Source organism: Electrophorus electricus, chromosome 26 (assembly GCF_041902795.1).
Source record: "Electrophorus electricus isolate QZ-2024a chromosome 26, ASM4190279v1, whole genome shotgun sequence".
NCBI lineage: Eukaryota > Metazoa > Chordata > Actinopteri > Gymnotiformes > Gymnotidae > Electrophorus > Electrophorus electricus.
Genome location: NC_137522.1, coordinates 10,290,001 through 10,575,000, shown reverse-complemented (window position 1 = coordinate 10,575,000; position 285,000 = coordinate 10,290,001). Strand labels below are relative to the sequence as shown.

At 41.9% G+C, this 285,000-nt stretch overlaps 9 protein-coding genes, 1 long non-coding RNA gene and 3 other non-coding genes across 30 annotated transcripts in view; 6 read left to right on the top strand and 7 right to left on the bottom strand.

Moving 5' to 3' along the window:
- Nucleotides 1-11,740: 11,740 nt before the first annotated feature.
- On the bottom strand, nt 11,741-60,139 carry nek7 (NIMA-related kinase 7). The gene is made up of 10 exons (XM_027028862.3): nt 59,904-60,139; nt 47,895-47,976; nt 41,329-41,469; nt 36,479-36,541; nt 33,624-33,734; nt 30,969-31,077; nt 29,794-29,901; nt 24,822-24,916; nt 13,826-13,939; nt 11,741-12,280 (listed from the first exon to the last, which is right to left on the bottom strand). Exons 2-10 carry the CDS (start codon nt 47,946-47,948, stop codon nt 12,170-12,172), a joined length of 906 nt encoding a protein of 301 aa, XP_026884663.1. The 5' UTR covers nt 47,949-47,976; nt 59,904-60,139; the 3' UTR covers nt 11,741-12,169.
- A 5,421-nt stretch (nt 60,140-65,560) lies between these two features.
- On the bottom strand, nt 65,561-76,954 carry lhx9 (LIM homeobox 9). 5 transcript variants are annotated; one of them, XM_027028856.3, is made up of 6 exons: nt 76,864-76,954; nt 73,988-74,204; nt 73,106-73,308; nt 72,316-72,671; nt 69,349-69,551; nt 66,885-68,681 (listed from the first exon to the last, which is right to left on the bottom strand). In XM_027028856.3, exons 2-6 carry the CDS (start codon nt 74,159-74,161, stop codon nt 68,427-68,429), a joined length of 1,191 nt encoding a protein of 396 aa, XP_026884657.1. In that variant the 5' UTR covers nt 74,162-74,204; nt 76,864-76,954; the 3' UTR covers nt 66,885-68,426. The 5 variants fall into 5 exon arrangements, with proteins under 5 accessions (XP_026884660.1, XP_026884657.1, XP_026884656.1 ...); XM_027028855.3 differs by having other exon boundaries at nt 73,988-74,201; nt 76,864-76,908; XM_027028859.3 differs by lacking the exons at nt 66,885-68,681; nt 76,864-76,954 and adding an exon at nt 65,561-66,420 and having other exon boundaries at nt 73,988-74,270.
- Nucleotides 76,955-86,655: 9,701 nt separating this feature from the next.
- On the top strand, nt 86,656-159,327 carry dennd1b (DENN/MADD domain containing 1B). Of its 4 annotated transcripts, XM_081708157.1 has the most exons (24): nt 86,657-87,148; nt 87,765-87,829; nt 89,423-89,538; nt 104,543-104,586; nt 114,449-114,498; nt 115,520-115,639; nt 119,937-120,006; nt 121,889-121,969; nt 123,608-123,655; nt 124,878-124,931; nt 125,028-125,138; nt 129,939-130,039; nt 131,537-131,582; nt 132,901-133,002; nt 140,389-140,514; nt 142,521-142,622; nt 144,770-144,860; nt 145,144-145,184; nt 146,162-146,209; nt 146,467-146,523; nt 147,265-147,351; nt 153,679-153,761; nt 154,091-154,307; nt 154,468-159,327. In XM_081708157.1, exons 6-24 carry the CDS (start codon nt 115,620-115,622, stop codon nt 155,113-155,115), a joined length of 2,133 nt encoding a protein of 710 aa, XP_081564283.1. In that variant the 5' UTR covers nt 86,657-87,148; nt 87,765-87,829; nt 89,423-89,538; nt 104,543-104,586; nt 114,449-114,498; nt 115,520-115,619; the 3' UTR covers nt 155,116-159,327. The 4 variants fall into 4 exon arrangements, with proteins under 4 accessions (XP_035379192.1, XP_081564283.1, XP_035379193.1 ...); XM_035523299.2 differs by lacking the exon at nt 89,423-89,538 and having other exon boundaries at nt 86,656-87,148; XM_035523300.2 differs by lacking the exons at nt 89,423-89,538; nt 123,608-123,655 and having other exon boundaries at nt 86,658-87,148.
- A 125-nt stretch (nt 159,328-159,452) lies between these two features.
- crb1 (crumbs cell polarity complex component 1) lies at nt 159,453-178,379 on the bottom strand. 2 transcript variants are annotated; one of them, XM_027028860.3, is made up of 12 exons: nt 178,205-178,379; nt 174,660-175,256; nt 173,771-173,966; nt 173,479-173,618; nt 172,608-172,790; nt 170,190-171,110; nt 169,175-169,728; nt 168,687-168,852; nt 165,713-166,574; nt 164,268-164,390; nt 163,880-164,006; nt 159,453-160,066 (listed from the first exon to the last, which is right to left on the bottom strand). In XM_027028860.3, exons 1-12 carry the CDS (start codon nt 178,278-178,280, stop codon nt 159,857-159,859), a joined length of 4,155 nt encoding a protein of 1,384 aa, XP_026884661.3. In that variant the 5' UTR covers nt 178,281-178,379; the 3' UTR covers nt 159,453-159,856. The 2 variants fall into 2 exon arrangements, 1 of the variants encoding a protein (XP_026884661.3); XR_014120031.1 differs by lacking the exon at nt 159,453-160,066 and adding an exon at nt 162,269-162,387 and having other exon boundaries at nt 163,737-164,006.
- On the top strand, nt 162,276-165,712 carry LOC145653826 (uncharacterized). Its single transcript, XR_014120032.1, has 3 exons — nt 162,276-162,412; nt 164,834-165,055; nt 165,510-165,712. It is a non-coding gene; the product is annotated as an uncharacterized LOC145653826 (long non-coding RNA).
- Nucleotides 178,380-179,939: 1,560 nt separating the features above from the next.
- trnai-uau (transfer RNA isoleucine (anticodon UAU)) lies at nt 179,940-180,032 on the top strand. Its single transcript is given in 2 exon segments — nt 179,940-179,977; nt 179,997-180,032. It is a non-coding gene; the product is annotated as a tRNA-Ile (tRNA).
- Nucleotides 180,033-180,854: 822 nt separating this feature from the next.
- On the top strand, nt 180,855-180,947 carry trnai-uau (transfer RNA isoleucine (anticodon UAU)). Its single transcript is given in 2 exon segments — nt 180,855-180,892; nt 180,912-180,947. It is a non-coding gene; the product is annotated as a tRNA-Ile (tRNA).
- A 2,804-nt stretch (nt 180,948-183,751) lies between these two features.
- Nucleotides 183,752-183,844, top strand: trnai-uau (transfer RNA isoleucine (anticodon UAU)). The gene is given in 2 exon segments: nt 183,752-183,789; nt 183,809-183,844. It is a non-coding gene; the product is annotated as a tRNA-Ile (tRNA).
- A 970-nt stretch (nt 183,845-184,814) lies between these two features.
- aspm (assembly factor for spindle microtubules) lies at nt 184,815-202,733 on the top strand. 2 transcript variants are annotated; one of them, XM_026996139.3, is made up of 30 exons: nt 184,815-185,219; nt 185,795-185,938; nt 186,166-187,615; nt 187,874-187,942; nt 188,055-188,147; nt 188,461-188,607; nt 188,763-188,996; nt 189,724-189,791; nt 189,899-190,040; nt 190,127-190,257; nt 190,719-190,894; nt 191,095-191,240; nt 191,340-191,425; nt 192,005-192,214; nt 192,374-192,569; nt 192,689-192,837; nt 193,010-193,138; nt 193,223-193,417; nt 193,688-197,383; nt 197,494-197,643; nt 197,822-197,988; nt 198,118-198,277; nt 198,898-199,107; nt 199,780-199,929; nt 200,413-200,604; nt 200,966-201,158; nt 201,246-201,400; nt 201,571-201,747; nt 201,838-202,010; nt 202,291-202,733. In XM_026996139.3, the coding sequence occupies exons 1-30, from the start codon at nt 184,929-184,931 to the stop codon at nt 202,391-202,393; spliced, it is 9,582 nt and encodes a 3,193-aa protein (XP_026851940.3). In that variant the 5' UTR covers nt 184,815-184,928; the 3' UTR covers nt 202,394-202,733. The 2 variants fall into 2 exon arrangements, with proteins under 2 accessions (XP_026851940.3, XP_081564645.1); XM_081708519.1 differs by lacking the exon at nt 187,874-187,942.
- Nucleotides 202,734-203,483: 750 nt separating this feature from the next.
- On the bottom strand, nt 203,484-210,136 carry LOC118240817 (complement factor H). Its single transcript, XM_081708456.1, has 9 exons — nt 209,955-210,136; nt 209,600-209,818; nt 209,140-209,245; nt 208,989-209,065; nt 207,938-208,129; nt 205,291-205,482; nt 204,942-205,133; nt 204,654-204,836; nt 203,484-203,959 (listed from the first exon to the last, which is right to left on the bottom strand). The coding sequence occupies exons 1-9, from the start codon at nt 210,019-210,021 to the stop codon at nt 203,763-203,765; spliced, it is 1,425 nt and encodes a 474-aa protein (XP_081564582.1). The 5' UTR covers nt 210,022-210,136; the 3' UTR covers nt 203,484-203,762.
- Nucleotides 210,137-222,527: 12,391 nt separating this feature from the next.
- On the bottom strand, nt 222,528-241,653 carry LOC145653863 (complement factor H-like). 5 transcript variants are annotated; one of them, XR_014120109.1, is made up of 14 exons: nt 241,499-241,653; nt 237,891-238,073; nt 237,614-237,784; nt 235,784-235,957; nt 235,455-235,637; nt 234,972-235,109; nt 231,691-231,885; nt 231,426-231,599; nt 231,163-231,336; nt 227,475-227,657; nt 227,198-227,368; nt 225,664-225,837; nt 225,386-225,535; nt 222,554-225,304 (listed from the first exon to the last, which is right to left on the bottom strand). XR_014120109.1 is itself a non-coding variant. In XM_081708452.1 (13 exons), exons 1-13 carry the CDS (start codon nt 241,638-241,640, stop codon nt 225,480-225,482), a joined length of 2,118 nt encoding a protein of 705 aa, XP_081564578.1. In that variant the 5' UTR covers nt 241,641-241,653; the 3' UTR covers nt 222,554-225,479. The 5 variants fall into 5 exon arrangements, 3 of the variants coding, with proteins under 3 accessions (XP_081564580.1, XP_081564578.1, XP_081564579.1); XR_014120110.1 differs by having other exon boundaries at nt 222,565-224,324; XM_081708452.1 differs by having other exon boundaries at nt 222,554-225,535.
- A 2,641-nt stretch (nt 241,654-244,294) lies between these two features.
- On the bottom strand, nt 244,295-268,172 carry LOC113569224 (complement factor H-like). Of its 3 annotated transcripts, XM_081708450.1 has the most exons (22): nt 267,931-268,172; nt 265,252-266,307; nt 264,587-264,754; nt 264,170-264,364; nt 263,911-264,078; nt 263,648-263,821; nt 259,593-259,775; nt 259,316-259,486; nt 258,258-258,431; nt 257,929-258,111; nt 257,446-257,583; nt 254,153-254,347; nt 253,888-254,061; nt 253,625-253,798; nt 249,576-249,758; nt 249,299-249,469; nt 246,319-246,492; nt 245,990-246,172; nt 245,411-245,578; nt 244,996-245,190; nt 244,731-244,904; nt 244,295-244,647 (listed from the first exon to the last, which is right to left on the bottom strand). In XM_081708450.1, exons 2-21 carry the CDS (start codon nt 265,349-265,351, stop codon nt 244,813-244,815), a joined length of 3,363 nt encoding a protein of 1,120 aa, XP_081564576.1. In that variant the 5' UTR covers nt 265,352-266,307; nt 267,931-268,172; the 3' UTR covers nt 244,295-244,647; nt 244,731-244,812. The 3 variants fall into 3 exon arrangements, with proteins under 3 accessions (XP_081564576.1, XP_081564575.1, XP_081564577.1); XM_081708449.1 differs by lacking the exon at nt 265,252-266,307 and having other exon boundaries at nt 244,296-244,647; nt 267,931-268,171; XM_081708451.1 differs by lacking the exons at nt 244,295-244,647; nt 244,731-244,904; nt 244,996-245,190; nt 265,252-266,307 and having other exon boundaries at nt 245,441-245,578; nt 245,990-246,146; nt 267,931-268,169.
- Nucleotides 268,173-270,074: 1,902 nt separating this feature from the next.
- The window catches only part of LOC145653864 (coagulation factor XIII B chain-like), a 14,959-nt gene continuing 33 nt past the window's right edge, over nt 270,075-285,000 (bottom strand). Inside the window, exons 1-13 of one of the 3 annotated variants that reach the window (XM_081708458.1) lie at nt 284,823-285,000; nt 281,279-281,446; nt 280,864-281,058; nt 280,599-280,772; nt 280,336-280,509; nt 278,868-279,041; nt 275,599-278,784; nt 273,654-273,775; nt 272,055-272,222; nt 271,640-271,834; nt 271,375-271,548; nt 271,190-271,285; nt 270,075-271,106 (exon numbers count right to left, since the gene is read on the bottom strand). The exon at nt 284,823-285,000 is cut by the window's right edge and continues 32 nt beyond it. In XM_081708458.1, coding sequence (XP_081564584.1) covers nt 278,950-279,041; nt 280,336-280,509; nt 280,599-280,772; nt 280,864-281,058; nt 281,279-281,446; nt 284,823-284,964 — 945 coding nt within the window. In that variant the 5' untranslated portion in view covers nt 284,965-285,000 and the 3' untranslated portion in view covers nt 270,075-271,106; nt 271,190-271,285; nt 271,375-271,548; ... (3 more) ...; nt 275,599-278,784; nt 278,868-278,949. Of the gene's footprint in view, nt 271,107-271,189; nt 271,286-271,374; nt 271,549-271,639; nt 271,835-272,054; nt 272,223-273,653; nt 273,776-275,598; nt 278,785-278,867; nt 279,042-279,132; nt 280,510-280,598; nt 280,773-280,863; nt 281,059-281,278; nt 281,447-284,822 lie in introns of all 3 variants that reach the window. The other 2 variants (XM_081708459.1, XM_081708457.1) reach the window with 2 other exon arrangements.

The following is a 285,000-nucleotide window of genomic DNA, read 5'->3' as shown; positions in this document are numbered from 1 at the left end:
ATACACTTTTCCTCACCTGCCTGCCCAGGTAATAGGGCTGGCCAGGTACTGGAGCAGACTCTCTAGACAAATAAACCGACTGTCTTCCACAGGCACAGACGGGTCGCTACTCTCGCTCTGACACCTAGCCTTTATTGTCGCCTCCTCTTTGGCTAACAGCGAACATTTTACATGGCTATCAGCTTCAGAGGACACCAACCCAGAACAGTATATTAGCAGCAGTCGTTATTGTTTCTTTTTCAAAATGAGTGACGAAAGGGTGAAGCTCAGCTTTTAAAAAAATCACAATACAAAGGTGTGACCTATTATTTATGAGAAATGTCACTTCCATCCACCAGTGACGTAGTATCCCAAATATCCCAGGATGCTTCTTACTGTTATTCCCATCGTTACACCCTTTAGCTCATGAGATTTAGACTATCGTCAGGTTTATTCGCAGATTCCTTTGAGCTCTGCTACTTCATCAGCAATTCTTACAGCACAGCGATACAAATCAGCATCTAATGGCTTTGTTATAGCGCTGGTGGCTATGTCTGAAGCTAAAGCGTTGGCCTGTGGTAGCCGGACCACGGCAGACAAATGGAATGATTCAAACGGGATGTGCTGGAGCGTGGTGCACTCCCCAGATCGCCCCAGGGGATTTGAAGAGAACCTTCCGGTGAGTGTCCAATGAGAGATGGAGCGGAGCCCAGAGACGCGCCTGTCTAATGAGGATCTATGGTCGCACCCACATCCAAGTCACAGGCAAGCTGAAGAGGTATGGGCACCTTTGATAGCGACTATAATGCCAAGTGCCAGCATGCCATATAAACGTAACCATCAAATGATGGATGACCATTGCACAAATGTGAATGTTTTCGTGTCCATTTACATTTTATTATCTACATGAATTAAATGTATTAGTCACTGAATGAGTCATGACAGAGAAGCTTTCGTAAAGGTCTGAGGTTTGACACTGATTATGTTCTATCGAAGCCATCATGGCATTCATCTCATTCCAAGAACGGCATGAATAAGTGTCAGTTAGTGATCACCATGAGGAACAGTTCGCTGCTCGCTGGCCAATCAGAATACATCATTTTGCATTACTGTTAAAATTATGCATATTGTGTGATTTCCGTTATCAGTAAATTCTTACAATCGCGTTGTGGATAATACACTGAGGAGCATGGTTCCGCTTGCTTTCGTGCATGAAGCACACTAAGAATTAAACGGGGAACATTTAGATATTTACATGATAAGAAAAGGGTTAAACTGGTCACTCTGAGATTGTGTTTGTATTTCTCCAAAGCATTCCCCAGAGGCGCCTTCTTTTGGCAGCAGATACTTTGGAAGCACCCCAGAGAGCCCGGTTCTCAAAGCTAGCCACACGCGGGGCGCCGCCTCTGTTCTGCGCGAGCGCTTGACTTCGCCACAGCTCCGGAGCAGAGGAGTTACATGCGCACTCCGCTCGCGCGAGTAGAGACGCACGACTACCACCGCGCCTGCCGGGAGTCGGAAATAGAATAAAATAGTTGGGAGCTTCGATAGCATCGCACAGCCAATCACCATTCACCCATGTAGCCGGAGCGCCGAGAAAACAATCGAGTTTAATTTTTAGTTTGTTTTGTTACGTGACGAACCTGCGATGATTTGTAAGAAACAGCAAAAAAATTTGCTTGGGAGAAACATAAATGTGGCTTACTGTATTAGCTGTTATGACTGTAACTGTAAATAACCAATATAAGAAAAATGAACAAAACAGTATGAACTCTGTATTTTTTTTAACCTTTTAAACAATCACTACAAGCGCTCATTTATATACCATAAAAGACTCGGACTGAAAACAACCTTTAAACAGTGTTTGCCTGCTGGTGGTCTGTGTGAGCGCTCCTTTCTGACTCTCGGGCGGAGGATGAATGAATGCCATCACATTCCCTGCAGCGGAGAATCCTTCTCCGCCCCCACCTGTCCAAGACACCCTGTCCACCCGCCCCTTTCTGCCTCCCCTGCAGGTCGACCCTGCGTGTCCGAGCTAATGAGGAGTTTCCGTGCCACGCTGGGCGCCCAGGTTTGGAGCTGGAGATAGCTAACCCCCCCCCCCCCCCAACCCCCACCTCTGCCCCCTCCACCTCCACCCTCCAGTGCAGGGCCCGAGGACTGAGCCCAGCTAAGTCACCGTGTCAGCCACCGTTCCGTCGCACATACATCATGCCGGTCATTAGCGGAGGACCGGGCCAGACCTTTGGCCACCGTGCCACCGGCGGCGGGGAGAGAAGGGCACGGGAAAAAGGAAAGGAAGGAAAAAAGATGGAAAAGCGTGAAAAAAAAGAAAACAGGATGTGTCACTCATTGTCACTTAAAGTGCGAATTTATCAGGCGCCTCTGCCTGCACGCCCATGAATAATGAATGGCTTTGCAGCTTTAGCAGGGCGTCCGGGTACTAATGGGGCAGAAAAGCAGAGGCCTACTTTATGCCGAGAGGAGGCGGAGCCACGAGGGGCCAAGGTGGGTTGAGCCCAGACTCACATCAAGAGGGGGCGGGGCCTCACTGGGGGTGAACCCAGGCCCTCGCCCGGGGGGGGGGGGGGGGGGGGGGGGGGGGGGGGGGGGGGTTTGAGGTCATGCCGCGGCGAGCCGAGGCTCATGTGGAGAGGGAGTGGGGCTTCGCTGGGTTGAGCCCAGGCTTACACCACGAGTGGGTGGGGCCGCTGTGATGCAAGCACCAGCTCCACTCACGCAATCGCACCGAGAGCCGTCGTCAACTTCTCCCAACTGGTTCACACGATCGCTCGCCTCTGACACTTTCAGATTCACATGGGGCTGCTGCGTGTGAGAACCAATCAAACCTCACCGGCATTGCTTCAAAAACTGCAGAGTAGAGAAAAAAGGAAAGATTTGCCCTCAAAATGAAACAAAAGAGGCTTCTGCTCACGTACTACGTGTGCCACACAGGAGACATATGACCACCCATCCGGATCAGGACCAAGAATCCTGGTGCTGAAGAAGAGGAAGAACATGCAGAAATAAAGGCCTATTGTAAACATCTTAATTGCAACACTGGTTACTGTTGTCTGTCCAGCATTCACTGTATGTAAACCCGACTTAGAGAAGACAGAATGAGTCCAGATTTGTCTGACAGCCCTGATAATTCATATAACCATGGGAACAGATGGTGTGAAACATGGAATTTCATAATCTATAAATTAATCATATATTTATGCACCGCTTTCTCTGCATGGCTTGGATGTAAAACATAGGATCTATACAGAATAAGATTTGGAGCAAAGGACTGCAGGAACTCGGAAGCTCAGTGGATTCTTGGAAGCAAACAATATCTTCAGATGTCTGGAGGATGTCTGAAGGGATTGTCTGGACAGTATAGGACAACTCTTTCCTATGTCCATTCTGCGTGTTGCAGCTATATGCATGTGGCAGGCCTTCCTAAAAAATTGAAGAGCTAAAACTCAGGCTCATATGCGGGACTCCATGAAACACTTTGATCTGCACAGAAAAGGAAGATTCATGGAGGGTTTTTTTTTTAAAAAGGAAAGCAAACAAACAAGGAAGACATTTCTGAGCCACAGCGCGCACTTTCTTTATGTCAGGACTTGGAGAAGTTTCAGCTAATTACGCGCAAAGCCCCCCCACCACCGAGAGCCCGCATCCGTCACTATGCGAGGATGACAAAAGGCAAAGGGAGAGCAAGAAACAAACAAGTGTGGGAAGCGTGAGGGAGTGGGAAAAAAGAGTTTTCCAGCCGGGGGCTCGGGTGACGGCGAAGCCTAATCAGTTGGTTTTTCAGGGGGCGCCTTCAGCGGTTCGTCGGAAGCATGCCTTCTCTGATCAGCGAGCAGAGCAGCCTTCCCTACCCCCTGCTGAGTGCTCTGCCCTCCCTTCCCTGGATCGCCGGCCCAGTCCTGAGCGGTCTGGAGGAGGCTATTTTGCGGCTTCGTTAAGGTGGACGGGCGCTTTCAGCCCGCCGGGGGTCGCAGAGGAGCGCGGCTCTGCCAGGGGGCAGGAGGCCGCGGGGCGGAGGCAGGGCCAGAGACAGTGGGTGCGCCATGCGACCTGGCGCCTCAGAGTCACAGAGGAGGCGAGGCAGCGTTTCCTCCTAGCAAGTGCAAATAAGCGGCCGGATCCCGGCGTCTTCGCCACACGCTTTATTATGCTGATTTGGTTGTGAAAGCGTAAACTAATCAGGGAAACTTCCATCTCCCCTTGCCACCTGGGAGAGCGCAGGAAAGGTTACACGCCGCCAGTCTCGTCACAGGGCCTCGGCTCCGAACTTTGCCGTTCCCTGGACCGCTCTGGTTCAAACAAACAGTTTGAAACATCTGAAGCCCTTTCTCTACAAAAACGGCCTTGCACAGAATAGTTAATTGGTTAGGCGAGTTTTGATAGACTCGTATTGCAGAAAAATTACACTTGGGTAAGCTCACTGGGACCCAAGTTGTAAATAGTTAATTATGACTCTGTATGCAAATGTTGGCCTTTAAATGTATTCAAGGAATAATTCCCATTCATACATTTGCATAAATGCATATTACATGCATTTCATACTCAACTCCTCAAAATGTCATTAAGAATGATACATTTTTTAGAGTTTAATTCTACTTTGTCTGTTAGGTTTGGTTTTTTTTTTTTAGTAAACAAACAACAATCAAAATTTCCTGGAGAGTTTCCTTAATACACATCAAGCACTGTTTTTTAGAGCCAGCAAACTAGTCCTCAGCATATATCTCTGTACAAAACGCACACTTCTACACCTGTTTACCACCTAAATGCTTCAATTACCAGAGCATTAATAATAGCTGATTAATCAAATAAGCACCTTTTATATATATATTTTGTCAAGCTGTAGATACAGGATTAAATATAATAGCAATGCTAAAAAGAGAACATGAAATACAGACACTTGCTCAGCTGTATTTAAGGTGTTATTTAGCGATGCAGTGCTATTGTAATCACTTGTGTTGTGTGTTCTTTCTTTTCATAAACGATATTCTTAGGCAGTAAGCGGAGTGAGGGAGAGCAGCAGTCGTGCTCTGTCCTGCGAGCTCCCTTGAAGCAGACTGGGAGCGCAGGTAAATGTAGAGATGAGGGGCGGGAAGCTGCAGAACAGAGCCAGGCTCACGGTGTTAATTGGACTTTACAGTAACAGCATGACAGGTGTTTGGAGGGAAAAACTCTGCAAACACTTAGCACCAGGTGACAGAAAAAGGCTGCTCTTTCTCTCTCTCTGTCTCCCTGGCCTTCGTCTCGCTCACTCGCTTGCTCTCTCTCTCTCTCTCTCTCTCTCTCTCTCTCTCTCTCACCTTCTCCACACAGCCCTAAAATAAAATGAACATTGTCTCCTTGTCTACCCACTGACATACAATATGGGGTATGTGAACAGCAGCAGCTTCAGACCGGCCCCCTCACACGCGTTTGGCCCTGCCCCGGTTGGCTTGTGCAGGTTTTAATCCCCAACACAGCCTCCAATACGAACGCCCGTTACTAGAGTTACGAACAGTCCCGAACAGCCATGCCCCCTGCGCCTACCCACACGCTCCGCCAACACCCCTCCGCCGAGAGCGCTGGCAGGTTTTGCTGCAGTGACGTTTAAAATGAAACAAAACAAAACCGAGAGGGGGGGAAAAACGAAACAAAACAAGGTGTTTTCTCAGATTCAGCAGGTCATGCCTCTTTGTTACTGCACCCCTGTCAGAGCAAACCACTTTTAAAACGCAGAATGTCTTCTCTCGCAATAAAAGCTGTCAGCTATCCTATTTGGCAACTCCTTGCTCTCTGCATTCTACCCAGGCAAAGGAATTTGTCCAAGACAGGCTTTTCACCTCTAAATATAGTGCTCCATGCACTGGGGGTTGTACACGAATAAGTGGAATGCAATTTTTGTTTGCTGTAACTACCGATGTACATGGTGCAGGCTGCGCCCATGCCAGGCCTCTCCCCTATTCTGTCATCTCCAAATTGCGTGCCATACGCTGTGCTTTCGTTTGAGAAAGTGCAGCTTTGAATGCAGCATTACGGGGTGGTCTCTGCTGCTCCGTCAGAAACGTGCGGCTCGAGCTGCACCCGCCGTCGATCGCCCGAGCCGCGCGTTTCCCTTCCCTGGGCTCTTCTTCCTGCCACTGCTGTTTGCCGCTCAGCTCCTAGTGGCAGGGGGCGTGGAGGAGCCAACTCTGCGGCCTCTCGGAGGGGAGCGTGGGAAGGGGCAAACGCAGGCAGGGGGGGGCTCCCACGTGGCAAGAGTAGCGCTAGTGTGAACCGAGGGCCCTAGACACGGGGCCGAGCCTAAAGCAGGGGCCCGGTTGCATGGTACCCAGCCTGCCAGCATCTGCTAGTGGTTTTGATTTTACTGGGACTCGTCCAGTGTTGCAGCTGAGAAGCCTCACACACACACACACACCACACACCCCCGTGCATGCAGGCAGGTCTCTAAGAAAGTTTCCTTGCGCCAAAAGACATATGAGTAGCAGTAACTTTGCTGAGATGATGTGCTTTTCACACCATACCTTGTGTTAAATTAACTGATGTAAGAGCTGCATCTGTAATTAATTCTGAAACCACTTTATTTCTACCTGTACTCAAAATAGCCAAACAATACAAACAAAAACAAAAGCAACCAAAAGCATAATTTCTATATCTGGCCAGTCATTTAAAAAATATAAAGACAGAGACAACCAAAAAAATGAAAAAACACAGTCAACTACATAAAAGTATTTTGACATTGGAAGCCTTTCAGCCACAGATTCATTAGTCGTGCCACTGTTAGGTGTGTGTGTGTACAAGCAAACTACCCATAACTTAGGCCTCAAGAATTTAAAGCCTCACACTAAACGTCTGTGGGCTCTTGCAGGGGTTGGGGGAGGGTGCCTTAAAAGCGACTCTTTAGGTCCTGGCTAAGTAAAGGGGACGGATGTGGTTATTTGGGGACAGGTCACTGGCACGTTTACGACCAGAGTGCTTATTTTACTAGTCCGAGGCATTAGCTGAAGTGACACAGTGGGAAATTCTCTTGGACATGGACCATATATCTGCAACACAGGAAGACTTAGGACACATAAAACAACAGGATTATACCAGCGAGTGCTAAAGTTAAGCTTATATGACACATGTAATACTGCTCACAAAAAGGGTAAATACATTTGCATTGATGAGGAAAATACATATCAAATACATGTATATTTTCTTTATTCAAACACTTTTTTAGATACCCCCACCCACCCCCCAAAATGGAAATGTGTTTTCTAATTGATGATTTGCCAACTTTAGTTCGGAGCAGACAGAAACTGCTCCTGCCCACCTCTTTGCACGCTTCTCCCTGTCTCTTCCTTACCATCTTCCTCAGTTAGCCGCCCGGTGCGGGAAGGCGACGGGACAGAATGTGACATTTGGTATTTGACAGCGGCAGAACTCAGAGCAGCTGTGGGCGACAGGCACCGGTGAAGCCTCTCTCAGGACAAGGGCTCTTTTCAAATGTTGTCCAAGCAGTTGTGTCCTACAGCGGCAGTAAGTGAAGAGCCGGTGTTTGGCGACGCGCCCCCGGTCAGCCGATGTCGGCTAAGTGTACCGCGCAACGGCAAACTTGAGCTCCGAGGGGAAGCGCTTTTTACCGGCAGGAAGTGGGTAAGTGCTAAGCCCACGTTCTCATGAACAAAACCTATGAATATTTATTAATTGGACGGCCGGTCAATTATAGTATGCGTAAAATATTTACACTCTTCTTGCTGAGCAAACAATGTCAGTACAATTCCAGCATTTAGAATAAACGAAAAAGCTAAGCTTACGTTCCCAACAAGCTGGGTTTTTTTTTTTCTTTTCTGAATTGTTGTTCAGAAATATCTGCGCAGCTTTTTCAAATGATAAAAACGAGTGTAAATTAAGTATGTTTGGAGACTATCCCTTGATAATTCTTTTTTTTTTTTTACCCATACACAAATATGTTTGAAGTTTAAGTTGCCAAGTGTGCGCTACAAGCTATTTCGAATCTGCACACTATTGATATTTCACACTTCAGAACACAAACCCTTTCAGTACTGAAGGGGGAACAAAACAAGCCTTGTGAGGAGTTAGCTATTTTCCTCCCGGTCCGTCCACTGGGGGCAAGGGAAAAGAAGAAGCACTACGGTTTTTTTTACCAGCTATTGTTTATGCCCCCCAACGCACTTCTCCTCCTGCCTGCCCCCATACTCCAAACCCGCGTCCACTTTTTGGCTTACACGATGGCACAGCTCTGCTGACAACAGCTGAAGTCAATAAAGTGACAACTTTTCCTGCCATTTCAAATACTTGACATCATAGCAAAACTTGTTCCAAGAGCCGGACACAAAGCTGCAGCACGCCGCTCTTGCCCAAGGACTGAAACATCTATAAGAAATGCTTCCAGCAGCTGATTCCACTGCTGATGCAAAAAGGGACCCATTACATGTGCTGGTCCCTCTGGCAAAAGCAAGATATGGAAAGCCAAGTCAAGCACCTGGCCACAGGTTAAAAAAAGAACAGGTTCTGGGCTTAGTCCTACAGATAAATACAGCAGATCGGTTCAGCCTGTACGGAAACAGTGCCAGACAACCCACTGCCAACTATGTGTGAAATGTGCCACCCCATACTGGTCATGTTCAATAATCTTGTTTATATCATCATTTAAAATAAAATAACCCACATTTTGTTGAAATGCTTTACAAAGTCATTACAGATTTTACTGTTTACTTTTCTTCACACAATGTAGTTAATATATTTACAAGCCAAAAAAATAAAGAAATTGCAGCAGTCATATTCTATGATGTATATAATTAAACACAATGAAACTTTGTCATTGTAAGTTCATAGGTGCAATAGACTAGCTCACATTGAGTGCAGTTGAATATTCTTACCACTAGATGGATGTGTGTAACTCGTCAAAGTTTGTCCTTCATGAAAATAGGAAATATTAATAAAATACAAGTATAAAATTCAGAGGAACTTTTCCCAACTAAAACTTTTTGTACATTTCCAATATTCGCCCTCGGTCTGTTACAAAGGCGCAGTAACTTTTCCGAGGTGTGAAAGCCCAACATGCCCATTATCAATTGCAGTGCTTACATTTGTTTGTTTTCAGTGTGTTTGCAGTTTCAAGGGAGCAATTGCCTGTGATGCCACTGAACTGTGCTCCTCCTGGAGTTCATTAGAATGAGAGTGCAGGGGTCCCAAGCCTCTCCCGGTTCAGAGGGGAGTAATCCAAACGAAGCCCCAGGGGCAAGCCACTCCATGGCAGCCCAGGATAACGCTCTGGGCTAGCGGGAGGGGTTTGTTAAAAGAATACAAATAAACACAATCAAATGAGGGTGGGCGGGGCTCCAGGAGCTGACTGACAAGCGCAAGTGAGATGATTCTATTAGTCACACCGTTATGTTTCATTTCCGTGAGTGAGAAAAGGAGCAAATCTGATACTGAGTCTGCACAGACTGTTCTGCAAAGCGAAGCTGCCAAACTGCTCGTGTTAATGTCACAAAATAAGTCAACGGTTATCATGCAGTAAAAGAAACTCAAATTTTATTTTCAGTTACAAATAGAAAGTATTAATGGGCATCTTGAAAGTTAGACATATAAATGTTTAATTGAGCGATTGAAAACAAAGTAAAAGAAATTAACAAAAAACAAACAATCAAAAAAAAAAAAACCCTAAGTGACAAATAAATAACAGGTGCCTCCCCCCCACCCCTCCCTGACCCCAGCCCCAACCCCTAAGCTTTGGCTGTCCACAAACTGAAGAAAGTCTGAGCCAAGTCCAGCAGGCCAGCACACCACCACACCTCACCACCTCCAACTGACCGAGGCAGGGTGGGAGTTCCCGCTGAGCCAGGAGCGCGCCCAGCTGCTCCACCACCGCTGCGTTCGGCGCTGTCTGTGTGCTGGCGGGCTTGGCCTGGCATGCTGGGGCTGACCTACAGTGGGTCTGGCTGCTGAAGCCTCTTCTGTCAAGTTTAGCAGAGGCTACGTGTGTAAACCGATGACTGCTATCTCCCTGGGAAGTGAAATGGACTAACACCTAGGGACTGTCCAGCCAAGCCTCTGCATCTGCCGACATACACCCTCAATGACATCTCCAACCTCACTCTCTATCTCAGTTTAAAAACAAGATAAATATGATTCTACGAGGTAACAGGAGTCAACTCTGTTACTGTGATATCAATTCAAGAAAAAAAGTTACAAACTGATTATTACTAAATATAACAACAAAAGGTAAACACTTAATATGCTCTCAACTACACAACTGTAATAACAGATACCATTTTACATGGATGCTATCACGTCAAATCAATAAATTTGCTATTTGTGAAAGGTGGTACCCAACAGCTGTTAGAATTGTAAAGTACAACCTCAGATACCTGTGTCTTACATCAAAAGCAGGGCTCACGAGGCACTTCATGAATAGCACTTTTAATAAGAAATATGAGACCAGAGAATTGACTCTGTAACAAGTCAAAATGTTACTGAAATGGAATATAGCCGATTTCTACAGAAACTCTCAAGACGCATACCACAAGCCTGACAAAAGATGTGCAATTCATCTCAAACTGATTTATACATTTACCTCCTACAGAGCAATACGTCTTTAATCACTAATATTGCTTGTAAGTAAGCCCAACCACAACCACACACAAAAAAAACAGTGAGCGAATTAAGATGAAAACATTTTTTTGCATTATTGTGTTGTGGGCAACCAGATTGAACATTGCTTATGGATTTGGTTTAGGCAAGAAAGGGCACTTAAGATCATGCTTAATTCCACACAGGCAAAACAGTTATTCGGTCTGAAAGAATAAAAAATAAAATAAAAAAAAAACCTTGCCAAAAATCATTAAACCTGAACTCTGCACATGTGAGAACGTTTTACATCATTTACAGAATAGCACACATACACACAGCAGAAGTGATGCGGAGTGTGTTGGTGATTTGCACTGTGATTCTTCACTTGAAGGCTGTGGAGCTGTCGTTCATCATCTAGATTTGAGTTGTGTTCCTTCATCAGTCTTGGTCCATAATTGCACCACTAGTATTGTACTTCTCTACATCTAGTTGTTCACTGAGAGGACCTGCAGCTGCAGCTGTTTGGTAAGTAGGAATAAAATGCTTGTGTAAAGGAGAAAACCTTCGCCACCATATCATGCTCTGAATACTCTGTGTGCGCAACATGAGAGAAACACACAATAAAACAAAATGGGTAAGGAAATGTGTATGAAAGTACAATTGTCATTTAGAATGCATCAAAAATGAGTACGTGCAGGAGCTCCCAACACAGACCAAGATACAGGATTAGTTACAAAGCCCAAGCAACCTGCAGCAAATACCACAATGACTTCATTCTCTTATAACAGAACTAGAAGCCTTTGCTAATTCAAATAGGATGCTTTTTAAGGGAACTTTGGCTGACTTTTATAGAGACCAATTGAGTTTTTCAGTCTTGTTTTTCTTTTTATACAAAACTTGGTGTTAGAAGGAGTGTCACAGGGCCATTCAAATCATTATCCAACTTACATTTTCTTTTCAAATAAAAACTACGCTATACCTCATGTGTAACAGAGGCACATTTACATTCAATGATCAGGGTATTGCATCATCTGTACCAATATCCAAAAGTGCATAACAGCAAGACACTTTAAGGGTGTGGTTTTCTTCTGTGTTTAGGCACAATCTGTTAAAAAGACTTCTTTAATTATTTCTGGTAGGCTTTTACATGTTGTGCATGTCTTTGTGGTCTGCTGGTAAATTGTACCTGTGTGTGTGTGTGTGTGTGTGTGTGTGTGTGTGTGTGTGTGTGTGTGTGTGTGTGTGTGTGTGTGTGTGTATTACTTGCATATACTATGACTCATCTTCAGCATAAATTTATAACTGTGTCAAAATATAACTGTCCATAAAATTGTGACAGCATATCACCCTGTATTAGTTCAGCACTTTGGATTCAGGGCTCCTCAAGGCCGAATAGCTTTCTAAAACAACCTTGCTTTCATCTGATCATAACATTGCGGAACAAAGGGTCAGTTGAATGGCTTTCGCATGGAAAGAAAAACGAAATAACCAAACAAACAAACAAACAAACAAAAACAAACAAAAATCCCCGAACAAACAAAAGAACAAGGCTGGCAAGGCGCCAGCTGAAAGTGGCCTCTGCAGCAGAGGAGCCAGCGCCGGCTGGGCCCCGGCCTCAGTGTGCCAGAGTCAGCGTGTGCATGTGCTTGGCGATCTCATACACGTAGGCGATGTCGGGCCGCTTCTCCGGGTCCGGGTTGATGCACATATCCACCAACTTTCTCAGCTGGGGGGAGGAGAGAGAGCACAGAGACACAGAGGGTGACGGAGAGAATTCCAAGCTCACTGAGTTTTTGGTTTGTTGGTAGTGATCGGCCAATGGGTCAAGACCATGAGCGCTGGGTGAAGGGAACGTGTCCACTAGGACCTGAGGGCCCGGCTGTTCCCAGCCAGAAGCCTTCTGCATGCTTGTTTAATCGCCACATACACGAAGTCCCCAGAATTCACACTCATGTGCCGCAGAGAAAAAGCTGCGACCTTAACCCCAGCGACCGCCATCATTAAAAGCAAAGTGGGGAGGGAGGGGGGGGGGGGGGACAAAGAGAAAGGAAAGAAGAAGGCCCCCCCCGATCACCATGGCAACGGGCTCGTTCTAGCCGAAGCCTGGCTGCTGCTGTGAGGCGTGCCGTCTCCTAATCAGCGCAGCATGTGAAATGCAAATCCAGCCAGTCGCTGAATTAGTGGCGAAGAAATGGCTGCTGGGGGGCAGGTGGGGAGGGGGTTGGAAATCAGGATGCAGATATGTAAAATATTCATATGTGCAGTGAAAAAAGATAGGGGTGGGGGGCGGAGGGGGGCGTGGAATTTTTGATGGGGAAAGGGGTTGTCTGTCAGGTGAGGAGCAAGGAGACGGTAAATGACACACCAAAGATGAGCGGCTGACAGTTTTTTGCCATTCGCCTTCAGGAGCATTGTTTACACACAGACAGGGGAGGATGCGGGTCCTCCGTCTGCGCTGGAGGGATGGAGGGGGGTTGAGGGGGGTTGGGGGGGCCCTGAGGCTTAGCAGTGCTGAGGCGAGCGAGAGCGCCTTCCATGAATGGGTAATAATGACTCAAGCTGGAGATGAGGCCTTGCTACGCTGGGGACTCCTCGAATTAGGAGCTGGTGATGGCGGGTAAGGATACAGGCTCTAAAGAAAAAGTTTGCCACGTTTAAACCCGCTGCTTATTAAAAACACTCCTTCCCATCGTCTGGAAGTCACTCAAGGCCCAGGCGCAGCAGGGCCGGGAACGCTTCCTCAGCAGCACCTCGCTGGCCTTAACCGGTCCAGTGGGCCAGACGTTTATGCCTTCAGCACCCTGGGAAAGCTTTCCAAAAGCAGGGAACTTGCAGTGTAGTCACACATGTCTGTCGAAGTTATAGTTGGGGGGGGGGGGGGGGGGGGGCAGGCGCAGGGGGTGTTGGTTGCAAGCCATGCTTTCTGTGTTTACCCACTGTAGCGAACACATCCAAAAGTTTACAAATGGTTGGGATGTAATGCAGCAATAGTGAGCAGGTGAAAAAAATGACGTTACAGTTATCTGAAACATGTTCTGAATAAGCATAAACCCGGCGGCAGTGCTATCCTGCACGCTCCCCGTTAAGATGTTTGTCTTTTCACACAGCAAGAGAAATCGAGCACCTGGAGGTAAGAGGTCACCTGGAAAAATTCCATGCAGACCTTTGTGCATACGTTGCCCTCCTAGCCGGTGTTTTTTTTTTTGTTTGTTTGGTTTTTTTTAAGGTCTCTCTAAGCCCCTCTGACCAGGGCCTGCCCCGAGCTCCTTACCTCTTCTGAATAGTGATCAGACGGGAGGGGAGGGTAGTCACACTGCTCGATCTTTTTACACAGGGAGTAAAGGTTCATCTTGTCCCCGTAGAACGGACTCTGCAGAGCGGCCATCTAGGAGCAAGGCAAAGAAATGCACAGGGTGTCAGGTGTCTGAATGGGCCACCTCCTGGCGCGAGAACAAGTGCGCTGCACTCGTCCTCTACGCCATTACCGTTGGCCTCCTGCCGTCCCAGCTTTTCATGTCCTTCCTTTGTCCTTGCAGGAGTCATTTGGGTTCTTGTTTTAAGTTTTGGGACGTTACGTGTATTCCAGTTTGACTACACTGACTGCGCTAGTTCACGTTTCCTAAGTTTTTCAAAGTAAATGTCTTAGTGGCCCAAAGCTGTGGTTTATCTTACGGAATCACCTCCCAGTAACTCTGCCGATAAAATAAGCAGCAACAATGTTTCAGTTTGGGTGCAATTTCCAGTAAGACAAGTGATCCCATCCCAAAGTCCTTCAAACATGTCTGAGCAAGCACCTTCCCTGTATTTCAGGTGAAGTGCTATACTTTGTCATTTATGGTGTTTCCTACCCATTCTAACAATTCAAACTCCCACCAAGTGTTGGGACAGTTGCTGTCATTCTGGTTTTGCTCAAGAATGCTGCTGGCTGATGCACAAGCTTTTTAAAAATAACCCTGATTTGCCCTTTTAGGTTTGATCTTGCTTCATGTGTGTTCTGTTCATTTTAAGTTCAAACTGCTTGAATATATGGGAGGAAAAGCCCTGTGGTGCCCGGTGGATGGCTGAAGTTATGCTACTTAAATGATGTCAATACTGCCAGATAGCAGTACAAGGAAGGAAAGGGAACTGAATTGCGGTGGAAATGCGTGAATCTGTTGAACACAAACAGAAAAAGTCTTATTTTGTGCCCTAGGCCACCATGCAGACACTTCTTGCACATGTCTTAGCACGAAAGAAAAATAAATGCCAAATGCACTGTATGCCCTTATACCACAGGGACCCGAAGAAGTCTGTCCTTGGCCAAACTTTAACTTGACGCAACAAGCTTGCTTTTGCTTGGTGTGAACATTCAAAGGGCATAAATATATTTTCTAAAACCTAAAGCATTATTGTAATTTGCTGCAGCTCAAAGTCGTTATGTAGCAGAACTTTAAACAGAATGAGCAGGCGCAGCTTCACGGCTATACAATATTGAAGGGGAGCGGCACTACCAAACACAGCCCAGGCAGCCTGACTCTAGCACACATGCAAAAGGCACCAGCCTATGTCTGAGCTTCTATGTCGTTAAGCTCTTGCCTTTTTTTATTTATTTATTGCTTTTTTTGGGGGGGGGGGGGGGGGGGGGGCTTTTGTTGTTTAATGTAGATTTTCTGTCAGTTGACATAAGTTGCTAAAACAGAAGTTTAGAAGTCCACCCTAATGCAAAGAATGCAAACAAGACATGGGGGAGATAATCTTGAGGCAACCTTTTTCTTTAACAAACCAGCATTTAGTAATGAAGGTATAAAATTATGGTTTAACAAATGCACTGCAGATAAGACAACTGAGAGAATGCTGCAGAGATGCAAAGTGTTTCAAATAGCGTTAATGGTTAGTCACTTCCTTTCCAGATGTTTCTCTCTCCCGCACCATCTTTGTCATTTATCAGATTTTAATCAGACAGCTGCCGTTCCCTAGCAACCCAATAGGTCTGAGATTGTGTGTGTGGAAAACAGGCGCTTGCAAACTGGTAACAATATGCACAGAGGAACCTTAGAGAGAAAGAGCTTGCTTAAAAACCTCAACTTACTTCGAAACATCTGCAACTACAGGGAGACTGAAAATATGAATAACACCGCATTTGGTTACTCTAGACTCAATTATACTATATTCTCTAAAGGTCATTACACTGCCATATGGTCATTACTGAGTTTTAATGTCTCAACAGACAATCTTGTCAGTCACATTATAAAGTTAAATTCACAATAACCACTTTCTTTGATACTAAAGATTTTATGTACTTTTGTGAATGTTATACAATACTGTGTGAGTTGGAGGAACTGGAACCTCTGATCTATTACCACCACATGGGCTCAGCTACAGAGTTTACAGTGAGCCTCAAGGACCTGGCCAGCTTTGTGACTTGACTCCAGTCTTATCCTTATTCATACGGCTTTCTCTCACACACACACACACACACACACACACACACACACACACACACACACACACACACACACACACACACACACACACACACACACACACACACACACACACACACACACACACACACACAGTGTGTCCCCCTTTCCCTCCCTCTCTCTCAGGCATACACAGACACACGCACCAAGCCGAGTCAGTCAATCTTCAAGTAGCTGACAGGCTGGCTGTGTTGTGGGACAGTAAATAAAACACAGTCACTGAATGACTGCCTTCAGTTTGGTTAAGATATCAGGTCACAGAGACAGCCTACTAAACTTCTGACGTTAGGGTTTTATGATGCTAGGAACTTAAACATATATGCCTTGACAGCCCAAGAACTCTCTCAGAATCACAAACGCTTCAGAAAGTAATTATATATTGGGTAAGGCTATGCTTACGCTTTCACTTACCAGAAGCTATGACCCATACTACCCACTCTGGGCTGTAATCCTCACTTCACTCCGGCTGGCCTCATTTAAGCTTTCAATCCTTCATCTGCTATAACACCACCTGAACTACACTTGGATGGGAGCTCGCTAAGGCAGGCATCTTGAAACAAGCCCTGTGTACAGTTGTGCAGTCAATGCAGTTCCACTGCAGTGCAGTACATGTGCTTTTAGGCACGTAAACACACACGCATGCACACAAAAGCAACATCATGTCAAAGACTTGCTTAGCCAGCCATGCGATTTGCCCTAAAGAATGGAAACCAAATGTTAATTGGTCTGGATTAAGGTTGCTAAGGTTGTCCAGCTCTACCGCCACTGTCATATACTCCAGAGCGAAAAGGTATCGCAGTGACCTTGCACTAATCTTGAAACAGTACAAGGTTTCAAAGCAATCGCAACATGACGGCGATCGATTTGCAACATGCACTCCCCTTTGACTGCCCACCTCAAAACACCTGTTGATAATAAAACCATCAACCCAGACCCTGTTTTGTTTGTCCAAAAAGATTCTATGTTTTTTTCCCTTCATCAAGTCAAAATGGCCTTTTCCTTATAGCTTTCGCTTTTCCTTGTTTGTAAACGTCACAACAGGAACTGCACAGAAGAAGTGAGTTTGTAAAGAGCTGTGTATCACAGGGACGTCCTGAGTTTACTAAATCCGTATGCCTATTGTGTGTAACAAGGCAAAAATAATAATAATTAAAAAAAGCACATAAAACTAGGATGACAAACTACAGTTATTCAAAGAAAGACAACAAAAGGTGGCCCAGTTTGAGTGTGTCATATATTCAATTTACAGCCTACATTTCTGGTAACTTCTCTTTTTCATTAAGCAGTGTGGAAGCGCAACTATCCAAAGGTTTAGAGCCTATGGATAGTTCAGCATAGAGTTAAGAGGTGGTAAAATGAACATCACATAACATGTACCAGCAACCAGGAACTGAAGATGTGCCAGGGAATTTCCGCAAACCTCAAGGCATTTAGAATATTCATAGTCTCTGGTGGCGCAAACGAACAGCTGGGTGTCGGTCCCACCTTTTGTTTCTGAAAGGTCACTCGCGGGGCAGCTCTGTGACAGAGAGAAGCAGCGACACTCCCCCTCTTCACTGAGCAACTGTCCGCACAGCTTCCCCTCAAAGACATCCGGATCACAGGACACGTCATGGTCTACGCGAGGACGACCTCCCCCCCAAAAAAACCATATCACGTGCTTTTTAACAGCCAATCACGAGCCACGATCTGAATTGTAATTTTTCATTCCAATTTTCAAATGCACGGTCAGGATTATCCAGGTTCGAAACAGTCTATGGACCTTTCTATTTGCACCATTTAAAACACAATACTGCATTTATTCAAAATGCTAATTAAAACCTCAGTTAAACTTTATTTTAAATATTAAAAAAAAGCTGTAATCAGCTGTCAATAAATAACCACTAAATAAAAGTTTCCAAGTATTGTAGTAGTAAAATGTACACTAAAAAAGGTACAGAGAACTTTCCCTGTGATTTATTTGTGCAGTCCTCTATCCGAACGTCAAAATCTCTAAGATTTGCTTGAAAAGTAGACTGTACGCATCTTCAATATTGTTCACGATATAAAACCGTCAGATTGTCCACCCCTATTACGATCCCTTTCTTACCTTGTAAGCCACCTATACACACTGCTCACTTCAGACTGTTTGGCTCCTGAGGTGCCAGGATAAACCCCTACGTGAGAAGGACTAGGCACAAGCACTCGCCCTGCAACAGCAGTCTGTAGGAGCACAGAGAAGGACCCTGCTTTTTCATGGAGACCATCGGGATATCCACATCTGGCCCAGGGCGCGCAGCTATAGTGCACTGATTTTAAAGGAGAGCCAGTGGACAGAGGGACATTGCAGACATCTAAACTGCGAGAGAGTCACCGCGCAAAGATAAAAAGTGGTGACACACTGGAAAGAACAATACTGCCCAGCAGAGAAAGACTGTGGAAGCTCCCCATTAAGGTAGAACGCTGTGGAAGAGAAAAAGCCAAAACAAGTGTGAAACAGCAAAGTCAGTACAAGGACGCTGTGGGGGGTGGGGGGAACGACGACGACGACGACGACGACGACAACAACAACAACAACAAAAAAAAAACTTTCCAGATGCATCCAATGCGCACACAAAAACCACACACACACACACACACACACACACACACACCGAAGGCACAGGCGCAGTAGCCGAGAACTCAATTAAAATGACAGAGAGAAAGAGCGAGAGGGAGAGAGGGAGAGGCGGCGGCGGCGAGGCGAGGCGAGCGCGTGAAGCGAGGGGGAAGTGCGCCCGGGTGTCAGAGCGAGGCAGCAAGGCAACGCGGCTTGGCATTGACAGAGGGGAGCGGCGAGGAGGGTGAGGCCCGGCCCAGCCGACAGCGGCGGCTCACCGAGCGCGCGGCTAATGTGCGCCAGGTCCGCGTGGCAGCGGCGGCTGAGCTGTTCACTCACCGGCCCTGCACCACCACAGCCGGGTTGCCCACATGGCCGGCCCACGCCGGCTGCCGGACAAGAGGGATTAGTTGTTTCTCTGGCAACTATTATAGCGAACACCATAATAAATATATCCTCAACAGGTTATTATCTAATTTATAAAACTGTTTCCTTTATTTTAATGTGTAAATTTTTTTTTAATTTACTAAGCCTGAAGAGGCAGACTCTTCTGCTGGATTACGTGTATTTAAAAAAAAGCCCAGAGGAGAGTAAAGACGGAAGCTAAAAAACTAAAAATATACTGTTGGATCTTCCTGAGGACTTCTCCTGAAGACACACTGACTGAGACAGAGTGTGTGTGCGCGCGCGCGCAAGACTGTAATAATGTTTGCGTGTACAACAGCCAGTGTGCTATCTGTGTATGGAAAAGTGTAATCCACACCCACACCCACATGTGTGCATGCACGCACAGCACGTCTGGAGAAACACAACAGTGTAGAAAAAGCCTCACTTGTGCAGATGGGAAGGACATGGATTCTTCAAGTGTACCTGTGGGTCCACACAGGAATACCGTGCAGTTTTTCTCCAACATCTGGCTGTGTTCAACTTGCCGCTGCAAAGAGCTCCCCAAGATAATTACTGTGTGTGCAATGTTCAGTAATCTAAACGTAGCCAGTGCTTGTGTGTGTGTCTGTAAGGCAAAGGGGTTGTGGGCTGGAGGATGGAGGGGGGGGGTGTAATACAAACATGTGATCTCAGCCTCTGTGCCTGTGTGTGTGTGTATGTATGTTGGTACTTTACAGTGGGAGATGCAGCAGCAGTAGCCACAGATGCAGCCAGCAAAGGGTTAAACAAGGACCACAGTATTTTCATGCATCTTCTGCTTCTGACAGATGAAAAATGTCAACTGTCCTGTTTTTATTTTGGAGTTTTTGCACTATTCATCTGGTTCATTAGTGCCTGGGCGCTCCTGGCCCTGACAGCTGCTCGCCCCGTGCTCCTGGCCCCTGAATTTTTCAGGCTAATTTGATTCGGGGCGCCCAGGCGATGGGCGAGATGATTGACTTGCTCCCTGACCCCCGTAGCCCAGCAGCCCTGCTCATTGGTATTCCAGAGCTGTCCAGCCCGCACCACGCTGGCCTGCTGTCTGTCTGCAGGGCTGCTACTGGTGGAGCGCGCACACACACGCGCGCACACACACACACGTGCGCACGCGCACACACACACACACACACACACAAAACACAAACAGAAACACAACTGGGCACATGTAAAACCACAAACAGTCATATAGTGGGGCACTGCAGGGACAGGAAACCAGCAGCACGGCCCCTGCCGCTGCCTGCTGCTTCCGGGGTGAAGTCAGCATCCCTCTGCCCATGTAAAGGTCTCAGGCAGGATTAAAGAGAGTGGACCCTTAATTAATATTGATCCTGCTCTTTTCTGTGCCTCATGCGCCGCGTGTCAATTAAAAAGTGAACGAGGGCTCCGCGCGCCGTCACTCTCGGCAGCGGTGTCTGACGCTACGCGGCAATAATTCAAACGGGAAAAGCAGCCATCGTTATTTCAGCTGAACGAGCTCCTTCTTCCTCGTCGTCTTCTGTCTTTTCCCTGCAGTCGCACTTTAATGATATATTAATAAAAAGGGAGCGCACACAGAGGCGCTGGGAACCGAATCAAAAACGCATCCCCTAAAGAAGCCCCTATCTGATGACAGAAAGGAAGCGCGAGCTGGCTGGGACGACAGGCGGGCGCGCGCGCTCGCCCGCCCGCGCACTCCGGCCCCGCATTCTCCCGCGAAACCAAAAGGGGAAACGCCTTCTCCTGCTTTGTAGCGCTAACAAGACAAATTACGGGAAGAAAGGTTCGCCGACGCTTTTGTGTTTGTGTGTTTGTCGGGGAGGAGAAGCCAAAAAAAGAAGGGGAAACAAGTGAAAAGGATGGCACGTTTCGAGGTTTTATGCTTCATTAGGGAAACAATAGCTAGACAGCTTATCAGAATTCAGAATGTTAAGAGCTTCGCCAAGCTGGGAGCATTCTGATCCACTTCACTCTCCGAGCGCCTTTAAACAATTCAGTACACACGTCGAGTCAAATCAATTCGCTAAACTACCAAATTAAAACGGGGGAGCACGCCACTGATTGGAAGCGCATTCACGAAGAATGCCCCCCCCCCCCTTATATTACCGTTTGGGTAAGCTTGAGCCATAAGCAATTCACAGGGCGAAAATACAGTCTCAAAAGTGCTGCGTTTCAAAGGGGCCCACGGTGCATGCACCAAGCGCGTCATTGTAATGAATGACAGCGGTATTAATAGCAGCAGACTAGTTGGGCTTCCTCTAACTTGTCATCTCTTCAAATAATGTCAAGTAGCCAGCTCAGCTGTCAGATTCGGCTCGAATAAAGTATTCACTCGCTTTCACGCAAAACTTTTTTTTTTCTTCCACATGCCATGTTCAAGAAGGAAGAAGTTTTTTTTCCCCCTGTACATCTCCATACCAAATCCTACACTTTAAAGCGGCAAAAAGTTTAATTAGAAACACTAAGGTTCAAAGGTTTCCAGCTCGCTCGTGCGGTTCCTGTCCTCGCAGGAACCTTGATGGCTGTCAATGTGATTTTGTTGACATCTCAATAGCCTCTCTGATGTCTGCTTTCTTGGTGAGTTTCCCCCCACTCCAGGGGGAACAAGCTGTCCCAACAGACTGGGGGGAGGATCATATCCGCATTTGTTTGGGCAGTTTTCCAACCTGAAAGGCAAGTGTAGTCACCAACTCCTCCATTCTTATGCAGGTGTCACAGTGGGTTTATGATATGGTCTTTTGTATTTGTACTAAAGGGCTGTTAGCTTTACGACCGAATTTATCCAGATATCAGTACCTATAACACAGGTGAAGACAAACTAATCTCCTATGCATCTCTGAACAGAAATGTTGTTTACACTTGTTAATTTAATTCCTTGATGATTTAGAAAAGTAAATATCTAATTAAGTGAATATATGATTACACCATTTTTAGGGATTTCATTACTGAAAATTCCATTACTTCGCAAACTTGGAACATAAATGAAAATAGGAAAAACAAAGTTTATTTGATTACTAAATGCTGAGGTAACAAAACGTGTATTATTTGACAGGAATGAACGCGTACCCTAGCCAGGTCATAAAGAAGCAGCAGTCGTCCCCAGTTATGTCTGACTTTCAATGATCAAGGTCTGACCAGCGAGACTTGGCTGGAGGCTGGAGATGTGACAGTGCAGATCTTGATTTATGTTAATATGGATTCCAAACAAGCTCAACGTTACAGGTTTACTGGTTTAATAGTGCTTCAGAAGGCCAGGCCGGACCACGGGAGCACGGATACTGCAATACGAACGCTGTCTGTGCTTAACAGAGTCTGGAGGCAGGAAGTAGAAGGCACGGATGGGACCATCTGGTTAGCCTGAGATGACCCTTTTATTTCAGGCGTCATAAAACCCAACACCAAAAAGTCAAGTGTGGACTCCCGTGGTGATGAGGGAGGGAGGGAGGGAGGATGATGTTAGGTGCTACATCATTGGCTAGGTTTAGGGTGAAATAGGAATACAAGATGTGTTGTGTGTGGGAACATGCTGAAACGTCCTTCCTCTACAATGAACGACAGTCCAGAACTAAAGACGGGTTAAAAAGATACGTTCAATACCAGCTGCGCTGTCGTCAAGGACTTGCTCACTAGCTTTTGTTGCAAATACCGGCATTCACCCCCCCATTCCCCCAACCACTATTATGATGAAAAGAAATGGAGTCTACAATCAGCTAGCCACAAGATTAGTTATTGGCCATTTAGGAATTATGCTGAATGCTCAGCATTAACTAAGAACTAAATGGAAATCTGGAGGTGAGAAAGAGGCCTGTAAATTCAGCTGCTGAAAAGCGTGTAAGAGTAAACATATCTGTCCACAGACATCAGCCGCTTTGATTCCTTCAGCACCTCTGACTACCAGCCGCCTGCGCTCCCAAGAACCAGGCGCTTCCTCCACACTGAGGCCAGGTGTCAATAATGGAAATGGCGTGCGGTGCGGGACTGAGACTCCGGCGTTATTGACCGAGGAGGAGCGGAGAGCGCGCACGCCCCACCTGCCATGAGGGGCAGCTGGGAGTCGGCCCCTGCCCCTACCCACCCCCATGCTCGCATCCCAAGGGCTGTGCAGTCGGGTGAGTAAAGGAGCTCCGGAGGAGGGGCTACATCAAACAGGATGAAAGATGCAGATGCAGGGACAATGCCCAGGTATTGATGAGTTTAAGCCAAGGCCTCGTGACCTCACCCACTGCAGACCGGCTGAAATATTTGCGCATTCAGAAGGCCCGATTATGTGCATATATGTAGACCCTTCACACAAAAGAGATCAGTGGTAGCTGGCGTAAGTCTGCAGAATCAGAGGTGCATGCTGCTTGCATATGCCGAGCCTAATGAAGCGCCTGGTTATTAACACCTAATAAGCAATAGCATGCATGTATAAAAACAGGCATGAGAACACAGAAACACGGACATCCCCAGCTGTGTGCGTCTGCGCCACCTCACAAGCGCCGAGTGCAAATACTCTGCCTGCCTCCGGAGCCATTCCTCAGCGCCGTGCTCACCAACGACAGGGGGCGCCAACCGCCAGACCTGTCACTCAAGTGCATGTCAACTCATTGCCTCCCAGCATCTCCCTCCACCCCCCACCTAGGTCATGTGACCTACCAGGGGCTGGGCGCCGGTGTTTCTGTGGGACGACGGGCACGGCATGTCCAGGGCCAGGTGCCGGGCCCTGGTGCTGACAGAAGCTTAAGAGATCACAGCCGCTGCACACCCCCTCCCACCCCCACACCCAGCCCGCACTCTGGTGACCTGCGGCCGCTGCCAAGCGGGGCACACCGCCGGGCCTGGTGCATTGTGGGAGACTAATTAGTGGCACGAAGCATGGTCTCCAAGCAGCGGTGAACTCAGATGGCTGTTTTTCAGCCCCAGGCACTTTGGGAGGTGCAGCTACTGGTGAGCGCCCCAGCAAGAAAAAGAAGATTTCGGGGGGGGGGGGAACACTCAGGGGGATTGAGGGAAAGAATGGGTGCCGGACTAATAATGTGTCTATTTCTACTCTGCAAGTGTGTGTGTGGATCACAAATATTTGATAGCATACATGTACATGGAGATTTGCATGAAGGTGAGGATTGTGCCATTTCTAAATGTGTTACTTCCCATACCAGTTTGCCTCAATCATCTGGTCCAGGCCAGAAATCCAGGCCAAAACTCACTCACACACACACACACACACACACACACACACACACACACACACACACACACACACACACACACACACACACACACACACACACACACACACACACACACACCTTCCCAAGGACAGTGCAAGCAAGGACAGTGCCAGGTTTCACCAGCCTTAACAGTGTATAACAACACAGAACCCCGATGCAGTTGGTTGCAGTGGTCCAACACTAGTAAGGGTAGGAGGAGGCAGCTTGTCAAGCAGCTCCTCTCGGGACGCAGCCTCCGCAGGAGTGTGGGCCGAGGGTACAGCAGGCGCTCCATCCCTGGAGCTGCGTGTGCCTTTCGGCCGGACGCCTGAGCGCGCTGCGCCACAGAGGCTTAATCAAAGCAGGCCGTATCGCTTTCAGAAGTAAGTTGTGCGAGTTATGGAAAACACCTGTGAATGTCATTCAAAATTCCTTGCTGATGCCAAAACGCACTGCAGGCTTCCTTTGCGGGGAGCATATACCTCGTCAAGTACAAAACTACGCTGCAATCTGCACGGCGGCGGGGTGGATGAGGCTGCGAGGAGGGCTGCGTCGAGCACCAGCGGGGTGCTCAGGAGGGGTTTGGTGTTTGGGATTCGGGCAGCCAGGGAGGAGCGGCTTTCCATACGTTACCTCGTAGAGCAGACAGCCTAGCGACCAGATGTCAGATTTGAAGTTATATCCGTTTTCGTGTATCCTCTCGGGAGACATGTAATAAGGGGTGCCCACTGTATCAGAAAAAAAGAGGGGGGGGGGGGAGGAGAAAAAAAACAAGTTAGAGGCATGTCTGGTTTGCTCTGCGAGGCGTTGTGGAGGCCGGAGGTTCACCCATGGATGCTTCATTGACGGGGGGCTTCAGATTGAGGCGAAGGGGCCTCGGATGGCTCGAAAGCAGGCAGAGGCTGCGCGAGCTAAAGGGATCCACACGCAGCGATGCATGCGTGCAGTCAGGAGGGGCAGAAACTCACTTAGGGCAGCATATGTGGAGGAAAGTGGGGGGGGGGTTGGGGGTGAGGACAGGGTGTGCTCATTAAAGCTCACCGAGGGAAAAATGATTTAGAGCATCTGAACTTCCAAGCTCCAAGTGACTAACGGAAAAGTTACACTGTAGAACGTTAACCAGTTCTAAAAGGGAGAAATTGTTCTTCCGTTCCTGTTCACGCGTCCAAACGGGTTCTTTAGCTGACGTCCTGGAAGGGAAACCTTCTCATGGGGCAATCTGCTTTCCACACAGGCTTGCAATTTGAAATATGTTTATTCTTTCCTTATGTACAGTAAGGGCACTGAGAGGTCTTTGCTCTTTTCCAGGGAGTCGTGTTGCAGACGCACATACAGCGCCCTGCTCAAGGACGTATGAACCTTGAACCCTTCTGGAGCAGGCCACCATGCGGGAACCAGGGGACCGGGGCAGGAACCTGGTTTGAGGCCCTGACCCACTGAGCTCTGCTGTAATGCGTCATGACAGGCAGTCGGGGTGTGTATGTGGATAGAAAAAAGAAGGCAGGCAAATAGACTCCTCAATGCAGTGTATTAGCACTACAGCATTGATTTATGTTACTGCTAATACATCATTAATATTCTGTGTTAGTCACTCAAAACACTGAAATGCCATATATTTTGTGTGTGTGTGTGTGTGTGTGTATATGCAAGCATAAAAACCAACTTCAGTGAAGCTATTAACATAAAACGTGCTTTAGAGTTTTTTTTATTTGTTGACTTGTAAGATGAAAATAGTGAATCACGTGCGTCACATATAAGTAGGTGGTTGAGTGAACGTGTGTGTGCGTGTGTGCACGCGTGCGTGCGCGAGTGCACGTCTATACGCTACACAGCATGGGGAGTCAGCATATGCTTGGAGATATGTAAAATCTGGTCATTCGTCTCGCATTATGAAAACACTGGTATGAGTCAAAGCAGAAGTCAGAAAAGGGAAAGAAAACCTAAACTTTATTTAGTTCTTTTTTTCAAGCCAATTTCAAATTGGCTTTGATACATGACAAAAAAAAAAAAAAAAAAAAAAAAAAAAAAAAACACCTAAAAGTGCAGCGGCAGCCATGCCAACCTCCCCGGCTTGGCCTTGCCCGCTTTGCTATCTCGCTTACACATTTCCATAGGAAGGTGCAGGTCACGCTGTGGGCCGCTGTGCACGGCCCGGCCGAGCCGCCGGTGCTGCTTCACCCTTTGCACATGGCGGCTCACCCTGCACGCTGCCTACATTTGCACTCATTTGACTCTTATCTTTTCATTTTCTGGCTTTGGCTTTTCGGTCCAGCTTGGACCACAGCTCAGCATCGTAACTGATCTCCCACGCTGGAGCCAAACAGCCAATCAAGCCGTGCTGACGGCGGATGGATGGGAGGGCAGTTTTGGCGAGATGTTACGAGGCCGCGCTGTAGTAGCCCGGGTGCCGAGGGGCAATGGATCTCTCGGACCACGACCCGGCGAGGGACAGCCACTAATTGACTGTGACTAATACCCGTCAGGTGGCAGAGCCGGGCTGTCGGAGTCCCCCACGGCGCTCTCCAAAACCCAGCCCCAGCTCCCTGCCGCACTGCCACGGCGGCGAACGACTGAGGGACGGTGAGTCGCGGAAGACCGGAAGAAAAAAAAAAAGAGAGACAGAAAACCATCAGAGGAAGGAAAACGCTGTGACAAATGCTCGCAGTTTACGAAAGTTTAGCCCCGTCACAGGCACCTCAGATCTGACAGAACACGAGGGGGTCTCAAGAAGAGCCGCGCAAAGGGTCCGACAGCAGATGACGTCGAGACAGTGAAGTGACGAGACAGCAGCGGGAAAAGTACCCGGTTCCTCTCGGTGCGGTGTCCTACCGGTCAGCTCGCAGTCCAGACAGCCACCAAAGAAAAGGGGCACTCGCACAATTAAAATCTGAAAGGCGTTTATGTAATTTCACCTGACAGTGCGCCTAACATTACTCAGTTTAAGATAAGTCAGAGCACAGATCTATACTAGGTCTTTAAGCTTACCGCATAATAACTGGTGTACACTATGATTCCAAATATAGCAATTATGATCCATCATCTCTCTATTATGACCGAGATCTTTTAACTGGCACCGACATCTTTTAACACTCACTTCAGCTAATGCATGGGTCTCCTGGCACTGTTTGAACTACATCCCCCAGCATCCATTGGAACCATCCATTAAAAATTATGTTAATTTCAAGAAAGCTGGGCAACACAGTGAGAGCATTCCAGCAGCACACCAAATTAAGAGCATGTCATTTAATCATGCAAATAAATCGAAATACACGTTAGAATTGACTTTCATTATTGTGTATTGTTATACAATTAGTATACTTTCTTTGTGTAGCGAGCAAAGTATTTTTTTCTGAGGGGGCGGATGATGTAAAGGCAAATTCTCTACAGTACAGATCTAAGAAAAGCTGTGAGCTTGATTTATGAATTTAAAAAAAAACCAAGGAGGAACAAAATAAACCTCTCCTAATGTAATGCCAGCACCTCTGCACATGATGCATTTAAACCTGTTGTTTATGTTTTCTGACTCGATAAACCCAGAAAGGCACTCTCAGGTGCCGTGCCTGTGAGTGAGGAGTTAAAATGTCATTAACGTGGCTCTCATTTCCACTGTTAATTACAAAAAGCATGCGCTTCCCTTTCGCTCCATCTTTTTATTTCTTCTTCCTTTTTCACCTCATTCATTGTTATTCATCAACCCCCCCCCCCCCCCCAAAAAAAAAAACACTGTAAAGGGGAAGAAGCCTGTGGCAGAAAATGCACAGAAAGAGAGCGCTTTTTTTCTCCCCCGCTATCTTTCGCTCCCCCTCTATGGCTTTGTTTGTATCTGTGGGCTGCAGAGTTAAAAGGCTATGGCTTGGCTTCTGAGGGGAAGAATTGACAGGCGCGGAGCGGCGCTTCCTGGACCTCCATCCAGTGCGCGTCCCAGTGTTCTACCACGGTGGTTTGTCTCATTACAGCCCAAACTGTCAAGCCACAATCCCTCCTCCAGCACTACACTCCCCTCCCACCCCCCAACTAGCACCACCCGCAACCACCCCCATGCAGTGAGTGAGAGAGAGAGAGAGAGAGAGAGAGAGAGAGAGAGAGAGAGAGAGAGAGAGCGAGCGAGCGAGCTGGAGCACGAGTGGGGGACTTTAGTGTACCCACCCAGAGGGGGAGACAGACCTGGGTCTCCATGCCCCTGGGTGAGTTTAACCTGCCATGAGACGCTCATGAATTTCATGCTCTGCTGTAGCTCAGCCTGTGCACAGAGAGCCTGGTGTGACTCTCAAAGGCAGGAGAGTCCTGTGGAGAGATCACACGTACACAAAACACACTGTTAACTAAAAACGGCAGCAATCAAGCCATTCGAAAACGCCCCTCAATCCCAAGTTAGATCGGGACTAACTTGCTTACAGATGCTTACGATGCACCCCAAGGGAGACGCAATGCACTATTTGTAACATCTGCAGGTCAAAAAGAAACCTGTTTGGGAACATGTCCGTAGGAAAATGATCCGCACAGGAAGTGTCTCCCAGGTCTCTTGCCCCACCCCCCTCCACCGGCGGGGCCTCGGGTGTCATTAGGACACTATTACAGGCAATCCTCATCAAGCCCTGCATGGGGAGCACTAACATCCGGAGCCAAAACCAAATTAGGCTGACTGACTAGGAATGTCCCTGGTCTGATCTGTAGAGGGCGCTGTGGACTCAGCTTTTTCGTCACAAATGTCACACGAGTTCCCCGGGTCTGGTTTCCGTTGTGCGCCGTGCTGGATATCCATGAACCAAACACATGCTCAGTGGAGCCATACGAGAGAAATGGGAATATTCCAATCAACAGCTTGATGTGATCAAGTCCTTCAGATATTACCAGAACGCATGCCCCAAATTCGTCTCAATACGAAAGCTGATAAAACACAGTGAGCAGCTCTCAGTTGTGTAGTTTTGTTTTCCGCAAAGCATAGAAAGTTTCTCAGGTATAATACGTGATCAAAAATGCGGCAAAAAATGGAAAAATCCAAATCAAACAATAAAAAGTATAACCTGCCCTTGCTGTATAGCTTCCTCACCCATATGCTCCCCCTTTGAAGAAAGGGAGCTGACTGTAAACTGCTGGTAATTGCGTTTGAACCAACAGGTAGCGTGTGAATCAGCCGCTGCTAAAGGTGAACCGCTGGCAGGGCTGTAACTGTGGTGCAGGCCTGGAGTCTCCTCCCAAGGTTGGCCCATTTTAATGGGACATGGAGGCTGTGATGACGGTGTCGGCCCATGGCCGTGGAGTGCCCCGGAGTCGGCCCGGTCTCCCTTTGTCCTTTCTTTCCTCGCCGTGTCGGAATTGTTGCCGGTGGAGAGGGGTCGCAGGGTCAAGGCAACAGGAAAGCTCTAACTGCTCAGTGAAATGGATCCAGAGGGCAGTGGGTCTTGCTCCTGACTGGCCCCTGGGGCCCAGCGGGGAGGCTCTGCTTTATAACAGACACATGGCTCCCCTGGCAGCGTGGCCTAATGAAACACATCCCGTTCCTCTGGGGTGATTAAAGAGTCTTTCCGCCCCAGTCTGGTCCCTCAGTTTTGGGGGCGGGAAAGTGGGGAAGGCCGGGAGGGAGCGGGTGAGGAAGGGCGCTTACCCAGAGAGTGTGCGGCCGTGGTTTTGGAGCTGAAGAAGCGACCCAGGCCCAGGTCACCCAGTTTCACCACGCCGGCAGCCGTGATGAAGACGTTGGCCGGCTTGATGTCTTTAAAGAGAGCATAAACACGGAGTAGAAACTTGTCAGACTGGCACGAACATGAGTGAGAGGGAGGGAAGAGAAAAAAGAAGACAGACAACAGGCGAAAAGCGAAATGTTCCGAAGAGACTTGGAAAAAAAAAAATGCACGAGCTCAACAAAAGGAGAGAAAACATCCGAAAATGAAGGCAAAGCGGCAGGAAGTACATATAAATCACCTTTAGGAGACTAGGAGACCAATGTTAGACATCTCATTTTAAGGGCAGGGTGTGTGTGTCTCACTTTATCAGAACCATGTGCTTCTAGACACACTGTACCCGCTCCAAGTTTAACACCTCAAGACATGAGGCTTTGCTGGCAATAACAAACACACAGACATATGTTTACAAGCCAAGGTGTGATCTGGGGAATCACATGTGAATTGAACGGCTCAGGTGTGAAATGGTTCTATGTATGAGTGGCGAGCGACAGAGCTGCGGGGCAGGGGCAGTACAGAGCTGTGGGGCAGGGGCAGTACAGAGCTGCGGGGCAGGGGCAGTACAGAGCTGCGGGGCAGGGGCAGTACAGAGCTGCGGGGCAGGGGCAGTACAGAGCTGCGGGGCAGGGGCAGTACAGAGCTGCGGGGCAGGGGCAGTACAGAGCTGGGTGGGGGCTGGTGGTACCGGTTAACTTTAGCCTTGGTGGAATGCTGGAGACAGAGCTTCCAAGCACACAAGAAACCGTTTTAACGGCATTTAAATTAACCTCTCCAACCCTAGCCTTATTATTTACGTAATCATCTTAAAGCCTATCATTCCGTAACCACTATGAATAATTCAGTTACGCTGAGCTATGTTCAGCTGTACAAGCTAATATGAAAGAAGTGTTTTAACAAGCACGAGTGAGGAGATCAATGGCAGACCAGACCCAGTGGTGGAGCTTGCGTAAGGGGTGAGGGATGCAAGCAGAAAAAAAAGAACATACAGTAGCAAGACTGAGCTGTGTGCATGCCCCAGCACATACTGAGTTCATATGCTAGAGGTCACCAAAGGTGTGTGTGTGGGTGTGTGTGTGTGTGTGTGTGTGTGTGTGTCTACCTCTATGCATGACACGCCGAGAGTGCATGTGCTCCAGTGCGCTGCACAGCTGGACGAAGTACTTCCACACGGTCTTCTCAGGGATCAGCCTCCTCTGCTTCTTAAAATGCTGGGGAGAGGGGAAGAGAGAGAGAGAGAGAGCGAGAGCACAGGCCTTTAGTCTCACCACACCCCCAGTGCTGGCCTTTAGCACACAGGACCTTCATCCATGGGAACAATTACCCAAACCTCCTCCTCAGAGAACATCCCCAACTTGAACATCCGCGGCCTCCCGACTAGCAGCAGGACCCAAATCATTCGGCAAATATATGCTGTGAATGGTGGCACATTACCATGAGCAGGAGTGAAAAGGTTAAGCAATGTAACCACCCCCCCGAAATGGGGAACTTCCTTAAGTACCCCTCTCTGTCAATGGGCAGGTTCTCGCAGCACACCCTTTGGATTTTGCACATGGTTTACCTAACCAGTTTACCACTACAGCTTTGTGACCCAACTTGACCTCTCAGCGCGCACTGGTTATCAACTTAATTAAGCTGTAATATCCTTCCTCATGGGTCTGATTCCACTACAAAGGGAGGAAAAAAAACCACCTTTATTTTAACTTGTGAGCAGCAAACCGAACCGACAGATCTTTCAGAACTCCACTTTCGAATGTTAAAAATCTCCCAAACGTTAACATGGATTGTGGTGGGCCCCGGATTGCGGCGGGCCCCGGATTGCGGCGGGTGCGCTGCACAGCATCATTAGCACAGACGTTAAGAGAGCCGGCGAGCTTTTAGCACCACTGCGCTCTTCAGCTGCTATAGAGGTAGGTGCAGGTTTGGCCATGAACCCAGCTTCAAAGCCACAATTAATTCAATGTAACGCAATTAAGGCGAAATGACGCTAATTTAACCAAAACAACTCGGTAATTACCTGACCTTCTGTCTGCCAACTGAAGAACCGAGCCACCAGCAGTGAGGTGAGCCTGCTCGTCAGTGCGGGTGAATGAGCTGGAAATAAAAACCTACATATAGACATGCGTGCATGTATGGAGCGGCGTGCGGGTTATTTAAGGGCGGTCTGTTATTCCACTGCGCAAACGCTTGTTTTCGTCTGAATGATCGGCGCGGCCGCGAGCGTGCCGTCTCGAGCCCAGGAAACCTTGGCCCGCGTCCAAACAAAGCCGGTGGATCTATTCTTCCATAGCCCTTCTATTTGCATATCAGAGGGCCGTTTGATGTCAATGGGGGAGCGCGGCAGCCCCCCCACCCCATGCCTTTAAAAAGCAAACACGGCACATGCAATATTCTGTAAGTGCATGCAAATGAAGGGGCCATTTGATTTCATTTGAATTGGAAGATGGACAGAGAAAGAGGGGAAAGAGGAAATAGGGGGAGAAAAAAAATATCAAAAAGAATAAAAAATGGTAAATTCATGCATTTGGAGCTTCTGTTTTACATATGGCACACTGTTCAGTCATATTTATTTCACAGTGCTGAGGGGATTAGCCATGATGTGCACGTTGGGAGTGACATTATTTAATAAATAAAAAAATAACACTAATTAAAAGGAGTGCGGAGCGAGACCGGGATACGAATAGGTGGAGAGAGACAGGCCCGAAAATGAGTGAGTGAGCGAGAGACCGAGAAAGAGGGAGTTAGAGTGATAGAGAGGAAGAGAGAGAGAGACAGGGGAAGAGAGAAGGAAAGAGAAGGAGAGAGAGAGAGAGAGAGAGAGAGAGAGAGAGAGAGAGAGAAGGGCAGACTAAGCAAACGGAGAGAGTGAGAAAGAAAAAGACAGACAGAGAGAGAGTTTGAGAGTTCGGTGAGCATCACATGCGGTGGGAATATGTGTCTGAAAGCAGAAGTCTATGTTATGATGCCTCTTAGAGTATGCCATGCTGAGACCCTCGTAATAGCAATCCTCCCTGTCCTCATTTAGCGGCTGCCGACTCTCCCCTGCAGCTCAGGGAAGCCTTGCCCGGGGAGCTCGTTTGCACCGTGCAGTGTTGTGAGCAGGATCGGACGGGTTGGGAAGGGCGCCTTTTGCATGCAGGCCAGTAATTTGGAAGCACGGGGCTGAGAGTGTCGAGTTGTGGGCTTGTCACGAGTGCAGGAGAGGAGTGCAGAGGGAGGAGAGGGGACGTGTAAAGCTGCACTTACAAAAGAGCTCAGTGCCTGCACAGAGTCGCAGAAGCAGCGGCTGCCGCAAGATCAGAAGTGCTGCCTGTTTACGGGACCATCAAAACTTTAGTTACTTTTATGGTCAATCAAAAAAAAAAGTCCTAGTCATGTGTACAGTACTAGTATGATAAGTGGATGATCAGCAATGGGACAGTAAGAAAATTACATAACCCAGAAAGCCCAAGTTGTGAAATCAATCATGAAGTCTTTTCAATAATACAATTAGATTGGACATGCATGGACAGCTAACACAGGAGAAGACATGAGCCATGACCAGGCCTGAGGAGCACACCTAACACTGCCCGCCAAACACTCGGCTCTACCTGCCCACCTAACACTCGGCTCCTTTAGCACACCTACCCAGGTGGGATGTTTTGCTGAGCGTTTCCGGAACGTGCTTATTCAGTGTGCCACCGCCCCCCGAGCAGCCGCTGCGCACAGCATGAGAGAGCGCGGGTAAGAATGCTGACATGGTGCCAGACTCCCATACCTTTATCATACGTGAGAGGTCCCCGGCGTCCGCCAGCTCCAGGACTATGTTTAGCTCATTCTCTTCGATGAATGACGCATGGTATTTAATTACATTGGGGTGGTTCAATTGCTGTGGAGACAGGGGAGGGGTGGGGGGAGAAGCAAGGGATCAGTAACTGTTAAATATTCAATAGACTCTGTGGGTCAAGCCGAGCTTTCTAAAGTCAAGACAGCAGAAACAAAAGGCAGATGCTAGTACGGATGTAAACATGGCGCTGTCACCCAGCCGGGCGACCGGCGGCGCCTTCAAAGCCAGAGCGGCTCAAATGGAATTCATCTGCGTCGAGGCCCGCAGCAGGGCCCCGCACCCGGAACGAGAGGCAAAAACGAAAAACGACAAACAGTTGCTCATGTAATATGCAGGAGTGCCTCGCTCCATCTAACTAAAGCCAACCAAGGAGGGATGGGTGGCGGGGGGTTCAGAGTCGGCACGCTTCGCCTCGCCTCGGCCTGCGACAGCGTACCGAGCCGTGCGGCATTTCAATTAATTAATTAAATAAATAAATACCCAAATATTCCCTGTCTGAAGCAAACATGACGGGCCGGGCAGCAGCAGTGCGTGCCATAATCCCCCTCCCCTGCCACCTTGGTCAATAAGCGGAAGGATCTGACATGGTAAACAACAACAAAGACGACAGCGACAGGCAGGAGTCAAAAAAGGAAAAAGAAAGAGAAAAAGAGAGAAAGAACAAAAGTATATGACTGGAAGCCAGGAAAGAGAGACCCCCCCCCCCCCACCACCACCCCAACCAATCCAGGGCCATGAGCGGGGGCGGGGGCGGGCAACCAGGTCCCGGCGATGTGCTGTGTGACAAGGTAGAGGGGCTTATTAAAGAAGCGTTCATGCTCCGAGCTGATATTGGTGAGCACACGTTTCCGTCGCCGCCCCCTTAGATGCATTTCTGGATCATACAGCCGGTGCAGTTGGTGCAGTCGGCACTGGCGGCCTTCTCCACTCCGCTTCCTGCTTCCCGACCCCAATCTGCAGCTGGTGGGGGCGTGTCCAACTTGACCACGCCGCCACACTAACGGCGCCATCATCTCGTGTGATCAGCCAGATTAAGGTGATACGATTCAACCGTACTAGACTAGATCTCCAAAAGATCCTTTGCAGGGACTCCACATTAAGGTGACAGGATTATATCATGCTATAATGGATCTCCTAAAATCCCTTGCAGGGACTAGATTAATTCAATAAGTTTATCATGCTAGTGTGGATCTCCGAAGATCTCTCGCTGGGACTTTTCCAATCCCACACCTCTTATAAACCTAAGCCTGCAGGTATGCGTGGATACTGTAAACGTAACACGCCATACCGATCGAGGGCAAAAAAAATTCACATCCACGCAAAAATGAAGTAGGTTCAAAAGAGATGTCTTTGTGAGAAACACAAAAATAACTAACACTACCCGCATGTCGCAAAACTTTTCTCCGAGGTTCAATATTTTTAAGCAACAGTATGAACCCTTCCTCCGCAACAGCACAGTGTCGGTTACAGTACTGGAGGATTGAGGAAACTGACACACAAACAGGCAGGCAGACGGTGGACGCGTCCTCGGCCGGCACACAGACTGCCAGTCTCGCTCATTAGTGGGATTTGCGACTCTCTCCTTTCATGCCCACCCTGCCCAAGTTCCATCGCTCTGTCCACTGAGGTAGGGGGTCTGGTATCACCACTTCTCACAAATGGCCTATTAGTTGTTTGAGGCGGGCTGCTTGTAATGGGGTGACGGGGGAGGTGTCAGAGGGGTTACCCGTGCCCAGGTTACCTTCTGACCCCAGCGAAGGGAAGCGCACGCGAGGTGAGGCGTCTCCGGGAAGCGGAAGCGAGCGCTCCACGACCTCTTGGCTTGGCCACCGGCCACCGGCCACAGTATCTCCTCCTCCTGCTCTGCATTGCTCCCCGTCTCGCCCACCAGCGGGGACACGGGGGGGATGGAACAGCACAGCCACCAATTAGCCAGGCTGAGGGGACCCACCGTCAGGGGGAGACGGAAACTATGCGGGCACAGGACAGTAGGGAGACGCCACGGTGACAGCATGTCGGTCTGGCTTGGAGCAATTAACACAACAGTGCGTGTGTGTATGTGTGTGTGAGGGAGAGGGAGAGAGAGAGAGAGAGAGAGTGCGTGCGAGTGCATATTTTGGTGCACTGGGGGAGGGGCTGATCTGATGGGAGCTAGTGAGACAAAACGGAGCAGAGTACAGTGAGACACCTCTGATCACCCAGACGCCCGCTCTTATTGGACCTGTCGTTAATTTGTTAGTTAGTGCCGAGGCAAGTGCAGGCCGCCGCCTGTTTAAGGCGGTGTGATGAACGCAAATGATACGTTTAAAAACTAGGCAGCTGATGTGAGGGAGAGGACGCGCAACATCAAAAGATGCACGGGGGTGTCGGCTGACTTAGCGCACTGCTCCTCCGGCGCCCCGCCTCCCTCCCCACGGAACCCCGCCCACCCTCCCCACAGAACCCCGCCCCCACTAAATATTACAGAACAAGATAAAAAAAATAAAACCTGTAGTTTTGGCATTAAAAAAAAAGGGCGAGAAAGAGAGAGAGTCAATCTCAGCCTGGAGGAATGACGTGGAGAAACTCGCGATCTGTACTCGCCGCACACAGGGAGAGCAAGGGAGAGAGAGAGCAAGAAACAGAAAGAGAGAAGGAGAGCACAAGCAGTTCGTCTGGTACAGATCAATTGTTTTCTCTGTCTCTATCTCAGTCTGTTTCTCTAGTATTGGGTCTCAGCAGAGGCACCTTTGGAAAGCGTAATAGCGGCACATGGCATCCGCTCTCGCCCTCCTCTCGCTGCTTACCTTCAGGAGATCTATCTCTTTGATGCAATCTTGCCGGGCTTTGGCATCCATCAAATCGAATATCTATCAAGAGATCAAAAGGCAAGAGAAGAGAGAGGGAGTTATGGCATACAGAAGAAAAAAAAAAAAAAAAGAGTTTAAAAATAACAAAAACTAAAGAGACAAGCCAAACGTGGTCGTGTGAGAGTGGGTTATGTGGCAGGCAGTGAACGTGGTACTGAGCCACAGTGGCTCAAGGAGTCAGGGGGGCGGGCCGGTCAGGCCACCCAAACACCTGTTTCAGCCAATCATAACATCTGCTTCATCGCACTCGGGTTGGCTCAGTTACAGCAGTGACTGGCACTGAGGAAACTGGTGTTTGCCACCCTGACAAAAAATAAATTCCACTGATTTGGTAATATAGAGCAAATAGTTAATCACACTGGAGTCATTCCGTTACTTTACAGTTTAACAGAAATGACAGGATGTACCATTTGATTTGTTATTAAATCCAATTAAATGAATTAGTAAAATTATGCTTAAGAAGAGTAAAGGATAATAGCAAAACTAGGCATCTGCTAGGTAAGTTTCTGGGTGAAATCGAGGGTGTAGAGTTTTACTCCAGTAAGTGAGACGCATGCTGCAGGATGCAGTGGTAGCCGATAGCGGCACTGAACAGAATTTACATAAATCCATCATTATGCACCATTATGTATTTTCTGCGTGCATATTTTAAACCAGTTTAGTTTAGCATGCAGCCCGGCCCTGTACACTGTAGTCCATAAATATCTGAACAGTGACAGTGTGTCACTGTCCTGACTGCAGAACCCTACACCTTGGATCGGAAATGGAAATAACTATTACGCATCTGAGGTGCGTCAGCTTTAGGAATGTCAGCTTTAATCTGAAGACACTGCGTCTATGTTGGGCCGAGCATACAGGACATAAGGACCCTTTTATATCTTTTCCCAGGGGACGATGCAAACTGGACACATGGCTGTTGGGTTGTTTCTTGCTCCGTGTTCCATCCACGACATGTCAGAGTCGGATATGTGGTTAAGAAACCCAAATACAGCAGTGAGACGAAGGACAACAAACAGCACTGTGGGCCTTGGATGACCAGACTAAGGGATGACCAAAGCATCATTTACAGAAATCAGAAACAGAAAGCCTGTGTTACAGTTCGCTAAAAAGTCTTGATCAAAATAATGCGGAGTTCCTCATGTCTGAGACAAATTTTGACCTGTGATGGAATAAATAAGGGGTACAGAAAACCAGGGATTATTTATGACCCAAAGCCTACCGGCTCATCTGTAAAGCAGCCATCCCAAGCATACTGCGAAAGCAGCGTGCTGGGCCTGGTCAGTCTCCCAAACATACCTTTCACTTACTGAAACCAAGAGCGGCGGCAAATCCTAAACAAGCACGTTTGGAAAGCAGCTGCACTATAAACTTGGAGGAACATCACTGGAGAAAATGAAACGGGGAGACAGCGTGTAAATAGGGTGGTGATCATTTAGTATAAAACAATACAATACTTAGAAATTAAAGCTGACATTCGACACTTTGAACACATTACCGATTCATTTGAAGTCCAGTGTGCTAGTGAGCCAAAGCAAAGGAACTGTCACAGTCTAATTACTTGTGGACTGCACTGTGGAACTTGCTGGGTGAACGTGCTGCACATCAGTAGAAGTTGGAAGGGGGCTGAGTGCTGTGAGGAGCAGACTGTTAGCCATCAGTCTTTATAGTAAAGAGTAACAGTATAGTTATCAGTAACAGACCCTCCTCCAGACATCATTAGAGGTAATGAAGCTAGCAGCAGTGACAGTGTGAGAGTGTGTGTGTGTGTGTGTGTGTGTGTGTGTGTGTGTGTGTGTGTGTGTGTGTGTGTGTGTGTGTGTGTGTGTGTGTGTGTGTGTGAGTGAGAGAGAGAGAGAGAGAGAGAGAGAGAGAGAGAGAGAGAGAGAGAGAGAGAGAGAGAGAGAGAGAGAGAGTGTGTGTGTGTGTGTGTGCGTCCGCACACACGCGCATGCATCTCTATAGCCATGCAGCTGGGAAGGTAAGCAGCTCTAGTTACCAGGCACCAGGCTTTTAATCTAACTCGCACCAATTATTTCCTCCAGCATGTCTGCTTTGCACATCCGCAGGAAGCTGGAAATAAAACTGTGTGCTCCACGGAGACATAAAGCCTTTAACTACTGTGAGCCTCTGTGTGTGTGTGAGTGAGAGAGAGAGAGAGAGAGAGAGAGAGAGTGTGTGTGTGTGTGTGAGTGTGAGAGAGAGAGAGAGAGAGAGAGAGAGAGAGAGAGAGCGAGAGAGAGAGAGTGTGTGTGTGTGTGTGTGTGTGTGTGTGTGTGTGTGTGTGTGTGTGTGTGTGTGTGTGAGTGAGAAAGTGTGAGAGTGTGTGTGTGTGTCCACAGGTCAGGAAATGGAAAAATAAATATATACCCAACAATGAATATTTAGCAGCAGGAGTGATTGGTGTATGCGCTGAAACAATTAGGTGCCTGCTCCTGACTATGTAATCAGTAATAAAAAGACTTGTACATATGAATAGAAATCTTAGATGAGAAAACAATAATAATTCAGACAGACAGGACACTAATTCCTAAATATTACATTAACCAGGCCATCTTGGTCTTGCCTGACACACACAACCAGGTTAACAGTTCAGTTAACATTTAATTTAGCACTATAAATTTTGTATAGTATGGACCAGTATGAAGTTTAATTATTTTTCATCTATCTCAAATCCATGAAGAGAGCATGCTGAGTAGAAGTGTATCTGCGTTTGGCCCTGCTGTCACCTCCAAGTCTGTTTTTTAGCACTGACAGTTGTGAACCCGTTGGAATGATCTAGATTTCTACACAAAAGCCTCCTGAAATGTAATCTTCAGACTAAATAAATAAAATCAAAGTTTATTTAACAAGAACACTTCACGCTACCATAACTCTATCGAATAAATTGTTTCAACAATTGAGGTCACTTACAGAAAATATTTGGAACCCCTGAGTAATGATCTCTTGAGAAAGGGGAAGTGATCAGATGTTCTAATGAATTAGGTGTTCAGGTGCAAGTTTGACATGCTCTGCCAATAAAATGAGAAACAATTCTGCTAACTACCCTTCACAACCTAATTCCATGGCAATATGTGCAAAATGGTTCAATACAGCTCAATAAAGCAGAGCACCTCTGAAGAAAAGCTGCAGAAGGGCTTCTGCAGACGTGCATCTCAACCAGACCACAAGCAGGCAGTTGGTGTAAAAAAAGACAAAAGTAAGCACAGTTGCTACTCTTCTCAGATGTTGACATCCTTTAAAGAAAGGGCACCCAGTAGAATCCTCAAAGTGGGAACACTATGGTCCCTGGTAAGAACACTAAGTAAGAACACTAGGGTACCCAGTAAGAACACCAAGCTAGAACACCAGGGTACCCAGTAAGAACACCAAGCTAGAACACCAGGGTACCCAGTAAGAACACCAAGCTAGAACACTAGGGTACCCAGTAAGAACACCAGGGTACCCAGTAAGAACACCAAGCTAGAACACTAGGGTATCCGGTTAGAACACCAAGGTACCCAGTAAGAACACCGAGTAAGAACACTAGGGTATCCGGTTAGAACACTGGGGTAGCCAGTAAGAACACCGAGTTAGAACACTAGGGTACCCAGTAAGAACACTAGGGTACCCAGTAAGAACACTAGGGTACCCATTAAAAACACTAGGGTATATAGTAAGAACATCAAGGTCTCCAGTAAGGAAACATCTCCTGCACATGACAATATCATCAGCAAATGACAATAAAAACATAAAAAACAAGATTGGTGTTAATGGGATATTTACTATGAAAGAAACTACTGCAACCCCACCCACCCACCCCCAAAGAAAAACAGTGCATTTTAAAAAAACAGCAGGATTCAACAGTACTAGTGGAACAGCGTTTCAGAGATGAGACAAAAGTTGAGCTTTTTGCTTATTGTATACAACATTAGTCTCGGAGAAAACAAAACCATGCACATCAACATGAAAACGCCTGCCTGGCTGCCTCAGGGCCCGAACGGCTTGCAGTCAGTGATGGCAACGTGATGACACGCAAGATGTAGCAGGATATTCTACAGCAGCATGTCACACCATTTGTCTGTGATCTCAATCGCAAGGAGGTTGGTCATGCAGAATGACAATGATCCAAAACAAAGGAGTAAATCCACAACAGAGTGGCTTTGAACAGAGGAACTGGCCAAACTGCATCCAGTCTACAGTGCAGGAAGCAGAAGCAGCCAAAGAAGGCGCTGGGCTGAGGTTTGGGCCAAACGGACATCCGACTAGGTTTTAACATACAGGGTCAATGACTTTTTCCAGCAATGACCTTAATTGTTTAAACCAGTTAATTGATAGACATATGGAACTGTATCTGAGTGTGTGGCCATATATATGGGTGTGTGAGGCATTTGTGTAAAAATACAACCACTTCCAAGGTTCATAAACACAACATCCAACTTTCCACAAAATCCAAAACTATTATTACTGTTGCGGGTAAGAATGAAAGTTCATTACTCAAAGTTATATACATGCATGAAAGTATCTAGGTATGGAAACTGTTGGTTGGCTCTGCCTTACAGTAATACTGACCTGAAATAACACACTGGCTATAGGGGTTTAAAAAAACTAGAAAAGACAAATTCATTCAGCACTAAGTGATGTTTAATATAGCTGTATATGCTTTGCATTTAGTAACACCACAAATCTGAAATTAAATTAATTGGAAGTCAGCTCCAACTCATTTTAATGCTCCCTGTATTTGCTATTTATTGAAGCTTTTTGTAATGTTTTCGTCTACATGTTTATTGACATGGTTGATGGAAGCTTACCTGTACTTTTTTCAAAGCTGCTGGAGTGTTATCTATCAAGTACTTGGCTCGATAGACCTCACTAAATTGTCCTCTTCCAATCTTCTTCTCAATCTGAAAATTGCATAAGCTGTTATAGCCCATTTCCGGCTGTAGTGGCTTCTGTTTTAAGACAAAAGGGGAAAATGGTCATTGTAGGAACAACACAATTCATATCCAAGTTTGTCATCTTTTCGCCCTTAAATCCAAATCAACAAATCCCCATAAACTTGACAAGCTCTTGCAGCTCTTGTTTTTATTCATAAGAACGGTAAGGAAAAACACACTCTGGGGTGACACCTGGGGTTGGAATTAGCATAAACCATGTCTGAAACTCAATCAATACTGCTTTCCTTTCCTTTCCCTTCTCTGTGTGGCTGGATGCGTACTGCCAGCATGACGTTCGAGCTTTGGATGGGACTTACGCTGGACCAGTTGGTGACAAAGTGCCCGGAGAGCTTTTCATGGAGCACCATGCGGCGCCTTGACACTTGTGCTCTAAAATTAAAAAGCTAAGCAATAGCTGGAATTAGCCCCATGGATATGATGTGATAGGAAAAAAATGAGCTTGACCTTTAGATGGATGGGTTGGTTTTTTTTGGGGGGGGGGGGGGGGTAAACTTTCATCCCAGAAACACTCGGGCAACAAGAGGTGACACATAAAAGGACGTGCCATTGTCACGGCTGACTACCCCAAGATGGCCACAGGACAGCCTTGAAGGCCATAATACAGCCTTGAAGGCACATAACTCCGTGCAGACAGCACCGAGCAGAGGAGGTGAGAATCACAACCTCGCAAAACAAAGTCGCAGCATTAGATCTATTCAGTCCCATTATATTTCACAGTTAAACACTCAGCGTGAAAAACAGACCCGAGGCAGAGAGTGGAGGCTCTTACCGGAATCACACCCACTCCCGTTTCCTTCATCTAAAAATTCCCTTCTTCTTCTACAGATGCATTTTAAAGTGTGTTCATCAAGGGTTATCTTTAGATTGCAAGACTTCCCGAGTTTACGGCAAGAGCCCATGGTGATGGATACAGCTAAAGCACAAAACGCTTTAATATGTTCCGCTGACAGACATATAGGCTGTCTGCTAAAGCCGTCAAACACTATGGCGTGAGGCTGCGTGCACCACAAGGGCTCAGAGGAAATCCGTGTAGAGGCACCGTGCACTACTGGGTGGGTGCTGGAGGGATGGATGCAGATCAAGGGGCAGCCAATTTAGGCATTTCATTGTTTTCCAACTTGACAGCTTTAAGGGGAGGGGAAAAAAGGTGAGAGCTAAAGAATTGCCCCATCCAATTAACACAGTGGAGCAGCTTGTTTTTCCTGGCGACACCACACGCACGGCTCTCATTCCAGGGACACATCTGGTGCTAGAGACACTCTTCTTTTTGCAAGAGTAAAACCATTTTTTTCATCAGTGATATCAAGGTGAGGGCCGATTTGAATTTATTCTCGCCTATGTAAGGAATAACTGGCATCATTTAATTATTTTTTTTTTTAAATATTTATTTATTTATTCATTGCTGTCGGCTCTAAAAATGACAATGAACTACACATAGTAGTAAATTAAAGGCATTTTACTCAGGTTTAGGCTCTTATGGCACCTTATTAACTCAACCTCTTACTGTCTAATGATTATTATTAATACATGTTAAGAGCGGGGTGGAGAAAGGGCAGGGGGTGTGGGGTGTTTAGATAGGTGGGCCGGTCGGTGCTGGACGGTCCGCACAGCCAACCAGTGCCGGGGCGAGGCATTGCTCTCACTCCCTACACGCCTGCTTGACAAATGTTAGCATGAGCCTCTAAAGCGGCGTGACAAGCGCATGCTGAGAGCAAAGTCGCGCTAATGTGTTCTGGCATGCGGCTCGCTAATCACACATTTACATATGCAATGACCTACATTTGCATGTCAGCTTCCACACTGTCCGGCCTGATTAGCAGCGGGCACCTCCCAGCGCTGGGGCGGCCGGTGGGGCGGCGGGATGGGGCCAGAGGGTGGCGGCTTTTTTGGCAGCCGAAGGGACACGCTGCCAGCCGGGATTAGGCCCGGCGCAGCCTGAGCCCCAGACACTTCATTAGAGGTAATCTGTTTAGCGGTGGGCAGCGTGTGTAAAATTCACGGGCCATTTGTGGCACCGTTTTCGGCCACCGGCCTTGCCGTCGCGGGATACCGGGGCGCGCTGACTCGCAGGCCCTCTCGGTCGCTGTCCTGCGCTGCTGCTGCACGACTTGGATTGCCACAGCGAGACGGGACAGGGCGCGGTAGCTGGAGGCGGGGACTGGGGCCAGGGGGCAGAGCCGGGAGGCAGGGCTGCAGCAGCAGCCAGGGTGGCGAGCTACAGGCGTGAGGAAACGCGTGCAAAGCCCCGCTTGCAGAAGGAGAGGATGCGCAGAGAGATCAGCTAGGCTCCGAGGGAGGGGAGGAAACCGAAATAGCCAGCAGGAGCAGAGACAGGTGGAGCTGCAGGGGAGGAGCGACAGCCACACCGCCGAGAGTCCGGGCACCAACTTTAAGCACTTTTGCTTCCAATTAACAACCATACAAAAAAAGTTGATGCTTATATATTTTTTTTAGTTTACACAAACTGTTTTAAGAAGAAAGGGAACAAGTAAGAAGTCTAGTTTCGATTCTACTTTTACAGAGCTGAGCAGAATCTGACATTGAAGCAATCTCACGCAGGTATTGAGTTATAGGAAACTGTCAAAGGAAAACCACTGGGTGACAGCATCTAAGCACTATAATGCCTTGCCTCTGATTTTGGGTAATGTGTGTGCACTTGGCCTCCCATCCCCCAAACCATACCTGTTAGGAGGCATAATGAGTCCAGGAGTTACAAGTGCCGAGATATTTAGTCTGGGCCTTGACAGATGCTGTCTGTAGCTGAATTACACGCAGCATGGCAGGGAGGGACTGGTCAGAGGGGGCCACAGATGCAACGAGGCATGCTGGGTGATGACTCGAAGGAAAAACACATCATAAGAGGAATGGCAGGGTACGGAGGGTTGACCACTGGTGACATGGGTGTGAAAAGAGAAACACAGGCATGCGGCCCAGTGACAGGAACACAGGAGACAGGAGGTGGGGGGTGGGGGGTGGTAGCAGCATGGAAGACTAGGTGTGAGATGACAGCACAACACTGCCAGAAGCTGCCAGGGAAAGGACAACACAAGCAGTGAAGAGGTGTGGGAGCAGCGAGCCGGGGTTGGTGGTGTTGGTAGGAGGAAGAGGGTGGGGGGGAACATGCAGGAGATCCAGTTCCCCTCCTTTTCATCAGGCCGCCTCTCCAGGCCTGGCCCATGAAATATTTATGCCTTCTTCACCCCGACAGTGTTCCTGCTCCTCTTCAGTCCGTTTCAGTATTTAAAGCCCTGCTTGCTTCGCACAGAGATTTTGCTCTGTCAAAAATCCGAAGTGACGATCAAAATCGAATCTGAAAATCTCACCCTCCCACTCACTCAGCGAGCAAATGCACCATCAAATATGCAAGTCTGATCAACATCTAGGATCTCTAATGCATATGCATTATACCTCCGGGACTCGTATGATCTCACCAGCAACACCGGATGTCCATGACTGCATATACAGATATTCTGATTCTCAGCTTCTTTTAAGGGAGCTGAGGAGATACTTGTTGAGTGTAATACAACAGACTTAGAAAAGTCATCTTCCCAAGCTGCCGCTGTGCATTACAAAACTAAGCCTACCATGGATGTTCTCCTTTCATTTCCAATTTCAGAAATATATGCTACGTACATGCATGTGAGCAGCAATGCTATTCCGCCTGACATATTTCTGAAATCTTTACACTACCATACCAGGGACAATCTGGCAAAAAGACAATTCAAATCCTACAAGGTAAATAAGCCAAACAATCAACAGTCAAATTCAGAGCTTCACTAAAGCTGGGACAAGGGGGATTATTACTTTACTGCATTTACTGCACATGACAGTAAATTCAGATTAAAAATGTCTGGGCCAAAACCAACTGGTAATCAGAGGAAGCAAAAGATGATCATTTCCAATGATGATTTCACTTCCAGTGAACTGACTGGCTGGCCACCTTTAACCAATGGAACAGGATACTAGCACCTTCAGTGTTTGGCCCCTGACAGCCCCCAACTTGCAGTAAAGTGCACAAAACTTAAACCTTGGCAGCAGTGCAGTGTGACAAGACCGATTTTGGTCTTTTTATTCCACATATAGCCTGGTGTGAAAATCCTCTGAACACCAAAGGCAGACGATCTCCTTACTGCTGAAATCATGGCTGGCGAAGCTAATTATGTATTCCAAAGAAAACCATTTGCTAATGTTTCTTAAGTCTTTTTCATGGCGATGCTACTCATTACATTATTAGTAATAGGCCTTTATATTAAATTAGGACCTTCTACATATTCAACCCCATTAATGAAATAGGAGTCTTAAAATTAATGTAACCAGTGCCAAGTAGAAATGATTCTTAATTCAGGAAGATTGCAGGGAGAGCAGATCCATGCAGGAGGAGAAGAAGCAAGAGAATGCAGGATAGTCGGTGAGAAAGCGGGACAAAGAGAGCGAGAAAGAGAAGAGAGAGGAGCTCCAACACCTACCTACCTACCTACCTACCTACCTCTCTCTCTCTCTCTCTCTCTCTCTCTCTCTCTCTCTCTCTCTCTCTCTCTCTCTCTCTCTCTCTCTCTCTCTCTCTCTCTCTCTCTCTCTCTCTCTCTCTCTCTCTCTCTCTCTCAATGCAGTGGAGAAAACACATGATAGCTTTTGTGCACAGGAAGCGCTGCTTGTGCAGAGAGTGGAATCTCATTATCACTTCTCATCCAGCACACAGGAGGAGCCAGAGAGGAGCGACAGTGTGAGCAGACCACCGCCTGTCTCTCTGCGGGGGGATTGACAGTCAGGGAGATTCAGCCGGGGCAGATGTGCTCGTGTTGCATGCTGGCAAGCAAGCGTGTCGCGCCTCAGCTTGGTAAAATACAAATGAAAAGGTGACGAACTGAAAGCTTTAATGAACAGTCAACAGTTTTAAAGGGAACAAAAGAAGGGAAATAGCCATATTTCTGTTTACTTTTATTAAGTAATTTTGCTTAACATTTTGGACAATTTTGTATTTTAAACAAACAATAAAACCCACACAAATTATACAGTACTTGTGTGTCAAAGGTTCACATAAACTGACAAAAAGGTCAATAACTAGGCCTCAAGAACTAGTTAGCACAGTCAACTGAAAACTAATTCAAGCTGGACAAATTGTTTTAAATTAAGATTTTATATGTTGGGCTGAATATTGAAAATCTCCCAATTATAATTTGATTCGCACAGTCCTGATGTGATGGCGATTATTTTTTATTTAATGCAGCAAATATAATAATAATAACCTTTTCAGTAATCCACTACGGTATACTTTAAACACTTGAGGACTAGGCCCAAGTTATTACATTTAATTACTTTCCATACAAAATCACAACTGATAAAATAACACATTGTATACACTTTGACAAATAATCATGGGATCAATCTTTTCAATGGGTTTCAAGAATTGATATTGGATTGGCCAAACAAAAGCTCTAGGAAAAATCTATTATTCTTAAATCAGAAATATTCTATTTTTACGTTTCCTTTGGATGGCCACAGCATCAAAATATAGCACCACAGAACAGAATGTGAAATGTGAAATTATTAGACATTTGCAGTTCTCATCATGGTTCTTAAGGGGAGTAGAATTCATTCACAGAAACAGTGCATGACATGAATTATTGCCAGTGCAACTGCAATGATTCCACATTAGTTTTGAGTAAAATCTAAATTACTGAACATAAATTGGAAATGAATCATTATTTCTAGAACAAATATGCCAGTCTATATCTGATGCTGCAAACCTGACAAATCACACAAATGCTATTTTCCGATGTCAGACGTCAGACATGATGGGGAAACTTCCAGTATCATTCAGTATCATTCAGTCCCACAAAAACACAGTTCAGCAACTCAGGGTACAACAGCCTCCATACAAATCAGAATATTAATTTGAGAATGCTGGAGGCCCTGTGGCAGGGGTGACCAACTATGGTCCTGGAGATTTACTGCCTGCACTTTAGTTCCAATGTGCCTGGCTCCAAAATTCCCATGCTGCTAAAGGCCTTGGTTAACTGGCTCAGGTGTTCGGTTAGGGCCAGAACGACACGCCGCACGCTGGCAGACTGGCACCACTGATCCAGTGGCACGTGTAAATATAATGTTTGGTCCTCATTCTTCTTCCACTCTCAAGAACATTAAGCAGTGTCACTGAATTTTAGGTACCTGAAATTCTGCATACCAAAATCTAAAAGAATTTCTCAGCCGAGGTTTAAAACTACTTCAATTCTCTCAGTAATCACTGAACAACTGTTCAATTTAAACACCTCTGGGGGGGGGGGGGGGGGGGGGGGGAAATCATGTCCATATGAATTTTTTGGGGTTCAGCTCCTCCCCAGCAACAGAAGTTGGCAGGAACCTAAACTTAACTTTGAACTCAAAGTTACTTTCAAGTTTGTGAGAGTGCACGCACCCACCTGTGGTTGATGCACTGCCGTAGACAGCTGCTGGCCTTGCTGTTGGGGGTTCATACTGACAGGAGCTCGGTCCCTTAGAGCCCTGTCAGGGAGAGAAACACACCAATAAATCACACGAGCGAACACGCACTTCTCATCATTCGAGTCCTCGCGCCCTGATCGAGGTAAGCCGGGGGATCTGGTAATAGAATTACCAGCGAGCAGCGCCCTGGCAGTCGCCTGCTGCCAAGGAAACGGCTGGCTGGCGTCACCTTGTCGTGGAACTCCATCCAGCGAGAAGGCGACACCTATTGTGATAATGAGACCTGCCGAAGACAGTTGCCAAGCCAAGGAGCAGAAAGCATTCGGTTTTAAGATTAAAACTCCAGTGCCAACATCTTGATCTCCACAGCTGAACAAATACTCCCAGACAAGCTAAGCCCAAAACTGAAATTAGGTTGCGTGTTTTGAATGACCACAGAATGATGTTCACAGTCACATAAATACAAATAAACTCCCAAAAAGCAACACTGCCCTGAGCATCACATTATAATTTTAAGTATTGTAACTTTTTGATGAACATGTAGTATTAGTCTGAATCTTATAAAAAAGCCAAGGGAAAAACCCTGTTGATTGCTGTTTAGATATGAAAAAGAGTTTAGATATGAGAAATAAGTTAAATACATACACCTATGAAAACAAACCTTTGATTCCAATCAGAACCCTTATCATCTTTCATGACACCACAACAATCAAACTGACCAGTCGCAGTCCTTAAAAAATAAATACTGCTTTCACAACAATATATAAATTAATTGAAGCAAATAGATACAAACATATTAAGTTGGAGAGGGTTAGACATCATTGCAAAAATGAATAAATTGGCTACGGTTGGTGACAGATAGCAAATACAAAAGACAGCGGCGCGTCCGCGAGCTGCTGGGGATGGGCCTATATACATGGCAGCCATCAAAAAATTTTAATGATTCGTCGCTTGTCACAGGGCCGCGGCGCTCGGCACGGGGGAGCTCGGCGTCCCGCCGCAGCGAGGGGAGAAGGAGAGGAAGGAGTCCGCCTTTTCATAAAAAGGCCATTTACATGTCGCTCACCTCAAAGAGCACACGCCTCCGCCCTGGCGTCAAGAGCGTGGCGATCGTGGAGCCGGAGCCAATTAAAATACTTCATGCAGAAGAACAGAGGGGGGGTGGGGGTGGGACAGGGGGCTGAGTTGTCACCATGGCAAAGTGAAACCAGGCTGATTCTGGTGAAGGTTAATGACGCTAATTAAGTAGCGAGCTCAGGCCTCGGCTTTGAGTGGCAGCTTTGGGAAGTCAGGTTTTCTTCACCAGTGTTTACTGTTTGCATTTCTCCCGCTTCCTTTGTGCTACTTTGGGGCTTAAGGATTCAACAAATTGGAGAGTACGACTTGTGCCGAGGATGGCTAATGGTGGCACAAATTTGCTTGTCTGTACATAATCTGCATTTGAGAAGTAAGGGTTTGTATCAATATAATAATGGAGGCCACGACAACCAAGAATAACAGATGTGTGTTTCGGAAGTTCAGGACAAATACTAGTTTTCAATTGAGTGCACTAGTCTAACAAATATAGACTACCACAGTTTTTCTGCACAGCTTCAACAGAAACAATTCAGATATTTAAAAGGGAGACATTTAAAGAATGAAAGACCAGCCAATACTGTACCTGTGAAAAAATCTCAGTCTAATGTCTTCTATATTGTTCTACACAATAAACAGACCTCTAATTTCTCTCTTATTTATACAGCTTCTGTACTTACAATGCACGCATCATTAATGAACAGCTTTAAGATTTATCGATTCACTTGTTTTATCAGTGAGCCTCCACACGTACTCGGTGAGCTGCCAGAATCGCTGCCTTCAGTGGCAGTTAGCTCAGCGTTCCTGTGGTTCAGACTGAACCTGGCACTAGTGGTTCTTTTCCTGATGTAGCACGTGTCACAACACACACACGCACACACACACGCACGCACAACACTGAATCGAAGTAGCCAGATTACATCACCAAGCTGGTGCAGAAACAGACATTAGAAGAGCTCACTGCCTCACAAATGTAAGCAGTTAAATGCAGGGGAAAAAAAAGAGGCTTTGTTCAGGAGAGGAATGAGCCAACTCCAGCAGGAGCGCACGCTTTATCGAACCAAAGTCCGCTACCTACTGCTAGCATTGCTTAGCATAATGAGACTGGTTTAACTGGAAAATGGTGTAAGGGCTACGGCTCTCCTTTCATCCTCATTGCTTTTTGCTGCATTATTCATTTATCAGAGCAGGAGGATTAAAAACACGACTCAAGGAACAGGAGAAAGCCACGTAAACAAGGTGGCCAGACTTAGCAGTCCCAGTGAGAGCCTTGCATGCTGGAGTGCATATAAGGGGGAAGAAAGTCAGTTTGAGCACAGCGCTGACACTTTTTAGGCCTGCTTCTTTTCTTGCACTGTGTGTCACTGCACAAACACAGGGAAACATTTCCACACACTTCCTCTAAAAGTCAAAGAAAGAATCCTGAACCGAGTGATGGCTCGCTCTGATAAAACATCTCTAACGGCTGAGGAGAAAGGAGCAATCCAACAAAAGCAGGGCTTGGGAAGATCTGTGCTAATCAAAGGCAGCTCAGGGGCTTCGGAATTCAGTGGAAGTGGTGTCCCTGATTACACGGAAAAGAGAAACCTTTTCCCTCTTCTCCATGAAAGCACAGCCGGACCCATCTGACAGCTCTGCAGTCTTTGACTGGAGAGGGGCTAATGATGGGAGGGTCAGAGACGAAGAACAGAAACACATCTGGTCATTATTTTACTTTAGGTACAGCAGATTGTCTGTATATATCTATATATCAGCTCTACATATCAGCACCTGAATCAGATGTTTGTCACCTCCAGGTGGGCTAGTGGAAGGTAGCCTTACTCTACTCTAGTTTAAAAATAAAAAAGTTTGAAATTGTGCTCCTGAAAAAAAAAAAAAGACCAGGATTTGTATATTTCTACATCTCAGTTCTATATATTAGCACCTCAGTCAGATGTTTATCAACCCCAAGGCGACTAGCACAAGAAAATTCTTGGTTCAGCCTTGGCCTTTACCAGTCACATGCAAACCCCTTTTCTCTGCAGCAGTTCCTTCAGTCCCTTCCTGCTGTCACCTGCTTTACTCAGGCTGCAGGGTGGCTACATTACAGCTAGACTCACTGAGCTGACCTCCAAACTCCACTTCCTGTACACATGCAAAGCTGCAGAATGACGATGACTCCAACTGTTCCAAACGAAAAAAGGGGGATTTTTTTTCCTACACATCTTAAGTGGTCTTCCATTATTAACAGGGTATTATCAAGCACAGTTGCGAAAGTTAGCAGATGTCAAGGGTACCGCTTAAAAAAAAACAAAAAACACAAGTCAAGCAAAGGACTGTAATGGTCTGGGGACCAATGCAATACTGGAATTAGGCTGAAGCATATGGTGATCTGAATGAGATGTTTAAATAACTGTTATATATCTGCTAGTGGTACATTAAACATGCAGAGCAAAACACAGTACTTAAATAATTTTTTCACCATACAATTCAACATTGCGCAAACTGTCTTTTGACGCTGCCTGAGGAAGCACGTTCCTCGGCTCCACGTCTATGTGCTTCCATGAGCAAAGGGGGCCTTGGGACAGCCCAGGCCAGCTATCTATATTCCTGTTCATTAGCTATTTATAGACCTCCTTTGCATTTTTCACTTTCAGATTTTATAGGGTAATGATTATTTTCAAGCGGAGGTAAACAGCACGGGACGGGCCGCGGCCGATTTATCCCTGCACACAAAGTAGCTCACGGGCTCGTGCCTTCACGCCCCTTTCACCGTCGCCTTTCGCGGCTCATCCCCAAAGGGCCGGTACCCTCCTCCGTTTCCCAAGCTCCCACCTCCGCCCGTGCTTTAAGAATAATGGACACGCGCCCCGCTCCCGCGGCCCCTGCCTGTGTGTGCCCGATTCAGATCCACCTCTCGAGACCGGATCGCGCATCTTTCACGGCGCAGGGAGCTGAAGTGTGTGCAGCTGTGGAGCTCCTCCTCTGGCTCAAAAGGGCCGGGGCCGGGCGAGCTGGCAGCGGCGAAAAGCCGTGGCCGTCCCACTGTCTCCCCCATTGTCGTGCTCGTCTCAAGGGTCAGAGTAATGAAGCCCGATTGATCCGAGGCTTTTGTTGGCCTGCTGTCAAGCCTGCAGGTGCTTTACAGTAAAGGGACTGAGTGGGACTAGTTAATTACGCTGGAGGGGAGAACATCTCTTGTTACCGTTTGATGTGCAGGACGTGAATGCGGTGGGGAGAACGTTCGATGCAAATACTCCATTAGAGACTGTCTAACTAGTCGGTTTGTTATAATGACCAATTTAAATAACAGACATCTTACATAAACACTGAAATGTATTTAAGCCTTAAAAGAAAAATCGATGCGGCAGTGCCTGTAGATTTGCAATAGGACAGGCTTGAAAAATCCTGACATGATGAGCTCAATGTGCAGAAGGGTAAATACACCAAGTCCAAGCATATAATATCACGGAGCACAGGGATGTGTCAAATATTTCACAAGATGACACATAAAAGTTATTTGTTAGTGCCAAAGTTAACCAGCTGGTCGAGCGAGGGAAAGGCTTAGCAACAATGAAACATTACATTTGGCTCAAGACAAGGTCACGCAATAAAGAAGACAAGGTGGTAATATGTGTTTTGCTCCAAAACAGGAAAAGCAATAAATTATTCTATTCTGTAATGTGTTGTACTCCTACTGCAGTTAAGAAAATCAAATACGCATTGACACTGATTCCCAGCTACACATTTGATTTCAGATCTTAAATCATGGATACCATCATGTGACATCCGTACATGTACAAGAAATAGAAGTTATAATTACACCAGAATATTGCATAGTGATCTCTTCCCTTCTTTGTAAATGTTCCAACCTTGTATAAAGGATAGTGTACACTGCTGGCTACGCGTATGACCCACTTTGTTTTTGTACATATCTAATGTGACCTAATGAGGACCTTTCTTTTGGTTACCAATGTCATAAGACTACTAAATTATCCTGTTAACCTTTGACCACAATAGATTGTGACAATTCCCAGCACAGGGCTAAAACCATGTTATTCGTGGCCAGAGGGTCAGCCCAATAGCTGCAATCATGCTAATCTGAGCCTACAGTCTTATAGATCATCCTGGCTCTAGACAGTTTCTCTGCTTTTTTGGTTGGGGGCGGGGTATCTGGAGAGAAGAAAAAGCTTGACAAATACCACACCAATCTGCCAATCACTGACACGCACAATCCCTCATTACTTACTGTGTAACTTTGTACCTATCAAGACAAAACACCAGCTGTTGCTTATAGCCTGTTTCTCACAATTATTCATGATGCAACAATCTCAAACATATCACTCAACAACGGAGCTTTCAGAACAGAGTTTAGATAAAAAGAAACTTGGGTAAACAGGCATTCTCTATGGATGCCTCTCTGTGGACTTACCATTTCAGATGCTTTAAAAAAAATATTCTAACCTAGCTTCTTTTTTCTTTACAGCTGAAAATGATAAGTAACCTCTTATTATTTGCAGCTCAAACATGCTCAACCAGTTTTCCAGCCACAGATTAAGCTTACAAAATTACGCTGTCACTTGAGACAGTCCACGGACAATCCTGCATACTTCAAGGTCTCAACAAAAAAGAGGATCATTAAAAGGAATGCCATCCTATTCTGAAATCCCCTTTGCAAAAATCACTCAGGGTCCTATTGTCACAGCCTACAGCTCTGGCTTACAGATCAGCCGCAAAGGAGGATAGCATTTAGTGCTGTTCGCTCCGAGGGCCTGTTTATTTTTCGCGTAGCCTGTTCCCCTGCCGTCCCTTGATCGGGCTGGCCCTGGGGGCCTGTCTCTCCTCAGCTCCCTTGCCCCTTCAGGGACACCCCCCCTTTAACTCCGGACAGCGTGCCATGTTCCTAACCCTTGCTTGGCTGCCGCACAGACTCACCGAGCCCCTTCTCTCACCACCCAGACATGCCCACAGCCGCGACCATCTCCTCCCGCACACCTCCGGCGGTCGCCTGCCTCTTTAGCCCACATGCACAGCATGACTTAAGGGTCTCTCTTTTCCTTGAAGGCTTTACGAGACACCAATATACTACCCTTCCCATGGAAAGAAATGTGTACAGGGTTGTATAGTTTTAACAAAAATGTGAACTTTTTTTATGCGATGCTTTACCCATGATTAATAATTGGACTTGAAATCATGTACTGCAGAATTATCTATGTCAGATTGCCTGAGCATCCAACAGGACATGATACTCCACTGACTTTCAGAGCTGACAAGTCCACATTTATTAGCTGCTTAAAGTTTTGAATTTTAAGACAGGCTTCTTAGCTGTTTAAAGAAATAAGGACTTTGAAATCAGGAGAAAAAAGAAGACAACATTAATATTGTTGAAGTATTCATATACTCAACACATGATCATAGCATAGTAAATGTGTGCTTAAAACAGGTTTACTCCAAATTTTCTTGGCAGGGCAGTCAGTGCATTTTTTTGTTTTTTCTGTTGTTGCATTCACAAAAAGGCACACTAAAACCTTTGAAAATATTGAATTTTAACAAGTAGCATTGATATAATAATTCAGTAAATATTAAATATTTAATATTGGTGAAACAAATGCAATAATCACATAGCTCTAGCTAATTTCGGGCTGCAACTGCTGAAATCCCAGAGTTAGGCAGCTTGTTTTATCCCTCCACATTACGTACAGTGTTGTACAGATTCCTTGTCATCCAGCCATGCCATGCCCTCGGCTCTCCTGGTCTCTCCTGGTCTCTCCTTCCACACCAGCTGTGTCATTCCCATAACTCACTCCTGTCACCTAATGATCTTGAGAAAACTAGGTGGATCTAACGCTATATGATAGAACTCAAAAGCAAAAATTTGTCGCCACCCAAGAGCCACATGGGACAGTGATGGTCACATTTCACAGAGCATCATTTTCAGCTATTACCAAACTTTAGGTCTATGACAAACCTAGGGTCCCCTACATAACATGAAAGCACAAAAACTGTGCACCACTGACAATACTTCACAGAAGCATTGCAATTAGCCTAGTCATCACACACTTTTAAATTCTATAAAATATAACAAAAGGCCAGTACATTTCTTTCACAGAAATATTGTTATAGGTATCAACGTATCGGACAAAAAAGGTAACTTTAATACACTTCCATAAAATACTTTGAGCCCACTACTATTGTAAATTGCGTGGGTGGATTTGGATTTTATCTAAGAGATGTCACTGAAACATATATTTAATATGGAAAAATGCAAATGTATAGGAATGTGGCAAACAAACATGTATGGGTCCAACACAACATGCTAAATTACAACAATCCAGTCAAAAAACTCTCTCTATGTTCAATTTTAATAAAGGAGAACATAGGTTACAATCAGTGTACTCAGATGCAGCTCTTCAGATTACAATCATTTAGGTGGGCTTGACCAAGCACATTTGCATTGGTAAAGACCAATATGACTATGCAACTTTCCTTGCATAGTCAGCAATGGTTTTCCAGATATTGCACTACAAGAACAAGATACTGATCACTGATCATTGTAGCAGCAATAATCAGTAGTGAAGAACAATCAAAAACTCAAAATCAAAAGCCAGAGGTAATAACCAGCACCTTAAAAAATCCTCTGAAATACTGAGTCAACAAAACGAAAGGTACTTGGTTTTTCACCAGTAGCTGTAGACTGCAACATTAAAATATCAATGTTAATGAGATGCCCTGGGATTTTTTTTCTGGCCAATTCAAACACGAAAAATCATGACTTCCAGCGGCTCTGCACACAGTTTGACCCACAGACCCACAGACACTAACATGACAGACTCACTGTTCAAAGAAACTGGCCTCCTTTCATCTCCGGCTTTTTTTAATAGCCACACTGGCCCATGCCATCTGCTTTATTCTAATACGAGGGCTTAGAGATGCACATTTTTTTGAGGCTTCACAAGCACGATAAACAGTCTTTACAACGCTAACCACCCCCACCCCAGTTTACAGCACGCAATACGTTATGCTGTAAAATGTTCACTGTTAAACTGTCAGCGGCGCTGGCCACCCGCCTGGTCGTCACAGTATGGTGGCACCGGGCCTACGCTTCTGCCCCCTCCACCTCCTGCCTCTGCCTACTCTCTGTCAGCCCAGAGCAGCCCCACTCCGCCAGACCTTCCAGAGAACCTCTGCTACCAGGCCGCCTTCCATGCCCGGCTTCAGACGTCTGTAAAATATTTTTATTTGCTGCCCCACAACCACGCTGGCAAAGGTCTCGGAGTCACAGCTTGGCATGACTTCTGAAAAAAGAAAAAGTATAATTAAAAAAAGAAGACTTTTAAAACAGGAGGCATTCTGACTGCTTCCTGCATCTTTCTAACAGGATGTTTTTCTCCCCCAGTGATACAGTGCAGAGGGCAGCACCCCATGCTGGGAGAGTCCAGGATCAGGGGTACCACTGAACCTCGTTCCAGGCTGGCAGCAGAGAGCCCTGGTGCCGGACAACCGGCAGAAATCTTGATGAGTGCTACTATGCCAAGCTGGCATACCCGGCTATCTGTAATCCATGTGGTAGGCCATATTTAGACAGACAGCTTTTCCAAACACGCAGCCACCTCCCTCTGCTCGACTCCATCCCATGTGAAATATTACGACTGTGTTGCAGTGAGGACATATCAAATGCCAATCGCATTCCATATGGAGAAGCACAGATTCTTTTCAAATAGCATAGATTCATTCTGATTAAGTCTCATTTTATGACAAATGCCTGCTGCCATTGCCTGGGTTCCTGGGTTTACAGAGCCATACACATTGTGTAATTACTCCATGAAAGAGATTTGATGTCCTGGGGGATCTGTATGGAAATCAAAGGCAATGCAAGAAAAACAGGACTGCTGACAAATCTCACCACACATTTTTTTGCCTTTGAATTTGCTTTAACCCATTCCTCCCTTCAGAATATAACTACATACCCTTTATGTTATTCAGTGTATTTACTGAATAATTCACAGTATTTTAAAAATACTATATAGCAATGCCAAAGTATTCAGTTTTAAAAAGTGATTAGTATGGGATGGTGTGGAATTATGAAATTTCTCTCTAAACATAATTTTTTCAGCTGAGGTGTTCTTCTACAGGAAAGTCACATAGTTTCAAGTATTTAAATTTCTCCAAAAATTTGATGACCCAGTTTAGCAACATTACACTTACTGAAACAGGAAAGAAACATTAGATCATTCCTGTCACAAAATAGGCCTAGCTGTATTTCAGCCAAGATCCCACCTTTACCGTATTCATATAGTCTGCGTAAATGAAGTCCAGTCAGTAATACTAGCTCTTCTGAAATTGCCAGCAACACCTTGGAATGGTGGTACTTGGTACTATATGCTGATGGGGTGACTAGTTACTATGGCACTTGTGATTAGCTCTAGCTCAAGCCTATGACACCTCATACTTTAAAACTGTCATTCTCATTCCCTGTATCTTTTGCTAATATTTAGAACTTGTCATTTATTGTCTCTTTTGAACACCAGGACTACAATAAATATTTTGGAGTAATGCTGTGGAGTGAGATTTTTCCCACTGAATACAAAATGCCAAGGCCCATTTAAATAAGGTGTCTGACCGGATTTTTTAACCATAAAGGTTTGAATCACTAAATATTACCAGACAAATTTGAAGGTAAAATCATGATTTTAAAACACTTCATTAACAGAACATTTATTAAAGTCTATTTTTTTTTAAATAATTGTGATGTTTTAACCCATATTTTCACAAAATGACTGTTTTTCTTTTTGTAGTCATGTATCGCATAATCTTGCCGATATCTTTTAAGCACTAGGACTTACCTCTCCCCTGCAGCCTCTCAGTGGACTTAAACACAGTCTAATGGTCAATCGTTTAAGCTTTGAAACCCCCCAATAAGTTCCTTTATCAAAAACAGGAAATTCACAGCGCAGTCATACATATAGTTGTGGCACCAAAATGTTTTACGTTGCAACATGCATTCCATCTTATCATTCTATTCAATATACACATAACTATACTGAGTTTTTGCTATTTTCAAAAAGGAGACTGAGGTTCCGATTATGGGCCCAATTGTACTATGTTTAAACCCAGTGAGAAGCTTCAAAGAAGCAATATGTTTCTTGGTACTAAAACTATCCGCACTATATCCGTACTATAAGCAATTAAAAGTTGTGGAAGCAACAATTTTAACAAATGAGCTGGTTGAAATATTGCAGACATATATTTTAAATCTTACAAGTCCTCAATTCCAGCATGTCACTGCAAGATTCTAAGTATTATTTTGGCTGCCTCTGATTTTCATAATGGTATAACAGTTAAGTCTCACCTCTCCAAAGCAGCTTAACCAGCTATGGCATCAGTTCTGCAAGTGCAGAGTTGGATTTTAATTGCTGGCACCTGATCTATGCCCAGAAGTCTACAAGAGTACAACTATCCCTTCTGTCGCTGGGTGAGAGGGCTGGCATGGTTTTGTAATTCATAAGGATGTAGCGATTTGTAACCGCAGCACAGTTTAACAGCACGTGTTCATTCAGTTCCAGGTAGCTGTAATGGGATATGGGATAGGCTGACTATAGTTACTGAGAGTTTAAGGGTACATGTTGACACGTACGTTCAGTTTAGCCACAAACACGCTTTATTTCACCGGTCTGATATTAAATTTACCGGTTGGTCAGATAATTATGCACAACTCGCTCAAACATTTTTTAGTTAGTGAGCTAGCACGAAAGCCACTAATCAACATGATGTTCGGATGATCCAAGCTATCTTACATTACAGCAAGTCATGAAAACGAGCAAGGTGATTAGACTGCGTGTACAGTCTAGCGTTATTTATCACACTGCTGCAACACTGATAAAAATGAACTTGCAGCGTTAAGCAAACATACTTGAGCCCAATGTTGAGATACTTTTATACTGAGTGCCAGAACAAAGCATTTGATTGGAAATGCTTTATTTTTGATGCAGGGTTAAAGCCAGAATAGTTTAGCTAACCATGGTGGGCTCGTTGCTCTGCGGTTACCAAGCTAACCCTAGATAGTGAACTATATAATGGGGCTTCGCTACCCAGCTAATTTAAATCGGAGTTATATTGCTTGGTGTTAAGTTTATCTAACGTATTTATTACTGCATAATAATAAGGCAGCATGTCATTCGTCTACAGATTAAAATTACGTCGCAAAATAATCTTAAAGATGCATTCCTGTCAGAAAAGTTGACAACCTGTAACGTTACTCCGCAGTCTACTACTAGATACCTGCAATATTAACAAGTTATAACGTGTTAGCACGCTAGCAGGATTGTCAACTGCGCCTCTGCCATGGAGTTGCATTAAAGGCTCAGCAAACTATTAGAAGACGTGTGTGACACTGCTGTGATTACGATGTTTCGCGCTGACAGATCAAGACAGCGAATAGTTATTTTACGAGTCACGACTTTGTTAAGATGACAAAAAAAGATTTGAAATAGTGCACTCAGCATTGCTTTTAACTGATTTAAAATAATGTTTTTACACTGAGATTTACCTACGTTAACAGGTTGTGTCTAATACGTTAACTTCTAAACCTACATCAACCAACATAGCTAGCAAAAGCTAACAACGCTTCAGTGCTAGCTAGCATGCGAAAAGTTTAGCTAGCCAGTTAGCTAACCAAGCTAGCTAAGAATTTCAGATGAACTTTACATGAGTAACTTTAGTTAACTACCCTCATATCTAACTAGGTAAGTCACTTTTGGCTCAACAATTATAGCCAGTCACCTCACTAACATTGAATAAAACCGTCCTCTTAATTAGTATAAACCCGAATTAATTTTTGGAATGAACTTGTGAATATCGAGCTAACTGTTGACATGTCACTAGTTAGCGTTAGCGTTAGCGTTAGCTAGCTAACGTTCCCTGTGCTAAATCCTTACCAGGAAGTGCCAGCCTAGCTTCCACACACTCAACTGGAGCTCGGGGTGATGGCGTCTGCTTTGTCGGTCCAACTGTCGAGCTTCAGTTTAGCTGACGAGCTGCTGTGTGACTGTGTAACACTCGGATTATGACGGGTAGTCCGAGCCTGCAAGCTGCTACAACATGTGTGTCCGCAGCCCGATGTTCTAGCTCGCCATTCCTGCCCTGTAAAACACACATCCCAGCATGCCCAATGGAAAGGGGCGGGGCACACACGCAGAAGGCGACAAAATGAAAACTCAGGCAAAGCGGGCTAACGATACAAAGGTAGGATACAGACAGCAAGCTGGAGGGGTGAGAAAGAGGAGTTGTAGTCTAGTAACTAACCTCTAGACTGTGTTCAGATTAAATGAATACCAAGTTATTCATAGTCCTCTGTTGCTAGGCCAAACTTCTATTTTTCTTTTAAAAATGTGTTAATATTTTTCATACTTTTTCTTTATATATTTCATTTCCTTTAGACGACTTGTTTGGTTGCTTTAAAAGCAATGCTATATTATTATTATTATTATTATTATTATTATTATTATTATTATTATTATTATTATTATTTATAACAATAATTATTATTGATAATAATAAGAACAATAATAATAATTTAAAGTATTATTATTATTATTATTATTATTATTATTATTATTATTAATAAAGCTAATTTACATGGCGTTTGGATTGATTATTCCAAACCCTGCAAAAATAAATTAATTTTGTCATGTATTCTTTTTTCTGTCTCTCTTTTTTTGCCTACTACTTTAAATGTATGTGCCACCAAACACTTAGAAGAGGAACCTCTGGAAAGATATTGGACTACGTTTCAGAATATAGACTATAGTGTAGAATCTGAACTGGAATGTGAATTGTATTGGTGATTTCTTCACTAAAAAGGCAATGACTTGGTTTAAACTTTGTCCATGTTTATGTATGCTGCATTTAAATATGGCATCAGAAGTTTAGGGTATTGTTGAAATCCCTTCATAGGTATTAATTCCAAATACCAGTAAGGTTTAATAACTTTTTGTCATTAGCCTTTGACAAAAAGTAGTTTTAAAAAGGTTTGTTTGTTTGCCTTGGGGGTTGTTTGCTTACTGGGGCATGATGCATTCATTACTTGAATAGGTTAGCTGTTACAGGTGCTATAAATCAGAATTTTTCACAACATATATAACAATATGTACAAATGTACATCCTAAATTCCAGTTCAGTTCACAAGAAATGAAAGTTTGAAATTTGGTGATTGGGAAACTGAAATTAATTCAATTGATGTGCTGCAATATTACTTTCTCTCTTTCTCTACTTTATCTGCCTCTCTCTCTTTCTGTCTGTCTGGCTCTCTGTCTCTCTCTCTCTCCCTTCACTATTCACGATGTTCAGGGCCAGCTTTCCCAAAAGTGTCATAACACACTTTTGGTAGAGTGAGTATCACACTAACTACTCTCTTTCTCCTCAGATGATCTTAACACTATAATGTTTTTGGGAAACAGGGCCCTGACAATTTCATGTAACATTTTATTATGTCTAGAAAAATACATTTTCCAAAATATCTTAGTTCAGACCTTCTAAAAGGGAAAATCAATAGAGTATGTAATGAAGATTTCATGGTGGAAGAGTTCATCTTCTTCAAATAAGCATTACTGGAAAATCATAGATGACCAGCATATGGTATATGGAGAGCATGAATTGTGCAGTGCTTACATTGTGCACTATGCTTGGACAGTCATGATCTTTACCTTAACATGTTTCCTTGAATTTCTGTAAAAAGGCTACATTTCTAGAAATTCTTCAAATTTTGTCCCATTGTGAGCTGACCCTTACCCCAAAATGATTTTGCGTTTCCATTTCATTCACAATTTCTGAATTCATATAGATTGCTCTTCAAGATAATACAATGCAAATAATCAAAAATAACTAGGCTTACATCTTTTATTTTTTGTCAGAAATAAAATTAATTTACAATATAGCCTACTAAACCTGGATAGAGCAGGGCCAGGATATGCCTACTGACACTGCGTTTAATTTTTTTCTCTTCTGTATGACAAAGGAAACAATATTATTCACCTCTATTTTGACAGTTGATAATCAACAAGTGATGTGTGCGGAAGGTGGTTTTTCCCCCGCCTGACACTTCAATAACACCACTGCTAACGTTCGCACAAATACCATATACAAGAGGTAAAGCATGCAGTGTGTGCTTTTTTCCTCTTCTTCAACAACTGCTGAAGATTAAAAGAAACATCTCCGGAAAATCTGTCAATTCAGTAGGTGAATAATGCTGGGATGGAATTTAATGGCGTGAGTTATATCAGGCTCCCTCTACACCCCCAGTTTCTCTCAATGAGATCAATGCCTCTCCGTGACAGATAGGGATTGTCTTTAGAATCTCAAATTTTGGGTTTCAGAGGGAATAATTAGATGGATGGATGAGAGGCAGCACAAAAAGGAGCTCTATCAAGAAGCTCTAGTTCAACATGCGAGTCTGTTTTGTTGAAATCTGTTTAATAATCATGTTGAATCGCTGTTGTTCTAAAAGTAGCACATGCTGCCAGTTCAGTATTATAATTTTTTGTAAACTTTTCTCTCCTTTGCGGTTCTTATTTGTTTTGGGTTCAAGGACTTTTGTTTGATTTTAGATTTTTCTGGAATGCAGATTAGATTCTACACTTCAAATTTTGTTCCTTTTTTTCCTGTCACAAACTTTAAGGTCTGGGTTGCTTTTTCTATAATACAGCACAATTTTATGGCTACAAGAGAAAGGATCATGTTACAGTGGGGGAAAAAACATGACTCTGTATTGCTACAACTGTCAATACAAATCAGTGACCTGGGAGCTACTTTAATAATGTTGTTGTTGTTGTTGTTGTTGTTGTTGTTGTTGTTGTTGTTGTTGTTGTTGTTTTGGTTTTGTACTAGTGCACTTGCTGGCTTGCCTCATAACTGCTTTTCTTTCTAATCTTTTTCAAAACATTAATTAAACCAAAAATAACAGTAAATGCCCCAAGTGACATCTAGCACTGTTATTTTCTTGTCTTTCAATCTTGCAGTGTAAATTAAGCATGCAAATATTAAAATTAGTTTCTACTGTAACCACACTCTTTTCATGTCAAATACAAATCTTAAATTATGTATTAAGAGGCTCAGAGAAAATGAGCTTGAATATATCCCTAAATCATAGGTTATAGGTAGTTTAATATGCTATCAAATTAATTAAGACCTTACAGTGAATATGCCCTTTCTCTACAATAATTGAAGCAATTCTTTTAGCTGCATGAAGAAAGCACGTGCTTACTTCCTATGACCTCCTCATACATACAGAAGGCCTCTCGATCTCAACCTTTCATTAGGCCGCTCTGAATTCTACCTTCTAGTTATGGAAGGGACTCCTGCTTTGCTCACAGTGTGACCCAAAGAGCCTGGAACCTTGGCTGGGCAGTAAGCTCATCATATGTCCTGGTTTTGAGACAGACCCAGACAAAGAAGGGCAAATTCGTCCTCCAGGTTTGGTGCAGCACATAGCCAATTCACCCTGAAAAATGATTAGTTACTATAGCTTCCACGTGGAAAGTATTCCTCGTTTGTTTTTACTATGCCATACTTAAGACATTAAACCAAGCTAGAGTCCCTGAGAAAATATTTTTTACTACAGCTGGTTAATGATGCTTGTCCATAAACTCATATTTGGAGTGCCTTTGTGTGATATGATTCCTGTTCTATGTGGTCAGAGGAGCAGAGGGCCACAGGTGCTGGTCCAAGGCTGAAGCTGAGATAGCAACAGAAACTAGGCTTATCTTTAAATTTAAAAAAAGTCCAAAAACATAAAAATATATTATCTCCTGCATGTGTGTGTATTTGTGTGTGTATGTGCGTGTGTGTGTGAGTGAGTGAGTGTGTGTGTGTGTGTGTGTGTGTGTGTGTGTGTGTGTGTGTGTGTGTGTGTGTGCGCGCGCGCACGTGCATGTCTGTATATGTGTGTAAAATTAACTCTTTTTAGTCTGTGTTCAAATTCACATTCATATAAGAACTGACCTCATATTTTCTAACAATAATGTAACAGGTTTGTCCATATGTTGCTCAACCCTTTGATATGTTACACCAAGACCACTGATGGAATTTGAGCAGGAAATTGTTGAATTCCTATCACATTTTATATGGCATATACACACTTAAATACTTATATGCTTATGTTTGAATTAATTTCCTGTTGCTAGCTGCCACCTTTCACTTGTCTCCATCTTTTCACCAACCCATGCGGCTTAGTCAAGTGTGAGAGTATGTGTTTGGTGAGGGCTGTTATTCATACCTGTGTATGTGTCTGAAAGACAATATGTGGTACTCACAAGTATTAATTCTGAGGGGAGGAGGGTGCTGGTGCAGAAACTGTGCATATGTGTGAATGTGTGTGCATATCACCATACACAGACACACACAGACAGACACACACACACACACACACTACCCCACGCTCAGATCCCACATCACAAGGGTGCAGGGCTGGATGTTCACACCACCTCCCTGCACTCCCACCTTTGCCGAGTGTGTGTGGTGTACCTGTCGCTGAGAGCCCCTCTGATCTGCTGGGCCTCTCTCAGGCTCAGTCTGCCATATCGGTCTCACCAGGATGTCTGGCCAAACCACAGTCATCCCAGTGATAAATAACCACCTAAGGGCTTGGCCCATCCTAAATTACTGCATTACCATATTTCATATGAATAGGCCAGATGTTGCCACACTTAAATGGGTATACATTTTGATTCCAGTGCTTAAAAAATGAAACCGGCATTGATTTAATCAATTACTATGTTATCCAGTAATAATAAACCACCTGAAACCATCTGAAATGTTAAGTGCTGAGAACCTAAACACACATTATGTGATGTCATGTTTTGCCTTGTTTTATTTTGTATTGGAATGCAAATTAAAACAAGCATCGGTGCATGGAGCACAGTATTGTAGGTGTACTTACTCAGAGCGTGTGTGTGTGTGTGTGTGTGTGTGTGTGTGTGTGTGTGTGTGTGTGTTAATTGGACATGCATGTAGAGGGTCAGCGGGTCCAGCTCTCTGTTTTCTCCCCGATATGGCCGACATCCCCATTTTTCCGCTCTCTGTAAATGTTCTGTGGCATGACTCATCATTGTCTTGTGTCTATCTCCTCCAAGGAGTCCCATTTTATAGAGAATTCCCAAGTTTTATGAGCCTCTGAAGTATGGTATGTCTTTACAACAAAGAATAACCACTTTATCAAGTTTTCAGATTGGAACCATTCTTCATTTGTGTTTTAAACCAAGAGCTTACAGTTGGGAAAGGTAAGGTGCCATGTGTTAAAGTGTAGCTGCATCTGTTTGAAAAGCTCCAAGCTAAATTAACACCATTACTCAGAATGCTAAAACTCTTTTACAATTAAGTAAAATAAATAAATAATCAAGAAAGAACATGTGTGTGTCATGATTCTGTTCAAAACTAATTTGGCCTAAATTAGAAATAATCTTTCAGGTGTAGGTACATTTTACAGCCATGGAGCATTATTGGAAAAGCTTACACAGTAATACAACAGTGCAATAAATTGTGAAAAAAACAAACCAATCCAAAAACCAAACTATTCATACTTCTGAAAGAAGTATTTTATTATTCAAATAAGGCATGCATTTGTGAATTTATTGTTCTTGTTTTTTGTAGGAAGATATTGGTTTCACAAGGGAAATGTATTGGATGAGGTATTTTACAGTTGACAACAAATGAAACATCAAGCAAAATAATACTCATCTTTTAAAAAAGTAAACAGGTGATAAGGTGCATGCAACATACGTATCTTTTTAACTTCCTTTTCTGTGAGAGTCATATGGCTAAGTATTGAGTCCAGAGTTCTCTTCACCAGATCTCTTCTGTTTCACTCTGCAGCTTAGTTTTAAGGAGGCAATGTGCACATGACAATGATATTTGTAACAAATTAATGTTTAGTAATGTTATAGTAAGGAGAAATGCAAGCTTAGATATGTGTATGTGTGTGTGTGTGTGTGTGTGTGTGTGTGCGTGTGTGTGCATGCGTGTGTGTGTGATAGAGAGAGGAAGAGTCTGTGTTTGTGTTTGTGTTTTCTTTGTCTCTTGTCTCATTATCTGATCATTCTCAGTTTATTCTGCTATATACAACCAGAATACTGTACAATAGTATTTTTTCTTTTATCGGTGTCATTCTGATACAAAGAGCAAAAGCAGCTCTGCTATAAGAAGGCTATGAGAAAAAGCTCACATATTGAGTGGGTTCTCCTCCAAGCGTGGATGCAAACAATCAGAAGGAAGATTTTAAAAAGCGTTTCGCAATACACTCTTTGTTGGTTGGTTTAGGTTTTAGCACTATCATCTTATCCTAATATTGTCTTTGTCTTCAATGGTGAGGAATTCCGATCAAAGTTTTCCCCTTCTTTTAATACTTTAGGGAATTTTCAAACGCCGTGAAGTATGGCTGTAATGCCCCAAGATTTGTTCTCCCTGAAAGAAATCATAAAGTAACATATTAAACTACGTAAAGTAATATATTAAACTACATAAAGTAATATATTAAACTACGAGACAACCTAGCTTTAAGAGGTTTGCATTTAGGTTTACTTCAGAGCTTTTAAAATAGCAATGCGTTTTTTCTAGCATTCCTTTGAGTTCACTTCCTTTATAAGGTAGCCATATTCATGCATTAAAAAGCAATCCTCATATTTTTCTGTACTGATCACAGGGCTTTGGTGCAAATCCATGGGGCATTACTTTGGAACAATAAAGCGAATGAAATTGGAAATCAATATCAAAAATGAGAGCAAGAAATGTGTGGGGGAATCTGGACTGGGTATCAATTATCAATATCATGTTTCAGCTGATGTGACCAAAACTGGACATCTGAGAGGCAACATAAAGAATGGTCGTGTAATGAAAAATAAAACTCTGTTAAAGCGAAGTATTTTTATTCACACAAATTTAATAAGATATAACAACCGTTTGGTCCATAAATATTTAAGGGGAAATAGTTTCTATACACCATCTTTTTCAAGAAACAAGGAAACATGGACAATCTTGATAGACCACATACTGTACTATTAACACGAAGATCAATATATAAGATTCTTGGATTTACCAACTATATTTGAAAGAGTGCACAACTGCTTTCTATGACATCGCTGTCCCCTTTTAACAGAACACACCATTAAAAAGATCCTCAGAAATCAGATGAAAAAACAGAAACAGTACAAAACTAGTGAGGCGTTCAAAGGATGTGAGTCAGTTAAACAAACAAACATGTATCTCCTGAATTTCACAAACTCTCTTCCAAGTTATAGCGTAAGGCACATAGCAGAACTGAGTTAGGCATCTACTTTAGGTAGTAGATCTAGATTACCCCTTTGTTCTACAACAGAACAAGGTTTTCCATCAAACAATGAAATATTTCACCCTAGCAACGAGCCGGATCGTTACTGTCCCTCGCTTAAGCTTCCGGCCAGAATAAGCATGATGGTTTGTTTTGTTTTCTTTTGGATTTTTTTTGGTCTGTTCAGTGGCAAGTGTCCAGGAAAAAAAGTGTGAATATGCTTGAGGAAAAAAATACAAAAATACTTGACTTTCTGTTTTTTTCACAACTAACTTTCCCTGGTGGGCTTTCTATCTTTCTTTCTTTCTTTTATCAATTCTATAAACTCATCCTTTACCACAAAAAAAAAACTCCTCTTGTTTAGCACTCCTAACTCTGTCATTTCTCACTGTCACCCTGAGCAACACCATCATAATGCACTTTTCACTGGCAATTGTATTGTCACTGAGCAACTGTATAACTAACAATTTATGGGCAATTGGAACGCAGACATCGTGTTAGAATTGTTAAAAGTGCTTATCTGTACAAACAATTAATTTAAATAGAGCCCATTCATCAGAGTACAAAGAATGCGGACTGATTTCCTTTCTGCACTAGGCCAATAAAGGGAGATCTTAACATTTTGAACAGTTACCACTGCACAGATTCTACTCTTTCACCCTAATTAAAGCTGTGGGGGACTCAGTGCTATCTCCAGGTTGAAGTGTCCATCTGGCATGTGAGTTGTAAAGTAAATGGCTATGGAAATGTATGTGTCTGTCATAAGCTACAATCACTGGAAACAAAATGCATTTGGAAATAAAATGCAGATCATTAATAACTGATGCTAATGTCGAATTTATTTTGCAGTTAAACAGAACAAGAAATTTGTGATTTAAGCATATTAAAAAATATTTTCCTCTGCCACATCTTACTTGTTAAAATATACCAACAGTAGGCCTATAAGCTGTGCATAAAAAAAATAAAGTACGTATAAGCTCAGCTGCCAAGTGGTTGCGAGTGCTACACATTAAGGTTTCCTCTTTCATTTTTTAGCACTTCATCTTCAAAGGGTTTGTCTCTGGTTGCTTAAGGGTGTTTTGTGAACATAAAAAAAAAAAAATCAAATTTCGAAGGGGAAAAAAAGGACAAAAACAAATTTGTGTTAGAAAAGGTTTGTCAAGGTAGTTTGCGGGGGACTCCCGGATTCGTGGCTGTCCAAACTAGAGGTCACTGATGTTACTACGGTGATAGAGGGATTGGTCAGGTCTGTTAGTGTGGTGGCGGTGCTGGGCGGCGTCAGAGCACCGCTGTCGGAGGAGGGTGGAGGGAGTGACGTGCCGTCAGCCTTATCAACACCCCCATTCTCCTGCCGCAAAACGTTCCTTCTGAATTTGGCCCGTGCGTTTTGGAACCAAACCTGCAAACCAACCCCAATGTCTTTACTTTTTTATGTCTGCTGCGAATTACTCGTAATAAATCTGCCTCTAGAATATTAACATCACAATTCTTTTTTTTTTATCACTAGTAAACAATGCCATAATGAACAAAGCTGACGAAGAGACACTATTAGGGAATGCTAGAGGAAAGGGGGCCTCAAGTTTTGCTGCAACAGTCAGTTGATTAGAAAGCAAACAGGGCATCCCCCAAGTCTACACATTCCTATTCTGAGTGCTTGTACTTATGCACAATATGTGATCAGCACTGTTTATGCTTTTTCTTGTTTTCTGTGGAGAGCACAGTGATTTGTACACTATGTATTTCAAAATTACTTCTGGGTCCTTATAAGAACCCCTCACCCTGAATATTACGTGTACCTCTCAGACATTTTCAAACCAAGTTTCCATTTAGATGGTAAAAGTAGAATGGATCATATTTGTTTAAAATACAGTTTTCATTTTATGGCTCTATTTATTTTTATGCTATTATCTTGAAATGTGTCTTGTTACTCAACGCTAACGTGTGACAAATGACAATGGATGCATGGGAAATGGATGAAAACAAAGTGAGAACATAAAAGGTTGGATGAGTGATGTAAAAAAAACAATCGCCTGAGAAGTTCTCGCGTGAAATGAAGTCTAGCTTACCTGCAGAACTCTTTTGGTGAGGCCCGTCTTCTGAGCAAGCTGTTTTAAGTCCTTGGCGTCGGGGTTGTGGTTGATGGCAAAGTAAGACTTCATGGTGCGGAGCTGGTGGTGTTTGAAGGACGTACGCATGCGCTTGGTCTTCTGCGAGGGCGGGTAGGGCTGCTGGTCCCGATCCAAGTGGTCCGCTTCGTTCTCGTTACAACCTGCGCCACGAGACAGCGAAGAACAAGGCTGAGCGGAAGCCGCCAAACGAGCGCGCACAACACGGGGGAGAAAAAAAATTCAAATGCGTATCCGTTTTAATTATCATGAGCTTCATGATAACTGTCAGCACTGTAAGTATATTTTCACATTTGTACATATTTTCACTATATGCATTACTACCGACAGTGTAAAATCCATATATACTATGTTTACGACTTGAAATAGCGAATAGTACACTGTAATGGAATAAGATTAAGTTAAACGTAATAGTTGACTACACTGCGTAAAATACACTTACGGGGTGATAAAGCTAGTGAAGTTCACAAGCAAAATAATAATAATAATAATAATAATAATAATAATAATAATAACAACAACAATTATTATTATTATTATTATTATTATTATTATTATTATTATTATATGTACATATATCCCCAAAAATATATATTGACCAAAACGTCGTACTGTTGAAATTCTATTGAGGCCTCCCTTTAGGCTACTAAAGTGACACTTATTTGGGATCTCACTTGGAAAACTCTCCAAAAATATGGGGAAAAATAAATATTGGTAAATTTGTTTATTTTGGTACATTCTTGTCATTTAGTTATCTAATATTTTGGTTTCTGTACGTAAACATAATATTTTAATTGGGTAAAATGTAATATAAAGTCTATAAAAGTATATAAAATATAATATAATGTATATTGTGTAAATTAAACAAAAGAAAATTATTTGTTTCGTGACTAGGCTATATGAACATGGACAGAAGACCACATTAGACATCTACAAAATATACAAACCTTTTTATTTTTGTAGTTTTACCAGCTTTAAAAATTATTAAGTGCATTAGACACGTTCTTTCAATAAATACAACGAGCTAGTTGTAGCGGGTTATTATCCAAATTTCATGACTTGACAGCACCGGAAACATTTACATTTGTTTTACCATGCATACTTGATTTACTTGATATTTTCATTTTCTTTTTTTCTAAAATATTATATAGTGTAACATACACACACACACACACACACACACACACACACACACAATACAGAGACACACACACAAATTATATATATATATATATATATATATATATATATATATATATATATATATATATATATATATATTCAAACTATCAAAAATATAATTTCATTAATTTCATAGCCTAAAACCTTTCATCTATTATAAGAAACATTGTTGCTCGCTCCACTTGATTCATTGGTTGGACGACTGAGCTCTTACATGTCCAGTTGATGTTTGATATCTTATTAACAGTATTCATGATAATTGGGATAAACGCCAGAGCAATTTTACATAAACGAACTATTATGAGCCCAAAAAATAATTTGAATTGTGAACAAAATGTTCTGACGCACTCTTCGCAACAAGTCTATCTGACCTGACTCCATGAGTTACACAATTTACCACTAGGGGTCTCTGTGTACAAATACTGTACATCGCTGAAACGTACCAGACAAAAAAACCTTTTGAATTTTGTTGCTGATTCACATTGACCTGGGCCGAACTAATAAACATTAAATTTAGACAAATGTTGGATTTTATAAGCAGATATAAAGTTTGACAGCCAACCAAACAACGTCGCTGCCACGTAGATTGTCCAAGTGTGCCCTGCACTAGTTCTAGAAGTACTGCTTTGTTTTGCATATGCTATAGGCTACGTCCATGTTCTGGCCAAGTCTGAACCGTAACCTATTTGAAAACAACGCATAACCTTCCTGGAACATCAGCACTGTTTAATGAAAATATCGGTTGAATTTAAAAAAACGTTTTAGTTCTAAAAATAGTATTAAAAACATTTGGGCTATTATAAGCCATCTCGCAAATGATAGGCTTTGTGGACCTACTAACTGTAAAGAATGCCTAGTGTCTAGTGTAAAGAATGCAGCCTGCTATGCATGCTTAAATTTGTCGACTTTTTTACTGGGGCCAAAAACGTATGTTATAACTGTTTCAGCCTAAAAGCAGAAGTGCCTCCACTGAAGCAGATTCACTGGTTGGAACCCAGAGATTCCGACGTCACCTTCAATTAACAAAGAACAATTAACACGGAGATTACCTTATTTCTCTCTATTCAGAAAGAACTGCAGAAACTTGGCACACAAGGCCAAACTTTTCCAAACAGACATCGATTGGAGCAGCAATAACAAAATGGGCACAGTGGGGTTGTGTTATGACATTCCATGTGTGAATGCAATGGTATTTTCGAGGTTTAACTTGGAATTATTCAAGATTTTATAGCATGTTAAGATAAATATTATAACAAATATTGTAAGGGCCATTTCGTGCGATGTAAAAAAGGCAGTGATTCCCTGCATGTGATTAGGTCACAAGTTATTTCCTCCGAAAATTCTAAATTAGATTTCTAAATTTGATTACGCACTAATAAACTAACAATTTAATAAACAGGACCCTTAATTATTAAAATCATAATAATTCAGATTTTCCCATTTATGTACCATACTGAACTGTCAGATAACAGTATAAGTTGCAGTACCCACTTAAATTAATTTCTTCACAGGTAAACGTATTTCCTCTCTGGAATAATTCGTCTCAAGTCGCAACTGAAAATTGGAGATCTCACGACTGATTCGATGCTGTAAAATGACTTTGCGCAATATCTCATGTAGGCTATGCTCTGGTTATTTGCATTCACGTTCCAGTAAGGCATTTTTATTTAATGTATTGTTCATGCTTTTCCTTAGCTTAAAATGTGATTGATAATAACGCCTTACCTGAGTTGTAACTGGTGATCTCTATCCCCATGGCCGGGCTCTTCCGTTTCCGAGGTCTCCCTTTCTGCACCGTGCCGGTGCCATTGAAGTAGGGCAACGCTAGACCTCCGCCTTTGGCTGCTAATTCAGCGTAGTTTAACTGGGGGTGGTATTCTCCCTGGATGAGGGTTTCGAAGTGAACCCGGCAGTACACCAAGTTATCTTTCATGCCAAAATGGTCACCCGTGGTCAAGGTTTTGTTGCATGAGGTGCACGTGAAGCAGCTCAAATGGTACACGGAGTCCCTGGCGCGCATCACCATTTCCGAGGCCGAGATCCCAAGGTGGCAGCGGGCACATCTCTGCACGGAGAACCTTCTGGAACAGTAAATGTTATTTACAATCAAATCGAGGCACAAAGAGTAGACATGAAACGTTTTGTTAATTTTGGCCGCTTTGTTTTTCCATTTTTACCCCAAATGTCAAGCATTTAAGATCACAAAAACAGCCCTGCTATCTGATCTGTGCCCTGGGATGTAGGCCTAGAATTGACCTAATTGGTGTAAATGAGGTTTTTAATGTAGATAAAAATGCTATTTATTTCGAGTATGCTATTCTGAATGAACGGCAAATTAGTCTGATCTGACCAAACAAGTTTAGCTAGTCAAAAGGTAGCTAATATGTAGGGTATAACAGTTTACTGCGTTTGGTTTTCAGGCACACTTTGTGCGTGTGTTTGTGTGTACCGAAGAGAGAGAGCGAGAACCAAATAGGCCTGTTTCGTTGAGCAGATTTTCCATATTTGATCTTACCTGTAGTAATCCTCTTTGCAGTAAATGCTGCCATCCTTTGCGAAACACGTCAGCTCCGACTCCAGGGCCAGTTTACATTCACAACACTTGAGACACCTTAGGTGCCACTGTTTGTCAACTGCTAGTAAGTAGTATCTGTCGGAGATTTTGCCGCCACAGCCGGCGCACAAGGCAGGTTTCTCTGGACTCATGGAGGGCATACTCTGAGAACACATGAGAACAACGAGTGGGTGTTTCAGACAAAACGACGCTTTTCTTGGAGCTCGATGTGTTAACAAATACGATGTGAATTTACAGAGGTCTTTCCTTAGGCCATCACTATTTGAAGAAGTCTAAGACAAACTAGACCAAAGTCCAGAAAACTTGGGAAAAAATCTGACTATCAATGATCGTAAATGCAGGTTTGATCGTGAGTATCGCCTTCATTAGTTATTTCTCAGGAATTATTATTATTACTTTTATTATTAATATTGTTGCTGCTGTTGTTGTTGTTGTTATTATTAATATTATTATTATTATTGTTGTTGTTGTTGTTGTATGCTGTTGTTGTTTTGAACTTTTTAAAATTTATTTCCATAGCCCAATTGTTAAAGCGTTTTACTGCTTGTCAAATACTTCAATATATCGAATTTGTTCACGTCATGCTATGAGCTTTATGGTTCCATAAAAACATTTTTTTATGGTGCCACATTTTTGTACACAGGCTAAACCGTAACTCGATAAGGGCGTCCTGTTAAAATTGCTCTTTTTGTTCGTTTCACCAGATCAAAACTAAAGAGAACAGCACAAATTTACCCGCAAATAACATATTCCGCGCTCACACAAAAGTCCATAAGTTAAGCTGTTTTTTCTTTATTAAACATTAGATATAAAAAGACTCACCGTCTCTCTCCCGTTCATTTGGACCGTTTTAGCCAAACGAGACTCCGTTTTAGATCTCCTTTCCATCTCCTCCATGATCCCTTGTATATGATCCCCGGAGATGCCGTGGAAAAGCATGGCTGCGGGACGCAATGTGCAACTGCTTTCTTGTGCCTTGCACCCCACAACTTCCATATACAGCGCTCCGGAGCCTTATAACATCCGAAAGGATCTGCTGCTGCAAAAAAATCACACAAATGGAGCTAGTCTTCAAGAGGATGGTCTTCTAGGCAGGGACAGTGGAAAACAGTCCATTTCGTCAATGTCCTGTTGGAAAAAAGAAGTATAGTCCTGGTAGTAAGGCAGTCAGTAAAAGCCCGTCGAACGTTTGCGGTGTAAGAAGTTTTAATTGTGTGATTTTGTCCCAGTTTGCTATAAGGGTTCCGAATGCTTGAAAGATCGGGTTTGGGACTGTCTGAGTTTCAGAGCCGTGTCCTATTTGTGAAGAGAGCAAACGCCTGCCCAGCTTGGGTAATTTGGTAGGAGGAGTTCTCCCTCTCTCAATTGCTACTGATTTCTATTCACCAACAAAGACCTGTCACTCTCTCCTCAAACCCGTGATGATGGGCAGCACGAGCGTGGAAAGCCCTTGGTATTTTACTTTTTTTAAACTTACATCTAGATTGTTTAAGCAGTTTAAATTAATTTTGATGGTTTGTCTTTGTGACCACTGGAAGGTTGTTTTCAAAGTATCCTAGTCAAGGTTGAATGTGAACTAATACTGCATTGATTCTTCAGTCACTGTCGTTATCAGAATACCTGCCGAATGTTATTCTCATTCTAAAAAAATTAACTAAATTTGGGTAATTGTCCAATCTATAATGCTGTCTTACCTTAGGCCATTAGGAAAGCATCGTCTGAAAGATGGCAGAGTATAGGCTTACTTCTTACACATGGCTATAAACGTGTGTCCGTGTGTGTGTGTGTGTGTGTGTGTGTGTCCGTGTGTGTGTGTGTGTGTCCGTGTGTATATGTGTGTGTGTGTGTGTGTTTGTGTACGTGTGTATTTGTGTACGTGTGTTTGCGTTTGCTGAGAATAAGACTGAGAATTTAGATTTAAATTATTGCGTTTGTTTCGTATTGTGTTGATAATAGATTAAAATGAGTTCACTGATAAATGGTTTAGCCTAAGGTACAGATATGAGTATAGGGATACCTATTAAGGTGTGTGTGTGTGTGCGTGTGTGTGTGTGTGTGTGTGTGTGTGTGTGTGTGTGTGTGTGTGTGTGAGAGAGAGAGAGAGAGAGAGAGAGAGAGAGAGAGAGAGAGCGAGAGAGAGAGAGAGAGAGTAATAACGGGGTAGAGGTTTCAAAAGAAATAATCTAATTAATAAAAGGTTTAGCCTTGATGCTTTTCGCCGTTTTTTTCTACTGTTAAATTGTTGAATAATTTGATAAGCTTTTATTATTTGTCATTTTGCGGCCAAAATCAATTTCTAAACAGTCGAAATTTGGGCTTTAAAGAAAACAGCATGCAGTTAGTAATTTTATCTATTTTTAGTGATAGGGTGGTATTGAAATGTACGCGATGTTCGTTTATAACATTTTAATGGCTCAAACTTCACGCTTTTCAATAGGCTGCTGTAACGATATACATTGGCTAGTCTATTTATATATGTTGGATTAACTAGGATATTTTTAAAAAATGCGTTAATGATTTAGATTATTGGAAGTTGTATACAGTAGTTGTTGACAAATGAGCATAATCTAACTGAGCCTAAAAATAACCAGCCTGTCGTAAGATATAGTTATCCTTTTGTTCTTTTTCGTTCTGTCAGTTTGAGAAACTCGTCTGCGGAATGATGGAAAAAGACATGGAAAATTAGGCTCATGTGCAAATATTAATTGACAAGTTTTATTGCTATCAGAAATTATTAGGCTGCCGCTTAATCGGAAGCGTTTAATGGTCGCATGGTAAATGGTAGGACTGACATTACTCAAAAAGACATTTTTCCGCAAATAATATAATGCATTATTTTAAAAAAGGTTTGTATCCTTCCCGCGTGACAAGCCGCCTAAACGCATGTTCTTGTACCCACAGAAAAATTACCATTTTAAGACATATAATAGATTTCAAAGGATATTGTTTTCCAGTCTACTTAAAAAGCAATAAAACAAAAACTTTGTATTGCATCATGTATCTCAAATCGTACAAAAAGGTTAAGCCTAGTAGCCAATACCTGCACACCTGGACTGATAAGATGATTCAAAGAAAATTAATAATTTGTTATGGTATGGCTTCAAATGCCACAAGCTATAATTCGGAGATCAAGTTCGAAACAGATTTTCTTAGAAAATGCACTTTCTTTAGTTTGCAGTATAACGCCATTTTGCCGTTTTTACATTAACGGTACTTTACTATAACAAAACAAGGTTACGACAAACATCTTGATTCGTATACGAAATCGTGTTGTTTTTTGCATCTAAATAGCCGGTACAAATTCTGTCATTACATTTTCTTGAGTGCATCAACAGTCTGAGGGCCGACTCATTTTAAAGAAAAACCGAACGTATTTATTCTGTTAATGCCGAAATAATGTTTTATTTCGAATCAATTGAATTAGCCCGATAACACAAAACAACAGTCTTTCTTTTTCGGAAATTTGAATATTTGATCTGATTTTTCGAACTGCGTTGTCTCCCTGCTCTTACCTGTCTGTTATAAATGTAACTAGCCCTTGGACCCAAGCTCTCCGTTCCAGTTCTATCATATTTCGCCCCTGAACTCGTCATATAATTAAAACCCCTATATCCGGAAATAACGAGCATAGCGCGCATTCTGCCTTAAATAGAAACATAATGTGATCCTAGGAGTGCATGCAGAAAATCGTGGTTTACCGTGAGCGTAGATGCCGTCCCGTATCCAACCGTGGCAGAGAGAAGGATGGGTAATCTGCAGCCTATGGCATGGAGAGACATGGGAAAGATATCCTACCACCAGATGGGGGTTGTTCCTTGTTTCTTGTCCATGTGGGTGTCAATTACCACAAACCCACGCTAGGAAAGAATTTATATGCATGTGATTCATTTTATAATTTAACTGCAATGGAAGGCCTTGTTCGGAAGTTTAAGACAAAAGTGGAAATGGCTCTCATTTTTTGCTTTTCTGTCCTCAGCGCGGGCGAGAAGAATGGGCCCAATCGTTTTCGTTTTCATGTATGACATATCAAGTCGGTTCCAGTTAGTGTCTGCATGAACGTCGATTGTTGAACCTGTTTCTGCGTTGGTCAGAGTGAGGTTGTATGCAAAATAGGATATAGATAAATCATCTGCCTGGCATTCCTCATCACTTCATTTATATTAAAAAAAGTCATCAAATGTAATACGTGCACTGAAAAATGATTGACTTGCACTGAAAAATGATAGACTGCAAAACGTTCCAACGTCTCTGCAACGAGATAGCTGCAGTAACTTAGCACAAGTCACACTAATATTAACATAGACTATAATCAGTCTAATTTGATGTTCCCTGATCTACTGATTAAGGAACTGGCACATACTCTGGGCCTGTGCGTGTATCAGTAACGTACATTCGTAGCTAAATCTGAGCAATTTGGCTTATTTCGGAAAGCATTTTCGAGTTCATAGAAAGTGTGACGCCGTGGATCGAAAATTAAACTCCCCCTCTCTCTCTTATACATATGTGTTCAAATATAATATATATGTTCATTTGACTGTCCTTTGGAAGGCACGATTTAATTGAAAATGCTGTTTATTAGATTACGCGTTAATTATTCTTCTCTCTGGCGTAGGAGCCAATGGATTAGGTACGTTCGCTAATGAGGGTTTTAATCAACTCTTGAAACAAAGTTTAATTTGTCAGTTTAAAGTTATCCTACAGAACACACCTAGCGTGATCAAAATCCATGATGCTGAAGCAATATAACTTAGTTCCTTACTTCTGGAGAAAGTCTTCCTCAGTTTCCTGTGTAAAACGCTTCATGGGATTTTTCCAATAAGGATCAAACGTTAAAGAATTAAAAAGAGTTTAGCAACCATATCGAAATAAAGAACTGACAGATATCTCACCCGGAACAGGTCTATGTATATGGCAACCCCATCTGGCTATGCCTATTAATTCTGCAGTGTTTGCTAACATATACATATTCTGGCATTACATGTTTCATTTTTCAGAGATTATCATTAACACGTTAACTTTAGGTGTTTAAACCGAAAATGAAAAAAAAATCGAAGCCATATTCTTAATGTAGGCCCTTTCTCCAAATATAGGCTTGTAAAAATATACCAGATTTTTAGGAAATAGCATATAATATTTTAGTCCCTACTGAAAAATAATGTTAGAGTATTATTCTGTGTCAGGTAGCCTATGGTTCATTCTTGGAACTTTAACGGTCGACTCGTCCGTTTAAGTGCAGCCGCAGAGTCTGTAACGTGGCACTAACGGAGCGCCTGTGCCGCGGATGCTGAAGCGTGCGACGGTGTTTACTAACGTAAATAATAAGCACACACGATCTCTTCCGTACAGTAATGGCACATTTTTGGAAGCCTCAAAATTACGTAGGTGATTGCTGTGCACAGGTATGGAGAGCTTTGAGTCTAATAGGGGACGTTAATTCTGAAGAGCCTAATGAGAATTCACACTCACACCCTAACCCCATGTCCCCCCTCCACACGTGATCTCTCTCTCTCTCTCTCTCTCTCTCTCTCTCTCTCTCTCTCTCTCTCTCTCTCTATCTCTCTCTCTCTCTCTCTCACACACACACATACACAAAGTATTTTCCTCCATCTCTCCCTCTTCACTCCTCAGTTCTCTTGATGCTGAGCCCTGCGTTGCTACAATCACAATTCCCCGCGTGTTGACAGATGGAGCATGGCTCTGTAGCATGACTAGCTAGTCCCTACAGTCCAACTGCTGCCTACCCTACGGTTCCTCCCCTTGTAATTCAGAGCTGAGTGATCCTCGCATCTGAACTGGTATTTAAAACTGGAAATCCTAAATCTAATACTTCTCGAAACCTAAGACATATATCCCGCAATGATTTAAACGTCGGCATACTTGCCACTTCGAGCCTTTTAGTCCAGTTTCCCCAAAAGCGTCTGTGCACTGAATGAAATAGCAGCCATCAGAGGAGCTGGCTAGAATACGTTGTTTCCATTTAAACAATACAATTTTCAAGACATTTGAGTGCAACCTATATCTGTAATTGATACCCACAATAACAAAACATTGATAAATATGTGAGTCACCTTTAGTATGAGGTTTCTGAAAAGAGATGCGGTGTGGATCAGCGCCAGGCGAGCGCGCATTTCTGAATAGAGGCGCTCCTGTTCACTCATTGGTTCGCCAGCATCTCCACGTCCAAGCAGAAACTAACGCACTGATCTAGAATCAGTTTCCTGACATGGTGATTTGGTGCGTTTTGTGGGTTCTAGGTGGAGCGTCATGTCTACTTTATATTTCTTGAATGATGAAGGCTTTTTTTGCAAACCAAAGATCCATGTCAACATACAACATACACATTAATTTTATACCACTAGAATCCCTGGCCTGTATTAGGCTCCCTGAGTGAGATATATTGGCTGGTTATGATGTAAAAGTTACATTTTGGAGAAATTTAGACCTTGATGGGTCCTCATATAGGTTCCCTGAAACACTAAAACGAGTTCACTTACAAGAATGAATCAGACTTCAAGGTAATATATTGTGGGGGGATACGTGTTTTCATGATTTAATTTTTCATGTGGGTTAGCGCTGAAAACAAAATATTTACTGGCACTAATTAAATGCACGTCTGCCCATGGAGTGAACTGAATACTGTATGCGGCCAGAATAATAGCACATCTGGCATGATATGGCAAGACATTCTGGCTGCATCACTTGAAGGGGTCTTGGGGAGATGCCCTACTGTTTTGTGCGGCTATTTGCAGCCCTGCCCAAAGGAATCTGGCCGTGTGACTGTCAGTCAGATGTAGTGGGCTTTTCCAGTAGTGCTGGCACAACCACAGGGAAACTGGTTGTCCATCTGACCACTTTGGAGAGCATGCAGCCCCAGGGCTGAGTGACATTGTCTCTGTTGCACGACCAGACGGTGATACCGGGGCTGCTCAGCTGCTGCTTGATCCAGCCCACACACACACACACACACACACACACACACACACACACACACACACACACACACACACACACACACACACACACACAGTTAGAACAAGAACAATGTTGCCGTCCCGGCTCCCGCACACACAAACGTGCTCCATTACTCAGAGGGACAGCCCAGATGCTGAGACTGATTTTTCAGCCATCACCCAGTTGACGTGCACTTCTCTCGGCCAACTGCGTGTTGTCTGCAGCCTGGCTGAAGCACATGGCAGGTGGGAAGGGCTGGCCGTCTGCGGCTGTGGGATGCCGCTGGCCAGAGCGGCTGCCTCTCCACAGACCGCAGTCCAAACTGGTTGGTTTTGCCTGGGCCACGCTGACCAGTGGCAGCACGCGATGCTCTGGTGGAGCATATGCTCCGGCTGAAGGTCAGCTCAAACTGCAAAGCTCTGCTGATTCAGATGCCTTCTCCCCCGCGGCAGCTCGGGTGCATTTCAGTACGCAACAAGAACAAGAGGAAGATTACAGCTAGAACGCAGGTGACGCGCTGACCATCAGGGAAAATGTGCAGAGTAATTAATGACCTGTTAGCAAAGCAATCTTAGATATGACAAGAAGCTTGTTATAGACATTAGATAATGAAAGAGATCATCAGCATACCTGGGATGAGCAAAGCTTATGTATATATATATATATATATATATATATATATATATATATATATATATATATATATATATATATATATATATATATATATATATACACACACACACACATATATATACACACAATTATATGTACATATATATATATATATATATATATATACACACATATATACACACAATTATATGTACATATATATATATATATACACACAATTATATGTACATATATATATATACACACAATTATATGTACATATATATATACACACAATTTTATATATATATATATATATATATATATATATATATATATATATATATATATATATATATATATATATATATATATATACATACATACATACACACACACACACACACACACACACACACACACACACACACATATATACATGTGTGTATGTGTGTGTGTGTATGTGTTATTTTATACCAGAATTCCTGATAACCAGTCAGATGATAATGGAACTTGGGTTTACTTATGAAACTGTTTCTCCTGGATAGCTGCTATTTCCAATATATTGCCATTAGATTTCAAATTCATCTGTCTCACTGCCAAGTGCCCAAATTCATGTTTGCTTGTTCAGTGGTTATGAATTCAACACTGGGTCCCTGCACATGACAAGACTAGTGAGTGCTTGACTGGTGAGTCCTTTTGCTCCAGCAAGGCCTCCTGAAATCTGTCTGCAGAGGGACTGGGAGCCAAGAGGCATTTGCGCCTCATTCGCCAACTGCTAGGAAACGGTGTGAGAAGAGAGAGAGAGACAAGACGAGGCGATCTCTGAAGTCGGAGAATGCCGGGGAGTGAGGCAGACATGAAAGTTGGCCTATTTTATGGTCAGGCAGTGGGACTGGGGAGGGTCCTGAATGGCAATGCGTCTACTTTAATGTGACAGACAAGTCTCTAGGCAAAATGAGCATGCCCATGGCAGGCAGGCCCAGGTACGTGATGAGCGTGACACCTTCGCCATTGCGCTGGAAACGGCGTCGCCACATGCTCCGCTGCCTCGCCTCGGCATTCGCCCAAATAAATTTGCTCCCTGTGCGGACTGACGGAGGCGCAGCGCCCTCGCCAGCCTGTCCGCCCCAGCGCTGCTGCGATCATGAATCGCCTTGTCGGCGCTCGCGGGGGCTTTGCTCCCCGAATGTGAAGCACTTGCCTCGGGACCCGTCTGCCGTTAGAGATGGGCGGCCCGTGCCGGCAGGGAGAGGCTGGCGCGGGGCTCTGCCGCAGGTCTACTCCCACGGCACCACGCTGTTCACACGGGCAGCCCCCTGCCCTGCTGCACTCTGTGCACTGGTGGAGGATGATGGGTTGGGGGATGGGGGGAGCACCCCAGGGCAAAGTGCTTCCTGAATTTCCATTGCTGGGCATGACTGACATGTTGAGACAGGTCAAACGCAAAACGCTTAATGCTATAATGTGCTGCCACTGCAAAGCAAAATCAACCAGGGTCAATTAACATCTGAAATATTCAGTCATGTTAAGTGTAACTAAATAAAGTACACTGGGGACTGCTGTTAAGCATTTTATTAAGCAGTATTAGGCATTGTGTTTCCCCCCCTTACATTATATGTAAATACATTCCTGGATATGTTGAAATGGCATCTTTTTTGAAATAGGAATGACAGTGACTATACTTGGTAGGAGCCCTCGGGGAGATATGGAGAAGTAGATGAATGCCAGGAGTCAACGCAGTGTACACAGATGGAAATTAATATGTTGATGTAGGTGGCATGTTTGTTAACAGTATGAATCCATCAGCTCACATAAGAGTAGGCCCATAGCCTGGGTGGGCACTGAGTAATGTCATGGAGTTACAGCCACATTGATAACATTGCATCAGTTTAATACTAAAGATCTGCCATAATTCAAAATTCCTTTAGAATTTGATATAGTTTCAAGCACTGCGATCAATGACTGAAGTTTCATTAGCATTTACATTTTCTTTGCATTTATTTATGAAAACATTTACTTTGTGCAAAGGTATAGTGACCTGTTGAAACTGAATATTGAAAATGAACAACAGTAAATGTACAATGACAAATGAAAAGTGAATCTAGTGGATGGCAAAGTCAACAGTAGATGTTTATAAATAAACATAAATAGAAAAAAGGGTATTTCTTCCCAAGTAGACATTCAGCATATATGTACATTTTGACTGTTCACAATGTAACAGCAGATCAGTGATATATTTTATGAGGTTTGTCTCACATGTATTGTAGATGAATATTCTATGACCTCATTCGCATTTGAATTATTTCATGTCATGATTGCATTGTGACTGAGAGATGTCAAATCTGCATCACGTGTGACAACATGAATATTTAGTGTCGCAACCAAATCTATTTAATCCATGGGACTGATGATGAGGCCAACCCCTGGTGGCTCAAATCACAGTGGAGAGGTATGATTCATCATACTACTTCAAGAAGTGTGGGTTGCACATCTGGTGTGCAGTATTTCATCATTTCAAATGGAGAGTAAGGAGAATGCACATACAATCCAAAATCAGTGTGAGCACACACAAAAAGATGTATCCCTGCACATAAAAGGCAGAGCTGAAGATTTTCCCTCTTAGAAGGATCTTCCACATTAATTTGGCCATATGGACACTGTAAAAGATAATTACAAAACAAGCAAAAGCATGTGCGGTTACAGTTTAATGTTGATATAACACGTTTGATATCAGGCTTATAGGTTGTTTTATTTTATGCTCAATGCCTCATCCATCACCTTTTCCAAGTCTATAGTTTCACTGAATGCAGTAGCCTACATTGTCGATGTTGCGTAAGATTCTAACATATTCTGATCTAGGCACATAAACCTAGTCTGAATGTAACTGCCACAAATCAAAGTAGAACAAATCAGCTTCTAATGTCCCCAAATAATGGATATGTTGCAGGCTAACGAGACTTACATGCCTGCACACACATCCACAGCACCTCACTCTTTTCTTATGAGCGGGCGCAGTGAAAACCTTGCAGCCAGAGAATGGGTCAATATAGGTTCTTTCCCAGCCTGAAAATAAACAAAAAGTATATGATGTCCTCTTCAGAAATATGACTTTGGAAGTCAAGATTGCCCTCGTCTACTTCACTGGCTAATTTTTGGGTCAAAGGGCACAATATTTTACTGCAGACCACAAAATACTTGCCAGTTCATTGCCGTTATGTAGATGACAATTATGTTCATATCTTTAAGAACTGACAAACATGAACTAAATTTAACTCTATTAAAATAATAGAAGGGCCACTCAGAAGTTTGCAGACGCCATCTCCGAGTCCGTTTAAAAAGCAAGCCCACTAGTTTCGGCTATGGCAGGCTCCGACACCATGAGGGCCTGCGGCACTTTTGTGACATGCCGTTTCACTCGCCGTCACTGAGGTTCCATAGTGAAGCTGACACTGTCTGTGCACGCGCTGCTTTGTGCACTCGCCAAAGTTACAGGTCTCCTCTAACTCCCTTTCTGCCATCAAGTTTGAGTGCGCCATCAGGAATGACTGCTGCTGACAGCCACAAGGACGCCGTGCCTTCAGAAGTAACTGCTTGTATTCAAGTACACAAGTTCGACACTCAAAACGTTTGCTAGGTAAAACAAAAAGCAGTTTTATTCATGATTGCATTGTTTGCTATATGTCTTTTTCCTTGAAACGAAAGACAGTACGCAGGCTTGTTTGGGTAGTGAAAATACCTCAAAAACGACCACTTTCTGGTATGTACATGTTTTTGTTTCAGTGTAGCGCCATCACTGCACTCCTTGCTCTTACCTTGCATGCCTCCTGGTGAATCCTCTGAATTAACTTCTCCCAATCAGAAAGTGTGTTTGTCCTCACAACTGGAAGTACACCAGTCTTTTCTGCACTGGGTTATTTGGAATTTGTTTTATTCTTGGGTATGAGGTCAAAATCACCTCCCTGAGTGTGGTACATTCGCTGGAAATCGGAACTGACATTACATTCGGTGATTTACCCGTTTTTAGACAAGCACATTGAGTCCTGCTTCTTCTGCAAAGTCCGTTCAGGAGCAACATTTCACTCAATCAACTCCAACTGTACTTCTCCACTTGTCAGATGGCGGAAGCGAATCTTAACCAATTGGGAAGGGAGATGAGGCACTCCAAGTCACCAGAAGTGTCTACGTTTTTACAATATGGTTTAAGTTCATTTTAGCTACAGTTCCAAGATCTGCCATTCAGCTCATAGTATTATTGGAAAGTTATGGCCTATTCTACTATTACACCAGCTATATAGAACTAATTCATGTTTCCATACTCTTAATACAATTTGGTTTATTTTTCTCTTCTTAGTTTGGTGGAAGGAAGCCAACACTGCTTCATGGACAAAACAAGTTAGTGTGTACTGGGCTCATCATTCAGGACAAATAGATTTCAAATTCGCAAGAACACAGACAGTACATTGTGAAAGTAGTACTTCATAATAGTTTAGCCCATTTTTGTAGCATCTGGTTTCATGGTTGGGTGTATTTATATGAAAGAATGGGTTCAATTCACTGGCTACTTGTGTTTTCACTTTCTAAGACTTGCCCTCACTACTTTGACTTGTATCCCTGGTGGCATTTAAAGGGTTATATCAATAAAGTTATCTGAAGTGAAGTTTGCTAGGTAAGCCCCTTGAGATCTCAAATCTACAGCTTAAAGAACTGGAATGTCTAGAATTCTTTGCAACTTCTTGTAATTTCCATTTCAGAACAACACAAAAATGGAAGAGAAGCTGTTCACATAAGGCTGCAACTTTAATAAGCTCAAATGGTAGTTACACATGTTGTTGTTTGATTGTTGCCAATGGAAAATGTTCCTGTTGAAAATGGCAAAATGTTAATGAAAATTGTTACCTGTTTGTAACACTTATACATATCTGTATTCACACACATCTCAATAGACATCTCAGGGACATCAAAAGACATGATTAAAAACAGTAAAAGTGTAATTCCAAGTCTCAAAGTCACAAAGCCACGGTAACTCCAGCACAATAAATGCCTGGGTACCAGCGTTACGGTTACAGCGGTAACAGTTGTGCTGGAACACCTCCTTTCCTTCTTACTCAATCATTGTTCCAGAAAATGACTGCAGCAAATGTTGAGCAACAACAAATGCAACACAGAGATAGACTGCTTTCAGCAAACTGCTTTACTTCCTGATAGGTGCTATGATAAAAAAAAAAACAAAAAAAAAACACAAAATAAAAAATAAATATGATGTCTGCCCAAAACAACTGTTAAACCCAAAACAACTGTTAAACACTGAGCACTGCATGACATGCATGCCTTTTGAGGGAGGGGCTTTGGTCAAAGATGGGATGGTGGCTTTTAGTGACTACATCTGACAGGCTAGCAAGATTTAGCAAGTTATTGTACAGTGGATACCTTTTCCTTCTAAGAAAGCATTCTAACATATGTCATAGTATTGGATTTTGTACTTAAATGCCAATTTCTGTGGCATTCAATTCCTTTCCAAGTGAAAAGTTTCAGTGTTAATGTATAGCACTGCAAATAATTGAAAAAAAGCTACATAATGGATGCATATCCATGTTATTTTATTTGAAATGGAAGGTTACTAGATAATCTTAGAGAGCAGTGTTTTCATTTTTTATAATAAATGCTATCTTTGTCTAGAATTTGTTTATTTGAAATTGGATTAAGGATTTTCATGTATGCATTTCCCTCGTCAACAGCCATTTCCTCAAATGATTAATATCAAAACCAGTGTGCGGTGTGTGAATAAGCCCATTTCCTTCGCAAGACCACGAGCCTACAACCTTCCGTTATTATTAGTCACATTATTCTAGACGACTTCATGTAGACTCTAGCATGACAGTAGTATGCTCTGGCACATCAGTAGCCTCTGTGACACACCAGTCACTTGGTGTGTCTGCAAATGCTGATGCAACAGAGGAGAAACTTTAAAATGAAGAAAATGGAAAGAAATATCATGTTTTTTTTCTAAAACAGGTGGATTTTCTTTCTTTTGGAATAGACAAAATTATTAGTTTATTTCAAAATGGGCATAATTAGTGATCTGTGGGTACAGAAACTGCTTGGCCAGGATCTTGGCGTTTGAAACCCTTTTACCGCCCAGGTGTTGATCAAACGGCATGACGTCACAGTGCGTCAGCACTTCCTGGTGCTCGCAGAAGACAGGAGATGTGAAACGGCCAGTGGCGAGCTCAAGTTATCGGGAAGAAAGTTGTTACATGCATAATAGATATGACGGATCCTAAAATATGCTTTAGGTAGCCAGAAAAGCAAAGGGTTTCCAAACGGTAGCATCTTACAGGCGTGAGGTTCGCGACTGCCGCCAAGACGAGCCGGCGAGAGGTGTCGCGATGTTCTAGCCATGGACAGCAGGATAAAGTAAGTCCGAGCTGGTTGTTTTCTCAGCAACCTTTATTTGCGGTGTTGTGACTACCGAAGCAAAGTGCGAAGAAGCCCCGTTTCTTACAAGCTGACTAGTGTCATCGCATTGAAATTAATTTGCTCACCAACTTCTTGACTAGCTCTTAGGCTGAGATAGCATTCAGGCTAGGAGACGTCTTCTCCGCCGGTCGAGCTGACCAGTCCTTTAGAAAACGCCTCAGCTACTGGTTTTAGTCGGGGGCACAGGGGTTACGGTCCAAGCTTCCGCAGATATTTTAGCACCTTAAATTTTGGTCCGTTTTGAGACATTTTGAATTTCATACAAAATGCGACAGACTGCGTCCAGTTGAACTCCAAACGTTAGCTTGTTAGTTAGCTAGCTAGCTAGGTTAGGTAACCTAGTTGTATGCTTAAACTAGCTAACTACTGGTGCGGGTGATCCGTCCTCACGGAAGAGGAAAAGCCAAGTTCAGAAACAGCTGATAACTGTAAAGCGCATCAGTGTGCAACATAAAATTAGATGGGGGTTTTCTTTGGCGATAGTGAAAATGTATTGTGTATTTTTAAAATTTAAAAAAAAGGGGAAAAAAAACGTGATTGTTATCTGTTGCAGCGAGAATCCTGAGAGAACATTTGATTTGGTGCTACAAGTGGCATGTCCGTCGTCCGAAAATGAAGGTGAGTGATTAGGGTTAGCTAATTGAAATTAAGGTGAATTATCTGATTGTCTCTAATTTAAAAGAGGCAAAGTCTTGCAACTTTAGTCACCTTGTAAAACCTCAGCTCTTGTCTGTCCGTTGTCACTTGTTGCACACCCAAGCCCTCGGCCTGCGCGCATAGCGCCTCTCCTTTCAATTATGTTCTGATGTTTTAGCAACCACTGTATAGTGCAGACTTTAAAATAACACAAGATAGCGAACATCGGCGTAAGATGCTGCCTGTTTAATGAAATCGGCGGTGTTCTGTTATATGGTTTTAGTATTTTTGCAGCATTACATAGGTACCCTAAACACTAACATTTTGCCAAGACTATAATTCAATAAATTACTCCTGTCATCATGGCTGTCAGTTAGATGAATGGCTGTATGCTTGTATAATGGTACTATTAGTAGCTTAATCTAGCCTGTCTATCGTCTTTCATTTGGACAATGAAAAAAGTCTTAAGGTAATGCTTGTGCTCTGTAAATTTCTAATGTGTGTGGTTGAGATCTTTATATCTTTGTAAATTTACAGCAGTTGCACACAATGAAGGTTATAAAGGTACAGGTAAGAGTAGGCCTACATAATTTTAGTCCACCAGTCATGGTAGTACTATTTTAGTACTGTAAAGTAAGTAATTAATTTTTTTATGGACAACTGTGAATGGAGAAATGTAAAACATAGGCTGTTTGAAATTGTCAGTAGAGTTTTGGCAGAAGAAAGTGATGAGAATGGTGTGAAGAAAGTCATGAGAACCTCTGGACCTGTGGTTCCACAGTATATGGCAATGAGGTGCATTGGACAGGTGCTTTTTATCTGCTAAATTGCTGGACAAAATGAAATAAACTTTGCAATATGTACCATTTTACTTTACTAGCTAATGCCCAGCCAAATAGCATTAAGTATACACCAACTGCTGCTTTTTATGTAAAGTGCGTAGAAATGGATTCAAAGGGGGCATTGGTGGTTTTTCTCAGTACTAGCACTTTAAATCCTTTTTTAACTTATAGTTCAACATTGGCTAGCTATATATATATATATATATATATATATATATATATATATATATATATATATATATATATATAAAAATGTGGAACTAGGTTGGTTCCATTGCACCTTCCTGTTTTCCCAGTTTGCCCTGTCCCCATGCCTCTCAAGCATGGTCGCTCTTTCACATTATGGTGCTGTTTAGAGCAGAGTTTTTTAAATCTATTGTTGATTTTTTAAATATTAGGCTATTTATTAGGTTCAGTAGGTGTGGTTATGGTCCTAGAACTGTTAACTGAACCCTTCAGATGGGAAGAAGGTAACCACTCCTATTTAATGTAATATAGTACAATGCATTCTGTTTATTGGCATATAAAATGGCACCTTGTGTGCTCGCCATATTACAGAGGGCAATGCCTGCATGGCAAGCATACAATATTTTGCGCAGCCCTTATTTAGAGCTGGGGGTGGTTTAGGTCAACATTAGTATTTCCACTATATCTCAGCACTCAGGCTATTGGTCAGGCTTCATATTTAGCTGCTATGTAAATATGTTTGTACAGTAACTTCTTTCTCATCAAGCCTGAAGAAAAACAGACCAGGAAATGATCACTCAGCAGTCGGCTAAGACCCCATTTTCTTTGTGGAGGAAAACAAACCCAAATTTGCAAGCTGTGATATCAGATGTTACACAAAAGGTATGAGCTTTGCTTTATGGATCATATGCAGTTTCCCACACCCATAATCTTTCATTATTGATTTTGACCTTAAGGAGGTGAAGTACAAGTGGGCTACTATGGCAACAGTCACCATGACCAAAAAGGAAAGCACAGCTCGTCCAGTCACTAAGGTGAAATGTAAAATGTCTGCAGATTTAGTTATAACCCGCTTCCCTCATGTTCTGCTGAGGTTAGTCTCATTTCCTGACCCAGATTCTCAGGAGTGCAGCAATGTTTTAAACGACTTATGACCATGGAGAAGTTCAGTGTGTTCTCTTAAACCTTTTAACTGCTTTAGGGACCGAGAATCTTTCTGACATGTCATACTTCACATATGATTAAGCCCCTTCTGTATCTTGTTACAAATCAAATGTTTTTGTAAACCCCCCCCCCCCCCCAAAAAAAAGACGTTTCAGAAGAATTAATGCTAAGACAGGTAGGGTAGTGACAGTAGTTATTATTTTACATTTTATGCCTCATTATTAATATACAAGTGCATTTATAGCAGAATGTGAGTCATGAAAATGCCTAGTTCTAATAATGCAATCCGTCTGATTCATCTCAGATCTATAATTGTATGAGTGTACATGGTGTGTTGGGCTTCATATTCATTGGAAGTGTTTGGTAGTCTTCCTTCTCCTAGATTGGGCTTACTGTTCTAAATTAACTAAATTGGCAGAAATGACTAAACCACATTTGGGAGAAAATACACGGAAGGCCTGTTTTCCCAGGCATGAATTGAGCCTCTTCTTGAATTAAATTGCAATGATGAATCACCATTGGACAATCCTTTTAGTCTAGGGTTAGGCCAGCTCTGCCTCTCGGAAACTGGCCCTAAGAATAATTATCAAAGTTTTTTTTTTTTGTTTGTTTGTTAAAAAAATGAGGCAGCAGGTTTCAGAGGTGGGTGCAGTTGAACACATGATGTCAACATTCATAAGCCCAAAATTGCAGCACTTCACATTACTAAATTGCTGTGCACTTGAGTATTCTTCTACATATTATTGTTTTGGCAACTGTATGGACCAATGCTTGATATTTTTCTGTATAATATGCCAATATAGGACTGGCTGATTAAGATAACAATGCTTTTAATAGCCAAGTGTATGAGAATATCTGAGAAAGGTCAGTCAGGCAATGTTAGGACAAGATGTCTAGGTGGACTGGGTGTACTGTTAGTTGCAAGGCATTATACTGTGGTCATTTGAGGAGCTAATACTAATCATCATACTAGGCTATATCCTGAGGGGAACTGCTAAATTCATAATTGTGTTAATTGTGTGTGTTAACTTAAAGCAATATTTAGAACTAGTATAGCAATATTAAAGCCTGTTATGAATGAGCATTTTTACTGTAGGGTGTGCTGAGACTTCATATATGAAATTAGGCATGGGCTGTGTAAAGGACTACAAGACTATAGGTATGCGGGAATGTGCTGTCTGTCTTTCAAACCTCAGCAAAACCTGGTTTATTGGAATTGAGCTGCAACTGGAATGTTTTCCAAAAATAAGAATTTTAGCAGATGGTGCGCAGACCTGCCTTTACCACATCCTGAAACAGGAATCACTTGTTCTGTGTTCATGGCAGAGTAGCACATTCTGTTGTTGTTGCTTTTGTTTTTTTTTCTTTTCTTCTTTTCAGTTAACATTCATGAAGCTCTGATTCTCTTTAGTAATTATCCTCCTACTGCACCACAAATTTAAAAACGTGTGTAGGTCGGTGCTTCTGCCTCCCCCACCTACTGGACATGTATAAAAAGTCATCCATTTAAATTTTCTGTTTCACTTCCTGCTAAGACTCTTCTCAAAGCAGGAGGTGCCTGTGAAGAGGATCTCCAAAGTAGCCCAAGTTTCCATATGACGGAGGCTAATGCTCGTCATGAGGTCATCTCTGATGAGCCCATGACTTGGTTTGTCGGATGTCTCCGACGATCCCTGGCTGAGTTGCATGCAGCTGTCCCCGCATCCTCCTAGGACAGGTTTTATTATGAAATTCTTCAGAAACATAATGCTTTTGTGCTTTCGCTTTGTTAACTTAAAGTGGAGCTGGGTTTGACAGGACCTTAGACAGGGCACTAACCAGCTTATTTTAGCCCAGCTGTAATGTTAGAAGTTGAATATTTGGCCAGCTCTCATTGAGCATGACTGGCGTGCTTGTGCTCAGCTATATTGAGCCATATTGATGTTTTTCCAAGCTTGCGCCAGAGCTAGCAGATGATGCTAACTGTGCCAAAGCAGTAGGTGGAGACAGATGCTACCTGTCGTCCCCGTTCTTTTCATCCAGATTGCGCCCAGTAATAAAGTAATAAAGATAATGGATCTGAAAAGCAATTTTACAACTACGCTGCTGCAGCAATTAGTGAAAAACTTTCTGTTAACGACCAGCATTTTTATTTCTCTTTGATCTGATTTTGATTGTAGTGTGGCTTCTTGTAGGATTTTTGCTAAATCTCTTACAGATCACTAATTTAGCAAAAATAGTGAACGTTTGCCATGTTGTGGATGGTATTTATGTAGGCATGATGAAATTCTTCACAGTAATTGGGTAAGGTTATTGTATGTATTATTTTATCAGAGAATTTATTTATATTAGGCTGTCTGAATGCAAATAGCCACAGCCTTTAAATGGTTGTACATTATAACTTGGTGGAGAAAGAGTTTTAATTCAAAGAGAAATTGCTCTGTGATTGCCTATGTCAGAAGAGCTCATTGGCCCTCAGTTGTGTCTCTGGGTCAGCGCAGGCTTGGATGATTCACTGCCAGACTAACAGATACCACTGTGAATAAGATGGTGTTGATTGGTCATTAGTGATAACGGGCAATAGTGATTTCCTTGTGGGTTTTTGTGTGTGTGTGTGTGTGTGGGGGGGGGGGGGTGGTCTTTGTCAATGGCGACAGCATTATTTGATCTGGTCTCATTATACATGTGAAACTTCCTGCAGGAGTGTGTCCCCCCCCCCACCCTACCACCACATAGATCCTCACCTAAGATGTCTTAAAATGCCATGATGAAAAACTTCTACTTTGAGACAGATCTTGCCATCATGCTCACCTCCGTTCAAATAGCAATATTCAGTTTGACCTCCAGGTATGCAAGTTGTGAGCAAATACTGATTTGCACTTCACGGACATTTATAGTTACTGCTTTGCTTAAGAGTTTTGTATCTCCTCCAATTCAGTTCTGAATAGTCTGAAACAGTTGCAGAGAGTCAGTGAATATGTTAATTTTTGCTGAAAGTCATTTGTTCTGGAGTGTGCATTTCTAGATTTAGATTATAGGCACATGACAAGTTAATTTACATTATAGGAACATGACTCGTATCTAGGTTGGCTGTAAGCGTTATGATTTTCATATTCAGGTGAATCCTAGTCATGTTCTCTTGGTAGGTTAACTTTCTTCACTAGTGCTGAGTGATGTTTTGTCACCAAGTGAAATTCATATCGTCAGACACTAGCCATCAATGTTGCATTACATTTTATTTGCTAGCTATGTGTGAGCATTTCCTCCCTGAATCTTTTTCTTGCACTTGCATCATCATAGCAGCAGTGCTCTATTGGCAGAAGGCCCTGAATTCACATTTGATGTATCATATTTGGAGGTGGTTATAAGTTAGTCATTTGAAATGGTTCCAGTTGTCTTTGCTGTCTGCACATCTAAACGTAGTCTCTGGTCAGTTGCATAAATGTGGCCACTAATGTAATGAATTTCTTATAGTCAGACAAAAATGCATGTTCGTGGCAATGTTCTATTAAACAGAAATTTCTTTAATCAATAATTGCAAAGTCAGTTTTATGCGAGTCATTTCCTTTTGGATTATTGCAGACAGTATGTGAAACATTAATGTGCTTTCTCCCCTGTAGTTCTTAGTGACTGACACTGACTTTTAGCTAGCTAAAAGGTTCACTGTCAGGGATATAAGGTGGCCAGCTGATACTTTAAATGCATTGTTGTGAGTCAGGTTGAAACTGAAATGTTTTAATTAGAAAATTACATTATAGCCTAAACATGGAAGCTAATTTGCTATTCATTTGCTTCCATGACCAGAGTAAACAGTTGGCTTGTGGATATGGAGGCATTTTTTTGTCTTTCAAGTAGCAGGCATAATGAATAATTCAAACAGTTTCTTCAATCATGAAGACTTTTAACATTTAAAACTATTCTTGAAGTCTTTATACATTTGGCCGTCTAAGCAATAATTGGGAAATGATTCACATGATCATGTCAAACATCTTACTCAATACACTCTTAAAACAGTATATCTAGAAATATCTTCATAAACTCTCAAATTATTAGTTTTTCATTATTTGTGAAGATTAGTTTTATTCTAGATGTTCATAGTATTTAACATTTTTAGGTCACGTTTCACTGAGTGCCATGTGTCAGTGGCGAAGAGACTCGGCCAGGTCCTCCTGTCCGGAGCTGTCTGGCAGCCGCTGCCGCTCTCGGCTGGCAGTCGAGCTAGCAGCGAGCAACGTGCTGGCACGAGCACTGAGGATCAGCGGCTGTGACAGGAACAGTCAACCCCTGCCGGCGTGGTCGGGTTGGGTGGGGGCTGGCTCCTCTTGGGTGGTTTGACCTTCCCGGCTCGGTGCAGGAGCTGAAGGGTCTGGTTTCACCCAGGTGCCGTGGCTGAGGAGGGTGACTGTGGCAGTAGGGAAGGGCTGATCGCCATGGCAGTTAGCGGCAGCGTACTGGCATCCTTAGCCAGTACGGGTCACTTTAGCCCACACTAGATCACGCTAAGATTCACTTCCAGGGCTCATTTCAGCACATTGTTGGAGTTGGTCAGTGGGAAAATGGGAAGATGGCCAGAGCTTTCTGCATGGTCTTCGAGTTTCTTTGTATTGCTGGCAGTCTAATCAATAATTAAGCCTGCACATTTAGATTCCTTATGTCTATGCAGTTGTACCAACACTGTTTGTGCTTCACCTACACTTTCACAGTTCCCTGACACAGGCTCTCTCCAGTCTTTCTGCTGCTGGGAGGGGCTTTATTTTCCATCTTGCACTGAGAGAGAGGAGTGGTGTGAGCTGTGTCTCAGAGGTTGCGGAGACCCCCGATTCATTGCTGTAGTAGTTTAGCAGTCCTCATTTGTAGTATTGACGATTTATTATCTTTTTATCCTGTTTTTCTAGAAAAAAAAAGAAAAAAGCAACAACATTTTGTTTAAATATTTTCCTTCCTGTTCAGTGAAAACATTTCTGATGGCAAACTCAAAAAAAAAATAAAAAAAATTCACAATTGGGGAGTAGCTAACCTGTTCTCTTATGGCTTCCTCCTAGTGTCCTACGACAGAACACTGCTGGTTTCAGTGGAACTAATGACTTCCTCAGCAACACCACCACCACGCCAACTACAATACCAAAATCCTCAAGCCCCCTGCCAGCCAAACACAAACCTGTACAAACTCCCCCCTCAAATGATCAAATCTCTCAACCATAAGCTAAGCTTTTGGCACAAGGCTATTTTTCCCCTCATTACAAACTTGCTTGAAATGTTCACATGGAGACTGACAGTTTTCTGGGTTTCACGTTGGAATACTGGCCGTTTTAGGCTGTGGTCCATTTTTCATCACTGAATATAGGTCAGTCCCAGTGCATTTCTTTGTGAGGGCGTAGTGGTGCTATTTGTCATTGAGCGTCATGTGACTCATCCATGAGGTCTTTGTTGTCACACATGGCACAGTGTTCCCTCACCTGATTGGCCTGCGCTACCCCCTGTGATTCTGTGAGTGCCAGACAGAATTAACATATACAGTATTTTCATTTGAGTATGCAAGCTTGTCCCTCCTCTCTCCTTTCCGTTGCTGCTCTGAACGTCTTTTCGCTGTGATTTGTTCCCAATGCAGTTCATCTGCATGCTATAACAGTTCAAATGGGCATCGTATTTAGTAAAAGGAGGTGCAGGTCATATGCGCTATTCATATGTGTACAGATTGGTTATATAGTGGGACACGGTTGTTTACCCATCAGTCACCTGGTGGAACTTTGAAGCTTGATACTTCGACCATGCTGCGTACTGTAATAGGGAATTGTGTGGTGTGTGATGTCCTGCCCTAACTTAGAATGATGGTGATTGAGTGATGCAGAACCTAATGGGCTGGTGATGCATGTGTAGGCCTGTAACATAGCTTCAGTAGGAGAGGCTGTGATGGTTGACTCTGAGCTGGATATTTGTGGCCAGTTGCTTATTGTCATCTCCTTGAATGGATAATTCAGGTTTTTTTTCTTTTCTTTTGTCTTCTTTTTAGGTAGCCTGCTTTTAAGGTTTGTGTGTGCGTGTGTGTTGTGTGAGGCAGATGGTGTGAGCATATGGTTTGCAACTTGTGATTACCTGCTGCAGCTCTTCCCCAGCTTTTCTGTTCACAAACCCAAACGGGAGTTACGTCTGCCCCCCTTTAAGAGGTAAAGACATTTTAATGTCCGTGAGATGTAGCCTACCTTGTGATAAGGCAGTCTCATGACTGATATGATTAGCGTACTTAGCGATAACTTCACAACAGAAGACCCCAACCCCCTGCTCACCACCCACAAACTTGTGCCAGGCATATAAAATTGCGGAGTCGTGATGAGAGTGAGGAAGATTTTGTTTGTGTCTTGCTTCTCCTCTTCCTCGAGCTGCGGCTCGCCCTGTGTTGCATTGCAGAGCTAGCTGCTAAGACAAAGATGGGGGTGGGGTGGGGAGGATTGGGGGGAGGAATCCTCTCACATGCAGACAGTTGATAAACATTCCTGGCTTTGGACATGTATTGTGACAGACTGCGCTAATATACAGTGATATGCTGGGACTGTCACATAGCCGACATCCATATGCTCCTCCACTCAATCATGAAGCTGTGAAATTGGGTTGCACCCCTACCCAGCTTCATGAATCTAGATGCTTTTTTTTTTTTCCTTGTGCTAATATTCATTTTTTCCCTCACTGTTTACTAAGAGGTTCCAGAATATGTATATGCAGACATTTGTTATATATTGCAATGAAAATATGGTGAAATCTGAATTTCTTTAGCATGAGGAAAATGGTTGTGGGGTTGTTTAAATGTTATTTATTTTTTTTTTACTTTTACAGTAGGATGTGCTGAGAAGTTTACTTCAGATGAGCAGTAAAGGCTGGCTGATGCAAAAAGTTTGTACGTTTCCGATAAATGAGCAGAGAAAAATGTCAGTTGTCTCTTTACTACCATATCAATTCTTAAAAACAGTGAAAAATCGACCCTTTCATTAATAAGCCAAAATGGTTTAAAAAAAACCCCAACCAACCAACCAAAGTGTGTTTGTGTTTGCAGGATCCTAATCCAAGTCATTTAATATTGAGCACTGATAGGACTTCACTGTTTGTGTTTTCCTAGTTTCAGCTGCAGCTGTCCATACTGTAGGCATTTAAGCCTCTTAACATCAGCAGGCAGACCTATGAAGTCCCTTGCATGTGCACACCCAGTGCAGAGTCTTGTAATCTGTATGTGCATCCATATACCACATAGTAAACTCCCCATATAGCTCCGTGTACAGTGAGAACTCTTTTCTGGTCAATGTTGTTGGAAACAACTAATTTCACAACTTGGTGTAAAGATTAGATTTCATTCTACCGAATTTGTGACAGAATCATTTTCTTGTTCATACAGTAAAGATGAGTAAACCAGGAAGTTCCAGATGTTAATTACTTCTCTTACTGATACTGATTCCTGTTTAGTTCCATGTAGAATCGAACCATGGAGAAATCTAAAATCTAGATGCTGCAAATTCAGTTTTGACCTATTGAACTACAATGGAGAATTATCACTGACAGGGTATTTCCACTTTTTTTTTTTTTGTGCTGTGGCAGTGCATCAACCCCCATAGCTAGCTACCAGTTTTGAAAGTGATGAACTCATGGTTTTAAGGAAACTTTTGTCACTTTTAGTAGCTGCTGCTACCCTGTAGAGCCAACATTTCCTCTTGATACCATTTTAAAATGCTCTTCACTGCTGTACATTGTGATGGATATCTGTCTTAAATATAGCATAGTGGGCTAAAATGGCATTTAAAAAAGAGACTGGAATTGCTGGTTTAAGTGCTGATAGTGGCTATAAATATGTTCAGGTAATGAAAGACCCATCTTTCAGATTCACTCGGGTCATAATATTTAGTGATGTTAGTGAGTTGTAACTTGATGTAAAGGCTGACGGTTCTTTACATAAAACCGTGTTCTTTTCTCTTTCAACAAATTCCTCTCTGCAGAACACATTAACCTATTTACATGTAGTGATAAAAGTAGTAAATGTTGCGAAGAACAATTGGTGCGGATAATGATGCGAATACAGATCATTTCTTAGTAACCAGACAGTCCTGCATGTCTAAAAACAAAATGGCTTTTATTGTAAAAAGTCCGGACTGTCACTTGGAGAGGACATGTGGGTTTCTTCTTCCATGAAAACAACGTTCCTAGGCAGCGAGTGATCAGTATGATGACTTTAAGAAGCATGTCATTGCAGTGTCCTGCATCCTTTCTTGAAGGTCTTGCTTGTTAAAGTAGCATGAAATGTAATACCATTTGAAGCATGCAAGTAGGAGAGTAAAAAAAAAAAAAAAAAAGGAGGTAGAGGAAAAACCATTTTGGAACAACTGCGAGTGTTTTCTTTCTGCTGGAGCTTCAAAGATGCTAGATAATCTGCTTACTCCCTTTAATTGTGAGCTCTGGGGGCGGAGCTGCTCATAGCTTGAAGAAAGCTACTGATCCAGAAGTAAAGTGATGACCGCAGTTATTTCTTGCTCCTGGCCCTCAAACGCCATCCTCCCCTCCTCTCCCTGCACACCCCTTAATTCTAGGATGGGGGAGGGGGGGGGGGCTTCTTGTTCTGACAATACTTTTTTTTTTCTCTTCTTTTTTTGGCCATATGTTCAGTTGACATCTTCATCAGGTTCACAGCAGGTAACCTTAGTTAACTCTCACTCGACTGCTTGATGGGATTTTCTCCCGCTTCCCTCCACTAGCTCGCTCAAGGTCTAGACGAGCCCCAGGAGAAAGCCCAGACCCTTCTAGTGTGCCACTTACAATGCCATTATTGTGGGCGCTAAGTAGCGGCAGCTTCCTCTAACTGGCCGCTTCTTTGCACAGGACACAGACAATGGCTTTGTTCTGTGCCTTGGAGTGGGCTAATCCGGACTACTACATACTGCGAAATAAATCTTTTATAGATAAGTGAGTCGGGGGTGAGTGGGGTGCGCATCAGGCTTTGCCATGGAGGTTGAGAGTTCAGCAGTTTAACCTCTGGCCGAGAATAAGGAGAGGAGCGGAGGGCCATGGTGAAGAAGGTAGGAGTTATGTGTCCTAGAGTGTCACCAAGGAATACTGACCTGCCTGCTTTGTTGAATGATTTTCCACTGTCGAAGGAGCCTTGCACGTTGTCATAATTTGCGGTGGTGTTCTTTTCTGTCAAGGCACTTTGAGTCTTATTTATCCTGCTAAACAACCTGTATTTTGGTAAAACTGTCAGTCAACTTCCCCAGTGCACTGGAAGAGAGAAGTGACTGTCACTGAAATCCAATATGAACTACAAAAGTCCTAACTGCAGGACTCGCCCTTTGTGGTAAATGGCATGATAATTGTTAGGTTTGGGTATTGAGGTTCCACATGTCCTGAATCCATTAGGTTTATAAAACCGGCTGCGTTTCAGTTCCACATATCAGTTACTCGTACAGATTAATATGAAATGTCACCAGGACAAAACCGCGGACCCTGTTAGGTTCATAGAGGGTGGGGTATTGGCAATGAAAATGTATTCAGTAAGCATTATCTGTGACGTGTCAGCATTCAGACACTTGTCACCAGGCAAGTGATGTGCACAGACATCGCTGACATTAGTTATGCAGTAACAGCTACTTTTAACTTTCACACAAACATTTGCTGTTTGTTCACTCTTCTTGTGAATGTCCTTTTTCATTGGTGGGAATATAATTTGAGCAATGTTAAAATATGCAGTTATCAGCTTACCTAATATAATTGGAACTGCTAACATCAGATATCTCCCATCAGGTTTCTTTTAGTTCATAGAAACAGGATGTAACAGTGACTGAATACACAGGAAGTCAAGGTTTATGCTACTGCCTTGTTAAGGTCATGTACTTTAGTAAATAATAGCTGTTAAGGCTTGGGTTTGGTGGAATGTATGTGTGTAAATTGGTATAGTGTAAGAGTGCTGTCTCTCTGTAGGGGACTGGGGTTCAAGCTCCATCTGGGCAAGTGCTCTGTTATACAAATAAGTATTGGGCAAGACTTCTAACACTACATTCATCTGCCTCTGTAAAATGCTTGAAATTGGAAGTTGCTCTGGATAATAGCATTTGCCAAACATGTAAATGTTTGAATGCTTGCAAATTTGAATGGACATTTGAATGGACTGGTTTCCAATACCAGGAACGTTTAGGAATCCGAGCCTGTGAATGCAGACATATGTGAGGAGGTGTAAACTTTGCCTTTGTCCTACTGCTGGTGTCGGTGCCAACAGCTGTTTGAGTACGTCATGGAGTGGGTTTCACAGCTGGGACTTTTATATTGAAGTTTACCCTTGCTTTCACTAGCCTAACCTAGACCACATTGACTTATCTCTCACATTTGGTGAATGAGCTCCAGTTAAATGTAGTAGTCATGTCCAAAGACATGAAACCTGAGAGATACTGTTTGTTGCCACCTTCTGCCTTCCTGAATACTTGATGTGTTTCTATGTCAATAGTTTCTGTATGGCAGTGATAGCTCAGTGGTTAAGGTACTTGACTTGTAATTGGAGGGTTGCTGGTTCAAGTCCCACTGCTGCCACTGTTGGTCCCCTCAGAAAGGCCCTTGATCCTCAATTGCTCAAGTAGTACTCAGTCATAATTGTACCTCGCTTTGGATAAAAACGTCAGCTCAATGCCATAATTGTAAATGTAAGGCTGATTATCGACTGTTATTTTATGAGCAGAAAAATACATACTGTAGATGGGTTCACGCAGGATTTGTAATTGATGAACTGACTACTGGTTCCTCCTCCGTTTTGGTTTCTCACTGCCCGAGAGCCATCTAGTTCTAATATCTCCCAGTATGTATACACTGCTGCTGCTGTTACAGACCTCTTATTCAACTAGACTTAACAGAACTGCTGAGGGCTTTCAGCCTGGGTCAACATACTCCGCCAGTTGTGCAACTGGGCCAGGACCTGCCCTGACCCCCGTGGTTCATCCCGTCTGTATGTCCTGCACCATTCGTCTCGCCGACAGACAGGTGTGGGTGAGGAGCGGTGTCAGTGGTGAGGGTGTGTGGGCCCCTCTCCACCACTTGCCGGTTAACCTGCTCACCCCCACCCCTCCCCCAGCCTTGGCCTGATCAAAGCGCTGCCTATTGACTTTTAACGGCAGCCGTCCCTGGCACGTCAAAACATCGATTCACGACTGAGCTGCTCGGGGGTGCCGGCGTGCCGCCATGCGGCGGCGGGTCCTGCCAGAGGTTAGCCGGGCAAGATGCCTGAGGGTGGGGTTGAGGTTGGGAGTTGGGGGGTGGGGGTGGGGATTGGGTGTGTTTGGGGTCCCTTGAGGTGGGGATCAATGCCAGGTTCTTGCAGGGCTTGCCGTCAGCTCTGGCCCACTATGCTTCGGGGGAGAAGCAATCGAAAATAGCTTACTCCTCTGAGGTGATTTCAATTCAATTCTCACCCATTAGTTGGTGTTGGCGGCCCAGTCAAATGACGTCCCCCCGGGCGGTCAAAAGATTGTGCTGGATTGTTTTCCTGCCGTCACCAATAGGCAGCGTGTTTTAAGGCGGTCGCTTTTATTCAGCGTGTTTTATTCAGTCTGTCGCTTCAGTTGTAAGACACTTGTGCCAGGAGCACAGAGTGGCTGGGCTTTGGAGTCCTGCAAGGTCTAGTGCCAATGCCAGTAGCAGGTCTATCACTGTGGCATTAGCCATCATATTTATTCACGGTTTCTTTGCATTTTCACAGTCCATTAAGCTGCAGCTTGTTGGACAGTGGGAACCACTGAACAATATCAGAGCAATAATGACGTTCCCGATGCTTAGACCACTTTTTTTCACATATTTTGGCATAGCAAATGTACATGGTTTGGTGTTAAAGCTTGTGGTTGTTCCCAGGTTTCTGTAGCCTGTGTGTGCACATTGGTGTGTGAATGCCTGTGTCTGTGCGTGCGCACGTCCGTCTAAGCACGTGTGCGCCAGCTTGGGGCGGTTCACAGACCTGCTGGGAACCGTATCGTTCTAAGAGCGCCAGGACCGGGGGACGCTTGGGCAGAGGCAGGGCCTTTACATGGGGGGGTGCAGAGGGTGCAGGGAGGGCTGGGGGTTGTGGTGGCGGTGGGGATTAAGCAGCCTCAGGTCTGTCATGGTGACATTTCTCTCTGGCTCAGCAGTAGGGGTTAGGTTTACCCTCCTAACCTTCAACTTTCAGCCTTAACCCACTAATCCCCTTTGTGTCTGTCCGCCCCGCAAGCCTCGCCCCTGCGCACAACGCTCACAATATGGCAGCGGGAGCCCACCGAGGCAAGGAACCGGGGTCTCTTTGACAGCTTTTCACCCTCAGACAGGGGCCTTCATCTCACTACACTCCCTAGTGTAACCCCCCCCTCCTCTAAAATAAGGAGACAGTTGGTGACTAAATCAGAGTGAACAATGATTCTGGCCTACTATTTTCCACTGATTAACAGATCAGTCGTTCCGTCTCTGGTGGATTCGAAGATTTCAGAGCAGGCACGGATAGGAAATTTCAGGCTTCAAATAAAAGCAACATTTGTCTAGGAGTTGGGGTGTGTGTGTGTGTGTGTGTGTGTGTGTGTGTGTGTGTTTTAAGTGTAGAACATGGCACAGTCTTCTTTCCTGCATTAGAGTGTGTGAACATAACTGATCTACATCTCTATGGATGTTCCAGCTACCTACTGGCCGCTTCTCTAAAATTACATATATATATATATTTTTGTCGCCTGATGTTATGACGATTATGCGCAATGCATGGGACATTTAATCCAGAGCAAGAGACCAGTTGTGGTTGAGGTGGGACATTGAGGTGTGGGGCTCTAGGAAGAGAGCTCATCTGAATTTTGAGCTTTTCATCCGAGTCCCCTGCGGTGTGGGTGTGTGTTGGGCTGGGCTCGGCTCGGGGGGGGGTCCTGTCCCGGCCCGTCCCCACAGGGACAGAGATTTGCAAGTCCTGCCGTTCTTCCTATGAATAAGCATGTGACTTGAGGTATGTTTGAATACCTCACCATACGGGACCCTCCAGGATATGCCTCACAGAAGGTGCATTGTTAGGGGGCAATACAGCCCTGTTTGCCCCTCCCTCACCTCGCTGGTGGTGTTTTCATTCTCCTCACTGCGTCTTCCCTCTACCCTAACTGTCCTGCTTTATTTCCTCCCCTCCTTCTCCATCACACTCTCCGTCTTCTCTTTCTACACTCTTTCTCTGCCCTTCTTCTCTCTCTTTCCCTCTGTTCTCTCTCTCTCCCTGCCAGCGGTTCCCATCCTCTCACCCATAAAATCAACATAAAATTGACCTAACTGTGCCAGATCAGATGGAGGACTTGGACTCGCTGTCCTCAGGGAGAGGGAGCTTCGGTTTTTGCTGAAAAACCTTATAAGACGAGGACCATGAAATCTTGCAATGGGATTATGCAATACACCTTTGTCTGCCCCATTGCCCCCCCCCCCCCCCCCCCAAACAACACACACACACATTTGCACTATCCCAAGCATGTTGTGACATTGTGGGGAATAAAAGTCATATCGAGGCTGGACTGGCTGAATAAGATAGGAGAATAGAAGGAGCTGGAGAGAGAGAGGGGCACAAGGGTTGCTTGTTGTGAGTAGTGTTTTACCTGAGGGGGGTCGAGTGGAGAATCCTGGGGGACTGCTCTGTGAGGCCACTCCTAGCAGAAGTGAGATTGGCGGCTGTTTTTGTTGCACTTGGTGGGCCAAGCCTGTTGCTGTGGCTTTATCTAGATTAGAGCCCCTGTCAGGATTTAACAGGATCTGAAAGAGGTTGACTGCTGAATGTGAAGTGTCGTTATTCCAAAGCAATAAATCCCAGAAGGACCAAAAATGCAGAGATGTTGGTATATTTCACATCTTTCACCATCCATCAAGTCACTTGATTAAATAACAGTAACACGTGTCCTGATTCTACTTTTCCATTAATTTCCTGTACTGTCAACCAGCTATGGTGCTATGCTGAGTGGTTTTATGAACCTAGCTTTCCTGTATGTGGTTTTTAACCAATCAGTGACTGCTTACACAGAAAAAAGGTTTCCTCTAAGTTTGTTGTATTTGAAACTGTAAAAAAGTGGTGCATCTCTATCTTTAGTCTAACTTGGCTAGCAGTTTCACTTTTCACACAGCATCGGTGTCATAGGACAGGTGACCATTGGTAGCTCCGAACAACACATCTAAAGATGTCATCCATAGCTGATCTCAGACAGCCTCCCTAATAATAAATGTGGGTGGTGGTGTCTACATTTGTACATACTAAACTCAATTCTGACCTTTGTTCAGAGTTCATCTTGGTCACAGTTTTTAATGCAGGTGTGCCTAATTCTCAAGAAGAGCTCGCTAATCAAGGAAAAGTATGGTTACTTTGAATAGATTAAAAGCCGTACATTTTTTACCCAGTGCTGAAAAAAACATTTCTTGAATTGGCCATCCATGTTAAAGAAGCTCTGACCTCAGAGCATATTATTGTTAATGATAATAATGAAAGTTATGATCATATCACCAATAATGCTATGCACATTTCTTAAGGTTTTGTGCAATATGAAATTTTCATACCATGTGCAATTTGTATGTCTGTGGGTCTCTGTGCAGCTCATATTAGCATATGCAGAAATCCTCATGCTTCTGCTCTCTGCTGCGGTGTGCTGGCACATAGGAGAAGCCACCCTTGCCCCCACCCCCTTCATTAATATGTATGTCTTCTGAATGGTGTGTGGTGTCGTGCAGCCACTGATTAATGCTGTCTGTCAATTGCTTACAGATCCGACAGTGCTGTGGAAGTTCCCCCAGGACTTCAGAGACCAGGTTGGAAACAGAGAAACACCCCCCCACCCCCCCCACACACTGATTTATGCTTAAATGAGCCTCCGCACCTCATCCACGAACCCTCCTTTTCCTTATGTCCGCCCCCCCTCTTCCCCACTTCGCAGTGAGCTATGGCTGATAATGGAAAGCGTTGAACAGGCCTTAAGCTGACGTATGGGTAATTATCATGTGGCGGTGACAGGGATGAGTGTGGTGGGGCCATGCTTGGCCCAAGCTAGCCGCGTTCACACACCGCCTCCAGAGCCGCCTCGCCGCCCCTGCCCGAGCCATCAGGCGCCTAGCGCTTGTTGCTATGCACACACTGTACCACTGCTGGAAGGAACGGGGGGATCAACACATTTCTGATGTGTTCTTTGCATTCTAATAAAACTACATTTGTCATTCAGTACAAGCAAACCAACCAGAATGATCTGCATCAAATTGAAGGAGGTCAAATGCTGCTTCATATTGAAATGGCTGTATTACCTACATTAACTAGGATTACAGCACTACAAGATTGACATTATGTAATAGATTCTTATTAATACCTTAGATGCACCCAAATAGGTTCCCATAAAGTGCAGTTTCTCAATGGAACTGTGTACAGCGCACATGCACATGAACACATGGCTCTGTGATGAGGCTAAATCCCATCCTGACTAACCTTTTGAAAGGATCAAGATGTTGAGAAGGCAGCCATGGGACCTGTGGATCTTGCTGGCTGGAGCATGTCATTTTTATATTTTTAAATTATGCCTATAGCATCCCAGCTCTTCACAGCACACCATGCTAATTGGCTAATATTCCCCATTCAGAAGATTGTGCTTGTTTTGGCGGGAACAGATGAGGTCTCTGTCCTGTAAGGCAGCCCGATGGGGGATCCAGTCAGCGCTCCCTCTTGCCGGCCACTCCCGCAGCGCATTTGACTTCCTGATGGGGCTAAGGGTGAGTGGGAAGAGACCCCGCGACAAGCTGTGCTGAACCACAGGAGCATCGTGGAACAAATTAAGCGAGAATAATGAGTGTTGGTACAGAGTATGAGGCAACAACCACCCACTCATACATGCATACATACTGTGTGTGTGTGTGTGTGTGTGTGTGTGTGTGTGTGTGTGTGTGTGTCTCTTTTATCTATCTAGCTAGCTAGCTATCTAGCTAGCTATCTAGCTAGCTATCTAGCCTGCTCACATTCATAGCCTGGACAGGCACTATGCTGACAAAAGCCGGGGATCTTTTCATGTTGGGTAACCATGTTTTCCTACTCAGTATTGATTTGCTCAAATGTGGCATGAGAGGCCTTTCCCTTATACTGGTGCATAGTTTGGAAGTATTTTTACTTCTTTCTTTCTCTTTTAAGGATTTCTAGTTTTTGATTCTTCATCTTCATTTAATAGCATCTCAGTTTAGTAATACTCATATGGAAGTCCCACAGGAAAAGGAAGGTCAACTTTTTCTTCTGTCTTTGTGTGTAGAACCTACCACTGCGTCTCTTTAAGCCACCGGCTGTCCACCATTCTTTAGTGGCTCGCTGCCCTTGGATCAGTGGCTCCTGACGAAGCAGACAGCCAGTAGGCTGCTATGTTACTTAGGGACCAGAGGAAAGGATCCTCCTTTGAAGGTTCCAGAATGGCTTCTCTGGGCCCAGTCTTCCTGGACGCCACATGGCACAGCTGGGATTCGAATGTGAATCACAGGACTAAGGCATGCCTCTGCACTGCTAAGCATTGCTTCTACCATTTGATCCTTTTGAGAGTATTTTCAAGGAAACACCTTCCAGGAATGCTTGTCTCATTCCCTGTTCCCTCCTACACTCCTAAAACACTATTCACTCCTACCTCAAATAATCTCTTTATAAATTATAGACCCCTCATGTTTTTACAAAAGCCACAGAGGACAGTTCCTAAATGACGACTAATTTCACTGTTTTGGGGATCACGTTAGAATGTGTAGGGCTTGGCTTTGGAGTGTGCTTGTCTTGTTGGTGACCTCTCGAACTGCATACCATAGGTACTGCCGCTGGAAGCTAAAGTGCTTCTGGATCTTGTTGCAACTTTTCGTGGTTTGACTCAAACGCCATTCACCTGCGGTCAAGAGGGGCCCTGTTAGCGGTTCTTCAAGCACTAATCAGAAAAGACTGCTGATCAAAAAAGAGACGGAGGGAGGGACACAAAAGAGCTTGTGAGCTGTAGTGCGGTCCAAATAGCTTTGCACTCCGAAGTTGAAAGTCTTTGCAGTGATGTGGGCCAGGCAGTGCCAGCCTCAACGCTAAGTGTGAGGAAGGGGAAAAATGCACAGAAAAAAACCCCTCACACATTGAAGGGTGGCCCATGTTTTCTGAAAGCATCAGCAGTTGGACATCTACTTCTTTACTCAGTTTTGTACCTTTCTTTTGCTGCATCTCTCTCTCTCTCTCTCTCTCTCTCTCTCTCTCTCTCTCTTTCTCTTTCTCTCTCTGGCTCCCAGTCCCTGTATCTCCTTATGTCTTTTTAAGCAGGGATCGGACTTGCGTTGAGGCAGCTATTTTGCCCAATGTGTACAGATGGATCGGCCTCTACCACATCCACATAAAGCCCCTCATTGAGTTGCCTCATTACCAGGATTAGGCCCTTTTCCTCTTTGTGGAGCTGCTCCCTCTGTAGCCGGAGAAATCCCTTTCTTCCCCAAGTTAGCCAGCATATGGCGGCAGCAGACCCAATCTCTCCAGGCCCCCTTTTGTTTATCCTGTTATTGTTGCGGCACGTAATGACAGTTGTAGGCCGTGGATAGGGGTGCAGGGGTTGGTCTACCCCAGGGGAGCGAGAGAGGGCGAGCAAGAGGGAGAGGCCATAGACATAGACAGACAAAAGTGTGGATTATGGAAATATGGATTGATTTTCTTTCTTTCTCTCTCTCTCTCTCTCTCTCTCTGTTCTGTTGCCTGTGCTGCTAAAGTAGGGACTCTTGGTAAGCGGGCGTAGTCTGGGACAACAAAATATGAGGCGCGAGAGCCACCTTGGCCCCTGAAGGCTAGCCAGGGCCGTGGTCACCTACAGCTGCCATGTGGAGGGGCCAGAGGGGTGGCCGCTTGATTTGCAGCAAAGCCGCTTCTTGCAAATGAAGAGGACAGATGGAAATCTGAGCTCTTTTCCTCTCGAACTCTGATCTCCACCCAAACTAAAAAATGTTTTAAAAAGGCAGGTTTATGTGCTGGATGAGGTCTTTGGGTATGTGTTTGTAGCTCTCTTGTGGGAGGCTAACTGCTGTTCTTTGAAACACGTTAGACAAATGATAGTAATAAAAATGAAACCTATAACGATCTCTTTGGGTTTCCCTGTCTTAGGAGTTGGGGGACTTTAATTCCTTTTTTTCTGCCATCTCACTTCTCTCTAATTTAATGCCAAACACTATGATCAATGCCTTTTTTTCTCATTATTTCAAGCACTAAAAATAGGAAGCCATATGTATGCAGGAACTGTAGTGACCAATTCACAGGAAGTTTTCTTTTAGAAATATGTACACCGAGGAAGGCACAATTAGCCTAACACTTCCTGTTTTACCTTTGTCAGCTTTGCCAGCATGTGAACTAAAATAACTAAGAAGTGGTTATACGTTTTAGATTTGCAAACATCTCTATATTTTTCCTTGATTACAATGATGGACAAAACCAAGTTTAAACGTAGATCTGGCCCTCATGGGTGACTGAATTTGTCAGGGAGAATCTAGTGGTCACGTCACAGGTCAGCCGTGACGTGTACGATTTATCTGCGCGGAGCAGTAAGGTAAAGCCAAGCGGCGGCAGGCTTCAAGCTGCTTGCACTCACGCTGACGAGAGGCTCGATCCCCACGGCCCTAGAGAGCAAATATTTGTCTGTCTTTGACATGGTCCTCAATCACATGCCCCGAGTCTGACACCTCATGATTGGTGGCCTCTTTCTCGGCACGTGCCCTTAAGAGGATGTCAATGGGGACCCAAGGGGACTGGGAGCCAGTGAAGCATCCTGCTGCAAAGCCAGGAGCCGCCGCCGCACCGCTGGCTGGCTCTTCGGTACCTCAGCACGGAGGGTACCCGTGATGGGGAGGGGGGGGGGGGGTCCAGGCTTGGTCGGAGGTGAGCAGCTGACAGGGGTTCCACGCAGGGCTCTGTAATGCGTGTCGTGGGGCCGAACCCCTTTCCCAAGCCCCTGGCCCACTTTTCCATGCTGGGAGCCTCTGGGAGGCGCCCAGGCTGTGGGTCAAGGTCAGGCCAGCCCTGGTGGAGCTCCTCGTCTGGGGCGCTGTGGTCGGCTGTGCTGATTAGCCTGACCTCAGGGCTGGAGTCATGTTGAAAAGTGGGGCTTTTTGCTTGGCCCAGTGTGTTTAAGCTGGGGCAGTTGCCCAGGTGATCGTTACTAGGACAACAGAGCTGAGCGGGGTGGTTTTTGTCTCACCATGTTAATCTGACACAGTGTCATATGAGAATTTTAATTAAAAGAGCGCTAGTGTTAAAAATGAGTGACGCAGCCTGTTGATGGGTGCAAAATAAATAAAAATGGAAACTGTTCATTTATTTATTTATTTATCAATACATTTGTAACCGCTGAGCAGAACTCTGGTCACTGCCCATTGACCACTATTACACTGTAGCCTCTATTGAGGTCAAAGAAGAAAACAAAAGAAGTGACAAAGCTAACAGGTGACTCTGCTTCCCAGGTAGTCTACACACTTGTAGAGAGAGAGAGGGAGGGTGGGGAGGGGAGAAAGAGGCACAGAGAGAGTGAGGGTGAGATTGAGTGAGAGTGAGTGTGAGGGAGCGCTCCGATGGGAGATGACAGCTTAAATGTAGAAAATCCCCCAGGCCACTTGGCACTGCATTAATGATGTTTCTGGCTCCACACATTTGGGGCATATGGGACTGGATCTCCACTTGGCCCAGAAGAATATCAGTTGTATCGGAAGAACAAAACCGTTCGCCCGTCGCTTGCTAATTTATTCAGTGTGGACAGTTTTGGAGAATCAGATCTCCTCCTGAGTTTGCCTTTGAAGTCAGGCTTAGCCTTCCATTAATTTAGTATACGGATTTCATTCTCGTATTAGCTGCCTCAACCTTAAAATTGTGTTGTATACAATTTGTCGTCTCTTTCTCCACGGCACTACATGGCCACATTGTCTTGGCCGCTTTTAAGTGCCTGTGGTGTACAAATGCAGTCTGTGTTCGTTTCTGGCCGTGACTAAAACTAATCTGCATGCGCTGTTGCAATCGGCCATTAGCTTTTTTGTATGCATGTTCTAGAGTTGGTCCTCCACTCTGTTCTGTGACCCTCCAACACTGTCGTCAGGGTCTTAAAGCGATGGGCGATCGATATGTTTAGAGGTAGAGAGGTAGAGGGAGAGAGGTAGAGGGAGAGAGGTAGAGGGAGAGAGGTAGAGGGAGAGAGGTAGAGGGAGAGAGGTAGAGGGAGAGAGGTAGAGGGAGAGAGGTAGAGGGAGAGAGAGACAGAGAGAGAGAGAGAGACAGAGAGACAGACACCCCCCCCCCAGCCCCGGGTCAGCCGGGGAGGCGCAGCCCGGGAAAATGGAACCAGCAGCGTCACTTTGAAACTGCGGCTTGGCGGGTCGCTTTGGTCCAGGGGCGAAGTCAGTGCTTATTAAATGTGCCTAGCGCGCCCTCAGAACGCAGTGAACCAACAGCGTGCCATTAAAGTGTAATGAAAGGGATCTCAGTAGGAGGACTCGAAGACCTAGTGCAGGCAAAGATTGCTTCTCTCAAACCCACACCCCCCCCCCTCCAATTGATCAGCCATTGCATCAGACCCTCGTGCAGAAACAGAATGGAGGTGTGATGCTCCTTGTGTGCAGTCATGTGGGGATGTCAGGGGGCCTTGGGGAAAGGCGTGTGTGCTGTTTTAGGATCAGATTGCCTCATTCCTATTCTCGCCATAACCATTGGACAAGAACGGAAAACTTATCAGGTGCAAAAGTACCTACCAACACGACACCGTTGGCTTGTTGTAATTTGTAATATCAATGACGCGAAACACTGTTGAGGAGGAAGGTAGTGGCTGTTTCAGGTGCATGTCAGCTTTCCACCCATTCAAAGCTCTTCACTGTCAACCAGAGGCGTTGTTCAGGCGTTATTAGCTGCATTGTATGGTCCTAACCACCAAGACCTGACAACTGTAGCACACTCCTTTACATGGAATGTGGAGTAATTGGGGTGGCTTCCTTTTCTGTACTTTATTTATTTATTTATTTTTTTTAAAAGTGATTTATGCTTCAGGCGTTTGGCTCTTTTGAACCCTTACTTGAATGTTGGTATATTGCGTCAGGACCTTACCGTGCTGTGTGTTTGACAGTGGCCACCCGTTCTTGCCAGCTGTTTGTTTCCATGTTGAAAGGATAAATTGGCTACCCCTCAAAGGGCTTTGGATGCAGCCCTGCACTTGAACCACCAGCACTAGCCCTACAAGAACAATAAAGAATGACTTTAGAACATCCAAAATAATTCTCTGAGTTATTCTACATCATGCCTGGATGATGAAGAAGAAATATTTGTGAAGCATTTGATACATTGTAATATGATGAAAAACCCACATTGCCAGCACTCCATACTGTATTTATTCCCATGTTATAGCTGATTATCAATATTATATGTATTAACAGTTAATAATGGGTCCACTCTGTGGTCTGATATTTGCTGTGATGTCAGTGGGCCTTTCTGCTGAACGGCCACTTCCTGTTCTTGCACACAGTGTTCTTGCCCAGCAGAGCAGGCTTAACATGTCAACCTAACCATTAGTTTTTTTTTGTTTTTAAAATGGCTGCGCTGGTTCTCGTTCTTTCGACAGAAGACGATACTGCGCGTTAAGCAGCTCGGGGAGCGGACGCTCCTCTGTGCCACGATAACCAGGGCCACAGTAGCTGCATGCCCGGCTCTCAGTGGCCTGCTGAGAGGGAGGAAGAGGACCTAATTGGGGAAGGGGGAGAAAGAGGCTGGGGGCTCTAGCATTGATCTGTGGGGAGATTGAGGGCTGAACCTGTCACCATGACTTCTGTGCCATCAGCATGGTGGCTGTGCCAGTCACACACACACACACACACACACACACACACACACACACACACACACACACACACATCCCCTGCTGGAGACAGTTCCACAGTGGCGTGTAGACCTGCTGGCTGGCAGAATTTTTAAAGAGCATGGAGGTTTAAAGACTGAAACCCCTAGGGAGGAATCCCACCAGCTTGAGGAGGAAAAGAAGGGCAATCTCTCACACACATGCGCCCCCCCCGCAGTCTGTCGGTCGGTCGGTCTGTCTGTCTGTCTGTCTGTCTGTCTGTCTGTCTTACACACACTGTCTCTCTTCCTGGTCTGTGTCTCATTTAATTCTCTCCTCCTTTTCTTTGTCTTTTCTCTCTCTCTCTCTCTCTCTCTCTCTCTCTCTCTCTCTCTCCCTCCCCTTCCTACAATCTCACCATCTTCTCTTTTCTCCCCACCGTCCTGTATCGACATGGTGGGCTTGTTTTGGGTGTGGGTGTCTACGTGTGATACTACTGCCTTTCTATCTTTTACCTAATAGCAGGCGAGTCCTCCCCCCACCAGACACCCCTCACCCGCCGTCCTGCACCGTCCTTCCCATTTGCATACCCCGAGCCCAAAAGCCCCTGACCCTTGGCTTCACTGTGAGACGGCCGCCCCGCTGCTGCGGAGCGGGCGGCCAGCCCCTGGGTAGTGGTTGCCGCCAATTCCTCAGCTGCTTATGCACCCCCCCCCCCCCCAACCCCCCCGTCTGGCCCTGGAGAAGCTGTGGGATGGGGGGTGGTGCGGTTCTTGTCGATGTGTGGGGAGGTAATAAATGAAGGCAGTGGAGGGAGAGGGAGAGAGGGAGAGGAGAGGCCGCGATTGCAGGCCTCCGCAGTGGGACCTGGGCCGAATGGAGACTGCTGTCTCACTGAGTGATATCCCTGTCTCAACAGTAAATAAATAATGCAGGCTGCTCAGCTCACCCTGCTGCCTCTAGTGAGTTGTAAATGTATTAGCTGCTTTATATTCTTTTGTCTTGGGAAAACGGTTGGGAGGAAGTGAGGAAAAGGAAAGAAAGATTTTGGGGATGGGGGGGTGGGGGGTTACAACCGAACAACAACAATAGCAACACCCACCCCACCGCCCCAAAGTGTGTTGCCTCTCCCCTGACGCGCTTTGCTGTAGTGTCCTCATCACCTGCATGAATGGCAATAAAGGAAGGTGTGCGGTGCACATGTGCACCGCCCCCCGGAGCGAGAACCAGCGCCTGGCCAAGAGGCCGGTGCCTGGGAGCACACAGGTGGCCAAGCTGCCCCCACTTGGGGACTTGTACACAGACACCCATGAAGACTTCTGCATGAAACACCACATGCTGACTTCATTTACTTTTGTCTGCCTGCTTTTATTTAGATATGTTTACTGTTAATTACTGAGGCTTTAAATGATTCTCCAGTTACCTTCCTCTAGGTTTCCCGTATGTAATCTGTGGATTAAGTTTCTCCAACACTTCTCTAATTAAATTTGAGAGAACATGAATTCATACCCAAAAGTCATTATTGATGCATTTCATTTTTTCCAGGTCTCTCAGTTTTAAGGGACTCGCACATGGTGTTCTGCTCGTGCGGGACCCTTGCGTCCGGGACTTTGGCATATCGCATGCGGGCCCGTTAGCTTCATGGGGCCGGCGTGATTCTGGCAACGCTAGTGCCCTTCCACCGATGCTCGTGGCTATGGGCAAGGTGTCAGATTCTAGCAAGGCATCCGCCCAGGGTGCCACGGTATGGCACTGTCCGGGGCGGGTGGGCGGGCAGGCGGGCGTCTCCGGTACGCAGTGCGGCGCCGGGCTTCTCCGCGCCTGGGCAGCGCCATATGCACGGCTGGCGAAGTGAGGCGCAACAGAACATATTGGCGCGCACCCATGGCAGTTAATAATAGCAGCGGGCACATACGGCAGCGCCGCGCTCGCTTGTGTGTGACTTTTTCGAGAAAGGAGAAGGGGGGGGGAGGAGAAAAGAAGCAAAACCCAAACTCCAGTCGTGGAGTCGCAGGCCGCGGCGAGGCGCAGCGCTCCCTCTGCCAGCTCTCCTCTCCTGCCAGAGCCTTCAATCTCCTCTCCGCCATCCGTTTCACTGCTCCTCCACTCTGCCTCCCCTCCACCCCCTGCCGAGCGGTACAGCAACCAGCCATCAGCTCCACGCTCTTGCACACAAATAAACAGGCGCCGTAGACCAGGCCTTCCCTCCGAGTGGAGTCGGCTTTTCAGAGGGGGTGAACGAGGGGCGCTGGTGCAGGTTTTTTCGCAGTTAGGCTGCGGTGTGCGGGTCCGCACAGACGTGGCTAACCCATATGGTGCCGGGCTGGCTGGGGACATCCATATGCCGCTGGTGCGCAGGACGTCCCTCTGGGCCGGCATGGGGAGGCGAAGCCCTCAAAGATGCTTCCCCTATGCTTTCTGCCCAATCCCTGCAGTGGCCTGCCACCGTGTCTGCCACCCTGCCCCTGCTCCATGACCTCTACCCCATTCACCTTGCGAGGGCATGACTTTAATGGTAGCTAATCGCTTACGTCGCTGGTAGCCACCTCTGCTAGCCTGGTGGCCACTGCGTTGTATGCTTGTTTTGTTAAGTCATCTGACGTGTGCTTGCACACAGACGAGTGTATTATAACACTTCATTGGGGTTTTTTGTTCATTGTTTGCATAGTTTGGGCTCTGTGACACTCAAAAATGTCCTTACGTAAACACAGTGTCAAAAGGTTGCTCTGCTGTAATTATATCTAGCCACTGATGGCCTGGGTATGTCACCTCCTGTCGTGAGGTCGCCCTCTGTGTGCTCCTTGCTGTAATAATATGCTGACCCTCTCTCTTTCTCTGTTTTGCAGCAGGTCCTGCAGACTGTGCCCAAGTTCTGCTTCCCCTTTGATGTGGAAAGGTAGGAACCCCTTCCTTTGCTCTGCTCTTTGTCCAAGTGCTACTAATTAGGTGAAAACGATAATTTTCTATGCCAAGCCCCGGACTGTATATACGCGCACGCACTCACGCGGTAAATGAGTAACAGGATGTGCCAGGTACCTTTTTTTTTTTGGCCATCTTTAATCACCTGAAGCTACTCTTAAAACCACGTACTGAAACTCGACCAAACACCTGCAGTGAGGCCCTCACCCTGACTGTGTGTTTGCGTGCATGTTTGCTGTGATGCAGGTCGCCAGGCGACATATTGTGGGCCTGATTCTCCCAGCAGTGGAGTGCAGTGTAGACTTGCTGGTGGAAATAAAAACGTGAAAAGTGCCTTTGTATAGTTTATAGGCTCCGGGAGGCGGGGGTGGGGGGAGAGGTCTCCTCCTTCCTGCCGAAGCTTAACTGCTGCCATCTAGTGGAGGAGAGTGCGACGGCTCCTCTGCCGTCCCATGTCCATGAAACGCTGAGATGTGCGATTTAATGTGGCCAGGCTACTTTGGGACTGCAGTAACCACTCTTTTTATGGAGAAGCGATATTCCATCCTTCTCCCTGGCTGAATTTCATATGCATTATTCAACCTTGTGCAGAGGTATGGGAAAAGAGACATTAAAAACAGTGACCTATAAAAGTAAGGATGAGTTCTCAGATAATGGCGAATTCAGCTCAATCTCAAATTGAATAAAAGTTGCAGTGACAGCTTTGCGGCTATGTAAAGCTATTTTGCCTGTAAGAACTACTGTTCAATTGACCTGCATGTATAGTTTTAAGAAGTTGCCACTGTGTCTAGATTTTTAAATTGAATCCTGAGATGGCAAGTAATTGAGTAGAAGTTAATGAATGCCAAAACTGACTGCTGTGCCCCCCACCTGGTAATTAGTCTAAAATCTATTTCAGCATGGTCTAAACCTACAGGAATTATGTCTTGTTAGCTCGTGGACTGTGCGGGCCCTGTTTGAAGTGTGCATGTGCACTCTCCTCTGTGTCATGCTTGCAGGGTGTCCAAGAATCAGGTGGGCCAGAACTTCACCTTTGTGCTCACCGACATTGAGAGCAAGCAAAGGTTCGGCTTCTGCCGCCTGACCTCCGGCTGCAAGATGTGCATCTGCCTGCTGAGGTGAGTCCCAGCATTTCCTCACCATCTCTACAACCGCAACTCCCATAATGCTGAACTCCTAAGGTTTTTTTTTTCTTTTTTATTATTACTATTTTTGTGTGATGTGTAGAGCAAACAGGTTGTTTTTTCAATATGAAAGGTGTAACCTGGTAGATTAAGCATGTATAATACATTTTCAGGACATAGAGCTTTTTGGAAAATAAAAAAGGTGGGAAAGTTTTGAATGTTAACTGCTGAGTAAATGCTTCTGTTTTTTAATTAGTTTGAATGTAGATTTCAGATATTTCAGAAATATTCACTAAGGCTTGTTCCTTTTTTTGGATTATCCAATATGTCAGTTTTCCTCTTTCCCCCTTTATCATTTTAAACTAAGAATAATTTTGTCATCTTTTATTTTTAAGGAGTCAGTCATGAGTACAGTGGATTTGTCCTTTTATTCCATGTTTTATTCAAAGACAATAGGACACTTGAGGTGAAACAAAAACCAAATGCTATGATTCAAACACCCTACAAAATCTGAACTATTTCACAAAACACAGCCAATTAACACCCAGCTAATGGAAAGGTGCTTTCTTGTGGTATTTCAGAATCCTTATTCAGAAATTCAGAGCAAGGCTCTTTCTCTCTTCATCCTGCTAAAATGACTACTTGATATTGATGGACAATTGCAGGTTTATCATTTACTTGATGAGCTGCTCTGCTCCCCCTCCCTGGTCTGGGTGCCCTTTGTTGTTGGGCTACTGGCACACAAGCGTGCCAGAGACGCTTCGCCGATAATTATGCATGAAGCCTCACTGCCAATTAGCAGAAGTCTCCCCTGTCCTTCTCACTGAGTTTTACATGCTAATTCATTTGACATATGATGTATAAAATTCATTATGCATTCTGAGTAGTTTGCATGGCTTACTTCATTCATAATAAGAAATGCATTCAAAGTTTCAGGCTTTTTTATTTATTTATTTTTTTTTAAAGGTCTCCGAGTTCTTTGTTTGCACAGTGTCAGTGGGGGGAAAAACAAATGCAGATAAACATGGTTGATGGTTTGTGATTTATCGTTTGTTAGAATTAAATGTTTTTGTCTCGGTGAACGTGAAGAAATATACAAAATTGATTTTTTTTTTTTTGTACATTTGTAATTTTTTATGTTTGTAGTGACATGATGTTTGTATACAGAAAATGTATAAAAAATGAAAAGCTTATATTAAAACTAAACATCTAAAAAAATCTGTAAAAGAAGAATATGCTGTATAGTATAGAATTCTGAAGTCAATGACAATATGATGATGAAAATTCTCCTTCAAGGCAGTCACTCCCTCAGATACACACTACCTCTCCACCTGAATATAAAGCAAAGAAATTATAACAGATTGCATCCCTCTGATTGTGGTGGGACCATAAAATTGTCAGCCATGCTTACAGGAGGGAGCAGTCTAATAGCAAGGTCAGGTTTATGTGGACAGACCTTAAAAGCTGCCAGGCTTTCAAAGCAGAATTGTTCCATTTATATTTCTTCTTTTCTTTTCAAGAGCACCCAGTACACTCACTGCTTAGTCACCCTAGCGCGACGCGGCCAGTAGCCTTCACACGTCGGAGAAACCCAAGCTGAAGAAGTTTCTCTCCGCCTCGCTTTATTTGATGGCAGAGACCTTTGCTGTGCTCTTTACAGTTTAGACGGAGCATAATGCCTTGCCTGTGCATAACCGTTAACCTGGCAAAAGACAAGCTCCAGTCAGATCTGATTCTGAGCTCGTTACAAGGTGCCAGCTGTCTTAAGTAATCCATCTGAGCAAATGTAATAATTTAAGATATATTATGCACGTTATATGATGATACGACTCCCACGGATGCAAGACAGGCAGAAAGTTTGTATATCATTTATATGCATGTAAAATATATGAGAGCTGTGTTTAAAATATTGCGTACACACTGTTACGGTAAGGCCAATTGTCATGGTGATCAAGATTGGGGTCCATGTTTGTCAGCCAGTTTAGGAAATAAAACCAAATGCAAATCTAGGAAGAAAATGATTTATGCTACCATTTTTAATCATGGTGTTGCTAGTGTGTGTGCACCATTAGACGCGCGAGGTCTTACTTATCGGTTGTATAAGTGGGTCATTCAGCCACAGGCTAAGGTGTGTACGAAGTCATGCATGTGTTTCAGATGAGCTGCTTAACTTTTAAGAAACATGGCCCTTCTGAGTTGAGAGTGCTAAAGGGTCAGAGATGCTCCCACAGCCTGGCATAGTTCATAATGATAAATGCCTTTTTATCAGAGGACTTGTCATACACAAACCCAATTTTAGTTACTGAATTGTCATGAAGATCGTAGGGGGTGGGAGCATAAAGAATAAAAATAATTTGAGTACAAGTTTAAAAAAAGAGTAGAAGAACTTGGTATTATTTTAGTTTATTACAATGGAATATATTATTGTCAGAGCTATTCCTCTCTACATATCTTGATGAACTAAGCTTCACTTCTCGAACAGCAATAGTTTATTTGACTTTGAAACAAAAAGTTTACTGGCTCCCTCATTTAGGAGTATAATGAGTGTTTATGTTCTTTGGGACCTGTTGAGTCTCTTTGACAGGACAGACTACTATTTAAATCCCTTTCACTAGTGAAAAATGAAGCATTAGCACCAGGAGCCTTGCATGTTAAACAAAGAGGGTGAGGAAGATAACGGTTAGCTTTGTTGTGCTTATCAGCGTTTAAGGTGTCAGTTGATCATTTTATCCTCCGCGTTGTGTCACGCTGACCAAACTACAGTGGCAGTTTGTTTGTACATACTTGCTGAAAGTTGCCCAGCATATGGGATATCGGGGTTTGCGTAGACATTTTTCATTTCGATAGTGTGACCTGGCTGGAGAGAATCTTCCAGTGGATGTCAAAACAGTAGTGTTTAAGGAGCTGATTGCTTCAGGTTAATGGTCATTCAGACTTCTAGCTCTTGCGCTCGAGTGCATGACCCTGGGAACGGCCCGCCACAGGCCCTCTCTGTGGATTTAAGCTGTATGAAAAATTTGCATTACGTTCACTTTATTGTTTTTCTTGTTGTCTGTTCATTCCGGTCTGCCAGAGTGCTCACTGACCCATGCAAAATGTGGTGTGGGGGGGGGGGGGGGAAGACTTCCCATCATATCCTGTCTGGATATGGAACCTGTTTTGTGAAGATTTCCAAACAAGCAAAAAAAATGGTACAAAAGGGCTGCATTTATGTTGTTTAACTTTTTTTAATCATCCATTAAATAAAGGTCTTCATTCAGTTTTAGCCATAGCCAGGCAAATGATGAAGAATGTATTGCAATTAGAAGAATTTATCAAATTTAGATGACCTCGGAGTAAAATGTGAGGTCCAAATAATGTGATCAGTTTTAATTAACTGTGAGATTCAAGATCATCAAAATGCATGAAATCAAGCCTGTGTTTAAGGACAGAAACATGCACACAAGCAGGACACATTTTTATCCCCCATTAGATTGCATAACAAAATAAATGGTGTGTTCTAAGCCAACCTCTATGCCAAAACAAAATCTTGGCCCTGTTCCACCTACAGAATCCTGTCAACTTTGCCAAGATTCTGTCAAGCTAAACAAAATGCACAATGTTGCAGATACACGATACTGTATCTCTTGGCGAGGTATTGTGTGATTTGTTATAACATGGATACAGTGTAAATTATTCTGGATTTTTTTTTTCTTCTTTTAATTCAGTCGGCTCAGACTGGAATCATCTTTTTAAATGGTGAGGGGAAGAAAACCCTCCCGTAGTGGCTAATGTAAGACGCATGGTCTGCCCTGGCACACCTGGACACGGCATGCTTGTAAACCATCGCATGCTGCTTTGTACCTCTCCATGCTTTGGTTTATTACAGGCTACAGTGGCCCAGTCAGGGATTAAAAAAAAAAAATAAAAAAAAAATAATTATTTTTTTTTTTTTGGTTGAAGAAACCAAATCCTTTTATTTACCTGCCTCTTCACCGCTTCTCAAACTACAGCCTTGCCTGGAACGTTTCTAGCACGGATACCGGCGTGTACAAAGAATACGATAATGGGGATGGTTCACTACAGCTAAACGTGCCCAGGGAAGCCCAAAGCCGCTGGGTTAAATGTCAAGGTGAGACAGGAGGGAAGACTGCCTGTTGGTGGCTACTCTTGTGGGACTCTTGCGATTGACTTCAGCAGAGGCAGCAGTCCCGTCACCTGGAGTCGTTTTCTGTGCATCACGGCCACGTGCCGTAATTACCCTCATCTCCATTGTTCGTGATATGGTGTGTCTCTCTGTTTTGTCTTACAGCTATCTCCCATGGTTTGAGATCTTCTACAAACTGCTAAATACCCTGGCAGACTACTTAATGAAACGCCAGGTGAGTTTAACAGGGGTCTTCTGATCAGATGATGGGTTTTCAGGGGGAAAAAACAAAAGTTTGTACAATTCAGTGCTGCTTTGGCAGCTGCAGTGTGTATCAGACTCTGGACACATTCTCACACTGGCACTCTGAAAAGCTAATATGGGCTCATAAAATGTTCTTCTATGACGTCACGGCTTCGTGTGGCTGCATGGAGTGTGGGGCCCTCTGCTGAGCAAACCGCCAACATCCCGAGAATGGAAGCGGCAGGCCTGAGCCCGCGACGGGTTCCCTCCTCAGGCCCATCCTGAGTTTGGAAGGAGCCACGGCTGCAGAGCCGAACTCGGTTGTTAGGCGGTGGAGTGTGAAGAAAGCGGAGAAGGGGAAAGCGCCGGCATGCGGCTAATCCAGCCCAGTTCGTCAGGCAGCGCCGTGCCGCGCACTCGTGTTCCACTTTGCTTTGTTGTTGACATTTACCAGAGCAAACATCGAACAGGAAGTCAATCCTTAGTGATTTACTGGAAAACAAATCGCAGGGAAATGCACTGTGCCAAACCTTTTGTTCTCGTTGTTGTGCTCCCCACCCTCACCCCGCAAAGAGTAAAGCGTACCGTAACTTGCCGGGGAGAGCTGGGACAGAGGGAGAAATGTGAGGGTGAAATATACAGCTTGCAGAAAAAAGAGAAAAAAAAAACACAAGAAAAAACCAAAAGCGTGGTCTTGAAAGCACCAGCGTTCAGGGCAGAGGGGATGTGGAGGGACTTGAAGTTGCCGTATCAGTGGGCTGTCAGGCAGCTATGCTTAGCAGAGCTACTGAGCAAGAAGAGAAGGGGCGAAAGCTCCTTAACACAAACAGATCACAGGCCAATTACGCTGGGAGTCAGAGGGGCCACGAAACATTGCGCTGCTCCATATCGGCAACCCACCCACCGCGCAAGCTCTAGTTTCAGCTGTCCGTTATTTCGTTCTATTTCAGAGAAAAGTTAACTGTTTCATATCTTACTACAGTTTTTATTTATTTATGGTCTTTATTGCTGGATTTTTTTTTAATGCAGGATGCGGTAAAGTGAACGTATTGCTGTTTTTCGGCCACTTTTTATTCCTTCCCCGCCCCCCCCCCGCCCGCGCCAAGCAAAAACCCCACTGCAACTGTCTAACAAAGTGTGTGCTAAATGGATTAGTTATTTGGTGAGTGTGTGGATGTGCACGACTGCGTTTGTGTGTGGCGTTGCGCGTGAAGCGGATGTTGACTGACGAGGGAGGACGGGAGCGATGACGGTTTAAGGCAGCAAGGGTAGATGAAGTGTTTCCTCAGGCTGCGTTACTGACCATGCGTGTGAGCATCCAGGCTCTTGTGACAGCAGCCCGCGCTGTGCTGAAACACACACACACACACACAAGAACTAATAAAAGAAAAAGCCAGATGCAATTAGCTGTAAAATAAAACTGTTTCGTCTGTCCATGTCTTTTGCTGCTGCAGGACAGTGGTTCTATATTACGTAGACCGAAATGTAAATCGTATCCTTGTTGTAAGCGCTCGTAAAAGGGCAGCGTTATAATCCAGGGGCCTGTTTCGCGGCGGCACGTTTTCTCCAATGGCTTCCAAAACGCCGCCTTCTCTGAGTGAAGACGTATGGTTAATTACAAACAGACGATGGTGGCCATAAATCATCAGCAGAATAATAAGTGTCTGCCGTGGCCCAGCTTACCGTCTTTTAACCTCAGGATCGCTTGTTAAATGCGTGTCAGTCGGATGTTTTTTCCTCCCCCTTTGGGCTTGCTTCAGGGATACCGTGTGCGTGCGTGCGTACGCACAATTAGTCGCCGGTTGCCGCGTTACTGTGCTTCCTTTCCCCCTTTTAACACTGAGGTTTTTACCTCCCTTTTGTCTCTTTCCCAGGAAAGCGACTTGAATGACATGTTGGAGACGCTGTACGAGCTGGCCGTGCCGAAGCCGAACACGCCCGTGAGTCTGAGTGTGGTAGGTACACGAGACGAGAGCTGACGGCTCATTTGGAAAGTGGCTCCTGCCGCCGATCGTGCTGATGAGCCTCCGCTGGACATCATTAACCCTAATGGCGAATCGTCAGGTGTAGCCTCAGCGCAGGTTAGCGCGCTCGCAAAGAGCTGGCTGTCAGTGCTAGAAGAGCGTGTGTGTGAAGTTTGACATACCAGAAGGTAATACTAGCCGTGGGATGTTTTAACTTTTTTTTTTTTTTAAGATGTGTGTGGAGCCGTTAGAATGTGGTGGAATTCAAGTGATGTAGCTGACCTTTCTTGACAGCAGGGCTTAGGCATTCTTTGGTTAGTTACAGTGATTATATTTATGATAGCGCAATGGTTGTAATGAAAGTAAACAGAAACGTATTAACAATATCAAGCACTATTCAGAACATCTTGAAAAGATTCATATTTGTGTGTATATATGTGTGTGTGTGTGTGAGTGAATAATTTGTTTGTTTTTTATATATAAATAACCTGTTTATTTATCATTTCATATACTGTGAATATTGGTAATTTCAGCATGCATTAATGGTATAGTTAAACCATACACACACACATAAACACCTTAGATTTGATTACAACCCCATGCTTGCTTCTTGCTTTTACCCTGAGAAATACAACAAATTTTAACATGGTTACCTGCTCAGACCTGGAACAAAGTTTGATGTGGAATTGACTAAGCAATATGTTCAAAATGGTAAAAATCTTAAAAAAAAAAAGAAAAAAAAAAGGCAATCTCCTTCTGAGTATGAACCCTGCAAGAACAAGGGTTTGCATATTGCCCTGGGGCAGGTTGCAAAAGATCCAGGAAGCCACATGCTGGTAAGTGCAGAGGCAGGAGTGTGGTAATGGCGTACAGAGAGCCTAAACTTTAGAGAATCTGAAACTGCACTACTAATTGCATGGGAGAGGAGGCTTTCCACTGGAGCTCAGGAAGCCAGCGCCGTCCCTTTAAAATATGGCGAAAACAAACCGTCCTGGATCTTGGTATCTGTTTCTTCTGTTCTGGAAAACAATCAAACTTCCTGAATGATTAATGTTCTTCCCCACTACTGTATTCTCTTTTTGAATATCAAAAAGATTCTTTAGTTTAGCACTAAAAGCAAAAGGCAGCACTCAAGAAATCTCCTTGATGCTTTTCTCATGAACCCATATTCAGTGTTTTTATATAAACATTGCTCAGAAAATGTAAGCATGCCCCAGCCCTGAGAGTGCTTAAATATCTGCTCAAGAGGCAGCAGTGACAGATTAGATCGATGGCTGGTGTCCTCCTCCCCGACATGTAACTGAATAACTTCTTTTTATTGCCACCACTGCTAGACATTTCATAAAGAAAATTCGTTTTTGGCATTAACCGTGGAATAGTAACACAGGCTAACCATGACAGTCAATCATTTTAATACAGCTCCACCGGGTCCCTGCTCAGGAGTGGGTGACGGATCCGTCCCGGGGCTGTGGCCCGTCCACCCGCCTGCCGGAGTCGAGAGTTTAGTTAGCCAGCCTCCGTGGAGAGCATCTCTGCATAAGCCATTGGGAGAGTCTGCTTGGGTCATCACAGGGGATTTCTCGGAGTGGCCTCCGTTTTTAAGTGTGCTTGTGGGCTGTCTCTCACCAGGTGGCGAGCTCACCCCTGCAAATCATTCTCTGGACCTTCAGTGCCAAGGTGGGAATGGGTGCGATCGTGTCGAGCCTGGGACTATGCACTAAGGGCTGTGGTGCTGCTAGCGCTTCCCTCTGCTACTGGGTGTGCTGGTGTGTGTGTGCGCACGCGCGCGTGTCTGTGCGGGCACGTTTGTGCGCTTGCGTGCGTGCGTGCGTGCGTGTGAGGAGGGAGGCGGGTATCTAGGATTCTGCTTGCACCAGAGAGACCAGCAGACGAGTTGGCCGAGCACAGTGATAGCAGGCGCTCTGATAATGTGTGATTTTTATAAACATGGGTGCGGAACTGCGGCCGCGGCCAGCTGGATCTGCAGCCTGCGACACCGAGGCCAGCCCGGTGCTCTGTGTGGGAAAGTAAACACACATGCTTGGGGATGGCTATGGGCAACAGTGCACAGACTTCTTCCTCTCACTTTTGGGCTGTGGACTCTCTCTCTCATATTTATAATTTTATTTTTATATATATATATATATATATATATATATATATATATATATATATATATATATATATATATATATATATATATATATATATATAATAAAATGTGTGTGTATGTAAAAGGAGCACTCCAAACAGGGTCTTACTCCCCCGCTGTCTTGACACAGGAGTGAAACAGGAGTTAGACTGCTTTATGGTGTTCCCTCCGTTTCGTAACAACTCGATCTCAGTACTGTTAGTAAATAATTCAAATTAAGCTCCTTTTTTTTGTATTACATGACATAAACTTGCCTTTGTTTGTTGAGCATATGCAAAAGCAAGAAAGTTGAACCCAGGCACTCAGCAACAGATGGGCCCTCTTCACACACAATGAGGCATGGCCTAGCCTGGGGAGAGAGGGAGTGAGTGAGCGCGATGGAAGGGGGAAGACGAACACGCCACAGACAAACAAAAGCTCTAAAGTTGGCGCAAGTGTGAGATCTCTGCACCGGAGCCCCTTTGATCCAGACATTAAACCTGCTCGCCTGCGCTGGGCAGACTCCTCTGATCCTGCCACAACATGGCTGTTGCCTTTCGTGCCTTCCTAATAAAGACTTTCCTCTCCGTGCACCAGGAGCACTCTCCTCCTCCGGTAGCGCCAGCGGGGGCGGGGGTCCACAGCTCATGTGCCATGCGCCATTAGAAAAGTTCTGCCACCTGTTCTGTAGAGTGGTGGTCGTGGAAGAGGGATGCTTCTCCTGTTTCAGAATGTCCTGACACTGTTTTCTCTGTCTGTTTCCCGCAGCATTCCTACTTCATAGTGCCGGATATTAACGGACTCCCAACCATACCTGAAAGTGTGAGTGTAATCATCACAAATGACGTCTGTGTAAGAAACCTGTAGGTAAAGCTGTTTTATTCATTTGTTAATACACCCTGCTGCTTTGGCCATCAGCGGAACTTGACGGAGTACTTTGTGGCAGTGGATGTGACCAACATGCTGCAGCTGTACGCCAGCCTGCTGCATGAGCGCCGCGTCATCATCACGTCCAGCAAGCTCAGCACGGTGAGCCCCTCGCATTCCCCCAGCACCCCCCAGGCGCATGGGGCCTCAGAAGTGTACACGAGCGAGCCAACTTCCCATTGTGCTTCTTTCCCTGCTCAGACTTCATGGCTGGTTCGCACCAGCGTCAGCCGGGCGTTATGTTATCAGTTAGTACAGTTCCAGCTCGTTCGCATAGTTTCTGTCCGGCTCCTCTTCCCTCAGAAAGGGAGTGGATGCTTATCATGTGTGGGGAGGTGTGGGGGGGGGGGGGGTCAAACCTTCCTGACAGCTCAGGGAGAAGCAGTGAGTGAGGTCATGCGTGCGCTATCTCTGCTTGCGGACTTATCTGCGGCAGGAGAGAGAGAGAGAGAGAGAGAGAGAGAGAGAGAGAGTCCCGCCGACAGAGCCGGAACCAGGTGGAGCCGGACCCGGGGGGAGCCTGCCAGGATGACCCAAGCTGCTGAGTATTCTACTCCTCCGGCCCGCCGTGCTCATTCCACATGCTCACTGACGCGAGGGCTTAGCACATCTAAATTGTTAGCCTCTTAGGTAGAGGCTCTCCCTATCTACCTCAGTCTCTCACTCTTTATCTCTCTCCTCCTCCCCCTCCCCTCAAACTCTCGCTCTCGCTGATTTACCTGATTTACTGTTTTTCAGGAGGAGAGGTTGGCCCATCTGTAAAACCACTATGCCAGTGTGGTTTGTGTGAAGCTCGTCAATATTAGGGCCTCTCCTTCACTTAAGCCTTTCATCTTTCCAGATCCCAATCCCGTCTGTCTTCCTTTGTTAGCGAACCCTTCAGTGAGTGAGGCGGTGGGGGGGGGAGGGGGTGTCGAGTCCATGTGTAAAATTGCACCATAATATATATTTTTTTAATCTCCATCATGGTCCAGAGGGAAGGCCGGAAGGACATGGTCTAGCTCGGGCCAAGATCCCGCCATTCTTGGAGAGAGGGAGAGGGAGAGAGGGAGAGGGAGAGAGGGAGAGGGAGAGGGAGAGGGAGAGGAGAGGGAGAGAGGGAGAGGGAGAGAGGGAGAGGGAGAGAGGGAGAGGGAGAGAGGGAGAGAGAGGGAGAGAGGGAGAGAGAGAGAGAGAGAGAGAGAGAAGGGCATACATTATGTATGCTTCAGGCTGGCCCGAAATGTGGGGGGAGGGGGGGTGTACCTGCTGTGTCAGTCGAGCAGGACATGCACGCAAGCCTCGGCCGCCTCGGAAAGCAAAGGAATAAATCATGATCTTACAACGATGCATCAGTTGACTTATCGCTGTTTTGTGAGCAGAGGTGAGACGCGGCGCTGTTCTGGGGCGGCCTCGGCGAGGCAGCGGCGCGTGCAGCCTTGTCATGTGCCAGTATAATTGTGCTGCATCAGGCGGCCTCTAACTAGCCAGCTGGGAGGCCGTGGCGCGTTTCATCGGCCAGGCCCCCTCGGCCGGCCCCGAGCCGTGACAGCAGCCTTCTCATCATCCTGTCAGTGGTATGCTAACAAGAGCTGATCCCAGGCTTGGCCCGTGCCTCTCACCACTGAGGTCCCTTTTGGCCTTCGACTTCTCCTGCGCTCGCTCGCGCTCTCTCTCTCTCTCTCTCTCAGCCCCCCCCCTCCCCCAATCGCTCTGCGGCCTCGTTTTCGGCTCTCCCTCCGAGCGTCTCTCACGCCCCCGCCTTTGATCCTTGCCTCTCATCCCGTGCCGCGTCCTCTCGTCTTCCCATGCGGCACAGCGACGGATTAGCACACTGTTCTGTTTTCCCCTCTCTGGCCTCTCTGCACCTTTTTCTTATCTTTTCTCCCCCACATACCCTCCTCCCCCCACCTCTTGGAGCCACCTACTTGTTATCGAGGTGCCTTCGGCTTGGAGTGGTGCGCATTCGCCGACAGCAGCAGAGGGGGAGCCGCGGTAATTGGGAAGCAGGGCGGAGGACCAGCAGAGCAGCAGCCCGCTGGGTGGGGGTGGGGGAGGATGACACACACACTCTGGGGTTTGTCACCAGCGTCAGGGAGAATCACACCTTCAGTCTGCCCCGCAAACAGCGCGATGCTGTCTGCAGCGCCGTGCTTATCAGAAGATCAGGAAATTTCGGTCCTGGCCTGTTTCTTTCCAGATGTTGCCACAGACACGCTCTCTGTTGCCACGGTGCTGTTTAGTAACATCTTCACGTGGTCGTAAATGACTGTGCGTTGGGTACCGCTTTCCAAGCTTGTGTTCACAGAATGCGCCTGGTGAAAAGCCCACAGTAAACCCACCTTAAACATGGAACATAGTCACTGATCCAGTGTAGTTACTCTGTGAGTTTAAGCACCATTGCCAAATTTTTTATTTTTCCTCCACAAACTCAGTCCAGTGCTTCAGTTATGCCACTTGCCCTTGGAAAGGGTTTCCATAATGGGGTAAAATCTTTAAAAATGCTGCCTTTGCCCTTGATGGACATTTGCGACTCCTTCGCCCACGGTGTAAATTCTCTAGCCCTTACTAGGCTCCTTCAGCTCTTTCTCTGTCATCTAGGTTTCCACCAGTTCAGCCTTGACACCCAAACGCTTTTCAGGTCTCTCTTGACAACAAGGACTTGAAGGAAAGCTTATGTCTCGTGTACGTACCCAGCTCACTTAAAAGCAGTTCCGACACTAATTTTAAATTTTAAATATTTCCTGTTCCCTTAAACCTCTCAGTGGCAGAGGTTCTCCGAGACCCGGGTTTGACCCGTCTCGCCTCCCCCCAACAGTGTACCCGGTCCGTCTCTGATGCGAGAGCGTGCGGGTCGTGTAGGAGGCTCCCTGCTGGGGCTGGTCCCTAATGGCTGCACGGGCTGTGTTGTTCCTTTGAGCCTGGTCACCTCTGTATAATCTGCCATGTGTCTGGGCTGCTCTGTGCCGAGAAGACCCTCCACTTTACATGCTCCACGCTTGCTCATTAGCCATCCAGCCCAGTGGGCCCCAGTGCTGCTTCCAAACAAGCCATAATCCAGCATTTGTTCTTGGGGATGTGATCTGTGCTTTTCCATCCAATGGAATATCTATCTCACTCACACACACACACACCTACATGTTTTGTTTTGTTGTGTGTGTGTTTTTTTTTTTTTTTTTTTTTTTAAGCCATTTGGCTTTTGTCATTAAATATTTATAAGCTTGGCAAATATTTGATCAGCAGCTGTGCTCCAGCAATTGAATATTGTTGAGGGTTAGATGTAGTTTTAGACACACTCTTACATTTTCTCATTAGTACTAAACATTTTATTTCTTTAATGCCAAAAAATCCTTTATGGAAGAGCAAAAAAAAATCAAGCATCTAATTTTTCAAGTTGCACAAATATTTCTTTTACTTTCATTACTTCCTGTTTTTCTGACCACTCCTTTCAAGTTCAGCATTATTCGCCCCCGTGGGACTTGTCGTTAAGGTTTGTTGGAAGAATCGGACTGTTATCAAGTTGACTTTTCATGTCTCTGTGGTACAGAGAGGTTTTTGTACAGCAATTTAGACAGGAACTTCTTTGTGTGGTTAAAGAAAAGGGTGAGCAATTATTTGACCCTTCAAAAATCATTTATTGTTGTCGGGTCATTTGAATAAAGAAAAGATAAAATCGGAAATGTCTGGATGGTTTGAATGTCACCTGATACCCGGCTTAATAAGTAATATTAATTTATTAGTCCTAAATTACCCAAGCACAATTAGATATGTCACAGTTTAAGGTATTCCATTTACAAAGAAATGGCAAATCAAATTTGCATATGTAAATATGCAGAACAAGGTCTCACTTTGTGTTAATTAAAGTCAGAGTGGATGCATTCGTAGTATGCAGCATGGTGTGGATTTTTTGTTTGTTTGTTGTTGTTGTTGTTTGTTTAGAATAGAATACAAAAGTACTTATGTAATTTACCCAATGATCCACTCACTAAAGCAAACCACAGTGATGACAAAGCCATAGAGTCCTTTCCCCTGCCTGCGTGGCCTTGCGCAATGGAAGGATGGATATCCTTTAAGCTGGGCCTGGTGCCGCTGCTAAACTTGGCTGGTTTCGCTGGGGGTGATGGGGTGGGGGGTGGTTTGTCTCATGATGGCCTGGTGCAGGGGTTCACACATTATTGGAAGCGCCGATTGTCATGCACCCCCCCCCCCCAAAAAAAAGATCCTCCCCAGCCTGACTCCCTGCGGTATACCAGTGGCTCACGGTCTCTCTCGGCTAACTCATGTTTCATTCTTTGGCAATTTGCCCTAATGAAGTCCCTGAGGAGCCTTCAGACCTCTGTTCTTTTTCCATATTTAATCATGTTATTTTAATCTGGGAGGTGTGTGTGTGTGTGTGTGTGTGTGTGTGTGTGTGTGTGTGTGTGTGTGTGTGTGTGTGTGTCATTACAATCGCTAGGTAGCCATGAGCACGGATGAGAGTGTGAGGAGGGTTCATGTGGGTTTTCTCCCACCAGACATCCACACCATCCGTGCAATTAACGATTGGTTTTTTGTTTACTAGTTGTATTTACTTCTTATTAAAACTCTTTACAGCTCTTTAATTCTATGTTAAAACTGTAATAGTATATCTGTCAAATTTAAAAAAAATGTATATATTTTTTGAAACACTTGGCTTGAACATCTTCATTTAGTATCCTAAATCTGTTAACATAAAAAAGAATGGAAATGTGTTTAAAATACATGTGATGGTTTTGTTAGAATTGAAAATATATCTTTTTAATTAATGAATTATCTCTGCATTTGCCCATATTAAGCAGAATCCCCCCCAAACCGTTCACTGAACAGCATGTTCCACGCTCTGCTGAATGACTGCTCATAACTGTGTCTGTGTGTCTGTCTGTCATTGTTTTGTGTACTTTCCAGTTAACCGCATGTGTGCACGGAGCTGCCACCATGCTCTTCCCCATGCACTGGCAACACATCTACATCCCTGTCCTTCCCCCCCACCTGCTGGACTACTGCTGGTAAGAACACACACACGAGCACATCGAGTGGCGTCTGGACAGCCTTCACTCAGGGTTGCCCATGGTTCTGATTGCAGAGTGCCAGTGTATGTGTTTCGCTTTGCTGTTCGTTATTCACATCCCCATACCTGCTCTTAGAAGGCTCGTCCAGGATTCATGCAGATATCCACGCAGCCTGTTTCCTGGTGGCTCATTGTATTCGGAGCTCTGGACCAGGGCTAAGCGTGCTGTGATTAAATCTCATTCTGTACCACTCTGGCCTGCCAGAACCCTACCAACGGGGATGTGTATGTAACAAACGTTCACAATAACCTTCCTAAATATTTTATTCTTTCTGCTGCTTTAGTGCCTCTTCCAGTATGTCTGAGAGCTTGAAGGATTTGAGCGGTACAAATCGGGCCGAAACCTGGTAAATCTGAGCGGGCTTCTCCAGGCTAAGTCCGGCTTGCTTGGCGCTCCACACTCTTTTCGCTTGGGGAACGTCTCCTACCAGAACTGCTCACCACATGCCAGTTCTGGCCTTTGACTGTGACCTTGGGCTAACGCCCCACTAGCCGGCCGGGCTGTTAGGCTGCGCCTCTTCTGCTCTTTTGGCCACGCCTCTACGGCCAGCTGCTATACCCGGCCTGTGTTGGGCCTTTCCCAAGCCCTGCACTTCATCAGAACTCCAAAGTGACTCTTGCATCTTAAGAGAAAGTTCCTTTCCTGGAAAGGCTTCCTGTTGACTTGACAAAATAGAATTTAAATCCCCCTGCAAGACTTTGTTTTAGAATTAAAAATAAAATCAAATCAAAATTAACTCAGCTGCTCATGTGTTGCAATATACAATGCAAAGAATATCTTGCTTGGATAGTGGCTGTGCAGTGGTAGGTGATAGAAATGGCAGTGATTAGCACTAGACGTTTAGAATGAAATTGCAGATATGGCTAGCAATAACACTGGATGCAGGGTCTCTCGTTCCCTCTCTCTGAGGCCATAGCAGATGCAGCGGTGAGGCTAACCCATTAGCGAAGCGTAACTTGATTGAGCAGCCGTAGCAGCAGCTACCCAAAGCTATCTAATTACAGGGCCCTGCCTCTCTCTGTGCTCCGGCGAGTCTGCCGAGTGGCGCGCCCCAATTACACTAATCACCCTCCGCGCTTCCAGCGGCCCTTCCTGGAAACCGCCAAAGAAGCTAATAAAGTTTCCTTCCCTAAGCGCATTTTGCCAGAGATATTCGTCAATTTTCTGTCCGCTCTTCTTCATGCCGAGAGCGGGGTTATGCTTCTGAGAGCTGCGCTCCTGTGCTGCTCTACTTGACGATTCCTTCTAGATCATCTGAAGCGAGTCTGTTTGGTTCATTTTGGCAAAAAAAACAACAACTGCTGTTTAAAAAAAAAAAAAAAAATACAAATTTTCAGCCCATGGTCACCCCCTTCCCCCACACACCTGGTAAGCCATTGTTCACGTTACTCTTAGGTCTGTTACTAATTCCTGTGGATTGCCTCTGTCCCACAGTGCGCCCATGCCGTATTTGATTGGAGTTCATCTGAGCCTGTTGGAGGTAAGCACCATCAGTCTACTGTCAGTAGCTCAACATCTGTTTGTCTTCACCTAAGTGTTTCTTTATCTTCCCCACTGAGTGGCAAGCCATTATTTGATAGATATCCATTACTCGACACCATCTTGCAGCCTCTTGTTTCCAGCATTTCCTTACCGTCTTCGTGCAGTAGGCACACGGTCACTTCATATCACCCATTCTAAAGCAGATGGAGAATAACGGTACCTAAAAATCCGCCAGAGTCCTTTGAAATTCAGTCCTAACGATGCAGTGTTTACTCTCACGGCCCAGAGCAGAAACACGCGGACACCTCTGGAACGTGACGGCTCGCTCCGTGTTTGATCCACCGGGTTCCTGTTTTAGTGGGGGTTGGGGGTGTGGGGGACGCCAGAGGCAGACCTATAGCGGCACACGGGCAGCGATCTGACGAGGCCGACAGTCGCCAGCACCAGCGGCGTTCCTCACACTCGCTTTAGTGATGCTCCCCCTAACTGCCTGCACATAATTAGACCAAATCAGCACACGGGCCTCCTTAGCAGCGGCTGTCGAGAGTGACAAACCTAGGTTTGGGGTTTTGTTTCTTTTTTTTTTTCTCCTTTTTTTTTTTTTTTTTCTCTCCACATGCTTGGTTGTTTCTTCCACCTGCACTGGCAGTATAATTGTGCGATTTTGTTACCACAATGACGTGCCACTACCTCCGTTCGGATGCACGCAGGAGGCATCTCGACAAAATGCTCCCCTTCCCGAAGTAGCTGAAAGCAGCCTTTTCCATATTTGATGAGCTTGGAGAAGTGTGTTTACGTTTGCGTTTCTCCTCTGTAATATACTGCTATTTCACTGAAAGCTGGATGTTGCACCAACCCGTTAGTGTTGAAGTTTTGAATAACATTTTTGAAGTTTTATTTAAAACTTTATATTGAACATGCAGTAAATATTTAATGATGAAGGAATGATTGTATTGCATTTGTGGCTTTATAAATATAATTTGATTTTGACTTAATTTGAACTACTTTACTGCGACCATTGAGTAGCATCTATTTGTTTTTACATTAAGGTTTTGTTCACTGAATTTGTATGGTGTTATAAAAATATGCCAGTGTAGTCACTTGAATACAGTTGTGCTTACTGCCAGTGTTTCACTGTGTTATCAGGGCATATTTATTGTCCTAGTTCAAGAAGTCTTATAATGTTCAAAGTTGTGAGTTGCCTCAGTTCTTAATTAGTGATCATCTTTATAAGCAAAGTGCATACACTGACTTTGTAGTGTAACTGCAATTCTTGTACTTTTGCTGGAAACTTCTAAATGACCATGTTCACACAGAGGGTGAAGAGCAGATCCCTTGAAGACGTGGTCATACTTAATGTGGACACCAACACCATAGAGAGCTCCATAGACGATCTGCACAACCTGCCCAGTGATGTGGTGAGTGATTTCAGTTCTCACCTAGAATAAGCTTCATTTACTTACACACATGCTCAGAAATAAACTCATACATACTCATATGGACACAAATAAACACACAAGACTCTTGGTCGTCATGTTCCCCATTATGATTCTTCCAAGAACACACACACTTGCCCCCCTGCTTCCACAGGCTTTCATTTTCCCTATCTCTTCAGCTTGAACATTAACTAACACACACACACACACACACACACACACACACTCCGGCCAGAGAAAAGTGCTTCTCTCTCTTAACACCCGTTCCCCCCCGGCATAGCTGGAGCGGTCTATCAGTAAACTTGCCTTGCAATGTTGGAAGGAAGAGGCTAGTTGCCGTGTGGCCAACATACAGCTTCTGCCTTCATCTTTGTCTTTATTTTTTTTCCCCCATCCACGCCCCCCTCCCTTTCATTTTAATCATTATTTCTTATGGAGCGTGCCTTTCTGGCTGGCCAGTGGCGTGCCTTGCTGTGCGCGAGCATGCTGGATTTTCAGCAGGTACAGAGAAGAAGGGGGCCAATTATCAGCCACCTGCCAGCGCCTTCTCCCTTTAATTAATGTTGTGGTGACACCGGTCAGTGCAGCAGGAAACGCAGCTACCGTCAGGGTCAGAAATATGTCTGTCATCTGTCCTTTTGAACATTAAGGAATTTGTTTGTTTCTCCCTCTCCCCACCGCTCCTGGTCTCCCGCCTGCTGGGGGGTGTATATTGGCGGTCCTATACGACTAACTGGAACCCTACCGCTGTCTGTCTAAGCAGGAGGGGAGGGGGGAAGCCCTTACTGTTCCGTGTCTCAGCGCCGACATTCCATTTGTAAATTAAATTGCAAACTGAGTGTGTCATAAAAAGGACTCTGGTCTTTTGAAACTGACAGGAAGGCAAAAAAAAATCCTTTGTCTTCATGGTATGATAAATTAAGTGGCAGCACGATGTTTGCTTTGATCCTTTCACACAATTTTTCATTGAGTAATGATAGGACATGCTCTGCATATCATGTTAAATTACCCCACCTGAAATGTAAATGTCACCTGCAATAATATATTTATTGCCACAAAATAAATTTTTTTTCTTTCCTTATCACCTTTGGGGATATTAAAATTCATAACCAAAAGAATGGGCTATAATTGAGCAGAGCATATGAGGATATGCTAGTTAAACTGCCCGTCACACAGCATTTTATACTAGATAGCAGCCTTCGAATCAATATTTCAAATACGATTTGCATGAGCGCATAGATACAACTGAAAACTTACGATTGAGAATTACTGTCAGTTAACCTATAGTTTTGAGCTTCGTCATTGTGTATTTTAGCAACATTCTGTTAGAAATTGAGCATCAATTTTTCCTTGTGGCCTCTTACTTTTTAAAATACAGATTTTTAGTATTCCTGTATTAAAAGAAAATCAATACCTTTTAGTACTTAAAAGAAAATAGAATAAAACCATCCCTGAAGCATTTCTTTCTGTGCTTTAAAGTAGTCGGTAATTTAGGCTGAACCTTTAGAGATTCATATAATTCTGGGTTTGAAGGATTTTGGTTTCCCATGTGGTGTCTATTATTTGGTGAGTCTGACCGCTCGTCCCGCTTCCCGCCAGGTCAGAGGTGACAGTTGTCCTGAATTACCTGGCCTTCTTTTCAGACAGGACCCTGTGCTGTGCATTTTGCTGTCTGTCCCTTAATGGGCTTTTCCCCCCAATTTCACACATAATATTTTAGATTTATTGACTATTAGAAATGCTACCATGCCAGTAGTGCTTCCGTTCCATGTGAAAACTACGGATTTACAAATAGAGAGGATAATTGGTGTGGCTCACAGCGGACGTGGCCGTCTGTTTGGAATGGATCCTTTACATGTGTTGTGTGGTTTTGTGTATTTTAATTTTGTTTTTTATTGAAGACATTGAATGTGACAGATGAAAGTCCAGTGTTAATTACTTTTTTGATTCACAGTCTGTGTCACAGTATGTTTTGACTTATATTGGGTTAACAGTAGTATTGACATTGTTCTTACACATCTTATTTAGAAACTGACATGCAAATTTTTCATACGGTTTTCACGAGTCTTCAAATTTGGATAGGGGCATCTTACAATTTCCCAAGTTCACTGTAACTTTCTTTTTTCATTAACAAAGATATAATGTGCTTCATATGTATTACAATAATAATATATAAGATGAATTTAAGTATGGCAGTAAACAGTGGAGTAACCTAAATTCTGTTCCATATTGAACCTTCATTTATTTAATTTATTTTACTCTGCTTTGTGTTGTATGCATGTTTCACAAATACTGCTTTATATTATGTTAGGATATATAAAAATAGTGAACTATAATTGATTAGTAAGAGGTTGTTGAACTTGCTGGGAAAAAAAACCTTTTTTTTTTTTTTGGCTTTCATTCCTTTTTTTCCACCAACAGATGAAGGTGTTTTTCTCTCCTCGCAAAAACAAAAATGGTGCGACTGCTCTGTTTCCTTGTTCGGTTATAATTGGAATTCGGGAAAGAGTGTTTACTTTTGTAGTCATTAAAACTTTCTAAAAATAGGAAATTATGAATCCATTATGGTACCAAACAGCAAAGAATTCCGTGTGATTTTTATTTGATCTGTTGTTTGCAGGCCACACATCAGTCTTAAGATAGACACCTTTATAAAATTCTTTTGGTTTTTATTACAAGAGACAGAAGCACAAAGTTCTGTTTGTTCTTTTTTGCTTTCTTATTCTTTTTTTGCCTGTTTTTCTGATGACATTCCTTTTTGGTTTGGTTTGGTTTTTTTTGTTTTTTTTTGGTCTTGTAGATGCAGGTTATATTTGCATCCTTCCATGTTTGATCATTCATGTTTTTAAAAAAAAATCTGTAAAAAATTGAGTTTGCACACCCACCATGTGCATATTAAGCTGCCAAATGAAAGTTAACAAATGAACAGTAGAAAGTACAATATCGAGGTGTGTCCTCTGAGATCACCTGGCACAGTGAATCAAACACAAGGTGTTTAATTGGGACTTGTGAAAAGCTTCCAGTGTTTTGCAGAGAGAAAACAACAACAACAAAAACAACAACAACTATATTAGTCAACATGCCAAACAATTAGAGTCAAGAGTGGGAAAGTTTGGCTTTGTAACATCTGCTGTCTCTCCTGTTCCCATTGTTTCCTTTTGCATCACAAACAAGTCAAGGCTGTGCTTGGGGCGCTCACCAGAGCGAGGGTCACCACCTCTCACACCATCTCAGTGCTTCAGGTGTCCCACTGTATCCACAGTATGTCCGCGTCAGGCTTTGGGCATCCCACTGTGTCCACAGTATGTCCATGCCGGGCTATGGGCTCGCAGCGGGCTGGGTTCAAAAGATTCTTGGTAATGACTGAGCAACCTATTCACATGATCAATGGTTCAGAATGTTTGGTGGGGTGTGAAGCTACAGCATACCTACGATTGCTATGCACAGCCTTGTGAAGACATAAGCATACTGCTCCATTAGTTTACCACCTTGTTATGCGCTCAGAGTAACTTAGTGCAGTTTTTCCTTTGGCTTCTTTTGCCCCATAGAGCTTAGATGCTACACTCAATACAGCCATGTTAAACAGTTTCTGAAATTCTTGTCTTTTAGTCAATCACCATTAAAAAGAATTGGAAAGCTCGCGCTCGCCGGAGCAGAAGTATGTGCCCTTTATTTCTCAGCCGCTCCTTTCTCGTGGCGGCTGAAACGTCGGCAATGTTTTGTGTTCTGTTTGAGGGTGTGCGTTGGTACGGTACGCGTGTCTGTACACACACTTCCCTGCAGCACATCAAAGGAGTGCAGCAGATTTTCATAACTGTTCCTTTTTTCTTTTGTAGTTCTTTTAATTGCATCCCCACGGCTTTCCATCCCTGGACAGAATCTGTAACAAAGCGCCACTCACCACCACAGACTTAGGAACCAAAAAAAACCCCCCTAAAGTTTCAGTTGCTCTTTATGAGAGTGATGCCAATATTTAGTGATTTGGTGTTTACATGGATTCATTTTAGAGTTAACGTGTTCACATGTGTTTGGAATTATTTGATTAAGTGGTTGTTTTTCATTCATACTGGAATAATACAATAGGGGTAAATGGTTCTATTTAACATTCAATTTGTTAATATATGCATTATACATTAAACAATAACATATCTATTGCAGTGCTGAAACAGTTGTTTTAGTGTTCAGTTTATTACTTGCTTTTACAGCCATAGGCCTACACGCTTATAGTATTGAATATGATATTCTGCAAATCTGTGATCAGGACTTGTCCAGTATAATTATATAGACTACTTTTGAGTATACACAGCTCTGTGAAGAAGTGAGTGAGTGAGTGTGTGTGTGTGTGTGTGTGTGTGTGTGTGTGTGTGTGTGTGTGTGCATCCATCCATCCATCGCGTGGCCGATCTGTGTGTATAGCACCAGCCCACCAGTGAAATGAAGCCCACGGCATCATCCTTTTCCAAAAGGAGACAGTGATGCACCTGCTAATTATCATCTCCAGCTGGTGAGTTAAATGGAGATCTGTTTTCTGGGCCACCTCTGACCCCATGCTCTTTACTTGACGCACTTCAAACCCTGTTGGGGAGTCCATGCAGTAGAGTTTAATGAGGCCCCCTGTTTGCCCTCTGTGGGCCCAGCGAGTCGGACGCAGCACTTTCATCCCAAACCGTCTTCCCTTGATGTAAATTGAAAAGATCACAGCCATGGGGAAAAGACCTATACTGGAAAGGCCTCTCTGCATAGATTATGAATATCATAACTCAACATCACCCCTCCTTCTCCTTTCTCTCGTTACCCCCACCACCCCACAATACCATGGTTTATAATTGGACCCAATGGGGGACTCTTCCTTTGATCAGATCATAGGCTGAGTGACTTTACACTAAAAAATGTCACTGCCAAATAGGTTTATCACCTGTAGAGCTAAGCTTCCCTCTGATGCCCCCTGCTCATGTCTCGTTAGTGATACTCAAAGTATAATAGTTAATTAGTCTGACAGATCAATTACTGTTATTGCATGCCTGATGAGATGCGTGTGCCTCAATCACAAGCCCTATTCTTAATTTGAGCTTTATTTCCTTTACTCTTCATGCAATCCAATAGAGTTGTGTGTGTGTGTGTGTGGGGGGGGGGGGGGGGTTGGAGGGTTGTGGATGAGGGCTTTTCTTAGATAAATTCAAAGGAAAGATACATTTGATACATTCATTATTTGATAGAAAGATGCATTCATTTCAGCAATTGGCTGAAATTAAGACTTTAAAGACTTTTAAATTTATAGATTTATGTTTGAAATTTTAGCCACACATCATTGCAGACATTTAGATGCTAATTACTTTTTGAGCAGAATAACTTCGTTATACCTCCTCCCAACATGCCTGCTGGGTAAACTCTCCCGTGTGTGAATGACAGTTTGTTGTCTGATTTTTCAAAGAAAAGAAGACAATTTAATGAAAACTTTTGGGGAGGAAATAGTAAATGCATCAACATGAAATATTAATCTGGTGCCAGCTTTACATAAACATAAAAGCGCTTGGTCCAGTGTGACTATCGAGATGACACTTGTTAATTTAGCACCGCTAAACTTTGTTTGTTGCTTGTGAGCATTAGCAATGGCAGCTCAGGGACGCCATGAGCAAAAAGTGTGCTCTGATGGCGATGATCAAAAAAAGGATGTAAAAAGTGTAGCAAGGCATTGTGTGAGCATTCTTTTGAATTTCCAAGAATGGGATTCACTTCAAAAATTCCACCTATAATATTGCACAGTTTCAGCAATGTCAGTAGTGATGTAATACACAGTACTGATATCGAGTTGTCTAGATGACCTCTCCTCCTCCATGTTTGTTGGAAGGCCTCTTTGCACCTAGTTAGGGAACAATGTGCACCACGACTGAAGCGCTCCCCTCTAGCTTGCGCAACACACTTCGCATTTTTTTACACTATGTGGTTAATTGGAGAAACTGTCAGTTTTGGCCTCGAGTGGCATTAAAAAGTGTCATATGGCATCCAAAGAAAGACTGAGTTGGTCTGAAATAATCTACTCGTTCATTCATTCACTGCTCACTGCATAGGGGGTGAATTTGGACCCAGTTCTAGTTTAAAAAAAGCAGCATGTAAACATCAGCTTGAGGTTTTCAATCTGTCCTCGGCATTCAATGATAAAAGAAGGCGAACCGATTGACGTTAGACGCTAACCTTGGAATGCTGGAATGTAAACGAGGCTTTAGTGGATGGTGAGTGCTTTCGTAATCAAAATGTCCAAAATTGTCTTATCTCGCATGTCCAAGCACTGCTGCTATGGCTCTGGATTTGAGTATTAGTCTTACTGGAGATGGCAGCACTCAAGGATGTCAATGACAGCAAATTTCTGTAACAATTTTAATGGGCCATGCATTGCCTGGTTTCTTTCTTTCTTCTATTTTTGATTTATTTCTTGTGTTTTTTCTTCTTCTTTTGATTAATATATGTATATGTACTTTCAGGGCAGTGGATGTGCAGAACAAAAAGCAGGTACCCTTTATAACACCCCCCCCCCATGGAATGTGCATAGACCATGATGTTTTACTAATAATGTTGGTAAATCCTAAAATTTCATTGGCCAGATTTTCTAACATTATAGAACCTTTCATCATATCAACAGAAGGGGCACTTGGGTACTTGCACAGTAGCATGTCCATGCAGCCATACTAATGAGCAGTTTTGATTAGTAAGCCTGTTGGCAGAAATGCGTCCTACAGTAACTGTTATGAAGAATATGTAAAGTAGCCTGTGTGTGTTTGTTTTAACTTTTATTTATGAAGCATGTTTATTTTTGCATCTACTTTCGTTATCCCTTCCCTATCCTAACTGTAGTGTACTGTAAATGAAAATGACAGTGAAGAACACAGTCACGAAGGACCTCTGTTCGAAACATGCTGTTTCTGTGGAAACCTTGTATATGTCATTACAGGTTTATACTGCGTACCCCCCTCCCCCCCAACCCTACAATACAGTAACCTTAGAAAGATGGCCAAATAATTAAAGCTTATGTATGTCAAGAAACTTTTTAGGATGGAGGGAGGGGTTGTAAAGAGAAAGATGCCCTGTTGAGGTCTCTTTGCTTTCAGCTACTAACCCCCCCCTCCCCAATGCAGTTCCACCCCCACATGCCCTACCATTGCCTCAATTAACAGAGCAGCAGGTGCTCTCGGCAGCACCGCGGAGAAGCTATGAGGAGAGTGAAGAGGCTCCTTTTCGTTTCTTTCTCTTCCTCTTTTTCGGGGGTGACCTGCAAATGTGACACTTTCACACCCTGAATGGTTTTGCCTCTCCCGCCACCAATTTCAGAGGTGCTAATTTAACACACTCTCTTTTTTGCTCCCCCCCCCCCAGGTCTCTAGTCTGAAGAGTAAGCTGAAGAAGCAGTCGACGGCCACAGGCAGTGGAGTGGCTCGCGCCTTCCTGCGCTCCCAGGCTGCGCTGTTCGGCTCCTACCGAGACGCTCTCAGATACAAACCCGTGAGCCCCCCCCCCCCCCACCTTCTCTCCTCCCTCACAGCTAAGCGGCCACCGAGGGCTCGACCGCCCCCCCTTGTCCATTTGGTTTTGCCACAGCGTCGATTTACCATGGCCTGTTTGCATGTGAATTGCTTCTGCTGATTTCAGGACCAGCCTCCTCCTGTTAAAACATTTTCTGGCCTCTTTACTAACCACAGCCTGCGTGTAATATTTTCCCTGTGCAGTCAGTGCTTTAAAAAAGAAAAGAAAAGAAAAAAAAATCCTGCACAGAGGCTAATGTTCCCTGGGTTGGGTCGGCCTCCAGCACTCAAATGGCCATTGAAAGAAAGCCAAGCGGCACACCGTCTTCAAGTAAGGAGAAGGGGGTGCGGGTGTGAGTTAAGGTGGGCCTGTCTGTATCAGTGAAATGTCAGAAGCTGAAAAGGCAGGACAGTCTCTTTGAAGCCTCCTTTCAGCTTCAGCGTGGTATTCTTCACAGGCCCTGTGAGCTCCTGAAACATGCCTTTCAGTGGCGCCCAGCACCGGCTAAAAACAAAGTACGCTCGCTGTTTGTCAAATATGACTGCCTTTGTTGGAAAGGGTGAGAATAATTGGTTTGCGTGGACGCACAGTGTGAGGATACATAATTGATGTTGCAGCAGTGGTGTGTACACAAACCGACTTTTCTTAGATGGAAAAACACTTTTCATAAATGTGTTCATAAAATTTTATTTATATTTTTTTTAAGAGGGTATTCACAACTTAAATTTCAAAGCTCTGTCTCAGTTGAGTGCAACTGCATCAAACCATTTATAGAATTCATTTATTTTATTATTATTTATACATTTAGTTTTTTTCTGTTTTCATATAAAAGTTGCTTCTTCTTTTTTCCCCCCCCCAAACAGATTATTCCTAATCCAACCACATTTCACATTATCTTAATGTGCATCCAGGTCATAGGCAGCATTTGTGAAGTAGACTTTAAGCATGAAACATTACATAGGGCTTAACATGAGAAACTACCTCATGGTAGTGGTGCTGTGTAAAGGGTCTCTCTTGCAGTAAAGCAAACCGAACCTGTGGGTTTCTGTCACCACTAATTGGAGTTTAGTGGATTGTGGCTCAAACAGTTGATTTAAGATTGTGGATAAAGAACAAATTAAGAAATATAGAATTAAATAATCTCACACATTTTATATTGCATTTAAGATTTACGAAGCATGGTATTATTGAGGCAAGTATCATAATGTTAATGTTAATTCAAAATGTATCAGTTTAATGGAATAATCTGGAGTTTACATTCTGATGTAATCATTTGTGGTGATGAGGCAGAAGTACTGGTCCACACAGGTGTGTTGTCCTCCTGTTCTGATGTAAAGACTCGGTTTCTCCTGACGCCCTGCCACGAGCCCGCACGTATGAGGTGGCGCTCCTCTCGGCGAAGCCCACGTGCCTTCTTGGCGACAGCTTCGCGCGCCAGTCACGATAAGCTCGCGTATGGTGGTGGCGGCACGCTGAGGTCTGCGGCGGGTCTGACCCCGCACCTCCCGTCCAGCCTCGCCGCCGCCTCCTCCGGCGCTCGTGACCCTAGCAACCTGCAGCCTGCTTCTATGGCTGACCGATCCAAGGCGCTGCCCCCTGTTGCATACGTTAATCATAATAATAGTCATAATATAGAGATGGAAATGGCTTGCATTTGTTTAAAGGAAGTACCTGGGTGAGGTCGTAGTATCTGAGACTGAAAAAAATCATTCAAATGAGTAAAGGTGAGAAGTGTGCAAATATACATTTTACAGACATATACAAACAAACAGATACAAAATCATCTTTGGCATTTGCTCATTCTGGCAACTTGAGGACAGATTAAAATGTGTAAATAATTGCATGATTTCTATGCAATAATTGCATAGTTTTTGTAGATATTTTGAAACCTCCATGTGCAAACATCATGTGAAACATCATTCCCCTATTTTTTAGCCAATTACAGCCTGAGTGTATGTCATCAAAGCCAGCTTCCCTCTCCCCAGGGGGAGCCAATCACATTCTGCGAGGACAGCTTTGTGGCGCATCGCTCCAGCACCATGCGGAGTTTCCTTGAGATGGCTGTGAACCTGCAGCTCTTCAAGCAGGTAAAGACCCGTCACCTCTGTCCATGACCTTTGTGACCCCAGCTAGCCTACGCTTCACCTGACCTTTGACTGAGTGGGTGATTGAATGGCACTGCTAATCAATCACTGATGGCGAAGTGCTTACAACTTCTCTGTTCTCAGTACAGCTTAAAACCAAACCCAGACTGAAAGCACCTCTTAAATCACGGATGCTCTGAAACTGATGATAAAGGGTTTGATTAAGAGCCCAGTTCCTGCTCTTTCAAAGTTTGGAGTGCATCTCTGCTTCCTTTTCTATTTTTAACCCTGATAGTAGCTCTGTGTACTCCCAGCCCTTGACACCACTGCCCGTCCCCCCCTCGGATAACTTTTAATTTATCTGCTGGAAGGAGTCGACGCGAGCTTAATCGTGCCTTTGCCTCTGCCGCTCCGTCCACATAACATTCTCGGAGCTGCAGATAGTGCCCAGCGGTTCAAAGACGCACGGCTCAGGTCTCCTGCCCGCGCGGTAGCTCCGGGATGGGGCCTTATCAGCGGGCCAGGCTGGGCCGGGGGAGGCCAGCGCTGCCGTGCCCTGTTCTGGCCGTGAACCGCGTCCGCCGCGCTGGGGGGGGCCCAGCCGTGCCGAGAAATGCGCGGAGGCCAGCTGCCAAGAGAACGTGGGGGAAGCCTGTCAGCGGCGACCTGCTTTCTGTCTCTGACCCTCCTCCTGACACACACACACACACACACACACACACACACACACACAGAGAGCTCAGCTTTGCTCCTGCTCTGATGCTAGTTCACATTCGCATTGCCTGCGAGAAAGTTTGATGCACTCATGCACCCCAGCGCGCACACACACACACACACACACACACACACACACACACACACACACACCCCAGTGTGCCCTAGTTTAGTTAACTGGCACCGTTTCACAGCTCTCATCTCGTTAACCATTTAGTGTTCTCGTGTAGGATGACATGAGTTTTTTGTTGTTGTTTTTTTTTTTTCCCCTGTTCTTTTCCCCTGTGTGTCTCTCAGTGCATCTTTGTTGCATATAAGCTGGATTTTGGTGTTTTCTCTCCATTATGCTGCTGGGTATTGTTTTATGGTGGAGGAAGAAGTTGTAATAGCATCTGTCTCTTATTACTGTGCACAGTAAAAGGGCTTCGTAGGTCATGTGTGGAGTATGTGTATCTTGTATTATTTACAGTTTAGGTACGTGCTTTCTGATTGTAACCACCCCGTAACCTTTCATTTCAGCACAGCGTAATGGCCATGTGGGTGCATTATCAGGGTTAGCTTATTTGAATATCGCTCCAAACTGCAATTAATGCACCTTACTCACTGGTTATAAAAAAAAAAAAAAAAATGTATAAAATAAAGAGACAAAGGAGGAGGGGCAAAACAAAAAACAAAAAAAACCCCAGCCATCGAGATCTGTGTCCACGCGGCGGAGGCGAGGGCACGGTTAGTGGAGCGAGGGCGGTGTGCGTAACGTGATTCTGTAGGGTCGGAGTGGGGATTTGGCTGTGTGCTAATCTGCCCTAATTAGGCAGCAGGGCAAGCAAGGCTGGGCCCTGTGGGCTCCTTGCTCGTTAACGTCACTGCGCCGATGGCAGCCTCTGTCAGCGGTCAGCGTGGAGCCCAGGACTCTGGAGAGCCTTCAGTGCCAGTGGTTGCCAGTGGCCATGCCCTGCTCCGGGCTGGCCACGCCCTGCTTCTGCCTGCCCCGCCCTATTTCCTGCCAGCCTGCCCGGCCCTTCCGAAACACCGCGCACAGCGGCATGACGGGCTCACTAGGGAATTGCCCCGCACTCACATACCTGTGCGCTTCAGTCTGTAGTGGTTATTATTGTAAAGATGACTTCACTAATGGGATACTGCGCGGAATATTTTCCGTTTTGTCATGTTTATTATCGAAGGCCAATCGCTGGCCTGGAACTAATGGATAGATTTATTGGAAGCTGTTTTATAACCTTTACGTGACAAGGGAGGAAATTACATTTCCCAAAAAGCATTGCACATACAAGATGCCAGTCTGCCATGTTAATCCCCCACCTGATGTGAATTACAGAAACACACTTACTTCAGTGGATGGAATTTCAGTGGTGTTCTGCAGTGTGTGTCTCTCTCTCTCTCTCTCCAATAATTTGTAATGCACTGATTTATGCTTGCAGTTTATTGATGACAGACTGGCCAAATTAAACGCGGGAAGAGGTTTCACGGACATCTTTGAGGAGGAGATCACAGAGGGGGGCTTCTGTGGAAGTGAGTGGCATTTCTCTGTTTGGAGGTGGAAAATGAAAGGAGAAAAAACGCATGCAACACCTCTACCTCAGGAAGTAGCCCTGGGAAATACATGAAAGGTTAATGAAGTACATTACTACAAATAATTGGCCAAAGTCTTGAGGTAAGCTAAGAACCTGTAGGGGCAGCAGGTACTTTTAAGCACAAAATGTCCATATCCGTTCTGAGGTTATAGTCTTGTTATAGCTTAATCTGCTCAGTTTGTGTGGTAACAGGAGTCCTTTACTACCACATTATCCATCAGGTAATTCATGGTCTTATCAACAGTGGATGCACTCGGTGAAGGTAAGCGGCATTTGCTAATTAATTCATTATTCATTAAATAATTCATTCCACCTGTGAGTGGGCTAATTGCTGAGTTGCAGATATTGTCTCTTGCTGACAGTTAAGAGATTTAAACATCCACTTGCTCTTGAAGTGTGCGAAAGTTGGGGGGGAAACGTGCCGTGGAAGTCGGCGGGAGAGGTGCGCGCGGGGGACGCTGGAGATGTCGAGACGGCATTGATATGATGTGACAGCCAGTCATCCGAGATGACACATGGATTCTGGCAGGAAACACAGCCATTACTCAATAGATTGAAAGAAAGAAAAACCCCTCAACACTGCTGTCCTCCTCTCTCCCGCTACACCCCCCCCCCCCCCCCCCCCCCCATCAGCCCGTGCTGAATTAGTCCTCCAGAGTGCCATTTTTAAAAAGGTTCCGTTCAAAGTTCAAATGCTCTGAGTGACACAAATCCATAAGAGAGACCACCACCCCCACCCAGACACCTCTGTAGACATTTAGCGGGCTAGCCTAGCGCCGCTCCACCTGTGCGCCTCCTAGAGGGGAGCCGGAGAGATCTAGAGGGTTCCGTTGCCATGGAGCGAGGCAGGAGCAGCGCGTGGCACTCCAGTGACTCACTGCTGCCTCTGTTGCTCTGCTCCCAGTGTAACCACCTCAGCACGGTAACCCTCGTGGGGGCCCACCTCATTAATGGCTGGATTTAATGGCGCCAAACGCGTTATTTTGGAGGAATTTTGCCTACATTGGGGGCACCATCGTTAAAGTTTTGGCTCAAGAGACAAGCTGTTTATTCACCTGATAATGATTTAAAGCACTATGCTGGAAGCCCGGTTTATGATTATATGTGACACGTCCATTAAATTATATTTTTCAGTAATGATATTTCATGTGATGTTCAGGGAGCAAAGCTAATGAAAAATGTTGGCGAGGAAATTTTTTTTTTTCTATTCAAATGATTTTCTATTTTAATGCTACACAGAAAGGAGTGAATAAGGCAAGCCCAGCTGTGAAATCTGCATACAAGATTGTAAGTTATTTTCCTGTTTAAAACTTCCCCATTTAAAACGTTTGTCTATTTTCAGCAAAGCTAATGTATTCCCTAATGTGGCATGTTATTTCTTGCACTATAAATTAATGTTTTGACGGTGTTCTCGCCTTCTTTGCTCTTCCAGGATCTTGTTAGCCAGATTCATGTTGAATTACTGTGGTTTCTCATGGTGGACAAAAAAACGGACATTTTGTAAAATAAGGCATCAGGCTTAACTTTTTTTTCTATGTCTTAAGGCCAAAGTTCGTGCGAGAAAAGGCTTATGGGGTGTGAAGGACAGGATAAGACACAAGGTGAGTAGTACAGGTTTATTCTTCACACTCTCTCACACACTCACACACACACATACACACAGTATGCCCAAAAGTCAGGTTTGAGCTCAGGGTATCAAATGGACTTACGAAAGCGGCTTCATGCTTTGTTCGAGTATACATTTTTTAACGAGTCTGCCTCGGGCAATGGGCTGTCATGACGCACATGCGCTTTCAGGTGCCCCTTCATAGTTTTTGCATATTTCATCAACGAGTGAGTGATTTCTTCAAAGGCAGCCTAACGAGCTGTATGTTTCCATTGCGCCCCTGGCTTTGATGAAGCCACAGTGGTACAGGCCTGTCGGGTGGTGGGCAGCCGGCCTGTGCCCGGCGCACGACCCCCCCGCTCGCTTGATGCAGGCCGGACGCGGCCCTCGGTTTAGCCCAGATGCCACAGACCGGCGCGTGCTAGAGTGCGTGCTGCCATGCGAGTGCACTGTTCCCAGTGAGTGTGATGGGAAAGAGTGCTTATGTGAATGTATACAGCCAAAGCCAGAGAAGGGTGTTCAGGTGCTTGACGTGAATGTGCATGCGTCAAGGTTGTCAGCCTTTCTGTTCCTCCATCTCTGTCTGTCTGTTTCTCTTTAATGTCTGTCATTTTTTCACCCTGTTCCTGTGTCTCTCTCACTGTCGTTCTCACTCACTCACTCTGTCTGTGTTGGTCTCTCTCACTCCCTGTGTCTCACTCTCTCACTCCCTCTCTTTCTTTCCCTCTCTCTGCAGGAGGCTGAGGAAGAAGATGGCCTGTGCCGTGCCGATTCTCCCACCAGCACTAAAAGCCTCTCACCCAGGAGGCTTCAGAAGAGAAGGGTATGTGCATACACGCACACGCGCTCTCACACACACACACACACACAGGCGCACATGCACTGCCAACGAGTTCCCGGACAGTCCAGCTCTTGAAAGAATCGCCCATTTGCACACCAGTAGGCCAGAGGCAGCCTGATTGACAGCTGGGTCTGAGGCGGCCGTGTGGTGTAGCTGGCCGCTGTGTGTGTGTGTGTGTGTGTGTGTGTGTGTGCGTGGTTCAGTGATGTGTTGCCAAGCTCAGGCAGGGAGATGCCGAGCCCCTGATAGGCACAGGAGGTGGCCTCAATTCCTAGCCCTCTCCATCCTGTCTCCATTACACTCTCAAATAGGCCACAGATAACCCACCATTTCCCTCACCACCAGTAATGTACTCTCTAATTGATATATACCATACTGTGTGTGTATGTGAGTGTTGGTGTTGGGTATTTTGAGTGTATTTGTGTCTGTGAAACAGACAGTGTTGCAATTAGGTACTGTGTATGTGAGTGTTGGTATTGGGTATTTGTGTGGGAGAGGGAGACTGTTGGTGTTGGCTATTTTGTGTGTGTGAGAGACAGTGTTGGTGCTGGGTTTTGGGTGTGTGAGAGCCAGTGTTGGGTTTTGGGTGTGTGAGCGAGGTGGTGTTGGGTTTTGGGTATGTTGATATTAGGTGTAATAATTCAGAATGTATGTGTATTCTGTGTAATACCAACATTTTGGGTGTGTTGCTATTAGCTGTTGGGTTTTCTGTGTGTGTGTGTGAGTGAGAGACAGTGTTGTTAGGTTTTGGGCATGTGTGTGAGACAGTGTTGGTTTTTGTGTGTGAGAAACATTGTGTAAAACATTGTTTGTGTTGGGTTGTGTGTGTGAGCCGTTGTTGGTTTTTGTATGTGAAACATTGTGTTGGGCTGTGTGCATGAGACGGTGTTGGTTTTTGTGTGTGTGAAATGTGTGTGTGTGTGTGTGTGTGTGTGTGTGTGTGTGTGTGTGTGTGAGACAGCGTTGGTGTTGGTTTTTCTGTGTGTGAAACATTGTTGGGTTGTGTGTGAGACGGTGTTGTTGGTGTTGGTTTTGGCCTGTACAGCTCTGCTCTTCCAGTTTCTTGGGGATCTGTCAGCCACCATTTCCACTCCTGTTTCCTCTCTCGCGTGCGCGCGCACACACACACACACACACACACACACACACTCTCTGCGAGACTCACCCATGGATGGTGGTATGGAGCCTTTGGGACTACAGTGCTGTGCTGACTACATCGATCCAATCCTTCATCCCCCATCCTCACCTTCCCCCATGTCACTGCTGAGCCTGACACTGCTTCAGCAGTGGCTACACAAGCGCCCTAAACAAACACCCACATACACACGCATTCTGAATCAGAACATTTCTTCTGGGAAACGATAACTATATATAATTTAATTTAGATAGTTTAGTTAACATTTGAAATTCACCAGTGGAACTGTGACCCATGAACTCATCCAGTCCACTTTAAGTCTCAGCTTGTTTTAATTCACAGCTTCGTTTCCAGATTTGCTCTTTGTTTTTCATTAGTGTGCCTACGCAGAGTCCGTCTGCATACGAGCGTTTTCTGACTCGGCGCTTCCTGCGCCTCCCTTTTCCCACTGTCACAGACAAATATCCTCATGCCCCATTTGAGCCAGCAGACATCAACAGACAGGAGCCCGTGAACATCACAGCGCAACTGGCTTCACAAATCTCTTTTACCAAGAAGGCAGCTTGAAGATTTTTCTTCAAGTTAGCCAAAATTCTGAAAAGAGGGCAGGACAACTGAAGTTTTTGGTACCATTAAAAAACGTCCTGCAGGCACGGCATTGTGGGATGTCCTGCTCCTCCGCTCCTCTGCAGTCTTTGTGTTTCGGGTGGTGGGCGGACCCTGGCCTGACCCCGCCCCGGACTGCCCTCGGCCGCCATCCCTACCTCATTTTCCAGTCTGTTAATTAGCAGAGATATTTGCTGCATTGTTGTTTGTCTGGATGTGTGTGTGTGTGTGTGTGTGTGCTGGTGGTGGTGGTGGGGGTTAGTATTAAATAAGCAATACAGAAAGGTGTAGAGACAGAGGTCTTCCAATTAAAGCCTTTCAGAAGCAAGTCTACACCCCCCACCGCCGCAACCCTCTTTGCTCAGCTCCACGGTAACGGGGCCCTAGGGACAGTGCGTGCACACACACACACACACACACACACACACACACACACACACACACACACACACAGTATAGTGTGTCCATCACTGTGAATGCGGTTTTGTGTATGTCTCACCAGCGTGGGTATGGCTGACACGAAGGCCCTCTGTACGATCAATGACTAAATCAATCAGCAGTGCAGTTCAGTCATCATTATCTTCAAAGGAATACCAGAATGAGACAGGCCACGTGTGTCCACTAACACACCAGCCGACACGGCCGCCTCGCTCTTCACCGCGACGTTCGCCTGCGGCCTCTCCCCCACCACTGTAGGCGCGAAGCTCTGCTGTCTTCCCCACGTTTCACTGTGTTATGGCGTTCACCTTTAGTGGAGTCACCTCTGTACATGGTGTTGGAAGTCATAGGTGGGGACAAATGAAGTGAGTGTTTAGTGAGTGGATATGGGGCTGGCTGTGCTGCTGAAACCCTACCCGGGTGTGCATGGCACTGCCCTGAGCAAAGTGCTACCAATTCCCACACATCTGCATAGCTCTGCCACCCATTTCTCCTGAATGAAGGGGTGGGTGTGTTTGTTTGTGTGTGTGTGTGTGTGTGTGTGTGTGTGTGTGTGTGTGTGTGTGTGTGGCCAACTCCTCAGAGTGTCTCACAGCCTCTGAGGACGGACACACGCATGGTTGCTGGATGCACTAGGCAGATGGATCCCCTTCAGCCAGGGCCAGTTGATACACTCTGCATATTAAAGAAAGCCCAGAAAGGCCTGTTGAAGTGGTGTATAATTCATAGCCATCTCCGCCGCAGCACCCAGTCCTCTGCCTTCTTTCCAACCGGCTGCGTGCAGCAGCCGTATTAGAGGCTCTCCTCTGCCCGTTAATGTCGCATGCGCTAAAGTCCTCATCTTCCATCTCCTCCAACAGTTGACTGCTTGATCCGAGACCCGTGAACTCTCAATAACAAAACTCGGATGGAAATCTAATTAAGGTCTTCTGTCTCATCTTTTGTCTCTTTTCAGACTTTCACTGTAACTGAATATTTGACATTTCAAATCTATCATAAGTTTCTGAGAGGAACTAATAATGTTCTTTGTGACATGAATGTTTGAGATATTTAGTACTCAAGGTTTAGATTTAGGAGTAGTTTGTCTACATCAGCCATTTATGTCAAATTTATTTTCATTTCCATGCTGGCTGATCTTTATTTGTATGGTTGTGTGCGAGTGTGTGAGAGCCCACTGTGATGCTTCATGAGTTTGGAGGACTGCCAGTGTTGGGATGGATTTGTTGGGTGTCAAAAAACATTGACATACAAATAGAGGAAGCACTCTTGGCTGCTTTGCACGCATCAGGGAGAGAGCGACACATCTGCATGGCTCCAGCGAGATGGGCACAGCGCTTTGTGGGCTTGGGGGTGCTTGGCGGGCGGGCGGCAGCCTCCAGACCGGCTGCGGCCCAGCTTCCTCCCGCCAGGTGGAGGTGTGGGCCACGGAGTGCCATGCCTGTAACCAAAGTGCCATCTACTGGATGCTTGGGGTCGGTGCGCATGGGCCGGCTTTGCGCGCCGTGAGACTTTGGCTTGGCGAGGTGCTCGGAAGCGCCTCCCTCTGATAGCCCTGAAAGCGTCTTTCAGCTGGAGCCAGTTGGAGTGGGCCTGACCGGAGACGAGGTCCTGGGCTTTGTTTCGGGGGGGAGCGGGGAGGGCTGGCCCGAGCGTCTAAGCAGACGCTGGCTGCGGTTTGGGCTCCAAGGCACTGGAGCTTTGTTTTGCGTTTTTCAGGCATGTCTCTGCCTCCAAACCGCTGCCAGGCGGGTGAGATCAGTGGCTGGTCTGAAACAGCATGTGAAATGTATAACAGGAGGTGGCTATTTAAGCAGCACTGGGGAGCCGTTGCACTGGGCAGCTGTGTGATTGCTTCGTACTACTTGGACTCCACGAAAATGTCCCTCTTGATGTAAGGCAAAATGAATATGTTTTTAGGTCATGCCAAAAAAAAAAAAAAAAAAAAGTAAGAATTAAGATATGATGATAAACTCTGGTTTTATTTTATAGTCTCCTGTCCTCTAAATGCAGATACAACAAATAATGGTCCTTAGAATGCATCAGCAAACGTCTAATTCATCGACACCATGAGGCTGAACAGTTCTACAGGAGAGTTTGTTCTGGAGAGTCGGTCCGAGCGGCTGTCGTGGCATTACTTCACCTCGAGGCGGCTTTTTCCCCACCAGACACTGACCCTGCGCTGCTCGGGGTGGCCTTGCTGATTTAGTGTGCGTGTAGAGGAATTGAACAGGCACCAGTGCGGGCTCTTGTTGCCTCTCTCCCAGACCAGCAGCTTTGGGACAGGCACAATCCAATGGTTAAAACCAGTTTTCGTTCTTTTATTTCATGTGCAGTGTCTTTTCCTGGCATCTCTCAGTGCACTAAATATAACCACGGAAAGTATGAAAGGCGAAGTGGCAGTGTAATCTCTTTGTAAGCCCCTCCCCCCAGTCAGTGGATTCTTGAGGCAGGATGTTAAAGGGCCAATTCTTATTATTTTTCCTTCACTTCTTAAACTGCTTTTCTATCTCTCACACACACACACACACACACACACACACACACACACACACACACACACACACACACAGCACACACTCGCACACCACCCTCTCATCTTTTATATTTCCCTTTAAGTAGATGTGGCCATTACAGGTGCTATGCAACAGTGGAATGGCCTTCATGTAGCGTATGCAAACAAAGATGTACAAAGTCTAGATTCATTTGAACTTAACACAGAGCATTTTGTGAGGCTGAGTCAGGATAGGAACTCATTGTCAATGAAGTCTGTGTACTGATCATTGCCATGTGTAGAGAGGTGTGGTGTTGGGTGTCTGAGCTGTGTTCAGACTCTGGTCATGGCTAAACTGTACTCATATTGTTTTAATAAACACTTCCTCTCGCAAAGCGAGCTATAGGGACACTGCGCACCATGCCCTGCTGCCTAACAGAATGACAAAACAGGGTTATAGGGCAAATACCAACACACACCCCCTCTCACCCCACCAATTATGGCAACCACCAACGTTCACAGTTATAAGTCTAGACCTCTTGAAACTAAAAGTTTGATCTAAGGTTTAGCCTGGCAGGCTTCCACTCTAAGGCAGACAGAGGTGAGGACTTTACCCATCACCACGCTGATGAGCCATATTGCTGCGTGAACATCTCAAAGCGCCATGGCCTTGTCCAAGAACCAAGCCCAGATGACACGTTTATAGTCTGTACAGGCGGCCCGATCCCAATCCCCAGGTGCCTGAGACGGTGGTGCGCAGGTGCATGCATTTACTCACACAGGAATGGCTCGCGCCACAGATTTACGACCCTGACACAGGAATCCATTAAAGCTTTTTGGGGAATTTAAGGCCTAAACTCCCCTGTAATCACTTTCATTATAGCTCCCAGCTACCAGCGAGTAGGGCAATCAGTGCCCAACATGTGTTCCTGTTTATTACAACAGCAAGAAACATAAGTGGCCAGGACACGCTTTTCTTGGCATTTTTTTTTCTTCAGGAGAGGCTGACGGCAAGCCCTTTCAGAAGGCGCAAGTTACCAAAGTGATGGGGTACACATGACCCCTGCTGGTCTGGACCGAGGTCACCACTGTACCCTGTAAAGGATGTGACTGGGAGTTGGCCTTCACCTGGTCAAGGCTGGGATGGTGGAAGCGACAAGTAGCCTTCCTCCAGCCCAGACCTCTGTGAGGAGCATGCCTCCTCTCCCCTCCAGCCTCGGACACTGGAGATGGCTTCTGCTTTATTGGCCAGCTTCGGTAATGTGGCAAATGACCGTTTATGGGTTCCCTTGGCGACTGGCCGGTGTAGGCATGCGGACACGGGTGTCGCGGCAAGGCCGTTTAACGACAGGCCCGGAGGCCCGGAGCCGCAGCGTGGGACTGCGCCCTTTTAACGCTTCACTGCTTTCATTCACCAGTTAAACGCGCAGCACAGGTGTGCTGGAAAGCCCAGGGATCAGCAGACCCAACAGCCTGTGCAGGGCCCGGGGAACCCGCATCGTCGCGTTGCCCTGAGTTGCGTAAAATAAGTGTGTGCGTGGTGCTGAGGCATTTACGAAACGCTGAGCAAATTTTAGCTTTCTAAGCCTGCTCCATTCTGGCTGCATGCGGCTTTTAAGATGTCCTTGTTGTCTTTCAGCATGAGCGTCAAAAGTCCCCCATGAGCATGGGCTTTCCGGAGTATGTCATCGACGGGGAAGACGAGCTGGACACAGCCAGCAAGTAAGGCCATGAAATAAAACGATCAGTGCTTCATTACAAATACAGTGAGATTACGATTGAGCAACTGGTCATAAACAGTATGTTGAGTCTCAAGTGTACCTTAAGTCATAGCAATACTGCCATCTGGTGTTCACTGTTACTCTTCTTAAACAGTGTGTTCTATTTGGCATTCTGTTTGATATAAGGAGGAGGAGGAGTTTCATGAAATATGTTTTCTCAGCTAACCATGCGATTTGAGCATCTCCTGTTAGAGATGCGTGACCTTTGATTGAACAGTGAAATCTTGCTTTGTTGCTAGATTCAGTCTGTGTGTGTGTGTGTGACTGTAGAATCTCCTCTGAGGACAGTGGCGAGATGCCGTCCTACACAGAGGACAGTGATGACTCATATGAGCTGGAGCCTGAGACAAAAGAGGCAGGGCAGATGAATTTGCTGGAGGAGATCCTCGACTCCCTGAACACCACCAGCATAGAGCAGGGCAAGCTCTCTGCTGCCAAGAGCCTCGACTTCTTCAGGTCCATGGACGACTTGGACTGCAGCCTCTCGGTGACTGCACGCTTCATTTATATTTACTTTTCTGTTTGTTTTCGCCTAGCTGCTTCTGGTTAAACTTTCAGCCGGTTTCCAAATCTTGGTCACCTTGGAGTAAATGCATGAATAAAAAAGTGGAAGGGCGTCTCTTACCACGTGCACGTGTGTGTTTCAGAACAACGCCAAGTCTCCGTCTGCGAGCGGTCCAGGTCAGGGCAGCTCGGTGGTTGGAGTGGGGGGTGGAGAGCCAAGTGGCCGGAACATGGTGCAGGACGACAGCATCGTCCATGGCAAGCATCTCCCACCATCCCCTCGCCGTCAGTGCAGCACCCGTTCTTGGTCAGCTCCTATCACCAAACCCAGCAAGGAGCTCGCAGGCACAGAGCTCCCCCAACTCTCACAGAGGAGCTCCCATCCCGACCCACTCTTACAGCCACCGGTGTCCGAGGTGGCTAAGGCCACCGAGCCACCCACTCAGCCGGACAGTCCCTTGGACCCACAGCCGAACCCAGACGGGCAGAGGCCAGCTACCTGTGGCGTCCTCCGGAGGAAGGTCCTCTCCAGAGAGACCCTGAGGCACTTCCAAGAGCGATCCCAGCAAGGAGGAGCCTGCCCGAGCAACAGGCATCCCTCGGTGCTCGTGCCCTGGGAGAAGGAGCAGGAGGGCCATGGGGAAGGGACGCAGGAGCACCAAGAGAAACTGGGGGTGCAGGAAAAAGGCTTGCTGGAGGAGATCGAGGCCGTGTGTCGGCTCAGCATGGCTATGAACTCCAGTCTGCAGCTCGCGCAAGTCCACAACAATGCTGGGCTGGACAAGAGCTGAGCTCAAGCCTCTCTGAGCACACGCATCCTCTTGCGCCCATTACTCCTGTTGCAGTCCTTCCCCTTTCTGCATCAGAGCTACTGGAGGCTGGGTGTTAATTGTGTGTTCTTTCAACTAGTGTATCAGCTATTGTGAAAATGATTAATGTTCAATATGAAAAGCATGTAAAACGGGCATATTGAAAGGAAACAAGTGAGTTTTACTTAAAACATAGAAAAGCTACAATTTTTTTTCTCTCTCTCTGTGTGTGTGTGTGTGTGTGTGTGTGTGTGTGTGTGTGTGTGTGCGTGCGCGCGCACAGTAGTTGCACAATTATTTGGTTACTGTACCTTACTGTGTTTTAACAACAAAGTTCTGTCCAGATTAACGTATTTTTCCACATGTTAAAAAGAGAATTCTAGCCTAACAAGATGCCTTAAACTGAGTCCTGATTTGCTTCTGGCACTGCACAGTGATATCAGATAGTCATTCTGCAATCATGAGAATATATATATATATGAATGCTACCTTGGGTCCTCTGGAGCTGTAGGTCAGTTTTAGTCCTCCATGACATGTTTTCTGGAGGTGTATGTATGTCGCTCCGAGAGTTGCTATGGGCTATGTAGTTGCTTTGTAGGTAATTGATGAAATGTTTATTTTTAGAGATGTTTTCCAAGACTATTCTCAGGTGTTTTTTTGTTTTTGTTTTTTTGTTTTTTTCCGTCTAATTAGTATTTATATGTTGACTCTGGGCTTGCCTTGTCATAGATTAAGCCAGGACACATATTGAAATAATTGAGTTATAGGTCAACATACAGTTAACGATGAATTGTTCCAGTTTCGTCTGCACAGTAAGTCACATAGCCTTAACATGTACAGTGGTGGCCAGTATACAGCACCTTGATTTAACATTTTGCCCATTTGCCTATTTCAGAAGCGTGACCCCCACTGTGCTGGACATGAGCAGAATAATTGGTCGCAAATTTGGTAAACTTCTCCCTCGACCTTGATCATTGTTTTGGTACTGAGGATTGTGAACTTTCAGAAAAACGTCTTGTAACTCGGGAATGATGATGACATAGCTGACTCCATTGGAGAGATTTAAGCTCTTCAGTTCAGTTTCCTTTAACTGTTCACTCCCAGACTATGTTGAAGTGAATGTGTGAATAGACATGTCAGTTTTGCAGGGCACTTTTTTCCCATTTGGGATGATTGTTTAGGTGTTTAGGGATACTGATTTATTCCAAGGGCCATTTTCACCTTTATTTTAATGCTGTCATTTAACCTGGTCATACCATGATGCCCCTGTAATGTTCATTTTCTGAATGGCAGAAGCTGAGCCTGAAGGCTCATGAACAAATAAGCAAGAGAATTTTGTTGCACTTTCATCAAAATATAGGAAGGTGCTAAATCGGAACCCTGATGAACTATGCAAATGCAATTTTGATGTTCTGAGCCATGTATTAGACCTTTGCAATAACAATATTATGAATATCTCTCAAAGTTGTATATGGTAAATGCAGCTAAAAATGTTTAAAAGAATCAGCTGTATTCTAAACTGCTGCTAAGATGGAGATTTGAGGAGCACATTAATGGTACTGAGCTTCAAATAGTGAAAGTGGAAAAAGTTGGAAGTAGTTGCTAATGAAAGTGTAAGACCAATGAGCAAATTAACAGAATTGTTTTTTCTCACCTGTCTCAATTCTTAACCAAACTGGTGTTTTCTAAATTATATTAAATTTAATTAAGATGTTCACCCACCAGCCACTTTAATAAAAACACATGATGGGTGTATAGTTTTGGTCATTTTATTTACAAACAGTTTGTCTTCCTGTAGCCTTTCATCGGTAGTCAGTTTGTGACTACAGGACTGACCACTCTTGGACTAGCAGTGATGCATGGAGAAACGTGAACCAGCTGGGTTGAGAATGGTCAGCCACCAAAATAATGTCCAATCAGCAAGGGGTCCTGTGGCAGGAAACTGACCAGTGAAGATGGTGGTAGAGGCTACGTTTTGAATTGTGCATGCCAACTGATGGACCAATTATATATGGCTTGTAATTCTACCCTTACATAATGGCAATACCTAATAAAGTGGTCATAAAGTAATGGCACATGGAAGGTGTGTAATAAAGTGGCTGGATAGTGTAGATATGTATTGCAGTTATTAGGTACAACTTTTGCTTTGCTAGTTATTTTATTTCTGCTCCTGGAACAATGTCCACCAAATGGTTGTCATAATTTTGACATAATTGTTGATCCAGAGAGAATTTTCTGAAGAAAGATATTTTGTATGAGGTTTGAATATCTAAATGTCATTCCTGCGTGTTGGGAAAGCAATAGCATGGTCTGCTTAGAATCTGTTGAAAGTCAAAGGTGTGCCTTAAGTGAAGAATAAATCCTACTCAACACTGAGCAGGTACAGTACTTTATGCCAGGTCTATCTTAATTTCTTTCTACAATTTGTCTCTTCTACAGTGTTTTCATGCAAATTGCACATTGATAGCTGTATTATTCTATTTAATTAGCTTTTTAAACGAACTAACAAAATACCTTGACTAAAAAGCTTAAAAAGTTCAAGCTTAAAAAGACTTGAACGTTATAGAATTGAATGTTATTGTGTTAATTCAGTTCTTGCGTGATGATTGATGAGACATTTAAGGTACATAAATTGAAACGTTTCAGTAGTTTGGATGTAATACCACAAGCCCATTCTGATCAAATGAGCACAAAAACTGTAGATGTGCTGTCAGTATTAAGTATTTAAAACCTGCCTGAAATCATTTCACCGCATGCCACTGACATTTCATTTAAAAAGGCAAAGTACACTCGTTTGCTACATTGGTGTAACATAAAAAAAAAAAAAAGATTATTTATTTTGCCCCGTTTTTGTTAAATCAGACTTCTTTTTGTCAATAGCAATATATTAAGCCCTCCTCCCCATCTTACCTCTCATATTTTACTGAGTTACTCAATTAACTTTTATTTTTGATTGTCACATAAAGCAATTTGTAGAATTATATTTTAACATCTTTTTGTACAAAATTCTGGTTGGGTTTTAACTTAATGTAGACCTTACCAAGTTTGCATGACTACTTTTTTAATGGTCATTGCTTTTTTCAGTCATAACACTACTGGGCACCAGGCTGTTGGCAAATGCATGTTTTGGGTAATACTTGATCTGTGGTACAATCAGTTTAGTAAAGTCCAGTGCTATATAAATCTTGGTAAATATCCATTTCTACTGTTTACAGGTGATTACTGCTGTTGCGCTGTCTTAGCTTATAAACTAAAAGGTTTTAACTATTGTTCTTTCTTTCACAATACTTGAGTTGCTTTAAAAAGTGCATGATAAAATCTGTTTAATTGAACAAAAGCTTGCCAGATTGCAAGTTTGAGTATATTAATTTGTGATCTTATGTAAAGTAATATTTTACTTCAAATATTTTTTTCAGGTTATTTTGCTTTAGAGGTTTTTGTTTTTTGGTTGTTTATTTCTCTGATTTTACCGTGGAGTTGTTGAAAATTGTACATTTTAGTGTACACCTGTTGTTTTCCAGCATGTTTTAGTATGTTCAAACAAATCTTGGACTCAAATTTTCCTCTTCAAGAGATTCTGTGTAAACTGGTGAGTGATCTTGAATGTTTAGTCCTAATTGTTGGAAGAATGGTTCTGTACATTGTACCCGAGCTCCATATAGTGATTTGTGGCTTTAAGTGCGTTCTTGTTTTCAAAGTCAGCATGTGTTAGTTGGAGCAGATTCCCTGTTCCAGTCCAGCCCTGAGAGCGCTCTCTGCTTCTCTGCCTAGACACTAGGGTAGAACCTGAGCACTCTGGGAGATTTTAAGCTGCATTAACTTTGTACTGAGTCTGGGTGCAATATATAAGAAAACATAATGCTCTAAATTGTACATATTATAAATGTAGACAAAGTCTCTTGATTTTGTTTTAACATACTGGCATGTAGAATTCATAATCAAATTCCTATCCGAATCAGATTCCTAGAGTAAGCACAAATATATCACAAAAAACTGTCAGGTACTATAACAGAAGTGTATCCTTTTGACTTTTGATCCTAAGCAACTCCAAATGCAGTTGCATGTCCTCTGCATAGAAGTAATAGTGTTCAAAGCACAGTGTAGATTAATCTGACGCTGTTACTTCAGGAACCACTGGTACAACTATATACACTGTGAAATAAGAATAAATTCTAGATGTTTATGCAACTTTCATACTGTTATCTTTCTCTATTCTTCCTGTGCATAAGCCAGTTTGATTTGGCCTTTAATCAGCCATGTAAAAAATTAAACACGTCACCTCTTGAACACGAGCTCACAAAGTAAAAAAAGTGGGACAATTAAGGAAAAAAATAACTTAATTGTGATAATATAAAGCATTACACTGAGATTTTCTAGTCTAACATGAACCAATGGTTTGGCCACATATATCTGAACTCAACAATGTAAACACTTGTTTTTTTTTTTGTTTTTTTCCCCCCTCCTCAAAATTCCACAAGTTCTACTTCTGCTCTGAGAAACCGAACTACACACCTTTCCACAACTTCACAATCTACCTCTGCAGCTGCCACTGGGCCAGTTCTTCGCAAGAAGGTTTTTTTTTTTTTTTTTTCTTTTTTTTTTTCTTTTTTTTTTTTTCTCTCCCCTCTCTCTCTCTCTCTAAGCTGTCTGAGCAGGAGCTTCCTTTTGGCAGTCTGATCGCAGACGCTGTCACCTGGGAGCGTTCTCCAGGACGCCTCCCTGCTCAGATGAGTCTCTCCGTGGGCGGCGGCTCCGAGATGTTCCACATCTCCACTCGCGAGCCCTCCTTCTCCTGGCGGCTGGGACTGTAGGTACCACGCGTGGCCCGCCAGCGCCGCACCAGGGCCAGTGCCAGGACCGTGCCGGCTGCCAGCAGGGCCAGTGCCAGGCTTGCCCACAGGGGCAGTGCCAATGTCCAGCTCGCCCTAGTCATCTAGAAGAGGACAGAGCAGAGGCAGGACCTGAGATGGGATCATTGGTGGAAACAGTTTTTGAGCCTTTTAAAGATTTATAATATACAAATATGACATGCAAGAATAAGTTAAGCATTAGCCAAATAGCCAAAGGCTCATAACTGAGCATTGTCTTGAGATGATAAATCCTGTTGCTTTCAGTGATTTGTAGTAAACTGTGCAGCACAACAGCCAAAATTGTGCATTAAATTAATGAATATACATAATGAATTTCTGTAACCTTTCAAATACTAGTGCATGTGCATGATTGGTATTTAAAAGAAGGTTACAAAAATGCATCTGGAGGAAGACATTGTCACAATGGTTTTAACTGTCATTCTCATAATGATTGTTAAAATCATTAAAATAACATTTATATTCTAAAAATTAAAAATAAAAAAAGCATTAAAATACCTGAGCTTACACAATGGTGATGACCTGTCAGTGAGTTTTCTACACTTTATATATGGCTCACAGTACAAAACAACATCTTTGTGTTTCTCTAAACTATATGCAGAGATGATGAATGTCCTGAAGGTGTAGTTCATGTATGCATCATACTCCCATCCATTCTCCTGCCCTGCCGCGCTCTGACACGCTGATCACCAGGAGCCATTTGGAGCTGCAGGAACAAGATGGTTCCCAGAGGACATGAAGGAGCCCAGAGTTCTGTTGGTCCTGACTACTCGTAGTAAGCAATAGCACCGCCTAAGGTATCGTATGTCTTGATTTACTTAGTTATACTTGGTCACCTGTGGCACTAAAGACAAGTATGTTTGTGGCCATTTATTGGTATTTGTGAAGCTGAAATAACTAAAGTTTAAGGCTTGTCCTTTCAACCCAAATGAATGACATTTACCTTAGTCTTTTCTAAGTGACAGTGACCTGAAGGCCCGTGAAACTCGATTTCGAATGAGCTGAGCTTAGCTCGTCACCTGTTCTGTGACTGTGGGCGGTGTTCTGTTTGTGGGTGCACGCGCATGCGTGAGTGAGTGAGTGTGTGCGTGTGTGTGTTTGCGCCTGACTTCCTCCAGATGAACGACCCTGTCACAGAGATAAGCTGCTCCCATATTTCTACCCCGCGTTTTCCGACCTGCAGCGACGCTGCCACCGCTCTGCTGAGTTGCATTTCATAGGAGAGCGTGTGGCATCTTTCTGCTGGCCCAGCACTATTAAGGAACTGTGAAGGCGCACACATCCAGCGTTCAGCCACTGCCACAGACACACAGATCCTCAGAGATTTATGCTTCAGCAGGCACAAAACCGGCCCTAAAAAACAGCAGTTTCTTCCCTGTCACACGATTTGTGACTTGCATGAAGAGGAACTGTGCCCCCCCCCCCCCCCCCCCCAATCATAAATTATGCTCCCTAGTTTGACTCTCTCTCCTACTATTCTTGATTAAGATATTCCAGTTGCTTTAGATATTGTTAACCTAAAGCACTTAAGTGGAAATGAAATTACACGTTAAACAGACACACTGCTTTTGAAGTTGGGTCAACAGCACAACAAGTAAAGCTGTGGGTTTGCCCCTCATATGCAAGCCCCCGGGGTCACGGTGGATCTCAGAATTGTGGGTACTGTAAGGTGTCTTCCCGGTCCTGTATCTAGCCTGTCAGTGAGGATTAGCAAAAAAGCTATTTTAAGTCTACCACTACTCATGGGATGAAAAAAGGATGAAGAAATCTCTCAGAGCTCTTTCTCAGACATAAGGTCTAGTTATCACATCCTCTGGTTTCACTCTGTCCCGAATCCTTGGTAATAAAACAGCACGCACAAGGTCCAAATATATACTTCAGCCTGAATGTGAATCATGTGAATGACTGTAAATTTTTTTTAATATCCACATTTTATATCTGTTGAATTCTAAAACAAAACCAATATTCTTAGCACTGGTCTTAACCCTGACATCCCTCCCATTTCAAATAATTTCAAGCTATTTCAAAAGTGCGCGGTAAACCCTTCCCAGCCTCTAGCAGCCAGCTGAAGTCCTAAAGAAAGCGGTGACTTGACACCCCGCGGCGTCTGCTTTGACAGCGCGCTGGCTTGTGCCGAGTTTGACGCGCCTGCTTGAAGTGGGGCTGTCGCTCCGAATCGGCGGCGGCAGCACCCCGCGTGCGACATGAAGAGCTCCAGACACGATCACAGCCCTCGAGCAGCAAGGAGCAGGGCGGAGGTGGGTGGAACAACAGCTCCATCCATGGAGGACAAACAACAGGATGAGAATGGAGAGAAACGTCCAAAGACAAAGACAAGATCCAGCTATGGAACCTGTTGAGGAGGCGATGAATACTAACGTTTCAGCTGTGAAAGACAAATGGACAGCTGGGTGAGCACATGAAAATGATACGTCTAGATAACACAGACACATTAATTAAAGTACAACTGACAAAGTTGTTCTAGATGGCCACTGCCTTTCATAATGAGTGCCAGTGACCATGCAAGACTGGATTTGGAGACAATACTGAGGTAATATCATTTGGTGTAGACAGATGCTTATTCCAGAAATATTGACACCCTTCATGAAAATGAGCAAAAACATTATAGGTAATACATCGATGATTCAAAAATAATTTCTGCAAAAGTCTTAACAATAGTTCATTCATTCATTATTGGCATTCCTTGAAGAATACTATAAGTCCAAAGAATGCATGTTGCTGGAAAGAAATGTTCCGTGATATTGCTTTTAGTATCTAGAAACTCTTATTGTCTACGACCATTTCCTGGTTCACTGGGGCATAATGAGGTGTAACAGGTAAAATCCCTTTGTCATCCATCAACATGGGTAGAACCCCAAAAGCTCTCAGCTCAACTGAGAAAATAAGTTGTTGAGCTGCATAGACCGATGAACGGCTGCAAAACTGCAGCTGAAATTACCAGCAAGCGTAACCAGGGCTATAGTAAGACGTTTCAAAAGCATGGAGCAGGTGAAGATTTGTCAGGAAGGGAACGTATTTGCATATTGCACCACATGTGGTGCGAAGGATGCTAGGAAAGACAAAGAAAAACCCAAAGATCACAGTTTCACATCTTAAAAGTTTAGTTGTGTCTTGGGATCTCACCTCTTCAAAATAATCAGTGAGACGCCACCTTCAAGACCAGGAGCTTTTTGTACGTGTTCCACAAAAGAAGCCCTTTCCAATATTTTTGGAATCTGCATTTTTATGAAAATTTGTGCTACTGAAGGAAACCTTAATTTTGTTCCAAAAACGTTTTCACAATAAAAGCATGAGACAGAAAATATCACTCATTGCATGTGTGTTTTATATGAAAATTTTAGCTCATTTTCATGAAGGGTGCCAATATTTCTAGAGTTGACTATATTTGTGTAATTTAATGGTGTACAGATGGAGCAGACATTAATAATGGGATAGATGTTAAAGGGTTCTGCCTAATCTAAACAGTAAACCAGAACTAAACTTTAGCAAATTAAGAAAATATGCATAGAATCTAAGGATAGGATCCTGTTACAAGCCCCTCTTTACTGTAGTAAATGTGATAATCATGGGATAAGATCCATTTTTGTGCTAAAATACCATGTAAAATATTGTGCAGTTTAGAACAGCACCCACTGACCATGCCATCAAAGACCAACAAACTTAATCAGTGTTTGATACATTGGTTTCAGTCCAGAGAGTCACAGTCATGCTCACCGTCTCTCTGTCTCACACACACGCGTGTCTCAGTCATTCTCCTCTAAATCTACTGGCACGCAATCCAGCTTCAGTAGGAGGTAGGCGAGCAGTTGGACGAGGTTCTGCCACAGCAGAACAGCCGGCAAAAGTCAGCGGCTTACGTGGATGTGGCAGGTGTCGCCCGCATAGCCCTCCTCACACATGCAGCGGAACCCGCCCGCCAAGCTGAGACAGTAGCCCTCGTTCAAGCAGGGGTTGGACCTGCATACGTCTGTCTCCTGCTCACACCTATGCGTGGAAGAGACACGCCGTAAGGCAAGCTTTAATCATCCTGTAGGTGTTTCCTGCCCCCCCCCCAAAAAACCTCCCCTGTAATATTGAGCTCGTCCCTTGCAACCCGATTTATTTGTTAATCACAACAGTGTTCATGATGTAGCTTTTCTCTGTCCAGCAGGGTTAACGAATCAGGTCTCTTGATTAGAGTATGAGAGTGAAAGAGAGAGACCAAGGGGATAAAATGAGTGAATGACTGAGCAAAGCCGTGCTGACCGGTGTCCAGTGAAGCCCGGCAGGCAGTCACATGCAAAGTCTGCATCAGAGCAGTTGCCCCCATTGAGGCACGTGTAGTTCTGTGTCTCATGGCCGCAGATGGATGCTGGGAGCTTGGAACCTCTGGGAGGAGAAAGAAAAGAAAAGAAATTAAAGGAAAATGAGCCGATGAGGCAGACACCTCCATGAGGGCCGCTGGCTGTCTCCCTCATATCTCCCAAGCACAAAGCAGATTAGCCAGTGAGCAGCATACTGAAATTAACATGGCAATGGATCCCCCAATTTATAAACAACAACAGAGATTAAATCGCTGTTGAATTTTAAGATTAACATTGGTGTAACATGTATTGCACTAACACCATCAGTGTAATGTGAGTGTGTGAGATTGGTGGGGCGGGGGGTGTATGGTAAATATATAGAAGTGCAAATATTGTGTTTTCTAAATATCACCAATGAGAATATTTTGCCAGTAATTTCTATAGCTTCATGTGTGTACATATGTGACTTCTACGGTAGAACCAAGTTTATGCTGTTGCTTGTTGTGTTCTGATCATTTGATGGTTTAGAAAAACACAACTACTGGAGGGATAAAAAAAGCAAAGGAAGAAGAGCAGAGGAAACGTCCATGTTCTTGACAGCTATACACCACGGAAGCTCCTCGGCGCAGCCGCAGCGAGGGGGGCAAACAGACAGACAACGCCAGTGTGCGCGAAAGATCTCTCGCGCTAGAGAAGAGAAAAGATGGATGCATCATGTCTTCTGGCTGCCTGTGAGGCACTTTCAAAGAGGTACAAGGAAAAAATGTGGCAGTGCGAGACGTTTGAGATAAATGGTTGCAGGCGTGCTTCTGATGCTGCCCTACAGGCAAAGCGTGTTCACGGGGGGTAGGAGAGGACTCCCTCACCAGAAACACCACACTTTAGAACTGATGTCGCTGCATTTAAATGACTCTTATGGTAGCAGACATATTACCACAAATACACTCTCACGCAAGTGTAATACCATGAAAAACTTTTTTGCATTTTCAGGGTAACAAATCAGTCCCTGAAGGAGTTTGGTTCAAGGAAGACGCTGTTGTGCTTTTTAAATGAGAGCCTTAAAGGTTCATGTCCCATTTGATTGTACAAAGGATAGAATGTAGTTTTGCGCTGTTTTTCTCAAAACCCCGACTATTGCTTTTTGAGAATGTGGCTTTTCATGTGTGTGATTCAAGTGAAGTCTCTGTGTCTCTCCTTGCTTTAGCCAAGATCAGGGGGATCCAGATCAGCTCAGGTGCTGAACACAGACACCCTAAAGACGAAGAGCATAGGCGTGTCACACCAATGCTGCTCGTCATTCAATTCAAAGTTCGTTCAAATGGACGCATGGCGTAAAATCCCCAGCTCTGTCCGCAGCGGGATTCCCCCGTCCTCCACCACCGAAAGAGAGCTAGTGATGTCACTCACGTGCAGTTAGGCTCGCTGAAGTTGCGTGTGCAGAGACAGGCAGTCATGCTGGCATCCTGCAGGCAGGCAGCACCATCTGCGCACCGACGGCGGCCGCAGGGGTCCGTCTCTGCTTCACAGCGGCATGCAACCGCGTGGAGCTCACAGCGCTGGCCCGTCCAGCCCGAGGGGCAGGTGCAGCGAAACGGGCCAAGGAGATCCCGGCAGTGGCCGCCATTAAGGCACAGGCTGGGCTCACACGCGCCGCCCTCCGCTCGGCACCCGCCGGGCAGTGAAGCGGTGGATGTCTTACGGAACTGTTCCATCTGGGGGCGGGGCAGCATCAGGTCAGAGGGGCCGTAGTACGACAGCACGATCCCGCCTAGCTCCACGTTACTCAGGCACATGATCCCGCTTTGGCCCGCCCTGGAGCCCGGCCCCCCGAGCAGGATGTCCACACCCTCGCGGAGGAAGTCCAGGTTGCCGGCCTCGGAGTCAGAGGTGACGGGTTCCTCTCGGTCGTCTGCCAGAAGGAGGGCCCACTGAGAAGCGTTAGCTGCGGGGGCAACCATACGAAATTCCACGTTGTGCCACATGCCATCGGCTACGGGCCTGGAACTGCGCAGGAGCAGGGGGGAGGAAGAAGAAGAAGACGAGGAGGAGGAGGAGGAGGAGGAGGAAGATGGGCTGAGCAGCTCCAGCACCAACAAGCCGTCGCGGACCGACACGGTCACGAAGCCCGAGCCGCTGTCGGCGTGCAGCACAGCTGCAGTGTGTTGCCGTGTGCGAATACTGAAGGAGATGGTGGTGAGGTGGCGGGAAATCAGCCCATTGCCACGGAATGTCAGAGTGACGCCATTCTGAAAAGTAACGTTGGAAATGCCTGCAACAAAAGAAAAATATTTCAGGCCTGGTTTCAGGTTATATAATATTTTGACAGTTCCCTTATGGTGTAATTTATTGAAGTCTAGTCTCTTTAGGAGGTCCTAATTAGAAAATGAATGGCTTTTAATAACTTAATCACTTGTTAGCAAGGGAAATTCTCTTTAGTGGTAGTTAATAAGTTAAATAATGTTCTAAAATAACATTATACAAGACAGTTGGTGATAATTTACACGTTTTTCATTATACTTATTTAATACTGGTTAATTTCAACCTACAAATTATCAAGTTTAGATATATATGTTTAGTTTTAACTCAGCTGAACTGTATTGCTCCTTGGCTTAACCAGTGATATTACTGCGACGAAGATGGTTGTATAGGAGACAAATCAAAATTATAGTTCAATCAAAGCATGTTAAGCCTGGCTGGTACAAATCAGCCTAATAAAAAGAGTTCAGTGGCCACACTGAAAGATTATGTACTGTAAAATGATGTATTTAAGATTATTCAACTGAATTCATAAATGAGAGACTCTAATCAACGATTCTCATCTAATGCTGGAAAGTATTGAAATAAATAAATAATGAATTAAATCCTCAGGTTGTACAGAAACATAAGATTAAAATTAAAAACAAACACTGGATGGTCAACAACTTTGTTGAACCGAAATAAATCTGAATATTTATTTTACTCGTTCTTATACCCAACCCCCCTTCAATACACTAATAGTCTATCAAAAACTCAAGCAGTACTCTCATAATAGTTTAAACCATGTTAAGAATCACGGAATCATGATTCTGAAGATAGATTTGATGAGCAGATCAACTCAGCTGTTGTCAAAACTAGATTTAAGAACTGGGGATCATTTCTAAAATCAAATCAAGTCTTTGCTTTTAGGATTGTAGGTATGCATTTGCTTCAGCTAGAAAAAAGCAATTGTACATTCTTTCAAGCTTCATTTTCTCAAGTAATCCCACACAGTGTCACCCTAGAATGGGCCCAGTTCTGCCCAGTCTGCAGGCCTGTATGGCTTAACTGTGTCTAACTGTGTTTGAAGCTCCATGAAGGTTTTTTGGTGTCAAAGTACACTACTGCTGTCTCTATGGGCACAGCATCCATCTGGACTTTCCATGGAAACCTGGACTCAAGATCCAATATCTACCTGGACTTCCCATGGAAAACCTCTTGTTACTCTTTATTACATTACTTTGTTATTTGCATTAATGTTTTATTGTGGTAATCTTTATGTATTTGTCATATGTTATACTTAATAGTAATTTACTGCCCAGATATATTGCTTGGGTGCTGATTTCACACTGTACAATATAATGTTGATTTTGCGCAGCACAGTAAAAATTTTATGGCATGTAACTGACACTTTTATCCAAAGCAACTTACAATTATGACGGAACACAGCTTGAGCAATTGAGGCATAAGGGTCTTGCTCAGGGGCCCAACAGTGGCAAGTTGGCAGTGGCGAGGCTTGAACCAGCAACCTTAACCACTGAGCTAACGCTGCCACCTGTATGGCTGTACACTGTTGACTGCTTCACCCATACGCTGACCCTGGGTCTCTGAGGTCTCCAGACATGTCTCTTATGTCTGTCCTGTCTACTGGTATCATATCTGTTCATTTAGCTACGCTTTGATTACGTCCAGTATTTTTAAAAGCCCATTTGTTTAAATGTTACGAGAGATTTGAGGCCACTAAAATGTGATGTGAATTGTACCTAATTAACTACACATGTTGGATTTTGTTTAGTCAGAGTAATAGCATTTGGCTAAAACATAAACCTGAAACAATGTTACAGTACTTCCATGCTAAGTGGCTACTTTAAAATGTGCTTTATTAATGTTAAACCCAAAGTTGCTTTCCTTTGCTCTTTACTAACTCCATCTGTAATCTTGAACAGCGTAGCACAATCAGCACAATCCAATTTACTAATGAGACCAACACTGGCGGACAGAACTTGAATATACTCCTAACATCATACTAGTGAGAACAATACAACGTTCTTTAAACTTCATGTAAACTACTAAAAAAAAAAGAAAAGAAAAACGTGTCTCGGAGAGCCGGTCTGAGGCAGTGGTTAGACCAGCCGGGTCCACTCACACTCGTAGCCACGGGGGACTGGTCTGCAGTGTGCAGGGGAGGGACACAGAGAAAATGCACACCAGCGAACCTCCTCACAGTGACGGCCAGTGGCGTTGTGGGTGCAAGCGCACGTGAAATCCTCCCACGCAGGGACACACACGCCTCCGTTCTGACAGGGGCTGCTCTGAGGAGGGGAGAATGAAAAGAGGACAAATGAAAAGCTTTTACAGGAAGCTAGAAATGAAATGTGATTATTCGGCAGTTTCGGTTAGAACATTAGAACAAAGTCACAAGGGCCAGTTTGCCAGAACTAGATCTCCAATGCTGATTCACTGTTCTTACAGCAATCTGGTATTAAGCCCAGGCTTAATCTAGTCTGGAGATATCACTGTGACTTTTTATCTGAGCGCTCTTAACCAGCATGTTAAAGGTGATGAAATGGTTAAACTGGTGTGTACAAGCTCATGGTAATGAAGTGATCAATGGTGTATAACATTGTGACTTACAGCGCAGGAGTCGCCTCCAATGCAGCCTTCAGAAACATTAACCATGTGCTCGGCGCCGTGTGACCTCACCGGGACGCCACGCGGGAAGAACTGCAGCCTCTGCTCATTGAGGCGAAGGTCCTGTATGCAGCCTTCAAAATAGCCCCCGAGCCCAGCCGTGGACCGCTTGTCGTCTACGCCTCCCACATAGACCTTGTCTCCCGCGCGGACGTGGACCGGTCCGACGGCCGCACGCCCAGCCGTGAGACCGGACTGCCGCAGGGTCATCTGGCCCCAGCCAACAGCGACGCTAACGAGGTGCAACTTGCCGTCACTGATGACACCTCTGCCCGCTACGCCCTGGGCGCCGTCAACTTTTGCCTTTAGGTGTCCGTGCTCCAGCCGCACCCACAGGTACGGGCGGGCGCCGGCGGCCAGCGCGAGGAGCATGCCCGACTCGCGGCGTGTACGCAGCAGCATGGAAAAGGTGAGGACGGCCGCACCCGGCTCCTCGTCGATAGCAAAAACAGCAAAGCTCGAGGCGCCATCCCGGCCAAATCTGGCAGGGGTATGTTCTATAAGAAAAAAGAAATGCAGACATAAAACCAAATAGTTCAGATACCTTTTCCCATGCGCCAGACCCATGCCTTCCACCTATTTTGACAGTGATATGATATAATATGCAAAGGTGAAAATCTGGTGGAGTTATACCCTTAGGCCATTGTTCCATCAGGCTGGTTTTGATGACCCCGGCATTTTGTGAAGGGTTGGTTAATTAGGCAATAAGATGATTAAAGTGTGTTGGATGCAGGAAAAAAACAGTCAAATGTGCAAAAAGCCAAAACATTCCAGGACCAAGTGTGGGAAACACAACTTTAAGATATAACTGAACAGAGGAATGGCACTCCTAAAAGTGTATGAAATTACTGATCTGCTTTTCTGTCAGAAAGTTGGAATAGTGCAAAACTAGTTCAGGAGTTTCATTAAAAGTTAAGTCCAAACAGCACCATTAGAAAACTGCAAATTTGCAAATTACCATCAGCACAGTTTTGCCCCTCATACGGCCGCTGGCACTTGCACTGGTAGCCCTGCCACAAGTTGACACACTCTCCCCGGTTTTCACATGGAGCATCTTTGCAGCGATCCCGGTGGATGCAGCCACGGGTGATGTTCACAGCCGAAGCGTTGAGCCAGTCGTCTGGCCCCATCAGGTGCGAGTCAACAAACAGATCCCTCATGCAGCCGATAAACGAACCTGAAACACCTCCCTCCACTTGGCCTCCAATCAGGGTGGTGCAGAAGGCTGACTGCAGTGCCTCCTTGCCTGCTTCCAGCTGAGCAGCCTCTCTGCACCGCTCCCCCCGGCAGGGCCCGAGGAGCCGGAGGAGCAGCGTCCCACCACCCAGCACAGCCTCCGCCGCATGCCACTCGCCGTCCGCCAGGTGCTGGGGCAGCCTCAAGATCCAGCCGCTGTCCCCTGCCTTGCTCTGTAAGCTCAGCTGCAGGGAGCCCCCCCGGAGCTCCAGGGTGAGTAGGGCCCCGCGGCCCGCCCGCCGGACAAGCACCGCATCCCCGAGCATGGTGCGGAAGCTCAGCGTGAAATTTGAGGGGGTGTCCGTGTCCGGGCAAGGGGCGTGCAGCCTCACGTGGTCCCCGGTGGATTCGAATGAGAAAGTGGTGGGCGTCTGGCAGCGGGGGCCGCCGTGGCCCGCCGGGCAGGAGCAGCTGTAGCCGTGCACACCGCCTCTGAGCCAGGGCACGCACGCCGCCCCGTTCTGGCACTCGTGGGACTCACAGCCCACCAGAGGCTTGGTGCAGTTCTGCCCCCCGTACAGGACACCATCCCGGCTCTCAGACGGACAAATGCAGACGTAGCCGCCGATCGTGTCCTCACACGAGGCACCGTTCTGACATGAAGAGGGAGAGCATTCTTCTACGTCCTTCTCGCACAGTGCACCTGAATGGTGATGAACCAGTACAAAGATCATCAAGCTATATGTATTATGCTCTTAAAACACTGAATATTTCAACCTAACCATGACATTATTATATTCTCACTATCTAGTCTCCACACCAGATCTTCCACTCTGAACTGGCACTCCTTCAGTAAGACTTCTTTTATTTCTGCCTTTATGGGATTTAGTATAAAGTTGTCTCTGACGGCTGATGCCAAGGAATGTGAGAACGTGTCAGTTGATCATTCCTCAAGCAGACTGTCATGCAAAACTGGCTTCATAATGCCCAAATTTTAATTCCGCCAACTGCTGCCAACTGGCAAAGTCCTCAAATTATTAAATTAAATTATTATGTTCACACTTTCAGTCTCATGCCCCAAAATGAGCAAACCCATTCCACACAATCAATTGCAGTTACATTTAAGAAACGTAAAGTTAGATTAAACCAAATCCATGAGAAACCAATCAACCCTCACTGTGATACTTGCTGTGCTCCATGATTAAATGGCCTGAAGACCTTTACGAAGGTACACACTCTTGCAAAACCTTTCTTTAAGAGGAGAAAGAAACCTTTGCAGTAACAGTCCTAGAAACGGCAATCACAAACCCAGAACAGGTCCACTTTACAAAACTGTCAAAACTGTTCCAGTCAGGAACCTAACTATGTTTTATTTTTTATTTTTTTATTTGTGTTGTTTTTTGGCAGATTTGCACAACTCTGCCACAAGAGGAGAGACTGGGACGTTGCTGCCTCCGAAACTAAATCATACCCCTCCTCCTGACACTACAGTCTAAAGCTCTAAGCATTCATGCAGTTATGGGATTCTGTGCAGAGATGTCTGCTCTGCTTATGGTCCATTCGCCCAGGCCTCCGTGCACACTGTTTGGCCTCTGAAGCCTGATGGCCTGTCCTCATCACAGTCATCTTAAAGCAACATGAGTGTAATAATATAGGATTATGTTAATACACTCTGAGCGTCTTAATGCAGAATTATCTTATTACAGGTTAAGTATCTCACAATTGCAAGACATTTACATGCAACTTTTATCCAAAGCAACTTACAATTATGACTGAGCACAACTTGAATGATTGAGGGTTAAGGGTCTTGCTCAGGTGCCCAACAGCAGCAACTTGGCAGTGGTGGGGCTTGAACTGGCAACCTTCTGATTACTAGTACACGACCTTAACCACCAAGCTACATAGATCTGAGTTACTTCCTCCAGACCGCTCTAACAGATATGGACAGAGTATCCAGTGTTGAAACTCAGCAACTGGTAAACCCAGAGTACACTATACACTCACACTCAATGACATAAAGCTATGAGATTACTACCAAGTATCTCATATACTAGAACCAATCATACACCATACATAGAATGTCCGAATGTAAAAGTAATGTTTTTAAATCCATCCAATTTTTTATCCGATAATGTCTCCAACTGCACTGGAAAGGTCTGCATGTTGGTCTGCGATTGTCCCTACCACGTCACGTCCTGACCTGTGAATCCTGGTGGACACTTGCAGATGTAGCCAGTAGCATGAACGGGGTCATAGGGGTCAGGCATTAGGCTCTTGCTGCCATAGGGTGGCTCCCAGGAGCGCTGGACGCAGACACCTCCGTTTTGACAGGGGCCACTGCTGCATTCGTTGACGTCCAGCTCGCAGTGATGCCCTTCGAAGCCTGCCTCCCGACAACAGTAACGCCAGCCAGTATATCAGATGAGACCATGATGCGCTCAAAGGATTGTAAGCAACATTATAATGCAGCGTAAGAAGAAAAATAAGGGCATACTGCCTCTATAATGAGCAGGACAGGAACCATAAATTAATCAACTGTAACAGCAAATTGACATCACAAATGAATGACTTTATAGATTGCATGTGGAGGTTAGGTACTGAGACAAGCTGCATTCGGGACTCAGTCCAGGACAACTACAAGCCCGGCTGTTGATGACTAAATTTTCATTTTGTATTCTAAAGATGCCTACCACAATCCCTGCAGGATTAGTGATGAACAGTGTAGAGAATGTTTTTCTGCTTCTATGTGCATTCTGTTTTTCCTTTTTACCCCATATGCTCATAAAATATGGGTTGTTTTTTGTAGATGTTGTTTTGTTTTTGTTTGTTTGTTTGTTTTAGAGTGTATTTCTTTTCTAGGACTCAGGGCCTGTCACTGCACACTCTGCTCAAGTGTCAGTGCTGACTTAGTGCTGATGTTTTACTGCTGTTAAAAAAACAGGTTTGAAGTAATAAAATACTGATCCCTAAATGTCATTTATTAAAGCAGATTTTTAAAAACATATGCCTCATAAATATACAAATGTTTTTTTTAATACAAATGCTGACAGGTGTGCCTAAGCGTGGGTTACCTGGCCAACATTTACAAGTGTAATTCCCCCCTTTGTCCTGACAGAGGGCGCCATTGAGGCAGGGCTGGGACCAACACGGTGGAAGAGGGACCTCACAATGCAAGCCTGAAAAGCCGCTCTGGGAGCAATCACAACTGTAGCTGCAAGAGGAAATTTCAAACACACATTTTGTTCAGTAAGGATGACTGTAAACATTACATTACCTAGAAAATATACACATACCTAATTGTAAGCTTGCTATTTTTTCACATATTCAACATTAGTTCTGCATGCAAACAATTCTTTCACTTACCTATTGATTCCATCAATGCACAAAGCCCCATTCTGACATCTGTGACCTATGCAATCATCTACATCAATTTCACAGTGGTTCCCCTGGAAACCAGTTGGACAGGTGCATGAGAAGCTGTTGACGTGGTCATGGCAACTGCCACCATGACGACAGGGCTGGGAAAGACATTCATCAATCTGGACATCACAGCTGACACCTGCAATATCAGAGACGATGCCATTTAGCACCCGCTTGCTGGAACTATGACGCTTGGTATGGCTTAGAACAGAAAATGCTTTGTTAGCAAAATCTGTCTGTAGTAATAATTTCAGCATTGTTGTAGCGATGTTGATACAGATGTCATTTCATTGCACACGTCTCTGCTCTATTATAGGTTCAATGCTTAACATTACTTTCATTAAAGAAAACTACAATTCCTAATATAGACTGCTTGAGTCATCGTTTAGTAGGGCTTCCTCTTTATGTTCCTCACTATTGTTTTTTTTTCCTATGTAAAATGCTCTGAGTTATTTCTGTTCGGTGAGACTTGGTGAGACTATAAAGGAGCACTGAATCGCTGATGTATGATCTAATACTACTATTATACCACTAGGTGGAGCTATGTAGAAATATTTGACATAAGGCACATCCTTCTCGAGACTACACACGATATTTTTATGCATTTGGCTCTTTTCCAAACCGTCTGCCATGAAATGATGCATTTCCTTAACTAATATGCACATATTGCTTTAAAAAAAATTCCCCAAAGAAACGTCTTTCTGATTTTCTCTCTGTCTACATAAATATCCCTTATTTGACTCGGGTCTATATAAAATGCTCTGAGCTGTGAAATGTAATCATTCTGCTTCTGAGGCCCTCCACTCTATCCAGTGAAGCATGCGTGGCTCACCCGTGTAGCCTGGGCTGCAGAAACAGGCGTAGTGCCCGATCCTGTCCACGCATGTGGCTCCGTTCCTGCAGGGCTGTGAGGCGCACTCATTCACCTCAATCTCGCAGCGCTCACCCTGGAAGCCCGGAACGCAGAAGCACGCTGGCCCCTCGGTGCCATTCCTGCAGATGGCATGGTTCCGGCAGGGGTTGGGAATGCATCGGTCTGCCCGTCGTTGGCACAGGGCGCCGGCATAACCTGGCTGGCAAAGACAACTGAACCTTGAGCCCCCGCGTGCCACGGTCATGCAGCGGACGCTACCGCTGCACCAGCTCTGGGCACAGAGCTTGGCGGCAGCAGGGCAGGTGTGCCTCGGTGAACTTGGCCCACAGCGGCATGCTAATTCCCTGGACTGGGAGCCGGTGGGCTGGCACGTGGCATTGCCCTGGCAGATGGGAGGGTGGCAGAGGGCGTTGGAAGAGGTGCACGGCGTGCTGGACAAGGACGCTGCAGAAGGCTGACACTGGCAGAGGAAGATGGAGGGGTCGTCTAGGCACTCACCACCATGCTGGCAGGGTTTGGACAGGCAGAGAGAGGAGGCCTTCTGCAGAGTCACACCTACAAACAGAGGAGCTTCAGCTGCAAATGAATGCTGAGGCAAACAATTTCCACACAACATTCTGTCATCAGTCAAAAGTCCTTACTTATTAATAACTTGCATAAAGTGCATTTCTTTGCTAATAATCCCATTTGGTCAATCATTAATGGAACCCAGTAAGCTAATACGCGCGCAGAGTGAAAGGGAGAAATCTGCATGAGCTGCTCTGAGTGTGGTGGGTAGAGCCAGTGTGAGAGCTCATCACGGCTTTTGCTGCTGCCACTAGGGAAGTCATAAATCATACAGACATCTGAGATGTTCACAGGCACTTCAATCACCAACAGCTCTGTGTGAAGCATGGCTAAGAGCCAGGGCCAGATGACCGCAAGGCTGATGTCTCTCTTGGAGAGGTTGTTGACCTTCCCTGTGTGGAAACATCAGTGCAAGTGAAATCTTAGAAATCATTTCTCTATGTGTCCTCCGCAAAAGATTATTTTAGCTACTACTGGCAAGTTTATTGGTTTTAGTATACCAATTAGTCTTTATGAGCTGCTGTGACTATGAAACATATATTACCTATGAAACTACTCATAGACATTCTTGCACTACAGTCCACAAAAAACATTCTCTCCAGAGAATGACACTATGCTGTCAGTACTGCAGTGCTGTTCTGCAGAAGTTCATTTATGGACATACACAAATAATCTTTTTGTCACACTGGTAATGTTTCCCTGTTTCTGGCACAGGAAAGCCCTAGTGCTGCATCCTTTAAGAACCATAAAGATAAAGGAGTGGTTTGCACTAAACTGTTCCAGTGTTATAGTCTAAAGATGAGGCATTAACTGATCCCCATGCATGGCCACACCTTTATTATTACCAGACCAAAACACAGAAAGCTGCAAGGTCTAACAGTGGCACTTATACATTGAGTCCAGTACAGAACTATTTAAAAACACCATTTGGTCACATGATGCTACAGAAATAGTTTATACCAAGAATTAATTTTCTGCTAGTGCCACCAAGCATCTAAAATGTGTCTCCCTCCTCTGTGTATTATCTAAACAGTGTTAGATAGACCACATTTGTCTCCATTCTGTTCACTGAGCCATTATCTGGATTGTAAGCAGCCACAGTGCTCAGTTATCGCTACGGGAAACGCCTCCCCCACTCTGAAAAGGGCCTTTCACCTCCTGCGAGCGCCACAAGGACATTTGCAAACTTTAAGGGCCCAACAAAGCATCAGATCATGCCGCCATGGCAACCAATTCCACGCTCCCATCTCAGCATTTGCTGCGTTGCTATGGTGATGGGTCACAGACATAAGTCAGTCATTTAGGGGGCGTTTATCATTCTATTCAGAGTGTTCAGACAGCATTGTCTTCAACCCTTAGGCTGAGCAGTGAGACTCAGCAAATAGCGCTGGTACTGATGAGGTTTTTGTTGGCAAAGGACATGTTATTAGTATATGAATTATGCTCATTCACAGACCATGCCTTGTAATGGCAACATTGTGTGCATTTTTATGCTTTGTGATTGGTTAAAAGGTACCACATAAAGAACCATGCCTGCTTAATAATTTTGCAATGCAAAATGACATTTGGTCTTCTCAACCGCTTTAATGTCTCTAACATGCAAGGCAACATATTTCAAGAACCATTTGGCCTTGTTACTTTAATCATCTGCCGTAACTTCATCCGACCATGGACATATCTGAAAATATCAGAAATGTATTCAAAAGAAATGCCAAAGAAAATGCACTCAAACAATCTGCACTCTGCTAACTAGGCACAGGGCATGCTATGACACAGAGAGATATGAATGTGTGTAGAACTGCAGTCTCATCATCTCAGGCAAAATCACACATTATGTGTCTGTCAAATTATGATGAATTATGAAAAGATTACATGGCATCAAAAACATACACATTGTCACCAAACCAATAATAAAGTAGTCACTTCCAATCTGGAAAGAGGAAAAAAAAAGGCAAGCAATGTCAAGGATAAACGAGTAGCTGTTCCGATTCCTTATTTAACAGACATTCATTTATCATATGAAAAATAAAGACTCCGTTTCTGGATTTAAATGTGTCCTTAAAGGAAAGCCTCCTATTATCACCATTTGGAGTTGTGGTGAACCCTTTTTGGTCAGCCACTGATCACACAAAGTTTAAAAAGTAAGAATGTATTTTTGGCAAACAAATAATTATATTTCTTCATTCACACACTCTGTACATGTGTGGGACTTCCTCAAGACCCAGTTATGTGAAGTGTAGACCAGCTCATGGCTTAACCTCAGGCAATGACCAGTTAGTAAATGGAGTTGAGTTTGTCTAGCCATATGGACACATTCACAGAACTTTGGTTTATAAAAGATTAGATATTTGTAAGATTGTATATGGGATATGGGATTACGAATACATGCCACCATTCATTTTAGGGCATAGGATCCCAACAAAATCCAGGCTTAAAAGCCTATTGGTTTTGATGTCAACTAAGTCTTATAAAATGAAAGATAAACCTGAATCTTTGAAGTCTGGCCTTTTATGTTTTGAGTGCCTGTTTTACTGCTTCTCTCTCAGCTCACTCTGAAGGTACGTCTCTCTCTCTCTCTCTCTCTCTCTCTCTCTCTCTCTCTCTCTCCCCCCCCCCCCCCCATCCCTTGCCACATGTTTGAGAACTGATCACAAAATGAATCGCATAAGCAAATTACAAACCTGTTCTGAATCATTTATCCATGTAAAAATGGTTGAACCCTTCTAGGCAAAACTAAGAGAGATCCTGCTCTAAACTTAATAACAACAGGACAAAATAATAACACATCTGTTGCCACTTCCACCACCACAGTACCACAGCAAGAATAGGAAGAAGGATGGATGGATGGATAATAATAATAATAATAATAATAATAATAACAGGTTGATCGACCGGTAAGGGAACTGTAAAAAGCTTGCAAAAAAAAAAGCACTTACTCTGTGACAACTGCACAAGAACGATAATACAAACGAATGCGTTTACTCTCCTTAGTCGCAGAAGAAGCGTGCCCATGTTTGGGAGTCATCGTGAAGGTGGCTTAGTCGACATGGCCGGTCCTTTTCTTTCTAGCGGCAGAACATACCAGTTTACGGTCATCCGGCGAGCGGCACTCCTGAAGATTACCGCGCGGTCCTATTCACAGATTCACCAATTGAAAGCGTCTGCGCCACTCATCAATTCCTCCTTGACATGGAAGGATGTCCTGATTGGTGTGTAAAAAAGGAGGGGGCGGGGAGAGAGTTTCGGAGGAAATGCCCTTCGAATGATGAACAGAAAATGACCAAAAGGAGGGAGATGATATGCTAACACTGCTGCACACCCTCAGAACTTTAGGACCCCATGGAAGGAACGATTTAAACATCTGCTTTTTCTAATATAAACCTGTTCCTCCCTCTGCAGATTCAGAAGCACCTTGGTTACACAGCTAATGAAGAAACCTCCTGTTTGTCTGGAAACTTTGTGTAGGTCTACTTAGCAATTTTGAATCTCTCTTTACCTCTGTACTCAAACTCAAGGACGCTTTACAGACATTTTACACTTAAATCATTCACATGTCGATGGCAAGCAGCAAATTTGCGCACAGCGTACTCTATCGGACACCAAAGCCCCCGTGGGACTGTAGCCGGTGCAGGAGAAGGTTCCACCCAAATCGGGACTCGAACCCAAGACCCCATGCAGCTGTTTACAGCTGTTTACAGGCATGTTAAGGAATGTATGCTCATATTTGTTTTTAAAAATAATTACATGTAATTCTATGAAAAATAACAAAATAAGTAATACTCATTTTATGTTAAATATTAGTATTTCAATTAATGTCAATAATTTGCAATTTTCTTAAAATGTGCAGGTATCCTCAAGCTTGGCCTCAAATTCGTAGCCAACACACATGATAACCACTCAGAGTGTATGTAAATGCATTTCATGTGATAAAAAAAACAAACTATACTCTATACTCTACTTTACATGAAAATACTCTACATGAAAATTGAGTTGAAATGAACAATGATCAGTAGTGTAATCTGCAGCCTAAAAATTTATTAAATAAGTTGGAAACATCTGACAGAAAAGTAACTAACTAATTTTAAAATAATAATTTTAGTTTTGGAAAATTAGAGTAACACAAAATATAGAGAACTATATGTTCAGGTTAGCTAAAGCATCAGAACAAAACTTGATTAGATGACCAGTGTTGAATCTTATCAAATGGAATTCGCCAGTGTATGTCAGCATGTGGTACGTATACAGCAGTACAAATGAAGCGATGCCGAGGTTGTGAGTTTGAACCTCACATGGAGCAGAGGTTTTAAGGCTCAGTTACATTACATGTACACAAAGAGCAAGAATAATTAATCGCTCATGAACTGCAGAGCTGGAGCTTGCATTGTAATGTCAACTGCATTAGCTAGCTATCTAGTTAAGCACGTTGTGGTCCAGTGGTGCAATTGGTCAACTTATATCCCTTATACAGCAATACGAGTGAAGCCATGCAGAAGTTTTGAGTTCAAATCTCACATGTAGCACAGCTTTTGAAACTCGGTTATGTGATTCTGGCCGCAATTCTGTGAATTCTTAGAGTTATGGAACAGAGAACATATGCTACATGGGCAACACTATATGAACACCCTCCAAATTATGGCATATTAGAACATTGGGCTAACAGTATGGGCTTGTGCTCCAGTGGCCCAATCGGTCAGCGCACGGTACTTATACGACAGTGCGACTGAAGCCATGCCGAGGTTGTGAGTTCAACCCTCACCTGGAGCAGAGCTTTTAAAACTCAGTTACGTGATTGTGGCCGCAGTTGTGTGAATTATGAATGACTTCAGATTTTTTAGACACACCCTTTCCTAGGAGGAGTAAGCACTCAAGAACATCACAATACAATCTGGGTAAATAAAGACTGTTTCAGGAGTTTGTTGTTGAGCACCATGGAGTAGTGAAGCAATTAACATAAAAAACCTCTGCGGCATCACTCACTAAACTGTTCCAAACTGGAAGCAATATGAGCGCAAGAACTATGCATCAGAAGCTTCATGAAATGGCTTTCCGTGGATATTTTGATGTCAGTTATTCATGCTTCTTTAAGCTGTCCATATTGTCAAAACCTATATATCATAATGCGCTCCAAATACAATCCAGACTCAGTTTCTTAAATTAAAACATAACGGTCAACCTTGAAAAAAGTAGAAGTCTTGTCAAGTTTCAACACACTTTCTCTTCAGACAGGATGGAAGCCAAGGAAAAGTGGTCTCAGTGCTGCAGGTTGAGCAGGAGAAGAGAAGAGTACGCCTGCATCTGGAGGAGGAGAGGCAGTCAGCTAGTAGAGTGCCTTTGGTTCAGTATGGAGTCTGACCTACAGCAAAATCAGTGATGAATACTGCACACAAGTTTTTATCCTGCTTAGGATATACTCAAGAAAGCCGAACCCAGATATTTCTCCCTGAAACCCAGTGAGAGGTACACCGAGAGCAAGAACAGTTAATCTGTCATGAGATTCAGAGTTGGAGCTTGCATTTTAATGCCACCAACATTAGCTAGCTATCTAGTTAGGCATATTAGAACATTGGGCTGACAGCATGGGCTTGTGCTCCAGTGGCGCAATCGGTCAGCGCACGGTACTTATACGACAGTACGACTGAAGCCATGCCGAGGTTGTGAGTTCAACCCTCACCTGGAGCAGAGTTTTTAAAACTCAGTTACGCGATTGTGGCCGCAGTTGTGTGAATTATGGGTCAGAGTACATGTGCTATATAGCCAAATGTATATGAACCTCCTCCAAATGAAGGAGTTCAGATTTTTTAGACACACCCTTTCCTAGGAGGAGTAAGCACTCAAGAACATCACAATACAATCTGGGTAAATAAAGACTGTTTCAGGAGTTTGTTGTTGAGCACCATGGAGTAGTGAAGCATTTAACATAAAAAACCTCTGCGGCATCACTCACTAAACTGTTCCAAACTGGAAGCAATATGAGCGCAAGAACTATGCATCAGAAGCTTCATGAAATGGCTTTCCGTGGATATTTTGATGTCAGTTATTCATGCTTCTTTAAGCTGTCCATATTGTCAAAACCTATATATCATAATGCGCTCCAAATACAATCCAGACTCAGTTTCTTAGATTAAAACATAACGGTCAACCTTGAAAAAAGTAAAAGTCTTGTCAAGTTTCAACACACTTTCTCTTCAGACAGGATGGAAGCCAAGGAAAAGTGATCAGTGCTGCAGGTTGAGCAGGAGAAGAGAAGAGTACGCCTGCATCTGGAGGAGGAGAGGCAGTCAGCTAGTAGAGTGCCTTTGGTTCAGTATGGAGTCTAACCTACAGCAAAATCAGTGATGAATACTGCACACAAGTTTTTATCCTGCTTAGGATATACTCAAGAAAGGCGAACCCAGATATTTCTCCCTGAAACCCAGTGAGAGGTACACCGAGAGCAAGAACAGATAATCTGTCATGAGATTCAGAGTTGGAGCTTGCATTTTAATGCCACCAACATTAGCTAGCTATCTAGTTAGGCATATTGGAACATTGGGCTAACAGCATGGGCTTGTGCTCCAGTGGCGCCATCGGTCAGCGCGCGGTACTTATACGACAGTGCGACTGAAGCCGTGCTGAGGTTATGAGTTCAACCCTCAACTGGAGCAGAGTTTTTAAAACTCAGTTACGCGATTGTGGCCGCAGTTGTGTGAATTATGGGTCAGAGTACATGTGCTATATAGCCAAATGTATATGAACCTCCTCCAAATGAAGGAGTTCAGATTTTTTAGACACACCCTTTCCTAGGAGGAGTAAGCACTCAAGAACATCACAATACAATCTGGGTAAATAAAGACTGTTTCAGGAGTTTGTTGTTGAGCACCATGGAGTAGTGAAGCATTTAACATAAAAAACCTCTGCGGCATCACTCACTAAACTGTTCCAAACTGGAAGCAATATGAGCGCAAGAACTATGCATCAGAAGCTTCATGAAATGGCTTTCCGTGGATATTTTGATGTCAGTTATTCATGCTTCTTTAAGCTGTCCATATTGTCAAAACCTATATATCATAATGCGCTCCAAATACAATCCAGACTCAGTTTCTTAGATTAAAACATAACGGTCAACCTTGAAAAAAGTAAAAGTCTTGTCAAGTTTCAACACACTTTCTCTTCAGACAGGATGGAAGCCAAGGAAAAGTGATCAGTGCTGCAGGTTGAGCAGGAGAAGAGAAGAGTACGCCTGCATCTGGAGGAGGAGAGGCAGTCAGCTAGTAGAGTGCCTTTGGTTCAGTATGGAGTCTAACCTACAGCAAAATCAGTGATGAATACTGCACACAAGTTTTTATCCTGCTTAGGATATACTCAAGAAAGGCGAACCCAGATATTTCTCCCTGAAACCCAGTGAGAGGTACACCGAGAGCAAGAACAGATAATCTGTCATGAGATTCAGAGTTGGAGCTTGCATTTTAATGCCACCAACATTAGCTAGCTATCTAGTTAGGCATATTGGAACATTGGGCTAACAGCATGGGCTTGTGCTCCAGTGGCGCCATCGGTCAGCGCGCGGTACTTATACGACAGTGCGACTGAAGCCGTGCTGAGGTTATGAGTTCAACCCTCAACTGGAGCAGAGTTTTTAAAACTCAGTTACGCAATTGTGGCCGCAGTTGTGTGAATTATGGGTCAGAGTACATGTGCTATATAGCCAAATGTATATGAACCTCCTCCAAATGAAGGAGTTCAGATTTTTTAGACACACCCTTTCCTAGGAGGAGTAAGCACTCGAGAACATCACAATACAATCTGGGTAAATAAAGACTGTTTCAGGAGTTTGTTGTTGAGCACCATGGAGTAGTGAAGCATTTAACATAAAAAACCTCTGCGGCATCACTCACTAAACTGTTCCAAACTGGAAGCAATATGAGCGCAAGAACTATGCATCAGAAGCTTCATGAAATGGCTTTCCGTGGATATTTTGATGTCAGTTATTCATGCTTCTTTAAGCTGTCCATATTGTCAAAACCTATATATCATAATGCGCTCCAAATACAATCCAGACTCAGTTTCTTAAATTAAAACATAACGGTCAACCTTGAAAAAAGTAGAAGTCTTGTCAAGTTTCAACACACTTTCTCTTCAGACAGGATGGAAGCCAAGGAAAAGTGGTCTCAGTGCTGCAGGTTGAGCAGGAGAAGAGAAGAGTACGCCTGCATCTGGAGGAGGAGAGGCAGTCAGCTAGTAGAGTGCCTTTGGTTCAGTATGGAGTCTGACCTACAGCAAAATCAGTGATGAATACTGCACACAAGTTTTTATCCTGCTTAGGATATACTCAAGAAAGCCGAACCCAGATATTTCTCCCTGAAACCCAGTGAGAGGTACACCGAGAGCAAGAACAGTTAATCTGTCATGAGATTCAGAGTTGGAGCTTGCATTTTAATGCCACCAACATTAGCTAGCTATCTAGTTAGGCATATTAGAACATTGGGCTGACAGCATGGGCTTGTGCTCCAGTAGCGCAATCGGTCAGCGCATGGTACTTATACGACAGTACGACTGAAGCCATGCCGAGGTTGTGAGTTCAACCCTCACCTGGAGCAGAGTTTTTAAAACTCAGTTACGCGATTGTGGCCGCAGTTGTGTGAATTATGGGTCAGAGTACATGTGCTATATAGCCAAATGTATATGAACCTCCTCCAAATGAAGGAGTTCAGATTTTTTAGACACACCCTTTCCTAGGAGGAGTAAGCACTCAAGAACATCACAATACAATCCCCATCAATGCCTACATAGAAATCTGGGTAAATAAAGACTGTTTCAGACAAACAGACACACACACATTTATGCAGCTTGTGTTGTTTACAAGTGCTATACAAACTAATTGTGTGTGTGTGTGTGTGTCTGTTTGTCTGTGTGTTTTCAGCCAACACCAAAATTTGCAATTATGGCATAAACAATAAACAATGCAAGGTGCACATATAAGTGTGTTTGTTTGTTTGTTTGTGTGTGTGTGTGTGTGTAATTTCAACCATCACCAAAATTTTCAAGTATGGCATTTTTAAACAACACAAGCTGCATAATGTATTTCTCTGCTTACACTGACTGATAATATGCGGGAAGAGCAACAAATCTGACATTTAGATACCAATCAAAGATATTTGTTTTCAGCTGTATCATTTTTGGATGAACCGTGATTTTACAAGAAATTATCAATTTGTATACTTTATATTAAATAATATTATATTTGGCACCCATACCTATAAATAAACGCCATCAACAATAATAACAATAAACTCCCGTGTTAAAACTGAGTCTGGGTAGTGTATGCAAGCAAACGGTTAAAAAATGCAGATGGGACCATAATGCAAGTGAAACATCTGAATGAGGCGAAACTTTCTACATTATGGGCGTGGCTTTAAACATTTAAACTTGTCTTAAACTCTGATAGGCTATATTTTGTTTTCCTCTCAGTGATTGGACTTTTAAATGACGTCCTGTAATATAATTGGCTAACCATTTGGTTCTCAAATTCAAAATATAGCGGCGGTTTTACAGTTGTCAAATGTAGATTGCACGCGAAAAGAGGATTTTAACAGAGCAGCCAGACAGCTATGTTAGCTTTACTATCCGTGTTTCTTTTGGACTGTGTATTACGATAATCACTTTGAAAGAATAAACTAAAAAATGGCACAGACTTTAGCGAGACCGGGTTTTTTGGATTTCAGTCCACCACTTAATCCCCCATCTCGTACAACCGATGATAAAACGAACAAAGAAAACGACGTTCCAGTTCTCAGTTTGATTGAGTTTTCAAGGTCTCCTTTTGTGTGTTTTGGGACGATAAAGTTAGGTTCGTCAAAATCTTTACCTTTACGGATTGAAAACTCAACCGAGGACGCAACAACGACAGTAATTGTGGATAAAATACCATCCTCCAAAGGCTTCTCTGTTAACCAGACATCTTTCACCATCCAAGTGAGTATGCAGTCACTAACGTGGTTATCCAGTCATGTCCAAAACATACATTTAATTAACCGTAGCCCTGTTTTACTTTTGTTTCCTCTGATCTAGCTTTTTTAGTTAGCTATTTTACTCGATAATTCGATAGGTTAGCTAACATAGCTAGCCAGCGTGTTTGTAGCTTATCTTACGTTGAATACAATAAAAACAACGTTAAGAGTCTGGGCTTGGACAAGATTTTCAACTGTGTACAGCCATATTAAAGAAGCATTAATAACTGACATCAAAATAGCCACAGAAACCCATTTCATGATACTCCTGACGCATAGTTCTTGTGCTCATATTGCCTCTAGTTTGGAACAGGTTAGTGACTGATGCAGTAGAGGTTTTTCATGTCAAATGTTTCATTACTTGATGGTGTCCAACAACAAGTTGCCAACGCTAGCTAGCGTCGTTATACGTTACCCTCGATTTTCTTAAAACACTGGAGCTAAATATTGTAACGGTAGTTTCCGACACTTGCTGGACAGTTTATTAGCTAGTCATGTATTTTTTGTTTGACACTGCTTATGTGTATTTCCTACTTGCAGCCTGCCGACAGTGTGATTGTAACTGTAACTTGGACGCCTGTAGAAGATGGAGGTTTTCGAGAACTCCTCAGCTTTGTTGCAAATGGCATTGTCAAACATCAAGCTATTTTGCTTGGAAAAGCAGAGGCACCAAAGAAGAAAAAGGTGAAAATGTCGTCGTCTTTTTTTCTTTTTTTTCTCTTATTGGAAGACTGAACAGGGTCATAGCGTTACAGTTTAGTCTTTTGCCGGCTCTTGCATGCATTCAACTCATCAGCTAGTTGTCACATTACCATTTGAGTTGAGGTCTCAAAATGATTTACTATTATTTATGCAGGTTCAGGCCTACTGGTTAAATCATAATAATTGTTGAACTTCTCTTGCCTTTATAGAAAACTCTATGGGATTCAATTAAGTCCAAGAGAGGCCACACCACATCCACAAAAGTTGGAAAAGGACTTGTGATGCCAGTAAAGGCAGCCAACAAGACATTTCATGTGTCTCGACAGCCACAATATAGAAGAAACAGAGGATCAAATCCCCTCTCCCCATTAAACCAGGAACGGCCCTCTCATAGGCTTAGTGGCAGCAAGCACAAAAACTGCCAATCTTCTTATCCTCAGCTCTCTCAAGCTCTGCCAAACTCTGTACAGGCTGACCTGGAAAACATGTCTCTTCAAAAGAATTCTCCAATTGTTCTGTTGGTGCCCGTTGACAGATTTATTGATGCTACAGAGAAATCTTCTGCACCACTATATAAAACTGATTTTAAAGAAATCAGGGTGTTAAATAAGACACTCTCCCCAATTAGCACCCCAGAGAGGTGTTCTAGACCCTTAACATCCTGCTTTCAAAGTCCACTTCCTGTTATTGGTAAAACAAGCAAGGGTGAAGGTCAAGAGCCAGGAATGACAGTGTTGTCAATAAAGGATGCGTTGGCTGTTATTGAATCCGATCTAACTCATGCTGTAAGCCCTCTGCATGCATGCTCAAGCTTCAACTTTTCTGATTCCCTGGAGTGTGAAAAGTCAAGCGCAGACTGTGAATCTGGAGTAGCTGTGTGTGCTGCCGAGGCCTCTGCTCAGATCGATGTTGGTCAGCCAAGGCTAACTTTCTTTGTCAAATCAAACAAAGTATCAGATGACAAGCCAATTAATGCTTTTTCCTCTTCCACAGTTACCAAGTCTTACAATAGAGCAGGTAATGTATTGGATGAGGAAGGTGTTAAACCCAAGAAGGTGCTTTTTAACCCTTCAACAGTTACCAAAAGCAAAACGGAGGTGCCTGTCGAGCAAAGTCCAAGCCCACGCAAAGTGAGAACCTCCAGACGCAGGCTTTTGGAGAAAACGTGTTCGCTTTTGGCTCCTAGCAGCGCAGACCCAAACACAAGCATATCCCAGGGAGTCTCCCCCCTACCTATCATTAACTGTGACGCAGACATTGACTTCAAATTTAACCAAACTTCAACCCAATTCTCACCGCAGCGGCCGATGCCACACTGTCCGTCATTCCCAGAAGGCTCTTCTACATCCGCCTTTTTTGTGCCACCTCAGTCTATGACTATTACTGACGGAGAACATGCTACAGTTGAAGAGGTACCACCTAACAGTCAACCTTCTGAGATGTTGCCATCTTGTGTGCTTCTGGAGTCATTTCCTGTACATAGTCGGGCAGTGAATCAGAGCAAAAAGAGAAAAAGTGATGAGTTTTTGAGCGACTGCTCAAATGATGTAATGAAAGGCTTACAGATCAAAAGCTGTGCTGAGACACATGAACCCAAGAAACCATGTCAAGAAAAGAGATTCAATGCAAGGTCTGGACAAACACGAGGCAAAATGGCTGGTAAGTGATTAATGGCTAGTTGCGTAAGGCCTTGTTTCACAAAAGGGGTATTTTATACAGTGCACAAGTAAAGTTAAAGTAGCTTACTAACCTTTTAGTTTTTAAGTTGCCTCACTTTAAATTGATCATTTTTAAGGTCCTAGGGTTTGGGATTGATCTAGGATACTGCCTTTCACCTGAGGCCTTACCATGGCAGCTTTAATCAGAAATGATGAGAGTTTTATATTAAACAAAACTCTCTTTGTGCTTTGTTTGTAGTTCAACCAAGCTTAAACAAGTTCTCGAAAGCACCACCAAAAAAGTCTTACCCAAAATCCACCCCACAGGGTAACATTTTTTACTTTCTTCCTTATTGGTCTTCATTGATAACCAGATGATTTTTTTACAGTTTTATTGGAGTTCTGGACAGATAATTGTCATGTGTGTCTTGCTTGTACAGGAGGACATTCTTCTGGCACCTCAAAAGTGAAGACAGCAAAGGTGATTGCTGTGGCCCAGTCCAGACTTGCCTTTATTAAGCCAATGCAGACAGGTGTGTTTGGCTAATTTCCTTTCCTTTAATTTGCTTAATGACCTTAGCATGCTCACTTGTTCATGTGTGCTGAGGTGTGTCCTAGGGTTTGCTGTGTTGGTAGAGCTGGATTTTCAACCTCTGAATACTTGCTCATTACCTTCTCCTATAAGTCTAGATAGAGGATTTCACTCCTGAGAGGCTTGAAAGCCCCATCTGATGCATTAGTGGCAGACTCAGGGCCTCAAAATGTCTCCCTGCAAACAACCTTCACATTTATTACACACGTTGTTGTTGTTGTTGTTGTCGTTGTTGTTGTTGGTGGTGGTGACAGCCATTCCGAGGCATCCAATGCCATTTGCTGCCAAGAACATGTTTTATGATGAGCGCTGGATTGAGAAACAGGAAAGAGGGTTCACATGGTGGATGAATTACATTCTCACTCCCGATGACTTTAAAGTAGTTACTGAAGTCACCAAAGGTGTGCCATCTTTTCAACACTTGTTCTTTCGAATACTGATTTTATTCTTGAAAGAATGTATTATAAGAATGTATTAAATATTTGTGTTAGTCTTTTTCACCATTCTATTTTTTGACATATTAAGCTACGTTTCACAAGTAGTTGTTATGTTGCAGTGAATGCCTTATCCCTAACCATGGGAGACAAGTTCAACATACCCAAAGCTCCAACCAAAGAGGAGATGTCCTTCAGAACGTACACGGCCCGACGGCACTTGAACCATCTTCGCAGGGCGGCTTGCCAGCTGTTCACGTCCGAGGGCATGGTGAAGGCCATCCAGCGCCTGGAGATTGAGGTGGAGGCCAAGAGACTACTTGTACGCAAGGATCGTCACCTCTGGAAGGATATAGGTAAGGAATATAGAAAAAAGCCACCCCTTACTATGAGTGCCAGAATCTGCATGACTTTGGGTTGAACTTCTGTCTGAATTTTTTTTTTTACTGTAGTTTTAATTGTAGTTTTAATATCAACAAATGTAGGCTGGCCATTTGCCATTAAATGGCAGAAGCTATTATCAATAACTTTTAAAAGAAAAGGTGGAAAAAAATATTTAGATGCCAAACAATAATGGATTTAAACCTAAATGTCAGATGTGTTGCTCTTATCTGTAACTGACTTAACGTGAATATCACTTAATATAACAGACTTTAACTTTTAGAAGTATTCATGATGAATCTTTTTTTTTGCGATATGAACACCTCCCAACAATTGTTCTCATCAGTCTGGCATGAATCAGTCAGGTTATAAAAAAAATCCAGGTTATTCTAGGTTGCTGGGCATTAGCCACAAGCTAACTGAAGTACAGTAGCCTCTACCAACATAAACGCCAATCTTAATGGAAATTGCAAGTAAAATGTTGTTAAACCCCGGTCACATATGGTACACTATAGTTCTTCACAATTGAGTCCGTTTAATGAAGTGTGGGCGCATAACTGTTTGTAATATTTTGTAATGCTTCACATTTTAAAGGGTCATCTGCATCATCTGTAAAAGCGTGAAATGGTTTTCTGAATAAACTGAATTTTTTTTTTTTTTTTTTTTTTTTTTTTTTTTTTTTTTCCCTTTCCTTCGCCATAGGTGAAAGACAGAAGGTTTTAAACTGGCTTTTATCTTACAATCCACTCTGGCTGAGAATTGGCCTGGAGGTATTTTAATTTTGTACATTTACAAATGCAGCTCAGTTCTGGGGGGGACCTAGAACTAATAAGTGGTTATGTCATGTCTGACTGTTCCTTGTACACCCCTGTTCCAGACTATCTTTGGGGAGTTGATTCCCTTGGAGAGCAACAGTGACATCACGGGGCTGGCCATGTTTGTGCTGCGGCGTCTGCTTTGGAATCCGGATATTGCGGCAGAGTTCAGACACCCCAAAGTTCCTCACTTGTACAGAGACGGTAATGTCTCTTGGTGCTTTTCCAGGCTTTCATTCACTGTTCAAATGATGCTTCGTTCACTTGTTATTTATATACCCATTTTACAGGGCATGAAGAGGCTCTGTCCCAGTTCACATTGAAGAAGCTGATTTTACTTGTCTGCTTCCTGGACAAGGCCAAAGAATCCAGGCTGATTGAACATGACCCCTGTTTGTTCTGCATGGATGCTGAATTTAAGGTTCTTTAACTGCCATACTGTATTATTTGTTAATTCGACAATTAGTATGAGTGCATTAGAGCATTTCCACTAAAATCCTTGTGGGGTTGCTATTCTGATTTACCTGATAATGATGCAACAAATAAATGCTAAATCTATATTATGCCAGGGGTAGAAGAGACATTGAAAATAAGGTATATGTGATTTATCGGTCACTAACCTTCCAATAGCCACATATTTATTGCCCTTATTCCACTTTTTTGACAGACTTGCACCCAAATAAGAAATGTGAAAATAACATTTGTTGTGAATTGTATCTCTTTCTCATTCGTGATTGTGCTAAATAGTGTTTGTGCTAAATAAATACCCCTCCTATCCTATAATAGTCTTGGGGAAATGCAGTTTTGTCTCATTCATACATTTCCATCACAATTTGACATGGAATTGATTTTGATTTCTATCGTTTCATGGTGGTCCCTCAGACGAGTAAAGATATCCTGCTGGCGTTCTCGCGGGACTTTCTCAGTGGTGAGGGCAATCTCCCACGCCACCTTGCTCTTCTAGGTCTCACTGTGTCCCACAGCCAGACGGCTCTGGCTGAGTTCAGCTTCGCCGTGCAGAACCTCGCCATTGACCTGAGATGTGGCATTCGCTTAGTGTAGGTTTGAAAGGAGCTTCAGTTTTTGTCTTCTATTCGTTCATTATATGTTTATTTGGTCCGAGGTTGTTCTTTGGTAGATTACCATACAACATGCCTTAATAATTCTATGTGAAACTTGACCTTTAGTGGAAGTGACATGAGATTGAGTGCTTTGGTTTTGTATACGTGTTGATGGCGGTTGGGGGAATGTGTTCCAGACGCATTATGGAGCTCTTCACTCAGGACTGGTCCCTGTCGAGCAAGCTGAGGATGCCAGCTGTCAGCCGTCTGCAGAAAGTACACAATGTTGACCTCGCGTTGCACGTGCTCCGAGAGAGAGGGGTATCCCTGTCTGATGAGCACGGTACTAGAACACTCAAGATCATCCATGTGCCCTGTACATGCATCAGTGTTTCTAGATGAACCATGCACTCCTAACAATAAAATGTTGGAACGATTTTAGGGACAGTCACCGATGCCAGAGACATAGTAGATGGACACAGAGAGAAGACCCTTAATCTTCTGTGGAAAATCATCTTTACCTTTCAGGTATTTTGTCTTATTCTGCTTTACATCCTTTGTGTGCTCTGATTGTTTATGAACTCACAACAGTGTAAAATTGATTTGGTCATTACCCATTAGATTTAAATGGATTCAGCCTTTATATACTGCATTCTATACTTGGACGATAATGTCCTTTAAAAAAATTGATTAGAATTGTCACAGTATACAATATTGCTAATATAATTCAGCTATAAGATTTCACATCTAAGCCTCACTGAGACACGAGTCATGTTATTGCATGTATTTATTGGTGAATAATTTAAAATTTTACTATTTTAAAAAATATTAATAGTACCAAATTATGATGATGATGATGATGATGATGATATTAACTACCATGATGAACTCTACTCTGTACGTACTGTAATTATATTGTAAACATTTACGTTCACCTGCTCATGAGCATTCTGTTGACATGGGTGACCATCCATTTGACTGCCCCAGTAACAGACTGCACTCTGCATGGCAGTGATTTAAATAAGCAGTGGTTTTAAATAAGTGGGCAGAGCTTATGGATTCTTTCATTTTATTTGAATCAAACGTCAGTAATTCTTCATCATTTAGGTTGAGATTCTGCTCGATGTGGAACAACTCAAAGAGGAAATCGGCTTTCTCAGGAAAACCCGGAGAGCAAAACAGATGTTGGCATTGTTGAGGGCTGACAAATGTGCTGTGAGAAGCACAAAAGAAAGGCCAACATTTCAACATCCCAGTGAGAAAATACACCTGCTCCTGGACTGGGTCAACGCTGTCTGTGAATTCTACAGTTTAAAGGTGGCTTGTTTTTGTGTGTGTGCTTATTTGGGGGTGATTTATTTTTATTATCTTCTCCCTTCTTTTCCCCTCAAGCACCAATAATTTTTCATTGATTTACTACAGTTTATATGGCTGGAATTGAGGTTAATGGAGTCTGTGTCTTTAAATCCTCTCTAGGCTGAAAATTTCACAGTTGCTTTCTCAGATGGCAGAATTCTTTGCTATCTGATTCATCACTACCATCCAAACCACCTGCCGGCTGAGGACATTCACCAGGAAACCACCCAGACTATTGAGTGTGGCTATCGAGGCAACATGGAACTAAACAACTCCTCCAGTGACTCGGACTGCTCCTTTGCAATGGATCAAAATGGTAACATTTCTCCCCATTATTTATGACTGTATTAGGAGGGCATGTATACTGAGTATATGTATGTTTTTAAAATCTTAGTAGATTATGGTTGGAAATTGCACTGCCTTTTTCTTTCTTAGCTAATGAGTCACTATCAGTGGATTTCAAGGTGCTTCTTGAGAATGAGAGGAGTAATTTTCAGCTGGTGAACACAGCTGTGACTTACCTTGGAGGAGTTCCTACGATGATCACTCCAGAGGACATGTCTAACACAATCCCTAATGAAAAGGTCTGCTTTTTTCAATTTTAGTTGTATATTTTAATGTTCCCCCCCCCCCCCCCATCTTTTTCACATCTTTTTCTACAGTTGTTGGAAGATTTTTATCATTGGAACATGCGCAAAACTGGGTGGTTATGGGTGGTCCCCCAGAGGTTGATGTGAGGTTTGTGTTCTCTTTCAGGTGGTTACATGTTACCTGTCCTTTCTCTGCGCTCGACTTCTGGATCTGCGGAACGAGACTCGAGCTGCCCGAGTTATCCAGAGAGCCTGGAGGAGGTACAGGCTGCAGAAAGACGCGCAGCTCCACCAGGTAGCTTGCATCGCCACGCTCCTTCCTGCCACTCTGCTCCGTGGCTGAATTTCTCTTCATTCTTAATGGATTTTCTGTGAACAGCAAAGGAACCTGGCTGCATACAAAATTCAGGCTTGCGTGCGGAGCTTCTTGCAGAAGAGGAGGCTAGCCAGACAGACGAAGGCTGTCACCGTCATTCAGGCCTTCTGGAGAGGTTACTCTGCCCGAGGAGAGCTGAGCAGAATGAGGGAGGCAAAGGAGCACGTTGTCCGAAATGCAGCAGCAATCTTGATCCAAGTATGTCTCTTGACTTATTTTTGCAAACAAAAGATGTGTAAGTAGTCTATATAACAAATAAATGTACCTTTTTTTTTTTTTTTTTTTTTTTTTTTTTAAATATCGCAATTCGTGTTAGAGCCTGTAGGTATACTTCACAATGGCATGGTTTGTCTTGGTTAAGACATTTATATTTTGTACTTCTGTCCATAAAATGGGCTTATTTTGTGAATGATTAATTGATTGATTTTTAATTATTTTTAATTGCTGCTTTTTTGTTTGTTTGTACAGAAAATGTACAGGGGTTGGAGAACTCGAACCTTTCTGAGCAAGAGTCATGCCTGTGTTGTGATCCAGACGGCCTTTCGGAAATGGCACTTGAGCAAAATGGCGTGGAGAAATTCTGCTGCCGTGAGAATCCAGACATGGTACAGAATGAGGCTGTGCCGAAGACGCCACCTGGCCGTGAGGTCGTCGGCCGTATGCATTCAGGCGTGGTTCAGAGGCAACTACCAGAGGCAGCGCTTTCAAGTGCTTAAGCAACAGCACGGGGCTGCCATCGTCATCCAGAGCGCAGTCAGGGCCTTCCTGGTCTGCAGACGGATCCGGGAGATGAGGCAAGCAGCAGGTGTGATCCAGGCGTGGTATCGGGCGTGTTCGCTACGGAATGCAGAGCAGAGGCGGTACCTGGAGATGAAATCTGCCGTGGTGTCACTCCAAGCGGCGTTCCGAGGTTGGAGGGTGCGGAGGGAGGCGGGCAGGCGCCGGCATGCCGTGCTCCTAATCCAGGCCTCCTACAGAGCCTTCGTTGCTCGGCTGTGTTTCTGGACTTTGAAAAAAGCCACAGTCCTCATCCAGCGGCGATACAGAGCTAAAGTGGTTGGAGGGAAATTAAGAGAAGATTTCCAAGCTCTTAAATGCGCTGCAGTGCAAATCCAAGCCCTGTGGAGAGGGAGGGCACAGAGGAAGAGAATGGAGCAGCTCCATCAAAGTGCCACTGTGATCCAGTCACACTATCGTAGACATGCGGCACAAACAAAGTTTATGGCTTTGAAATGCGCAACTTTAGTTATTCAAAAACAATACCGGGCTTTCACGGCAGCAAGGATGTTACAGTGTGAATTCCTAGCAATGAGAAAAGCTGCAGTCACAATTCAGAGTGCATATCGAGGCATGAGAGCAAGACAAGAAATGTTCAAAAGAGCCAAAGCAGCCACTCTGATCCAGTCCGCTTTGAGAGCTTTCACCTGCCGCAAGAAATTTTTAGCCCAGAAGAGTGCTGCTATTGTCCTTCAACAGATCTACCGGGCACGCGCTCTCAGACAGCTGCAGAGAGACCATTACCTTCAGCTCAGACAAGCAGCTATTGGGCTGCAGGCCATATATCGAGGCTCCAGAGCACGAAGAGCCCAGACAACCAGACATCGTGCAGCTACAGTTATACAAACGTACTTCAGGGTGTATAGGGTTCGTGTCTCCTATCTTGCTGTCAGGTGCGCCACTGTTGTTATACAGCGGCGCTACAGAGCGCATGTCCTGGAAAAGCATACGCGTGCGTCTTACATACAAACAAAAACCGCCGCCGTCACTATCCAGTCAGCATTCAGAGGGATGCAAGTTCGCAGAAAGCTTCAAAAAATGCACCTAGCGGCAACGGTGATTCAAGCACATTTCCGTGGACACTCTCAACTCTTGAAGTACAAGAGGCAAAAATGGGCAGCATCTGTCATCCAGCAGCATTTCCAGGCAAGTGTGATGAAGAACGCCGCTGAAAAGCAGTATGTTGCACTGAAAACCGCGGCTCTGTTTATCCAGTCAGTGTATCGGGGCATGAGGGCCAGGAAACGGCTTGCAGAGATGCATTGGGCTGCACGGGCTCTCCAGAGGACATACAGAGCCCGTAAGCAGTGCAGGGAGTATCGCGCCCTCAAACAAGCGGCCGTCGTTGTGCAGAGAAAGTTCCGGGCCAAGCTGCACGCAGAGCAGCAGCGGGACATGTACAGCTCCATGCGTAGAGCAGCCATCACTTTGCAGGCGGCGTGCAGAGGGATGAGGGTGAGGCAGGAGATGCGAGAGGGGCACAGAGCAGCCACGGTCATCCAGGCAAGGTACCGCATGTACAGAGTGCACACTTCCTTCCGAGCCTTGAGACTTGCTGCAGTCCTCATTCAGAGATGGGTCCGCTGCCACCTGAAGAGGAAAGAAGCCAGGGACCATTTCTTGAAGCTGCGCCATAGTGCTCTGGTCCTGCAGGCTGTTTTTCGAGGGAGCCGGACAAGGTGTGAAATCGCTAAGCTGCATTCTGCAGCTACGGTGATCCAGCGCAATTATCTGGCTTGCAGAGAAAGGAGACTTTTTTTGTCCATCAAAGCGGCAGTGGAGCGTTGTCAACAGAAACGCCGGGCCGCTTTGGCCGCGAGGCGGGAGCGGATCGCTTACATGACTAAGCGCAGCGCCGTGGTCGCAATTCAGGCAGGTTACAGAGGGATGAGGGTTCGGCAGCAGATGAGGGTCAGGCAAGAGGCTGCAGTAATCATTCAGTCCCACGTCAGGAAGCACTTCAACGTACAATACTACCAGAGGATACTGTGGGCAGCCAGGACTATTCAGCAGCATTACAGAGCAAACATGCTGATGAGGCAGACCAAGTTGTCCTTACAGGAGATGCAGCGGTCTGCCGTGGTTTTACAAGCGGCGTTCCGCGGTATGAAGACCAGGAGCTCTTTGAACCGAAAGCACCAAGCTGCTACTGTTCTGCAGAGTGCCTACAGGGCCCACTGTGCCCAGATGCGGTATTTGTGCATGAAATATGCTGCTGTTGCCATTCAGCAAAAATACCGTGCCACACTTGAGGCCCGCCAGCAGAGGGAGCACTTCCTGAGGCTGCGCCGTGTTACAGTTCACCTACAAGCCTGCTACAGAGGTCAGAAGGTCAGGAGAGAAGTTGTTCTTCAGCAGCAAGCAGCTACTCTGATTCAGGCTGCTTTCAGAAGGCACAGGGAGGAGACCAAGTACCAGGCCATGAGGCTGTCTGCCATTATCATACAGAAATATTACAGGTCATGTATTCAGGCTAAGAATGACCGTGAGGAATATGTGAGGCTTAGAAGGTGTGCCATTCTCATTCAGGCAGCTTTCAGAGGGCACTGTGTACGTCAGACTATAACAGCAATGCACAAAGCTGCCACCGTCATTCAGGCTGCTCTACGAATGCACAAGCACAGATGTGCATTCCGAAGGCAGCGGTGGGCAGCGTGCATTCTCCAGGAGAGATTCCATGCTTGGAAGCTAGGGCGCCAACAATGGCAGCGCTACAGGCAGCTAAAGGACGCAGCCGTATGTTTGCAGAAGTCTTTTAGAGGCAGGAAGGGAAGGGAAGCTGCAAATCGGCTCAGAGCTGCGAGGACGATCCAGTCGTATCTAAGGGCGGCTCTCCAAAGACGCCGCTTCCTGAAGACCAAGGCTGCGGTGGTGGCGATCCAGTCAGCGCACAGGGGGCGTCGGTGTAGGGTGCGACTCGCCGAGAAGCAGAAGGCCGCACTGGTTATACAGCGGTGGTACAGGTCACGCAGGCTGGTCCGTACGCAGAGGAATAAATACCGAGTGATCCGGAAAGCCACCCTGACTTTGCAGCGCGCTCTGCGTGGCGCATTGGTGAGGCAACGTGAAAAAAGAAGACTCGCTGCCATCAAGGTCCAGTCTGCACTGCGCATGCACATCTACCGCCGCCGGTACGTGGAACTGCGAGCGTGTGCCGTGGTGTTGCAAGCTCACTACAGGATGTGGGCAGCCAGGAGAAGCTTTCTGTGCCATCGTGCTGCTGCTGTGACTTTACAGACGTTCTATAGGGCATACAGGGCGAAACTGGAGCACAGACACCAATATCTTGGGACACTGAGGAGTGTCCAGATCCTTCAGGCTCGAGTGCGTGGTTTCATTGAATACAGAAGATTCCAAAAAATGAGAGCAAGTGCAGTCTCAATTCAGGTTGGTCTATCATAACTGGTTCTTTTGTCCTTTTGCTGCTGTTGATTAAATATTTTCTATTTGTACTCAAGTGTAATGCCGGTGATTTCTATACCTGTATGTTTTGACAGGTGTACTACCGGGGAATGAGGGAGAGACGCAAGTTTCAGCGTGTTAAAAAATCCGTATCTGCTATTCAGAAGCATTACAGGGCCTACCAGCAGGGCAAGAATGAGCGAACACACTTCCTCAAACTGAGAAGCTCTGCAGTTTTGATACAAGTAAGGTCCAGCTTGCAACAGCTCAGCTGCTGGTAACCAACAAAAAAGGTTACAATATAATGCTTTAACTTCAAAATGTAAGAATTGTTGAGGCTAAACCTTTTGAAATGCTCCTTTTGTGCAGATGTGGGAGTGTGGATAGTGTGTGTCACATTTTTATATGAATTTGATGTTCCAGTCTGAGTTCCGTGCCTACCAGTCAAGAAAACATGAAGCGCAGAACCAAGCTGCACTAACAATCCAAGCCTGGTTCAGAGGACATCAAGCTAGACGTGCATACATCTCTAAGAGAGCTGCTATTGCAACTATCCATCGGTGTCTTCAAACAAGGGTTCAGAGAGCAAGGTAATGTGTGGTATAACTTCTGTCTGGCTGTATATGACTGATTTATTAATAATAATAATATTGTTGTTGGGCCAAATATGTTTGTGTGCATGCATGCATTGTGAAATGTCCCCATCCATCCTCCCCTAGGTTTCAAGATGTCCAACACAGTGTTAGGGTCATTCAACAAAGATGGAAGGAAACTCTGCTTGCAAGGAGACAGCGAGCTGACTTCATGAGGGTCAGAAAGTCAGCTGTCCTTATACAAGCCTTGTGGAGAGCTGCTAGAGTGAGAAGCTCCATTCAAAAGGTAATGCTTGTCTCGTCATTTCATGCCTTTTGTACTGGGCTTTTCTTCCCTTTTCTGGTGTATAGAGGCATCTCCAAAGTAGCAAATTAATAAATCACTTTTAACTCTCTCTTCCCGCAGTTTAGGGTTACCACTTATCCTATTTCTCCTTTAATGTTTTGCACATTCATTTTTTAAAATTGCTATTAATTCCAGTGTGCATTTGTAGAGCATAACTGAGGAAGAGTGTTGGATTGAGTTTCTCTTTCATATACATGTTTTGGATTGGAATAAATTCAAGGTTTGCTCTGACAATTCATCTCAGACTAGCCAGGGTAGGGGGCATTTAATAATATGTATAGCCAGATAGTTAAACAGGTAGGTGTTTGTTTGTTTGTTCCCCCCCCCAGCATTCATTTTTACAGGGGTTGGCATGGACTCAGCTTGAGCTTTCCATACCAGTCATTTTTTTAAGTGTATTTTAATAACTGCAACCATATGTAGACTGTATGTAAATTTAGATGTGGAAATTAGAAAGGAGTCCAAATAAAGAAATATCCCAAACAATACAGCGCATATTCTCCTAACCATAATGCCAATGACCATATCATGGGTTCTACTTTGTACGTCTTCTCTGGTAGAAGCGCAGAGCAGCTATGGTGATCCAGACGGCTTTCCGAAGGTACGTCCGCAGGCGGGAGTTTACGCAGCGGAAAGCCTCGGCCCTGGTGCTCCAGCGCCACTTCCGAGTGTTCCTGCTGGCCAGAGCGGAGCAGGAGCGTCGGAGGAGGCAGGTTTCTGCCGCCGTCACTCTGCAGGCCTTCTGCCGTGGCTGGCTCGCAAGGCAACAAGTAAGTACTCCGCAGTCGACTTTCAGTACCTATGACCATTTCATACATTGGGGAGGGGAACCTTTGGTGTGAAATCACTGTTGGGAAGCTGGTCAACATTGTATGTCATTTCTAGAACAATTTAATAAATGATTTATGCTGTTTCTAAGACATCTCTGGCCAGATTAAAGGTGTAAATGTGAAACATTTCTACCTGTTTTTGTAGTTGCTCCTTTTACTCTAACAGTGTGGCATTGATGATGGGCAGCGCACCTGTTGGCTATTGCCAGGCCGTGCCTGATATTGCCACTGCAGCCCATTTTTGACCAACATCCTAGGGAGAACATGCATCTGAAAAGAGGGTGGTGACGATTCAAAATGTTAGTCATGTAAATATGATTAAACATGACTGAAGTCAAAACCATGGTGTCATCTTCTGCAACACTAATGACCCCAGCAGCCTTTGAGCCTGCCTTCAATTGAACTTTTTGTTTATTTATGTAACAGACTGATATCCACCGTTTTTGTACTGCCTTAATATTTTTATCGCACTCATTCAATGCAATCACGAGTGCAACTGGACAGCATGAGTTTCAGTGGCTAAAAATGCACTTTCATCTCTATCTATTGCGTACCAGAATGTTAGATGCTCTTGGTTTTCCCTTTGCATCACCTCGTCACCTCCGTCTCCAGGCAAAGGAAGCTGCACGCGTTGTGGGGCTCCGGCGTTTCTGTGCTGCTGCGTATCATCATCTGTGTGCGGTGAGGATCCAGAGGGCCCTGCGAGCTCACTGGGCACTGACAGCAGCCCAGAGGCAAATCTCCTCCATCCTGTACATCCAGGTACAGAACTCTTTCCATACTCGGGCGATTCTAATGCTAAGGCTTTGGCAGTGTTCAACTGTGATGAAATGAGCATGTCCAAGTGCACCAATGTCCTGTCCTAACAGCAATATAGACTCAAACAGCAGTGTTCAAAAATCTTTCTTTAATAATGACTATACACCTGCTAACTAGGTAATCTTTACCTTTTCTTGGATGGTTTAGTACAGGGTGATGGTAGCTTAGCCATGGATGTGCCTTCTGAAGAAAAAGTATACTAATATTCAATTTAAGCATGCAAGTGTACCCAAACATGAGTGAGCAGGAGGCTGCCTTTGGAGACTGGACAACCTGACTCAAATCTGATACAACCAATTTATATCACATTTATAAGCTATTTTATGGATATTGTATTTATTTACAACTAACAAGCCAAACATAAAGACCTGACATGCTGCTATAACATCCCAAATGCCCACCTCTCTGGGTTTTGTGTTGATCCAGCGTTGGATCAGGGCGAAGCTTCAAAGAAAGCGATACCTTGAGCAAAGAGAGAGCATCATCAAGGTACAGAGAGTGGTAAAGGCTTGGTTTCACCACCGCAGTCGAGCTGCCACTGTTATCCAGCACATGGCCAGAAGATTCCTTCTGAGATGCAGGAAAGAAAAGCTGCAACAAGGAATTATAAAGGCGCAGGTAAGGAAAGAAATTTCTTGAATGTGTTTTTGCTTTTCTTTTGCAGATTTTTTGGGTGATTTTGTGTCTGGTTGCCTTAAATTACATAGCTAGATTGTAGATGCTTGCCAATTACCTTGGAAACATCACAGCAAACATTGGCAACATGGGTTAATGAAGAAGACATAGGTATGGACAGATGAGAAATGGGGGTTGATGGTGAGCAATTAAAAACAAAGCTGTGTCTCCTGCCAAATGGTGAAATTACAGTGAGATGTCCTGTTTTGAATTTCAGTAGAACAGGGGAAAACGCAGAATCTAACAATATGCTGTTGTAAGAAGCTGTAATATCATGCAACAATGACTTTTATGATATCTCTAGGCCCTTTGGAGAGGTCATAGTTCAAGAAAATTCCATGATACCTCCAAAGTCATTTCCATCAGACACCGCCTCAGGAAAGTCAACAGGGAAGCCAAAGAAGAAGACAAGCTGTGTCATAAGACCAAAACTGCTCTGAGTTACCTTCTAGAATATCACAATTATGCCCACATTCTAATGGCCTTAAAGAACTTGGGTAAGAGAATCATGGGCAGAATACACAAACATGACTGTCATTTCAAGGTGAGAGCATCAAACATCTTTGTTGTGATTGTAATTAAAGAGACTGCAACCAGACTTTCACCAGAGTGTTGTGAGCATCTTGTGAACAGTGGAGCAACACGCACCGTCTTTACCCTGATAAGGAGCTGCAACCGGAGTGTTCCTTCCATGGAGATAATCACCTTGGCAATCCAAGTTCTTCTCAATTTATCAAAGGTACGTGGTCATATCTACTGTTTTCTGCTTTGTCCTTGCATGCTATGCTTAATGTTGCTGTACAGTTTGATGCATAGATCATTGATTGCATTTGTAAATTAATCATTTGTATTTTGTGTGGTCAGAAGAGTTCTGTTTCTCAAGTCTCTTGTCTGACTGGTTTGCTGTAGTACAACAAAACCATAGATACGGTTTATGAGGTGGAGGACTCTGTGGACACACTCTTGGACCTGCTCCAGATCTACAGAGAGAAAGCTGGGGACAAGGTGGCTGACAAAGGAGGCAGCATCTTTACCAAAGCATGTTTCCTTTTGGTGATTTTGGTACAGGATGAAGGACGTGCAATGGTGGGTATTTCCAGGATGTCGTTAGTACACGGAGTAATTCAAGCCTTGATGCGGGTGTGTGTACTTAATTTGGTGTTTTGCCCCCACTAGGGGGTAAGAACACTTCCCAGGGCCTCAGACCGCATATGCAGCATTTACCGCCTTACAATGCGAAAGTACAAAATGGATGCCCAGAGAACCAAAGTCAAACAGAAGATGAATGTCTCACTGAATGGAAGCTTCCTTCCGCAAGCCACTCCTCAGAAATCCAAGTCGGTGGCAAGGTATGTATGAGAAGTCTTTACTTGATTGTAGACTATGCATGTGTACTTAACTGTATGTGTTAACCAATGCTGAGATTGCTTCCAAGCTTGCAGCGCTCCCTAGTTTATTCTAGCCACTACAAGCTAGCTAGCCAAACTCTGTCACTGGCTTTGTAACGCTGTATGCTCTATAATTTTGGATAGTAAGACTAGAGATCACTTAACTTACTTTTCATTTCATGAATTTTATTTTTTATTTTTTTGTCTCATTTATTTCTTTGTTTTTGATTGTTCTTAACAGATTTGTACCAGACTGGGTTCTTCAGAAAGCGAAGCGGAAAGATATCGTAGACCCTCTTGGAGCCATCCAGATGCTGGTCCATGCTCTGGCTCTCATACCTTGAAAGTGTGTGATTGTGATTTTTTTTTTTTTTTTTCTTTTCATCATTAAATTGATCTTGTACATATTTTTAACCAATGGTTTTATATTTTATCTGTCCTTTCAGAAATGTATTTTAGATGTATTTGTACATGCCTTTACATTATGTACTTTGTTTGTTGCATAATTTGGTGGCTCATTGCCAGCTTGGAGATGTTATAAAAACAGATGCTAAACCATTGAATTTAATAAAAGGTGTCTTTTGCTGTGCACTTCATTTTTTGTTTCTGCAAACTTAAATGATGGTGGAAAAACTGGATGATTTACTATGACAATTGAAAACTTATTAAAGTCACTATTGCTACGCAAAATACTTTGGATTTGAATATTTTTGGGCTAGTCTGACATTAATCATTTTTGACATCCTATGATTTCTATTATACAAATGCGCCATGACTTATGAGGCATCGGCTAATTACATGACTCAACTTGTAACGTCGGAGGCTCGGCAGTACGCAGGAACGAGCCGAGTGTGACAAAGTGACTTACTGACACGAAACGGACTATGTAGCACACAGGCTAACGAGGTTAATCACCGACAACACCTACTACTAAACACGAGACTATACGTTCACGACAACGGCACAAAACGAGGTGCAGGGGAGGGCGTGGCCATACGAGCGAACACACACACGTCTGGGAGGAGGGTCCGTACCGTGACACAACTGAATTGTTTTTATTTGTTACAGTTAACATCGTCAGTTGTTGGGTGAAGTGGTCTATTTATACTGAGGTAGTGGGAATACGGTAAATTCACAAAATTATTGTAAGAAATGGAGCAACATTTAAGCGTCTGGTTGAAGGGAAATGGACAGCTACTGTTTTGAACTTAGTGGAAAAAAAAAATGCTGTATTGACACCATTACCTTATCCACATATTTAAGGCTCATGGTTTATATAGTTTTTGTGGAGGTTACTTATTGCTTAATGCTGCCTACTGTTATTTATGGCTAGTTATAAGGCTAGATAACTATCCATAAATAACAATATAAATTTAACAAGTGATGCATCTGAGTGAGATTTTCTTTGCATTTATAAACATTTAATTTTTCATGATGTTAGAAACCAAACAAAAACAGTTACATATCCCAAACTTATTTATTGACAAATATAAGATTTGGATGCGTGCAGTTCTTTATTATGATCTTGATATGCCAGCGGAATTACCAGACAATTATTAGCCTTTTATAATCTCTTGCAGGAATGACAGAATACATTGTGTCAGGTGGTGCACAAACATTGAGCTTCTTAGGCAATATTGATCATGTTTAAAATAGCTTCTTTATTTTGTGCAAATGCACTTCACTACTGTAACTCTAACTGCCTACAAAGCATTACTGACAAATCGGCAATGGCATAACTCCATCAGTGCACTTCTGACGAAATCCGATGCTTTCCCTTGTTGGTTTTGTTCCAGGTTGACATTTAAAGGTGATATACTGCATATGCCATGAGTACATTAGTTGTTTTGGTCCATAATATTGTTGAATCTTATTTTTGTCCATGTCTTTTATGGTCAAAGTACAGGGCTCTGAAATTGAGATCAACATGCAATACTTATGGGTTAACAATGAAATGTCATGAAATACTGCAATTCCCTGAAAATTTTGCTATTGTGGCACACATTTATATTGTATTTCACATTTATAACTAATAAAAACTGCACATCTACAGCTTGTATGCAAACAAACGGAATAAGCTGTAAACTTAATATTGAAGTTGCATTACACTGGAGATCTGTAACCTATTTAACAAGCACAAAGTGTCCCTCTGCACCCTGTGGCTAGAGCAGCTGTGTGAGAATATGCCAGAAAAAATGCCAGACCTTTCTTCCCCTTCCTACCTATCCTACCCTCCTAGCAAGGCTATATTAATGGGCTATTGTTGCTATTTTTGAGTTTGCACAGCTGGTACACTGACTTTGGTTATTTCAGGCTAAATGGTAAGTTGTGGGGTTGTTAACTATTAATTCAGCTCATGTTTAACGTCGGTGATGTTAATTGCTTGCATAACAAGATGATTACTATTTGTGAATACTGAGCCACTGAGATGATGCAACTGTTTCGGCTTTAATACTTTGACAGCTGCTCATATTGAAAGTCTTTGGTGATATAGCAATGTTCTCTGGAGTTCTGGTTATGAGCTAATAATTGATGGCCTTCCTGTATACTGCCCATGCACAGACATGTGAAAGTCTAACTGATCGTTACGTGTGCCTTACATACTTAAACACCGTAGATATCCTCTTTTCCATTTCCCTTGTGTGCAGGTCATGTAGGGATTACCATCCTGTTTGTAGTAGTTGTGGCATATGTATTGGACTGTTTCATCTGGTCTGTAGTATGTTTTCTGAAAAGTAGTTGTTTCTGCAAACTCAATATGAGGGGGTGGACCACAGCCACCATTGCCTGGGAACATGCGCACAGTAAATTATGTACAGTAGAATCAGGATTCATATTTTCCCATATCTCAGATTGTGTTTGGTTAAGTGCAATAATGGTATGTGTTTTCACCTAAACATGTAGGGAAAGGATTGCTCCAGGTTCCATCTGACTGACATGTAATCGAGGACAGTCCTACCATAGTCATCGGAAAATGTGTACAATGAAAATGTAAGGTATGTTCAGGTGTAAATGGTGGAACTATGCCTGGAGATCCACCGACAATTTTAACATTATTGAGTTGTCCTATCTTGCAAGTAACCACTGTGGAAAAAGTGAGAAAAACATTTTCATGGAGGGCTTTCTTGTTCCATTGCACAAACAATACTATGCCACCTTCAATTATTATATTCAGTTTTATTTGTGTTAATATATAATATTAATAATATATAGTAATATACTATATAGTTAACTCCCTTACCTTCACATATTGGGAAAGGGCTGCTCCAGCTTCCTCCTGCTGAGCATGTGACTTCCTTGCTTCCTCTCAGAGACAGTTTTGGATCAGTACAGTAGAACTGTAACTTGTGCCCAAACTTTGCAGGTGCATTTTGTTCTGGAAGTCCAACCACTGACAGGCTGTCATTGATCTCTCCAAGCTGACATGTGACTTCTAAATGACAACAAGTATAGGAAGGTATAAGTATCCCAGCTGCTCTGTAGAGGGCTCTACAGTCGTTATAATGCGTTTGTATCATTTGTATTGTCTTGTCTTGTCTTTATATTTCTCTCATTAAGACACACAAACCTTCTATTTGCATCTTGCAAATAGTTGCAAAAAGTTGTATACTTTTGAAAAAATGTACTTAAAACAAGCTGAACAGCCAACCTCTACAAAGATGAGCTCATTGGGTTTGTTCTCCACCCTTAATTATTTCCAGCTGTTTCTACTTGTGTCCTATTAGCCTTCCTCTTTAAACCCATTGTGTGTCTCATGTCTTTGCTGGTCATTCTCTTAGGTTCTCAGTATTTCCTTGGTTGTTCTTATTGTGTTTTGGTTTTCTCATGTGATTGTGGATTCCCTTTGTTCATCTTAGCTTACATTTACAGCATTTAGCTGATGGTTTTATCAACTTTCAATTATGATTGAGGGGAAAGGGCCTTACTCATGGGCCCAACAGTGGCAGCTTGGCAGTGGAGGGGCTTGAACCAGCAAGCATCCAATTACAAGTTATGGACCGTGACCACTGAGCTACCACTGCCCTTGGTTTGTAGTTTTGCGTTCTATGTCTATTTGGGTTTGGTGTTCAAGCAAATGCTCCCATTGTTACTACTGTTAGCTATTAGTCTTCTTTCTTTGTTTTACTTCCTTTTAGACGCGTATATAAAACCTTGTTTTCTGGTTTGGTTTCCTTGTTTAGTTATTGTTACCCTGCAAACTGTTATTCTCCACTGTGGTTTTTTTTTTTTTTTTTTAACTCACTCCTTATTCTATCCCTATTGTCATTCAGGCATGGCTTCATGTTGGACTCTGACTTTCTGTACTCCGTCATATGAGATTATTGTACTTCGCAACGTGTGTTTTGCCCTCAAGCTCACAAACTTTACAAAAGGAGCTCTTGTAGTGGGTGTGGTGGTCATAAAAGGAGCTTGGAATGCTTTGAAGCTTTTTAAGCAGACACCTTCATCTACAGGGGGTGACAACATGTAGGTTACTTTTACAAAATGGCAAAAACTTAAGAATTCACAGGATGATCTTCACAAAACTAGACCTGAATGCTAAATGCAGGTGTATATCTTATTTGCAATTTTCCATACTGGAATTGCTTTCTTGAATGTAATGTGTGAATGGTGATTTTTCTGATGTAAATTTGCCAATTGTACACCTAAATGGTCAAAGAGATGTAATGAACAAATGATCTAGATCTGATAGAAAGTGATGACAGACTCTTTGGGCTGTATTTTCATGCAGGAATAAGGCATTTTTTTCTCAGTTTTTGCCCAGTTGCTATTTTCATGGCCAGAAATAATATACTTGCACTAATGTGAAAGGAGCGGCACAGCTGAAGAGCATTTGTACCATATTCTAATTTTACAAGTGCTAGTGAGCTGGCAAAGAAGAACGAGTTCTTTTAGATCACTGGCTTTTCTTTACATCAAAATATAGGGGAAATCTGAAAAACAGAAGAACGTGTTCACAGTTTTCTTTCCTTTTCCCACTTGTATTAGGAGTATGAGGTAGTAGACACATCACTGTCCTGATTCAATCACAAATCATTCACTGAATACCAGAACCAAGTTGCTGCAATAGCTTCTCCAGTCCCCTCATCTAAACGCCACTGCAAACCAGTGGAATGTGTCTAATCACACATTTCACACACTGTCTCACGGACTCGTGAAATTTGCCTTTCTGTTTGTTATTTCACTAATTAAATATTAGAGGAAAAAACTTAGTGCTGCTGTCTTTGCAAAAGGAGATAGGACGGTATAAGAAATTCACTACTAAAGATTTTATTCTTTGAGAATATCTTCATTGATTATGATTTATTCTTCTAATAAAAATAAAATGCAAATTAAAAACACAACTTCACACAGCATTTCCAATATGTCACATGCAATTTAACCTAAATTTCAATTCAGATAAAAGAGTACCTAGTTGCACCAAACTGGTTTTCACACGCATAAAAAAAACTGTATCATCATGTTGCTCTTACTTATGAAGCCCTGCAAGTGACATCCCTTCTAAATATTAAGGCATGGCCACGAATTATTAAGGTGTGGGAATGAGATCTTAATGTGTGGAGATGAGTTGGTAAGGTGTGGGAATGAGAATTAAGGCATGGAAACAAGATCATTAAGGCATGGGAACAAGAGAATTAAGTTGATGGAACTCAAAATTGTAGTGAAGCCCTTTGCTTGCACAGTTGATGAAGAACCTCTGTCCGAAACATTTTGTGCATAATGTCTGCGTGTGAGGCCATATGCTTTCAGTATGCAAATTAAATGTCTCTTGCTTAGAATTATGCTATGTCATATATATGTCTTATATGTCATGCCTTAATTTTATTAAAAAGGGATGTAACCAGCAGGGCTCTGTAGTTTACTGCTGTTTATTCAAAAACCTTTACCTTCACATCGAGGAAATGAGCTGCTCCACTCCCCATTTTCTTGGCATGTGACTTCTCTTGGTCCTACCAATTTAAGCCCAGGACTGTCACATACAAACTGTAACCTATGTCCCTCTCTTAGTGGCTTCTCATAATCAGTAAGTCCATCCACAGTGATCTTGCCCCCAAGTTGAGGTGGAGAACATGATATCTCTAAGAAGGAAAAGGAGTTCAGTTACAATTTCTGGCCGATGAAGGATTCCAGGATTTGCTTCTAATTATATGTGTGTTCAATACATTTTTAAACTATGAATTAGATGTGCAACAGAAATCACAAAAACAATAATATAGTATTTTGGGCAAAATCTGTGTTCTTTATTCATGTATCAATAAATCAGTTATTTCTTCTGTGTATTTCATAACTGCTAGCTCTAGCAATTAGGTGTTACAGCTAAAGTCACAGATAATATTTAAACTAGGGCCGCAAGAAACCGAGAAAGAATTTATAATGCGGTAATGCATATTGCAATAATCATTGTGATATATTAAAAACAGTGAAGAGCTCTTGCTGTGATGTGATTAAAGATTGAACTGTGTTATTTTTACCAAAATCATTGGTAAAATCATTGATCCAACAAATCATGTTTGTTGGATCATATGAACATTGTGATTCATAAAAACACCCATAAAACACCCATAAATTAGTCTGGATTCTCAGACCACACAAAAAGTAATGTTATGATGTGACTGAGAGCTTATTTGCACATTGCAGCTTTCTATAATGATTGCATATTTAAAAAGGCAAATGTTTATGTATTTAGCACATTTCATGCAGAGGGTAATTCTGTGTTTTATAAATGTTTTATAAATAAAGTAGAAAAGATAATTTGTTTTAAACAGAAAAGATAAAGTTAATTAACATATGAAAGTTAAACTAAAACAAAATTGTATAGAAACCAACATAAAAAATAAAAGCCATATAAAAGGGGTTATGAAATTGCACACTGATTGAAATTTAATCAAGCTAAACAACAAATAACTCCTTTCAGTTTGCTCATGATTTTTGTCTTACCTTGACATATAGGCAAGCGATCATCCCATCCCCCAGCTAAACATGTTCTGGTGTTTACCCGACTCACCATCTGGTAGCTAAAAGAAGCTCCAGGTAAAACTTCAGGGTTGAACTGTATTTAGATTTATTGAAAGCAAATGATCACACTCACCCTTCTTTACATATGTATTTGATAGTGGCTCCATAAACAAAGTCAGTGCCATGCACTATTATATAATGGCCATTTGGAATGTCTGCAGGTAGCTCGCAGCGTTTGCCTGGTGATAAGTTCAAGATCAAAAATAGCATTACAAGAGTCTATTCATTAAAAACCAACAATAATATATCTGACCATGTGGCAGGGGATTATTAGAGTAGCAGCAAGCAATACAGTTTTAAACAATTTACTTCAATAGAAATAGAAGTATCATAGATGAAAAACTAAAGTAAAAGTATGGTTTTTTTTGTTTAGATTTTTTTAAATGTTGGGTTGCTAAAGTATTAATGAAATGCAATTATGCTTCTTTCTGAACTACTCTATATTGGCACTAATATTAATATCCACATTGCCTCTTAACCTACCATGTAAGACAGCAAAAATTTCTTTGTATGTGAGAAAATGTCATACTTACGTGAACATTTGCTATTTGGAGTGGTGACCCAGTGGTGCCCATCACAAACATAAATTATTCTTCTTAGAGATACATATCCTTCCTGGCAAATGTACAACAACTCATCTCCCTCACTGTAATTGTTTTTGAGTGACGTGTCTGAGACATCTGCATTTTCTACTACAGGAAGAATCATGGGGCAGGCTGTCTGCTGAGATGATGGTCTGCTGGCCAGGCCGACTGTCGCAGTAATCGATTGCAGTCATTAGTGATCATTTGTATCATGTACACAGCCGAAAGTCTTGTTTTTAGAAATGGCTATATTAATATTAAAAAGGTACAAAAATATTAAATGTAACAAATGAAAAAGCCTTACCATCATGAACTGTAGTATAGACCCTCACAAAGAAGAAAAGATATAGAATAACTAGGCTTGACTCCATTGTTAGTCAGTTTAAAATATTGCTATTAGACTAAGGCTAAGTAAACATCCAAACAGGTTAATGTTTCTCAGGTTTGTCCTGCCCTTTCCAGCACATGGACCAACCAGTATTAAGCAGAACGTAGGGCTTGTAGGGCATATTGTGAAATGAGAGATGTTTCATGTGTGTTCAGGTTGTGAATGTTCACTTATAGACTTTGGAACCCCTAATCACCAACATGTACAGATATGGCACAAGTCTTGAAAATATTTGTGATTGAAAAAAATAAATAAATCTGAAAGCAAATCTTCAAAAAAGAAAACCAAAACAAATAAAAAAAAACAAGCAAGTCAAAATTCTAAAGCATTTAACATCAAATTAACCAATTATTGTGTGAATAATCTTTCTACAAACAATTTGGTCATAATTTATGTTAAAAACAACACATAAACCTGCCGAGGATTAGTTTGTAATACAGTTCATTTCAAATGTTTGAGCAATCATGCAAGTATAATTATTACAGATGTTGACATGTTATGTTTACAAGATCAGTGTTCTGTATATGCAATTTGGGGCTCATCTTCTAAAATGTATGTGCAAGTACAGCACAGAAAATGCTTTTGAATTGAACATTGATTATTTTGCTAGATTCTGAAGTTGAAAGAAACTGACCTTTTCCAAAAACATCCAATATGGGTCCATAAATGTAGTATATATTTATTCTATTACCTAACCACTGTTCCAATGGTGGCATGTGGGCCATGTTTGTTCTGCCTCTCCATACATATTACTCACTGATTTCTTGTTACATTGTGTCCCTATTTTTTACGCATTTTACTTAGTTGGGCCAGAGTAATTTACAGGAGTAGTAGGAGACATGAATCAAAAACACAAACGGTTCTGATCTAGCATTTAACAATTCTTTGTTTAATTCTAATCATATTATCATTAGAAATGCTTCATTCAATGTAGGACAAAACATCCTGTATTACAAAAATATACATTAAAAAAAATCAACATTAAAAAATTATTTATTGAAAAGTACATGAAAAATAAAACTCTTCATGGTTTGATTTAGGTGTTCTGCAAAGAATTCACATACCAAAAAGTTACATTCTAGTACATTCTTCTAATTTTTCTTGGCAATATGTCATGTTGCATGCAGCTTGTAGACATTTGTCTTATTGTCCTATTGATGTGATTTTGGACTACTAGAAAGCAAGACACAGTGATTTCCTCCTATTTCCTGCTTCACTCTCACATCATCTTGTAAAACCTAGGTTATTGACTCCAGTTCCCCCTCGCCTTTGTGAGATTGTGTCATTATTGTAACACCATTCATGTAAATGTATGTGCCGTTATGTTTATTTCTCATTAGTTTTGAGACGTATCTATTAATGTACTGGTGATAAATGCAAACCAAAGCACTGCTTTATCGACGTGTTAGCTGTGTCAGCAAACCCATGGAGGCAGGATGCAAATGCAGGGAGTTTAATACACAGGTCGATGCTACAACAGTCCAAGGACGAACTGCAGTGAATCACGTTGCAGGCTAGGGCAAAATGTAGTTGATACTTAACCAAATAGTGACAGAAGACATACCAGGGATATAAACCAAACAGACATGAGAACAGAGCAAAATCAAGGAAACCTGCAGAGATCCAGTGCTTAGAGAGAGCCGCAGAAGTCCTTTTAAATTTATCCTAAAATGAGCTGCAGGTGTGACACGTGAAGAAGTGATTAACAGGCTGGTGAGAACAAAATAGGGAGGTCAGAGGTGGAGTCATGAGACTGACAGTGTGACGGGATGTGTTCCTGAATGACATTCTCAGCAGGCTGCCATGGGAAAGTGATGTAATCCCCAAAATCTGCAGAGTACAGCACTTCTGGTGTGAAAAATAAAATACTATTAAATGGAATTTATGCTTAGACAACTATGCATAAGCAAAAGGCCTTCATTCATGCTCTCAGACAAGCAATCGGCTACCTGGAGCTCAAACCTAAAACAATACCTCCTATCACTGGAGATGGAGATGAATTAAATAAAGGGTAAATATTACTCCCCAGACTGACCACCCACTGCATCTCAGAAAGAAAAGTATATTTACTCCACATATTTCCCTGTCCATACTGTTGGGTATTGTTCATGTTTGTGTCCCTGTATTTTGTGAGTTTTGTTCTGGATTTCTTTTGTTCTTTATGCTTCCATCAACCAGGATTAAGGGGTAGGGGTTGAGCTTATGCTATCAGCAATCAGCAGGGCCTAGGCTGATTACTAGGAGAGCAAGAACTCTCAGCCCTGGGAACTCCACTTCCCTGGGTCCTCGGGACTAATCAGTGCTAATCATGTTTGTCCGCTAATCAGTACTGATGGTGCACACCTGCTGGAATCTGTACTTAAACCCACATGAACAGTAGCCCAACCGTTTTAGAGGCATTACTGGTATGGTATTTTAGAGAGTGAAAGAAAAAAAGCTCCAAATAAAGCTGTTTGCTCTTCATTATAGTTCTTTGTTTGAGCACACCATTTTACTGTCTTTTTTTCCCCCCTTCTTTTGTATTTTGGTTCTTAGTGGTGTCATTCCCAGTACTACACATGCCACATAGTGGTAAAGAGCACAGGTCTACCACCCCTAAGTTAATGGGATCCAGTCCTGCTTGTCTGGAGTCTGGAGTCAGCCTTACTTACCCAAGTTGCACCTGGCCACATTTACTTGGAATAAAATGTCAATATTAACTTTATATAGCCTTCTGTAACAATTAATCTGTTTAATGGTAACTCCTATATTTTACCATGGTTGCTAGCCATGTTACAGATAATTATATTCATATTTATTTATTCATCTTTAGATGAGCATGCAAATTAATTACATAAGGGATCAATTGTTTTAATAGATTTAATTTAATTCCGAGGTGTTGACAAAGATATATCATTATTCTGATATCATTGTGTATTACAACAGTGTTTCTCAGTTCTGTTCCTGAGGATCAACGGTACTGCACATTGATCAAATCTCCATAATCCAACACATCTAATTTAATTCATCATCTTGCTGGCAGATTGCTTGGTGAGCTGAACTGACCATGTCAGATGAGAGAGACACCTGGCATGTGCAGTACTGTGGGTCTTCTGTAACAGGTTTGAAAAACACTGGTTTACAGTTTCTCAATGATAATCAGGGCTGTATTAATGCATTCTGGGGCCCTGGGATAAATCCATTTTGGGGCCCCTACCACACTCTATCAGTGCACCATCGGCCACATGTTTACTTCCCTTGCTGATAAGATGGTCACCTAACATAACATCCACTAGTGAAAACAGACATGCTATAGGGTAGTTTACCACCCTGACCTTAGCATTTTCAGCAAGGTTGTTCCATTGAGGTTTGTGATTTTACATCTTAGATGTAGAACGGTGTTATTCAAGTCCAGATAATCATCTCCATTGCCTGCCACGTAAAATTCAATCAAAGAATTGTCGGTAATGGCTGAAAGTGGTGGGATTTCAATGTATGTGTAATTTTCAATACTTGTTTGGGTGTAAGGTAGTGTGAAAATTCCTAGTTACAATTTGGTGCATTCGGATGACAGACTATGCAGAAAGGCCATAGTGTTAGAATATGTTCAACTTTCTTCATTTGTTACAGGAAGAGGGGGAAGAATACTTGTTGCTTCTTCGTCTTTTTCACTCTGACCTTACTCTTGGTGCTCTTGCATTTTTTATTTATGGATACAGCATGCCTTCCAGGAGGACGCCTGGTATTAATATAGGCAATCATGGCAAGACCTGGCCCGTGTTGCGCATGCATCTTATGTGTTATGATGTTACTCACCATCATTTGTTAGTCATCAAATGAATTTTGTATTTCACGGCATGGTATTCTATTTTTAGATCAAGAGCTAAACATTTTATCTACTTATTCATTTCCTTAACCAGATGTTCTATACTATTATAATACCCTTGGTTCAGAAGACAAGTAAATATCACACTACTTTCTCTTTCTGTGGTGTGTTTAACATGACACTTTCCATGTCCAGCTCCTTCAGTGAGTACCAAGTATGAGGATTTTGAACCTCTGTGAGAGCTACCTCCCAATTTTCCACCAACTCTATAGGCTTCACAAATTTTGTAGTGTATCACGAAATCTTATTACCAGTGTAAATGAGGCATTTCTCGTTAAAGTAACTTAGAATCCGTTGCTTGGTAAAGTCACATTGAATCGGCTCTCTTCCATGGTGAACAGAATATAATTTCATTTTGATTTTAGTGACCTCTTTTAACCTTTCACAATGTCAAGGATGTCCTCAGCCAGAACCCAGGAGTTAAACTTATCGGGCCACCCAACCCACTTGAGCCAGCACATCTTTTTTTCAGTTCCTTTTTTTTAGATAGACTCTTTTCTATTTTAAAGACTTTGTCTTTTCCCACTATAATCTTCTGCAGCTACTGTTCATAAAAGGCCCTTTCTATATTTTTCCCATCATAATCCCATAATTTGTATATGGGAGGGTCTCTCCTTAGACATTCAGAAATGGCAAAATATTCATCCGTAAAGTTCTGCTCATATCCTTTCTCAAACTGTTTTTTAATCGTGCAGTGCTAACTGTATCACTGACTCTAAAATGATACCTTTCAGTTGAAACAACCCATACAAGGTTTTAAACACCATGAAGGAATTTCCCTCGTTCACTTCAATGGGTTTCATTTTGAGGCTGCTGTGATAACTGCAGTTGTAGGCAAGAACCATGTCCTGCACCAAATTGATGTATTTTCTTGTATTGATGGCTGTGTAGTGTCTCCACATTCTGGTTTTCAACATCCTGTTGAACATCCTGTTGAACTGCTTTTTGTCCCGTTCCGGTAGCTTTTTGCCCATTTGTATCCGCCTGTTGCTGATTAAGTTGAACATGTATCAGGAACTGTTAACATCAAGGTCAACTTGACACACAACCCACACTGTTTGGAGTCAGTTTGGGTTGGTTTGTGGAAAAAACCAAGCCGAGAGCTGATTGTCTTATAGCCACAGCAACAAAGGAAAGAAGAGCTGCTTAAGAAAAGATGATTGGTAAAAGACAGCACAGGAGTAGTATAACTAGCCACGGTTTTGTATATTCGGGGCTCCCTACCTGAGGCGAGCCAAACATTTATTTTATTCTTTTTCTTATTAAATTACTCTCTTAATCACGTCTGACTTGCTGTTTGTTCAAAATTCCACAACAGATGTTATTGCTTTTCGTTAATGTTTTGAAAACGTAAAAATTCGTTCCCTTCATCAGTCTGAAGATTTTTAGGAACACTTCCTTCTTTTAGAATCGAAACAAAGGCTTCGGTAGCCTCCACACTGATCTTGTTTTTCATTACATGTACCCAAGCTTACTTGGAAAGTATATCTATACATGTTAGCATAAATTTCATGTTATCATTATGCTTTGATAAGTTGGTCATGTCCACCAAATCGGCTTCACATTGTTCATCTATTTTCTTTTTTTTTTTTACTGTCATGCCACCCAAACCCCAAGCACACTACAATACCCAACATGCTGTTTGTCACCCGGCTACCTACTCATTCAATCACAGACACTCTGACAGAGCCTCATCACTGGAGTATTGACATCATCTGTTTCCCTGTTTCCATTGTATATAAGCCTGCCCAGTACTACATAATGTTGTGAAGTATTGCCTCCAGTGCTTTTTGTGCATACTGAGTGGTATTCTCCTATTTTGTCTACTGTGTATCAGATCTGTTTTTGTGTTTCTGTCTTCTGATTTTTGCCTGCCCCTGTTTTTTTTTAAATTTTTTAATTTTTTAATTTTTTATTTTTTACTCGGACTGTTTCTCTTCATGATTGTGATTATCCCTGGCTTTGTTTTTCTGATTCTGACCTTGGCTTGTTCATTCACCACCGATTTTGATTACAATAATACCCCAACGTCATATCCGCTAATGTCTGACTTCGCTTGGCCCATCACATTTACAACGATTCTGTTTCTTTTAAATTTCACAGAGATTGGTTTATGTAGGCTGTACACATCCTGAGCTGCTAACCAGTTTTTGATTTCCTTTATAATCAACCCTTAAACCGATTTCATCCACTATGGACTTTTGCAGACTCTCGACCCCTCAATAGGACCCCAGGTTTGTGGGAATATAGTATATCTTTTTCAGATGTTCAGTCAAGGTGAACTAAATGAAAAACAATGAAGAAAGTGCAAGAATGGACTTTGGTTTTATTAACATCTTTTCAGCAAAAGAGGTTATGTTAACATTATATTCAGCTGAAAATTAAAGCATGCATCAAAGGGTTTATATACATCAACCTTTCCATCATTACTTAGTTTCAAAACACAAACATCGAATACATAGGTGAATATGCATAACATATGCATTTTTACATTCATCAGCTTTTCAAACATTTGAGGAAGAACATGATTTATATATGCATGTAAAAGATAATGTATTATTGGCTTCAGATACTAGAGAACTGCACTGACTGCTAGACTCGTATCACACACATCAGCTTTTCCAAATTAGATATGGTTTTGTTCTTATTGGTGACACATCTTGTTCTGACTCTATTTTAAACATTTTTGCAGAACAGCATGATCAACTCCTTCCTCAGCATTCTTTTTTTCTCTGGTGAAGGCCCGGAGCAGGTGTCAATGATGATATTATCTTCACTCTGACATTGTATGTGCCCTATGGAGGTCACTGACTTTTCCATTCATGTTCACTAACACCCCCAGAACAGTTTAGCTCTCTCTCGGTAATGTACTCAAACTCCATGCACCATCTTCTGAACTCTTTCCAGTCATACTGATCAAACACCACTTGTTTTGTAGTTCTTGTCTAATGAGTCTCACCTGGTTGTGAGCTCATGAAAAGCATTTCTTTGTATTTTTCTGCTTCAAAAATGTACCCTGCATTATGTTTATCCTTCAACAACCAATAACAATCTGAATCATCCCATCCCATTTTCTTGATTCTTTACATATCAGCTAATCGTATTTTAGGTGTGTACGGACATCAATTTTGATGTGAGGTGTATCCTGGCATGGTAGGGCAGGGGTATGGTGGGGCTTTGCATCATTTTTGTCAGAACGTGACAACTGCCAATCAATCAATCTAAAACGAGCAATAAATTACTTTGACAGAAGGTGACTATTTGACTATTCACGCTCTAACAGTATTAATCAAGTTGTCAACATTAATACACACTAAACAACCTCTTAACCTCAACTATCCCACAGCCAATTAGTTCCCAACACAAATTACTCCAACAGCAAAATACCCCTCAACAACGACCCCCACAGCTAAATAGCCCTTCAACCCCTTCAACCACAACCATCCCAATAGCTAAATAACCCCTTAACCCAAACAGCTAAATGACCACTCAGCTTTAACAAAAAATAACTCACATAATTTAACAGTATTTCAGGGTTTGATTTTATGTTTAAACAGTGTTTAACATCATCAGGATTTATTGGGCTATCAACATCAACACAGCCAAAGAGCCTTTTATTCATTTTACATGCTTTGTCAAGCCAACATAAATTTTGTTCAACCTTTCCTTTCTAGTTGTGTTTATTTTACAGTTTAGCCTGTGTAAGTATCCTGATCCAAGAGCTGTTAATATTTCTTTTTTACTTCTATATTGTCATTATGTAATACCAAGAGGATGTTTATTTTTTTGGTTCACCAGACCTGTAGAAGCTTTACTGGCTTTACAACAGGACCAGGCTAAACCTTACTGTCTTCATGACAGAACCAGGCTCAGCTCATTTGATGGTTTTAAGGCACTAGATGTTCTGTGACTTTTCTGAGAGAATATCCTACTTCGGTGATTCTCTGATTTGACACTGTCCCATAATATGATGAGCGAATTGAAATTTTTCAGAGTTCATCAGTGAGACATATTTGCAAGTTGGACATATTTTCAGTGGTAAAGGATGACAGCCATCTTTTTTTTTACAAATGAGACATATTTGTGACGATGATGAGTTGTTAAACAGACTGAGGATTTATGCCAGCAATTTCGATCCAGGGGATATAGGGATACTCTACTGAATGAGAGCTTATGCAGAGTTCGAGACCTAAACTGGGCTGCACTCCTCAATCATTCTCCACGCACCAGTAGCCCAGTCCCCCGTACAGTTGTATCCACATACAACCACCTCTACTGTATTTTGAAAAGTACCATTCACTGACAATGGCACATTTTAAGAAGTAACACACGGAGAGGCCATAGTTTGGAAGATGCCACCCCCTATCCAATTACGCCCAAATTAAAAGGATCATTTAATTTTGGGACAATTACCTTAACAGCATATGTTTCTTCCTCTGAAGGTCTCAGATGGTAACTTTAAGATGTTTTAATTGTGTAGCTTGTAACTGTATGCTGACACAAGACGCACATATAAACACATACACATTGAAAGTTCAGAGATTGGGGGAGAATAACCTGTTTATAACCTGAGAATAACCAAAACCTTTGTGATATACTCATTAGTCTATCCCTATGGTTTATGCTATGTGGGCAAACCAAAACATCAATTGAAAATGAGAATTTGTGAGCATAAATCATGCTCATGCATAGTATCATGCTTTTTAAAAATATGAAATACAATTAAATAATATACTACTAAATATGATGCAAAACTAAGGAAAATATACATATATTGCAAACTGTCTCCACTGTAATGAAAAATTTGATTGACTGTTTGTTTGCCCTGTGTTTGTTTCGTGTGTGTGTGTGTGTGTGTGTGTGTGTGTGTGTGTGTGGAGTCTGGTTGTGTTCCATTACAGATCCAGTTCCGCACTCCAGATCAGAGTTTCATGTTTTCAGCATATCATGAGACAATATGTTTTGGATTTCACTGTTTTCATTAGATCACCTGTGTGTTGTTAAGATATCATTACCCTGTGTATGTAAACCCTGCCTTGTTGCCTGTGAGTTTACTGGTCATTGTGTTAATCCATGCCTTGTTTGTTTTATTCCTAATCACTGTGTAATTCTAGCCTCTATGTGTTAAATCTAGCAGTTTGTTAATTCTGGCTGCTGTTTGTCCTTGTGTGCTTTTGTTTCTTTGTTTATTATGTATTCTGGTATTCTTTGTGATGCTTCACTGACCCTGGACTGTTCTAATGACTCTGACTGTGGATTTGTCCTTAATAAATCTTGCTCTTCCCAGTGTATCCATCTCTCAATCGCGCCACGTTACAATGGTAGACAGAGCATTACAATGAATACTATCTGTCTCATTTAAAATTAACACTACAATTATTTTAGGAAATTATCTTCTGACCAGGCCAGCAGATCTAATGCTGCTTAAAAAAAACTTTGGTAGAAGTATTTTTGCAGTAGAGTTATTAAACATTGAATAACTGCATCCCTTCACATCCTGAGTCTGATTTTGTCCATTACATGTGACTGTGCTAACTTCTTGACCCAACAATTTATCGTCATGTTGGATTGTCTCATTCCACAGAATTTCAGTGTTTCTTTTGTAGCAAATGCACATAATTTTGTGAATTATTAAAGGGTCACCACCCTAAAATGTAGGAAAAATACACTGTCTGGCCCAAAAAAAAGTCACACACTCTATAATTTTGTTAGACTGCCTTTAGCTTTGAATACGGCACACATTGGCTGTAGCATTCTTTCCACAAGCTTCTACAATGTCACAACATTTATTTCTGTCCAGAGTTGCATAAAGTTTTCCTCAAGATCTTGTATTGATGATGGGAGATTTGGACCACTGAGCAAAGTCTTCTCCAGCACATCCTAAAGATTCTCAATGGGGTTCAGGTCTGGACTCTGTGGTGGCAAATCCATGTGTGAAAATGATGTCTCATGCTCCCTGAAGCACTCTCTTTTACAATTTGAGCCTGATGAATCCTGGCATTGTCATCTTGGAATATGCCCGTGCCATCAGGAAAGAAAAAATCCATTGGTGGAATAATATGGTCATTCAGTATATTCAGGTAGTCAGCTGACCTCATTCTTTGGGCACATAATGTTGTTGAACCTAGACCTGACCAACTGCAGCAACCCCAGATTATAACACCGCCCCCACAGGCACTAGGCACTAGGCATGATGGGTGCATCACTTCATCCGCCTCTCTTCTTACCCTGATGCGCCCATCACTCTGGAACCGGGTAAATCTGGACTCATCAGACCACACGACCTTCTTCCATTGCTCCAGAGTGCAATCTTTAGCCTCACTGACAAGTGGTTTTCTTAAGGCTACACAGCTGTTTAGTCCCAATCCCTTGAGTTCCCTTCACATTGTGTGTGTGGAAATACTCTTACTTTCACTATTGAACATATCCCTGAGTACTACTGTTGTTTTTCTTTGATTTGATTTCTGCATGTTTAAGTGATTGCTGATCACGATCATTCAAGATTTTTTTCCCACCACATTCCTTCCTTGAAGATGATATTTCCCCGCCGTCCTTCCACTTTTTAATAATGCGTTGGGCAGTTCTTAACCCAATTTTAATAGTTTCAGCAATCTCCCTAGATGTATTCTCTGCTTGATGCATGCCAATAACTTGACCCTTCTGAAACAGATTAACATCTTTTCTACAGAGGTGTCTTTCGACATGGTTGTTTAACAAATGAGAAGCTACTCACTGCTTTATTTAGGGTTAAATAACTTGCTGCCAGCTGAAACATAATCACCCATGCAGGAATTATCCAATGGGAGGCTCTTACCTATTTGCTTAGTTAAATCCAGGTTGTGACCTTTTTTTTTTGTTGGCCAGGCAGTGTAAATCAACTAGTATTTGTGAAGTAGCGAAGGTTTAATAACATTATCAGTTTAATTTCCAAATTAGCTCATTTTTTGTGCAGTAACCAAATACCATTGCTTCAAATATATTTGCCACAATGAAGAACTTGGTGAATAATTGTGAAGGTCATTGATTAACGAATAAACAAAGTATTGATGTTGTAAGACAGGTGTTATAGGCTACTATGTTGGACTTGGCTCAGGCATACAGACCAAACGAATGACAACTGAGGGAGAAAAGAAAGGTTACTGAGGAGATGAATAAAATAAATCAAATAATAATAATAATAATAATAATAATAATAATAATAATAAGCAAAACACCAAAGGGGAGAACTGGGATCAGAGAGGAGAACTTTTGCACAAGCCAGAGAACTGTTTAGCTATGGTGCCAACTCATCTAAGGCTAGCCTAACCAAAAAAAGCTAACGGAGCTAGAAGTTAACGTCACTACTGGTGGGTTGACTGAAGGAGAGGAGATTCCTATTTCTATTATTATATAGACTAACAAGGGTAGGAAATATTGACCTGGACAGAATTATCTCTAGGAAGTGAAACTCTATATAGGCACCCTAAGATAGAATATCAGTGGAAAATATCTTGAGTCAATTTCAAGGGACAATTCTCATTTGGCCAGCCCGTTCATCATGCAAGGGGTCACTAAAGTTTATATGTGGCCATGGTCGGCTGGAAATAACACCTGATCCCAAATCTTCTCTGGGCTGCTGATGACCCGACACCAAAGATTATCCCGAACTGGCGAGCTTGAGCTTCACCGAGAGCATAGAGCTGAGATGGGTGCCTATTTAGCACTAATTTAGCACTAATTTCTGTTGGTCAAACAGGATTAATTCTAACTGGTTCGTGCAACTAATTCTAACTGGTTCATGCAACTCCAAGTTTAAGCTAATTTTTGAACGAATTGTCATTGTTCATTTTAACACTAGTTATCTGAAAATGTACATGTGGCTGACAACACTCAGTTATAGGGTTAAGCCTTTCTTGTTTTGTTAACCTCTATTTTAGTGGAGTAGTTAGTTGTTTCAGTTGACAAATATAGTTGGGAGCATGTCCATAGGTGGAGGAGCCATGATGGAATTGTTCTTGTTGTAGTCAGGTTGTTATTATTGGAGATACACTTTGTATTGCCTTGAGGAGCAGAACATAGTTTGTGTGGTTTGGTGAAGAACAATTTGAGTTCAACTAACGCTTGAAAATTTGTAGAGCCTGTGGTTTCCTTTCTTTTCCCCTTTTTAGTTAATGTGACCAATGAGGTAGGGAAGTTTTATGTTATACCTATTACATATGCTAGTGAGCTGGCTAATAGCTAATATGTTAGCTGAAGTTTTGTTGAATATTCAAGCTAATTCTCAGTTAACAGCCTGTTGTAATCTGTGTGTTGTTTTGTGTGATCTCTGTTCATAATTATTCTCTGAGAGAATGTGTTTGCAATGCACTAAATCATTATGATTTATTCATTTTATTTATATAGTTCTCATGGCATGTTTGGAGGCATGCTTGAAGGCATGGATGTGCAAAATATATGCCTGTAATCAAGAACGCCTTGTGTTCGTGACTTAACTGCAGGTGAGCTAGAGGAAGCTACAGTACATATAGCACAATTATTCAGGTTTCAAATTGAAATAGACACTTGGGCCAAGACATTCATTCACATCCAAGCTTTTCTCCCCACCGTTTAGGTTCAATTTGAGCTCATCTAATACAGAAGGAAATGTCAAAAAACAAAAAGTTATTTTTGCAGTTTATTTTTGCAGTGTATTTGGATGCTGGAGATTCATTTTCAGTAATGTTCTATATTTCCTGATTCACCAGGGTCTTGTCAAATTAAATGAACAATTTTGAGCATATAAATGAAATTATTCAGGAGCTACACAGTATTTTCCACTAGGTGTCCTAGATATCTCTAAAGTGCCCCAAAACCTCTCCAAAGGCGTACAAAGTCTTCAGTCACTATACATCGAGTGTGTAACCCTTTTTTTTTTTTTTTTTGCTAAAACATAATAGCATGTTCAACAACTTACTAAAACACAATATTAGATTTATTATAGCTTCATTGTTAAAGACTAACAAATATTAGCTTCATTGCTTTTATGATAAAAGGTTATGCTGGGGAAAATACCGTAATGCTGTAAATGATGTGATAACAGTAAAGAAATAATATGTTTCCTCATTTAAACTTATAGCACGATTCATTTATAGCAGGATTACTACTTTTTCCAGCAGTGAATGGAAACAATGATTTGTGACGCAAGCATCATAGCTAGTCCATGCTAGAGGCCACTTGGCTTATAACTGAACACAAACATCTCCACATAAACTTCAGCTAAAATAAACCTCTTCCTTTCCATGACGTCCAAAAGTGTTGGCGATCAAATTATTCACTTAAAGCAACATTTTACATTTAGCTGAAGCTTTTATCCAAAGCAACTTACAATTATGACTGAATACAACTTGAGCAATTGAGGGTTAAGGGCTCAAGGGCCCAACACTGGTAACTTGAACCAGTAACCTCCTGATTACTAATCACATACCTCAACTATTGCGCTACCACTGGCCTGTAGCCATGACTGCATCAGTTTCACCAAACAGTGTCACAGGCATGTTCAACACTTTATCTGATTAGAACGCAAAAGCGATGTTTTGCTGTGCACATAGCTGTAGATCACTCAGTGGGTGACCATATAAGGCAAGTGAGGTGTCTACATTTTTGTCTAAACGTACTCTATTTGTTGAAACAGCTGCCAATCACACAGAGTGCACCTGGAAACAATTTGATAGCACCCCTCTCTCCTTCCCTTGTACTCATAGACGTGAATGAGCGTCACTCAAAGAAAATAGCTCTTTATGGCCCAACAGCAAGCACGGAATGTAAGTATCTTTCTATTCAGGAACACTGCTACATGAGTAATGTGCATTTTGTGGTAACTAAGACTTACATATTTTGTGTTAGGTTACGAAGACATGATGTGTACAAAGATGTGAGCAAGCAAATAAAGAAGTTTATTAGCATTCTATATACTATTTAAAATTGTCACGCAGTTGCTTTGATGGTAATTGAATTTTCTATGACAAAATCTGAAGTTATCTTATACTGAAAGCATGTTTTTAAAGGACATTTAAAAGGACTGGCATGATTGTTGTGGAAATTAACCAAAAAACATGATGTATTCAGTGTGGGATTTCTGGCAAACAGTTGCATGTAGACAGCTGAAAATCAGTAAACATGTACTTATATTAGTTCTAAGAAATTGTAGTAGGAGACTACAGTAGGAGATTTTAACACACTAGTTATAAGACGGACATAAAATAAGACACTATTCTAAGTACTTAATCCTTCTCATGAGAGGTTCCAACTTCTTCTTTTCTGGATCCAACTTTTTTCTTAACTTTTAACTCTAACCTTTGTTATTGAATGTCCATGTTTATAACCCTGACTTGTGGGAGGGGTCTCGAAGGGCATTATCCCAATGTATGCTCATGCATATTCATGCTTCTTTGTCTCGTCAATGGCTTTCGTGGGTGATCAAAAAATGTAACAAAAAAGAAGAGAAAGAGGGGAATAAAACAACTATGTAATGATACTTGCTTATGAGATATATTTCTTTTAATCTATAACAGGCAGGATCAGTCTCCTTAATTCACCTGTGCCCTTTAGTCCAAATATGTATAGATAGTTTGAAGACATTCTTATAAGCAATATAAAGCACATAATTATATATAGGAAAGCAGTTACATTTCAAGAATCACACTACGTGGAGACACGTAGGAAGATAGAAGAGCATAGAAAAGAGCGATAGAGAAAGATACAGAGTATGATTATTACACACGTATTGTACTGTACTAGTATTAATCATTCAAATAATGTTCCTCTGTCTGTTATACTTGAGATGAAGACGTAGTCACTAAGTAATACATGTATAAAGGTTAATATGCAAACATTACAAAAATAGGGTTAAGACATGGATGTAATAATTTCATGAATGAAATAACATAAGAAAAGTTATAAATTTAGAGAGAGTGGGTTTCATAACAGTTCAGTGATGATAGCTATTTAGATTTCACTCAGAATTGAGCATGCTGAGACTGTTATGTATATATCAGTGCACTTTTGGCCATATGTGCTTAATAAATCCAGATGGGGGAGTCTGATATTGTCTCCGAGGGGAGCTGTGGATTCATAGTTCACGCAATCAAAGAAATCCTATTACATATAAAAAAAAGAGATTATGAATATGGTTTTGGCCTCACTGCAATGCTCGCGAGAAGGCCTTTCAGAGGGGAAAGGTCAAATTCCCTAATCCTTCAAGAATATGTGCTTTATAAGTTTTTCTTACTATTGATCTTATAAGTATTCCAGGTTGTAAACTCATCCCTAAATTCAAAGCAGGGTACATTATGGCCTTTCCTCAGTCAAGATCTGGGGTCGTAAAGTCTTGGGCCATGTGTCCTGTCGGAGTAATAACCCTTCTTTACAGATTGGTTTTGGAGACCTGATAAGGGAAAGGAGTGCCCTTTTAGCAGAGACAAAAGAATTCTGGTGTTGTAAAGAGGCCTCCCAGAGTGGGTGTTACCAGTGGGTTGAAGGTCTGGTCAGTCAGTAGGGCAGAGACTGGTATTCCAGAGCATCTTGATAAGAAGGCCTTATGCAAGGGGTGTTGGGGTACCTCAGGTACCAGCAGGGGCTGCAGTACCAGCAGGGGCTGCTGCTTCCACTACAGTGTCTTGGTCAAGAATAATGGGTGATGATTCAACCACGAAAACAATGAAATATACAACAAAACAAAATAGATTAGATATGTCAAGTAACTAAAGAATCTAAAGAATAATTTTTTCCTTGTTTTCCACTCACGTTTACATGTTGGTGTTTGCTCCCATTTTGAGTTGATACACAAAATTGTGTCATGTCCATGCAATTCAAAACCTTCTCCACATTTAAATGTCACTGATTGCTCCATTTCCAGCTCTGTACTGTGAGAGGTGATGATTGCATTTTCAACTTTAGGGGGAGTATCACATCTGAGCCCTATTGCCACATTAAGAGGAAACAAAGAGTGGAAAACAACCAAAGAATGGGAAGATCTATCAATGACTGGACAAAACATGAAGAAATAATTTCTGTATGATCACAACAACTACTCTACAACTTATAAAATATCAAAGCATCCACAGAATATGCTATATTAGACAAAATATTAAAAATGCGATTCACCAAATCTTTTCACATTGTACACATCAGCAATTGATATGACAAAAGAAACCAGTGTACTACTGATAGCTCTAACCATCACCAAGAAAATTATCCTCATGAACTGATGAACAAATGTGGTGCAGATTCTGTTCCTCATCTTAAAGCAACTGTAGCAGTGAAAACTATGAAATACAATACTTGCAGATTCTGATCCAAGATCAGTTTAGTTAGTATGTCCAGGATACAACGACTGGCATAGGTGCTAAGGGAAGCTTTAAATAATCATTATCGCGTAGTTGGCTTAGTATCTCGTTGAAAAAGAAACAGCGCCAAGTAGCACTCCAATTAATATTACCTAGATTCTTAGCTATGCACTCAGTTATATATATTAATAATATAACACCATAACACTTTTCAGATAGCCTAGCTAGATAACTTACTCAAAACTATTAAACTACTCAGAGGAAGTTAATTAGATCAATTATTTTGAAATTGCTAGATGCTACTTCTGTCCTGGAGGTGCTAAGTTTACTATATGTTGATGCACTTTTACCTGACTGCCACTCTGCCGTCTCTGCAAACAGGTTGTCTTGCAGCACATTATAAGTTATCTTTAATTAGCATTAAATTAAATGACATTTAGTGAATTAAAATTAGATTAAAAAATTAAGTTAGCATTCACAGGTAACTTCATGCAAGAGCTTCTGACATCATGTTCAACCACACCTATTTTTGGAAGAGGGTTATAAATTGAATAAAAGCAATATGTTCACCATTGTTTTTTTTGTTTTTTTTTTGATACATTGAAAGCCCTGCACAGTGAATTGCAATGAAGAGACAGAGTTTGCATTTCAAGACAGGGTAGATTCACTTTTGACACAATTTCAGCATGTAATTCTTGAAAAGGTCATTCCTTGCTAATTAATTTTCATCAAAGAGATCAGGAAACAACAGGGAAATGTAATGAAGATTTTGCTTTCAGAATGTCATTTTTTTCTGCAAGCCATAATGAAAAGTAATATGCTTTCTGCATTATATTTACTTATATTCCAATGTCAGCTGATTTAAGACATCACAAGGAATATGCTCTATTGTATGTCACAAACCATCAGTTAATAGCTACTGCCATCACACAAGAGGCCCAAAAGTCTTTCAGTCTTTTAAAGGTCTGAACTCATATACAAACATGGCTTACGTTCACAGACTGATGTCTCCCACTGGCCATTCAAACATCTGATGGAAGACGGTCTGGATTTGTAGCCAAAATCACATTCGATTTTTAACCGTTGGCCATCTTGATGAGCTTCGTTTATTTGAATTTGCTTTCCATGCTTAACATTGGGAAGAGAACCACACTCATTCTTTCCTGTCAAGAAGGAATCCCAAACCATGAAACCAGTAATGAACCATTCCTCTTATGACAGCACCATATGCTGCTGAAATTAGTTCTCTGAACAGTTAAAGTCACTCACGTATACACTGTGGCTGATGACTCCAAACCCCCTGTTGGCAGGTTACTACTCCCCACCACTTTTCATCAAATGCTTTGTAACCAGTGTCACATGAATAGGAAGCACGTTGGGCTCCATCATGGTCTTTGGAATACTGTATGAATCCATTGGTCAAAGTGAGCTTACCACATGCTCCTTTTGCAACTATAATGTAAAAACAGGACAAATATGAAACAGTTGACAATCTTTTTAAAATTCTATTTCAAACTGAAACAGTTGACAATCTTTTTAAAATTCTATTTCAAACAATTCTAAGTTCTGCTGGTTGTTTACTTCTTGAGAATTTATTCTTTAACAATTAAAAGTAATATGGTAAATATTTTTAAATGAATGTTTGAAGAAAGGATGATGTGGAAATGCAAGTGTAAACACACGGAAGTTTTTAATTCTATTTTAAAATGGAAAGAGTAACTAGATTTCATTGCATCAGCTCTGTGCTGTAAAGTTCTAGGGTTGAGGTGTTAACTCATATGGTCTTTAGGTTATGGTATTAAGATATTAGAGCATCTCTGCGTAAAAGTAATCATGTTGTAAAGATTTTAACCTACAATTTATACTAGCAATTCACACTTTACACAATATACATGACAAGTCCCATAACATCTGTTAAGTTATATTTCTCAATAAACTAAGGAGCCAAACATGACTGGAAAAAAAACAGTCAGTGTAATACTCATACACATACAGAGAAGAGGTAGGTTTTGAGCTTTTTTTTTTGTAACATCCAAACATTATCACTATATCCCACAGTTTATGAATTGGTAGAGTCTGATAACCATCTAGCAGTCTCTAACCTCAATGTAGACTATTATGTAAACAAGATGAATGCTGTTAAGAAAGACCTATACCAAAGGCAGCTTTTCAACAGATTCGATTAGAGTTAATTTGACTTCCCAGTAGACAGACAAGACTTTTAGAAATAATTTTGTGCACAATATTCACTTCAGTGCAGGGACATAATTTTCTATGGAAACTGCAGCACAGTTCATAATAAAAGTTTATGCCAAGCTGGCAAATATGAGACTTCTCGTTGCCTTTGACATTGTAATTTTGAATGAATATTTCTCAATCTTACAAAGTGTTCATGGATAAGAAATGCAAAACTGTATCAGAGTATGGCTAAAATAATGCAGTAGACCTTGATTGGGATATCAGTAAGTAATCATACAGTTCATTACAACACTGTTGTGCGACTTCAAATTGGCCACAACTGTATATTTTTGGGGTGATATTTAACACACCATAATTTAAATCCATTATGTTGATATCAAACTGCCTAATTCACACTTAACAATAAACCTCCTCAATGTTCAGCACACTGTGAACTCCTGAACATGTATTATACCTCTTATGGAGTTTGAGCTCTGAGAAAATTCTCTACAAATTGGCACATTTTATTCTTTCATTTCATTCATTATTTATCCATCCATAGACATGTTCAAATCTTTATTATTAGGAGGGCAAAAACTTAGTGAAGGAAATAAAGGAAAACAAATTGTACAACAGTAAACTTGAACAAAGAAAAAAATTGTACACCAGCAAACTTTGTTAAGGGTGTTAATATTAGTTACTGTTTTAGTTACTATAGCAGGAGACAACAAGACAGACAATGCCAAAGCTTATGTGCAGTTAAGTGCACATTCATTATTATTGTTTTTTTCCCCTTCCTAACAGAGAGTCATCACCTCCCCTCTGGCTGATTACCATCCTAAGGAATAGAAGATAAGATTGAAGGATGGATCTGTCTCTATGAGATAAGAACAAGGATAAAAGAAGACCACAGACTTAATGTTTTTAGTTGTTCTCAAGGCAACTGCTTTGTTGCATATCTTGTTGGTGTCAGAAAAAATCATCGTCTGATTTTCTCTACCACCCCGAATGCTAACTCTCATTGCCTGCTGAGTGCTTTGATTTTTTTTGCATATGATTTCCTAGTCAGTTTGGTAACATTGAGTCCTGAATAATTTGCAGGTACACTTTTACCAAGCAACTTGCCAATCATTTGATGGCATATGAGATCAAATTTACTAATATTGTTTAAACTCATGCAAACGGATTTTGCTTTATTGTGATAAAATGGTCTCAAAATATACTGGCAATTATTCATCAAAGCTGCATAAAATCAAATTTCATCATACAAGCAGTGCATGCAAAATTCACTGAGAGTACTATTATTCATCAATTTCATCTTTGGCATATTTGTCCTATCCAATTCACATCTGGTTCTTGTGCATGTAAATTTAAGCATAATAATTCAATAAAAATGCTTAATTTGTAGTTAGATAATCATTATCTTTACCTTCATTGATGTCAGTAATGTCTTACTTTCTATGCAGCTGAAGATGATTAATCAGTTACACTCTAATCACCTCTTGTTTCGGTATCATTCGCCAGTTTCACTATTTTAGACCTGAAATAGTTAATATATTATTCAGGCAAGGCTGCTTCAAGAATGAGGATATGCGAACATTTGTTCCGCCACTTTTCAAAGTACTGGGGTGATGCCTCCACCACTTTTACATGAAACAGAAATGGGTTTTATATGGAAAGTTTTAAAAATCTCCGCTCTCTTCAACTGCTTGGAGCACTGGACTATAGCAGGAACTGACAGGTAGTAAGATTCAATCACCAGTTAGAACTGCTAAAACTTAAATAGAAAAATATGTTCATTTAGCTTACATGTAGCCTTTCTCGTTGAAAGTCTATTTAACATATAACATGCTGTTTAATGTGTATACTTTGAGATTTTATAAATCAAAGAAACAGAAGATGATAGACCAACCTGCAATGCTGATCTGGACAGGTGTGTTAGTCTACTTATGATATTACTGTCAATGCTTTTATATAGTTTTATGCAGTATTTTCTTTTAAATATGTCTAAATAACACCACTTCAGCATATTCAGTGCAGTCCTATGAATAAAGGCCACTCTGTCTACAATCATAACTGTTAGTCGTGAACACTGTTCTGTAGTGTAAGGTAATAAAAAGAGTGTTTACAGGGAAAAGAGGCCTAACATTGCATTAGACATATTAATAATATAAGACATAAGAGAGTATCGAGATTCTGTGTCCTTTCAGAATGATTTACGTACAGGGCAGAGGTCTCTGTAGAGGCCTCTGCAGGCTTCAGCAAAGGATCCTGGGTAGGCTTTGGTGGACCTCAGGGTAAGATACATGATCTCTCCACCAGGCCCAGGACCATATAGAAAAACAATCTTCTTTAGGATAAGGTCAAGAGAAGTCTTCTCTTGGAATGTGGTGGTAATGGGTTCAAACTGGTCTGGGTGAATATGTTGGCTAATGTATGGTTTGGATGTAATGGTGACAAATGCTAACACTAGTTTGTAAAAAAGGCAGGGTGAATACATAATCACTTCTGACAAATGTATAAAAATGTGGGTTCTTTGTTTGATTGTTAGACATTCTCCAAAGGGTGCCTCAATGATGCTTGTTAAAGTTAACCTGCAATAAAGGACAGGACCCAATATTCTCTTCTACTAATTCTTAAGTCTGCATCTTTATTTTCTATTTGAATGTTTAAAACTATCTGACTGAGGATTTAGGAACGACAAATGTTCAGCGCATACTATCGTGTGGGATTACATACTGACATGATTTGTTCAAATGATTAACAAACAGATACTTACGAGTACAGCGTTTCATATTTTCCCATTTCTGCTGCCTTTTACAAGTGATGACAAAAGAACTAACTGGTTCATATCCAGGAAAACACTGTATCGTAATTCTGTCACCTATTGTGTAAGTATCTTTAGGTCTCAGTATCTCTGCATGTGCAATCTCTGGTTCAGGACAAGTCATCTCTGTAAAATAATCAAAAGACTGATTCATTATATACATGTATACACATGCTTATTATTGACTTGCTAATGAATCCAAAAGGAGCACGTACTTGTACACAGTGTTCTTGGGCTCCAGCCGTCGATTGTACATGTAGCGTATGAAGCTGTTTTTCGATAATTGTAATTACACTCATAAAACTTTGTGTCCCCCAGTTTTTTATCACCAGAAAAGTAGTAGAAAGGATGCGCCAAATTCTCATCATGGGGAACATTACAGGTAATTTCTGCAAAGATATGTTTTGATACATGTTAAAACTGTAGCAAAAAGAATATTTTTGTGTTTATATTTCTGTTTTTATATTTTAGCTATTTTACCATTACATATCGGTGACCTTTCCCATTCACCATTGTCTTTGCATTTAATTATTTGTGAGCTTAGTCTTGTTCCCAATATCCAGTGATCTTTTCTGCAAGTAAGTGTTAAGCTTTCTCCAGGCTTAAATATATTTTTTCCACTTGGAGATGTACTATGCAGTCCAGGTATGCCAAACTCAAGCACGCAGGTAACTTCTGTTATAGACAAAAGAAAAAAAAAAAAAAAAAAGGTTAAACCTCTCATAAATATAATCAACATAACAGTAAGATTCAAGTCAATAACTATGCATTGGATGCATTGAAAGCCCTGCACAGTGAAAAGCAATAAAGAGACAGAGTTTGCATTTCCAGGCAGGGTAGATTCACTTTTGACACAAATTCAGCATATAATAAAACATTTTTATTATACAAATGTATTTGATTACTCTTTTTCTTCACATAACATTTGCAATAATTAATTGTATGGTTGTTGTTTTGTTTTTTTTTGTGGGGGGGGGTTCCAGCATTTGGACGGCTTGGTGGTTAGCCTGTTTGCCTCTCAGTGCTAGGGATTTGTGTTTGAGTCTCTAACTGGGTGGAGTTTCTATGTTCTCCCTGTGTCTGAGTGGGTTTCCCTTATGGTCTCTGGTTTCCTCCCACAGTCCAAAAACATGGAGGTTACGTTGACTGGATACTCTAAATTGTCCAGTATGAATGTGACCAGTGTGTATACATGTATGTGTGTGTGTGAATAAGTGCACATATGTTCAGTGATTGTTGGTGCTCTGTTCTGGTTCTAACCTCATTACCTTCCCCTGCATCCAGTGCAGCCCCCCAGGGGGCTGTGGTTTCCGATAGAGAGTACGGTGTGTGTAAATTGGCTGTCGCTTCTCATCAGTGTGTGAGTGATTGTAAAAAGATGATATGTCTGTAAAGCGTCCTTGATAAATAAATAAATGCCAGAACCAAGCTGTTGCCAGAAGTCTCAGAATTTAGATCTACTCAATAGAAAATAAGATAGTGATGCACTGCTTTGGTTTGATCCTTATAATGATTGAGTAATCAGAGAAAATTGATCTACCTATTGGTTTCTGTAGCTTGCAAGTATGTTGTAGTCTCTACTATCTTGTCCTCATCTTTTTTTTCATTCATTTAGTAGTCACTGTCATTTATTTAAATTATCATGACTGGGCTTTTATGACAATGGTATTTATATATATTTTTAGATTTTTTTTGACAATGGTATATATTTGCATTGATTTTAACTGCTGTTCTTTTTTTGTTTTCTTGTGTTTGTTTGTTTTCCCTTTATTGTTTCACAGTGCACGTGTGTGTTGCGTGCAACATGAGCATGTATTTGGGGAGCATGCCGTCTGGGACACTCCTCCTCCCCCTTCTCACCAGCTTGCTGCCTCTGACTTTTTTCTATTGGATTACAATTTTAAATCGATTTGCTATTTACACTAGAACTCCATTAACAATGGAGTTCTAGTTATAATAAATGTAAAGCTTCTGCTCTATTTCTGGGGGTTTTGTGTAGTTCCAAGAAATATGGTTGTTCCCTTTCTACTTACAATAAATGAACCTGATGTTCTTGCTGCTTATTGAAGGTCCTGAGGTAAAACAATATTCTGTTTGAGAAATTCCCACATTGGTATAGTCAAGAGACTCCCTTTGGTTTTAAAATGGGCCTTACATAACCCATGTAGGTGCACTTGTCCACACGTTATTGGTTTCAGCTCTATTGTAACAAGCAAATATTAAGTTGTATGCCTTTATGCAGCAATGGCATGGAAGCCTATTTGAATGTGTCTCCTACTACTTTCATCCTGTTACAACCGTCTTCTTCTTCTACATCACATTTATTTTTACAGCATTTAGCTGTCATGATTCTAGTATGTGATTATCTGCCCTAGAGCCATTTGATCACCAAAAGGAAGATTCTTGTGGGATCATACGGGTGATTGTACCTGTGGAAGTATTCTGTTATGAGAGCATTTAAGATCCTCTTCTCATTTTTTTTCTACTCATCCCCACCAATCACTGTCTTGACTTTCTCCAATATGTCTTGATTTCTATGTATTGTTGTTTTGATCAAAATGGGATGGCCTGGATCCTGAAGTGGAGGAGCTTCCTGTTTAAACAGGGGAAGAGGATTGTCTAGTCTTTAGATTTATTTTCTTTTGATGAGGAGGGTTGTAACCCTTCTCTGCTCCTCATGGCTTCTCCAAGCCCTCTATAAACTGGTAATAAGCTGGTAATACGCTACCAGCTCCACCTTCTCTGTGTACAGTGTGAGTGTCAATCATGTCTTTTTTTCATCATCAAGCTTGCTGGGACAAGGAATGGCTTATCAAATACTTTGCTTCCAAGGTCCTCCCTGTCTTCCCTGATTTCCATAAACTTTTCAGTGATTGCTGGGAGGGAGCCTTTTAGTTCTCTGTGCACCTCACATTTGGCTGCAAGAACAGCTTTAGTTATTCCCATAATGAATTGTTTTGAATGTCATCCTCCACCTCCTCAATGACATTCTTACCATAATCTTTCCCTTTTCCCTACCTGCCATGGACCCTTCATGTTGTCATCAGTCTGCTGCCACATTGGCATCTTGCTTTCCCCGATAAAGACCATAGGCCCACTACTTCCCTTAAATTGCTTGGCATCATTCTCAAAACACCTTCTTCCAAGCTCCCTTCCCTTCCACAAATATGAGTTCTGCACCATGCAGCCTTCGAACTTCTAGTACGGTTCAACTTGAACCACCATCGCTCAATACACAAAGAATACATACATCAGGTATCAGGTTTGCCACTGAAGCAAAGTGATAAAGGATGACATATTTGTGAGTGAGAAATATTTTAAGTTGTATTTATAGGTGAGACATATTTTAAGTGGTAAAGGATGACAGCCAACTTTGATGAGTGAGACCATGTGACCATGATAAGATGTTCAACAGTTATGCTAGCAATTTTGATCCAGGGGATATATGGATACTCTACTGAATGAGAGCTTATGCAGTGTTTGAGACCGAAACCGGGCTACACTCCTCAATCATTCTCCACGCACCAGTAGCCCAGTCCCCCTTACAGTTGTATCCACATACAGCCACCTCTCTCAAATTTTGAAAAGTACAGTTCACCGACATTGGCTCATTTTAAGAAGTAATCTTAACGCTACAATTATTTTGGGAAATTATCTTTTGACCCAGTCAGTAGAGCTAATGCTGTTTGGTTAAAAAAAAAAAATCTTTGGGGCAGTAGTATTTTTGCAATATAATTTCTAAACATTGAGAAGCTGCATACCTTCACAGCCTGAGTCTGTCTGGCTTTGTCCATTACATGCGACTGTGCTGTTTTCTTGACCCAACAATTTATCACCATGTTGGTTTGTCTCATTCAATGGAATTTCAGTGTCTTGGTCAAGACTAATGGTTGGTGATGCTACCATGAAAACAAAATTAAATATACAACAAAACAAAAAAGATTAGATATGCCAAGTAACAGCCAAGAAGAGGAATGGGCTGATAAACAGTTGTGTTCTGGTTTCAAATGTGCTGAATTCAAATGTAATGAAATATAGTAAAACAACATATTAAATTCTATGGGAAAAAAAGAAAGAACAACATTTCAAAAGTGTTGAAAAGGATTAAAGAGTCTATCATAATTATCCCTAATAATTTAATAATTTCTTCCCCTTCACACTGTAGACTGCAGTCAAAAATGCAGCATTGGTTTTTATCCATGTATGGTTTGTAGAAAATGCTGAAATACTTAAAGATTACTCACTTTCACACTTTGGGTAACTCCATTCTCTCTGTGTACAGTTAGCTATATTCTCTCCAGGAAACCGAAAACCGTCATTACATTTGTATTCTACTTTGTCTCCTTCCCAATATCCCTTGTTGTCATGGTCACTTGTCATCAAAACACCATTCTCTATTTTCTGGTCGGGATTTGGGCATTGAAATGCTAACATAAACAACACTGACAGTCAATTTCAGTAACTCTTACATGTTTTACTCAGTATATAGGATATTCGTAATGGATATACTTTAATAATACTAAAAATAAAATCATATCTAAAGAAGAATACTTTTTCCTTGTATTTTACTTACGTTTACATGTTGGTGTTTGCTCCCATTTTGAGTTAATACAGGAAATTGTGTCATGCCCGTGCAGTTCAAGACCTTCTTTACATTTAAATGTCACTGATTGCTCCAATTCCTGGTCTGTACTGTAAGAGGTGATGATTGCATTTTCTACTTCATGGGGAGTATTACATCTGTGCCCTATTGTCACAATATGGGGAAACAAACAATGGAAAACAACCAAAGAATGGGAAGATAATCTATCATTGTCTGGACAAAAACATGCAGAAATAATTTCTGTATGATCACAACTACTCTACAACTTCTACAATATAAAGCATCCACAGAATATGCTATATTAGACAACACATGTTTAAAATGGTATTCACCAAATATGTTCACACTGTACACAGCACACCACAGATTTTAACTTCACTAACACTTTTGGAAAAAACTGATCTGTTAACTCTTCACTTAAACATCACAATTCCCCTATCCTCAGAACTATGACTTTCAGGAGACACATCAGCAATCGATATGACAAAAGAAACCACCACTGTAATGATAGCTCTAACCATCATGAATAAAAATATCTTCATGAACTAAAAATCAACAAACACCATTACTCAAGGGAAAAAATCAGTAATGGATCATAAATCAATCGAAAAATATCTACTACTATCAAAAATAGAACCACACAATATGACTCAATCTGGACCCTTGTCATTAATGTTCTGCAGTAATCATGCCTCCAAATGAACACCACTGAAAAAGCAGGTACACTGAAATCCATACTCAATTCCATAGCACCTTACATACCACAAAACACTTTTCTCCGTATTCACAAACTCTCTCCCTAACACACACAGAATTCTATCTCTGTATAACAATATTTAACAAATGTTATACATACTGCTGGTGTAAATAATAAATTTTATTTGTTGTTGTTTATTTCGTTGTGCTTATGTATCCTCCCTCATGAACAATGCAATGACTGGCACAGGTGCTAAGAGAAGCTCTTAAAAAGTCATGAAAAGGTGCACTTGCACTATCATTGACTTAGTATCTCCACAGAAGAAGAAGCTAAGAAGCAGTACTCTCTACCAAGCAGCACTCCAAGTAATATTACCTAGCTTCTTAGCTATTTACTCAGTTACTATGTCAACATGCATCAGTTATATATATATTAACAATATAGCTCCATAACCATTTTCAGACAGCCTAGTGCTAGATGCTACTTCTGCCATAGAGGTGTGAAGTTTACTATATGATGATGCACTTTTCCCTGACTGCCACCCTGCTGTCTCTGCAAACAGCTTGTCTTGCAGCACATTCTAAGTGATCTTTAATTAGCATTAAATACATTAAATGATTTTAAATTAAATTAAAAAAAAATTAATGTTAACATTCACAGGCAACATTCACATGCAAGAGCATTTTCAACCACGCCTACGTTTTTTGGATGCATTGAAAGCCCTGCACAGTGAAAAGCAATGAAGAGACAGAGCTTGCATTTCAAGACAGGGTAGATTCACTTTTGACACAATTTCAGCATGTAATTCTTGAAAAGGTCATTCCTTGCTAATTAATTTTCATCAAAGATCAGGAAACAACAGGGAAATGTAATGAAGATTTTGCTTTCAGAATGTCATTTTTTTCTGCAAGCCATAATGAAAAGTAATATGCTTTCTGCATTATATTTACTTATATTCCAATGTCAGCTGATTTAAGACATCACAAGGAATATGCTCTATTGTATGTCACAAACCATCAGTTAATAGCTACTGCCATCACACAAGAGGCCCAAAAGTCTTTCAGTCTTTTATAGGTCTGAACTCATATACAAACATGGCTTACGTTCACAGACTGATGTCTCCCACTGGCCATTCAAACATCTGATGGAAGACGGTCTGGATTTGTAGCCAAAATCACATTCGATTTTTAACCGTTGGCCACCTTGATGAGCTTCGTTTATTTGAATTTGTTTTCCATGCTTAACATTGGGAAGAGAACCACACTCATTCTTTCCTGTCAAGAAGGAATCCCAAACCATGAAACCAGTAATGAACCATTCCTCTTATGACAGCACCATATGCTGCTGAAATTAGTTCTCTGAACAGTTAAAGTGACTCACGTATACACTGTGGCTGATGACTCCAAACCCCCTGTTGGCAGGTTACTACTCCCCACCACTTTTCATCAAATGCTTTGTAACCAGTGTCACATGAATAGGAAGCACGCTGGGCTCCATCATGGTCTTTGGAATACTGTATGAATCCATTGGTCAAAGTGAGCTTACCACATGCTCCTTTTGCAACTATAATGTAAAAACAGGACAAATATGAAACAGTTGACAATCTTTTAAAATTCTATTTCAAACTGAAACAGTTGACAATCTTTTTAAAATTCTATTTCAAACAATTCTAAGTTCTGCTGGTTGTTTACTTCTTGAGAATTTATTCTTTAACAATTAAAAGTAATATGGTAAATATTTTTAAATGAATGTTTGAAGAAAGGATGATGTGGAAATGCAAGTGTAAACACATGAAAGTTTTTAATTCTATTTTAAAATGGAAAGAGTAACTAGATTTCATGGCTAAAATAATGCAGTAGACCTTGATTGGGATATCAGTAAGTAATCATACAGTTCATTACAACACTGTTGTGCGACTTCAAATTGGCCACAACTGTATATTTTTGGGGTGATATTTAACACACCATAATTTAAATCCATTATGTTGATATCAAACTGCCTAATTCACACTTAACAATAAACCTCCTCAATGTTCAGCACACTGTGAACTCCTGAACATGTATTATACCTCTTATGGAGTTTGAGCTCTGAGAAAATTCTCTACAAATTGGCACATTTTATTCTTTCATTTCATTCATTATTCATCCATCCATAGACATGTTCAAATCTTTATTATTAGGAGGGCAAAAACTTAGTGAAGGAAATAAAGGAAAACAAATTGTACAACAGTAAACTTGAACAAAGAAAAAAATTGTACACCAGCAAACTTTGTTAAGGGTGTTAATATTAGTTACTGTTTTAGTTACTATAGCAGGAGACAACAAGACAGACAATGCCAAAGCTTATGTGCAGTTAAGTGCACATTCATTATTATTGTTTTTTCCCCTTCCTAACAGAGAGTCATCACCTCCCCTCTGGCTGATTACCATCCTAAGGAATAGAAGATAAGATTGAAGGATGGATCTGTCTCTATGAGATAAGAACAAGGATAAAAGAAGACCACAGACTTAATGTTTTTAGTTGTTCTCAAGGCAACTGCTTTGTTGTATACCTTGTTGGTGTCAGGAAAGATCATCGTCTGATTTTCTCTACCACCCCGAATGCTAACTCTCATTGCCTGCTGAGTGCTTTGATTTTTTTTTGTATATGATTTCCTAGTCAGTTTGGTAACATTGAGTCCTGAATAATTTTCAGGTACACTTTTACCAAGCAACTTGCCAATCATTTGATGGCATATGAGATCAAATTTACTAATATTGTTTAAACTCATGCAAATGGATTTTGCTTTATTGTGATAAAATGGTCTCAAAATATACTGGCACTTATTCATCAAAGCTGCATAAAATCAAATTTCATCATACAAGCAGTGCATGCAAAATTCACTGAGAGTACTATTATTCATCAATTTCATCTTTGGCATATTTGTCCTATGCAATTCACATCTGGTTCTTGTGCATGTAAATTTAAGCATAATAATTCAATAAAAATGCTTAATTTGTAGTATCTATCTATCTATCTATCTATCTATCTATCTATCTATCTATCTATCTATCTATCTATATATATATATATATATATATATATATATATATATATATATATATATATATATATACACACACACAACTACCGAAGCAGGAGGGGCGAAGCCAAAGGCAAAGTCCAAAAATGGGGAAAAACAAGGTCATACACAAAACATCATATAAATTTTCAATTCAGCAAAACAACTCCAAACTAACACACAGCCTCCTTTCTCTCTCCTCCCTCTTCTGGGAGGGGCCTTTAAATAGTCTACACACTTGGTTGGGAAACCTGGCAAGGAACAGGGGGGAGTCTCAGTCAGGGTGGAAATCCTGGCAGTGGTTCTGGAACACATACACACACATACATCCATCTTTCCATAACAGTCACCTAGACATCTTCAAAGTGCCCCAAAATCTCTCCACATGTGCAAAAAGTCATCAGGGACTATACAACCAATACTCAAGATTTTTCTTTTCTAAATATCACAACAATGATTGACAATATTAGCTACATTATACCTTCATTATTAAAGGCTAAATGATATTATCATCATCGCTATTAGCATCATTGCTATTAAGCTAAAATGTTATACTGGGGAAATACTGTAATACTATAAATGCTATAATGCTGTAAAGAAATAGTATGCTTTCTCTAATGCACAAATGTTCATATATACCTAAGATGCTCATTTATAGTTTATTTATACTTTTTAGCAGGATTATGAATTTTTCCAGCATTGAACGGAAACATGCAGTGATTTGCAATGCAAACATCATAACCCATGCTAGAAGCCACTGAACCGTCACTCTCAGCTTCCAGCTCATAACTGCACCCAATAATTACACATAAACTTTAGCTAAAATAAGGCTCTTCCTTTTCATGATGTCCAACAGTATTGGTAATCAAATTATTTACTAAAAAATATGCATGACTGCATCAGTTTTGCCAAACAGTGTCACATGCATGCGCTACAGCTTATCTGGCTAGAGCGCACAAGCGATGTTTTGCTGTGTGCATTGCCCTCCCTAATTTAGTGGGTGAGCATACAAAGCAAGTGAGGTAACTTGATAATTATAATTTGACAATTTGATCATTGTAATTTGGTAATTTTTAAAAATAGTTTGATAATTTGATCATTTCTAATTTGATAGCACACCCCTCCCTCCCCAAACCTTGGCACTTATAGGTGTGAATGAGCAACACTCAAAGAAAACAGCTCTTTATGGTCCAACAGCACCCACGGAATCTAAGAGAGGAGATGTTTAGCTTGCTATTCAGGAGCACTGCTACGTGACTTACGTGCACTGTGTAGTAACTAAAGGCTCACATATTTTGTATTAGGTTACAAAGAAAATGAATGCATGTTTTTGTACAAAGATGTAAGCAAGCAATTGAAGAACTTTACTAACATTCTATATAGTATTCAAATGTCAAGCAGTTGATCTGATGGTGATTGAATTTTCTTTGACAAAATCTGAAGTTGTCTTATGCTGGAAGCATTTTTAAAAGGCCGTTTAAAAGGACAAGCATGATCATTGTTGAAATAAACAAAATAAACAGTGTATTCAGCATGGGATTTCTGATATGCATGTTAAGTGATATGCATGTAAAATTTTGACACAAAGAGCCAAATGATGTGTGAGTGTGTGTCATCACCAAAATAATGTGAAAATAAAAATGGTCTGTTTATATATTTTTTTAATCTGCAAACCACATTGTCATGTAATTATAACCAAAATGATTGACAGGGTATTAATTTGTACTTCGCAGGTCATTTGGTGATCATCAAATGATCCAACACCCTGATATTCTGTGCGCAATTACTATTAAGGGCTATTAAGGGCAGTTTGTACATGTAAGGTTGTTATAATTAATGCTGTAATTTTAAAAGCAATCCAAATGAGCTCATCTAATATATATCTAAACAACACAAAAGTTAAGATTAAGTAGGTAAAGTACCTTACCTTTACTTTGAGCTAGGGTGAAAGAACATACCAAAAGCACAACTAAGAAGTTTTTTACAACCATTTGCATTCTAGATTTCAGTCCTTTTAGATGGTGACAGCTTTGGAATTTTTGTGGTCTCTTGTGATATCTTGACTGCATTGGTAACAACGAATCAATGAGGACCCTTTGTTAGTCATTTACAGAAGCCAAACCAGCCCTTTTATACAGCCATTTTTAGAGTCCCCCCCACCAAAAATAACAGATTTCAACAGTTTTTCTTTAGATATTATGAAAGTTCAAATATTATGCAAGTTATAATGATGAAACACCAACAAAACCTACAGTTTTGAGAAGTGAAATCTGGTTAGTCATTTTTGGGGTGGAGGACATAAGTGCAAGATTTTTTGGTTTAAAAAATAAAGCATATATTACATTATTATTTAAGTAGAAGTACACAGTCCCAAAGTTTAAAGGAATTACTCATAAATTTGACAATGATTAAAGGAATTCTAAAACACAGAAATGGGTGTAATACATAAGCTATGAATTTACTATCTTATTAGCTTGTTAGTCTAGGTTTACAAATGAAAGTAGATTTCACTGAGATCTTTTTGAAGTTGCTTCCAATAATGCTTTGTAATAAGAATTATGAGTATTATTATGTTTAGCTTAATGTCTGAGCTCTGACTTATTTCTGTGTAGAGTCTGTGTCTGTGTAAATATCCCTGGTAACCTTGTTTAGGTATAGTGGGTTACACCCATCTTTTAAGGTATTTAAGATATTCAACTCAGTTTGACCAATTTTCTAGGAGAGAGGTACTCTGTTGCTGCCTTTACTATGCATAGCTTTTAAAACTATTTTGCTGCCTGAAATGTGTGCACTGGAATTAGTGCAAGCAAGCTGTGTTTTGACTTATGATGTTTTTCTCTGTAAGCTCATGCATTAGCACATGTGATTTTTGCTTCACCTTTCTCTCATAAATAATAATAATAATTGGAAGTTTTCAACTGAAGCTCTTGTCTCCTGGCATTCATATCATCTCCCTTGGGCAAAACAGAGATCAAATAGAATTATCCCTCTTTTGTCTTTATTTAGAAATGGTGGTACATCCAGATGGTGATGTTGTTTGCATTCACACAGTGAGAATATGGGACCAAAGTGAAAATGGTATGTAGATCTGGGTTGCAGCTATGTTAAGCAGATTTGATTACTTGAAATATTGGCCAAAGTTGTGCCAGATTACTTCATTTTAAGATGATGGGATTGATAACTGCCAAGTCTGTAACTTTCTGGTGAACCAGTTTTCCAGTCAATATATTTCAATATATGTCAATGTATTTTATGTCTGACAAGGTCAAAGGCAACACAAATCAATATTTAGAGAAAATTAGTTTAGAATCCATACAAGGTTGCTGTGGTATGTCAGTGCTGTTATCTGACCAGAAACCACAGTGAACGTTTTTGAGACTTTTCATTTATCTTGCCTATAAAAGGAGAGCTTTGATCTCATAATGTTACTCTACAGACATGAGAAGAATTGCATTTTAAGGCATCCTTTATCATTATAATGTTTTTTTTTATTATTGACTCTGTATAATAAGGAACTTGATGGCACTAAAAATATAGCCTATGTGCTATGTCTAAGAGCACAGGTTAAAACATATTGCACATTCAATATGTTATATGCATATATTCATATTTGCTACACTTGGTATTTCAAAAAATAGAACTTACATACTTATCCTTGGTCACATCCCAGGCAAACAGACATTGTAGGCATAGACATGTTTGTTTAAAATTTAAGACAACTATTGATATACAGGTATAACTAAAAAGAATGCATGAGAAACAGGCATCTGTGATTCATCAGCTGGTGCTTCCAAATTTCAGTTGATCTTATCCTTTAAATGAGGGGTGATAGAGTACAAATACTGTAAATAACCAGCCAACTACAATAGTGGAAATTACTCCAAAATGACAAAATGTTTTGACATGGTAAGATATATTATAACTAGATATCAGTTAGTACTACCAGTATTTGTAACTTTCCTTTTTAAATTCAGGTGCAACAAGAACTAGTAAAAGCTTGTACATTACAGTTCAATATCCTTTTGGCTACTGACTTTACCAAAGCTAAATTATTACCAAAATTCAGAAAATGGAGCTTGTGAAAAGCCTTGTTTATTTAGTGAAAGATACTCAGAGTTATACGTGAGCTCTCTAAAAGATTTTATATGTGCAATTTTGAAAACCTCTTATATTGTGTAGAAATTAATTATTCCTACTTTGACACAATAAAGGTAAAACACAAAATAACACAAACTTATATACTATATATAGAGGTCTGCTAGCCCTCCATGAGCTAAATCTTTGAAAATGTCCATATGAGTAAAAAAGGCCCTTTAAAATGAATTAAGTCAATAAATAATATTCTATGGACTAGGTCTGACATCCAGTGCATAAAATGGCTTCACATTAGCCATGCTCATTGAGTCATTTTGCCCTGTAGGAGTTTTGATTCAATCAATTTATTACACAGAGTGAGTCAATATATAACTAATATTTACATCTATGGATAGTTTTAGGTTCTCAAAATGTGAATGCTTTTCTGTTTAGAGAATTCAGAACAGGTGAAACAGGCTCTCTTTCATTAAAAATTAAACAAATGTCCTCAGAATGTCAATTTGTGATGTTTCCAACCCAGAAGAAGAACCAGCTATGTATATACTGTGTGTGTGTGTGTGTGTGTGTGTGTGTGTGTACATGTATGCCAGCCAAACATTCGGACACACTTACTCTTTTCTTTCTTTCTTTTTTTTTTTTTTTTTTTTTTTTTTTTACTGTTTTTTACATTTTAGGACCATGAAGGTATCAATACAATGAAATAACACATGATTATTCTGTCTTAGATTTTCGATTCTTCAGGTTAGCCATGCTTTACTTTGGTGACAACTTTCCATGCTATTGTCATTTCATGACTGTCATGTCATCAAGTTGAATGTTTCATATTTTCCCATTTCTGCTGGCTTTTACAAGTGATAACAAAAAGACTAACTGGTTCATATCCAGCAAAACACTGTATCCTAATTCTGTCATCTATTGTGTAAGTATCTTTAGGTCTCAGTATCTCTGCATGTGCAACCTCTGGTTCAGGTCAAGTCATCTCTGTAAAATAATCAAAACACTGATTCATTATATATACACATGCTTATTATTGACTTGCTAATGAACCCAAAAGCAGCACGTACTTGTACACAGTGTTCTTGGGCTCCAGCCGTCGGCTGTACACGTAGCGCGTAAAGCTGTTTTTTGATAACCGTGGATACACTCCTAAAACTTTGTGACCCCCAGTTTTTTATCACCAGAAAAGTAGTAGAAAGGATGCGCCAAATTCTCATCATGGGGAACATTACAGGTAATGTCTGCAAAGATATGTTTTGATACATGTTAAAACTGTAGCAAAAAGAATATTTTTGTGTTTATATTTCTGTTTTTATATTTTAGCTATTTTACCATTACATATCGGTGACCTTTCCCATTCACCATTGTCTTTGCATTTAATTATTTGTGAGTTTAGTCTTGTTCCCAATATCCAGTGGTCTTTTCTGCAAGTAAGTGTTAAGCTTTCTTCAGGCTTAAATATATTTTTTCCATTTGGAGATGTACTATGTACTCCAGGTATGCCAAACTGAAGCACGCAGGTAACTTCTGTTATAGACAAAAGGAAAGAAAAAAAAAGAAAGGTTAAACCTCTCATAAATATCAACATAATGGTAAGATTCAAGTAAAAAAAAATAAAAATAAGATGGAAAATATGACTGCAAGCCAGTTTGTCTATAAAAAATGTCCTTGTGAATTAATGATGTAACACATGACCAACTTCACATATGATGAGTTGAATGTAATCTTTTGTTTAATTTGCGATTACCTTCACATTCTGGCTTTATACTCCAGCCATTTTTAGTGCATTTAGGGGTTCCAGGTGTGGCCTTGTATCCTTTATCACATGCGTATTTTATCAGTTCATTCTCTTGATACTCTTCCTGTGGTTCAATAATGGTCCCAAATAGTATTTGAGGTGGGAGACATTTTATGTCTGCAAGAGAAAGACATTGAGGGACCTATTTACATAATATGTCTAAAAAAAAGTCTAACAGACTTTTTCTAAGCACTGCTGGAGTAAATAAAGGTCTTTGGCAATTAATTAGTATTGCTACAGCCTGTCACTTCTCATCTAATTTTTTACTCGTACACAACTACCACTGCCATTAGAACTAAGGGCTAGTGAAATCCTCACATCTTGTAGATTCAACACAGTCAAAGGTCACTGAAACTGAACCAAAACTACATTCTGAAGCTAAGTGGAGTAATTCTGCACATTACCACATTACCTAATAATTTAATAATTTCTTCCCCTTTACACTGTAGACTGCAGTCAAAAATGCAGCATTGGTTTTTATCCATGTATGGTTTGTAGAAAATGCTGAAATACTTAAAGATTACTCACTTTCACACTTTGGGTAACTCCATTCTCTCTGTGTACAGTTAGCTATATTCTCTCCAGGAAACCGAAAACCGTCATTACATTTGTATTCTACTTTGTCTCCTTCCCAATATCCCTTGTTGTCATGGTCACTTGTCATCAAAACACCATTCTCTATTTTCTGGTCGGGATTTGGGCATTGAAATGCTAACATAAACAACACTGACAGTCAATTTCAGTAACTCTTACATGTTTTACTCAGTATATAGGATATTCGTAATGGATATACTTTAATAATACTAAAAATAAAATCATATCTAAAGAAGAATACTTTTTCCTTGTATTTTACTTACGTTTACATGTTGGTGTTTGCTCCCATTTTGAGTTAATACAGGAAATTGTGTCATGCCCGTGCAGTTCAAGACCTTCTTTACATTTAAATGTCACTAATTGCTCCAATTCCTGGTCTGTACTGTAAGAGGTGATGATTGCATTTTCTACTTCAGGGGGAGTATTACATCTGTGCGCTATTGCCACAATATGGGGAAACAAACAATGGAAAACAACCAAAGAATGGGAAGATAATCTATCATTGTCTGGACAAAAACATGCAGAAATAATTTCTGTATGATCACAACTACTCTACAACTTCTACAATATAAAGCATCCACAGAATATGCTATATTAGACAACACATGTTTAAAATGGTATTCACCAAATATGTTCACACTGTACACAGCACACCACAGATTTTAACTTCACTAACACTTTTGGAAAAAAACTGATCTGTTAACTCTTCACTTAAACATCACAATTCCCCTATCCTCAGAACTATGACTTTCAGGAGACACATCAGCAATCGATATGACAAAAGAAACCACCACTGTAATGATAGCTCTAACCATCATCAATAAAAATATCTTCATGAACTAAAAATCAACAAACACCATTACTCAAGGGAAAAAATCAGTAATGGATCATAAATCAATCGAAAAATATCTACTACTATCAAAAATAGAACCACACAATATGACTCAATCTGGACCCTTGTCATTAATGTTCTGCAGTAATCATGCCTCCAAATGAACACCACTGAAAAAGCAGGTACACTGAAATCCATACCCAATTCCATAGCACCCTACATACCACAAAACACTTTTCTCCGTATTCACAAACTCTCTCCCTAACACACACAGAATTCTATCTCTGTATAACAATATTTAACAAATGTTATACATACTGCTGGTGTAAATAATAAATTTTATTTGTTGTTGTTTATTTTGTTGTGCTTATGTATCCTCCCTCATGAACAATGCATACTTACAAATAAAGTCTTAATAGTCCTGTAAAGAGGGGGATGGTGGTGGGCCAAAAATAAACAAACAAACAAACAAACAAACAAACACTAACAAACAAAAGCCTGCGTTTGAGAGCCTACAACCATCTCTGGTAGGGAAACTGACCAGTCAGACTCGAGATGCGAATTTTGGAATGCCATTTACAGAGTTTCAAATTGATGACTGCTATGTACTTGTCTGTAATTATACCCAATCATATTCAGCTATAATATTGCTTGCTACATAGCACCTTGGCAACCAATTAGAGAATCAGTTAGTATGTTTTGCTATCATCGGATCTTTTAAGTTCACAATTAAGGCTGGCTAATATGGCTGTTTTTTTAGTTAGAAAATTAATTAACTGTGTTAACTGGTATTCTCTGCTAGTCTGTATTATGGCCTGTGCTTTTGTATCTGTTCAGTGGAGCTGTTTTCATTAGGTTACACTGGTCTTGATTGGTATTATTTATATGTTAGCCTCCCAGACAATTCCCTCACGTACTGTCACTACCTTTTACTAAAAATGTAGCAAAATAATTGAAATTTGAGTTCAAATGAATGTTCTACTGTGAACAAATCAGATACTGTTAATTGAAGAACAGATACAGGAACAACACTGGAAATGCTGTCACATTAGGTTATATATAAAGTATGGGTGGAGTTAATTATGACTCATTACATATAAGCCTACAGTTACATTTATTGAGTTATACCATAAAGAATGTCAGTTCTATGAGTGTTATTAACTATTTCCTTCAGCTATTATGACATTATTCCATCTCCTGTTTTTATTACATTGTATTTTCAGCTTAAATTTTGTGTGTTTAATGCTATCTTGAAAATATAAGATTTTTAGACAAGATAATATGTTTTAGACATTGCATTGAAAATACCCAATACTAGTTTATTCTTTATTGTGTTTAGGATATGTAGCAACAATCTTTGTGCACGCATGAAAACAGGCTCTATCATTTCTCTATTGATGACTGGTCACTGTTCACTGATGACAGGTCAAACATGGTGCAGATTCTGTTCCTCATCTTAAAGCAACTGGAGCAGTGAAAACTATTAAATAAAATACCTGCAGATGCTGATCCAAGATCAGTTTAGTTAGTATGTCCAGTACAATGACTGGCACAGGTGCTAAGAGAAGCTCTTAAAAAGTCATGAAAAGGTGCACTTGCACTATCATTGACTTAGTATCTCCACAGAAGAAGAAGCTAAGAAGCAGTACTCTCTACCAAGCAGCACTCCAAGTAATATTACCTAGCTTCTTAGCTATTTACTCAGTTACTATGTCAACATGCATCAGTTATATATATATTAACAATATAGCTCCATAACCATTTTCAGACAGCCTAGTGCTAGATGCTACTTCTGCCATAGAGGTGTGAAGTTTACTATATGATGATGCACTTTTCCCTGACTGCCACCCTGCTGTCTCTGCAAACAGCTTGTCTTGCAGCACATTCTAAGTGATCTTTAATTAGCATTAAATACATTAAATGATTTTAAATTAAATTAAAAAAAAATTAATGTTAACATTCACAGGCAACATTCACATGCAAGAGCATTTTCAACCACGCCTACGTTTTTTGGATGCATTGAAAGCCCTGCACAGTGAAAAGCAATGAAGAGACAGAGCTTGCATTTCAAGACAGGGTAGATTCACTTTTGACACAATTTCAGCATGTAATTCTTGAAAAGGTCATTCCTTGCTAATTCATTTTCATCAAAGAGATCAGGAAACAACAGGGAAATGTAATGAAGATTTTGCTTTCAGAATGTCATTTTTTTCTGCAAGCCATAATGAAAAGTAATATGCTTTCTGCATTATATTTACTTATATTCCAATGTCAGCTGATTTAAGACATCACAAGGAATATGCTCTATTGTATGTCACAAACCATCAGTTAATAGCTACTGCCATCACACAAGAGGCCCAAAAGACTTTCAGTCTTTTAAAGGTCTGAACTCAAATACAAACATGGCTTACGTTCACAGACTGATGTCTCCCACTGGCCATTCAAACATCTGATGGAAGACAGTCTGGATTTGTAGCCCAAATCACATTCGATTTTTAACCGTTGGCCATCTTGATGAGCTTCGTTTATTTGAATTTGCTTTCCATGCTTAACATTGGGAAGAGAACCACACTCATTCTTTCCTGTCAAGAAGGAATCCCAAACCATGAAACCAGTAATGAACCATTCCTCTTATGACAGCACCATATGCTGCTGAAATTAGTTCTCTGAACAGTTAAAGTCACTCACGTATACACTGTGGCTGATGACTCCAAACCCCCTGTTGGCAGGTTACTACTCCCCACCACTTTTCATCAAATGCTTTGTAACCAGTGTCACATGAATAGGAAGCACGTTGGGCTCCATCATGGTCTTTGGAATACTGTATGAATCCATTGGTCAAAGTGAGCTTACCACATGCTCCTTTTGCAACTATAATGTAAACACAGGACAAATATGAAACAGTTGACAATCTTTTTAAAATTCTGTGGAATCTAAACGAATGTCTGGTCAATGTTACCATGGCAACAAATTCACCGAATTACTTCAAGCAAGCTTGCAAAGGTGGTCACGCAGCCTGAAACAAAGGCGATCAATTCCCTCTTGTTAAAATGTGGACGAAACTCATATCCCTGGATTTTAGCACCAGAAAGACAATTGCCAGCACACCTGGATGATGTCATATTTTATCAACAAAGAACCTGTAGCAGAAATTTCTACCTAATTCTAGAGAAATTCAGTGAGGACAATCAGATAGGATATTCACCCAAAATCAACACGAGAGAATTTAACATTTGGGCAAAGTTTATTAAAAGGGCATAGTTTATCTAAACTGCACCTTTTCAGTAACTGACATAGGTGAATAGTTGAAATACTGTTTTAATGTATCCATGTTTGTTCCAGCCATCTTTGTTTAGATATTCTTAAAATGGGTACACATTTCTTTCTCCTCTTTGCATGTGATATCTCTCTCTCTTAAATAATAAACATATGTATGATTATCTTGCCTTCCCTAGGCTCAGACACAATGACCTTATTGTTAGTTAGTAAAACTAGTCTCATTATCCTTTATTCTATGATCATGTTAGAACAAGCCAGCTGAGCTCGTTAACATACAGCCACTTTCCTCTGCTGTTTAACCTCTGCTCCATTTTATTTGTTTTGTTCTCCATAGGAGAACCAAGGTAGCAAGGCCTTCTTATGCACACACACTTACGCACATGCACTTTCCTCCCCTTTTATACACACATACACTCACTTTTAATTTTTTGAATTGTAAATATACTGATTGTTGATGCTAGGTTTTTTTTGTGATTTAGAGTAGTTGTGTTAATAAACATATAATTTATTCTAACCAAGCTCTCTTGATATCATTCAGATTGTGGTTTTTCCAATATCGTCAATCACTGTCATTTAAATCCTTCAGGGATCAAATCATTTTGACTTCCTTTAGTTAAAAATTAAAGATTGTGATTCTGATTTGATTTGTATATATGTGACCGCTCTAATGACACTGTTTCATAATTGATGCATAGTATTGTATGCATCTTTATTGTATTGTAAAGGATTATTAGGTGAAACCCAGACAACGTGAACTTTATAATCTCACAGGTACATTAATTTAATATTAATTTTAATTAATTAATTTAAATTAGAGCATTTTCTTCAGGAAGTTCAAAGGTCATGCAGCATTCAGTTGTAACGACAAAATATGTCTGAAACAATCCACACTCCTTTGGAAATAGTAATAAGTGCATCATGAGAATAGTATGAACTATCATTACAAATAAGTGTATAGCGCGTAATACCCGATTTTGGACATACCAGATTGTTTCAATGAAGCTACTGCTGAGTACAGAGGCTTTCATTATAGCCCCTGTTGACGTGCCTTTCCAACTTTCATGCCCAAGTCTGACTCAGACATAGTTTGTAGGTTTTTTGTACATGTATTTTTTTCTCTTTAATGTTTTGTGTAAATACTGGTTTGTGTCTGATATTTATTTGCTTATTTTGTCTTCAATTATATTTATTTTTCTCCCTTTTTTTTTGTGTTTTCAGCTCATCGGTTGTTTTGGCTGATTTGGTCATTTTTAGGTCTAGTTGAATCTCCATTTTTTTCATTAGTCTAGATATTTTCGTTTTCCCTTTTTCCTTTTTCCCTTTTGGTTATATGCTTGTTTTTTTGTTTGTTTGTTTGTTTGTCTTGGGTTTCGGGGATGGGGGTGGGGGGAGTTGGGGTTTATTGGGTTATTTTAGCTACCTGAAGGTGGCTCTCATCAATTCATCTCATCATTCATTATTATTGTTTTTTCCCCTTCCTAACAGAGAGTCATCACCTCCCCTCTGGCTGATTACCATCCTAAGGAATAGAAGATAAGAATGAAGGATGGATTTGTCTCTATGAGATAAGAACAAGGATAAAAGAAGACCACAGACTTAATGTTTTTAGTTGTTCTCAAGGCAACTGCTTTGTTGTATACCTTGTTGGTGTCAGAAAAAATCATTGTCTGATTTTCTCTACCACCCCGAATACTAACTCTCATTGCCTGCTGAGTGCTTTGAATTTTTTTTGCATATGATTTGCTAGTCAGTTTGGTAACATTGAGTCCTGAATAATTTGCAGGTACACTTTTACCAAGCAACTTGCCAATCATTTGATGGCATATGAGATCAAATTTACTAATATTGTTTAAACTCATGCAAACGGATTTTGCTTCATTGTGATAAAATGGTCTCAAAATATACTGGCACTTATTCATCAAAGCTGTATAAAATCAAATTTCATCATACAACCAGTGCATGCAAAATTCACTGAGAGTACTATTATTCATCAATTTCATCTTTGGCATATTTGTACTATCCAATTCACATCTGGTTGGTGTGCATGTAAATTTAAGCATAATCATTCAATAAAAATGCTTAATTTGTGGTTAGATAATCATTATCTTTACCTTCATTGATGTCAGTAATGTCTTACTTTCTATGCAGCTGAAGATGATTAATCAGTTACACTCTAATCACCTCTTGTTTCGGTATCATTCGCCAGTTTCACAATTTATGCCTGAAATAGTTAATATATTATTCAGGCAAGGCTGCTTCAAGAATGAGGATATGCGAACATTTGTTCCACCACTTTTCAAAGTACTGGGGTGATGCCTCCACCACTTTTACATGAAGCCGAAATGGGTTTTATATGGAAAGTTTTAAAAATCTCCATTCTCTTCAACTGCTTGGAGCACTGGACTACAGCAGGAACTGACAGGTAGTAAGATTCAATCACCAGTAGGACTGCTAAAACTTAAATAGAAAAATATGTTCATTTAGCTTACATGTGGCCTTCTCGTTGAAAGTCTATTTAACATATAACATGCTGTTTAATGTGTATACTTTGAGATTTTATAAATCAGAGAAACAGAAGATGATAGACCAACCTGCAATGCTGATCTGGACAGGTGTGTTAGTCTACTTATGATATTGCTGTCAATGCTTTTATATAGTTTTATGCAGTATTTTCTTTTAAATATGTCTAAATAACACCACTTCAGCATATTCAGTGCAGTCCTATGAATAAAGGCCACTCTGTCTACAATCATAACTGTTAGTCGTGAACACTGTTCTGTAGTGTAAGGTAATAAAAAGAGTGTTTACAGGGAAAAGAGGCCTAACATTGCATTAGACATATTAATAATATAAGACATAAGGGAGTATCGAGATTCTGTGTCCTTTCAGAATGATTTACGTACAGGGCAGAGGTCTCTGTAGAGGCCTCTGCAGGCTTCAGCAAAGGATCCTGGGTAGGCTTTGGTGGACCTCAGGGTAAGATACATGATCTCTCCACCAGGCCCAGGACCATATAGAAAAACACTCTTCTTTAGGATAAGGTCAAGAGAAGTCTTCTCTTGGAATGTGGTGGTAATGGGTTCAAACTGGTCTGGGTGAATATGTTGACTAATGTATAGTTTGGATGTAATGGTGACAAATGCTAACACTAGTTTGTAAAAAAGGCAGGGTGAATACATTATCACTTCTGACAAATTTATAAAAATGTGGGTTCTTTGTTTGATTGTTAGACATTCTCCAAAGGGTGCCTCAAGGATGCTTGTTAAAGTTAACCTGCAATAAAGGACAGGACCCAATATTCTCTTCTACTAATTCTTAAGTCTGCATCTTTATTTTCTATTTGAATGTTTAAAACTAGCTGACTGAGGATTTAGGAACGACAAATGTTCAGCGCATACTATCGTGTGGGATTACATACTGACATGATTTGTTCAAATGATTAACAAACAGATACTTACGAGTACAGCGTTTCATATTTTCCCATTTCTGCTGCCTTTTACAAGTGATGACAAAAGAACTAACTGGTTCATATCCAGGAAGACACTGTATCCTAATTCTGTCACCTATTGTGTAAGTATCTTTAGGTCTCAGTATCTCTGCATGTGCAATCTCTGGTTCAGGACAAGTCATCTCTGTAAAATAATGAAAAGACTGATTCATTATATACACGTATACACATGTTTATTATTGACTTGCTAAAGAATCCAAAAGGAGCACGTACTTGTACACAGTGTTCTTGGGCTCCAGCCGTCGATTGTACATGTAGCGTATGAAGCTGTTTTTCGATAATTGTAATTACACTCATAAAACTTTGTGTCCCCCAGTTTTTTATCACCAGAAAAGTAGTAGAAAGGATGCGCCACATTCTCATCATGGGGAACATTACAGGTAATTTCTGCAAAGATATGTTTTGATACATGTTAAAACTGTAGCAAAAAGAATATTTTTGTGTTTATATTTCTGTTTTTATATTTTAGCTATTTTACCATTACATATCGGTGACCTTTCCCATTCACCATTGTCTTTGCATTTAATTATTTGTGAGCTTAGTCTTGTTCCTAATATCCAGTGATCTTTTCTGCAAGTAAGTGTTAAGCTTTCTCCAGGCTTAAATATATTTTTTCCACTTGGAGATGTACTATGCAGTCCAGGTATGCCAAACTCAAGCACGCAGGTAACTTCTGTTATAGACAAAAGAAAAAAAAAAAAAAAAGGTTAAACCTCTCATAAATATAATCAACATAACAGTAAGATTCAAGTCAATAACTATGCATTGGATGCATTGAAAGCCCTGCACAGTGAAAAGCAATAAAGAGACAGAGTTTGCATTTCCAGGCAGGGTAGATTCACTTTTGACACAAATTCAGCATATAATAAAACATTTTTATTATACAAATGTATTTGATTACTCTCTTTCTTCACATAACATTTGCAATAATTAATTGTATGGTTGTTGTTTTGTTTTTTTTTGTGGGGGGGGGGGTTCCAGCATTTGGACGGCTTGGTGGTTAGCCTGTTTGCCTCTCAGTGCTAGGGATTTGTGTTTGAGTCTCTAACTGGGTGGAGTTTCTATGTTCTCCCTGTGTCTGAGTGGGTTTCCCTTATGGTCTCTGGTTTCCTCCCACAGTCCAAAAACATGGAGGTTACGTTGACTGGATACTCTAAATTGTCCAGTATGAATGTGACCAGTGTGTATACATGTATGTGTGTGTGTGAATAAGTGCACATATGTTCAGTGATTGTTGGTGCTCTGTTCTGGTTCTAACCTCATTACCTTCCCCTGCATCCAGTGCAGCCCCCCAGGGGGCTGTGGTTTCCGATAGAGAGTACGGTGTGTGTAAATTGGCTGTCGCTTCTCATCAGTGTGTGAGTGATTGTAAAAAGATGATATGTCTGTAAAGCGTCCTTGATAAATAAATAAATGCCAGAACCAAGCTGTTGCCAGAAGTCTCAGAATTTAGATCTACTCAATAGAAAATAAGATAGTGATGCACTGCTTTGGTTTGATCCTTATAATGATTGAGTAATCAGAGAAAATTGATCTACCTATTGGTTTCTGTAGCTTGCAAGTATGTTGTAGTCTCTACTATCTTGTCCTCATCTTTTTTTTCATTCATTTAGTAGTCACTGTCATTTATTTAAATTATCATGACTGGGCTTTTATGACAATGGTATTTATATATATTTTTAGATTTTTTTTGACAATGGTATATATTTGCATTGATTTTAACTGCTGTTCTTTTTTTGTTTTCTTGTGTTTGTTTGTTTTCCCTTTATTGTTTCACAGTGCACGTGTGTGTTGCGTGCAACATGAGCATGTATTTGGGGAGCATGCCGTCTGGGACACTCCTCCTCCCCCTTCTCACCAGCTTGCTGCCTCTGACTTTTTTCTATTGGATTACAATTTTAAATCGATTTGCTATTTACACTAGAACTCCATTAACAATGGAGTTCTAGTTATAATAAATGTAAAGCTTCTGCTCTATTTCTGGGGGTTTTGTGTAGTTCCAAGAAATATGGTTGTTCTCTTTCTACTTACAATAAATTAACCTGATGTTCTTGCTGCTTATTGAAGGTCCTGAGGTAAAACAATATTCTGTTTGAGAAATTCCCACATTGGTATAGTCAAGAGACTCCCTTTGGTTTTAAAATGGGCCTTACATAACCCATGTAGGTGCACTTGTCCACACGTTATTGGTTTCAGCTCTATTGTAACAAGCAAATATTAAGTTGTATGCCTTTATGCAGCAATGGCATGGAAGCCTATTTGAATGTGTCTCCTACTACTTTCATCCTGTTACAACCGTCTTCTTCTTCTACATCACATTTATTTTTACAGCATTTAGCTGTCATGATTCTAGTATGTGATTATCTGCCCTAGAGCCATTTGATCACCAAAAGGAAGATTCTTGTGGGATCATACGGGTGATTGTACCTGTGGAAGTATTCTGTTATGAGAGCATTTAAGATCCTCTTCTCATTTTTTTTCTACTCATCCCCACCAATCACTGTCTTGACTTTCTCCAATATGTCTTGATTTCTATGTATTGTTGTTTTGATCAAAATGGGATGGCCTGGATCCTGAAGTGGAGGAGCTTCCTGTTTAAACAGGGGAAGAGGATTGTCTAGTCTTTAGATTTATTTTCTTTTGATGAGGAGGGTTGTAACCCTTCTCTGCTCCTCATGGCTTCTCCAAGCCCTCTATAAACTGGTAATAAGCTGGTAATACGCTACCAGCTCCACCTTCTCTGTGTACAGTGTGAGTGTCAATCATGTCTTTTTTTCATCATCAAGCTTGCTGGGACAAGGAATGGCTTATCAAATACTTTGCTTCCAAGGTCCTCCCTGTCTTCCCTGATTTCCATAAACTTTTCAGTGATTGCTGGGAGGGAGCCTTTTAGTTCTCTGTGCACCTCACATTTGGCTGCAAGAACAGCTTTAGTTATTCCCATAATGAATTGTTTTGAATGTCATCCTCCACCTCCTCAATGACATTCTTACCATAATCTTTCCCTTTTCCCTATCTGCCATGGACCCTTCATGTTGTCATCAGTCTGCTGCCACATTGGCATCTTGCTTTCCCCGATAAAGACCATAGGCCCACTACTTCCCTTAAATTGCTTGGCATCATCCTCAAAACACCTTCTTCCAAGCTACCTTCCCTTCCACAAATATGAGGTCTGCACCATGCAGCCTTCGAACTTCTAGTACGGTTCAACTTGAACCACCATCGCTCAATACACAAAGAATACATACATCAGGTATCAGGTTTGCCACTGAAGCAAAGTGATAAAGGATGACATATTTGTGAGTGAGAAATATTTTAAGTTGTATTTATAGGTGAGACATATTTTAAGTGGTAAAGGATGACAGCCAACTTTGATGAGTGAGACCATGTGACCATGATAAGGTGTTCAACAGACAGGCTGAGGAGTTATGCTAGCAATTTTGATCCAGGGGATATATGGATACTCTACTGAATGAGAGCTTATGCAGTGTTTGAGACCGAAACCGGGCTACACTCCTCAATCATTCTCCACGCACCAGTAGCCCAGTCCCCCTTACAGTTGTATCCACATACAGCCACCTCTCTCAAATTTTGAAAAGTACAGTTCACCGACATTGGCTCATTTTAAGAAGTAATCTTAACGCTACAATTATTTTGGGAAATTATCTTTTGACCCAGTCAGTAGAGCTAATGCTGTTTGGTTAAAAAAAAAAATCTTTGGGGCAGTAGTATTTTTGCTATATAATTTCTAAACATTGAGAAGCTGCATACCTTCACAGCCTGAGTCTGTCTGGCTTTGTCCATTACATGCGACTGTGCTGTTTTCTTGACCCAACAATTTATCACCATGTTGGTTTGTCTCATTCAATGGAATTTCAGTGTCTTGGTCAAGACTAATGGTTGGTGATGCTACCATGAAAACAAAATTAAATATACAACAAAACAAAAAAGATTAGATATGCCAAGTAACAGCCAAGAAGAGGAATGGGCTGATAAACAGTTGTGTTCTGGTTTCAAATGTGCTGAATTCAAATGTAATGAAATATAGTAAAACAGCATATTAAATTCTATGGAAAAAAAAGAAAGAACAACATTTCAAAAGTGTTGAAAAGGATTAAAGAGTCTATCATAATTATCCCTAATAATTTAATAATTTCTTCCCCTTCACACTGTAGACTGCAGTCAAAAATGCAGCATTGGTTTTTATCCATGTATGGTTTGTAGAAAATGCTGAAATACTTAAAGATTACTCACTTTCACACTTTGGGTAACTCCATTCTCTCTGTGTACAGTTAGCTATATTCTCTCCAGGAAACCGAAAACCGTCATTACATTTGTATTCTACTTTGTCTCCTTCCCAATATCCCTTGTTGTCATGGTCACTTGTCATCAAAACACCATTCTCTATTTTGTGGTCGGGATTTGGGCATTGAAATGCTAACATAAACAACACTGACAGTCAATTTCAGTAACTCTTACATGTTTTACTCAGTATATAGGATATTCGTAATGGATATACTTTAATAATACTAAAAATAAAATCATATCTAAAGAAGAATACTTTTTCCTTGTATTTTACTTACGTTTACATGTTGGTGTTTGCTCCCATTTTGAGTTAATACAGGAAATTGTGTCATGCCCGTGCAGTTCAAGACCTTCTTTACATTTAAATGTCACTAATTGCTCCAATTCCTGGTCTGTACTGTAAGAGGTGATAACTGCATTTTCTACTTCAGGGGGAGTATTACATCTGTGCCCTATTGCCACAATATGGGGAAACAAACAATGGAAAACAACCAAAGAATGGGAAGATAATCTATCATTGTCTGGACAAAAACATGCAGAAATAATTTCTGTATGATCACAACTACTCTACAACTTCTACAATATAAAGCATCCACAGAATATGCTATATTAGACAACACATGTTTAAAATGGTATTCACCAAATATGTTCACACTGTACACAGCACACCACAGATTTTAACTTCACTAACACTTTTGGAAAAAACTGATCTGTTAACTCTTCACTTAAACATCACAATTCCCCTATCCTCAGAACTATGACTTTCAGGAGACACATCAGCAATCGATATGACAAAAGAAACCACCACTGTAATGATAGCTCTAACCATCATGAATAAAAATATCTTCATGAACTAAAAATCAACAAACACCATTACTCAAGGGGAAAAATCAGTAATGGATCATAAATCAATCGAAAAATATCTACTACTATCAAAAATAGAACCACACAATATGACTCAATCTGGACCCTTGTCATTAATGTTCTGCAGTAATCATGCCTCCAAATGAACACCACTGAAAAAGCAGGTACACTGAAATCCATACCCAATTCCATACCACCTTACATACCACAAAACTTTTCTCCATATTCACAAACTCTCTCCCTAACACACACAGAATTCTATCTCTGTATAACAATATTTAACAAATGAAAAGTAATATGGTTTCTGCATTATATTGACTTATATTCCAATGTCAGCTGATTTAAGACATCACAAGGAATATGCTCTATTGTATGTCACAAACCATCAGTTAATAGCTACTGCCATCACACAAGAGGCCCAAAAGTCTTTCAGTCTTTTAAAGGTCTGAACTCAAATACAAACATGGCTTACGTTCACAGACTGATGTCTCCCACTGGCCATTCAAACATCTGATGGAAGACAGTCTGGATTTGTAGCCCAAATCACATTCGATTTTTAACCGTTGGCCATCTTGATGAGCTTCGTTTATTTGAATTTGCTTTCCATGCTTAACATTGGGAAGAGAACCACACTCATTCTTTCCTGTCAAGAAGGAATCCCAAACCATGAAACCAGTAATGAACCATTCCTCTTATGACAGCACCATATGCTGCTGAAATTAGTTCTCTGAACAGTTAAAGTCACTCACGTATACACTGTGGCTGATGACTCCAAACCCCCTGTTGGCAGGTTACTACTCCCCACCACTTTTCATCAAATGCTTTGTAACCAGTGTCACATGAATAGGAAGCACGTTGGGCTCCATCATGGTCTTTGGAATACTGTATGAATCCATTGGTCAAAGTGAGCTTACCACATGCTCCTTTTGCAACTATAATGTAAACACAGGACAAATATGAAACAGTTGACAATCTTTTTAAAATTCTGTGGAATCTAAACGAATGTCTGGTCAATGTTACCATGGCAACAAATTCACCGAATTACTTCAAGCAAGCTTGCAAAGGTGGTCACGCAGCCTGAAACAAAGGCGATCAATTCCCTCTTGTTAAAATGTGGACGAAACTCATATCCCTGGATTTTAGCACCAGAAAGACAATTGCCAGCACACCTGGATGATGTCATATTTTATCAACAAAGAACCTGTAGCAGAAATTTCTACCTAATTCTAGAGAAATTCAGTGAGGACAATCAGCTAGGATATTCACCCAAAATCAACACGAGAGAATTTAACATTTGGGCAAAGTTTATTAAAAGGGCATAGTTTATCTAAACTGCACCTTTTCAGTAACTGACATAGGTGAATAGTTGAAATACTGTTTTAATGTATCCATGTTTGTTCCAGCCATCTTTGTTTAGATATTCTTAAAATGGGTACACATTTCTTTCTCCTCTTTGCATGTGATATCTCTCTCTCTTAAATAATAAACATATGTATGATTATCTTGCCTTCCCTAGGCTCAGACACAATGACCTTATTGTTAGTTAGTAAAACTAGTCTCATTATCCTTTATTCTATGATCATGTTAGAACAAGCCAGCTGAGCTCGTTAACATACAGCCACTTTCCTCTGCTGTTTAACCTCTGCTCCATTTTATTTGTTTTGTTCTCCATAGGAGAACCAAGGTAGCAAGGCCTTCTTATGCACACACACTTACGCACATGCACTTTCCTCCCCTTTTATACACACATACACTCACTTTTAATTTTTTGAATTGTAAATATACTGATTGTTGATGCTAGGTTTTTTTTGTGATTTAGAGTAGTTGTGTTAATAAACATATTTATTCTATTTTATTCTAACCAAGCTCTCTTGATATCATTCAGATTGTGGTTTTTCCAATATCGTCAATCACTGTCATTTAAATCCTTCAGGGATCAAATCATTTTGACTTCCTTTAGTTAAAAATTAAAGATTGTGATTCTGATTTGATTTGTATATATGTGACCGCTCTAATGACACTGTTTCATAATTGATGCATAGTATTGTATGCATCTTTATTGTATTGTAAAGGATTATTAGGTGAAACCCAGACAACGTGAACTTTATAATCTCACAGGTACATTAATTTAATATTAATTTTAATTAATTAATTTAAATTAGAGCATTTTCTTCAGGAAGTTCAAAGGTCATGCAGCATTCAGTTGTAACGACAAAATATGTCTGAAACAATCCACACTCCTTTGGAAATAGTAATAAGTGCATCATGAGAATAGTATGGACTATCATTACAAATAAGTGTATAGCGCGTAATACCCGATTTTGGACATACCAGATTGTTTCAATGAAGCTATTGCTGAGTACAGAGGCTTTCATTATAGCCCCTGTTGACGTGCCTTTCCAACTTTCATGCCCAAGTCTGGCTCAGACATAGTTTGTAGGTTTTTTGTACATGTATTTTTTTCTCTTTAATGTTTTGTGTAAATACTGGTTTGTGTCTGATATTTATTTGCTTATTTTGTCTTCAATTATATTTATTTTTCTCCCTTTTTTTTGTGTTTTCAGCTCATCGGTTGTTTTGGCTGATTTGGTCATTTTTAGGTCTAGTTGAATCTCCATTTTTTTCATTAGTCTAGATATTTTCGTTTTCCCTTTTTCCTTTTCCCCTTTTGGTTATATGCTTGTTTTTTTGTTTGTTTGTTTGTTTGTCTTGGGTTTCGGGGATGGGGGTGGGGGGAGTTGGGGTTTATTGGGTTATTTTAGCTACCTAAAGGTGGCTCTCATCAATTCATCTCATCATTCATTATTATTGTTTTTTCCCCTTCCTAACAGAGAGTCATCACCTCCCCTCTGGCTGATTACCATCCTAAGGAATAGAAGATAAGAATGAAGGATGGATTTGTCTCTATGAGATAAGAACAAGGATAAAAGAAGACCACAGACTTAATGTTTTTAGTTGTTCTCAAGGCAACTGCTTTGTTGTATACCTTGTTGGTGTCAGAAAAAATCATTGTCTGATTTTCTCTACCACCCCGAATGCTAACTCTCATTGCCTGCTGAGTGCTTTGAATTTTTTTTGCATATGATTTGCTAGTCAGTTTGGTAACATTGAGTCCTGAATAATTTGCAGGTACACTTTTACCAAGCAACTTGCCAATCATTTGATGGCATATGAGATCAAATTTACTAATATTGTTTAAACTCATGCAAACGGATTTTGCTTCATTGTGATAAAATGGTCTCAAAATATACTGGCACTTATTCATCAAAGCTGTATAAAATCAAATTTCATCATACAACCAGTGCATGCAAAATTCACTGAGAGTACTATTATTCATCAATTTCATCTTTGGCATATTTGTACTATCCAATTCACATCTGGTTGGTGTGCATGTAAATTTAAGCATAATCATTCAATAAAAATGCTTAATTTGTGGTTAGATAATCATTATCTTTACCTTCATTGATGTCAGTAATGTCTTACTTTCTATGCAGCTGAAGATGATTAATCAGTTACACTCTAATCACCTCTTGTTTCGGTATCATTCGCCAGTTTCACAATTTATGCCTGAAATAGTTAATATATTATTCAGGCAAGGCTGCTTCAAGAATGAGGATATGCGAACATTTGTTCCACCACTTTTCAAAGTACTGGGGTGATGCCTCCACCACTTTTACATGAAGCCGAAATGGGTTTTATATGGAAAGTTTTAAAAATCTCCATTCTCTTCAACTGCTTGGAGCACTGGACTATAGCAGGAACTGACAGGTAGTAAGATTCAATCACCAGTAGGACTGCTAAAACTTAAATAGAAAAATATGTTCATTTAGCTTACATGTGGCCTTCTCGTTGAAAGTCTATTTAACATATAACATGCTGTTTAATGTGTATACTTTGAGATTTTATAAATCAGAGAAACAGAAGATGATAGACCAACCTGCAATGCTGATCTGGACAGGTGTGTTAGTCTACTTATGATATTGCTGTCAATGCTTTTATATAGTTTTATGCAGTATTTTCTTTTAAATATGTCTAAATAACACCACTTCAGCATATTCAGTGCAGTCCTATGAATAAAGGCCACTCTGTCTACAATCATAACTGTTAGTCGTGAACACTGTTCTGTAGTGTAAGGTAATAAAAAGAGTGTTTACAGGGAAAAGAGGCCTAACATTGCATTAGACATATTAATAATATAAGACATAAGGGAGTATCGAGATTCTGTGTCCTTTCAGAATGATTTACGTACAGGGCAGAGGTCTCTGTAGAGGCCTCTGCAGGCTTCAGCAAAGGAACCTGGGTAGGCTTTGGTGGACCTCAGGGCAAGATACATGATCTCTCCACCAGGCCCAGGACCATATAGAAAAACAATCTTCTTTAGGATAAGGTTAAGAGAAGTCTTCTCTTGGAATGTGGTGGTAATGGGTTCAAACTGGTCTGGGTGAATATGTTGGCTAATGTATGGTTTGGATGTAATGGTGACAAATGCTAACACTAGTTTGTAAAAAAGGCAGGGTGAATACATAATCACTTCTGACAAATGTATAAAAATGTGGGTTCTTTGTTTGATTGTTAGACATTCTCCAAAGGGTGCCTCAAGGATGCTTGTTAAAGTTAACCTGCAATAAAGGACAGGACCCAATATTCTCTTCTACTAATTCTTAAGTCTGCATCTTTATTTTCTATTTGAATGTTTAAAACTAGCTGACTGAGGATTTAGGAACGACAAATGTTCAGCGCATACTATCGTGTGGGATTACATACTGACATGATTTGTTCAAATGATTAACAAACAGATACTTACGAGTACAGCGTTTCATATTTTCCCATTTCTGCTGCCTTTTACAAGTGATGACAAAAGAACTAACTGGTTCATATCCAGGAAAACACTGTATCGTAATTCTGTCACCTATTGTGTAAGTATCTTTAGGTCTCAGTATCTCTGCATGTGCAATCTCTGGTTCAGGACAAGTCATCTCTGTAAAATAATCAAAAGACTGATTCATTATATACACGTATACACATGCTTATTATTGACTTGCTAATGAATCCAAAAGGATCACGTACTTGTACACAGTGTTCTTGGGCTCCAGCCGTCGATTGTACACGTAGCGCGTGAAGCTGTTTTTTGATAACCGTGGATACACTCATAAAACTTTGTGTCCCCCAGTTTTTTATCACCAGAAAAGTAGTAGAAAGCCAAATTCTCATCATGGGGAACATTACAGGTAATTTCTGCAAAGATATGTTTTGATACATGTTAAAACTGTAGCAAAAAGAATATTTTTGTGTTTATATTTCTGTTTTTATATTTTAGCTATTTTACCATTACATATCGGTGACCTTTCCCATTCACCATTGTCTTTGCATTTAATTATTTGTGAGTTTAGTCTTGTTCCCAATATCCAGTGGTCTTTTCTGCAAGTAAGTGTTAAGCTTTCTTCAGGCTTAAATATATTTTTTCCACTTGGAGATGTACTATGTACTCCAGGTATGCCAAACTGAAGCACGCAGGTAACTTCTGTTATAGACAAAAGGAAAGAAAAAAAAAGAAAGGTTAAACCTCTCATAAATATCAACATAATGGTAAGATTCAAGTAAAAAAAAATAAAAATAAGATGGAAAATATGACTGCAAGCCAGTTTGTCTATTAAAAATGTCCTTGTGAATTAATGATGTAACACATGACCAACTTCACATATGATAAGAGTTGAATGTAATCTTTTGTTTAATTTGCGATTACCTTCACATTCTGGCTTTATACTCCAGCCATTTTTAGTGCATTTAGGGGTTCCAGGTGTGGCCTTGTATCCTTTATCACATGCGTATTTTATCAGTTCATTCTCTTGATACTCTTCCTGTGGTTCAATAATGGTCCCAAATAGTATTTGAGGTGGGAGACATTTTATGTCTGCAAGAGAAAGACATTGAGGGACCTATTTACATAATATGTCTAAAAAAAAGTCTAACAGACTTTTTCTAAGCACTGCTGGAGTAAATAAAGGTCTTTGGCAATTAATTAGTATTGCTACAGCCTGTCACTTCTCATCTAATTTTTTAGTCGTACACAACTACCACTGCCATTAGAACTAAGGGCTAGTGAAATCCTCACATCTTGTAGATTCAACACAGTCAAAGGTCACTGAAACTGAACCAAAACTACATTCTGAAGCTAAGTGGAGTAATTCTGCACATTACCTTTTCCATTGGTAAGACTAGCATTGAATCAAAATGTAACCATGTAACTTCAGCTTTAAGAGTGTGAAAAAAACATGATCTTCTAATAATACAATATTTTGGCAGGGCGGAATGTACCACTATTTTATAGCTTTGAGGAAATCACCTCACTATTTATGAAAACCTGTTACATTTTAGAAACCTTTTAGCTACAACTACTGGGAAAGATACCTATACAGTTTGGAACAGATACACTCCACGTCCCATCCTTTGTACAGTGTATGCTTTCTGCTCCATCCAACATCTTGCGAGGAGATGTACATTCATACATATTTTAGCATAACATGAATGTGCACCAGTGGGCAGCATCCAGACAGAATGTTTAAATGAGCAACAAAAAATGCTACAGGTTATGCTGTAAAGGATACTACTTTTACATCAATAAAGGTTAATGTACAGATGTCACTGTTCTAATGAAATTGTGCAGTCCTAACTAACTTAGAATCATGTTTCATAAACTATAAACCATTCTTAGTCTCAGGAATTCTCCTCTGTTGTGTTGGTAGGAGTTTACTTTTAACCTCGTGTGCATGTGCAAGGCACAACAAGCTCTAGAAGAGCAGATCATGAGTGCAGAGCACAAACATGTTAACTCGTTTTTCATTATTTTTGGAGACTTCAACAGAGCTAAACTCATTGATGAACTGCTCAAATACAAACATCATGCCACATGCCTCATCAGATATTTTAGACATTTTAGATCATTGATATATTGTATTAAAGGGTGCATATTGCTCTGTCCCCTGTGCTGTCCATCTTCTCCCAACATACAGGCAGAAGCTCAAATGTGTCAAACCTGTAGTGAGTACTGTTAAGAAATTGACAAATGAGGATAACGAATGATGTCCACCAAGAAGCCATCAGTCATCTAGAAAAGCCTACAGGACATCACCAGCTACAAAAGGCACTCCCACTCCCTACCACCAGTGTCCAACATCAAAATACCAAACAAACAATATTTACACAATCTATATATATATACACACAACTACCGAAGCAGGAGGGGCGAAGCCAAAGGCAAAGTCCAAAAATGGGGAAAAACAAGGTCATACACAAAACATCATATAAATTTTCAATTCAGCAAAACAACTCCAAACTAACACACAGCCTCCTTTCTCTCTCCTCCCTCTTCTGGGAGGGGCCTTTAAATAGTCGACACACTTGGTTGGGAAACCTGGCAAGGAACAGGGGGGAGTCTCAGTCAGGGTGGAAATCCTGGCAGTGGTTCTGGAACACATACACACACATACATCCATCTTTCCATAACAGTCACCTAGACATCTTCAAAGTGCCCCAAAATCTCTCCACATGCGCAAAAAGTCATCAGGGACTATACAACCAATACTCAAGATTTTTCTTTTCTAAATATCACAACAATGATTGACAATATTAGCTACATTATACCTTCATTATTAAAGGCTAAATGATATTATCATCATCGCTATTAGCATCATTGCTATTAAGCTAAAATGTTATACTGGGGAAATACTGTAATACTATAAATGCTATAATGCTATAAAGAAATAGTATGCTTTCTCTAATGCACAAATGTTCATATATACCTAAAATGCTCATTTATAGTTTATTTATACTTTTTAGCAGGATTATGAATTTTTCCAGCATTGAACGGAAACATGCAGTGATTTGCAATGCAAACATCATAACCCATGCTAGAAGCCACTGAACCGTCACTCTCAGCTTCCAGCTCATAACTGCACCCAATAATTCCACATAAACTTTAGCTAAAATAAGGCTCTTCCTTTTCATGATGTCCAACAGTATTGGTAATCAAATTATTTACTAAAAAATATGCATGACTGCATCAGTTTTGCCAAACAGTGTCACATGCATGCGCTACAGCTTATCTGGCTAGAGCGCACAAGCGATGTTTTGCTGTGTGCATTGCCCTCCCTAATTTAGTGGGTGACCATACAAAGCAAGTGAGGTAACTTGATAATTATAATTTGACAATTTGATCATTGTAATTTGGTAATTTTTAAAAATAGTTTGATAATTTGATCATTTCTAATTTGATAGCACACCCCTCCCCCCCCAAACCTTGGCACTTATAGGTGTGAATGAGCAACACTCAAAGAAAACAGCTCTTTATGGTCCAACAGCACCCACGGAATCTAAGAGAGGAGATGTTTAGCTTGCTATTCAGGAGCACTGCTACGTGACTTACGTGCACTGTGTAGTAACTAAAGGCTCACATATTTTGTATTAGGTTACAAAGAAAATGAATGCATGTTTTTGTACAAAGATGTAAGCAAGCAATTGAAGAACTTTACTAACATTCTATATAGTATTCAAATGTCAAGCAGTTGATCTGATGGTGATTGAATTTTCTTTGACAAAATCTGAAGTTGTCTTATGCTGGAAGCATTTTTAAAAGGCCGTTTAAAAGGACAAGCATGATCATTGTTGAAATAAACAAAATAAACAGTGTATTCAGCATGGGATTTCTGATATGCATGTTAAGTGATATGCATGTAAAATTTTGACACAAAGAGCCAAATGATGTGTGAGTGTGTGTCATCACCAAAATAATGTGAAAATAAAAATGGTCTGTTTATATATTTTTTTAATCTGCAAACCACATTGTCATGTAATTATAACCAAAATGATTGACAGGGTATTAATTTGTACTTCGCAGGTCATTTGGTGATCATCAAATGATCCAACACCCTGATATTCTGTGCGCAATTACTATTAAGGGCTATTAAGGGCAGTTTGTACATGTAAGGTTGTTATAATTAATGCTGTAATTTTAAAAGCAATCCAAATGAGCTCATCTAATATATATCTAAACAACACAAAAGTTAAGATTAAGTAGGTAAAGTACCTTACCTTTACTTTGAGCTAGGGTGAAAGAACATACCAAAAGCACAACTAAGAAGTTTTTTACAACCATTTGCATTCTAGATTTCAGTCCTTTTAGATGGTGACAGCTTTGGAATTTTTGTGGTCTCTTGTGATATCTTGACTGCATTGGTCACAACGAATCAATGAGGACCCTTTGTTAGTCATTTACAGAAGCCAAACCAGCCCTTTTAGACAGCCATCTTTAGAGTCCCCCCCACCAAAAATAACAGATTTCAACAGTTTTTCTTTAGATATTATGAAAGTTCAAATATTATGCAAGTTATAATGATGAAACACCAACAAAACCTACAGTTTTGAGAAGTGAAATCTGGTTAGTCATTTTTGGGGTGGAGGACATAAGTGCAAGATTTTTTGGTTTAAAAAATAAAGCATATATTACATTATTATTTAAGTAGAAGTACACAGTCCCAAAGTTTAAAGGAATTACTCATAAATTTGACAATGATTAAAGGAATTCTAAAACACAGAAATGGGTGTAATACATAAGCTATGAATTTACTATCTTATTAGCTTGTTAGTCTAGGTTTACAAATGAAAGTAGATTTCACTGAGATCTTTTTGAAGTTGCTTCCAATAATGCTTTGTAATAAGAATTATGAGTATTATTATGTTTAGCTTAATGTCTGAGCTCTGACTTATTTCTGTGTAGAGTCTGTGTCTGTGTAAATATCCCTGGTAACCTTGTTTAGGTATAGTGGGTTACACCCATCTTTTAAGGTATTTAAGATATTCAACTCAGTTTGACCAATTTTCTAGGAGAGAGGTACTCTGTCGCTGCCTTTACTATGCATAGCTTTTAAAACTATTTTGCTGCCTGAAATGTGTGCACTGGAATTAGTGCAAGCAAGCTGTGTTTTGACTTATGATGTTTTTCTCTGTAAGCTCATGCATTAGCACATGTGATTTTTGCTTTACCTTTCTCTCATAAATAATAATAATAATTGGAAGTTTTCAACTGAAGCTCTTGTCTCCTGGCATTCATATCATCTCCCTTGGGCAAAACAGAGATCAAATAGAATTATCCCTCTTTTGTCTTTATTTAGAAATGGTGGTACATCCAGATGGTGATGTTGTTTGCATTCACACAGTGAGATTATGGGACCAAAGTGAAAATGGTATGTAGATCTGGGTTGCAGCTATGTTAAGCAGATTTGATTACTTGAAATATTGGCCAAAGTTGTGCCAGATTACTTCATTTTAAGATGATGGGATTGATAACTGCCAAGTCTGTAACTTTCTGGTGAACCAGTTTTCCAGTCAATATATTTCAATATATGTCAATGTATTTTATGTCTGACAAGGTCAAAGGCAGCACAAATCAATATTTAGAGAAAATTAGTTTAGAATCCATACAAGGTTGCTGTGGTATGTCAGTGCTGTTATCTGACCAGAAACCAGAGTGAACGTTTTTGAGACTTTTCATTTATCTTGCCTATAAAAGGAGAGCTTTGATCTCATAATGTTACTCTACAGACATGAGCAGAATTGCATTTTAAGGCATCCTTTATCATTATAATGTTTTTTTTATTATTGACTCTGTATAATAAGGAACTTGATGGCACTAAAAATATAGCCTATGTGCTATGTCTAAGAGCACAGGTTAAAACATATTGCACATTCAATATGTTATATGCATATATTCATATTTGCTACACTTGGTATTTCAAAAAATAGAACTTACATACTTATCCTTGGTCACATCCCAGGCAAACAGACATTGTAGGCATAGACATGTTTGTTTAAAATTTAAGACAACTATTGATATACAGGTATAACTAAAAAGAATGCATGAGAAACAGGCATCTGTGATTCATCAGCTGGTGCTTCCAAATTTCAGTTGATCTTATCCTTTAAATGAGGGGTGATAGAGTACAAACACTGTAAATAACCAGCCAACTACAATAGTGGAAATTACTCCAAAATGACAAAATGTTTTGACATGGTAAGATATACTATAACTAGATATCAGTTAGTACTACCAGTATTTGTAACTTTCCTTTTTAAATTCAGGTGCAACAAGAACTAGTAAAAGCTTGTACATTACAGTTCAATATCCTTTTGGCTACTGACTTTACCAAAGCTAAATTATTACCAAAATTCAGAAAATGGAGTTTGTGAAAAGCCTTGTTTATTTAGTGAAAGATACTCAGAGTTATACGTGAGCTCTCTAAAAGATTTTATATGTGCAATTTTGAAAACCTCTTATATTGTGTAGAAATTAATTATTCCTACTTTGACACAATAAAGGTAAAACACAAAATAACACAAACTTATATACTATATATAGAGGTCTGCTAGCCCTCCATGAGCTAAATCTTTGAAAATGTCCATATGAGTAAAAAAGGCCCTTTAAAATGAATTAAGTCAATAAATAATATTCTATGGACTAGGTCTGACATCCAGTGCATAAAATGGCTTCACATTAGCCATGCTCATTGAGTCATTTTGCCCTGTAGGAGTTTTGATTCAATCAATTTATTACACAGAGTGAGTCAATATATAACTAATATTTACATCTATGGATAGTTTTAGGTTCTCAAAATGTGAATGCTTTTCTGTTTAGAGAATTCAGAACAGGTGAAACAGGCTCTCTTTCATTAAAAATTAAACAAATGTCCTCAGAATGTCAATTTGTGATGTTTCCAACCCAGAAGAAGAACCAGCTATGTATATACTGTGCGTGTATGTGTGTGTGTGTGTGTGTGTGTGTGTGTGTGTGTGTGTGTGTGTGTGTGTGTGTGTGTGTACATGTATGCCAGCCAAACATTCGGACACACTTACTCTTTTCTTTCTTTTTTTTTTTTTTTTTTTTTTACTGTTTTTTACATTTTAGGACCATGAAGGTATCAATACAATGAAATAACACATGATTATTCTGTCTTAGATTTTCGATTCTTCAGGTTAGCCATGCTTTACTTTGGTGACAACTTTCCATGCTATTGTCATTTCATGACTGTCATGTCATCAAGTTGAATTTTTCATATTTTCCCATTTCTGCTGGCTTTTACAAGTGATAACAAAAAGACTAACTGGTTCATATCCAGCAAAACACTGTATCCTAATTCTGTCATCTATTGTGTAAGTATCTTTAGGTCTCAGTATCTCTGCATGTGCAACCTCTGGTTCAGGTCAAGTCATCTCTGTAAAATAATCAAAACACTGATTCATTATATATACACATGCTTATTATTGACTTGCTAATGAACCCAAAAGCAGCACGTACTTGTACACAGTGTTCTTGGGCTCCAGCCGTCGACTGTACACGTAGCGCGTGAAGCTGTTTTTTGATAACCGTGGATACACTCAGGACAAGTCATCTCTGTAAAATAATCAAAAGACTGATTCATTATATACACGTATACACATGCTTATTATTGACTTGCTAATGAATCCAAAAGGAGCACGTACTTGTACACAGTGTTCTTGGGCTCCAGCCGTCGATTGTACATGTAGCGTATGAAGCTGTTTTTCGATAATTGTAATTACACTCATAAAACTTTGTGTCCCCCAGTTTTTTATCACCAGAAAAGTAGTAGAAAGGATGCGCCAAATTCTCATCATGGGGAACATTACAGGTAATGTCTGCAAAGATATGTTTTGATACATGTTAAAACTGTAGCAAAAAGAATATTTTTGTGTTTATATTTCTGTTTTTATATTTTAGCTATTTTACCATTACATATCGGTGACCTTTCCCATTCACCATTGTCTTTGCATTTAATTATTTGTGAGTTTAGTCTTGTTCCCAATATCCAGTGGTCTTTTCTGCAAGTAAGTGTTAAGCTTTCTTCAGGCTTAAATATATTTTTTCCACTTGGAGATGTACTATGTACTCCAGGTATGCCAAACTGAAGCACGCAGGTAACTTCTGTTATAGACAAAAGGAAAGAAAAAAAAAGAAAGGTTAAACCTCTCATAAATATCAACATAATGGTAAGATTCAAGTAAAAAAAAATAAAAATAAGATGGAAAATATGACTGCAAGCCAGTTTGTCTATAAAAAATGTCCTTGTGAATTAATGATGTAACACATGACCAACTTCACATATGATGAGTTGAATGTAATCTATTGTTTAATTTGCGATTACCTTCACATTCTGGCTTTATACTCCAGCCATTTTTAGTGCATTTAGGGGTTCCAGGTGTGGCCTTGTATCCTTTATCACATGCGTATTTTATCAGTTCATTCTCTTGATACTCTTCCTGTGGTTCAATAATGGTCCCAAATAGTATTTGAGGTGGGAGACATTTTATGTCTGCAAGAGAAAGACATTGAGGGACCTATTTACATAATATGTCTAAAAAAAAGTCTAACAGACTTTTTCTAAGCACTGCTGGAGTAAATAAAGGTCTTTGGCAATTAATTAGTATTGCTACAGCCTGTCACTTCTCATCTAATTTTTTACTCGTACACAACTACCACTGCCATTAGAACTAAGGGCTAGTGAAATCCTCACATCTTGTAGATTCAACACAGTCAAAGGTCACTGAAACTGAACCAAAACTACATTCTGAAGCTAAGTGGAGTAATTCTGCACATTACCTTTTCCACTGGTAAGACTAGCATTGAATCAAAATGTAACCATGTAACTTCAGCTTTAAGAGTGTGAAAAAAACATGATCTTCTAATAATACAATATTTTGGCGGGGCTGAATGTACCACCATTTTATAGCTTTGAGGAAATCACCTCACTATTTATGAAAACCTGTTACATTTTAGAAACCTTTTAGCTACAACTACTGGGAAAGATACATATACAGTTTGGAACAGATACACTCCACGTCCCATCCTTTGTACAGTGTATGCTTTCTGCTCCATCCAACATCTTGCGAGGAGATGTACATTCATACATATTTTAGCATAACATGAATGTGCACCAGTGGGCAGCATCCAGACAGAATGCTTAAATGAGCAACAAAAAATGCTACAGGTTATGCTGTAAAGGATACTACTTTTACATCAGTAAAGGTTAATGTACAGATGTCACTGTTCTAATGAAATTGTGCAGTCCTAACTAACTTAGAATCATGTTTCATAAACTATAAACCATTCTTAGTCTCAGGAATTCTCCTCTGTTGTGTTGGTAGGAGTTTACTTTTAACCTCGTGTGCATGTGCAAGGCACAACAAGCTCTAGAAGAGCAGATCATGAGTGCAGAGCACAAACATGTTAACTCGTTTTTCATTATTTTTGGAGACTTCAACAGAGCTAAACTCATTGATGAACTGCTCAAATACAAACATCATGCCACATGCCTCATCAGATATTTTAGACATTTTAGATCATTGATATATTGTATTAAAGGGTGCATATTGCTCTGTCCCCTGTGCTGTCCATCTTCTCCCAACATACAGGCAGAAGCTCAAATGTGTCAAACCTGTAGTGAGTACTGTTAAGAAATTGACAAGTGAGGATAACGAATGATGTCCACCAACAAGCCATCAGTCATCTAGAAAAGCCTACAGGACATCACCAGCTACAAAAGGCACTCCCACTCCCTACCACCAGTGTCCAACATCAAAATACCAAACAAACAATATTTACACAATCTATATATATATACACACAACTACCGAAGCAGGAGGGGCGAAGCCAAAGGCAAAGTCCAAAAATGGGGAAAAACAAGGTCATACACAAAACATCATATAAATTTTCAATTCAGCAAAACAACTCCAAACTAACACACAGCCTCCTTTCTCTCTCCTCCCTCTTCTGGGAGGGGCCTTTAAATAGTCGACACACTTGGTTGGGAAACCTGGCAAGGAACAGGGGGGAGTCTCAGTCAGGGTGGAAATCCTGGCAGTGGTTCTGGAACACATACACACACATACATCCATCTTTCCATAACAGTCACCTAGACATCTTCAAAGTGCCCCAAAATCTCTCCACATGCGCAAAAAGTCATCAGGGACTATACAACCAATACTCAAGATTTTTCTTTTGCTAAATATCACAACAATGTTTGACAATATTAGCTACATTATACCTTCATTATTAAAGGCTAAATGATATTATCATCATTGCTATTAGCATCATTGCTATTAAGCTAAAATGTTATACTGGGGAAATACTGTAATACTATAAATGCTATAATGCTGTAAAGAAATAGTATGCTTTCTCTAATGCACAAATGTTCATATATACCTAAGATGCTCATTTATAGTTTATTTATACTTTTTAGCAGGATTATGAATTTTTCCAGCATTGAACGGAAACATGCAGTGATTTGCAATGCAAACATCATAACCCATGCTAGAAGCCACTGAACCGTCACTCTCAGCTTCCAGCTCATAACTGCACCCAATAATTCCACATAAACTTTAGCTAAAATAAGGCTCTTCCTTTTCATGATGTCCAACAGTATTGGTAATCAAATTATTTACTAAAAAATATGCATGACTGCATCAGTTTTGCCAAACAGTGTCACATGCATGCGCTACAGCTTATCTGGCTAGAGCGCACAAGCGATGTTTTGCTGTGTGCATTGCCCTCCCTAATTTAGTGGGTGACCATACAAAGCAAGTGAGGTAATTTGATAATTATAATTTGACAATTTGATCATTGTAATTTGGTAATTTTTAAAAATAGTTTGATAATTTGATCATTTCTAATTTGATAGCACACCCCTCCCCCCCCAAACCTTGGCACTTATAGGTGTGAATGAGCAACACTCAAAGAAAACAGCTCTTTATGGTCCAACAGCACCCACGGAATCTAAGAGAGGAGATGTTTAGCTTGCTATTCAGGAGCACTGCTACGTGACTTACGTGCACTGTGTAGTAACTAAAGGCTCACATATTTTGTATTAGGTTACAAAGAAAATGAATGCATGTTTTTGTACAAAGATGTAAGCAAGCAATTGAAGAACTTTACTAACATTCTATATAGTATTCAAATGTCAAGCAGCTGATCTGATGGTGATTGAATTTTCTTTGACAAAATTTGAAGTTGTCTTATGCTGGAAGCATTTTTAAAAGGCCATTTAAAAGGACAAGCATGATCATTGTTGAAATAAACAAAATAAACAGTGTATTCAGCATGGGATTTCTGATGAGCGGTTGCATGTTGATGGCTGAAAACCAATAAGCAGGTATTTATTAGTTATTTATTAGTTGTAAGAAATGTTATGTGGACAGATGGACTGTATATTCAATGCTATCGAGTGATTTATTTTAGCTTGCAGGAGCACGGGTTCAGTAGGTGGTTAAACAACACCTTGTGTTTCATTCCTCTCCTGTACACATGATTCATCACAGTCTTAAGTGATATGCATGTACAATTTTGACACAAAGAGCCAAATGATGTGTGAGTGTGTGTCATCACCAAAATAATGTGAAAATAAAAATGGTCTGTTTATATATTTTTTAAATCTGCAAACCACATTGTCATGTAATTATAACCAAAATGATTGACAGGGTATTAATTTGTACTTCGCAGGTCATTTGGTGATCATCAAATGATCCAACACCCTGATATTCTGTGCGCAATTACTATTAAGGGCTATTAAGGGCAGTTTGTACATATAAGATTGTTATAATTAATGCTGTGATTTTAAAAGCAATCCAAATGAGCTCATCTAATATATATCTAAACAACACAAAAGTTAAGATTAAGTAGGTAAAGTACCTTACCTTTACTTTGAGCTAGGGTGAAAGAACATACCAAAAGCACAACTAAGACGTTTTTTGCAACCATTTGCATTCTAGATTTCAGTCCTTTTAGATGGTGACAGCTTTGGAATTTTTGTGGTCTCTTGTGATATCTTGACTGCATTGGTCACAACGAATCAATGAGGACCCTTTGTTAGTCATTTACAGAAGCCAAACCAGCCCTTTTATACAGCCATTTTTAGAGTCCCCCCCACCAAAAATAACAGATTTCAACAGTTTTTCTTTAGATATTATGAAAGTTCAAATATTATGCAAGTTATAATGATGAAACACCAACAAAACCTACAGTTTTGAGAAGTGAAATCTGGTTAGTCATTTTTGGGGTGGAGGACATAAGTGCAAGATTTTTTGGTTTAAAAAATAAAGCATATATTACATTATTATTTAAGTAGAAGTACACAGTCCCAAAGTTTAAAGGAATTACTCATAAATTTGACAATGATTAAAGGAATTCTAAAACACAGAAATGGGTGTAATACATAAGCTATGAATTTACTATCTTATTAGCTTGTTAGTCTAGGTTTACAAATGAAAGTAGATTTCACTGAGATCTTTTTGAAGTTGCTTCCAATAATGCTTTGTAATAAGAATTATGAGTATTATTATGTTTAGCTTAATGTCTGAGCTCTGACTTATTTCTGTGTAGAGTCTGTGTCTGTGTAAATATCCCTGGTAACCTTGTTTAGGTATAGTGGGTTACACCCATCTTTTAAGGTATTTAAGATATTCAACTCAGTTTGACCAATTTTCTAGGAGAGAGGTACTCTGTTGCTGCCTTTACTATGCATAGCTTTTAAAACTATTTTGCTGCCTGAAATGTGTGCACTGGAATTAGTGCAAGCAAGCTGTGTTTTGACTTATGATGTTTTTCTCTGTAAGCTCATGCATTAGCACATGTGATTTTTCAGCACCTTTCTCTCATAAATAATAATAATAATTGGAAGTTTTTCAAATGAAGCTCTTGTCACCTGGGCTTCATATCATCCCCTTGGGCAAAACAGAGAGTTGAATAGAATTAACTCTATTTTGTCTTTATTTAGAAATGGCGGTGCATCCAGATGTTGATGTTGTTTACATTTTCACAGTGAGATTACAGGACCAAAGTGAAAATGGTATGTAGATCTGGCTTGTAGCTATGTTAAGCAGTTTTGATTACTTGAAATATTAGCCAAAGTTGTTCCAGATGACTTCATTTTAAGATGATGGGATTGATAACTGCCAAGTCTGTAACTTTCTGGTGAACCAGTTTTCCAGTCAATATATTTCAATATATGTCAATGTATTTTATGTCTGACAAGGTCAAAGGCAGCACAAATCAATATTTAGAGAAAATTAGTTTAGAATCCATACAAGGTTGCTGTGGTATGTCAGTGCTGTTATCTGACCAGAAACCACAGTGAACGTTTTTGAGACTTTTCATTTATCTTGCCTATAAAAGGAGAGCTTTGATCTCATAATGTTACTCTACAGACATGAGAAGAATTGCATTTTAAGGCATCCTTTATCATTATAATGTTTTTTTTTTATTATTGACTCTGTATAATAAGGAACTTGATGGCACTAAAAATATAGCCTATGTGCTATGTCTAAGAGCACAGGTTAAAACATATTGCACATTCAATATGTTATATGCATATATTCATATTTGCTACACTTGGTATTTCAAAAAATAGAACTTACATACTTATCCTTGGTCACATCCCAGGCAAACAGACATTGTAGGCATAGACATGTTTGTTTAAAATTTAAGACAACTATTGATATACAGGTATAACTAAAAAGAATGCATGAGAAACAGGCATCTGTGATTCATCAGCTGGTGCTTCCAAATTTCAGTTGATCTTATCCTTTAAATGAGGGGTGATAGAGTACAAATACTGTAAATAACCAGCCAACTACAATAGTGGAAATTACTCCAAAATGACAAAATGTTTTGACATGGTAAGATATATTATAACTAGATATCAGTTAGTACTACCAGTATTTGTAACTTTCCTTTTTAAATTCAGGTGCAACAAGAACTAGTAAAAGCTTGTACATTACAGTTCAATATCCTTTTGGCTACTGACTTTACCAAAGCTAAATTATTACCAAAATTCAGAAAATGGAGCTTGTGAAAAGCCTTGTTTATTTAGTGAAAGATACTCAGAGTTATACGTGAGCTCTCTAAAAGATTTTATATGTGCAATTTTGAAAACCTCTTATATTGTGTAGAAATTAATTATTCCTACTTTGACACAATAAAGGTAAAACACAAAATAACACAAACTTATATACTATATATAGAGGTCTGCTAGCCCTCCATGAGCTAAATCTTTGAAAATGTCCATATGAGTAAAAAAGGCCCTTTAAAATGAATTAAGTCAATAAATAATATTCTATGGACTAGGTCTGACATCCAGTGCATAAAATGGCTTCACATTAGCCATGCTCATTGAGTCATTTTGCCCTGTAGGAGTTTTGATTCAATCAATTTATTACACAGAGTGAGTCAATATATAACTAATATTTACATCTATGGATAGTTTTAGGTTCTCAAAATGTGAATGCTTTTCTGTTTAGAGAATTCAGAACAGGTGAAACAGGCTCTCTTTCATTAAAAACAAAAACAAATGTCCTCAGAATGTCAATTTGTGATGTTTCCAACCCAGAAGAAGAACCAGCTATGTATATACTGTGTGTGTGTGTGTGTGTGTGTGTGTGTGTGTGTGTGTGTGTATGTGTGTGTGTGTGTGTGTGTGTGTGTGTACATGTATGCCAGCCAACCATTCGGACACACTTACTCTTTTCTTTCTTTTTTTTTTTTTTCTTTTTTTTTTTTACTGTTTTTTACATTTTAGGACCATGAAGGTATCAATACAATGAAATAACACATGATTATTCTGTCTTAGATTTTCGATTCTTCAGGTTAGCCATGCTTTACTTTGGTGACAACTTTCCATGCTATTGTCATTTCATGACTGTCATGTCATCAAGTTGAATGTTTCATATTTTCCCATTTCTGCTGGCTTTTACAAGTGATAACAAAAAGACTAACTGGTTCATATCCAGCAAAACACTGTATCCTAATTCTGTCATCTATTGTGTAAGTATCTTTAGGTCTCAGTATCTCTGCATGTGCAACCTCTGGTTCAGGTCAAGTCATCTCTGTAAAATAATCAAAACACTGATTCATTATATATACACATGCTTATTATTGACTTGCTAATGAACCCAAAAGCAGCACGTACTTGTACACAGTGTTCTTGGGCTCCAGCCGTCGGCTGTACACGTAGCGCGTAAAGCTGTTTTTTGATAACCGTGGATACACTCCTAAAACTTTGTGACCCCCAGTTTTTTATCACCAGAAAAGTAGTAGAAAGGATGCGCCAAATTCTCATCATTGATAACATTACAGGTAATTTCTGCAAAGATATGTTTTGATACATGTTAAAACTGTAGCAAAAAGAATATTTTTGTGTTTATATTTCAGTTTTTATATTTTAGCTATTTTACCATTACATATCGGTGACCTTTCCCATTCACCATTGTCTTTGCATTTAATTATTTGTGAGTTTAGTCTTGTTGTTACATGAAGCCGAAATGGGTTTTATATGGAAAGTTTTAAAAATCTCCATTCTCTTCAACTGCTTGGAGCACTGGACTATAGCAGGAACTGACAGGTAGTAAGATTCAATCACCAGTAGGACTGCTAAAACTTAAATAGAAAAATATGTTCATTTAGCTTACATGTGGCCTTCTCGTTGAAAGTCTATTTAACATATAACATGCTGTTTAATGTGTATACTTTGAGATTTTATAAATCAGAGAAACAGAAGATGATAGACCAACCTGCAATGCTGATCTGGACAGGTGTGTTAGTCTACTTATGATATTGCTGTCAATGCTTTTATATAGTTTTATGCAGTATTTTCTTTTAAATATGTCTAAATAACACCACTTCAGCATATTCAGTGCAGTCCTATGAATAAAGGCCACTCTGTCTACAATCATAACTGTTAGTTGTGAACACTGTTCTGTAGTGTAAGGTAATAAAAAGAGTGTTTACAGGGAAAAGAGGCCTAACATTGCATTAGACATATTAATAATATAAGACATAAGGGAGTATCGAGATTCTGTGTCCTTTCAGAATGATTTACGTACAGGGCAGAGGTCTCTGTAGAGGCCTCTGCAGGCTTCAGCAAAGGAACCTGGGTAGGCTTTGGTGGACCTCAGGGTAAGATACATGATCTCTCCACCAGGCCCAGGACCATATAGAAAAACAATCTTCTTTAGGATAAGGTTAAGAGAAGTCTTCTCTTGGAATGTGGTGGTAATGGGTTCAAACTGGTCTGGGTGAATATGTTGGCTAATGTATGGTTTGGATGTAATGGTGACAAATGCTAACACTAGTTTGTAAAAAAGGCAGGGTGAATACATAATCACTTCTGACAAATGTATAAAAATGTGGGTTCTTTGTTTGATTGTTAGACATTCTCCAAAGGGTGCCTCAATGATGCTTGTTAAAGTTAACCTGCAATAAAGGACAGGACCCAATATTCTCTTCTACTAATTCTTAAGTCTGCATCTTTATTTTCTATTTGAATGTTTAAAACTATCTGACTGAGGATTTAGGAACGACAAATGTTCAGCGCATACTATCGTGTGGGATTACATACTGACATGATTTGTTCAAATGATTAACAAACAGATACTTACGAGTACAGCGTTTCATATTTTCCCATTTCTGCTGCCTTTTACAAGTGATGACAAAAGAACTAACTGGTTCATATCCAGGAAAACACTGTATCGTAATTCTGTCACCTATTGTGTAAGTATCTTTAGGTCTCAGTATCTCTGCATGTGCAATCTCTGGTTCAGGACAAGTCATCTCTGTAAAATAATCAAAAGACTGATTCATTATATACACGTATACACATGCTTATTATTGACTTGCTAATGAATCCAAAAGGAGCACGTACTTGTACACAGTGTTCTTGGGCTCCAGCCGTCGATTGTACATGTAGCGTATGAAGCTGTTTTTCGATAATTGTAATTACACTCATAAAACTTTGTGTCCCCCAGTTTTTTATCACCAGAAAAGTAGTAGAAAGGATGCGCCAAATTCTCATCATGGGGAACATTACAGGTAATGTCTGCAAAGATATGTTTTGATACATGTTAAAACTGTAGCAAAAAGAATATTTTTGTGTTTATATTTCTGTTTTTATATTTTAGCTATTTTACCATTACATATCGGTGACCTTTCCCATTCACCATTGTCTTTGCATTTAATTATTTGTGAGTTTAGTCTTGTTCCCAATATCCAGTGGTCTTTTCTGCAAGTAAGTGTTAAGCTTTCTTCAGGCTTAAATATATTTTTTCCACTTGGAGATGTACTATGTACTCCAGGTATGCCAAACTGAAGCACGCAGGTAACTTCTGTTATAGACAAAAGGAAAGAAAAAAAAAGAAAGGTTAAACCTCTCATAAATATCAACATAATGGTAAGATTCAAGTAAAAAAAAATAAAAATAAGATGGAAAATATGACTGCAAGCCAGTTTGTCTATAAAAAATGTCCTTGTGAATTAATGATGTAACACATGACCAACTTCACATATGATGAGTTGAATGTAATCTATTGTTTAATTTGCGATTACCTTCACATTCTGGCTTTATACTCCAGCCATTTTTAGTGCATTTAGGGGTTCCAGGTGTGGCCTTGTATCCTTTATCACATGCGTATTTTATCAGTTCATTCTCTTGATACTCTTCCTGTGGTTCAATAATGGTCCCAAATAGTATTTGAGGTGGGAGACATTTTATGTCTGCAAGAGAAAGACATTGAGGGACCTATTTACATAATATGTCTAAAAAAAAGTCTAACAGACTTTTTCTAAGCACTGCTGGAGTAAATAAAGGTCTTTGGCAATTAATTAGTATTGCTACAGCCTGTCACTTCTCATCTAATTTTTTACTCGTACACAACTACCACTGCCATTAGAACTAAGGGCTAGTGAAATCCTCACATCTTGTAGATTCAACACAGTCAAAGGTCACTGAAACTGAACCAAAACTACATTCTGAAGCTAAGTGGAGTAATTCTGCACATTACCTTTTCCACTGGTAAGACTAGCATTGAATCAAAATGTAACCATGTAACTTCAGCTTTAAGAGTGTGAAAAAAACATGATCTTCTAATAATACAATATTTTGGCGGGGCTGAATGTACCACCATTTTATAGCTTTGAGGAAATCACCTCACTATTTATGAAAACCTGTTACATTTTAGAAACCTTTTAGCTACAACTACTGGGAAAGATACATATACAGTTTGGAACAGATACACTCCACGTCCCATCCTTTGTACAGTGTATGCTTTCTGCTCCATCCAACATCTTGCGAGGAGATGTACATTCATACATATTTTAGCATAACATGAATGTGCACCAGTGGGCAGCATCCAGACAGAATGCTTAAATGAGCAACAAAAAATGCTACAGGTTATGCTGTAAAGGATACTACTTTTACATCAGTAAAGGTTAATGTACAGATGTCACTGTTCTAATGAAATTGTGCAGTCCTAACTAACTTAGAATCATGTTTCATAAACTATAAACCATTCTTAGTCTCAGGAATTCTCCTCTGTTGTGTTGGTAGGAGTTTACTTTTAACCTCGTGTGCATGTGCAAGGCACAACAAGCTCTAGAAGAGCAGATCATGAGTGCAGAGCACAAACATGTTAACTCGTTTTTCATTATTTTTGGAGACTTCAACAGAGCTAAACTCATTGATGAACTGCTCAAATACAAACATCATGCCACATGCCTCATCAGATATTTTAGACATTTTAGATCATTGATATATTGTATTAAAGGGTGCATATTGCTCTGTCCCCTGTGCTGTCCATCTTCTCCCAACATACAGGCAGAAGCTCAAATGTGTCAAACCTGTAGTGAGTACTGTTAAGAAATTGACAAGTGAGGATAACGAATGATGTCCACCAACAAGCCATCAGTCATCTAGAAAAGCCTACAGGACATCACCAGCTACAAAAGGCACTCCCACTCCCTACCACCAGTGTCCAACATCAAAATACCAAACAAACAATATTTACACAATCTATATATATATACACACAACTACCGAAGCAGGAGGGGCGAAGCCAAAGGCAAAGTCCAAAAATGGGGAAAAACAAGGTCATACACAAAACATCATATAAATTTTCAATTCAGCAAAACAACTCCAAACTAACACACAGCCTCCTTTCTCTCTCCTCCCTCTTCTGGGAGGGGCCTTTAAATAGTCGACACACTTGGTTGGGAAACCTGGCAAGGAACAGGGGGGAGTCTCAGTCAGGGTGGAAATCCTGGCAGTGGTTCTGGAACACATACACACACATACATCCATCTTTCCATAACAGTCACCTAGACATCTTCAAAGTGCCCCAAAATCTCTCCACATGCGCAAAAAGTCATCAGGGACTATACAACCAATACTCAAGATTTTTCTTTTGCTAAATATCACAACAATGTTTGACAATATTAGCTACATTATACCTTCATTATTAAAGGCTAAATGATATTATCATCATTGCTATTAGCATCATTGCTATTAAGCTAAAATGTTATACTGGGGAAATACTGTAATACTATAAATGCTATAATGCTGTAAAGAAATAGTATGCTTTCTCTAATGCACAAATGTTCATATATACCTAAGATGCTCATTTATAGTTTATTTATACTTTTTAGCAGGATTATGAATTTTTCCAGCATTGAACGGAAACATGCAGTGATTTGCAATGCAAACATCATAACCCATGCTAGAAGCCACTGAACCGTCACTCTCAGCTTCCAGCTCATAACTGCACCCAATAATTCCACATAAACTTTAGCTAAAATAAGGCTCTTCCTTTTCATGATGTCCAACAGTATTGGTAATCAAATTATTTACTAAAAAATATGCATGACTGCATCAGTTTTGCCAAACAGTGTCACATGCATGCGCTACAGCTTATCTGGCTAGAGCGCACAAGCGATGTTTTGCTGTGTGCATTGCCCTCCCTAATTTAGTGGGTGACCATACAAAGCAAGTGAGGTAATTTGATAATTATAATTTGACAATTTGATCATTGTAATTTGGTAATTTTTAAAAATAGTTTGATAATTTGATCATTTCTAATTTGATAGCACACCCCTCCCCCCCCAAACCTTGGCACTTATAGGTGTGAATGAGCAACACTCAAAGAAAACAGCTCTTTATGGTCCAACAGCACCCACGGAATCTAAGAGAGGAGATGTTTAGCTTGCTATTCAGGAGCACTGCTACGTGACTTACGTGCACTGTGTAGTAACTAAAGGCTCACATATTTTGTATTAGGTTACAAAGAAAATGAATGCATGTTTTTGTACAAAGATGTAAGCAAGCAATTGAAGAACTTTACTAACATTCTATATAGTATTCAAATGTCAAGCAGCTGATCTGATGGTGATTGAATTTTCTTTGACAAAATTTGAAGTTGTCTTATGCTGGAAGCATTTTTAAAAGGCCATTTAAAAGGACAAGCATGATCATTGTTGAAATAAACAAAATAAACAGTGTATTCAGCATGGGATTTCTGATGAGCGGTTGCATGTTGATGGCTGAAAACCAATAAGCAGGTATTTATTAGTTATTTATTAGTTGTAAGAAATGTTATGTGGACAGATGGACTGTATATTCAATGCTATCGAGTGATTTATTTTAGCTTGCAGGAGCACGGGTTCAGTAGGTGGTTAAACAACACCTTGTGTTTCATTCCTCTCCTGTACACATGATTCATCACAGTCTTAAGTGATATGCATGTACAATTTTGACACAAAGAGCCAAATGATGTGTGAGTGTGTGTCATCACCAAAATAATGTGAAAATAAAAATGGTCTGTTTATATATTTTTTAAATCTGCAAACCACATTGTCATGTAATTATAACCAAAATGATTGACAGGGTATTAATTTGTACTTCGCAGGTCATTTGGTGATCATCAAATGATCCAACACCCTGATATTCTGTGCGCAATTACTATTAAGGGCTATTAAGGGCAGTTTGTACATATAAGATTGTTATAATTAATGCTGTGATTTTAAAAGCAATCCAAATGAGCTCATCTAATATATATCTAAACAACACAAAAGTTAAGATTAAGTAGGTAAAGTACCTTACCTTTACTTTGAGCTAGGGTGAAAGAACATACCAAAAGCACAACTAAGACGTTTTTTGCAACCATTTGCATTCTAGATTTCAGTCCTTTTAGATGGTGACAGCTTTGGAATTTTTGTGGTCTCTTGTGATATCTTGACTGCATTGGTCACAACGAATCAATGAGGACCCTTTGTTAGTC

What these genes read in the sequence shown, in the direction of transcription:
- aspm (XM_026996139.3), top strand. Translation starts at nt 184,929, where the DNA reads ATGGCACAGACTTTAGCGAGACCGGGTTTTTTGGATTTCAGTCCACCA. An exon ending in AGGCACCAAAGAAGAAAAAG is followed by an intron (nt 185,939 to 186,165) that starts GTGAAAATGTCG and finishes TTGCCTTTATAG; the next exon opens with AAAACTCTATGGGATTCAAT. An exon ending in GCATGGATGCTGAATTTAAG is followed by an intron (nt 190,258 to 190,718) that starts GTTCTTTAACTG and finishes GTGGTCCCTCAG; the next exon opens with ACGAGTAAAGATATCCTGCT.
- crb1 (XM_027028860.3), bottom strand. Translation starts at nt 178,280, where the DNA reads ATGGGCACGCTTCTTCTGCGACTAAGGAGAGTAAACGCATTCGTTTGT. An exon ending in TTCAGCGAGCCTAACTGCAC is followed by an intron (nt 164,391 to 165,712) that starts GTGAGTGACATC and finishes TTCTCCTCCCAG; the next exon opens with AGGTTCCAAGCTCCCAGCAT. An exon ending in CCGGGCTTCACTGGACACCG is followed by an intron (nt 164,007 to 164,267) that starts GTCAGCACGGCT and finishes TTCCACGCATAG; the next exon opens with GTGTGAGCAGGAGACAGACG.
- LOC118240817 (XM_081708456.1), bottom strand. Translation starts at nt 210,021, where the DNA reads ATGGAGTCAAGCCTAGTTATTCTATATCTTTTCTTCTTTGTGAGGGTC. An exon ending in CCCTTTCCCAATATGTGAAG is followed by an intron (nt 205,134 to 205,290) that starts GTAAGGGAGTTA and finishes CTTTTTCCACAG; the next exon opens with TGGTTACTTGCAAGATAGGA. An exon ending in TCCTTTCCCTACATGTTTAG is followed by an intron (nt 204,837 to 204,941) that starts GTGAAAACACAT and finishes GCATGTTCCCAG; the next exon opens with GCAATGGTGGCTGTGGTCCA.
- dennd1b (XM_035523299.2), top strand. An exon ending in CGCCCGTGAGTCTGAGTGTG is followed by an intron (nt 121,970 to 123,607) that starts GTAGGTACACGA and finishes GTCTCTCACCAG; the next exon opens with GTGGCGAGCTCACCCCTGCA. An exon ending in TTCATCTGAGCCTGTTGGAG is followed by an intron (nt 131,583 to 132,900) that starts GTAAGCACCATC and finishes ATGTTCACACAG; the next exon opens with AGGGTGAAGAGCAGATCCCT.
- nek7 (XM_027028862.3), bottom strand. Translation starts at nt 47,948, where the DNA reads ATGAACCCCCAACAGCAAGGCCAGCAGCTGTCTACGGCAGTGCATCAA. An exon ending in TCGGCGTGTCATGCATAGAG is followed by an intron (nt 29,902 to 30,968) that starts GTAGACACACAC and finishes CTCTCTTTAAAG; the next exon opens with ACATCAAGCCGGCCAACGTC. An exon ending in CACGGCCGCACACTCTCTGG is followed by an intron (nt 24,917 to 29,793) that starts GTAAGCGCCCTT and finishes TTTCTGATACAG; the next exon opens with TGGGCACCCCTTATTACATG.
- LOC145653863 (XM_081708452.1), bottom strand. Translation starts at nt 241,640, where the DNA reads ATGCAGTCAAGATATCACAAGAGACCACAAAAATTCCAAAGCTGTCAC. An exon ending in GCAAACACCAACATGTAAAC is followed by an intron (nt 235,638 to 235,783) that starts GTAAGTAAAATA and finishes TGTTTATGTTAG; the next exon opens with CATTTCAATGCCCAAATCCC. An exon ending in CCCAAGAACACTGTGTACAA is followed by an intron (nt 231,337 to 231,425) that starts GTACGTGCTCCT and finishes ATTATTTTACAG; the next exon opens with AGATGACTTGTCCTGAACCA.
- LOC113569224 (XM_081708449.1), bottom strand. Translation starts at nt 268,072, where the DNA reads ATGCAGTCAAGATATCACAAGAGACCACAAAAATTCCAAAGCTGTCAC. An exon ending in GCAAACACCAACATGTAAAC is followed by an intron (nt 258,112 to 258,257) that starts GTAAGTAAAATA and finishes TGTTTATGTTAG; the next exon opens with CATTTCAATGCCCAAATCCC. An exon ending in GGAGACATCAGTCTGTGAAC is followed by an intron (nt 246,493 to 249,298) that starts GTAAGCCATGTT and finishes TTGTGGCAATAG; the next exon opens with CGCACAGATGTAATACTCCC.
- lhx9 (XM_027028856.3), bottom strand. Translation starts at nt 74,161, where the DNA reads ATGGAAGTTGTGGGGTGCAAGGCACAAGAAAGCAGTTGCACATTGCGT. An exon ending in AAATGAACGGGAGAGAGACG is followed by an intron (nt 73,309 to 73,987) that starts GTGAGTCTTTTT and finishes ATGTGTTCTCAG; the next exon opens with AGTATGCCCTCCATGAGTCC. An exon ending in TCACCAAAAGAGTTCTGCAG is followed by an intron (nt 68,682 to 69,348) that starts GTAAGCTAGACT and finishes GTTGGTTTGCAG; the next exon opens with GTTTGGTTCCAAAACGCACG.